The 288358-nt window shown below is 42.9% G+C and overlaps 2 protein-coding genes across 5 annotated transcripts; both read right to left on the bottom strand.

Moving 5' to 3' along the window:
* Positions 1-54290: 54290 nt before the first annotated feature.
* cop1 (COP1 E3 ubiquitin ligase) lies at positions 54291-221875 on the bottom strand. 4 transcript variants are annotated; one of them, XM_059984962.1, is made up of 21 exons: positions 221601-221722; positions 211664-211728; positions 204400-204459; positions 187238-187335; positions 178197-178261; positions 177441-177560; positions 171288-171356; positions 169407-169466; positions 165298-165410; positions 164920-164977; positions 148199-148310; positions 137173-137308; positions 133798-133941; positions 124868-124976; positions 102080-102161; positions 88814-88930; positions 80162-80279; positions 63974-64098; positions 61844-62004; positions 55822-55866; positions 54291-55492 (listed from the first exon to the last, which is right to left on the bottom strand). In XM_059984962.1, the coding sequence occupies exons 2-21, from the start codon at positions 211693-211695 to the stop codon at positions 55475-55477; spliced, it is 1842 nt and encodes a 613-aa protein (XP_059840945.1). In that variant the 5' UTR covers positions 211696-211728; positions 221601-221722; the 3' UTR covers positions 54291-55474. The 4 variants fall into 4 exon arrangements, with proteins under 4 accessions (XP_059840945.1, XP_059840942.1, XP_059840943.1 ...); XM_059984959.1 differs by lacking the exon at positions 211664-211728 and having other exon boundaries at positions 221601-221875; XM_059984960.1 differs by lacking the exon at positions 211664-211728 and having other exon boundaries at positions 164920-164974; positions 221601-221875.
* Positions 221876-238432: 16557 nt separating this feature from the next.
* On the bottom strand, positions 238433-276842 carry LOC132402216 (vesicle-trafficking protein SEC22b). The gene is made up of 5 exons (XM_059984958.1): positions 276495-276842; positions 267977-268086; positions 253601-253761; positions 248636-248782; positions 238433-239254 (listed from the first exon to the last, which is right to left on the bottom strand). The coding sequence occupies exons 1-5, from the start codon at positions 276567-276569 to the stop codon at positions 239100-239102; spliced, it is 648 nt and encodes a 215-aa protein (XP_059840941.1). The 5' UTR covers positions 276570-276842; the 3' UTR covers positions 238433-239099.
* Between the last annotated feature and the right edge of the window lie 11516 nt (positions 276843-288358).

Below are 288358 nucleotides of genomic sequence, written 5' to 3'. Positions count from 1 at the left end.
CTTGTTTTGCTGTTACTTGTTTGTTGCTGTTCTCTTGTTGTTGTTGCTGCTTGTGTTGGACTGCTGAACATTGTGGACATACTATTTTGGCACTATGGAAATGCTTGGTGACAGTTGTGTGCTGGCCCCAGAACAGCCTTCGGTTGAATTGATCGTCTTGGCCCGAAACATCAATTGTTTAGATGTTGCCTGACCTGTTGAGTTCCTCCAGTATTTTGTGATGGTTGCATTTCAGTGAATGTCTCAACTTTTGGTGAATAAATGAAATTAAATCTCTTATATTTTGGCCCCAGATAATGAAATGAAGTATCTCCTACCTGGCACCATATCTAACTGCACGGCCACCTTCAGGAATACTTGGACTGCACTCCAGTGAAGTCTTCTCTGCTCAATAATGGCTACGGCCCAGATTTGCTATGCCCACTTAGACGCTCAATACACTGTAAAAATCACCCTATCCTGGTATGGCCACTAGTCACAGACCCAGTCAGGAAAGCAACCTTTCACCACCCACTGCCTCCAGTCACCAGGAGGTTATGTTTAGAAGGGTTTATTTTCATAAGGTTTTATTAATAGGCTGTTTTCTTGGAGCGTTTTCTTCAAACACTACAGTCTGAGTGAGGGGTAAGACATCTTCTTGCACCAAGAGGACAAATCTTTGCACAAAGTGTTATAAATGTATGGATTTGTGATGCTCAGGCTGACCAGGCATCCTTAAGTCAGACAGCATTGACTTTTTGATAAAAGGAGAATTATACAGGTGGAGCTGAGGCAATGGATCTGCCAAAATCTCAGTCACTACACTTAACTGATTAATAGTTTGCTTCTGCTCTTCATGTTTAAATATGGTGCACAGAGGGTTAAAAGGCACAGTTTACTCATGTCTGCCACACTGCAGTCATGTATATCTCAGTACACAAAGGATAAATTGGATCAGTTAGACCATAAGACAAAGAAGCAGAATTAGACCACTTGGCCATCAAGTCCGCCCAGCCATTTGATCATGACTGATCCATTTCCCTCTCAACCCCATTCTCCAGCCTCCTCTCTGTAACCTTTCACAGGCTGACTAATCAAGAATCTATTAACCACCGCCTTAAATACACCCAATGACTTGGCCTGTGGCAAAAAATTCCACAGATTCACCGCTCTCTGGCTATAGAAATTCCTCCTTTATCTCCATGCTAAATGGATGCCCCTCTATTCTCAGGCTGTGTTCGCTGGTCATAGACTCTCCCACCACAGGGAACGTCCTCTCCATATGCACTCTATCAAGGACTTCAGCATTCAATAGGCTTCAAATAGATCCATCCTCATTTTTCTAAACAGAGTCATCAAACGCCCCTCAGATGATAAGCCTTTACTCTGGTACCACACAGCTAGTTGGCACCACAGTGCCATCTCATACTCATCTACCAAACACAGAAGGTGCCGGTAAACAATACTCTCCAGTCTGGTGGTGCACAGCACAAGGACTTCAGTGTGATAACACAACCCGAGCCAAAGCAGTAGTCAGCCACCTGTGTGTAAGCCTCAACTCTTAAGTTGAAGCTTTGATCAAGAGCTGTGCATTAAAGATCGGCGAATGCTGTGACACACTGGTGCAGTTAGTAGAGCCACAACTCCCTCCTCCAGAGATGCAGATACAATACTGATCTCCTCGATCTGTGTGGAGTATGTACGTTCTTCATGTGACAACACGGCTTCCCCCTGCTGCTCTGACTTCTACCACATCCTAAGGACATGCAGGTGGGTGGGTTGATCAGCTGCTGTTAATTGCCCCCTCATATGTACAGGAGAGATAGAACCTGGAGGGAGTTGATGAGAATGTGGGGGAGAATAATATGAGATGACTGCAAGATTAAGGGCCACTTGAATGATTGGCACAGACTGTTATCTGTGCTGTGTTACTTTTTCGAGAAGTTTACATCCGGGGTGGTTGCAATGAATTGTAAATTCACTGCCATTAATTAAGGAGATTAAAGGCAGAAATTTGTTCTAAATGAGATCAACAAATGGAAAATCTGAAGCTAGGTCAGCACTTTATAGTGATATGGACATGAATCTAGTTTAACCCACCAACCTGCACATCTTTGGGATGTGGGAGGAAGCGCATCAGGCCTCTGTGAAAGACCACGACTCAGCGGCAGCCAACCAGAAAAGGTTCCCTTTATCCCATTCTTTTCCTCCAGCCAATCAGCCACTGCCTCATCTGTGCTAGCATCTTTCCTGTAATACCATGTTAAGCAGCCTCATTTGCAGCACCTTGTCAAAAGCCTTCTGAAAATCTTAGTACACAACATCTACTGCTACTTCTTTCTCTATCCTGCTTGTCATTTCTTCAAAAAATTCCAATAGGTAAATTTTCACTTAAGTAAACGATGTCTGACTTCAGCCTATTTTATCATGTGCCTTCATGTATGTCAAAATCACATCCTTAACAATCGACTCCAATATCTTTCCACCCATTGAGGTCAGACTAATTGGCATATAATTTCCTTTCTTCTGCCTGTCTCCTTTCTTGAAGAGTGGAGTGACATTTGCAATTTTACAGTCCTCTGGAACCATGCCAGAATCTATTGATTCTTGAAAGATCATTACTAATATCTCCACAATCTCTTCAGACACGTTGTTCAGAGCCCTAGGGTGTACACCATCTGGTCCAGGTAACTTAACTACCTTCAGACCTTTCAGTTTCCCAAGCATCTTCTCACTAGTAATGGCAACTTCACTGACTTCTGCCCCAACACTCTCAATTTTCTGGCATACTGCTAGTGTCTTCCACAGTGAAGACTGATACAAAATACTTATTCAGTTCATCCACCATTTCCTCGTCTCCATTACTTCTTCTCCAGCAATCCAATATCTACTCTCACCTCTCTTTTACTCTTTATATATCTGAAGAAACTTTTGGTATCCTCTTTAATATTATTGTCTAGCTTACCTTCCTATTCCATCTTTTCCCTCATTATGATTTAGTGTTCACCTATGCATGTAGTATTTTGATGCCAGGGCTCTATTTCTTAAAGCCAAGCCTCTCCAGAGCTTGGAAAGCATTTGCTGTCTGTTGAAACAGCTGCAGGGGGTGGAGGGTAGGAGAGTAGGAGGACTGCCCTCTGCACTGGACGCGACTGGTGGGTTTCTCAGCAGCTGGTAGTACTGCTGCCCCACAGTCCCAGAGATCCGGCATCAATGCTGACTTGGGTGTTGTCTGTGTGAAACTTGCACTTTCTCTCTTGGGTTCTCTGGTGCCTTCACACACTCCAAAGACATGGGGGTTGGTGGGTTAATAGATCATTGTCAATTTCCCCAAGGCTGTGGGAGAATCAAAATGGAATTAATGGACATGTGAGAGAGAACGGGTTACAAGGATTGTGGTTCGGAAAGGTGAGTTATGGGACTGATAGGGAAGCCAGCCCAAACTCAGTGGACCAAACATCCTCCAGCTGTGTGGTAATAAAACATTACAGATAATAAAAATATCTCTAAAACACAAAATAATATCAAAGCATCTGGCCCAGATGGGATACCTGGCCAAGTAGTAAAGACCTGTGCCATTCAACTAGCTGTAGTGTTCACCGATATCTTTAACCTCTCACTATGGCAGACTGAGGTACCCACCTGCTTCGAGCAGACTTCAGTTACACCAGTGTCCATGAAGAATGTGAAAACCCTGCCTCAATGACTATCGTCCAGTAGCATTTACATCCACTGTGATGAAGTGTTTTCAGAGGCTGATAACTAAGCATCTCCTTCCTAAACAGCAACTTGGATCCATTCCAATTTCAAAGCTCAAAGTACATTTATTATCGAAGTATGTATATATTACTCAGCCTTGAGATTTGTCTCCTTACAGGCAGCCACAAACCCAAAAGAACCCATGAAAAATAAGACCAACGAACACCCAGTATGCAGAGAGAGAAAGAACACACTTGGCGCAAACAATAAAAGCAAGCAGCAGCATTCAGAGTGAAAATGAGTCCATGGACATGAAGTCTTAGTTGCTGAGCAGGCCCACAGCCTCTGCCTCAGTGCAGTAAAAAGTGGAGGAAATGTTGCAGAGCAGCAAGCAGAAGTGGGCCAACCCTCACCTCCGGTCCCGACACCCTGCCTTTTCAATCCATCCTGGTTAGCCTTTAAACCAACCAAATATAGGGTCATTCATTGCTCTGGGACCCCGACTCTGTCACATCAATACCTTCTGGGTCTCTGGCCTGTACCCTACCTTTTCAAGTCTTCCTGGCACTTAAATCAATCAGACCCCGCTCACAGTTTAGGTGGATGAGCTCCAAAACATTTCCACTCCGCATGCCCCAACTCTGTCTTGACCATGTCTCAACCTCGCTCTGACTACTTTTCCTCAAAAATGCCTTGACCGCACTCCGACTTTGCAGCACACCCGTGCACTCAATCTGTGTGTTTGGCCTCATCTTAGCATTGTTTTCAGTGACGGCTTACCATAATCTTTGCATGAAAAGTGTTATTAATAAAGCATTAATCGATTTTCTTGCTTTGGGAACTGCCAGTAAGTTGTTCCTTGATCTCAGTATACCAACTTAAACTGGACGTTTTTACCAGTGACAACAGGTTAACAGCAGATGCCACCTCATTGGTTCTCCACTCAAATCTGGAACATTTGGGCAGTGAAGATGCATACATCAGGAACCTTTTTATCAACTACAGCTTGGCTTTCAATACTATCTTCCCCTCAAAAAGAAAATCAATAACTCCAAAACCTCAGCCTCAATACCTCCTTGGGGAACTAGATCCTCAATTTCCACGCTAGCAGTCAGTTCAGATATTCAACGTCTCCTCCACAATCACCAGCAGCACAGGTGCACCACAAGGCTGTGTGCTTAGCTCCCTACTCTACTTAAGGACAGTTCCAATGTTGTATTTAAGTTGGCTGAGTTAAAGATGATGAGGGAATCAGCATTTTGGAGAGAGGTTGAAAATCTGGCTGAGTGGTGCCACAATAAAAACTTCACACTCAATGTCAGCAAAACCAAAGAGGACTATAAGAGGAGGAAACCAATAGTCCATGAGCCAGTCCTCATTGGGGGGGTCAGAGGTGGAGCCAGCAACTTTAATTTCCTCAGTGTTATTACTTCAGCCGATCCGTCCTGCCTCCAACTCATAAGGGCCATTACAGAAAAGCATAGCATTATCTGTACTTTCTTAGGAGTTTGTGAAGATTTGGCATGTCATCTCAAACTTTGATAAAATTATATAGCTGCATAGTGGAGACTATAGTGACTGGTTGCATCATGGCCTGATGTGGAAACACCAACTTCCATAAACCAAGAAGCTTACAAAAGGTGGGTTTGATATTGTCATTTAAAGCAAAATTGGATAGGTATATGGACAGGAAAGGAATGGAGGATTATGGGCTGAGTGCAGGTCGGTGGGACTAGGTGAGAGTAAGCGTTTGGCACGGACTAGAAGGGCCGAGATGGCCTGTTTCCATGCTGTAATTGTTACATGGTTATATAAAAATGAGTAGATCTAGCCCAGTCCATTGCAAATGAAACCCTCCCCACATTTACACACAGTCCAGCGGTTGTGGAGCATACGGATCTTGGACCTCCAGGAAGTGTCCGCAGCAGGGGTGACTGATAAGTTCGTGGAAGGAGATGAGTTATACTGCTCATGTTACATGCACATGCAGGTCAACTCTGAGCGATTATGCAGAAAGTTTGAAGTTAATAACTCATTGGGGTGATAAATGAAAGTAAGTGGAGGGGCAGGTAGTGTTGAGGAAGCAGAGTCTGCAGAAGGATCCAGACCATAGGTGTCAAACTCAAGGCCTGCGGGCCATATCCGGCCCGACGTACAATTATATCCGGCCCGCAAGATCATTTTAGATAGATCTATTATTTTAATTATTAATGTCCCGGCGATATGAAGCCTATGATATAAGTTAATACCAATCATAAAAATAATGCTTGCTTCATAAGTCTTCTTCATAAGAAACGGAATTTGTGGAAGTGAAACACTTTGTAGTTATAGCAGAGACTGAGACACATGAGAACAGGCTGAAAAAACGGAGGCAATGAAAGCTGCGTTCGCACACGTCCGACTGATCCGGCCCGCATGAAGCTGCATTTTGCCCAATCCAGCCTGTGACCTAAAATGAGTTTGACACCCCTGATCTAGACAGATTAGGAGAATGGACAATGAAGTAGCAGAGAAAATATAGTGTCAGGAAGTGAATGGTCACAGACTTTGATAGAGGAATGAAGGTGACTATTTTCTAAAATAGTCTAAACAGGGAGAAAATTCAAAAGTCAGAGGTGCGAAGAAACTTGGGAATCCTTGTGCAGGATTCCATAAAGGTCAACTTGCAGATTGAGCCGGTAGTAAGGAAAGCAAATGCAATGTCATTCAAGAGGACTAGAATATAAGAACAGGTATGTAATGTTGAGGCTTTTTAAGACATTTGACAGACCACCTATGGTTTAGAGTATTATGAGCAATTTTGGGCCCTTTATCCAAGAAAAGATGTGCGTATTTTGGAGCGGGTCCAGAGGGCATTCACAAGAATTATTCCAGGAATGAAAGGATTCATGTATAAGGGGAATTTGATGGCTCTGGGCCTGTGCTTGCTGGCATTTGTAGGGATAAGTGTGTTGGTTGGTGGAGGGGGGAGATGTGGGGGTGAAATCTCATTAAAACCTATCAAATATTGGAAGGCCTAGATAAAGTGGATGTGGGGAGAATGTTTCCTATAGTAGGCAGAGTCCCAGGACCACAGGCCCCAACCTCAAAATACCAGGATGTTCCTTTAGAACAGTGATGAGGAGAAATTTCTTTAGCCAGAGGGTAGTGAATCTGTGGAATTCATTTCCATAGTTGGCTTGGTGTTCAAGTCATTTAATATGCTTGTAGCAAAGGTTCATACATTTAGGAGGTCAGGGTTTACGGGAGGAGGCAAGAGAATGGGGTTGAGAGGAATAATAAATCAGCCATGATGAATGGTGCACCAGACTCAATGGGCTGAATGGCCTAATTCTACTGCTGTGATTTATGGTCTTGTAATACCAGTGCCCTGAAATTTAGGGAAGTAAGTATGAAGGTTTGAGGGGAAGTTCCCTATTATACAATTGGTGCTATCAGAAACGGTCAACCTTTTTCATTGGTTCTTCTCTCAACCCTAGAAGATCTGAAGGGAGATTGAAAACCTGGATGAGTGGTGCCACAATAACAATCTCTCACTCAATGTCAGTAAGATCCAGTAGCTGATTATTGACTTCAGGAGGAGGAAACCAGAGGTCCATGAGTTGAAAGTTCAAAGTGAATTTATTATCAAAGTACAAATATGTCACCATACACAGTCCTGGGATTCATTTTCTTGTGGACACACTCAGTAGAACCAAGAACCATCACAGAATCAATGAAAGACTACACCTAACAGGGCCAGACAAACAGCCAATATGCAAAAGACAATGAACTGCATTAATACAAAAGGGAAAATAATAATAATAATAATAATAATATAATAATAATAATAATAATAATAATAATAATAATAATAATAATAATAATAATAATAAATAAGCAACAAGATCAGAGGTGAAGAGGGTCAGCACCTTTGAATTCCTTGGTGTTATCACTTTGGAGGATCTGTCCCGCGTCCAGCATGTAAATGGAATTATGAAGAAAGGGTGGCGGTGCCTCCACTTCCTTAGGAGTTTGCAAAGATCAGCATGACATCTAAAATGTTGACAAACGTCTATAGATATGTGGTGGAGAGTATATTGACTGGTTGCTTCACAGCCTGGTATGGAAATAATAATGTCTTTGAATGGAAAATCCTACAAAAGTAGTGGAAATGGCCCAGTCGATCATGGGTAAAGCCCTCCCAACCATTGAGCACGTTTACATGAAGATCTGTCACATGCAAGCAGCATCCATCAGGGACTCTCACCATTCAGGACATGCTCTCTTTCCACTGCAGTCATCAGGAAGGTGGTACAGGAGCCATAGGACCTACAGCACCAGGTTCAGGAACAGTTATTACTCCTCAACCATCAGGCTCTTGAACCAAAGGGAATAACTTCACTCATTCCAGCAGTGAACTGTTCCCACAACCTATGAACTCACTTTCAAGGACCATGAATGCCCACAAGAAAATGAATCTCAGAGTTGTATAAGGAGACATATATGTACTTTGATAATAAATTTACTTTGAACTTTGAAAGTTTTCGCTATGGTATGGCAACGGATAGATAATGCTTGTTATTAAAGGAAATGTTGGGAAGAAGCTGCCATTGCTAAAGTCTAACAACACACACAAAATGCTGGTGGGACACAGCAAGCCAGGCAGCATCTGTAGGGAGAAGCACTGTCGACATTTTGGGCTGAGACCCTTTGTCAGGACTAACTGAAAGGAAAGATAGTAAGAGATTTGAAAGTAGTGGGGGAAGGGGGAAATGCAAAATGATAGGAGAAGACCGGAAGGGGTGGGATGAAGTTAGAGCTGAAAAGGTGATTGGCAAAAGTGATACAGAGCTGGAGAAGGGAAAGGATCATGGGACAGGAGGCCTTGTAAGCGAACAAGTGCTACACCTGCCCTTACACTTCCTCCCTCACCACCCTTCAGGGCCCTAGACAGTCCTTCCAGGTGTAAATAATTGGGATTTCTTTGTCTCCCAAAGTCAGTCCCCGCACCGGTAATCCTACATCCCTGCAGTTTCTGTCCTCAAACTGTTAGACAATCCAATCCTCTGTGTCAACAAAAGTGTTTGATGCCCTTTTCAGTCAAGCTGTGCTCCCATATGTGATATGATGGAATGATGAAACCTGAAATGTAAACTGTATAATTGGAGCTATTTAACAGGTGTATTTTATCACCTGCTGGTATCTTTGTTTTTAGAAGTATAATGTACTTTGATTTGGCAGAGATTCTGCCAGTAGAGGGTCTTCTACCAAGAAGAAAAATAAAGAATACCAGTAAACTTATTAGAAGATGAGAAGACAAATAGGTCAACATGTAGCTGATGGGCCAAAGGGCTCTGCTATGACACTGACATAAAAGTGAACTGCAAAACTTCTACAAGTATGTGAAACATACAGTGGAGATCCAAATGATGTCACAGTCAGAACTGAACTGGAGTTAAAATGGAGCCAAGTAGTGGCAGCACAGTTATATAAATGCAGTACTTTGGACCAGTCCAACGAAAAAGGAGGAATGAAAGGGAATTAATGTGATTGAAAGCCAGTCAACCATGGGGCTTGATAATCTGAATCCCAGGGTGCTAAATGCGGTAGCCATGGAGACCGTGTTTGCATTGGATTCAAATTTATCGATTATGGAACAGCTGCTGCAGATCAGAGAGTGATAAAAGTACCAACCCACAGGAGAGAGAAAAACAAGGACTAGTTGACCTAGATTCAGTAGCAAGGAATCAGAATGGAAGTAATAAGGTTTCAGAATCAGCACAGTTGGGCAAGTGATACAGCCACTGCCTCAGAGTTCAATCCTCACCTTCGATGCTGTGTGTAGTTCACATGATTCCAAACATGCAGAACCAGATTTATTTATTTATTTATCTATCTATCTCGTCTATATGGAGCATTCAGAGAAAGGCATCGTTTGCATTGACAAACAACACCATCTAAGGATGTGCTGGGGGCCACCTGTGAGTGGCACCATATAGCACAGCAGCAACATAGCATACCCACAATCAAATAGTAGCAAGGAAACCCTTTACTCCCTCTCCCCACCCACTCACACACAAAGATGCTCCCCCATGCCCAGCCTGTTACCTTCACTGGACTCTCAGACACTGATCTCCATCTCTCCCAGAGATCTCAGACACCGATCTCCATCCCTCCCAGAGATCTCAGACACTGATCTCCATCCCTCCCAGAGATCTCAGACACTGATCTCCATCTCTCCCAGAGATCTCAGACACTGATCTCCATACCTCCCAGAGATCTCAGGCACCGATCTCCATCCCTCCCAGAGATCTCAGACACTGATCTCCATCTCTCCCAGAGATCTCAGACACTGATCTCCATCTCTCCCAGAGATCTCAGGCACCGATCTCCATCTCTCCCAGAGATCTCAGACACCGATCTCCATCTCTCCCAGAGATCTCAGGCACTGATCTCCATCCCTCACAGAGATCTCAGACACTGATCTCCAGCCCTCCCAGAGATCTCAGGCACTGATCTCCATCCCTCCCAGAGATCTCAGGCACTGATCTCCATCCCTCACAGAGATCTCATCTCAGGCACCGATCTCCAGCCCTCTCAGAGATCTCAGACACTGATCTCTAGCTTTCCCTGTGGACTCATACACTGATCTCCATCTCTCCCTGACACTGATCTCCAGCTCTCTCAGACACTGATCTCCAGCTCTCCCTGACACTGATCTCCAGCCCTCTCAGACACTGATCTCCAGCTCTCCCAGGGGACTCATAGACGTAGGGCCTTGGCCATTTGACTTCCGATTGACCTTCAGGCTTTGATCTTCCATACCAACCCCAGGAATCTCCCTGAACTCCAGACTTGGCAACTCTCACACTTAGGGGATCAGATCATTGGCCCTCATGCCTCCTGATCCTGAAACCAATTGACCTGGGGTCCTCAATGTTCCTTGTCCACAGTGTTGCTGGCCTGACATCCATCCACAGATGTCCTTCATCACACATCTATCTACATCACTGGCCTTCAACCCCTAAGCACAGATTGAAAGCCTTGTGATCCAGCCTGATCTCTGCGAACACATCCCTGTGCCTAACATTAACCCGGTCCCTAACACCAGTCTCTGTCCCCAGAACCTAAAAGAACAACTAAGACACTGCCATGACCTTGATGGAGACCGAAGCTTGTTACCACCTCGACCAGTTGAATCTGTTTCTCCTGTTTACAGGAGAGCAGCAGAATGTGGGCAAGTGTATAGAATCAAATGGGATTGTACCTGGGATTAAGTGTACCAGGATTCACCTTGAACTCAGAGGATTAAACATGTGGAATTGATATGGAAGGATTGTGGATGTGTTGAGCAATTGAATGGTGGAAGAAGCTTAAAGGGCCAAATGGCTTCACCTACTATTATTGTCTATGTTTCAAGAAGTCTCACACAATGGCTCAGTCCTGACATTGGGAGATATCTGGGTGGTGTTTGCATATTCTCCCTGTGACTGCATGGGTTTCCCCAGCTGCTACAGTTTCATCTCACATCCCAGATACATACAGGCTGGTCAGTTAAATGGATGCTGTCGAGTTCAGGTGAGGGAAACGATGGGCGTGAAGGATTCAGGCAAATAGGGAGAGGAGAACTGTGAACTGATGGGATGGTCCTGTTGTGGGCTGCGAATGCTGTAATGAGTAAGGAAGAGGAGTGAAGGTGTCAGAGAATAAAGAAGAGGAGAGATAAAGATGAGGCACGGCAAGAAGGGGAGGAGGAGAGCTGCGAAGGAAGAGATGGAAAGTGAAGAAGTGAAGAATGAAAAGGACAGAATGCAAGAGGAGAATGGAAAGAAAGCATGAACAGAGAGAAAACAAGGAAAGTCGACAGAAAGAGGGGTAGATAGATAGAGAGGGCTAGATAGAAATAGGGCAGACAGATAGAGCGGGGTAGATAGAAATAGGGGTAGGTAGATAGAGAGCGGTAGATAGAAATAGGGGTTGGTAGATAGAGAGCGGTAGATAGAAAGAGGGGTAGGTAGATAGAGAGCGGTAGATAGAAAGAGGGGCAGGCAGAAAAAGGGGTAAACAGATGAAAAGGGAGGCTTAGAGTGCATGGGAAGATGGTTGACTGGGTGAGAAGAGAAGATTAGAAGGAGATGCAGGGAGAGGATGGTGTGAGAATGAGAGAAAGGAGTAGAGGGACTATGAAAATATTAGGAGATTTAATGAGATGGTAAATAGTGATTTTAAAAAAGACGAGGGTCTGAAAGTGGGGTAATAAATTATAAGGGTATATGGATGTGGATGGAGGAGTGATGAGGGAGATAAAGCATGAAGGGAAGGGGGGAAGATTAAGGATTGGGGGGGGTGGAGTAAAGTGGGAGGAGGAGAGAAGCACATTGGCGGGGCCAGCTGGAAAACAGAGGTGAATGTGCTACTGTAAAGTGCAGCTGACTAGTTTAAACACAAATCTCGTTGCTTTCAGTTATCTAAACAGAACTACATTATCACAATGTCAGCAGCTCATACACACTGCAGTAATACTGAGAAATGGCCTGGTTAGATCTAGCGGCCACCACATAAACACACACACACACGCACATACACACATATAAACACACAAGCACACAGACACACACACTCAAACAGACACACACACACACACACACATAAACACACTAGCACACAGACAGACACACACAGACACACACACTCAAACAGACACACACACACACACACACACACACACACATAAACACACTAGCACACAGACAGACACACACAGACACACACACATGCACACCAAATGAAGAGAGTTCTGTGTACTTACCTTATTCAGCAGCTGATACCCTGCTAAGTGAGACTGGTTTTGAGTGAACCACTGGGCAGTGATCACCTCTCCGTCTTCTGTCTCTCAGCTGCCTATTCAACCCTGCCCCCTAACTAAAAGCAAGCACAGTATTGGTCTGATAGAGCAATTCAAATGCCAGTTGTACCTTCCGCTGCAATAGATGGCTTCACTCCATTCATGTTCAGCCTCGCATCTGCAAACCTCACATTTGCTCAGTTCCACAATCTGTGGCTCCTTTCCAGCAACCTCTCCATTTATTTCACTATCTATTTACATATACCAACACTCACGTTTTATGCTACGTCATCAGGCTGAAAATCAGTCACAGGAAACTGGACCAAGATTCACATGTTTCTCACTTCGTTATTAATTTTTTTCTGTCATATTTAATTGTCCAATTCTACCGTTGCAATTGCAACAGGGCATTAATTAGAGTATGAACTGTGATTTCTCAAGTCTGTACAGGTTTATAGTAGGAAGATTTTTTTTCAAGCAGTAGATATTTCAATCGCTGTGTCTACAGATGTTAAGAAGTCACTGGCCCTGAGCCATTCTGCTAGTCCGTGGGACCATGGCTGATCGTGGACACGAACTGACAGCGTGGGATGTTTGAATTTCCAAAAGGCACTCGGTGAAGTCACACTCAACACATACCTTGTTCACAGCACAGGACACTATCCTGATCTGGATTGAGAAATAATGCAAAACCTGCCTCAGCACCTGATGGGAAAATCGTTAGCAACGTGGGGCCACAGTCATTGCTGTGATCCAGCAATTTAAGAAACTCTTAGGTAGGCATGTAGATCTTAGGTGAATGGTGAGCTATGTAGGAGGGGAGGCGTAGTTTGATTTATAATAGTTAAATGGTCAGTTCAGCATCATGGGCTAAAGGGCCTGTACTATGCTGATGAGCTTGCCTTGGTTGATGACAGTGTCTTTCATCCACCAACAGGAACCCATCCTTGCTCAGTGTGGAAGTGTTGGGATGGAGAGACATTCTGCCTCTGCTACAGTACACAGTGTGACTTTGTGGGGAGGCTATATCTCAGCACTGTCACATCCCACACCTAGATCCAGAACCTTGCCTTGGGACACCTAATCACTGTACTGTAATGCTGACTGTTTGTAGATGCGAGAGACCTGTAGACAATTCCTTTGGATTTAAGAGAGTCTCTGAGAAAGACATGACGTAAGGTGGGAGATGAAGAGTTGATTGGACCTATTGAGAGGACTGTGACTTTAACATCTGGACTCTCACTTGCAGATTGTGCTCTGAAATGTGAAGCAGAGGCCGTGGCTTCAGGACAGATGTCTGGGTGCAGTAGAAGACCTGAGACTGAAGGAGTGCACAGAGTGAGTGACATGTTGAGGATTTCTATGTGTTAAAGATGCAGCACCTCACCATCTTGGGCTGCTATTAGTCAGTCATGGGCAATGCTTCTCGTCATTCCTGCTACTGATCCCTGTGTCCTATTGAGCTTTCATCTTAATGGGGCATCAGAAATTGGATCAAAGATTAAATGTGACCAAAATAGAAAGCTTCAGTTTAAATTGATTCCAGTCCAAGCAGAGTCATGCAAGCCAATGGCCCAGAGCTTTTAATTTCTGCACTTAATTAATTTAAATTAAATTCTGTGGAAAACCAAAGGCCATTCATTGATCATCCCATCATAGCCAGCAGTGCATTACTGATTGCAGTCTGCTTGATTGCAATTCTAGAAGTCATCTTGTCAGAGTGAATCTTCCTTATGCTGATTATTGAATTCATGTCATTCTAAAAGAATTCTTTCATCATCAGATAATTCTCTAAAGGGAAGATGCATGTGAATCATGTACTGACAAATCACCGGGTACTTCAGACTCAGACAGGAGTGTGGGACAGGTCAGAAAGGGGACACCCAGGTAATAGATCAACAGGGCAAGCAAGGGGGCCAAATAATATCCTCTTACATCTTGTCTTCTACTGTACCAGAGCACCGGTGGAAGGACTGATGCTACACCTATTCAGTATTGACAGTTCTGCTTAATTACTCATGTGCCTGTGGCATCTAAAGTTATAAGTGAAGGTCATTACTCTAGAAATTTAAAATTATAATTCATGCTGGATACTGGCAATCACTGTGTGAGGCTATTCATCTGTGACACAGCGCGTGGTTTGAAAAGAACTCGGGTGCTTTGGGCTTTTTTCTTGGCAGGTGACAATCAGCGTGGAAGGTCATTCATTGGTGACACAGCGCGTGGTTTGAAAAGAACTCGGGTGCGTTCAGCTTTTTTGTCAGCAGAGGACCAATAAAAAGAGAAGAGGTGCAAGTAGAGTGGCCATCGTTGGAGTGGGGCATTATTTGGCTTTGGCTTAACAGGCTTAAGCAAGAACCGACCCGGGAAAGCACAGGTGGAGGTTTTAAGTAAATAAGAAAGTTACTAGTAAGTTTTTCTCCCCTGTTAATACATAACTAATGCACTGAGAATGGACCTGGAGATAGTGGTATGTTCTTTGTGTGAGATTTGGGAAGTTTTGGAGAGTTTCCAGTCTCACTGATAACCACATCTGCACAAAGTGCATTGAGTTGTCCCTCCCTAGAGACCATGTTAGGAACTGGAGCTGCAGCTGGATGATCTTCGGCTCATACGGGAGAATGAGGAGCTGATTGATAGGAGCTGCAGGGAGGTAGTCACCCTTAAGTTTGCAGGAGGCAGATTCCTGGGTAACTGTCAGGAGAGGGAAGGATAAGGACAGCCAGTGCAGAGTACCCTCAATAATAAGAATACCACTTGGGGTACTGTTGGCGGGGGGAACAACCTACCGGGGGAGTAAGAGGCCAGCTCTCTGGCTCTGTGTCTCAGAAGGAAAGGAGGAGGGGAGTGAAGAGAAGGGCAGTAGAGAAGAGAAGAGAAGGGTTTCCATTAATAGATGAGCAGAAATCAGATTTTGTGGACATTAAAGAGATACCCAGATGGTATGATGACTTCCAGGTACCAGGGTCAGGGAAGTCTCGCATCGGGTCCGTGGCATTCGAAAGGGGGAGTGTGAACAGCCAGAAGTCATGGTACATATTGGTATCAATGAGATAAGTAGGTCTTGACAAGAGGTCTTGAAGGGAGAATACATGTAGTTAAGCAGAAACTTGAAAAGCAGAATCTCCAGGGTCATAATCTCTGGATGGCTGCCAGTGCCCTGCACCAGTGAGGGTTAGAGTAGGATAATATGGCAGATGAATGTATGGCTGAAGAATTGGTACAGGGGCTAGGGATTCAAATTTCTAGATCATTGCTATCTCTTCTGGGGAAGGTATGACCTGTACAAACAGGGCAGGTTACACTTGAACCTGAGGGAGACCAATACCCTTGCAGGCAGGTTCACTAGAGCTGTTGCGGTGGGTTTAAACTAATCTGGCAGAGGGATGGGAACTGGAGTGACAGGGCAGAGGATGGGGCAGTTGGTCTACAAGTAGTTGCAGTGTGCAGTGAGACTGTGAGCAAGGACAGGCAGCTGATAGGGCAAAATAGCAGTCAGTGGATGAGTTAAAGTGTAACAGGCAGCCAAAATGAAAAAGGTGATGAATACTGAATGTTGTATTTGAATGCTTGGAGCATAAGGAATAAGGTAAATGATCTTGTAGCACAGATAGAGAGTGGTAGATATGTTACATGCATCTCAAGAGTTATGGCTGAAAGATCATATTTGGGATCTTAACATCCAAGGATGCACAGTGTACTACAAGGACAAGCAGGTAGGCCGAGGTGGTGGGGTGGCTCTGTTGTTAAAGAATGAAATCAAATCCTTAGAAAGAGATGACATAGGATCAGAAGATGTAGAATCCTTGTGGGTAGAGTTACGAAACTGCAAGATTAAAAAGACCCTGATGGAAGTTATATACAGGCCTCCAAACAGTAGCCAGGATATGGTCAACAAACTAAAACAGAAGGTAGAAAAGGAATGTCAAAAAGGCAATATCATGATAATCATGGGGGATTTCAATATGCAAGTAGACAGGGAATATCCGGTTGGTGCAGGATCCCAAGAGAGGAAATTTGTAGAACGCAAACTAAATGGGTTTTTATAGCAGCTTCTGGTTGAGTCCACTTGGGGAATGGCAATTCTGGATTGGGTGTTATGTAATGACCCAGATTTGATTAGGAAGCTTAATGTAAAGAAACCTCAAGGAGGCAGTAATCATAATATGAGGAGAAGCTAAAATAGTATTACATCAGTATTACAGTGGAGTAAAGGGAATTCTAGAGGCATGTGAGAGGAGCTTGACAAAGTTGATTGGGAGCGGACATTAGCAGAGATGATGGAAGAACAGCAATGGCTGGTGTCTCTGGGGGAAATTCAGAAGACATGAAAGATAGAACGCAAAGATGAAGAGATATTCTGAAGGGAGATGAGGCAATCGTGGCTGACAAGAGAAGTCAAAAACAGCATGAAAGCAAAAGAGACAGCATAAAATATAACAAAAGTTAGCAAGAATTTAGAGGATTGGGAAGCTTATAAAAACTAAGAAAAGTCAATTAAAGAGCAATAAAGAGAGAAAAATAAATATTAATGCAATCCAGCCAATAATATAAAAGAGGATACAAAAAATATTCATAAACATATGAGTAAAAGAGAGATGAGAATGAACATTGGACTGCTGGAACATGACACTGGAGAGGTAGTAATGGGGGTCAAAGAAATGGAGGAGAAACTTAAGAAGTATTTTGTGTCAGTCTTCAATGTGGTAAACACTAACACAATGCTGGAAATGTGAGAGTGTCAGGAGGCAGAAGTGAGTGTCATTGCTATTACTAAGGAGAAGGTGCTTGGTAAACTTAAAAGTCTGAATGTAGATAAGTAAACTGAACCAGATGGACTACACCAGAGGAAGCTGAAGATATTAAGGAGACATTAGTAATGATCTTAGAAGAATCACTGCATTCTTCAATGCTTCCTGACAACTAGAAAATTGCAAATGTCCTTCCACTCTTTAAGAAGGCAGCTAGGGAGAAGAAAGGAAATTATAAGCCAGTTAGAGGTTGGAAAGATGTTGGAGTCTATTATTAATGATGAGGGTTTAGGATACTTGGAGGCATATGATAAAATAGGCCAAAGTCAGCATGGTTTTCCAAAGGAGAAATCTTGCTTGACAAATCTGTTGGAATTCTTTGAGGAAATCTCAGGCAGGAAAGACCAAGGAGAACCGGTGGATGCTGTTTATTTGAATGTGCCAAAGGCGTTTGACAATGTGCTGCAAGTGAGGCTGCTAAATAAGACAAGAGCCAATGGTATTACAGGGAAGATATTATGCTAGATAGAAAATTGGCTGAATTGCAAAGAGTGGGAGTAAAGGGGGTCTTTTCTGGTTGGCTGCCGGTAACTAACTAGTGGTGTGCTCCTGGGATCGGTGTTGGGACCATTTCTTTTCACCTTGTATGTCATTGATCTGGATGAAGGAATTGATGGATTTGTGGCCAAGTTTGCAGACAATATGATGATAGGTGAAATGGCAGGCAGTGTTGAGGAAGGATGGTGTCTGCTGAAGGATTTAGACAAATTGGGGGAATGGGCAAAGAAGTGACAGATGAAATGTAATGTAGGGCAGTGATGCATGCACTTTGACAGAAAGAATAAAAGTGTGGACTGCTTTATAACTTGGAAGAAAATTTAAAAATCAAAGGTGCAGAAGGACTGGGGGAGTCCTGCAGGATTCCCTAAAGGTTAATTTGCAGGTTGAATTGGTAAGGAAAGCAAATGCAATGTTAGCATTCATTTTGAGAAGAATAGAATACAAAAGAAAGGACATAATGCTGAGGCTTTATAAGGCATTGGTCAGACCACACTTGGAGTATTGTGATCAGTTTTGGGCCCCTTATCTATGAAATTATATGCTGGCATTGGAGAGAGTCCAGAGGAGGATCCAGGAATGAAAGGGTTAACATATGAGAAGCGTTTGATGAGTCTGGGCCTGTACTCACTGGAGTTTGGAAGAATGACAGGGAATTTCATTGAAAACTATGGAATACTGAAAGGTCTGGAGAGAGTGGATGTGTGCAGGATGTTAGTGGGGGAGTCTAGGACCAGACAGCACAGACTCAAGGACATTCACTTAGAACAGAGATGATGAAGAATGTCTTTAGCCAGAGTGGTGAATCTGTGGAATCCTTTGCCACAGATGGCTGTTCAGGCCAAATCATTTGGTATATTTAAGGCGGAGGTTGATAGATACTTGATTAATCAGGGCGTTAAAGGTTATGGGAAGAAAGCAAGAGAATGGGATTGAGAAGGATACTAAATCAGCCATGATGGAATGGCCTAATACTTCCCCTATGTTTTTTGTCATATACCAGTGCAACAACACTGTCAGATGGGAAATTGTGGTATGCTGTTGGAGAGGCAGAACTGAAGAAAAGTACAAAGAGAAGAGGTTGATGGAGCAGGTTTTACTAAAGGCATACTGCAACATCAGTACTGAGGGAGCAATGAATTGTCAAAGGAGCAAGGTTAAAGAGGTGATGCACTGTAACCATTCTATGTTCCACTCGAACATATCACCTGCCCCTCTTCAGGGCCACATCTGTAGCCTGGGTCCCTGGAGAAGGACCACATGGTTCAATAGGAGATTTCCACCACCTGTGGGCATCACAGGAGCTCCAGTGTGTTCGGGATAGAAAGGGTTGTTATATTTCAAACTGTAAATTGTGTGAAATGTGGAATACTGTACTCACTGAGCAAACCTTCCTTGGGAAAGTAAAATCACGCAACATAGGCGACAACAAAGTTTCACTTCCAGATGAGCTCAATGCCTTCTCTGCTCACTTTGACTATCAAAATGTGGAGGAACCATCACAAATTCCCACACCCCCCGATGACCACATAATTTCAGTCTACGAGACCAATGTCCAAGCAGCCTTCAGGATAGTGAACCATCATCCAGTATCAACATGAAAATCATCCAGCCCGGATGTGGTATCTGGCTAAATACTAAAGACTTGTACTTACCAACTGGCTGGAATGTTCACTGCATTCTTTAATGTCTCACTTCAGTATTCTGAGGTATCCGCCTGATTCAAGCAGAGGATCAGGGATGAGAGGGTGAGCAAATTTACATTCCTTGGTGTTATTATTTTGAAGGATCTGTCCTGGGCCCAACACACAAGTACAATTATGAAGAAAGCACAACAGAGCCTTTACTTCCTTGGGAGTTTGTGAAGATTCAGCATGACATCTAACACTTTTACAAATGTCTATAGATGTGTGGTGGGGATTATATTGATTGGCTGCATCACAGCTTGGTCTGGAAAATCTTACAAAAAGTCGTGGGTATGGCCTAGTCCAAAATGGGCAAAGTACTCCCCACCATTGATCACATCTACACAAAATGTTGTCGCAGGAATGCAGTGTCCACCAACAGGGAGACCCCCATCACCCAGGTCATGCTCTCTTCTTGCTTCTGCCATCAGGAAGTTGGTACAGTAACTTCAAGACTCACACTATCAGGTTCAGGAACAGTTATGACCCCCTCGACCTTCAGACTGCTGAACCAAAGAGGACAACTTCCTTGCCTCATCATTAAAGTGTTTGCACAACCCTTGGACTCACTTTCAAGGACTCTTCATCTTTTGTTCTCAATAGTTACTGCTAATTTATTATTATTATTTCTTTCTTTCTGTATTTGCACAGTTTGTTGTCTTCTGCACACTGGTTGAACACCCAAGTTGTTGTGGTGTTTCATTGATTCTATTATAGTTATTATTCTATTATGGATTTATTGAGTATGCCCGAAAGAAAATCTCGATGTTGTATATGATGGTATATATCTACTTTGATAACAAATTTATTTTTAAGTTCAAAGTAAATTCTGGCCAATTATTGATAGAGCTCTGCTATCTCTCAAGTTCAATACTGAATAGCTGAAGATCTGTCTGAGAAGCAGTACTTAATTGCCAGACAGTAAAATGGAGAGATCCATTTAGTTGGATTGGGAAGTATTAAAAAATAATGGAACATTAAAGCAGAAAAAGAAAGGATTTACACAGTACCTTGAAAGCAGCAAAACATTCCAAGACCTTCATTGGGGCATTGTCAAACATGCTCCAATGATCTAAAACAGGGGTTCCAAACGTTTTTGATGCCATGAACCCCAACCATTAACTGAGGGGTCCATGGACCCCAGGCTGGGAACCCCTAATCCAAAGATATGTTGGTTTAGATGACAAAACCTTGGTCCAAGAGTTATGTGTTATCTTAAAAAGTAGAGAGGAGTAAAGACTGGGACAGAACGCAGAACAGAGAGGAAGGCAGGTAAGTAAGTATGGATGATACTGAACAGTAAGACTCTATGGGAGAAAAGATGTGTAGATGCTGTGAATGTGAAATTAAACGAAGTGTTGGATTAAGTCACCTGGACTGACAGCATCCAAGAGGTGACAACCAGAGCTAGTTTTTCAGGTTGAAGACCTTTCATCAGAAATGGGGAAGAGGCTCTAAGACACAGAGAAGGGACAGAGCTCTGAAGCCAAAGAAACTATCTGTGATAGACAGGGACCAAGAGAAAATAGGTGTGTTGAGACAGGGTGATGAAGGCTCATTCATAGCAGCTAATCTGACTGGAGTAAGTGTACAGTCAGAAAGCCAAGAACATGACCATTCTGTGCCCATCTGCACATCACATATATCTAACACTTGGCCCATAACATTCTATGCCTTGGGGATCAAGAAACTTCTAAAATGATGTGACTCTCTGCCTCTGCCATCGCCCTGGATAGTGTGTTCCAGATTTCAACTATCCCCTAGATCAGGAGTTCACAATCTTTTTAATATCACAGCCTCCTACCATTAACTGAGGGGTCCATGGACCCCAGTCCTAGATGAATGACCTTTTCCATGTATCCCCTCTAACCCTCTTACCTTAAGCCTATACCCCTTTAAACTTATATCCGGAGCAAATAACCCAAGTTTGTCCAGCTTTACCTTATATCATATGTCCTCCAATCCAAGTAATTTCCTGGTAAATCTTGTCTGCACCCTCTCCAAAACCTTCACATCTTTGCTAAAATGAAGTGACCAGAATTGAATGCAATCCTCCAGATGCATTTATAGTTTCATAAAGCTTTAATATATCCTATTGCAAATAATGGCAAGTATACCTTGCTCAAAGAGTAGTGCCAGATGTCAGTTAATCTGGACAAGTATGATATATTGCATTTTAAGGGGTCAAACGTAAGAAGAATGTAAACAGTAAATGGCAGAACCCTTAAGAGCATTGGTGTACAGGGGGATCTTGAGGTGCAAATCCATTAAAGTTGCAGCAGAAGTAGATGGGTGGTAAAGAAGACAAACAGACCCTTCTTTATCGGTCAGTGCCTTTGAGTATACATTTGGAATATTGTGCAGTTCTGGTCACCACTCTGCAGTGGTGATGTGGAACCTTTGGAGAGAGGACAATAAACATTTACCATGGTGTTGCCTAAATTCGAGAGTATAAGCCATGTACTGAGGTTGAACAAACTTGGAGTTTTCTCTGGAGCATTGGAAGCTGAAGATGGAAGTATATTAAATTATGAGAGGCATAGATAGAGTAGACAGTCAGAGTCTTTATCACAAGAATGGAAATGTGAAGCAGTAGAGGGCATCTGTGGAAGGGTGAAAGTTTGTTTTACACAGAGAGTGGTGCCTGGAACCCACTGTCCCATACAGATATGATAGAAACGTTTAAGAGGCATTTAGACCAACATAGAAACAGTTGGTGAATGGAAGGATATAGACTGTGTGCAGGTAGATAGCATCATGGTCAGCACTGATATCGTGGGCCGAAGCCCCTGTGCTGTTCTATATTCAATGACCAGTGGCAGCACAGAAGCTGGAGTGCATTCTGGACAGTAAAGATCACATTTCAATCCAATATTATTGTCATCATTGTAAAATTGTTTTAAAACTGTAGGAGCTCCCGAGTGGAAGATCATAGATTAAGCCCTCCTGCCATTGTGCACAAACAGCAATACTTGTTATAATGTTGGTAGGAATGTTCTGTTTAAATATATTTATTTTTTATCAATAACTGAAAAAGAAAAAAAAACTACAGCTGACACACATATAAATGGGATAAATGTTAATCTCCATACAGATTGTAATACATATTTGTGAATCTCCTCTGCACCTTCTTAAGAACAATCACATCCTTTCATAACTGTTATGGCCAGAATTAAACACAGTACTCAAAGTCAAAGTCTAGTTCATTGTCTTATGTACAAGTATCTATCGGCACAGTTACAATGAAAAAAATATTTGCATCAGAGACACACAGCATTATATAAGCAGCATTCTGAGACAAACATAAGTTAAACATATTTTTTGTAAGAAAGAACATAATTGGAAAAATAAAGCAAACTCTCAATTTCAGAATCAGGTTTATTACCACTGGCATGTGACATGAAATTTGTTAACTTAGCTGCAGCAGTTCAATGTAATGCATAATATAGGAGAGAAAAAAATAAAATAAAAAGTAATAATAAATAAGTAAATCAATTACAGTATATGTAGAGTGAATAGATTTTAAAAAGTGCAAAAAACAGAAATACCGTATTTTTTAAAAAGTGAGGTAGTGTCCATTTAGGGATCAGATGGCAGAGGGGCAGAAGCTGTTCCTGAATCGCTGAGTGTGTGCCTTCAGGCTTCTGTACTTCCTACCTGATGGTAACAGTGAGAAAAGGGCATGCCCCGGGTGCTGGAGGTCCTTAATAATGGACGCTGCCTTTCTAAGACTCCACTTCCTGAAGACGTCCTGGGTACTTTGTAGGTTAGTACCCAAGATGGAGCTGACATTTGGTCCATAACATCCTATGCCTTGGGGATCAAGAAGCTTCTTTCGGACCTGTGCAGTAGACCCCCATACTAGACAGTGATGCAGCCTGTCAGAATGCTCTCCACGGTACAACTATACAATTTTTTTGAGTGTATTTGTTGACATGCCAAATCTCTTCAAACTCCTAATGAAGTATAGCCGCTGTCTTGCCTTCTTTATAACTACATCAATATGTTGGGACCAGGTTAAATCCTCAGAGATCTTGACACCCAGGAACTTGAAACTGCTCACTCTCTCCACTTTTGATCCCTCTATGAGGAATGGTATGTGCTCCTTCATCTTACCCTTCCTGAAGTCCACAATCAGCTCTTTTGTCTTACTGACATTGAGTGCCAGGTTGTTGCTGCGGAACCACTCCACTAGTTGGCATATCTCTCTCCTGTATCTGAGACTCCACCAACAATGGTTGTTATCGTCAGCAAATTTATAGATGGTACTTGAGCTGTGCCTAGCCACACAGACATGTGTATATAGAGAGTAGAACAGTGGGCTAAGCACACACCCTGAGGTGCGCCAGTGTTGATCATCAGCGAGGAGGATATGTTATCACCAATCCACACAGATTGTGGTCTTCCAGTTAGGAAGTCTAGGATCCAATTGTAGACAGAGATACAGAGGCCCAGGTTCTGCAACATCTCAATCAGGATTGTGTAAATGATGGTATTAACTGCTGAGCTATAGTCGCTGAACAGCATCCTGACATAGGTGCTTGTGATGTCCAGGTGGTCTAAAGCCGTGTGGAGAGCCATTGAGATTGCATCTGTAATTGACCTATTGTGGCAATAGGTCCATATGTGGCTTAACTAAAGTTTTATGAAGTTGTACCAAGGCCTCCTAGTATTCAGTGCCCTGGTTAATGCAGGCAAGGATCCCACATACATTCTTCACCACTCCATTTACCTATGCTGCCACCTTTAAGGATATTTGGACGAAGACTCCAAGATCACAATGCTCCACTGTTGTTCCAAGGACCCTACAACTTATGGTGAAGGCCTGACCCTTTTCACACAGCCCCACAACATATCACCTTTGATTTCCTCTCCCCCTGCCTGCCCAAGTTACCCTCTGATCACCATCATACTGTAACCTAAGACTATTCTCAACATCACTAATGTCATCCACAAACTCCCATGTCCAATCCATTAATGCATATGACAGACACAGTTGCTCGGGTCTCAGCACTGATCCCTGTGTACACTACTGGTCTTAGTTCTCCAGTTGCAAACAACAAGCACAAGATGCTTACCAGGATGCTGTCTGAATTAGACGATATGTGGAGAGGTTGGACAAACTTGAGTTGTTTTCTCTGGAATGGCAGAGGATGAGACAAGACTGTTTGAGGTTTATAAGATTATAAGAGGCATGGATAAAGTAGATAGCTGGTAGCTTTTTCCTGGGTTTGATGGGTCTGACTCTACAGGCCATGAATTTAAGATGTGAGAAGGTGGTATGTGGAACAAGATTTTATTTATTTATTTATACACAGAAAGTGGTGTGTGCTTGCGATGCTCTGCCTGCACTCATGGAGGAGGCAGATACAATAGAGGTGTTAAAGAGCCTGAATGAAGGGTCTTGACCATTGACTGTCCAGTTAGTCAGATTCATACAGCATGGAGAAATGCCCTACAGTCCAACTCATTCATGCCCATTATGTTGTCCAGCAAGCTCAGCCCATCTACCTCTGGCACTTTCTCCTACATCATGTGAAACATATTATCCTGTGACACCAGTGCAGTCCAAGATTAAAAAAAAATACTATTAATAACAAAATAAATAAGTAGTACAAAAAATGAATGACAATGTAGTGCCCAGGGTTCAATGTCCATTCAGAAATATGCTGGCAGAGCAGAAGAAGTTGTTTCTAAATCATTGAGTGAGAGTCTTCAAGCTCCTGGACCTCCTCCTCAGTGGTATTAATAAGAAGGGGATCATCCTGGATGCCACCCCCTTGAGGCACGGACTGGTGGAGATGCCTTCAATGGGGGGTGTTCTGTTATGATAGAGCCGGCTGACCTCTTGTGACACCGCAATGGAGCCTCCATATCAGGCTGTGATGCCACATGTCAGAATGCTCTCCACGAGACATCTGTAGAATTTTACAAGACATCTCAAACACTTAACGAAGCAGAGTCACTGGTGTGCTTTCTTTGTGATTGCATTAATGTGTTGGTCCCAGGATAAATCCTTTGAGATGTTGACAGTCTTTCCACAAATGATGCAAGTGAGTTCAAGACATACCCTACTGTTCACTGTATGTCTTTCCCTCATTAGATCTCTGAAGAAGCAATACCTCATGTTAATCTGGATAGAAAGACATTTGCCAGTCCTCAGTCCATGTACCCAATTGGTAAAGACCTCCCCCACTCCCTGTAATTTTCCATAATCTTCTACTGCCTACAACACATCTTTTAATACTGTCTGAAAAATTACTAACCATGCCTCGTACATTCACATGCAAATCAGTTATATAAATTAAGAACACAAAGATCGCAGAAACAATCCATGTAGCACACCACTAGACACTGGCCTCCAATCCAATCCAAGAACAAGTCCTTCATCTCCCTCTCCTTCTGAATACTAGGTCAATTATAACTCAAATCACTTTCTCCTGCAGGATCTCATGCTAATATTCAAGACCAGCCTGCCATGGGGGACCTCGTCAAAAGCATTGTTTTTTTTTTAATTGATTTTTTTAATGAGTTTCTACAATGCGACAAAACAAAAAAAGTAAAAGAGGTTTATACAGTGTAAGACAAACATATCAAATGTACAGTTCATAACAATTAAGGAAAAGCACCCATAGTAAATTATTATAAAGTTAGTTACCACCCCACCCTCCCACTGCCCAACTCAAGCCAACCTTACGATATATAGAAAGTTAATCAGAACTTTTATCACCACAGAGCTGTATTTATAAAAATAAGATATATTGCCTACTACCCCCTGAACCATAAAATGTTTACACATAAAAAAACCATAGATCTTAACGGTAAGAAGCTGGAAGTAAGGGATTTAAATGCAAAAGAAAAAAAGGGAGGGATGCACCCTTAATCTAAAGGGGAATTGTGAAAATATTCAAGAAAAGGTCCCCACACCTTTTGGAACTTTATGTCCAAATTAAGAAGTGAGTAATGAACCTTTTCAAGGTCTAAGCAGGACATAATGTCTCTGAGCCATTGAGCATGAGTGGGTGGGGCAGCATCTCTCCACCTAAGAAGGACTACTCGTCTGGCCAAGAGAGAGGCGAAAGACAATGTACGATGCTTAGTCGGAGTCAGATGCACGTCAACTTCTCCCGAAGTACCGAAAAGAGCAATCAGAGGGTTAGGTTCCAAATAGCAATTAAGCATATGAGATAAAGTTAAAAAAAAATCTCTCCAGAATTTCTGCAAACTAGGACAAGCCCAATACTTATAAATAAGGGAAGCCTCGCTCCCTTAACACTTATCGCAACAGGGACTAAATATCAGGATAGATCCGCAATAATTTAGTTTTAGAAATATGAGCCTTGTGTACAACCTTGAACTGTAAAAGACAGTGGTGAGCACACAGAGAAGTTGAATTAACCGACTTAAGAACTGAATCCTAAACCTCGTCGGACAGAGGAAAATTTATATCACGCTCCCAGGCAGTTTTAATTTTGTCAAAGGGGGCTTGCCTCAACATCTCTAACATATCTCGAATAATAGAAGTTAAACCTTTATCCAGTGGATTCATACGAAGAAACAAATCCACAACATTTTTAATGGGTGCCACAGGAAAGTTTGGTATTAAAGGGTTGGTAAAATGTCTGATTTGGAGATATCTGAAGAAATGAGTGTTAGGTGGACCAAACTTTACAGACAGTTGTTCAAAAGTTGCAAAGCGATTGTCTATGAAAAGATCTTCAAAGCACCTAATGCCCTTTCTGTGCCAGTCTAGAAATGTTAAATCCCGCATAAAAGGCTGAAAAAGATGATTATGTGGAAAAAGCATCATTAACATACAACATCCATTGCTCTACCTTTTTGTTTACTTCCTTGAAGTACCTCAAGAGGATTGTCACAAACGACTTCCCACACCTAAAGCCATTCTGACCATCCCAAATAAGACCCTATCCCTCAGAATCCCCTCCAGAAACCTCCTCCTCAGTAATAGCAACTGCACTCACTCCAGCCCACTGACACAGCAAGAACTGACGCAAAATACTTATTAAGTTCATCCGCCATTCCTTAGTTCCCCTTTAGTACCTCTCCAGCTTCTTCCAGCAGGATGGCGAGAATGAGGGTAGGACTGATCAGGGATAGAAGAGAAAATCTGTACCTGGAGTCAGGGGAAGTAGGGGAAAACTTAATGAATACTTTGCTTCAGTATTCACCAGAGGAAGGGACCTTGATCCAGGATGGAGCTGACCCCACACAGTGACATTTTGTAGGCAGCTCACAAAACTACAACATAACACCTTCAGAATTTTTTTCACTGCAATCTGCATCCTGTAATTCTTTTTTCAAGAAATGCACTTCTGAACCATGTAAGTGCACTAGTGATTTTACGACTTCCTAAAGGATTTAGCAAACTTGACTGTCAGGAATGCAGCTACAGCACCTGGAAGTGGCTGTATGTCTGGCATCGTAGGCAAAGAGGGAGCCACAAGGACCTTCAGTTCATAATGAAACGATGGGGAACACAGCCACCACTATCTAACAACCTCCTGGACAATGGATAGAAGACAGAGGACTTAAGGGCAATATTGCTGTATCAGAGAGAGATGAGGGATTGCTGTGTTCTCTATTTCACTGAGACATGGCTCATCCACACCTCCTCTCTCCATACTCAGGTTACAGCGCTCCAGGCTGAGGAGATCTCAATCCACCAGATGAACCAGATGGCAGCATCAGGAAAGGCTGAGGCAACAGTGTCTGCTTTGTGATGCTCGGACATAGAGGTCTTATCTCACTCTTGTTCTCCTGACCTGGAACATCTCATGATTAAGACTGCTCTACTTATTGAGAGAGTTCTCTGACATGATCCCATTTGCAGTTTACATACTGCCAGAGGCAGATCTCAAGCCAGCATAAGGTATATTGAGTGCTACAGTTAACAGACAAGAAACAGGCTACCCTGATGCCTTTTACATTCTTGCTGGGGACTTCATTCAGGCTTGCTTGAAGAAATCTCTGCCCAACTAACATCAGCACATCACTAGCAGCGTGAGAGGACTCAACACAGTCGACCACTGCTACAGTATGATCAAGAATGCCTACCACTCCATCCTTGAACCGCATCCCATTTCATCCGATTACCTGTATTCCTGCAGGCAGAGGCTAAAGGGCAAGGCACTAACAGGAAGCAGATAAGCAGCTACAGGAATGCTTGGGGTCAGTGGACTGGGCCACATTCAAGGCCTCTCAGAAGACCTGAATGAAAGTGCCATGGTTGTCATGGACTTCTTAAAGAAACTCATAGATGAGTATGTCCCCACAAGATCATTCAGTCTTTGCCAGCTGGAAGCCCTAGATGAACCAGGCGATTCACAATCTGATAATGGCCAGATCAGTGGCAACTCAGGAAAGTACAAGAGGTCCAGGCATGACCTCCAGGGTACCACTGCAAAGTGGCAAATCCGGACCAACCCTGAATCACAGAAGGATGCTCAACTTTAGAGATTTGATACTATCAAGGTGGAGAGGATCAGCAACTTCAAATTCCTCAGTGTTATCATTTCAGGTGAACTGCCCTGGGTCCAGCACATTATTGCCATTCTGAAGAAAGCATTGGAGCACCTCAACTTCCTTAGAAGTTTCTGAAGATTCGGCATGACATTTAAAACTTTGACATACTTCTATAGACATACAGTGGTTGTCCATTGTGTTTGACGGTGACAGGAAACCTGTGTGGAAGAGATTTGAAAGTGGAAAAGCTGTTGCACTGGGGCAGTTCCACTCTCTCAACCTCAGAAGTCCATTGGTACAAACAAGCTTCACAAACTGGCTTCTTCCTTGATTACAGTGGATGACCATGACTTTGATCCTGTGCCTTATCACGCCCCTCACTCTCCACAGAGCGATGCAGTACTGCTTTCCTGGCCATTTGATCTCACTGTAGATCTCCCCCGGCCAATCTGCTGGAGCTGACTTCACATGCCGGTACAGGCACGCGAGTCAGCTCCCTAACTCACTGGGAGATGAAGCCGCCAGCAACCCTCGCGCGGTTTAGCCTGCCTGTCGAAGCGGTGTCCGGGGGGGGGTGCAGCTGCTGATGCATGCAAACACCTTTTTGTAGCTTCAGGTGAGAGCTGAGTGTCTGGTAGGGGCCAAAGGTGAGTGAGCTGCCCCAAAATGGACAAGGTAAGTCCTCCAGAACCAAAGGTGCTGCCCCTCTGTAAAGACCACATACATTTATAGATACCTGATGGAGAATGTATTGACTAGTTGCATCATGGCCTGGTATGAAAACAACAATGCCTTTGAACAGAAAAGCCCACAAAAAGTAGTGGATATAGCCCAGTCCATCACAGTTAAAACCCTTCCCACGTCCCACACGTATTCCCGCTATAGATGAAGGGCTGTTGAATGAAAGCCTCAATCACATTCAAGGACCCCCACTATCCAGGCATGTTTTCTCGATTTTGCCATCACGAAGAAACTTATGGGAGCTTCAGGACTCACACCACCGGGTGCAGGCACACATAGTTTCTCTCAACTTCATTTGACCCATCATTGAAATGTTCCCACAACCTTTGGATTCACTTTCAAGGACTTTTCATCTCATGTTCTCAATATTTAATGTTTATTTATTATTATCATTTCTCTTTTTCCTTTTTGTAAATATTTACAGTAGTGGCCACCAACCTAGAGATCCTCTACCTCGGCCTTAGTGAAAGGCAAGATCGACCCCAGATCGATTAGTTACACGCATGCGCACTGGGGCAGAAAAGACTGGAAGGAAAACCTCACAACCCGGAAGTAGAAATAATGTATTGTTACGAATTCCCGTAACTGGATCGCTTACTAGCAAAGATAGAGAGGTCCGTTGAAGCCTGATGGTACTATTTTTAAAAGTATTTATTGATAAAGGGCACAAACATAAGATTAATGCAAACATACAGATAATATATGTCGTCAATACTAAATCTAAGCGCGGGTATAATAACCAAGAAGAAATAGCTCTATCATTGTCTAGGGGTTAATGTATTGTCCGATGGAAAGATAACAGTCACTATCAGTTTGTTCAAGCTGCAGTGTTGTTGGGTTTAAAAGTGATGCAGTTTAAACTTGCCCCAGGTCTTTTAAGATGCCAATCCATTGAGTCAGGGGAGCGGGCTTCCCCGTTGTTAGCTAAAAGCTGTTTTCCCGTGGTTCCAGCCACGGAATTGAACGCACGTGGCTTCCTTCAGATGACTTCCTGCTGTTACGTGGTCACTTAACGTTTCTTCTGGTGCGTCTGAAGGGGTTGTTCCCCAGACCCTCTTTTATACTTCCTCGCGGGGTCTCAGATGTCAATCAGGTTGGGATGATGCAATCTCTCAACCAGCCCACTCTGGTCATCCCCTGAGGGGCTTCAATGAATAGTACAGTACTCAATACACAATTTGGTCTTCCGGAGACAATGGCCATGTCCCGTAGCTTTACATCGCCGGAGAAACGGGGCATTTTGCACGTCCCACTTTCATTTCCTGGGCCCCTTGACCCAACCCAACAGTGATCTTGCGATTCTCACAAAGGAGGGGGCTACGGACGTAACAATATATACACCAGGGGTACCCACCCTTTTTAGCACCGTGGACTGGTTTAATATTGACAATATTCTTGTGGACTGGCCAACTGTGGGGGGGGGGGGTTGTTAAACACGACGGGAATACAGCAATACTTGAAGCAGGTTCCTTACGTCCAGTCTATTCCACAATTTAGTTTTCACGGCTCTTGCCATTTAGCTTATGTCCTGCTTGCTGACGTTTTTTTCTGCTGAAAAACTCAGTGGGTTTGTGTTTAAATACAGGGTGCTTGGACTCAGGGTACCGAAGCAGTTTTGAGGGCTTCATTGCCTCATTAGACAGCCTCCGGGCCTGAACTCCAGTCTCCCGCCCGCCCACCGCCAGATGCCTTGGTCAGGTGCGGCTGGTCTTGGGTGGGGTGAGAGCGCAAGATAAGGGTCGGAGGTCCCTGTACCGGGGCTGCGGCGGTCGCAGTCCAGAGAAAGTGACCCACCGAGCAAGGAGAGCAACAGGATGCACGCCCACCCTTGTGGGATCTATCGGTCGACAAAAGTTTGGCTGGAGGGATGACTTTCAGTACGTCACAGCAAGGTAGCTGCTCTGCTATTTACAAAACCCTGAGCCCGAATTAGGTTGTCTGCAAATATTTTAGCCCCGGCTTCCCCATGAACATTCAGTGTGCTAAACAGGTTTAGAGGCGGCACCCATCTGTCCGCACTCCAGGCCAGTACCAACCGAACTTCCTGCTGGCCGCCATGTTGCCTTTTGCACATTGATTATTTGTTTGTCTGTTGGGGGCAATCTTTGATTCTACTGTTCTTCTTGTATTTACTGTGAATACCCACAGGAAAACATACAGTATGTCACCCGTGACTACCTTGAGATTTATGTTCTTTGATAATAAATTTACTTTTACTTTTGAACTTTGAACTCAAGGTGAACCAATATCGTTGAGGGTAAATTTGCTAGAGGGATTGGGAAGGGTTAAACCTTGTTTGGTGGGGACGGGAAGCAGAATGAAAGGTGTGTCGATGGCGTAGTTGGTATACATAGGTGCAGCGTGAAGACAATATAAGGAAGGATAAACAGTTGATAGGGCAAAATTGTAGTCAGTGAGATTCATTGAATTGTGTCCATTTTAACGCAATTAGTATCAGCAACAAGTGAGATGAACGTAGCATGGAACAGCGTGTGAACCTACAATGCTGTAGCCACTGTGGAGACTTGGGTGTCACAAGGGTAAGGGGGGCTGCTGAATATCCTGGGGTTTCGATGTTTCAAAAGGACAGGCAGGGAGGTAAAAGAGGCAGAGGGGAGTGACATCACTTATCAGGGATAGTAACACAGTTGCAGAAAGGGAAGACGCTGTGGAGGGATTGTTTACTGGATCAGTGTGGGTGGAAGTCAGAAACAGCAATGGAGCAATCACTCTATTTGGTTTATAGACCCTTAATAGCAATAGAGACACCAAGGAACAGACTGGGTGTCAGATTTTGGAAAAGAACAAAATTGACAGTGTTGTTGTCATTGGTGACTTTAACTTCCTTAATATTGATTGGCAAAAGTGTTTAGATGAGGCAGAATTTGTTCAGTGTGTCCAGGAAAGACTCCTGACACAATATGTAGTCAGGCTGACTAGAGGAGAGGTCATACTTTATCTGGTGCTAAGCAATGAATCAGGTCAAAACAGTGGCCACAACTCCCTGAGCTTCAGCATAGCCTTGGAAAGGGAAAGGATCAGATGACATGGGAGAGTATTGAATTGGAGAGGGGGAATTATGATGCTCTTAGGCAGGAACTTCAGAGCATAAGTCAGGAAAATGTATAACAGAAATGTGGACATCACTTAGGGAACACGTGCATGGGGTTCTGGATAGGTTTGTCCCACTGAGGCAGGGAAAAGAAGGGTTTGTGAAAGAACCATGGTTGACAAAAGATGTGGAACATCTAGTCAAGAGGAAGAAATAAGCTTACTTAAATTTTAGGAATCAAGGATTAGACAGGGCTCTAGAAAGTTACAAAGTAGCCAGGGAGTTTAAGAAAAGGCATATGAAGGCTAGAAGGAGACATGAGAAGGCCTTAGTGAGTAGGATTCAGGGAAACCCCAAGACATTCTACATGTATGTGAAGAAAAGGAGGATGACTAGAGTGAGAGGAGGGCCGCTCAGGGATAGAAGGGTAAATGTGCATTCAGTCAGAGGAAGATATGAGGCCCTTAATGAATACTTTGCTTCAATATTCACTGGAGAGGGGGACCTTCACAATTGTGCTAGAACACGCTAAGAAAGAGTATGTGTTGGAGCTTCTGAAAAACATTAGCATAGATAAGTCTCAAGGACCTGACAGGATATATACATATATATATACTACAGGAAGCACTCTGTATGATTGTTGGGATTGTTCTTGCATTTTGGCTTCAGGGGAACACTGTTTATTTGACTGTATTTATACAGGTATTTATGTATGATGGAATGACAATTGAACTTGAACTTCGTACTCTCCTTTGATGATCGGAGATTTTTGGAGGATGGTAAATGTAATTCCTTTGCTCAGAGAAGGAGTAGGGATAACCCAGGGAATTATAGACCATTGAGTCTTACTTCACTGGTAGTCAGGTTTGCCTTAAAAATTGATCAAGTATTATGAGGAAGTGACAAAGCTTCTTGAAGGTAAGGCAGTGGACCATAACAACATGGACTTCAATAAAACATTTTATAATGTCACTCCTGGTAGTTTCTTCTGGAAGATAAAGATGCATGAGATGCAGGGTGAATTGCAAGTTTGGGTCCAAAACTGAATTACCCATAGAAGGCAGTAGAGGTGGAAAGCTGTCTTCAGGTTGAGAGTCAGCGCTGGGTTCTCTTGTTTGTGATATATGCGGTAGATCAGTGATTTGGACAAAGATGTAGTTTAGTGGATTAATAAGTTTAGGGATAACATCAAGATTGCTGGAGTAATGGACAATTCTTAGACAGATGAGGAGAATGGGTAAAGAAATGGCAGATGGAATACAGTGTCAGAAGTATATGGTTATGTACTTTGGTAGATGAAATGAAAGGGTTGACTAATTTCTAAATGGAGAGAAAATACAAAAAATGAAGTACAAAGGGACTTAAGAGTCTTTGTTCAAGATTCCATAATTTGCAGGTTGAGTCTGTGGTGAGGAAAGCAAATGCAATGTTAACATTTATTTCAAAAGTACTAGAACATAATGGCAAAGATATAATGTTGTACAATGTCCTGGGTATGTTACTCAAAATGGCCTCTTTGGTTTGTTACAAGTAGGAATGTTTCTTTGTCGGATAAGTGTTTCTCTCGCCGTTGTTTCACTTTAGAATGGCTGATATGGTAATTGTATTCATTTGTTAATCAATGGGGAATGTCATTGTGTCTTGTGATGCTGGGAACTTGGGGGGAGGGGTTTTCGTGGGTTTTTTTGGGGAGGCCGAGGAAGACGCTGAGGAAGGTGGGCGTGTGCTGGACTGCTCGTAAGACCACCGGGGTGGTCCCAGGTGCGACGGCCGGATGGGTCGATTGGTTCGTTGATTGAGCTCCAACGAGTGCACTAAACAGACTGAACTTTGATAAGTTGGCGCCTTTTGTTTTTTTCCTTGTATATATATATATTGTATTGCCTACTATTTTTTTAATTTTAGTAAACTCTTTAAAGTGTATTTCATAACGGTATTTGTTGTGGGTTTGATACTGCTGGCGGGCACGAGGCATTAACTCGATTCTCACAGCACCTGCGTGTACAGGAGGTGGGTTGGAGAGTGGCTGGATCTCCTTTTTCCCCTAGACATAAACCAGCCTGTTGGGTAAGGGTTACATTTGTGGGGGCTCGTCTGGGATTGGATTGTCAGGGGCTGTGGAATCGCGCAGGCAGCAGAGCGGAGATGGACAGAGATAAGTTTGTTTGTTGGTGCTAGTTTGAAGGTGTACCAGTACAGTACGCATGCGTAGTGAGTGGAGTGGATTTTCAAGTTTCGGGAGACGCGATAGTGTGGGGTTTAAGTTCGGTGAAGGGTATTGGGCAGGTAGATTTGGTAGCTAGACGGTGTGGTAAAGAGGTAGAGTCTAGCTGGGTGTTGGTTCGTACGAGTGCTGAAGTCAGGACGGTGGAACTGCCGGCGACGGTCAGTGTACCGGGGGAGGAGGGGCCGTGGGGGCTCCACTTCTACAAGGATGAGGCTGAGGAGACATCGGAGGAGGAGTTAGAGCTAGAGGTGGACCCCAGAGAGGTGCCCGGCACTAGTAAAGGGAGGTGGAAGGAGGGAGTCGTGACTAAGCCCCGCTCCCCAGGTAGGGTGGAAGCCTCGGAGCTGGCAGCCGCACTTAATTCCCTGGTGGGGGTGGCCGAGAGGCCACGGCTGAAGCTGGGGTGTTCTCCGGAGCCAAGCCTACTCCGGATGGGGAGGTGGACTATGAGACCTGGATCGAGCATACGTCTTTGATGTTAGAGGAGTGGCCAGGCTCGGAGGAGGAGAAGAGGCAGCGATTGGTGGGAAGTTTGAGGGGTTTAGCAGCCAAAATCGTCCGGGAGTTGAAAGCTGAGAAGCCTGGGGCCTCAGTGGAGGAATGCCTAGAAGTTTTGGAGGGAGCGTTTGGGTTGTCAGGGGAACCCTGGCTGCTTTTAGCAGAGTTCCAACGCCTGGAACAATGGAGAGGGGAAAAGCTCTCCGAGTACATATTTAGGATGGAGGGGATGCTCTCGGGGCTGCGGCGCCGGGGGGTAGTGAAGGCGACTGATGTGGCTAGCGTGAGGATGAGTCAGCTATTCAGTGGCTCTCTGGAGGAGGACAAGGTGGCGTGGACTATCCGGCAGGCTTATAGGAAAGGTCCTCCTCCATCCTTTGGGCAACTGATTAGAGAGGTGCGAGAGGAAGAGAGAGCGTTGGGGCGGAAGAGGGGCACGGGCCTACGGGAGCAATCCTCAGCGATACAGGAAGTGGTGGCTGAGTGGAGGAATGACAATCCCCCGGGGAGTAGGGAACCCCCTTTGGAGGGGAGGGACAGGGGAGGTACCTACTCTCAGGGGCGATCAGTGCAGTGGATTGGGAGCAGGAGCCGTCCTGGGAGAGGAGGAGCGGCCGGCAGTGTGTGCTTTAACTGTGGGAAAGAGGGGCATTTCAGGCGGGACTGTGGAAGGCTGAGGGTGTGCTATAGCTGTGGAGAGGAGGGTCACTTTAGGTGGGATTGTGAGAGACAAGGAGTCCCGCGGAGGACAAGCCCCCCTGCGACTAAGAAGGGAGAGGTGTCGGGGAAACTTAGGAGAGGCTCAGTGAGGGAATGGACTGGAGCCTCTGGAGGAACACGTTCCCAGAGATCAGCCGGAAGACCACCGGGTGCCCACGCCTCTGTTCCGGATGGGCTGGTAGGACCCCGTGCCAGTGTGGGTCTACAGATAGAGGGAATTTACGCAAAAGCCGTTCTTGATACGGGATCGCAGGTGACCTTATTGTACCGGTCTTTCTACAATCAATATCTAAAGCATTTGCCCGTAACCCCATTTGACGCCCTGCAGATTTGGGGTGTGAACGAGGGTGACTACCCGTACGATGGGTACCTATCGGTGAGATTGGAGTTCTTGGAGGGCGATGTGGGAGTGTCGGAAGCTATTGAGACGTTGGTGTTGGTGTGTCCTGACCCGGTGGAAACCGGTGGTGCTGCCCTCCTGGTGGGGACTAACTCCCCAGTTGTGCGACGGCTCCTGGGAGCTTGTAAGGAGGAAGGGGGTGCGGGTCTGTCAGGTAGACCTGGGGTGTCCGAGACAGTGGGTTCGCAGGTGACGAGGGAGCCCAGTGGGGCAGAAGGGGTATGGAGATCTCAGAGGATTAGGCGCCCCCCGGAACGGTTGACATATGTGGTACCGAGTGTGATTTCTACTGCTCTGGGTAGTTATGTCACTGCTTTCTGCACCTGGGTTGGGTTTTGTGTGTTGCAAGAAGCTTTGGGGATCTCTAGTAATGCCATGAGAGCATGACATTTGCTGGTGGGGAGAGAATGTACAATGTCCTGGGTATGTTACTCAAAATGGCCTCTTTGGTTTGTTACAAGTAGGAATGTTTCTTTGTCGGATGAGTGTTTCTCTCGCTGTTGTTTCACTTTAGAATGGCTGATATGGTAATTGTATTCATTTGTTAATCAATGGGGAATGTCATTGTGTCTTGTGATGCTGGGAACTTGGGGGGAGGGGTTTTCGTGGGTTTTTTTGGGGAGGCCGAGGAAGACGCTGAGGAAGGTGGACGTGTGCTGGACTGCTCGTAAGACCACCGGGGTGGTCCCAGGTGCGACGGCCGGATGGGTCGATTGGTTCGTTGATTGAGCTCCAACGAGTGCACTAAACAGACTGAACTTTGATAAGTTGGCGTCTTTTGTTTTTTTCCTTGTATATATATATATATATATATATATATATATATATATATATTGTATTGCCTACTATTTTTTTTAATTTTAGTAAACTCTTTAAAGTGTATTTCATAACGGTATTTGTTGTGGGTTTGATACTGTTGGAGGGCGCGAGGCATTAACTCGATTCTCACAGCACCTGCATGTACGGGAGGTGGGTTGGAGAGTGGCTGGATCTCCTTTTTCCCCTAGACATATACCAGCCTGTTGGGTAAGGGTTACAATGTTGAAACTTTATAAAGTACTGGTGAGGCCTCATTTGGAGTACTGTGAGCAGTTTTGGGACCCTAATCTTAGAAAGAATGCGCTGCAACTGGAGAGGGTTCAAAGGAGGTTCGTGAAAATAATTACAGGATTGAATGGCTTGTCATGTGAAGAATGTTTGATGGCTCTGGGTCTGTATTCACCTGAATTCAGAAGAATGAGAGGTGACCCCATTGAAACCTATTGAATGGTGAAAGGTCTTGATAGAGTGCATGTGGAGAGGGTGTTTCCAATGGTGGAAGAGTCTAAGACCAGAGGACACAGCCACAGAAAAGAGGGTGTCTTTCAGAACCAAGATATATTGGAATTTCTTTAGCCAGAGAGTGGTGAATCTGTGGAATTCTTTGCCTCTGGCAGCTGTGGAGGCCTAGTTTTTATGAATATTTAAGGAAGATATATGAATATTTAAGATTCTGACTGGTCAGGGCATGAAGGAATATGGGGAGAAGGCAGGAAATTGGGCTGAGAAGAAAATTGGATCAGCCACGATGCAGACTCGATAGGTCGAATAGCCTAATCCTGCTCCTAGAATTTATGGTCTTATGGTCTAAATCTTGGTCCTGTCAGTGATGAGCATGGTGAAATGTGGTCATGGAAAAATGGCGTCAGGGCAACTGTAATTCATCAATGCTGGCTGACTATTGCTAGACAGTTAAATGAGAAGCCTCAGACACTGAGTACCAACGGAAATCAGCAACAAAACATTTTTAGCTTAGTTGAACTATTGCAAAGCAACTGAATCGTTATGCAATTAAACACATTATATTCAATAACAGTTAATTCTTGTTTCTACATGATAACATAGTCTGAAAATATATTTGTGTTCAGCTTCAAGCAGTCCATCATATCCACAAACATTTCTGAGGAAACAACATTTTCAAAAAATTTGCTGTCGATTGTAGTATTTCCAACAAATGGTTAGGCCACCCACTCAATTTACTAGTTGGGGCATTTCATGTTACCGATTGAGAAATGCAGCTGGGTAACAGACATGGCCAAAGAAGCCCAAGCCCCTGAATTACACCCATGTGGAACACAAAAGCAAACTTGTGCACCTGGAGAAAACCCATGGGGTCACAGGGCAAACATACAAACTCCTTATAGTCAGTGGCAGAACTGAACCTGGGTCACTGGCACTTTACTAGCTCTACACTAACTGCTACACATCCAATTAAATACATTTACACGGAGGTATAGTGGTTAGCATGACACTATTACAGATCAGGGTTGTAATAGCATCTGTAAGGAGTCTGCACATTCTCCCGTGACTGCGTGGGTTTCATCCAGATGCTCCAGTTTCCTTCCGCAGTCCAAAGATGTACTGGTTAATAGATTAACTGGTCATTGTAAATTGTCCTGTGATTAGATTAGGGTTAAGTAGGTGGGTTACTGGGGTGTTCAGCTCATTGGGCTGGAAGGGCTTTTACCACACTGTATCTCAAAATAATTTTCCACATTGTCACTGGCAGTGGATTCCACACACCCACCACTCTCTGGGTAAAAAACTTACCTCTGACATTCCCCTGTATCTACTTACAAGTGCATTAAAACTATGCCCCCTTGTGTTAGTCATTTTAGCCCTGGGAAAAAGTGTCTAGCTTTACTTTATTGTCACCAAACAATTGATACTAGAGCGTACAATCATCACAGTGATATTTGATTCTGCGCTTCACGTTCCCTGAAGTACAAATCAAAGTAAATATAATAAAATTTTAAATTATAAATCATAATTAGAAAACAGAAATGGGAAAGTAAGGTAGTGCATCAGGTCCGGATATTTGGAAGGTACGGCCCAGATCCGGGTCAGGATCTGTTCAGCAGTCTTATCACAGTTGGAAAGAAGCTGTTCCCAAATCTGGCCATATGAATCTTCAAGCTCCTGAACCTTCTCCCGGAGGGAAGTGGGACACAAAGTGTATTGGCTGGGTGGGTCGTGTCCTTGATTATCCTGGCAGCAGAGCTACGACAGCGTGCGGTGTAAAGTGAGTCCAAGGATGGAAGATTGGTTTGTGTGATGTGCTGGGCTATGTTCACTATCTTCTGCAGCTTCTTCCGGCCTTGGACAGGACAACTTCCATACCAGGTTCTGATGCACCCTAGAAGAATGCTTTCTACGGTGCATCTATAAAAATTAGTGAGGGTTTTAGGGGACAGGCCAAATTTCTTCAGCTTTCTCAGGAAGTAAAGGCGCTGGTGGGCCTTCTTGGTAGTGGACTCTGCTTGGTTAGACCAAGTCAGGTCATTTGTGATATTCACCCTGAGGAACTTAATGCTATTCACATGATCAATGCCTCTCATCTTATACACCTCTATCAGGTCACCTCTCATCCTCTATCACACCAAGGTGAAAAGGCCGAGTTCACTCAATCTATTCTCATAAGGCATGCTCCCCAATCCAGGCAACATCCTTGTAAATCTCCTCTGTACTTTCTCTTTATAGTATCCACATCCTTCCTGTAGTGAAGTGACCAGAACTGAACACAGTACTCCAAGTGGGATCTAACTAATTTTTTATACAGCTGTAACATTACCTCTTGGCTCTTGAACTCAATTCCATGGTTGATGAAGCCCAGCATACCATACATCTTCTTAAAAATATTGTCAACCTGCGCAGCATCTTTGACTGTCCTATGGACATGGACCCCAAGATATCTCTGGTCCTCCACACTGCCAAGGGTCTTATCATTAATACTATATTATGTCTTCAAATTTGACTTACCAAAATTTGCCTCTTCACTTCAGTTCCCACTCCCCTGCAAATCTAGTTTAAACCCTCCCCCACAGCATTAGAAAACCTCCCCCCCCCCCGGATATTGATTCCCCTCCAGTACAGGTCACCCCTTCTTCAGAGAAGGTTCCAATGATCCAAAATTTCTCCGCATCTGTTTTAAATGAATGCTCCTCTATCCTGAGGCTGTGCCCTCTTATCCTAGACTCCCCCACCATGGGAAACATTCTTTTCACATCTACTCTGCCTAGGCTTTCAAATTTTGAAAGGTTTCAATTAGATCCACCCTTATCCTTCTAAATTCCAGCGAGTATAGACCGAGGGCTATCAAACATTCTTTGTATGATAACCATTTAATTCCTGGAATCATCCTTGTGAACCTCCTCTGAAACCTCTCCAATGCCAGCACATTTTTTTCTTAGATAAAGAGTCCAAATCTGTTCACAATACTCAAGGTGAGGCCTCACCAGTGCCTTATAAAGCCTCAGCATCACATCCCTGCCTTTGTATTCTAGACCTCTTGAGATCAATGCTAACATTGCATTTTCCTTCCACACCACCGATTCTACTAGCAGGTTAACCTTTAGGGTGCTCTGAACAAGAACTCCTAAGTCCCTTTGCATCTCAGAGTTTTGGATTTTCTCCCCGTTCAGAAAATAGTCTGCACAATGACCACTCATTTTCCAACATTGTATTTCATTTGCCACTCTTGCCCATTCTCTTAATTTGTCCTAGTCATTCTGCAGCCTCCCTATTTCCTCAACACTACGTGCCTTGCCACCAGTCTTCACATCATTTGCAAACTTGGCAATAAAGCCATCTAGGCCATCATCTAAATCATTAATATATGGCATAAAAGGAAGCAGACTCAACACCGACCCCTGTGGAACATCACTAGTCACTGGCTGCCTCCTCCCAATCAGCCAATGCTCTAACCCTGCCAGTAACTTTCCTGTAATACCATGGGCTCTTAACTTAGTAAGAAGCCCCATGTGTGGCACCTTATCAAGGCCTTCTGAAAGTCCAAATATACAACATCCACTGCATCCCCTTTATCTATCTCATTTGTAATCTCCTCATAGAATTCCAACAGGTTCATCAGGCAAGAATTTCTCTTAAGGAAAGCATGCTGACTTTGTCCTACATAGTCCTGAGTCACCAAGTACTCCATAACCTTATCCTTAACAGTTGACTCTTACATCTTCCCCACCAGAGAGGTCAAGCTAACTGGTCTATAATTTCTTTTCAGCTGCCTTTCTCCTTTCTTAAAGGGTGGAATGACATTTGCAATTTTCCAGTCCTCTGGCACCATGCCAGGGTCCAATGATTTTTGAAAGATCACTATGAATGCCTCCAAAATCTCAACTGCTACCTTAGAACCCTAAGGTGCAGTTCATCTGGTCCGTGTGACTTATGTACTCTTAGGATTTTCAGCTCTTTGAGCACCTTCTCCCTTGTAATAGTAACTGCACTCACTTCTCTTCCCTCGCACCTTTCAACATCTGGCACACTGCTAGTGTCTTCCAAAGTGAAGACTGATGCAAAATACTCCTTTAGTTCATTTGCTATCTCCTTACGCCTAGTAATTATTTCTCCGGCCTCATCTTCTAGCAGTCCCAGATCCATTCTCATCTTTTTTTATATCCTTGAAAAGCTTTTACTATCCACTTTGATATTGTTTGCTAGCTTGCTTTCATATTTCATCTCTTCCTTCCTAATGATTCTGTAGGGTTTTAAAAGCTTTCCAATCCTCTGTCTTCTCACTAATTTTTGCTTTGTTGTATGCCTTCTCTTTTGCCTTTACATTAGCTTTGCTTCCCTTGTCAGCCATGGTTGTACTACTTTACCATTTGAGTAATTTCTTTATTTTTGGAATACATCTATCCTACACCTTCCTCATTTTTCCCAGAAACACGCCATTGCTGCTCTGCAATCATCCCCGCCAACATCTTCTTCCAATATACTTTGGCCAATTCCTCTCTCATACCACCGTAATTTCCTTTACTCCACTGAAATACAGCTATGTCAGACGTTCTTCGTATCAAATTTCAAGTTGAACTCAATCACATTGTGATTACTGACTCCCAAGGATTCTTAAGCTAATCACCTCCAGTTCATTGCATAACACCCAATACAGTATAGCTGATCCCCTAGTAGGCTCAACGACAAACTGCTCTAAAAAACCATCTTGTAGGCATTCAAGAAATCCCTTTTTGGACTCATTTCCAACCCAATTTTCCCAATCGACCTGCATGTTGAAATCTCCCATGATCATCATACTTATACTTGCATATAATTCCAGCTCATTTATTTTATTCTTAATACTTCTTACATTTACACAGGGCATCTTTAGTTTATTACTGATGTTTTTCATTTTTTCTGACCTATTTTTATATTTTTGAGGCCTATAATCCATTTATGTCATGTTATTCTCCAATAAGGTGTTGAGCCTGGCCTGTTCCAAGTTCCCTGCCTCCCCCTCCCCCCCCCCCCCCCAATGCCTAGTTGATAAACAGCCCTCAACTAACTGAAGCATATAGCTGTCCAGTACATTAGTGCCCCTTCAGTTCAAATGCAAGTCATCCTGGCGGTACAGGTTCCATCTGCACCAAAAGTGCCCCAATGTTCCATAAACCTATGCCCGTCTAACCTACACCATGATGTGACCCACCAATCATGGATTAAATCTTCTAGTCTCCTCCATCTTACCTGAACTGGGGTGTGGCACAGGCTGAACTTCCGAGAAGACCACCTTGTCAGGTCTGTCCCTAAGCTTCCCACCTAACTTTTAAAATTTGTCTTACAGAACTAACAGTCTGCCCTTACCTATGTCATTTGTTCCAATGTGGATCCAACCGGGCTCTGGCTAGAAGCTTATCTACTCGTTCAGGGTGGCCTCCTACTTGTGCTTCTGGTAGGCAAAACACTGTACAAGACTTCTTGTCAGTACACACCTGATTCTCAACCCTCACCCCTCCCCCAATAATTGAGTCCCTGACTATCACTACTTCCTTTTCACAGGGTTTAGGTTTAGGATTAGAGAGGGTACTGTGGGGCTCCTCTGTCCTGCCTACAATCTCAGAGGTTTCATGGTAATTGGCGAACATCACTAGGTGTTCTTAATGGTTGGACACTTCCAACTCTGGGGTTGATGCCTCTGGACAATGTGCACCTCTAACCTGTGCTTCCTTCCCACAGCCACGTCTCTTGGGTTGCACACCATCTCCATAAAGGACATCAGGAGCACATCTGCCAATTCTCTACATTGCAGGTCAGCTACTTCCTCAAGTTCAGACACCTTGTTCCTGCGTTGGATTAGCTGACATTTTCACACATAAATTCTCCATGATTCAGAATATAAGGTAAGGCTGACATTGCAGAGGCTGTGTTCCAAACTTTGTGGGAGGGGTGAGAACTACTGTATTTATTTAAATTCTTAAAAGTAAACTACGTTGTTCCCGGTGTACCAGATAGTGCCCATCACCTATCGTGTGCTTGGATTAGCTCCATAATTTCCAGATTTGCGTTCCCAAATCAATTTGCTTTCTCCGCCAGTAAACTATAGCATGAAGTGACTCTTGGCCCCGCTTTGTTAGGCCTACAACAATTCATCACTCTCTAATTATCGGCTCGCTTTTTCGTAGAAAACACGCTAAGCGCCTCTATTTCACTAGCAGTAGCAAACTGCTTATGCAAAGGGGAAAAAACCGTGATGTTCCGCAGGGATCCTCTGTTGTTAAGTGATACACCGTATATAAATGACCTGGATAAAAATTTACATGGGCGTGTTAGTCAGATGATATGAAGACAGGTGGCATTGTGGGTGACATAAAATTACAGATGGGGTTTAATCCAGACAAATGTGAAATGTTGCAACTTGGTAGGTCAAATGCAAGGAGACAGTATTGTTAAAGGCAAGACCCTAAGTGATGATAAACAGAGGGATTTAGGTTCAAGTCCGTAGCTCCCTGAAAGTGGCTGCGCAGGTTGATAGATGGTTAAGAAGGCATACTGTACAAGCTTCCTTACGGGTTTGTGGATAGTATTAATCCGGTATTTCTCCAGGATCCTGGCAATCCTTCCAAATATAGGGAAGACAGGCGGTAGCAACAGGTTCCTCCTCGTTGTTAGCTGTCCTGGTTTTACCATCATCCCTTTGAAGGACCAGATTGATTTCCTTCATCTTGTAGCCATTCTGTAGGAACATCATGAGTAACAATTTTATTTCCTCAGAGAGACTCTCCAGGTCCGAAATAGTTTTTGCATGGTTAGTCAAAGTAGAAAGAACTGCTCTACTTTGGAGGCGTGATGGTGGTTGCTATTCTTGAGGTACAAGTCCGTGCTAGTGGGTTTCTGATGTACGCCATCCACAAACCCGACTCAGGTCGGCTGGCGCTTACACAATTCCCTGTGAATATGGAGCAGCGTACACCGGCCAGACGGGACGGGGCGGTACGCACTGCAGAAACTCGCACCTGGAGAAATAGGCGGTAGCAGAACATTGCATTCGCAATGCCAGTGAGGATTGACTTCAACGTTGTAAAACTGCTGGCGTTTCAGACCACATAAGGGAAGCCATTGAAATAAAACTAGAGGAAAAGAACTTCTGCAAAGACAAAGCTCTCTTACAAACTAGGAAAGAACTGGAATTCGATTGTAAATGAGGTGGGAGAGCAGAAACCTGATTGGATTAGGACTAACCAATCAAGAGGGAGAGGCTACAGAGGTATAAATACCACCAGACTAGCTATGCCCAGGCATCATCCCTGAGGACGGTGATAGAATTTGTCATAGAAATGTCGGACCTATCCAAATACTTATATATCCGGTCACTTAGAATAACCTTCCAATAAATTTTCCATAACTTACGTCAGGCTCCTGGTTTCTGTTTAGAGGCCATTTAAACAGTGGAATAACATTGGCTATCCTCAAATCCTCTGGTACCTCTCTTGTCATTTAGGATTTTAAAAATATGTCTGCTAGGGCCTGGGTAATTTTGGTGCTTGCCTCGTGTACGGTCCGAGGGAACACTATGTTCCTACTGATCTCAATCCTGTTGATCATGCCAGAACAGGGCTTCAAGCTAATCAGCTTACCCTCTCCTCCAGGTTAAACAACACATCATTTCTTGTGGATACTCAACAGGTACATCATCTAGGTTGGATTTTCAAAGTGAGAATGTTTAAGGATTGTTTAGTAACACTGTTTTCAAGACTGGTCTCTGAAACTGTCCTTCTACTAAATACTTAGTGAAATGAATGAAATGATAAAGACTTTTGCTTCAATAGTTAAGTTTGATATCCTGTGGATGGCCAGGTGGAGAGCATTCTGGCTGCAAGAGGCACAGATCATTTTGTATGAACATCAATCACCTCCTGCAGGTAAACTTTTTTTAATATCATATCCTGCGCTGGTTAATTTGGACTTTATTTTGAAGCAATCAGTGGAAAGACATTTTTCTCCATTCCCTCTTTATTTGCCTGAAACAGCAATATCTGAGTTTTGTTTTCTTAATATCAGTAAACATTTAGTAGATACAGCATCTTCCCCTCAACTACTTCCAAATTTTACTGTCTCATTTTTTACATTTTATATCAAAGTAGAATATTTTGAGCTAATCTACAAAATACATCATGCCAAATCAAAAGAACAAAATCCAAAACCTGTCAATTTACTGAAAATTATTTTCTGTAATTTATTTTTTTTATTGAAGTTCATCAAACAAACATTTCCATAAGATGTATTTCAGACATTGTACATATACATCATATAATCATATGTATCAAAAAATCTCCACAAAGTATTTATCTGGAGTATACACTTATAGAAAAGAGTGGAAAGAAAAAACAAGCAAAAGGAAAGAACTATGTACAAGAAGGGAGTGATCTTTTTTTTAAAAACAAGATTCATTGATATGTGAGAATAAAATCAGACCTATGAGGCATTATGTAGTTAAACCATTTCCCCCCACTATGAATCAAATTGTTCCAGCTTATGATTAACAGATGCTGTTATCGTCTACATTTTGTAAATGTCCATTGTAATTTCCATCCATGTATTTAAAGTTGGGGTTTCCTGTGATAACCATTTCCTAGTAAGAGTCTTTTTACCAGCCACCAACAGTATATTCATTAAATATTTATCTCTTTTCAACTATTCTTGAGGTATATATCCAAAATATATGGTCTTGCTCTCCAAGGGTATTTCACATTTAAAGATGTCTTGTAGGGCATTGTGTATCCCCCTCTAATAGTTTTTGATAACAGGGCAGTCCCAAAAAATATGATAATGATTTGCATTTTGATTTCCACAATTTCTCCAGCAAACAGGGAGGTTACTATCATAATGGGATTTCTGAGAGGGTGCAATAAAATATCTTATCAAGTTTTTCCATCCAAACTCCATTTCTGTGAATTGGTACACTTCCATTGATATCTCCATATTGCTTTCCATTCTTCCTCAGATATAATTATCCCTCCTTCCTTCTCCCATTTTGTTTTAATGTATGAAGTCAAATGTGTTTTAAAATTTGACAACCCCTTATACATTCTTGAAATGATTCTACTACCATTATCTGAATTATATGTTTTCCTAAAGTGCTCTATCAAGTATGTATTTGCCTTGGTTACATTTTTAAGCGTCTTATTGACATATTATCACATCTGTAAATACCGATAAAAATCTTGTTTTTCTAATAAGTGTTTCTCTTTAAGCATTTCAAAACTGAACAGTGTTCCTTCTTTCATTATGTTGCAAAGATTATTCCTTTAGCTGTCCAGTCCTTAATTCTAGTATCCAATTTATTTGGTGTAAAATCAGTCATATGCACACCATTTAAGAATTGCAGTATCTCCCTCTAGATTATAATCTTTTATAGTGGTTTTCCATATTTTAAGAGTCAATTTCACCCATCGGTTATTAATAGTATTTATGTACCTTTGCAGGTTGTTATCAGCCAAATTGCTTGTATGGAGATGTGAAGTACTTGCTCCTCAACATTTTTCCATTGAGTGTCATATGATGGGTTGCACCAACATATCACAGCTACAAAATAATAATCCCTAAGAGAAGGCAAGCCCATCCCCCCTTTTCCTTTGCTAATTGCAAAGTTTTGAGACAAACTCTAGGCCTTTTACCCTGCCAAATATACCTTCATAGCATCTTGTTCCATTCATTGAATTGATTTTGATTAATCTCTATTGGTAGGGTCTTAAAGAGATCTGGGCAGTATATTCATTTTAATAGACTCAATCCTTGAACTGAGACTGAAAAAAAGAATCAGACTCCATCTTGCCACATCTTCCTTAATTTTTTTATATAGAGGCTGATAATTACATTCTGATAATTTTGCCAAATCTTTTGGCATAATGATGCCCAAATATTTGAAAGACTCTGTGTGCCATGCCCAGGGGTATTGACTTTCAATTTCTCTTGGTGGGCTATAGTAATATAAAAGTAATTGAGTTTTATCTATGTTGATCTTGTATCCTGATAATTGACCATATTGTTCAAAGGATTGCATCAAATTAGGTAAAGAGTATGTTGGTTGCCCTAGATAGATCAAAATGTCATCCGCATAACAAGCCAATTTATGTTCTGTCCCTTTAATAGTAATTCCTGATATCTTCATTTTGTCTGATGTATTGAGCTAATGGTTCCAGATATAACATGGAGTAGTGATGACCATGCACAACCCTGTCTTGTGCCCCTTTCTAGGTTAAGACTGCTTGATAAATATCCATTGATTTTAATCCTAGCAGTAGGATTGTCATATAGTGTCTGTATAGTTTTAATAATTGTGTTTTGGAAACCAAATCTATGTAAAACTCTGAAAAGAAAATTCCAATTAACCAAATCAAATGCTTTTACAGCGTCCCCACTTATCACTATTGCTTCGATTTTATTTTTTTGTATATGATCCATAATGTGAAGTGTCATTTGTGTATTGTCTTGAGTCGTATAGTCGTATAAAACCTGTCTGATCATTACGTATCAGTATGGGTAGAAACTCCTCTAATTGTTTGGCCATGATGGAGGTAAATAACCTGTAATCTACATTAAGAATGGATATTGGTCTAAATGACCCGCATTCCATTTTATCCTTGCCTTCCTTCCGTATAGCTGAGATTATCACTTCCTTCCAAATGGGTGGCATTTGTGCCTTTTTTAGAGCCCAGTTCAGTGTGGGGAGTAAAACAGGAATTAACTAATTTTTAAATTCTTTGTACCACTCTGCCGTATACCCATCTGATCCTGGTGACTTGCTTAATTTAAGCCTACTAATTGCAGCTTTTAATTCAACTTCAGTTATGTCAGCAGTCATCCTTCTATTTTGTTCTTCGCTTAAAGTGGGTAACTCTAGAGAATTCAAGAAGGTGTCAATTTGGGTTATGCTTCCCCCTGGAACTTTGGAATGTAGCAATTTGTAAAACACTTCAAAAGCTTCTTGAATTTCACTTGCATATTTTTTATCATTTTCGTTCTTGGGTCCCTAATTCTATGAATTGTATTTTCTGCTATCTTTTTTTTTCAGTTTCCATGCCAGTATTTTCATAGGTTTCGATCCACTTTCATAATGTCTGTTTCAGAAACATTCAGCTTTTCCTAATTTCTTGCATAGCCAAATTATTTATTTCATTCCTAATTCTTTTAATTTCCCCTAATGTATCCTGTGCCAAATCCAATTTGGTTTTTTCTAGTTCCTTCAGCCTATTTTGTAATTCCTCTAATGTTTTATTCCTTTTTTTTAATTATATGAAGATATCGCTATAATTTTCCCTTTTAAGACCGCCTTCAGAGTATCCCATAAAATGGGAGGTGAAACCTCTCCATTATCATTCAATTCTAAGTAGAGACCAATTTCTTTTTTAATTTGTTCCTTAAAGTACAGATCATTGAGTAGACTTGAATTTAGTTTCCAAATAGTATTCTTCAGTTGTAGGTCAAAATCTACAGATAAATATATAGGTGCATGGTCACTTACGTCTACCAAATGTTATGAAACAGTCTATTCTTATACATACAGAATATAGAGCAGAGTAATGAATGTAATCCCTTCTGTCAGGGAAAAGGTCCCTCCATATATCAATTAAACCAACATCCTCAAAAAGTGTATTCACTTTCTTATGTAAAGATTTTGTTTCATAGGTTTTTCTATTGGAAGAGTCTAAGTTTGGTTGTAATTGTAAATTAAGTCTCCCCCACATATCAGAAGACCTTCTGTTTCTGTTACCATAATATCAGTAATTTTCTGAAAGAAACCAATATCACTTCCCGGGGGTGCGTATATATTCAATAGAGTAACTGAATTGCCTCTATGCTCCCCCTTACCAGAATATATCTGCCTTCTTTATCTCCCATTTCGAGTATTTTTTTCAAAATTTAGCTTACTTGAGATAAGAATAGCAACTCCTCACCTAAGGCCTAATTTATATGAGGAGAAAAACAGATTAGTAAAGTCCATTCTCTTTAGTTTTTTATGCTCATTATCACTTAAATGAATTTCCTGTAAATATACTACATGGGCTTGTTCTTTTCTCATTTTGGATAAAATTCTCTTATGTTTGATTGGATTTAATCGCCCATTTACATTAAAAGAAATGAATTTTACCTTGTCCTTAGCCATCTGTATTTATCTGTCAATGTATCATTGAAATTAGAATAAAAATTAATCGATCTACTCCCTGAACAAATAAGAACCAAGAAACTCAAATAATAACAAAAATGGCAACGAATGTGTGATTCCAAGGCTGAGGTCTCTAGTAAATTACCCTCCGTTGAGCTAGAGGAAATGTCTAGCTGTGGGGGATAATCCCTCCTATTTGTGAGTTGAGGGCCCCCATTGAAGTATTCATAAAAGTCAGTGAACAAATCCATTACACAGAAAAGATTTCCCTGTGTACTCCTCCTATACATACATATATGCACACATGTATATGTTCTCATTTTGGTAGGGGAAAAGGAGTAAGTGAGCAAATAAAGAATAACAACTGAGTAATGTAAAATCCACATTATAAGAAGTATTTCTCGAGATAGGTATATCACCGTGTACTTTTGTTTCTGTTTAGCTTCTCAGCATTTTTAAAGTTAGCCAAACCTTATGGCTCTTCTGAAAGGGGTGAGGACTGTCTTTGGGAAACTCCCGGTCTCTTCCTGATATGTTTCTCTCTGCTTCCTCCCATCTCCTACCTTCTTGATTCTCGCACTATTTCCCAAGCCGAACGAGACAATTCCTCAGCCAGGCTTTCTTTCGTTTTGGTCATGCTGACGGACAACCCTCTGGCCTTCATGTCTGTAGTCGCCTCTTCCATTGTCTGTTACAACTGCATCCCGTTAGTCATAAAACACTCGCAGTTTAGCAGGGTATGGAGTTTGAAATCTAATCTTATTTTGCTTTAGTACTCACTTTAGAGTATTCTTTGCATTTCTGGAAGGGTGGTAATCTTGGTCGAAATATATTAATTTATACTCTAAAAACACTCTCTTCTTACCCCAGGCCCTTTGTAGAATCTCCACCTTGGTGCTGTACCAAAGGAATTTGATTATAATTGATGGTTGCTTTCTATCCTAGGTAGGTTTTGGGACTAGCTCTTTCGACTTCCAGCTCCATAGCCGGGGGAAGATCTAGCACGTCCCGCAGTAACTTTCCAACAAATAGACGAGCCCTCCGCTCCTTCGGGAACGTTGTAGATTCTGATATTTTTCTGCCGTGATCTTCCCTCCAGATCAAGCAGTTTACCTTCTTTGGTGATGAACGACTTTTATTGTCTTGCTCAGTATCTGTTCCATGTTTTGAACGCAATCTTCCACCTTCTCAATGCGAGTCTCTGCCACCGTTATTTTTTGATTAACGCTGGCGAGCTCTGCCTTAATATCATGGAGCTGCTGCTTTATTTTTTTCAGGATTTCGAAGACATTCGCCACTTCACCTGAACGAGGCCCAGCAGCTGCCTCGCTTGCACGTGGTCGGGTCGGAGAGCCGCTCGCTGCACTCCTCTCGGCTGCAGGCTCCGCAGTGTCACTTTTTTTATTTCTATTTCTTCTCCCCATTCTTGCCCCTCTTTTCAGTTCAAATATTTTTCGAAAAATATTATATTTGACGGGTTAATGGGGCTTAATACGCATTTTTACGGAGGAGCTAGTGACTTAAGCTGCCATTCTCGACGATAACATCACCGGAATGGGCTCAATTTACTGAAAATTAAAAGCCAAAATCAAGAGACTGAAAGTATTCATTTCCTTTGTGATTACTACACTAACTTTCCACAGGTGCAATACTGTATATTACCTTACCAACTCACCCAATTTGTTCACGTAGAAATTTGGTGTATCACCTGTTTTCAAAGAATTCTTTAATAATAAATGCCCCCTCTCTCTGCAAGGTCCAATACTATGGCAGTTAATTCATCGTGTTTTATCAGAGTTCCTGTAGAGGTGAGAAACCCAAGTAGTTTCCATTATTGTCTATTGTCATGTGCTACTTCTAAGACACAAGAAGAGTTGATGTCTTTTTTTGCAGTATCACTAGCTGCAAGGATACAGGCTTGTGTTAAGGCAAAAAGGTTCAATGGAACAGGAAGGAAGATAGCTGTGTCACCTCAGCTGTTATATTAAACGCACTCACATATCCACTAACATTTTACATCAAAAATTTTCCCAGTATTAAGATTGGGGCTCACTAGCCTGCACATCCAGCTCATAATTATCTGTAACTTCCACCATCACCAATGGGTTCCCACCACCATTCACATCTTTCTCTCCTCTTTCCCCACCCCCATCCCACTTTCTGCAGGGATTGCTCCCTATGCAATTCCCTTCTCCCCTTGTCCCTGCCCACTGATCTCCCTCCTGGTACTTATCCTTGCCAGCAGAACAAGTACGCCACACTGGCCTCTACACCTTCTCACTCACTTCTATTCAGGGCCCCAAACAGTCCTTCCAGGTGAGGTGACACTTCACCTGCGAGTCTGTTGGGGTCATCTACTGGATCTAGTGTGGCCTCCTGCATATCGGTGAGGCCCAATATAGATTTGGAGACTACTGAACATCTTCACTCTGTTTGCCACTAGAAGCGGGATCTCCCAATAGCTACCCTTTCCAATTCTACTTTCCATTCAACATGTCAGTCCATGGCTGCCTCTACTGCCATGATAAGTCCACCCTTAGGTTGGAGGAATGTCTTATATTCTATCTGGGTAGTCTCCAATTTGATGGCATGAACATCGATTTCTCTAACTTTTGATAACTGCCCCTCCCTCCTTCACCACTCGCCATCCCGTTTCCCCTCTCTCACCTCATCTCCTTACCTGCCCATCACCTCTCCCAGGTGTTCCACTCCCTTCTCTTTCTTCCATGGTCTGTGCTATATCAGATTCCCCCTTCTTTAGCCCTTTATACCTTTCAACAACTTTCCAGCTCTTTACTCCCCTCCTCCCAGTTTCACCTATCATCTACCACCTTGTACTTCTTCCTCCCTCCCCCCCACCTTCTTACTCTGATTTCTTCCTTTCCTTTCTAGTTCTGATGACACATCTCGCCCCAAAACATCAACTGTTTACTCTTCCTTATCGATGCTGCTTGGCCTGCTGAGTTCCTCCAAACATTTTGTCTGTGTTGCTTTGGATTTCCAGCATCTGCCAATTTTCTCATGTTTGTGAAGTTTATTCTAGCATTACTTGTTGTTATAATTTTGACAATTTTCCAAATTCATCATGCACCAGTTGGGATGCCTCATATTGTATATTTTCAATGAATTTGCTGATGCTGTTAATGCCTAGCTGTTGGGTATGTCAATATGTACCACATACTTCAAAACCTTCACCAATGCTAGACATTCCTACAGATCCAGAACAAACACCCTCTTTATTAAACATTACAACAATGGCAATGGTGATATTATGCCCATGATTCACTGTTTTCAAGGGAAACAGAAATAAATGATCATGCTCTTCACATACCATCTTAAACCAGATCATTTATGCAAATGTAATCACCATGATTTAGGGAATCTCATCACATTAAGTCTTCAAGTGTTCACTATAAAAGCTACCTTTTGATTGAGTTCATAAGGTACCATTCCAGTAGGGTGTAGTTTACGTAATTACACTTTACATTGCCCTAAATGGAATAATGACTCCGAAATTTTTATTGACGATGTCCAACAGAAAAATATAACAATTCCTGTCAAATAATAAGAATAGTCTAAGTTCATGGAACAATACATATCTGCAAATCTGAATTAAATGCTTCTCATCTTATGAAGTATAAAGAGCTGACCATCTTTTGTCTTTTAAGGTAGTGTCATCTTTCATCTCTTCCTTCCTCTGCTAGCCTCTGCTCTGTTGTTCTTTGCTTCAGATTTTCTTTGTTGTATTAATGCTTAATAAAACTACCACAAAGCAACAAGTTTTGTCCCTCTTTCCTGACTTCTAAAAGAACCTTGGATTAAAAAAAACATAATTCAACAAGGATTAGTCATCTTGGTGGATCCTCCAAGTAACTGTCGTCACCATTTAACTGGATTCTGAAAACTCGCATTTATTTCTGAATCAGACTTTATTTTATTTGTGCACAAGGAGAGCAGCATGGCCCCTGTCACCATACTGTTCTAAATTCTAAACTTGAGCTCTATCAACAATCTACTCTTGACTGGAAATTATGGCAACTCTTGCCTCATTGCAGCTTCCAAATGTGAATACTCATCTTGAGCAGTTACTGGAATATAGCTAAAGCACTAAGCTGGAAAGCAAGTATTGACTTCAAACAAAATAAATACATACAAGTATTGTTGGCCCTGGCAAGGTCGCATCAAGTGCAATCTTCGTTTAAAATTAGAACAAGAAAAATCCATCATCGAGACAGCACAACTTGAAAAATATTTTAATGATGGTTAGACAATTAGAAACCAATTATGAGTGGAAAATGTACAAAAATGTTGTGACTGAGTTATAGTGTTCAACTTGATAGATGAAAATATTTTCAATACTCCATCACAAGCAACTACCATTTGACCATTAACTGAAACTCAAAGAAGAATTAAAATCAGACTGTGACAAAGATTTGCTCACAAAGCTAGGTAAACATGACAAGTGTTGAAAGGTCAATATATTTTTTTCAACCTGAATGTCAATGAAGCCTGAATACAAGGCTAATCCACATCCTGACTGGGTAACAATTAATTAAATGGGACAGTCACAAAGCAATGCAGTCTAATTGCCCTCCATAACTGAGAATCTGTTTCATGCACCCTCAAATCTCTGATCTCTGTGAAAAGTGCCCCCATTTGCACCTCTGTACTCCCACACATAATGCTACACAAACAGCCAGACCAGCCCCCATGAAATGAGTGTGCTGCCATCCTGGAATTATATAAAGGTACCTTTGTAGTATTTTGACTTAATTTAGTCAAATAAAGCACTATAAGAGACTAGTGGCAGAGTCCACAGAATCACAGTTACTCAAAATGTTTTCATTATTTCTCACTATACAGCTGGTATCAGTAAAGAATGTATTCGTCCAATACAAGGAAGCTTTGCTGTTTTAAAGAAAGCACTGTTTGGTGACTGTCCAAACCAAAATCACGTCAAGTTAAAATCAATGACTTTAAACCTATTTACCAAGGATCAGTCTCCAGACAAAAACGGAGTCAGGTTACCTTGGCAGAGCTTAAATAACTGAAATGGAATGGCCTAGTTTTTTTCTCTCTAGTCCTGCTCATTGCACTCTGGTTATTGTAATAATCTGTGATACACAAGACAGAATGTAAATCATTGCAGTTATACACAGACCACATCCATTGAAAATACAAGTTCCTTACTCTTCGGGGCTTTCAGTTTATGAAAAGATTGGTCAGGAATACTTCAACCTCACATCTCATTCTCCTGATCTATGAAGAGCATTTACAGTCACACAGTCTTGGCATTTGCAACTGTTGCTGGTGTTGAAGGATTGTGAAAAGGATGGTAGGTTGCCTGCCAAAGGTTTGCATCAATCCCAAGGAACTTGTCTTCATGGTAGAACTTGGAAGCTACCACCAAAGTCATCACCATTCATACCAATTCCAGCACCTGGAAACAATGTAACGGGTTAATTCATGACTGTACCCAAGGAAAAGATTAACAAAAAAACAGAAAAGCTAATGGCAAAGACCTCTCAATCTGTACTAAAATGAAATAAGCGCACCCAAAATACAAAACTGCATTCCTCGGCATCAAACCGGTCGAATGCTCACTACTCCCCCATTAAAGGCAGTGCCTCATCTAATCCGCTCTGACAGTAAACACAGATTACTGCAATTTGGATTTAAGCATGAGATAAAGGTCCATGGGATGCTCATTCTAAATATGAATATATTGTAACTTTGAAATTGCTTTTACATTTTACGTTCTTTGCTCACCTTTATTGTGCCTTGGCTGTTAGCAGCTATTAAGACATTCGATTCCTGTTGAGTAAAAGAAAATGCTTATAACAGGAACAAAGATTATAATAATATAATGAATCTGAATCTCCATGTAATCATAAGCTATAATTCACTGACAAAACTCCAATTCACTAATTGTTCTTCTTCATGAACCAGAGTATCCTCTACTCTGAAGTGCAAATATGCATATGCCCACTTCGTAGGCAACTGGTGGTAAAAGCCCAGGGTCTGGTCCTGAACTACCAAGCCGATTTTCATCTGCTGCCCATTCAAAAAAGCATTCTGAATTTCTTACATTGAAGTGTGCACCCATTCCATTCACTGAAACAATATTTTGTATAACCCAAGGGATGGGCATCATCTGAACCAAGCATTGTGTGTCCTCAAGATCAGCAATCTTTTCATCTAAAGAAATTGCTTCACCAAACGCCATCATGCAAATGGCATACAGCATGGAAGCTTCCAAATATACTAACACTATTAGCTAACCTTTCACTCCCTCAGAATCAGGTTTAATATCACTGACATATGTCATGAAATTTGTTGTTTTGCAGCAGTACATTGCAATACATAACCTACAAATTAAAATATATATAAATAAATATAGTGCAAAAAGAGAGGGGAAAACTAAATAGTGAAGTTCAGTTCGAGGGTTCACTGTCCATGATGGAAGAGGGGAAAAAACCTGTTCCTGAAAGGCTGAGTTTGTGTCTTCAGGCTCCTGTACCACTGCCTTGATGGTAGCAATGAGAAAAAGGCATGACTCAGGTAATGGAGATACTAGAGTCCAAGATGGAGCTGGATGAATTTACAACCCTCACCAGCCCTTTCTGATACTGTGCAGTGGCTTTTCATACCAGACAGTTAGAATGCTCTCCATGGTACATTTATAGAAACTTGTGAGTGAATTTGGTGAAATACAAATTCCCCTCAAACTCCTAATGAAATATAGCCCATCACACCTTGTTTGTAATTGGGTGTGTTGGGCCCAGGATAGATCTTCACAGATGTTGACAGCCAGGAACTTGAAACTGCTCACCCTTTTCACTTCCGATCCTTCCAGGAGGACTCATGCGTATTCCCTTGACTTCCCCTTCTTGAAGTTCAAAATCAATTTCTTGGTCTTACTGACACTGAATGCAAACACTGACTGCTGCAACACCACTCAACCAGCTGATCTATCTCGCTTCTGTACGCCTCCTCGTCACCATCTGAAATTCTGCCAACATAGTTGTGACATCAGCAAATACATGGATGGCATTTGAGTTGTGCCTAGAGTAGAGTAATGGGCCAAGAATGTATCCTTGAAGTATGCCAGTGTTGAACGCCTGCGATCTATACAGACTGCGGCCTCCCGTTGATTGAGGATCCAGATGCAGAAGGAGCTACAAAGGGTCAGGTTTTGGAGCTTGTTGATTAGAACTAAGGGTATGACTGAGTTGAACACTGAGCTGCAATTAATAAACTACAGTCTGGCATGGGTATTACTATTATCTAGGTGATCCAAGGCTTAGTGGAGAGCCAGTGGGATTTCAGCCGCTGTAGATCTATTGTGGTGATAGGCACTTGCCGCAGGTCCATGTCATTGTTTATGCAATAGTTGATTCTAGCCATGACTAAACTCTCACTGCACTTCATCACAGTAGATCTGAGTGCCACTGGGCGGTATTCAAGGAGGTAGCTCATCCTGGGTACTGGTATCATTGAAACAGATGGGAACCTCTGACTGCAGCAGTGAGGGTTTGAAGATGTCCTTGAACACTCTTGCCTGTTGGTTTTCAGAGCCCTATCAGGTATACCATTAGGGCCTTCTGAGCGTTCACTCTCTTGAAAGATGCTCTGACATCAGCCCCCAAGCCAAATCAGAGAGTCACCAGATGCTGCAGGGAATTGCATAGGTGTGGTTTTATTCTCCCTTTCAAGCTGTGCATAAAAGTGTTGAGCTGGGAGTGAAGCATAACAGCCATTTATGATTCTAAGCAATGGCCTGCAAACCCTGCCAAAGCTGATGCGCATCTGATTCTGCCTCTAACCTCAATCGAAGTTGTTTTTCCACCCTTGAAATAGCCTTCCACAGGTCAAATCTGGACTTCTTGCTTAGTTCTGGATCACTGGTCTTGAATGTCACAGATCTAACCCTCAGCAGACTAAGAATCTCCTAGTTCATCCACGGCTTTTAGTTTGGGCATGTCTGGTATGTTCTCAAATACACACATACTTCTCCACACAGGCCCTGAAGAAGTCGGTGATGTATCCGTTCAGATTCAAAGATAAATCCCTTTAAGTTGTCCAGTCCACTGCCTCAAAGCATTCCTGTATCACTCCTGTTTCCCTTAAGCATACCTTCTTGGTCCTCACCATTGGTGCTGCAGTCTTAGTCTCTTCCTATAAGCTGGGAATAAGGATACAGGCAGGTGATTGGACTTTCCAAAGTGTGGGTGGGGGGGTGGAACAGTAAGCATTTTTCTTGGTGGTACAGCAGTGGTCAAGTGTGCTGGCTTCTATGGTTCAACAGGTGATATGTTGGTGGTAGTTATTCAGAAACTTCTTCAAGATGACCAGATTGAAATCTGCAATGTTAGAGATGCACCAGTGTGCAGTTTTGTGCCTGCTGATTACATTTGCTCAGCTCCTCCAGTGCTTGCCTGATGTTGGCTTGTGGTGGTACTCACTCCAGTACAATGAACAAATCTGTCCTTTTCTTATCTAAACCAGAACCTTGGATTAACAGTTTAATGCCTGCACTCACTGCGCGAGACAGAGCTTTTGCCACCGGTAACCACCAGGAACTCAAGAAATGCATCTACAATCTATGCAAGATCAATCAAGGCAGCTAAACAATAATACAGGGACAAGATCCAACACAACCCTCCACCACCAACAACAGCTTATGGCAAGGCCTGCACACCATCACAAACTTTAAAGCTAAATGCAGTGGTACTGCCAACATCACTGTTTCTCTCCCAGATGAGCTAAATCTTTTTTTACGCTCTTTCAATATTGCCAACACTGAGCCCCCAGTGCGACCTGCAGCTTGGTCATCTCTGAGGCTGAAGTATGCAGGTGTTTCCAACGAGTAGACAGTTGCCAGGCTGTGGGACTGCACCGCATTCCAGGATGGATACTCAGAGTGTGCATGGCACAACTGACTGGTGTATTTGCAGACATTTAAAAATCTCTCCCCCTCTCCATATAGAGTGTTCTCCTGCTTCAAAACCTCTACCATCATCTCTGTACCTAAAAAGACCAAAATAACATGTCTGAACCACTGGTGTCCTGTTGCACTCACTTCAAAAATAAGCAAATGCTTTGAGAGGCTGGTCAAGGACTACATCTGCAGCATGCTACCACCCACATTGGACACCCTACAATTCACCTACTGACACAACTGATCAACAGATGACACAACAGCCGTAGCTTTGCACACTGTCCTTACACACCTGGAGAGGAGGGATGCTTATGTGAGAATGCTGTTCTATTACATTTAAGCATTCAACACTATAATTCACTATTACAATTAAGCATTCAATACTATAATTCCCTCCAGGCTTGACAAGAAGCTCAAAGACCTCGGCCCTTCACCCTGCCTTCTGCATCTGGATCCTGGACTTCCTGTCAGTTCACCGGCAGGTGATGAGAGTGGTCTCCATCACCTCTGCCCCTCAACACAGGAGCCCCCCAAGGCTGTATCCTAAGCCTTTACTCTCTGTATACCCATGCCTGTGTCACCATCCACAACTCCAATCTGCTAATTAAATTTGCAGATGCTACTACATTGGTTGGCCTTATCTCAAGTAATAATGAGGCAGCCTACAGAGAAGAGGTCATCACCCTGACACAGTAGTGTCAAGAAAACCTTTCCCTCAATGCCAAAAAAAAAGGAGCTGGTTGTGGACCACAGGAGGAATAGAGACAGGCTCACTGCTATTGACATCAGTGGATCTGGGGTTGAGAGGATGAACAGCTTCAAGTTCCTTGGCATATACATCACCAAGGAACTCACTTGGTCTGTACATACCGACTGCATGGTGATAAAACCACAACAGCACCTCTTTCACCTCAGACGGTTGAAGAAGTTCAGCATGAGTCCCCAAATCCCAAGGACTTTCTACAGGGGCACAATTGAGAACATCTTGACTGGCTGCATCATTGCCTGGTATGGGAACAGTACTTCCCTCAAACGCAGGAGTCTGCAGAGAGTGGTGCGGGCAGCCCAGCGCATCAGTGGATGTGAACTTCCCACTATTCAGGACATTAATAGCAACTGGTGCGTAAAAAGGGCAAGCTGCTACCATCTGGGAAATGGTACCACAGCATTAGAGCCAGGGCCAACAGGCTCCAGGACAGCTTCTTCAGACTGATTAATTCAAGCTGACACAATTGTATTTCTAAGCTATATTGATGGTTCTGTTGTATATCTTACTGTACATACTATTTATTACAAATTACTATCATTTTCACATTGCAGATTCAGACACAGATATAACGTAAAGATTTTTACTAAGAAATTAAGTCAATTCAATTAGCCTATTCTTATTTTCTCATTACAGGAAAAACAGCCTCTCAACTGCTGTGATAATACTTCGGTTGGAGCCTGGTTAAGTTTCTGGCCACTGCTAAACACCAGGATGTTGACTCTAGGTATTTATTAAGAAATAATAATGCCAGTGATTGGTAAAGAAAGGGTGCTGAACTAAGGTACTCAAGGTTAAAGTGATCATGCTGCCATTTCTGAAGTCCAAATGATATATGCAAAGCTTGCTTTTTCACTTATATTGCAGATTCACTGAGTGAAACATTTTCCTCTTGTTCCCATAATCAGTTTCACTCGGAAACTTGTCAAACAAACAGACTTTGGTGTCCATCCCATCTCAACTCTAAATTGCCCATGTTTGGAACTTTGTAAGAATGAAACCTGGAGCTGAGTGGTTCAGAACGCATACAGGGCATTGCTGAGAAAATGCTTCTTTATGGGACTACTGACAATATCTTTCACCCCTTTGCTGACAACATTCTAATGTGGTGGCAATTTACTGAATTAGGTACCCATTCATTTGAAAATAGCCAAGGAACAGCACGTCAAAAGTCCACCTTTCTGAGAAGATGTCAGAAATGTGGATATTCAAGTGGCATAACTTGACCGTTTCCAAAATGTGAAACCTAATCCGGAAAATTAGAGCACAGCCTACTCTGAAGAATAAATTTTTAGCTGAACAAGCACCACACGGTAAGTGCCTATGTTGCACTCATCTGTTTGCAAAAGGTCTAAATGATAGAGGTTTCAGAAAATATTTGCTTTTGTGAATCAGTTTACAAGGTTACAAAGTGGAGAAGCTCAATTGTTCTCTTGAAAGCTGAAAAGTGAGGATTCGATGCAAAATTCTTTATTAGATTTGGATTGTATAACAGGGAATACTTCAAAGAGCAGGGACAAGATCGATGGTGAAGAGTAAAAGAATCAGGGAAATTCAAGAAACTGTTTTAAGTTCAGAGTAAGTATGACCTGAGGATATTAAGAAGCATTGAGGAGGACTGAACAGGCATTTGTAGAATAATTTACAAGAAAATAAGGAAAAAGTAAATATGTCAGATCCAAAACACAAAATAATGCAGATGATTATCCATTTATTTAGAGATACAGCAAACCCATATTTCTGTGCTACTAAATTGTAACCAATTAACCTACTAACCCAAATGTCTTTGGAACATGGGAAGAAACTGGAACACCCGGAAGAAGCTCATGTGGTCAAAAGGGAGAATGTGCCACCTGAAAAATCATTCACTTGATATATTAGCAAAGCTTCTTTCCCACAAGAAGCTACATGATGGTCTGTGTGTTTCAAGCTTTTGAAATGGGATGAAAATGATCATTCTGCATACTGTAATGAGTCCAGCATATTTACTTCAAATGAAACGGCCTCCAGCATTCACCATGTACACAATTACCTTTACACTGGCTGTAATAACTCTTTATTACACTAAATATATCACCACTTACCCCATCTGGTAATGCTCTCCAACACACAGCACTGACAAATTCATTGGTGTCATCTTCCTTTTTGTCTTTGTCCAAAACACTTTTAACGGTGTCAAATTTAAAGGTAAGCAGTGTTTTTGAGAGCCCCTTGTAGTAGAGGTAGAGAGAATTGTTTTCACTTCCTGAAATAAGAAGCAAGATTAAAGCCACACTCTCAAAATGCATTATTTAACACAGTCCATCATTTAATATCCCTCAAGCTTTCAGAATGAGAAAAAAAAATCTACAGTTGACTAGCAAGAACAGCAGCTAATACAGAAACTGGCAGGGCTGCTCAACATGAAAAAATGGCAGTGGATGCAAAGAAAGAGAAAAAAACACATGGTCCTATTTACACTTTCTCAGTTCCTTACAACCACACAACAGATCTCTTTCTCATAGGATTTCCCTTTCATTCCTTTACCACTTATCTACAGACTGTGGAGACTCAAGTGGTCTGAGGAACAACAATGAAAATTCCGCACAGTAGTACCCAAGATCAGGACTGTATCTAGGTCCCTGGAGCTATGAGGCAGGAACACTAAATGAAGTATGAATATGATTCCTCACAGGAATCTTAGAATTCTCACATAATCTCAGCTTCTAAAAATTGTCCTTAAAATCACCTTTCAAGTTAATCAAATCCTTTAAAACTTTCTCCATTTAATCTAATTTGCTTTCATGGATTTTCTTGGGCATTTTTCCAAATAAATGATTTTTCATCGGAATCAGAGAACTTTACACTACCACCTCTGTAGCAGAGTTCTCACCTGTACATTTCCCAAAGCATTTTTCCCTCTAACTTTTCCAAGTTACTTCTCATTATCACTGCATTTACTTTAACTTACTCTTCAGAGAGATTAAAATGATCAAATTACACTTTAGGTGGTACAGTAAATTCTTAGAGATCTCCTTTAACAAACGTGTTGAATTCAAATATGATCAATAAAATCATGATTTGATTAGCAGATGATTTAGATGCAGGATATAAAATCTTATTTCCAAGAAAAATGTCACATCTACATTTATTTTGACTATCTCTCTGTTTCCACCCTGTCTTCTGTAAAAATGCTATTTCCCTTTTCTCAGTTCCTTTGTCTCCACTGCAACTGTTCCCAGGATGAAGCTTTCCTTTCCAGGACATTGGGGTGTCCTCTTTCAAAGAACAGAGTTTCCCTTCCTCCACTATTGATGCACTCCTGCATCTCCTCCATTTCCTGGACATCTGCACTCACTCCACTTTCCTGCCACCGTAAAAGGGATAGAGTTCCTTTGTCATCACCTACTAACCCCACGAGCCTCCACATCCAATTCTACAACTTTTGCCATCTTCAATGGGATCCGACCACCAAACACATCTTTACCTCCTATCCACTCTGTTTCCCAGAGATTGACTCCTCCGTGATTCCATTGTCCATTCACCCTTCCCCTCTAATCCAAAGATCCCCTTGTCCATCTGTCCTCTAACATTGGTGAGACCAGACTTACATTGGGGGACCACTAAGGAGCAACATGTCATATTCTGTCAAGGTAGCATCCAACTTGATGGAACATCAATTTCTCAGATTTCCAGTAACTTCTCACCCCTCCTTCCCTCTCAATTTCCTACTCTGGCCTCTAACATCTTCTCCTCACCAGCCTATCATCTCACACTGGTGTACCTCCTTTTCCCGTTCTCCTATGGTCCACTCTCCTCTCCTATCAGATTCATACTCTCCAGCCTTTTACCTTTCCCACCTATTACATCCCAGCTTCTGAATTCATTCCTACTCCCTACACATCTATCACCTTCTAGCTTGTCCTTCTTTCCCTCCACCCAACTTCTTAACCTGGCATCTTCCCCCTTTCCTTTCCAATCCTGATGAAGGGCCTTGGTTCAAAACATTAACTGTTTATTTCCATTGATACTGCCTAACCTGCTGAACTCCTTCAGCATTTTGTGTGTGGTACTCAACATTTACTTGCTGTAATTGCCTCTTTGTTTTTACCAATGACACCTGATAGGGAGAAATGCTGAACTAACGTTGAGGGTTTGCTCAGAGAAAACACTCTTTCATCCATTGCCAATACAAATTCAGGCCTATACAATCAGTACTGAAGTCAGTCACTTACCACAGGCGATATAATCTCCATTAGATGCTAAACCCACAAAGTTCTTTTCATTGATGTGGCCCTTAAATGACCGCAGGCAGTGTGGTCTGTTCACATTCCACAGCTTCAATTGACTATCTGTTGATCTGTAAAAAAATACTCCATGTCAGCAACCAGTGAAAAATAGTATGATCATTTTCCAAGGATCATGATGGGTCAACACCTGTTCTGGGTGAACTGATGTGGGGGACGAGGAGCAACACACACAAAATGCAGGAAGAACTCATCAGGCTTCGCCGAACATCTATGCTCCATCCGCCATAAGCAGGATCTCCCAGTGGCCCCCTATTTTAATTCCACTTCCCATTCTGATATGTCCATCCATGGCCTTCTCCACTGTCAGGAGAGAGCCACTTAGGTTGTTGGAACAACACTTTATATTCTGTTTGGGTAACCTCCAACCTGATGGCATGAACATCAATCTCTCAAACTTCCAGTAATGCATCCCCTCACCCTTCACTATTTCCCATTTCCTTGTCCCCCTCTCATGTTATCTCCCTGCCCACCTATCGCCTCCCTCTGTTGCTCCTCCGCTCCTCCCCCATTTTTCTTTCTTCCACGGCCTCTGTCAATTTCACTAATCAACTTCCTAGTTCTTTGCTTCATCCCCCCCCCCCCCAAGTTTCACGTATCACATGGCATTTTTATTTCTCCCCTCCCCCTACTTTTCAAAGCTCCTCAGCATTTTTTCTCCAGTCCTGCCGAAGGGTTTCAGTCCAAACCATCGATTGTAGCTTTTTTTCTCCATAGATGCTGTCTAGCCTGCTGAGTTCCTCCAAAATTTTGTGTGTGTTGCTCGGATTTCCAGCATTTGCAGATTTTCTCTTGTTTGTGGGGGGTGGAGGTGGGGAGGAAGGGAAACACACACAGAATAGAAAAAGTAGACTGTTTAACCCTTTCAACCTGCTCTGTCATTCAAACTGATCATTGTGGATCATCCACTTTTTTTTCTGCATCCTGCGCAGGTTGATAGGGTGTTTAAGAAGGTGTACTTCATAAGTTGGGGATTAAGTTCAACAGCTGTGAGGTAATGTTGCAGCTCTATAGAACTCTGGTTAGACCATGCTTGGAGTATTGTGCTCACTTCTGGTTAAATCATTAAAGGAAGGATGAAGAAGCTTTAGAAGGGTGCAGAGGAAGTTCACCGGGATGCTACCTGGATTAAAGAGCAAGTTTTATGATGAAGCATTGAGTGAGTCAGGATTTTCCTTGTTGGAGTGAAGGAGGATGAGAGGTGACTTGATAGGGGTATATAAGACGATAGAAAAAAAGTGGACAGCCAGCATTTTATCTCAGCACAGCAATGGCTAAAATGTGAAGCAATTATTTTAAGGTGATCGAAGCAAAGAAAAGGAGGGATGTCAGAGGTAATTTTTCTTATACAGAGTGTAGTATCTGCACGGAACACACTGCTATGGATGGTGGTAGAGGCAGATACATGAGGAACATTTAAGAGACTCTCAGGATGAAAGTAATAGAGGGCTATTGGGAAGGAAGACAGATCCTGGAGAGGACTAAAAGGTTGATACAACATTGCAGGCCATGGGCTTGTACTATGCTATACCAATCTATGTTCTATCCCTTAATCTCCTGAATCATGTGAACCATATCCAACTCCTTCATGTATATAGTAATAGATTTTGTCTCGATAGTCTTCTGTGGTGGAGAATTCCACATGTCTTCTAGACTTTAGTTGAAAGAAATCTCACTTCTCAGTTCAAAGTGGCTTATTCTATATGTTTAGCCAACAACTTCTGATTACAAAGTTTCACAGTGGAGAGCATCCTGACTGGTTATATCACAGTCTCATATGGAAGCACCAATGTCCAAGAATAAAAAAGCCAACAAAAAGTAGTAGAAAAAGCTCAGTCTATTACAAGAAAAATCCTCCCCCACTATTGAGTGTGTACAAAGGGTGTTGTCAAAAGAAAGCAACACCAATCATCAAGGCCCCCTACCATCCAAGCTATGCTCTTTTCACATTGCTGCCATTGGGAAGGAGGTACAGGAACTTAGGGCTCACACCACCAGTTTCAGGAACAGATATTACCCTTCAACCATTAGGCTCCTGAACTAGCGTGTGTAACTTCATTCACAACAACGAGGAACTGAGGCCACAACCAATGGAGTCACTTCCAAGGACTCCACAACTCACATTCTCAATATTATTTATTTCTTGTATTTACACATTTTGTCCTCTTTTGCATATTGGTTGTTTGTTAGTTTTTGTGTGTAGTTTTACACTGATGTTACTGTACTTCTTTGTTTTACTGTGATCCATAAGAAAATGCATCTCAGTGTACTGTATGATGATATATGTGGACTTTGATAATAAATTTACTTGGGACATCTTTAGGGGTATCCTTCCTGCATTTTGCCTGTACAGTTTCTATGAATCATAGACATGAAACACAGAAACAGGTCCTTTGGCCCACCAAGCCTGTAATGATCACAATCCACTTAAACAATCCTACAAAAAGAAATACATCACATTTTATTCTCTCCACATTTTCATTAACAGAATCCTCCAACGTTCAGAGTTTACCAGCCACCCACATACAACGGGCAATTTTATGATATGGAAGGAAATCCTTGCAGTCACAGGGAACACATGCAAAATTCATACAATGGAGATCATAATTGAACCAGGGTCTCCAGTGTGTTACTGTACTTCAGTTTCCTAAACTCCTCTAAACATCACCATCACGTACGTCACTTGTGCCATTGCAGGAATCAGTCTTTGAACCTTGCCTGATCTTCCACCATAGCAAAAGCATTTTTCTCAATTAAGGAGATTAAAACTGCACATAATACTCAAGATAAGATCTCATTAAGACTCTATGACTGCAGATGGATATCCCTAGCATTACGAAGGCTTGCATGCTTAAGTTTATTAACTGATATACAAGGAAAACCAGGTTTCATTATACCTACAGTTATAAGGATTGTGTTTTCTTCTCTAGCTGTCTTATCCAAGGAGTTGCCCAAATGCCTTTTAAAAGGTGATCTGCCTCAGCCTCTTGTAGCACATTCCATATAACCACAGCTGTGCTCCTAAGATCTCTTTTAAATTTCTCCACTCTGACAATCTTACGCTCTCTAGTTTTAGACTGGCTAACCCATGGAATATTCTGACCATCTATGTCCTTAAAATCGTTGATAAGGATAGCCAGTGAGACAAACCCAACTTACCAATCTCTCTTAACAGTAGCCCTCCATTCCAGACAATATCCTAGTGAATTTCATTTGCATTCTCTATTGCTATCACATCTTTCCTGAAGTATGGATCAGAACTGTACACAATACTGTGTCCCCTGACCAGTGCTTTGGAGGGGTGCAGCATGACATTTCAACTCTTATACTCAATGTCTGAATTCAAATAGGGTAGTAAAGTCAAATAAGGATGGCAAGCATGCTGTTTTCCCTACCCTGTTCCACTTGTGTCAACATTTTCAGAGTACAATGAAATTGTATGCAAAGATTTCTATACGATCAACACTAGGGTCCTTAGCATTCATGTCCAAGCCAACCTATTCACTGCCTTGCTACTCTCATGTTTCTAATATACTGTAGCGGTGTGCTACATGCAGCGCTAAAATTACGACACGGAGTCGGTAACTGCAGTTGAAGGAAAAAACTTTATTCGAAATCCTCAGCCTCACTGTTAAGCCTCCCTCAACCTGCCCCCCGTGGCGCAGAGGCTTCAAAGCTCTGTGCTCGCAAACCCCCGTAGGCTATCTAATTGTGAGCCGGTTCGGATGTGCCAGGAAATGGGTCGCCACATAACCCCCCCCCCCCCCCAGAACCAGCGATACACCCCCCAATGTCCACAGTCTGGGCCGGAACCTGCTTGGGAGGTCGGCCTCTGCGCCGAGGTGCCGGAAACTCGGCCGGTTGTGCCAGGTCCGCATGGGCCGGTTTGAGGCGGTCCACCGTGAAAACCTCCTCTTTCCCCCCAACGTTCAGCACGAACATGGACCCATTGTTCCGGAGCACCATAAACGGCCCCTCGTATGGCCGCTGCAGCGGTGGCCGATGCCCGCCCCTTCGTACAAACACAAACTTACAGTTCTGCAGGTCTTTGGGTACGCAGGTCAGGTTCCGCCCGTGCTGTGAAGTGGGTATGGGGGCCAGGTTACCGAGCTTCTCGCGTAGTCTGCCCAGGACTGCTGCGGGATCTTCCTCTTGCCCCCGTGGGGCTGGTAGAAACTCCCCGGGGACGACCAGGGGCGCGCCGTATATCAACTCGGCCGACAAGGCGTGCAGGTCGTCCTTGGGCGCTGTGCGGATGCCGAGTAGGACCCAGGGAAGCTCGTCCGTCCAGTTGGCTCCTCACAGGCGGGCCATGAGGGCCGACTTCAGGTGACGGTGGAAACGCTTCACTAGCCTGTTCGACTGTGGGTGGTAGGCAGTTGTGTGGTGCAGCTGAGTCCCCAAAAGGCTGGCCATAGCTGACCACAGGCTGGAGGTGAACTGGGCGCCCCTGTCGGAGGTAATGTGGGCTGGTACACCAAAGCGAGATATCCAGGTGGTGATCAGGGCTCGGGTGCAAGATTTGGAGGTGGTGTCGGTGAGCGGGACCACCTCTGGCCATCTTGTGAACTGGTCCACGATAGTCAGGAGGTGCCGCGCTCCATGCGACACTGGCAGGGGGCCCACAATATCCACATGAATGTGGCTGAAACACCGGTGGACGGGATGGAACTGCTGCAGTGGGGCTTTGGTGTGCCGCTGCACCTTGGCCGTCTGGCAGTGCATGCACGTTTTGGCCCATTCACTGACCTGTTTGTGGAGTCCGTGCCAAACGAACCTGCTGGAAACCATCTGGACAGTTGTCCGGATGGAGGGATGCGCCAAGTTATGAATGGAGTCGAAAACACGGCGCCGCCAGGCTGTCGGGACGACGGGACTGGGCTGGCCGGTGGTGACGTCACAGAGTAGGGTCCTCTCACCCGGGCCTACGGGGAGGTCCTGGAGCTGCAAACCGGAGACTGCGGTTCTGTAACTTGGAATCTCCTCATCTGCCTGCTGTGCCTCTGCCAGTGCCTCAAAGTCTACCCCTTGGGAAAGGGCATGAACGGTAGGGCGAGAGAGCGCATCCGCCACGACATTGTCCTTACTCGAGACGTGCCGGACATCCGTCGTGTATTCAGAGATGTAGGACAGGTGGCGTTGCTGGCGGGACGACCAGGGGTCGGACACTTTCGTAAACGCAAAGGTAAGCGGTTTGTGGTCCGTGAACGCGGTGAAGGGCCGACCTTCTAGGAAGTACCTGAAATGCCGGATTACCAGGTAGAGCGCCAACAGTTCCCAGTCAAAAGCACTGTACTTGAGCTCGGGTGGCCGCAGGTGTTTGCTGAAAAACGCCAGGGGTTGCCAGCGACCTGCGATGAGTTGCTCCAGCACCCCACCGACTGCCGTGTTAGATGCGTCCACTGTGAGGGCGGTAGGGGCATCCATTCTGGGATGTACTAGCATTGTGGCGTTCGCCAAAGCTTCCTTTGTTCGAACGAAAGCGGCGGCGGACTCCTCGTCCCAGGTAATGTCCTTGCTCGGACCCGACATCAGGGCGAACAGGGGGCGCATGATCCGGGCAGCTGAAGGGAGGAAGCGGTGGTAGAAATTGACCATACCTACGAATTCCTGAAGGCCTTTGATCGTGGCGGGTCGGGGGAAGTGGCGGACCGCATCTACCTTAGCGGGCAGAGGGTTTGCCCCGTCTTTAATAATCCTGTGGCCCAGGAAGTCAATGGTATCGAGTCCGAACTGGCATTTGGCGGGGTTGATTGTAAGACCGTACTCACTCAGTCGGGCGCAGAGTTGACGGAGGTGGGACAGATGCTCCTGACAACTGCTGCTGGATATGAGGATGTCGTCCAAATAGATGAACGTGAAGTCCAGGTCCCGTCCCACCGTGTCCATTAACCGCTGGAACGTCTGTGCGGCATTCTTCAGGCCGAACGGCATGCGGAGGAACTCAAAAGGCCAAACGGGGTGATGAGAGCCTTTTGGGGACGTCGTCAGGATGCATCGGGATTTGATGGTACCCTCGGACGAGGTCTACCTTGGAGAAGATCCGTGCGCAGTGCAGGTTTGCTGCAAAGTCCTGAATGTGCAGCACAGGGTAGCGGTCCGGTGTGGTAGCCTCGTTCAGTCTGCGGTAGTCGCCGCATGGTCTCCAGCCTCCCGTCGCTTTGGGCACCATGTGCAGGGGGGAGGCCGGTGGGCTGTCGGACCGCCGGATGATCCCCAATTCCTCCATCCTCTGGAACTCCTCCGCCAGTCGGAGCTTGTCCGGGGGAAGTCCGGGGCGTGGAGGGGTGGTGCTGTACGCCGTGTCGGGGCATGGCCGCTGTGAACTGTGGTGCCAGAACCGATGGGAAATCCGCCAGAACCCTGGTGAAGTCGTTGTCGGACAGCGTGATGGAGCCGAGGTGAGGGGCTGGCAACTGGGCTGCACCCAGGGAGAACGTCTGAAAGGTCTCGGCGTGTACCAGTCTCTTCCTGGGCAGGTCGACCAGTAGGCTGTGAGCCCGCAAAAAATCCGCACCCAGAAGCGGTTGGGCTATGGCGGCCAGTGTAAAGTCCCACGTGAACCGGCTGGAGCCGAACTGTAGCTGCACCTGACGGGTGCCATAGGTCCTTACTGTGCTGCCGTTCACGGCCCTCGGGGGGGGCCCCGGTGCCCTGCTGCGGGTGTCGTAACTCATCGGAGGTAAAACGCTGATCTTGGCACCAGTGTCGACCAAAAACTGGCGTCCCGACCTTCTATCCCACACATACAGGAGGCTATCCCGATGGCCATCATAGCCATCAGCGGCGGCTGGCCCTGGCGTTTCCCGGGAATTTGCAGGGCGGGCGACAGCGGCGGGCTTCTGCTCCCCACCGCTGGTGGTAGAAGCACCAGTGTTCATTGGGCCGGGGGTTGGCGGGCTCTGCGGCCGGGCCTGGACTGGTTTGCTGCTGGGAGCGTGGCTGGGAGATCTGTGCGATGGACGCCCCGCTCACCTTTTTGGCGTTCCACAGCAAGTCCGCCCAGGCTGCCACCTTCCGGGGGGTCACTGAAATCCGCGTCGGACAGCAGCAGGCGTATGTCCTCGGGCAGCTGCTCCAGGAATGCCTGCTCAAACATGAGGCAGGGTGTGTGTCCGTCGGCCAGAGACAACATCTCATTCATTAAAGCCGAAGGAGGTCTGTCGCCCAAGCCATCCAGGTGCAGTAAACGGGCAGCCCGCTCGCGCCGTGGGAGTCCGAAAGTCCTGAGGAGCAGGGCTTTGAATTCCGTGTATTTGCCGTCTGCTGGGGGCGACTGTATGAACTCCACGACCTGGGCCGCTGTGTCCTGGTCGAGGGAGCTCACCACGTAGTAGTAGCTGGTGTCTTCTGAGGTGATCTGGCGAACGTGGAATTGGGCTTCTGCTTGCTGGAACCATAGGTTCGGTCACTGTGTCCAGAAACCCGGCAGTTTCAACGAAACCGCATGAACAGAGGCGGTGTCGGTCATTTCTGGTCCAAAAATCGTTTGGACCGTCGGGGTCACCAATTGTAGCGGTGTGCTACATGCAGCGCTAAAATTACGACACGGAGTCGGTAACTACAGTCGAAGGAAAAAGCTTTATTCGAAACCCTCAGCCTCACTTTTAAGCCTCCCTCAACCTGCCCCCCGTGGCGCAGAGGCTCCAAAGCTCTGTGCTCGCAAACCCCCGTAGGCTATCTAATCGTGAGCCGGTTCGGATGTGCCAGGAAATGGGTCGCCACAATACTTCCCTAATCACTATATCAGCACATCTTAAAGATGTGTGCTTAGCCTGTTGCTCTACTCTCCTTACACTACATGGTTGGATCATCTGTATTCCATTTATCATTCATTATGTGCCATGTTGTTATGATTTGGGTGATCATAGTCTTTCCATGACCATGGTTGTTCTTGGAAAATTTCTGTACAGCAGTAGTTTGCCATTGCCTTCTTCTGGGCAGTGTCTTTACAAGGCTGGTAACACCAGCCATTATCAATACTCCTCAGAGATTGCCTGCCTGGCATCAGCAGTTGCATAACTAGGACTTGTGATCTGCACTAACTGCCCATACAACCATCCATCACCTGCTCTCATAGCTTCCTGTGACCCTGACTGAGGGGCTGTGGGCGCTAAGTAGATGCTACATCTTGTCCAAGGATGACCTGCAGCGTGGTCTTCTCAGCCTTTGGTAAAGACATGTCACCAGAATCTCAGGCGTACAGGAGTAAGATAGCTCAGCTGGTTAAATGGTGTCACAACAACAATCTTGCACTGAGGTTTCACAGTGGAAAAGGTGAGTAGCTTCGAGTTCCTGGGTGTCAACATCTCTGAAGCCCAACATATTGATACAATTATGAAGAAGACTGCCAGCAACTATCTTTCATTAGGAGCTTGAGGAGTTTTGGTATGTCACCAAATAATCTTAGCAAATTTCTCAGATATACCATGGAGAGCATTCCAACTGGTTGCATAACCGTACAGTATGGAGAGGTCACTGCACAGGACCGGAAAAAGCTGCAGAGCTGTAAGCTGCTAGTCTCCATCATGGGCACTAGCCTCTGCACTACGAGGACATTTTCAAAAGGTCAGACATCAAAAAGGCAATATCCATCATTAAGGACACCCCCCCACCCACAATATGCAGTCTTCCCATTACTACCATTAGAGGGGTACAGGAGCCTGAAGACACACACTCAATGTTTTAGCTCTTTTCCCTCCGGCATCAGATTTCTGAATGGACATTGAACCCACAACTACCTTACTATTTTTGCTGTCTTTTTGCATGACTTTACTTAACTCAGTGGCCACTTTATTGGGTACACCAGCTCATTATGCAACGTGGCAGCAATTCAATGCATAAAAGCATGCAGACATTGTCAGAAGGTTCAATTGTTGTTCAGACCAAACATCAGAATAAAGAAATGTGATCCAAGTGATTGTGACCGTAGTATGATTATTGGTGCCAGATGGAGTGTTTTGAGCATCTCAGAAACTGTTGATCTCCTAGGATTTCCACAAACACCAGTCTTAAGAGTTTACAGAGAATGGCGTACAAAACAAAAAAAATCCATTGAGTGCCAGTTCTGTGAATGTAAACATCTTATTAATGAGAGTTCAGAGGAGAAAGGCCAGACTGATTCAAGCTGACAGTAAGGCAGTAGTAACTCAAATAATCACACATTACAACGGTAGTGTGCAGAAGAGCATCACTGAACACACATCGAACCTTGAAATGGATGGTTACAGCTGAAGACCATGAATATACAGTACACTCAGTGCTGCTTCATTAGGTACAGGTGTCCCCCCCCCCTTTTCGAACGTTCGCTTAACGACAACTCGCTGTTACGAAAAAAAGACGCCCGCTTTATATGTGTGTTTACCCCGAGAAAGACTACAATGACTGTGAAAGCTTGTGTGGGCAGTTGTTTGCGCATGCGTGTATGTGAGTACGTGATTTTTTTCTCTAAATCAACTTTGGCTCGCTGTCTTCCCGATTTTGATAAGTGAAACTACGCCATACATACAATATTTCTACTTCATATAGGGTGTATATTTATCATATCATTCCTGTTTTTACGATATGTTAGTGTTATTTTAGGTTTTATGTGTTACTTGGTATGATTTGGTAGGTTATTTTTTGGGCCTGGGAACGCTCAAAAAATTTTCCAAAAAAATGTTTAATGGTAATTGCTTCTTCGCTTTACGACATTCCTGTTTACAAACGGTTTCATAGGAATGCTCTACCTTCAGATTGGGGGGGGGGAACCTGTACCTAATAATGTCGCCACTGAATGTACATTTCTTATTGCAACTTTTAGTGTATTTTATGTACAGTTACATGAAAAAGTTTGTGAACCCTTTGCAATTAACTGATTCTCTGCATTAACTTCTGATAAAATAGGGCCTGATCTTCATCTAAGTCATGAAAATAGACAAATACAATCCACCTAAGCTAATATCACACAAACAATTGTACTACTTTTTGTCAATGCTGAGTACACCATTTCAACAATCACAGTACAGATTCAAAAATGCATGTGCACCTCTGGAGTAATGCCTTCCACAAAAGCTATTTGGAGTCAGGTGTTCCCATCAATGAGATGAGATTGGAAGTGTAGGTTCAAGAGATGCCCTGCCCTATATAAAAAAAAAGACACATAAAGTCAGGTTCCTGATACAGCCTGCTATTCCAAAGAAAGATCTGTTCATGTGCACCATGCCTCAATCAAGACAACTTTCTGAGGACCTTAGAAGAATTGTAGAGATGCATGAAACTGGAGAAGGCTACAAAGGCATTTTTAAGACCTTAAGTGTTCATTAGTCCATAATAAGAGAAACTGTCTACAAGAGGAAACTCAGTACTGTTGCTACTCTCCCTAGGAGTGGGCATCCTGCAAACATCACACCAAGAGCACAATGAGGAGTGCTTAAGTGGGTGAAAAAGAACCCAAGGGTAACAGCAAAAGACTTGCAGAAATCTCTAGAACTTGCTAAAGTCTCTGTTCATGTGTCCACTATAAGAAAAACACTAGAAAGACACCACAGAGGAAACCACTGTTCTCCAAAAGAAAAATATTGCCGCACATCTCAAATTTGCAAAGAACTACCTGGATGTGCCACGACACTTCTGGGACAATGTTCTGCGGACAAATGAGACAAAATTTGAACTTTTTGGCAGAAATGCACACCGTTATGCTTGGAGGAAAAAGGGCACTGCACACCAATACCAAAACCTCAACCTAGCTGTGAAACATGATGGGAGGAGCATCATGGTTTAAGGTTGCTTTGCTGCTTCAGGGCCTGAACAGCTGGCACTCATTTGAGGGAGAAATGAATTTAAAATTGTATCACAACATTTTACAAGAAAATGCCAGGGTAGCGGTCTGTCACCTGAAGTTGGATAATGCAACAAGACATTGATCCAAAACAGCATAGCCTCTCTGTTTTTCATCATATATCACCTTTCCACTCAGTTTTGTCTTAACTGGTATCAAGTCTGCTGACACCATGGCCAAGAAAGTTCACCAGCATCTCCATTTCTTCAGGAGCCTGAACACATTCATCCTGCCAGCTTTAACCCATCCAACAATTTTTATCGATGCATTACAGTGAGTAACCTATCCTGACATATCATGACTTGTATACGTTCTGCCCGTGACCACAAGAAACTACACAATTGTAGTCACAGCTCAGCATATTGCAGCAGCTTCCAGTAAGGTGGTAGTGCATTCAATCGCAATGGTCAACCAGAGGTGTTATTGCCTTTTTTTTTAAAAAAAACAATGAATTTTTAACAGTCACTAGACCTTGCTGGACATTAAGAACTTCCAAGTATTGTAAGTCTACCCCATCAGCAAGTTGCTTGTTAACAAAGAAACTGAAGGAGCTGGACTTCGTGCTGACCATGCTGCTGCTTGTATCAGAGGCACGCCGGAAGAGTCAGTGCGTGAAGGTGGTGTGTAGTCTAATGCAAAGGACCCTCAGTCACTTTTCTTATGATCGCAAGACCCCATTTAACATTGTTAATGTGAAATGCTGCAAGACTGATTCATTGGTTTATTGGCAGACAGTAGGGGACCTGCATGGCCTTTGTTGTAGTGAAGACTCGGCCTCAAGCTGCAGCCACCCAGGAGAGGGGTGCCGGAGTACTCCACCAAAGGTAGTGTGGCCCAGTGTCCAAGCTGGAGTCAGTGCTGCCCCACCAGTGTTTGCTTGGCAGACAAGAAGCTACGTTGTGTTCAACTGCACACTGCTGCAACATTCACGCACCCATGATCTTGGACTATATTTTTATCCTTGACTGTATTCTACTGATATCTTATATATGCTATAAGTGCCTTGTGCTGTGTGTGATTGTACCTTGGCCCTGGAGTAACGCTATTTTGTTTGGCTGTATTCATGTGTGGTTGAATGAAAATTAAACATGAACTTGAAATCAGCTCCCCCCTCTGTGGACTCTGTCTATACACATCCAGCTGCCTCAGTAAAGTAGCCTGCATAAATCTAAGACCTCACACACCCCAAACATTCCCATAGGGCAGAAGATATAAAAAGAAGTGCCAACAGGCTCAAGGACAGCTTGTATTCTGCTGTAAGAGACTGCTGAATGGTTCCCTAGTACTCTGAACTCTCGTATTGTTTTACTTTTACCTCAATGCATTGTTGTAATAAATTAATCTGTGTTAATGGCATGCAAGACAAGTCTTTCACTGTGTATGTGACAATAATAAGCCAAACTACTGGAGACAACAAAACAGATAGAGAGACAAAGATGGGTAGAAAAGTTTTTAGAAGCATTGAGACTATTCAGGTTGCTTGTTGTACAGTCAACTGGGTCCCACTGGCCTGTACCTTCCATATGTCCAATTTTTTTCACCAATTGCCTTGCCCAATTATCCTTTTAAGGTCCCAATTGATTACACTTCCACCACCTTTGCAGGAAATGGTCTCCCACCTGCTGAGCTAGGAGATTAAGTAGTGAAGGATGAATATTTAAGAGGTTTGGATATGGTAGATAATTAGAATCTTTTTCCCATGATTTCAAAAATAAGGATCTGAGGAGTATGTGTTTTACTCAGAGAGTTATTGTTATCTGAAACTCACTGCTAGAACAGGTATAGTCGGCCCTCCTTATCCGTGAGGGATTGGTTCCGGGACCCCTCACTGATTCCAAAAAAGCATGGATGCTCAAGTCCCTTATTCAACCTGTCTCAATGCGGTAGACCTTAGGACCCAGCAGAACCCCAAACTTTATTAAACCAGTCTCAGTGCAGTGGACATTAGGACCCCGGCGGCAGAACTCTGAATCCTCAGTATTTCTGTTCATGAAAATAATCACGATCACTATTGAAAATAAAGTGAAAATAATAAAGCGATCGGAAAGAGGTGAAACGCCATTGGTCACTGGAAAAGCGTTAGGCTACAGTCAGTCAACAATCGGAACAATTTTAAAGGATAAAGTGAGAAAGGCCCTGCCCCGATGAAAGCTACAATTATTACTAAGCAACACAGTGGTTTACTTATTGGGTTTTGGGTTTTTGATCCTCTACATCAACCAGGTGTGGATGGAGAGTGCGCCAAGATCTGTCACTGGATTGCCTGGCACTGAAACATACATTCTTAAGTGTTTTATATGCATAGAAAGATAAAATATATACTATATACCAAGACAAACATTTGACTAGATTACTTATAATACCTAATACAATGTAAATGCTATGTAAAATAGTTGTTATACTGCATTGTTTAGGGAATAATGACAAAAAAAAAGTCTGTACATGCTTGAACAACAAGTGCTGGAAGAGCACTTTGGGTTTTCTAGCGCATGCGGAACACACGGATAAGGAGGGCCGACTTTACAACCACATTGTTTAAGCTGCTTTTAGACAGATATTCAAATACACAAGGCAGAAGGTCAGATATTAATGCAAATGCATGGGCAAAAAAGTTGGCATGGGTGTGGTTGGTCAAATGGCCTGTTTATTCTCTGCACGACTATGGGGATAGGGAATAAGCCCTGGCTCAGCAGGAATGAAGATGGGAAAGGCAGTACACAGGAAATGACTGGCAGTATTATCAGCTGAGGGACGACAAACTGCAAAGTAGAAAACATCAAGAAAGAAAAAGGGGGGGAGAAAAAGCTGTTTTGTATTTAGGAAAATAAGACCATAAGACAAGAGAAGCAGAATTAAGTCTGCTCCGCCATTTTATCATGGCTGGTCCAATTTTTCACTCAGCTGCAATCTCTTGCTTTTTCCCCAGATCCCTTTATGCCCTGACCTATCAGTAATCTATCGACCTCTGCCTTAAATATACATAAATACAGCCTCCACAGCTGCCTGTGGCAAAGAATTCCACAGATTCACCACTCTCTGGCTATCGAAATTCCTCCTCAACTTCATCCTAAAAAGACACCCCTCTATTCTGGGGTTGTGTCCTCTGGTCTTAGACTCTCCCACCACAGGAAATATCCTCTCCACATCCACTCATTCTTCTGAATTCTAGTGAAAACAGGCCCAGAGCAATCAAATGTTCTTCATATGACAAACCATTCAATCCTGGAATCATTTTGGTGAACTTCCTTTGAATTCTCTCCAGTTTCAGCACATCGTTTCTAAGGGGCCCAAAACGGCTCACAATACTCCAAAACTAGTGCTTATATTCTAGTCCTCTTGAAATGGATGTTAACATTGCATTTACCTTCCTCACCAGACTCAACCTGCAAATTAACCTTTCGGGAATCCTGCACAAAAACTCTCAAGTTCCTTTGCACCTCCGTTATTTTGGATTTCTCTCCATTTGAATTATAGTCAACACTTCCATCAATTCCATTGTCCAAATCATTGACATATAACATAAAAGATATTGGTCACAACACAGACCCCTGTGGAACACCACAAGTCACTGGCAGCCAACCAGAAAAGGCCTCTGTTATTTCCATTCTTTGCCTCCTGCCAATCAGCTACTGCTTTATCCAGCTAGAATCTTTCCTGTAATACCAGGCTTGTTAAGCAGCCTCATGAGTAGCACGTTGTCAAAGGTCTACTGAAAATCCAAGTACATAACATCAACTGATTCTTTGTCCATCCTGCTTGTTATTTCTTCAAAGAATTCCAACAGATTTGTGAGACAAGGTTTTCCCTTGAGGAAACCATGCTGACTACAGCTTATTTTATCATATGCCTCCAAGTACCCCGTGACCTCAAGCTTTATAATTGACTTCAACATCTGCCCAACCACTGAGATCATACTAACTGGCCTCTAGTTTCCTTTCTTCTGCCTCCCTCCCTTCTTGAGAAGTGGAGTAAAATTTGCAATTTTCCAGTTTTTCAGAACCACACCAGAATCTAGTGATTCTTGAGAGATTATTACTAATGCCTCCACAATCTCTTCAGCCATCTCTTACAGAACCCTGGAGTGCATACCATCTGGTCCATGTGACTGCTGGCTTTTAAAAACTTCTCAATCCTCTAACTTCCCACTAATCTTTGCTCTATTATATGCCCTCTCTTTGGCTTTTATGTTGGCTTTGACTTCTCTATTAGCCATGGTTGTGTCATCTTGCCTTCCAGAATACATCTTTCCTCTTTGAGATGTATACATCCTGTGCTTTCTAAATTGCTTACAGAAATTCAAGCCATTGCTGCTCTGCCATCATCACCGCCAGTGTTACCTTCCAATGAATTCTGCCCAACTCCTCTCTCATGACTCTGAAATTCCCTTTATTCTGCTGTAATACTGACACATCTTACTTTGTTTTCCTTCTCAAATTTCAAGGTGAATTCCATCATATTATGATCACTTGCCCCAAGGGTTTTTTTTTTACCTTGAGCTCTCTAATCAATTCCAGTTCATTGCACAACACCGAATCCAGAATAGCTGATCCCCTGGTGGGCTGAACCACAAGCTGCTCTAAAAATCCATCTCGTAGGCATTCTAGAAATTACTCTTCTTGGAATCCAGCATCAACCTGATCTTCCCAATCTTCCTGTATATTGAAATCCCCATGACTATTATAACATTGCCCTTTTGGCAAGCACTTTGTACCTCCCATTGTAATCTGTAGACCACATCCTTACCAGACCTGATCCTTGGAGGTTTGCACCAACTCCAAATAGGGTCTTTTTACTCTTGCAGTCCCTTAGCTCTATCCACAATGATTCAATAATTTCTGACCCCATGTCACCTCTTTCTAATGATTTGATTTCATTGTTTACCAATAGAGCAACGCTACCCCCTCTGTCTTCCTGTTCAAGTTTCTGTCAAGTTTTACATCTCTTTGCCTAGCCAGCCATCACTGAACTCAGTTTCAGTTAATAAGTTGCTGTGCAGTGCAAGGAATATCCAATCAGAGGAATAAACAAACCTCTCAGTTCTCATTATATTTCCCCTCAACACGGGTGAAGCTCCTCTCCCTCAGATCCATTCAATCTGTTATATCTGGTAAGGTGGAGAGTTTTAAAATGTTTGGAAGCAAAGACAATATGAACTGCTGATGCTCAGTTCCCAAGTGCATTCCTACAAAGAAACTGAATGGATTGTGCAATAAAGCAACAAATGGAGTTTCTTAAATTGACATGGAGATCATTACAGATCTATAGACAAAAAGCTCAAGAATTAAAGCAGAACTTACGCTGAAACTATTTCTTCTCCAATCACAAATTTGGCATATGATACCGCCTTGCGATGTCCTTTAAAGACCATGATGGGCTGTTTTGTATTCCGCAAATCATAATAATGGACACAATGATCTGTGAAAACACAACTTTTGACTTTAAAAATGGAGTACATTCAGCAAGGTCCTATTCACAATAGTCTTTTTTAATATCTATAATTGAATGTATAGAGTAACCCACAAAATTTGAGATCAGTATTATGACATATAAAGTGTATAAATTGCAAGAGATAATGTCCATTCAGTGACCCTAATGGTAATCCAAAAAAACTTCATTTCCTGACTAAGGACAACTTCCCTCATTATTCCTGTATTGTATCAATAACAAAAAAAAATCAATCATGGAACCCCAATCAAGCACTGAGTTTCAAACTACAGCCAGCTCTAGGTAAAAATATTCTTCCTCAGCTTTGCATACTTTGGATTTATGCAAAAATTCCTATGAAACTATGCCATTCATTATTTTGCATCCTTCTATCAGGTTCCTCTGTTCTCAAACAACCCCAATCCTTCCTCCATTGCTGAAATGATCCATCGCAGAACACATCCTGAAAAATCATTCCTGTACTCTCTAGTACAATCATGATCTTCCTCATAGGACAAATGCATCCAAAATATTCCAGCGGTTTTTAAACACTGCAAACCAATGTTTAATAAATTTGTATGACATCTTCTCTGTTCTTACAGTACGTATATTCTATGGCCTGGTTAGTGACGACAAAATACATAATTAGTAAATCGGTTTATTATTGTCACATGCACTGAGTGCAGTGGAAAAGCTTAGTTTTGCATGCCAACTCTACAGGTAATTCCATCACATCAGTACATTAAGGTAACACACAGGAAAAGCAATTAAGAATGCCAAAGTTAAACACAAGAGATTCTGCAGATACTGGAAATCATGAGCAACACAGCTGGAAAATTATGGAGAAATGGCCATCAAAATTAACAAATAATTTGCATCAGTCTTCACTGTGGAAGACACCAGCAAAATGCCAGAAATTCAAGAATGTCAGTGTGCTGGAGTGTGTGTAGTTGGTGATAATAAGAAGGTGCTTGGGAAATTTATAAGTCTGAAGGTAGACAAATTACCTGAACCAGATGGACTAAATCCCAGGATTCTGAAAGAAATAGCTAGAGATTGTGGAGGCATTAGTAGTGATCTTTCAAGAATCACTAGATTCTGGAATGGTTCCTGAGAACTGCAAATATCATTCCACTCTTTCAGAAGGAAGGAAAGCAAAAGACAGCAAATTATACGTCAGCCTGACTTTAGTGGTTAGGAAGACGTTCAGTATCAGAATCAGATTTAATATCATTGGCAAATGTCAAATATGTTGTTATGCGGCAGCATTACACTGCAATACATAATAATAAAAACTGAATTACAGTTAAATTAATTAAGTATGGCAAAAAAAATAGTGAGGTGATGTTCATGAGATTCTGCAGATACTGGAAATCATGAGTTCAATGCCCACTTCAATTGCTGGGGTTCCTGTACCTCTTTCCCTGATGGAATCAATGAGAAGAGGGCATGTCCTGGATGATGGGGATCCTTAATGATGGACGTTACCTTTTTGAAGCATTGGTCCTTGAAATGTCCTGGATGCTAGGTAGGTTAGTGCCAATTATGGAACTGGCTGAGTTGGAGTCCAATCTCTAGGATGAGGTTTCAGGGTCCTAGTGACTTCCTTGAAAAACTCTACAAGATTGGTTAGACATGACCTACCACGCATGAAGCCATGCTGACTCTCTCTAAACAGTCCACATCCAAATACTTATATATCTGGTCCCTTAGAATACCTTCCAATAACATTCCCACTACTGATGTCAGGCTCAGCCGATAGTTTCCTGGTTTATGTTTAGAGTGTTTCTTGAACAGTAGAACTTTGCCTATCTTCCAATCCTCTGGTACCTCACCTGTTGCTAAGGATGATTTAAATATCTCTGCTAGGGCCCTGCCAATTTCTGCACTTGTCTCCCCAGGGTCTGAGGGAACACCTTCTCATGCCCTGGGGACTTATCCATCCTAATTTTCCTTAGGACTGCAAACATCTTCTCCTCTGTAATCTGTATAGGGTCCATGAAGTTGATGCTGCTTTGCCTCACTTCTATAGAGTCTGTATCTGTCTAGCAGTATGGTGGAAGTCACAGGAGTTGGGGGTCATGAAGTGTGTGATGTTACCATTACTAGAGATAGGTTTCTTGGGAACTCAAAGGTCTAAAAGGTAGATAAGTCAGTTGGACCAGGTGGTGCACAGTGCAGAGTTCTGAAAGAGGTGGTTAAGAGATCATGGAGGCATTAGTAATGATGTTTCAAGAATCACTAGATTCTGAAATGGGTCCAGAAGACTGGAAAATTGAAAATACCACTCCACTCCTCATGACTGGAGAGAGGCAGAAATTACAGGCTAATTAGTCTGACCTCAGTGGTTGGGAAGATGTTGAAGCTGATTGTTAAGAAAGACATCTCAGGGTACTTGGAGGCATATGATAAAATAGGCCATAGTCAGCATGGTTTCCTCAAGGGAAAATCTTGCCTGACAAATCTGTTAGAACTCTTTGAAAAAATAACAAGCAGTATAGAAAAAAGAGAATCATCTGATGTTATGTACTTGGATTTTCAGAAGACCTTTGACAAGATGCCACACTTGAATGTGCTTTAAAAGCTACAAACCCATGGTATTACAAGAAAGATTCTACCATGGATAAAGCAATAACTGATTGGCAGAAGGCAAAGAATGGGAATAAAGGGAGCCTTTTCTGGTTGGTTGCCAGTAACTAGTGGTGTTCCACAGGGGTCTGTGTTGGGACTAATTCTTTCTACATCATCTGTCAATGATTTGGATGAGGGAAATGATGGCCTTGTTACAAAGTTTGCAGACGTTACGAAGATAGATGGAGGGGCAAGTAGTTTTGAGGAAATGAGGCTACTGAAGGACTTAGACAAAAAGAACGGGCAAAGAAGCAGCAGATGGAATACAGAGTCGGGAAGTCAAGCACTTTGGTGGAAGAAATGAAAGTTGACTATTTTCTTAATGGAGAAAAAATACAAAGATTTGAGGTGCAAAGAGACTTGGGAGTCCTTGTACAGGATTCCCTAAAGTTAATTTGCAGGTTGAGCCTGCGGTGAGGAAGGCAAATACAATATTGTAGCGGTGTGCTACAAACAGCGCTAAAATTACGACACGGAGTCGGTAACTGCAGTCGAAGGAAAAACTTTATTCGAAAACTTCAGCCTCACTTTTAAGCCTCTGTCAACCGGCCCCCCATGGCGAAGAGGCTCCAAAGCTCTGTGCTCGCAAACCCCCGTAGGCTATCTAATTGTGAGTCGGTTCGCATACGCTAGGAAATGAGCCGCCACATAACCCCCCCCCAGAACCGGCGATACACCCCCCAATGTCCACAGCCTGGGCCAGAACCTGCTTGGGAGGTCGGCCTCTGCGCCTCTGCGCCGGAAACTCGGCCGGTTGCGCCAGGTCCACATGGGCCGGCTTGAGGCGGTCCACCGTGAAAACCTCCTCCTTCCCCCCAACGTCCAGCACGAACGTGGACCCGTTGTTCCGGAGCACCGTAAACGGCCCCTCGTATGGCCGCTGCAGCGGTGGCCGATGCCCGCCCCTTCGTACAAACACAAACTTACAGTTCCGTAGGTCTTTGGGTACGCAGGTCGGGTGCCGCCCATGCTGTGAAGTGGGTATGGGGGCCAGGTTACCGAGCTTCTCGCGAAGTCTGCCCAGGACTGCAGCGGGTTCTTCCTCTTGCCCCCTCGGGGCTGGTAGGAACTCCCCGGGGACGGCCAGGGGCGTGCCGTATACCAACTCGGCCGACGAGGCGTGCAGGTCGTCCTTGGGCGCTGTGCGGATGCCGAGAAGGACCCAGGGAAGCTCGTCCGCCCAGTTGGCTCCTCGCAGGCGGGCCATGAGGGCCGACTTCAGGTGACGGTGGAAACGCTCCACTAGCCCGTTCGACTGTGGGTGGTAGGCAGTGGTGTGGTGCAGCTGAGTCCCCAAAAGGCTGGCCATAGCTGACCACAGGCTGGAGGTGAACTGGGCGCCTCTGTCGGAGGTAATGTGGGCTGGTACACCAAAGCGGGATATCCAGGTGGCGATCAGGGCTCGGGCGCAAGATTCGGAGGTGGTGTCGGTGAGCGGGACCGCCTCTGGCCATCTTGTGAACCGGTCCACGATAGTCAGGAGGTAACGCGCTCCGCGCGACACTGGCAGGGGGCCCACGATATCCACATGAATGTGGTCGAAACGCCGGTGGGCGGGATGGAACTGCTGCGGTGGGGCTTTGGTGTGCCGCTGAACCTTGGCCGTCTGGCAGTGCATGCACGTCCTGGCCCATTCACTGACCTGTTTGCGGAGTCCGTGCCAAACGAACCTGCTGGAAACCATCCGGACAGTTGTCCGGATGGAGGGATGCGCCAAGTTATGAATGGAGTCGAAAACACGTCGCCACCAGGCTGCGGGGACGACCGGACGGGGCTGGTTGGTGGCGACGTCACAGAGTAGGGTCCTCTCACCTGGGCCCACGGGGAGGTCCTGGAGCTGCAAACCAGAGACCGCAGTCCTGTAACTCGGAATCTCCTCATCTACCTGCTGTGCCTCTGCCAGTGCCTCAAAGTCTACCCCTTGGGAAAGGGCATGAACGGTAGGGCGAGAGAGCGCATCCGCCACGACATTGTCCTTACCCGAGACGTGCCGGACATCCGTTGTGTATTCAGAGATGTAGGACAGGTGGCGTTGCTGGCGGGATGACCAGGGGTCGGATGCTTTCGTAAACGCAAAGGTAAGCGGTTTGTGGTCCGTGAACGCGGTGAAGGGCCGACCTTCTAGGAAGTACCTGAAATGCCGGATTGCCAGGTAGAGCGCCAACAGTTCCCGGTCAAAAGCACTGTACTTGAGCTCGGGTGGCCGCAGGTGTTTGCTGAAAAACGCCAGGGGTTGCCAGCGACCTGCGATGAGCTGCTCCAGCACCCCACCGACTGCCGTGTTTGATGCGTCCACTGTGAGGGCGGTAGGGGTGTCCATTCTGGGATGTACTAGCATTGCGGCGTCAGCCAAAGCTTCCTTCGTTTGAACGAAAGCGGCGGCGGACTCCTCGTCCCAGGTAATGTCCTTGCTCGGACCCGACATCAGGGCGAACAGGGGGCGCATGATCCGGGCAGCTGAAGGGAGGAAGCGGCGGTAGAAATTGACCATACCTACGAATTCCTGAAGGCCTTTGACCGTGGTGGGTCGGGGGAAGTGGCGGACCGCATCTACCTTAGCGGGCAGAGGGGTTGCCCCGTCTTTAGTAATCCTGTGGCCCAGGAAGTCAATGGTATCAAGTCCGAACTGGCATTTGGCAGGGTTGATTGTAAGACCGTACTCACTCAGTCGGGCGCAGAGTTGACGGAGGTGGGACAGATGCTCCTGACGACTGCCGCTGGCTATGAGGATGTCATCCAAATAGATGAACTCGAAGTCCAGGTCCCGTCCCACCGCGTCCATTAACCGCTGGAACGTCTGTGCGGCATTCTTCAGGCCGAACGGCATGCGGAGGAACTCGAAGAGGCCAAACGGGGTGATGAGAGCCGTCTTGGGGACGTCGTCAGGATGCATCGGGATTTGATGGTACCCTCGGACAAGGTCGACCTTGGAGAAGATCCGGGCGCCGTGCAGGTTTGCCGCAAAGTCCTGAATGTGCGGCACAGGGTAGCGGTCCGGTGTGGTAGCCTCGTTCAGCCTGCGGTAGTCGCCGCACGGTCTCCAGCCCCCCGTCGCTTTGGGCACCATGTGCAGGGGGGAAGCCCAGGGGCTGTCGGACCGCCGGATGATCCCCAAATCCTCCATTCTCTGGAACTCCTCCTTCGCCAGTCGGAGCTTGTCCGGGGGAAGCCGCCGAGCACGGGCATGGAGGGGTGGTCCCTGTGTCGGGATGTGGTGCTGTACGCCGTGCCTGGGCATGGCTGCTGTGAACTGCGGTGCCAGAACCGATGGGAACTCCGCCAGGACCCTGGTGAAGTCGTTGTCGGACAGCGTGATGGAGCCGAGGTGAGGGGCTGGCAACTGGGCCGCGCCCAGGGAGAACGTCTGAAAGGTCTCGGCGTGTACCAGTCTCTTCCTGGGCAGGTCAACCAGCAGGCTGTGAGCTCGCAAAAAATCCGCACCCAGAAGCGGTTGGGCTACGGCGGCCAGTGTGAAGTCCCACGTGAACTGGCTGGGGCCGAACTGTAGCTGCACCTGACGGGTGCCATAGGTCCTTACTGTGCTGCCATTCACGGCCCTCAGGGGGGGACCCGGTGCCCTGCTGCGAGTGTCGTAACTTGTCGGAGGTAAAACGCTGACCTCAGCCCCAGTATCGACCAAAAAGCGGCGTCCCGACCTGCTATCCCACACATACAGGAGGCTATCCCGATGGCCAGCCGCCGTAGCCATCAGCGGCGGCTGGCCCTGGCGTTTCCCGGGAACTTGCAGGGCGGGCGGCAACGGCGGGCTTCTGCGCCCCACCGCTGGTGGTAGAAGCACCAGTGGTCATTGGGCCGGGGGTTAGTGGGCTCTGCGGCCGGGCCTGGACTGGTTTGCTGCCGGGAGCGTGGCTGGGTGATCTGTGCGATGGACGCCCCGCTCACCTTTTTGGCGTTCCACAGCAAGTCCGCCCGGGCTGCCACCTTCCGGGGGTCACTGAAATCCGCGTCGGACAGCAGCAGGCGTATGTCCTCGGGCAGCTGCTCCAGGAATGCCTGCTCAAACATGAGGCCTGTGTGTCCCTCGGCCAGAGACAACATCTCGTTCATTAAAGCCGATGGAGGTCTGTCGCCCAAGCCATCCAGGTGCAGTAAACGGGCAGCCCGCTCGCGCCGTGAGAGTCCGAAAATCCTGAGGAGCAGGGCTTTGAATTCCGTGTACTTGCCGTCTGCCGGGGGCGACTGTACGAACTCCGCGACCTGGGCAGCTGTGTCCTGGTCGAGGGAGCCCACCACGTAGTAGTAGCGGGTGTCTTCTGAGGTGATCCGGCGAACGTGGAATTGGGCTTCGGCTTGCTGGAACCATAGGTCCGGGCGCTGTGTCCAGAAACCCGGCAGTGTCAACGAAACCGCATGAACAGAGGCGGCGTCGGTCATTTCTGGTCCAAAAATCATTTGGACCGTCGGGGTCACCAATTGTAGCGGTGTGCTACAAACAGCGCTAAAATTACGACACGGAGTCGGTAACTGCAGTCGAAGGAAAAACTTTATTCGAAAACTTCAGCCTCACTTTTAAGCCTCTGTCAACCGGCCCCCCATGGCGAAGAGGCTCCAAAGCTCTGTGCTCGCAAACCCCCGTAGGCTATCTAATTGTGAGTCGGTTCGCATACGCTAGGAAATGAGCCGCCACAATATTAGCATTTATTTCAAGAGGGCTAGAATATAAAGGCAAGAGTGCAATGTTGAGACTTTATAAAGCACTGGTGACACCTGATTTGGAGCATTGTGAGCAGTTTTGGGCCCCTTATCTTGGAAAGGATGTGCTGTAACTTGATAGAGTTCAAAGGAGGGTTATGAAAATGATTCCAGGATTAAATGGTTTGTCATAAGAGCAGTTCTGGGCCTGTATTCACTGGAATTTAGAAGAATGTGGGGTGACCTCATTGAAACCTATCAAACAGTGAAAGGCCTTGATAGAGTGGGCACGGAAAGGATGTTTCCTATGGTGGGAAAGTCTAAGACCAGAGGACAGAGTCTCAAAATAGAGGGGTGTCCTTTTAGAACAGAGATGAGGAATTTCTTTAGCTAGAGAGTGGTGAATCTGTGGAATTCTTTGCCACTGGCAGCTGTGAAGGCTGTCTTCATGTACATTTAAGGCAGAGGTTGATAGATTCTCAATTAGTCAGGGCATGAAGGGATATTGGAGGGGGGGGTGCAGAAGATTGGGGCTGAGGGGAAAAGTGGATCAGGCATGACAAAATGGTAGTGTAGACTGGATAGGCCAAATGGTCTAATTCTACACCTTTATCTTATGGTCTTAAAACTAATAGAATTGTGGTCACTAATGCATTCCCTCAGTGGAGGCCCAGTGCTGTTCCCCTCTACTAGCTTTCTTGAATAGATTTAACACATTCCTTCCAGTCCAAGCCCTTTACAGTATGAGTGACCAGTAAATATTAAGGAAGTTTAAAATATCCCAATTATTCTTACATCTCTCAGTGATTATACTACATAGCTCCTCCTGTAATTCTTGCAGACTAGTGGAGGGCTTCTAATTCATTCTCAACAAAATGATAGTTGATGGAAATAGACTTGCAGGACCACAGAGAAGAGAAAGAGAGAGGAACTAGCTGAACTCTGCTACAGCTAATATGGATATAATGCCTCTCAAATGAGATTGTGAAAATTTTCAGCTCAAGTTCACTTGATACAACACAGAGAATGGTGGGGGCACGGGTGCTGCAACAAAAATGTTCCAAATTCTGTAGCAATAAATCTGTAGTATTAGCTGTAGTAGCATGTCAATCTTGTTACATATTTTAGAAGTTTGAAAGTGTTACTCCACACAGCTGGACAATTCTAAATTCATGCAATCTCTCCAAAAAGAAAACACTACACACCAGGTAATAGATAACAGACATTTCAGAGGATGTTACCTGCACATCCAAAGGCCAAGTGGTACCTAGACGTTGGGCTGAACTTAACACAGCAAACATTGGCCTTTGCTTCAATGCTCGCCACAGAGTTGTCCAAGTTTGTGGACCACAATTTCACTGAAAATAAACCAAATGAATTAATAAAAACAACCATAAAATCATACAACACAAAAAAAACAGGAAATTTATCATTAGAGAAATTCTGGATGAAACTAGTATACAAGCCTTGATTAAGAAGGATATTTTGCCATGCTAAAAAGTGAAGTGCATGACTGCACTTGCTGCCTGTTAAATTTTACAGAAAAGGACAGCTTCAAAAATAATGGAGCAACTTTTCTTCCCACCTGTTTGAAGAACTGATCTTCTCAACTCTACTTTGCCTCTTTTCCCAAAAAGCTTGCAGATATCCAGCAATCAAATAACTTGGAAGTTTCATAGTTACCATTAATGAGATTAAACACTCAGTGGTCACATATTAGATACAGGAATGGAATCCCACGTGGTCTTCTGCAGCTGTAGCCCATCCACTTCATGTTTAGTGTCAAGTCAAGTCAACTTTTATTGTCATTTCAACCATAACTGCTGGTACCGTGCATAGTAAAAATGAGTCAACGTTTTTCAGGACCATGGTTTACATGACACAGTACAAAAACTAGACTGAACTACGTAATAAAAAAAAACCAGAGAAAGCTATACTAGACTACAGACCTACACTGGACTGCATAAAGTGCACAAAAACAGTGCAGGCATTACAATAAATAATAAACAGGACAGTAGGGCAAAGTGTCAGTCCAGGCTTCAGGTATTGAGGAGTCTGTTAGCTTGCAGGAAGAAACTGTTATATAGTCTGGTCGTAAGAGTCCAAATGCTTTGGAGCCTTTTCCCAGACGGCAGGAGGGAGAAGAGATTGTATGACGGGTACATGGGGCCCTTCATAATGCTGTTTGCTTTGTGGATGCAGCGTGTAGTGTAAATGTCCGTGATGGCAGGAAGAGAGACCCCGATGATCTTCTCAGCTGACCTCACTATCCGCTGCAGGGTCTTGCGATCCGAGATGGTACAATTTCTGAACCAGGCAGTGATGCAGTTGCTCAGGACGCTCTCAATACAACCCCTGTAGAATGTGATGAGGATGGGGGGTGGGAGATGGACTTTCCTCAGCCTTCGCAAAAAGCAGAGACGCTGCTGGGCTTTCTGTGCTATGGAGCTGGTGTTGATGGACCAGGTAAGATTCTCCGTCAGGTGAACAACAAGAAATTTGGTGCTCTTTTCGATCTCTACCGAGGAGCCGTTGATGTTCAGTGGGGAGTGGTCGCTCCATGCCCTCCTGAAGTCAACAACCATCTCTTTTGTTTTGTTCACATTCAGAGACAGGTTGTTGGCTCTGCACCAGTCTGTTACCCGCTGCACCTCCTCTCTGTAAGCTGACTCGTCATTCTTGCTGATGAGACCCACCACGGTGGTGTCATCAGCGAACTTGATGATATGGTTTGAGCTGTGTGTTGCAGCACAATCGTGGGTCAGCAGAGTGAACAGCAGTGGACTGAGCACGAAACCCTGGGGAGCCCCCGTGCTCAGTGTGATGGTGTTGGAGATGCTGCTCCTGATCTGGACTGACTGAGATCTCCCAGTCAGGAAGTCTAGGATCCAGTTGCAGAGAGAGGTGTTCAGGCCCAATAGGCTCAGCTTTCCAATCAGTTTCTGAGGGATGATTGTGTTGAATGCTGAACTAAAGTCTATGAACAGCATCCGAACGTATGTGTCTTTTTTGTCCAGGTGGGTTAGGGCCAGGTGGAGGGTGGTGGCAATGGCGTCATCTGTTGAACGGTGGGATGGTACGCAAACTGCAGGGGGTCCAGTGAGGGGGGCAGCAGGGTCTTGATGTGCCTCATGATGAGCCTCTCGAAACACTTCATGATGATGGATGTAAGTGCAACGGGACGGTAGTCATTTAGGCAGGACACTAAAGACTTCTTCGGCACAGGGACGATGGTGGTGGCCTTGAAGCATGTTGGAATGGTGGCGCTGCTCAGGGAGATGTTGAAGATGTCAGTGAGAACATCTGCTAGCTGGTCTGCACATCCTCTGAGCACTCTACCAGGGATGTTGTCTGGTTCAACAGCCTTCCGTGGGTTGACCCTGCACAGGGTTCTTCTCACTTCGGCCATGGAAAGACACAGCACCTGGTCATTCGCAGTAGGGGTGGACTTCCTCGCTGCCACGTCATTTTCCACCTCAAACTGGGCGTAGAAGTTATTCAATGCATTTGGGAGGGAGGCATCACCTGCACAGTCAGGTGACGTTGTCTTGTAATTGGTGATGCCCTGGATGCCCTTCCACATGTGCCGCGTGTCACCGCCATCCTGGAATTAACTGTGGATTAGCTGGGCATGTGCACATTTTGCCCCCCTGATGGCTCGGGACAGATTGGCCCTTGCTGTTGTTAAAGTTGCCTTGTCGCCTGCTCTGAAGGCGGAGTCGCGGAACCTCAGCAGCGTACGCACCGCTGCGGTCATCCATGGCTTCTGGTTAGCACATATAGTGATGGTCTTAGACAGAGTAACATCATCAATGCACTTGCTGATGTAGCTGGTCACTAATGCTGTGTACTCCTCTCAGTTGGTAGAGTCGCCATCGGTTGCAGCCTCCCTGAACATGTGCAAGTCAGTGTGCTCAAAGCAGTCTTGAAGAGCAGAGATGGCTCCTGCTGGCCAGGTTTTCACCTGCTTCTGAACTGGTCTAGAGCGCCTGATGAGTGGTCTGTATGCTGGGATTAGCATAACAGAGATGTGGTCTGAGTATCTGAGGTGGGGGCGGGGCTCTGCCCGGTACGCGTCGGGAATGTTTGTGTAAACCAGGTCCAATGTGTTCTCCCCCCTCGTTGCAAAGTCCACATACTGATGGAATTTGGGGTGCACTGACTTAAGGTTCGTGTGTTTAAAATCACTGGCGACAATAAACAGACCATCAGGGTGTGCATTCTGCAGTTTGCTAAAAGCCCCATACAGTTCACAGAGCGCCTCCTTAGCATTAGCGCTGGGGGGAATGTAGACACCAAATCTAAGGACAGAGGTGAATTCTCTTGGCAAATAAAATGGTCTGCATCGAACTGCCACAAACTCCACTAACAATGTGCAGTATCTGCAAACTAGCACAGAGTTCTTACACCATTCCGTATCGATATAAACACAGACACCGCCACCGCGGACCTGACCGGAGACAACTGTATCTCTGTCCGAACGAAACAAAGCTAGCCCGTCTAGCTGATGTCACCGTCCAAAATCCCATCAGTGAGCCATGTCTCTGTGAAGACATACGCGCAGCAAATTCTGTACTCCCGCCAAGCATTACATTGGAGTCGGATGGAGTCCATTTTATTGTCCAGGGAGCGGACATTGGACAGCAGAATGGACAGAAGAGCTGGCCAGCTAGGGTTTGCTTTTAGCTTGGCACACACCCCTGCCCTGCCCATTTGCCTCGCTTCTGCTTCCTCGCACATCGCTTTCGACATCTCCATCTCCATCTCTGGTTCCCAAAATCAGGCAAGTCCGAGAATTGTAGGCTCATTCCCCTCAGCAAGCCGACGTTGCATAATTCAGCCAGCAGATTTTTGTGGAGGTTTGTTTTTGGGCGATCTCTGTATTGTAGTAGTATCTGGCGATGGTTGATAGCCGCTCTGTTATCCATGTGCCGTAATCGAAAATTGTTTATCAAACTTAAAATAGAAAATTAAGTTAAAGTAACACCAGGTCTGAAAGGCCGCTGCTGCCGTGTCACACCGCCTCACAGGAATTGACTTCTGCACATCACTGTTGTAACGTTGCAATGTCAGCTTTTCTGTCAGTTGAACCAGTTTGTCCATTCTCCTCTGACCATTTTCACTCACAGAACAGCTGCTGGCTGGATATATATTGTTTTGTTTTTCCACACTATTCCCTGTAAGCTCCAGAGACTGTTGTGTATGAAAATCCCAGGAGACAAGCAGTTTCTGAGAGACTCAAACCACCGCATCTGGTACCAACAATCATTCCAAGGTCGAAGTCACTTGGGCCACATTCTTCCCCATTCTGATGTTTGGTCTGAACAATAAATTAACCGCTTGACCATGTCAGCATGCTTTTTTGTATTGAGTTGCTGCCTCATGGCTAATTAGATATTTGTATTAATGAGTAGGTGTATAGGTGTACCTAATAAAGTGGCCATTGAGTGTAAATTGCCATTCGAGCATAACTGCCATTCAATTAAGATTGCGCGGATATTCCATTTAAACACCATTTTCTCATCTTATGACCTTTTCCCTTAGTTTTCTATTATCTAAAAATATTTCAGTTTTGAATGAAATTAAAAACTGAGCTTCCACAGACCTCTGTGGCAGAGAATTCCAACAATTCACTATTCATAAAGTGAAGACATTATCATTTTAGTGCTAAGGGAAAATCTTCCCACCCCCCCAATGAGACCCTTAACAATAATGTATATTCTTGTAAACGGTGGAGGACCAAGGCCTAGCCTTTTCAAACTTTCCTCACAACAGTGTTCTCAGTATCTCAATTGGGTTTACTACTATGCTGTCACAAAAGCAAATAAATACTTTGCGTTTTATGTAAGCAGACTAAAATTACAATTCTCCAGATGTTGTCTTTCAAGATTCTGTATAATAATAAAGCATCTTTACTCTAATAAACATATCATTTGCCTTCCTAATTGCTTGCTACACCTGCATGATAATTTTCCATGACATGTTTTCCTATATAGGATTCTAAAGTCATCCTGATCCTCAGGCTTACAGCTTTTCTGGCAAATTTATAAACTTTTTCTTTAGATTTACTACAATCTGCAAAATATACTGCAATGCATGACTGGAACCCATTTTACCTTTCTGCCTTGAATAATATAATTTTGTTGCAAATTACATTAATGTGCATTATTTCTCAACTACTGCCATACCATTAAAGTGTTTCTCAATCAAGAACTGCCAACAAATACTTCATTTTATAATATTCTTTGTTTGGATTGGACTGCAACACCCCTGAACTGCAAATTTCAAGCATTTTATGGTCATCCTCTGCACAGCATTTTGAATTATCCCTTTCCGATGCATCATACTAAATTGAAAACAAACCACTCCCTTGTTGGTTTCTCAACCCATCTTTATGCATTCCAGGAATACATTCTCTACTTTGCTTATGTTACTTTGATTTACTTAGTTTTCACGTAGATTAAAATTCCCAATGCGCTACCTTTGGTACATGCAACTATAATTTCTTTTTTGTTAAAATACAATCCTTGACATTCAATGTTCCCTCAAATTTTTTTTTTACACCTGCACCGACCAAGCACTGCTCTGAGCGGGAAATTCTTAAACAACCTGAAAACTGCATGGCACTTTAACATTATATAAAAGAAAATTCCAGCTCTGCAGCAACAAAGGAAAGTTATAGAACATGGAAAAACTACAGCACAATACAGGCCTTTGGCCCACAATTCCTTGCCGAACATGTACTTACTTTAGAATTTACCAAGGGTTACCTATAGCCCTCTATTTTTATAAGCTCTATGTACCTATCCAGGAGTCTCTTTTAAAAGACCCTATCGTATCCGCCTCCATCCCATCACCGGCAGCACATTCCACAAACTCACCACTCTGCATAAAAAACTTACCCAACATCTCCTCTGTACCCACTTCCAAGCACCTTAAAACTGTGCCCTTTACACAGAAAAAGGCTCTTAGGCCCAACTAGTCCGTGCTGGACCATTTAAACTGTCTAGTCCCATTCACCCATAACTATCTACACACCTGTTAACCATGTACCTTTCCAAATTTATCTTAAACGTTGAAATTGAAATTGTATCCACCACTTGCGCTGGCAGATCATTCCACACACTCACCATCCTGAGTGAAGATTTCCCCAACATTCCCCTTAACCTTTCACCCTTAACCCATGACCTCAAGTTCTAGTCCCACCTAACCTCAGTGGAACAATTATGCTTGCAATCTTCTGATCTTTATACCCCTCATAATGTTAAATACCTCTATCAACTCCCCTCTCAATCTTCTACTTTCCAAGGAATAAAGTCCTAACCTATTCAATGTTAGTCCCCCAGTCCCAGTAGAATTGTATATTTTCTCTATACTCTTCCAACCTCATTTACATATTTCCTGTAGGGAGGTGACCAAAACTGCACACAATAATCTAAATTAGGCCTCGCCAATGTGTTACATACTTCAACATAACATCCCATCTCCTGTACTCAATACTTTGTTTTATGAAGGCTAATGTGCCTAAAGCCAGTGATGCCACTTTCAACAAATTCTGGACCTGCTGGACAAAGATTCCTTCATTCTACCACATTCCTTATTGCCCTACTGTTCACTGTCTAAGACCTACCCTGGTTGGTCCTACCAAAGTGCAAAACTCCACATTTGCCTGCATTAAATTCCATCTGCCATTTTTCAGCTGGTCCAGATCCCATTGCAGGCTCCGATAGTCTTCCTCACTGTCCACTATACACCCAATCTTGGTATTATCCACAGGTTGACTGATCAGTTAACTACATTATTATCCAGATCACTGACACAGATGACAAACAACAACGGACAAAACGTTAAAGCCTGTGGCACTCCAGTCGTCACAGGCCTCCAAACAGAGGCAATCATCTACTCTACTTCCTAGCTTCTCTCACAAAGCTAATGTCTAATCCCATTTACAAACTCATCTTGAAAGCAAAGTAACAATCTTTATACACTATCTCATAGAATATCTTCTAATAAATTTTCCACAACTGATGTCAGATTTACTGGCCTATAATTTACTGGCTTATTTTCAGAGCCCTTCTTAAACAGCAGAACAACGTTATCCACCCTCCAATCAATAGAAAATAGGTGCAGAAGTAGACCATTCGGCCCTTCAAGCCTGCACCGCCATTCTGAGATTATGGCTGATCATCTACTATCAATACCCAGTTCCTGCCTTGTCCCCATATCCCTTGATTCCCCTATCCATAAGATACCTATCTAGCTCCTTCTTGAAAGCATCCAGAGAACTGGCCTCCACTGCCTTCCGAGGTAATGCATTACAGACCCCCACAACTCTCTGGGAGAAGAAGTTTTTCCTGAACTCTGTCCTAAGTGACCTACCCCTTATTCTCAAACCATGCCCTCTGGTACTGGACTCCCCCAGCATCTGGAACGTACTTCCTGCCTCAGGCACCTCACCTGTATAATTTAAATATCTCTGCTAAGGACCCTGCAATTTCAGCATTTGCCTCCCACAGGGTTTGAAAGAACACCTTGTCAGGCCCTGAGAATTTATCCACTCTAATTTGCCTCAAGGTAGTGAATACTTCTCCTCTGTAATCTGTATAGGGTCCATGAAGTTGATGTCACTTTGCCTCATTTTTATAGATTGTGTCAATTTCCTGAGTAAATCCAAATGCAAGAAGTTCATTTCAAGAATCCTCCCATCTCTTTTGTCTCCACGCATAATTACCACTCTGATCTTCCAGAGGGCCAATTTTATCCCTTGCTATCTTCATGCTCTTAATATATTTATCGAAGCCCTTGGGATTCTCCTTCACTTTACCTGATAGGGCAAGCTAATTGCTTCATTTAGTCCTCCTGATTTCTTTTGTAAGTGTTCTTTTGCATTTCCTACACTCCATAAAAACCTCATTTGTTCCTAACTGCCTATAGCTCCTATATACCACCTCCTTTTCCTTAAACAATGCCTCAATATCACTTGAAACCCAATGTTCCCTAAACATATTACCTTTACCTTTTATTCTGGTACACACAAGCTTTGGACTCTCAAAATTTCACTTTTGAAGGCCTCCCACTTACCAAGTATACCTTTGCCAGTAAACTGCCTGTCCCAATCCACACTTGCCAGATCCTTTCTCCAATTTAGAATCTCAACCTGTGGACCAGACCTATCCTTTTGCATATTTACTTTGAAACTAATGGCATTATCACTAGATGTCACCTTCCCTGCCTCATTTCCTAATAAACACATCAAGTATTGCATACTATCTCGTTGGTACTTCTATGTGTCGATTAAGGAAACCTCCCTGAAGACATTTATCAAGCTCTATCCCATCTAGTATAGGAGTCTCAGTTAATATGTGGAAGTTAAAATCACCTACTATAACAACTTTAAGAGAAGAGACAGGAGATCTACAAGAGAAAATTTAGACAGAGAGGTAAAGAACTGGAAAACAGGACCTCCAGGGTAACAATCTCAGGATTGCTGTCTATGCCACCCACCAGTAAAAGCAAGAATAGGATGACTTGGCAGATGAATACATGGCTGAGAAACAGGTGCAGGGGCAGTATTTGAGGTTTATGGATCACTGGTATCTCTTCTGGGGAAGGCATGACTTATTAGGTTATGAGCAGACGTACTGTTTAGTGAGATTGTCGAGAAGGACAGGTAGATGATAGTGGAAATTGCAATCAGTGCGTTGGGTTGTGGAGATAAGAAATTGGAAGGTGTGACACTGTGGGTATCATGGAGTCATAGCTAAAACACAAATGTAGTTGGGAACTTAATATCCAAGGATACTCAATCTATTGAAAGGACAGACAAGCAGGCAGAGGAGAGGTGGCTCTGCTGGTAAAAAACGAACCAAATCTTTAAAAAGATATGGTACAGGATCAGAAGATGTAGAATCCATGTAGGCAGAGATAAGAAACTGCAAGGGTAAGATGACCTTGATGGGAATTATTTACACGTCTCCGAAGAGTAGCCAGAAGGTGGTTAACAAATTACAGAGGGAGATAGAAAAAACATGTTATGGGGGACTCCAATGTGCAGTTTGGTTGGGAAAATCATGTTGGTCCTAGATTCCAAGAGACGGCTTTTTAAAGCAGCTTGTAGTGAAGCCCACTAGGGGATCAGCAATTCTGGATTGTGAGTTGAGTAATGAATCAGATACGATTAGGAAGCTGAAGGTAATGGAGCCCTTAGGAAACTGTGACGTTAGAATTCACCCTGCAATTTGAGAGGGAGAGACTAAAGACAGACATATCTGTATTACAGTGAATTAGAGGCAGGAGAGAGAAGTTGGCCAAAGTTGAATGGAAGGGGGCACTAGCAAGGATGATAGCAAAGCAGCAGTGGCTGGAGTTTCTGGGAGCAATTCAGAAGGCACTGGAGAGATACAGCTCAAGGAAGAGGAAGTATTCTAAAAGGCAGAATTGCACAGCCATGGCTGACAAAGGAAGTCAAATCCAACATAAAAGCAAAAGAATGGGTATATGTGGGAAATTAGAGGATTTGGAACCATAAGGGTGGAAAGATGATGAAACATAAAGGTAAGCTAGCCAATAGTATCAAAAATGATACCAAGATCAGATTATATAAGCAGTAAAAGAGAGGTACTGCTGAAAAATGAAGCTGGAGAGATAGTAATGGGGGACAAGGAAATGGTGAACAAATGGAGAAGTGTTTTGCATCAGTCTTCACTGTGGACGACACCAGGGGGCTGAAGTGAGTGTAGTTGCTATTGATGGGGAGATGGTGCTTGAGAAACTGAAAGGTGTGAAGTTAAATAATTCACCTGGACCTAATTTTCTACACCTTTGGATTTTAAAAGAGTTATCTGAAGAGATTGTGGAGGCATTAGTAATGATTCTTCAAGAATCAATAGATTCTGGCATGGTTCTGGAAGACTGAAAAATTGCAAATGTCACTCTACTCTTCAAGAGAGAGGAAGGCAGAAGAAAGGAAATTATAGTTCAGTTAGCCTGACCTCAGTGGTTGGGAAGATGTTAGAGTCGATTCTTAAGGATGTGGTTTTGAGGTACTTAGAGATGCATGATAAAATAGGCCAAAATCATTATGGTTTTCTTGAGGGAAAATCTTGCCTGACAAATCTGTTGGAATTCTTTGAAGAAATAACAAGCAGGATATTGAAGGCTTTGGGCCTGCAGTCGTTGGAACTTAGAAGAATGAGAGGGAATTTCACTGAAACCTATTATATGTTTAAAGGCTTAGATACAGTGCACAAGAAGAGGTCGTTTTCTTTGGTGGGGAATCTCATTAAAGAGAGACATCCATTTAGAATAGAGATCAGGAGGAATTTCTTTACCCAGAGGGTGGCAAAATCTGAGGAATTCATTGCGACAGGCGGAGGCCAGGTTACAGGGTACATTTAAGGTGGTTACAGTTGATAGGTTCTTGATTAATGAAAGGTTATGGAGATAAGGCAGGAGAATGGGGAGACAGGGAAATTGGTCAGCCATATAATGAAATAGCTGAGCATACTTGATTGGCCAAGTGGCCTAATTCTGCTCCTATGTCGTGTTCTCATGTTTCTTGCTACAGTCTACAATCTCTGTACAGATTCTTTCCTCTAAATCTTTCAAACTATTGGATGTTCTCTCTATATATGTATATATATCCCCATTAACATGATCATACTTTTCTTATTCCTCAGTTACACCCATAAAGCTTCACTGAGTTCACCTGTCTGTATCCTGACTGAGCACTGCAATGGCATTTACCTGACTAGTAATGCCACCCATCCTCCTTAAATCCTTACCACTGTGTCGGGTCTAAAACAACAAAAGCCTGGAATATTGAGCCGCCAGTCCTTTCCCTCCTGCAACTGTCTAATGCCTACAGTAACTGCAAAGCGCAGAAACAAATATCACTGTGATGATTGTACGCTCTAGTATCAATTGTTTGGTGACAATAAAGTATTTGTATTTGTATCATAATTCCACATGTTGATCTATGCCCTGAGTTTATGTAGCTCAAAACGTTAGCTACACAATGCTCAACCTTTTGATTTCCAACATTATCTGTGGTCTTAACATCCCACAACCTCTCCACTATCTGTTCCAGCACTCTGGGTCCTGTCCCCCTGCAACTCTAAAATGCCTCCTTCTCATCAACCCCCCACCCCCACCACCACCACCACCAGAAGTGCAGCACTAGCAAACCTTCCCACTAGAACATTAATTATCCTGCAGTTTAGGTGCAAAGTGTCTTTTCTGTACAGGTCCCACCTTCCCTGTGAAACACTCTGGTTTCCTCGTTGCCAATCCTCCATCAATCTCACCTCAGGTTCCGTCAAACCATGGGCTTGCTCTGTGTCAAATCCTATGACCTCTCCAGCATCTTCTCACTTCATCTCTAACAAAAGTCCAACCTTTGTGTTCCTCACCAGAGAAACTTCCCCTTAATCTGACCTTCCTAATTCAATGGCACACAATTCCCCTATCTCTTTATTCAACAGTAACTCAAAACATAAACTGAGAAACACGCAGTTTGCACAGAACAGCACAAAATGAAATACAGAACATTGCACCTGGAAGAGAGACAAATGATTTAAAAAGTCCAAGGCCCTCCCTCCTTCACCAATTCATTAACCACATGTTAAACTCTGTGACCTTCCTATTTCGGGCTTCACTAGCACGTGTAGCAATGCTGAGATCACAACCCTGGAGGTCCTGGCCTTTAACATAGCACCTAACTCCCTGAACTCCCTATGCAGAACCTCATCACTTGTCCTATCCATGTCATTGGTACCTACATGGACCATAACCTCTAGCTGTTCACCCACCCACTTCAGAATGTTGAAGACTATCTGAGATGTCTAGACCCTGACACCCAGGAGATAATATACCATCCTGGAATTTTGTTCTCGTCCATAGAACCTCCTTTCCATTCCCCTAAAGAATCCCCTGTCACCACACCTCACCTCTTCTCCTCCTTTCATTCCCACAACAATAAACTTAAACACAAACAATTAAGAACATTATACCATGATCTCTTGAGCCAAGGTCCTTCCAAACAACTCCTGTCTACACTTGCTCAAAGCAATTCCATTCCCCCATTTGCGTTTTACTTTGTTTGTAACCTATTCGCCTCGCATTTCCTAATTCTACCACTTAATTACATGAGGGGTAATTTTACAGTGGCCAATTGATCTGAAAATGAAGCATCTGAAGGAAATCAACTTGGTCACAGGGACAGTATCATAGATCAAGTTTCTTGGGTCACAGGAGCCAAGAGACAGTAACTCTACCAATTCTGCCACTGTGTTACCCAAAGTTTTATTCCAACCTTCTCTCTAGCCAAAGGTTAAAATGGTTTCTCCTCCTGCTCTGTACTCGTTAGCATTGGATACAACCCTGAAGTCACAAACTTTAAGACCAGCTCTTCATTCGCTCACTAATCACCCTCTAGTTGGTTGACCTCAACTCTCCAGTGCAACAATGGGGTCACAACTTTTGGCTCTGTACCTTATCCCTTTGGATACCTTCAATGTTCAATGAGGTGTACAAATTCTTGGTAGAATGGAATACAGAGGTGATGTTTTACGGATAGATGCCTCAAACTGGTCCACAGAGTCAGAATAGGGGATCAAATCAAGGCTAAGGCAAGAACAAATTTCCTCATCCAGTTCTATTTGCATTTATTTCTTTAACTCCTATTTAGAAACGTAGCACGACAGCAGACACTTGAGATCCAACAAGCCTGTGCTGCCCAGTAATACTATTATGATCAATTAGTCTATTAACCAGTACATCTCTGGAACTTGTGAGGGAACTGAAGCACTCAAGAAGAAACCTACATGGTCACAAGGAAAACATGCAGACTCCTTATAGACAGGGGTAGAATTGAATCCTAGTTACTGGCACTGCAGTGGTGTTTGGCTAACTGCTACACTACAGTACTGCCCCAGTGTGCTCTGAGGTTTTGGAGTTCTCTACCTAATAGAATATGGAGGCTCAGTCACCAGGTATATTCAACACAAAGATGAAAGAATTTTAGGTATATAGAGGATCAGTGGTACAAAAATGAGAATATCTGCCGATGCTGGAAATCCAAGCAACATATTGCAGAAACTCAGCATGCCAGGTAGCATCTATGGAAAACAGCGGACAACCGATGTTTTGGACCGAGAATCTTCATCAGGACTCGTGAAGGGTCTCAACCTGAAACATCAACTGTTTACTCTTTTCCATTGATGCTGCCTGGCCTGCTGAGTACGTCCAACATTTTGTGTGTGTGTGACATTCAGTTAGTGTAGAGCTGTGGTGCTGAAGTAAAAGATAAGTCATTAACTTCTTTAACTGCTAAGTCAGTAAAAGAAGTAAAATGGCCAAATCGTGTTCATTACCACATTTATCTCACCGTATAATGCTGATTTACAAAATCTGTAAGAAGTCAAATTGAAAGTTACCTTTATATGAATGTTTATGGAGTGCAAGAAATACCATCATTATTGCTTGCCTCAATGGGCACACAAGATTACCTTTAGCATCGTCAGAGCCTGAAGCAAGGAGCTTGGGATCCATTAGATTAAAATCCACACTCCAACATCGCTTTTCATGCTCCTATGATAGAAATGTACAACAGCCAAGTAAAAATAAGCTCAAACAAAGGATATAGTAACACTATTAAGAGATGTTATGGGCCAAATGATGATTTACAAGAATCCACAAATACTAGGTGCATTTAAAAAATACATCTAATTTATTTTGAGGTGCTTTTCTTCATCATATACTCCACTAATGTCTTAGTGGGGGAGTGGGATTGAGTGGGAGTGAAGTGAGAATGAAGAGAAAAGGATGAGGGAAGGGCCTAGGAGGCGATTGTTGAGAGAAGGTATTTAGTAGGGAGGAGGAGGCTGAGAAGTGATCAAACAGAGATGTACAAATTACAAGATAATAGAAAGCGCAGGCATCAGTAAGCTCTTCCCATACCAGAAATGTCTGCAATCAAAGTATAGGTTTACGACTGTAATGTATGGATCCATTTTTTTTTAGAGCAATGACTCCCCTCAGTACTACGTATAATCTGTTGTGTGCGCAGGTGCATTGGTCTGTTGACCACGCGTGCGCATTGCTCCCCCTCCCTATAAAGTGAATATATCAGTTAAGATCACCTCCCATGAGCATATTTCTTTTTTAATTGATATGTAGCTGTGCACAGACACAAATTGGTAATGAGTACGAACCTGAATGTCAGAAAATATCATGAATTGCACCAACGGTTACGGGATGAAACAGCAAGGGGAAAGAGTTAAACAGTATGGAAGTCGTCGTGGACACTAACAAAGGGACACCTGAGTAAAGCATAGTACAAAGTGAAAGATGCGCAGCTAGCAAAATTTAAAGTGAAAATAACATGGTAATGGCTTCAGTCGGGGGGGGGGGGGGAGTTGACGAATTTGATAGTACTAACAAAAGCTGGGTGTCGTATATCCAAAGGATGAGACTGTATTGTAATGTGAAAAACTTGGAGGAGCAAAAGAAAGCTCCCATGCTTCTTGGCAGGTCTCTTGAAAAGACAGCAAACAAGACATTTGATGAAATTGCTACAATTTTACACAATCACTTGAGTCTTCAACGACTGGTAATAGCTGAGAGATACAGATTTTACAAAAGGAACCGGTCAAAGGATGGAAGCATTTCTGAACACATTGCAGAACCGTGCAAACTTTGGCAGTACTGTGACTTTAGAGATGGACTTTTTGATGCATTAAAGGATAGGTTTGTATGTGGTATGCATTGTCAAAGCACTCAAAGGAGGCTACTGGCAGAAAGAGACATAACCTTAAAACAGGCAATGACCATTATAATATCATTAAGAGATTGTAAAAAAGGATGCAGAACTACAGAAGAAGAGGTTAAAATGTGAAATGCACAAAATGTCCCTGAATGGTGCAAAAAGCCAAAGATGTTATCAATGTGGCAAATTCTCTCATGATGAAAATGACAGTTCAAAACAAGTTTGCAGGAAGCGTTCACAGACAAGGCCACACAGAGTGTGCAAGGCAGACAAAATGCACTAACAAAGAGAAAAATCACATCGAGTGAAAAGTCTCACACGCAAAACTAAGCAAATTCATAAAGCAACCAAATATGAAGCAGACAACAGAGTCTGACAAAGGTGTGCTGTCATGTCTAGAACTGCATAGCATTACTGAAGCAGATCATATGGATCACAATCGAAGTGTCTGGTGTAAAATTGAAAATGGAGCTGGATACAGGTGAATTTTATCTATAATTACAGAGGCTGACTACAACAAATTGTTTTCTAAGCTCTCATTAGAGAAGACCTCAATGATCCTAAAGACCTGCATGGGCAAAAAAGTGTTTCCCGAGGGCAAACTGAAAATAAATGTGAGGCCAAACACAGCAGTTAGAACTTTACATATTGAAAAGAGGAGGCCCATCACTTTCGGATGTGAATGGTTGAGAAAATTCCAACTCGACTGGCACTTAATCAAAGCTCTCAGTGCAACATCAACAGGCAACATTAGCTAGTTAATGCTAATGAAGTGTTTGAGAAGGGAATAGATAAACAGATTGAAAATTTGGCCATAAGCTGTTCAGGATGCCAAAAGGTTCAAAATGCACTCGACAGGCACTGTTACACCCGTGGGAGGAGCCGTCATCACCGTGGCAAAAAGTACATATTGACTTTGCTGGGCCATTCATGGACTCTATGTTTCTGATTGCTATGGATGCTCATTTGAAGTGGCCGGAGGTTATACCAATGAAGTCAACCATCTTAGTAAAGACTATCTCCACTCTGAAGTCAACGTCAGCAAAGACTACCTTGCCAGAAATGGCTTACCAGAACAAACTGAGTGACAACGGACCACAATACATGTCAGAAGTCTGACTGCACACGATGAAAATGAGATCAGACATTTCAAGTCAGTTCCTCACCACCCAGCAACGAATGGGTTAGATGAAAAGTTTATCCAAACCTTCAAGTAGTCTATTAAAGCTATGAACAAGGAGGGCATTTCTCTACACCACAAGGTGGACTTTTTGTGTCTCAGAACTCTGTTCATGCAACATCAAATCAAACACTTGCAATGCTGTTCATAAGCAGGAATCTGAGATCTTGTATAGACCTCCTGAAACCTGACCTACAGACGGAAGTGCAGAATAAGCAGTTCAGCCAGTTGGCAAGTGAAGCAGCAAGGAGCTTCAGGATTGGATAGGAAGTCCTAGTGCATGATTACCAAGAAGACAAGTGGACACCCGGTAGGATAGCTACAAGAACTGGATCACTGATGTACATAGTGGATGCTGGCAATCATACATGGAGACGTCATGTGGACCAGACACTGGATGCTCAATTGAAGAACACAACTGAGTCAACTGCATCCAACAAGATGGACACATTAACAGCCACCAGACTTGCCTCTCAGGTGATGATCATGTCACTGACAGCAACGTGGCACCTGCCAAACCCGATGCTACTCCCCAGGTCCAGAGGCGCTATCCTGAAAGAAACAGTGTGCCACCTAAAAGCCTGAATCTTTAGTATAGTGAAGTCAGTAATGGGCCACATTTCTGAAAGCATGTTTATTTGCAATACAGTTTATGAAAGGGAAATTAAATGTTTTATACACATACAAGTTTTATGTTGCGTTAATCTAAAGGGCGAGGAAGTGTAACGTATGGATTTATTTCTTTTAGAGCAATGATCCCCCTCAGCACTACACATGACCTGTTGTCTGCACATATACATTGCTCTGTTGTCTATGTATGTGCATTGCTCCCTCTCTCTCTCACACTGCCATGTTAAAGCTGTTAAACCATGTTAAACCAGTTAAAGCTACTTTCCACATGCAATCTTTTAATTAATTGACACATCAAAGACAATGACCAAGAGGGAATAGAAGGAAAAATTTCACACAGACTGTTGGAGTTTGCAATGCACAGTCTGAGAGTGCTAGAAGCAAGTGCAGTCATTTTATGTGGCAGTACCAAGAAATCATGAGGAACTAAGAGGGTGCTATAAAGCCAATGAGAAGTAGGTATAGAAGGACAGACATACTGAAGCGGTCATTTTAAAATTTGCTATTTCGGAGGTTGGAGTCCTGCAGTTTAAATAAAAGTGCAGATTTAATTCTATGAAAATAATCATATCTCAATCTGTTCATTACAACATCTTGCAAAACTACGCTCAAATGCATAACTGGAAGGGCCCCGATTAGAAAAGAGAAAACCATAGTGTTCTCTTTTTTTTAAGAGAAGGGACTGGTATAAAGGATAATATAGGAGAGTTTTATGTTCCTCCTGTAGGATGTGGGAGATCAAGGACATTTCCACAGTTGATGGTCACTACATTAGGACACCCACAGTAGCGCAACAGTTAGCACAACATATTACAACTTGGGGCAAGAAACTCAAGAGTTCATTCCAGTGCCAGCTGTAGTGTTCCGGTTTCCTCCTACAGTCCAAAATATTACCAGGTAGGTTAATTAATTATTGTCAATTGTCCTGTTATCAGGTTAGGGTTAATTGGGATTGTCAGGGGTTGCTGGGGTGGCATGGCTTGAAGGGCCAGAAGGGCCCACTCCATGAAGTAGTGCTAAATAAATAAAGAATGTGCCGTTGTAACCACTCCCATTAGACCACTAAGCACTTGGACTTGCTGAATATCTAGGATGCAGTAAATAAATGTGCAAGATAGGTGACTTCTAGACAGGGCAGCAAGAGAAGGCACATCCTACCTCAAACAGGTATGCAGTGTTGCATGTATATTTTTTTTCTGGTGGGAGGAATGAGTGGCATCAAGGACTTTTATACACAAGGAAAAGACTAAGAGTGGGCGGGTGATTGTGTTTGGTAATTCTATTGTAAGGTGGGCTGACAGGTGCTTTTGTGGCTGCAAATTAAACTACACAGTGGTTTGCTACTTCCCTGGTGCTAATGTTAAGGATGTCATAGAGTGGCTGCAGGGCATTTAAAGGGGGAGGGTGAATAGCCAAAGGTTATAACATATGTTGGTATCAATGACATAAGAAGGGATGAGATCCTGCAAAACAAGTTGAGGGTTAAGTAGCTGGTGCAGAGTATCCAAGTGGCGGCTCCCTTCAAAAACAAGTATATTGTTTTGGAAACTGTTGGGGTAGGGGAAACAACCTACTAGGGGAAGACACAGCAACTACTTCTGGTTCTGTGGCTGAGAGGGAAGGTGGGGGGAGAAGAGTGCAGTACTGGTGAGGGATTCCATAGTTATGAGCAGCAGACAGGAGATCCTCTGGACACAAGAGAGACATCCAGGTGGTATGTTGCCTCTCAAGTTCCAGGGTCAAGGATGTATCAGATCAGGTCAACAGCATTCTAAAGGGAGAGAGTGAGCAGCCAGTTGAGGCACATATTGGTACCAACATAGGCAGGCAAAAGGAGGAGGCCATGAAGAGAAAATATCTGGAGTTAAGTAGAAAGCCATAAAGCAGGGTGGTAATCTCTGGACTGCTACCTGTGCCACGCACCAGTGAGGGCAAGAATATGATGATTTGGCAGATGAATCGAGGAACTGGTGCAAGGTTTCAGATTTCTGTATCATTAGCATCTCTTCTAGGGAAGATATGACCTCCTCAAAAAGGATTGGCTATACCTAAACACAGTATCCTTCTGGGCAGCATTGCTACAGCTGTTTTGGGGGGTAGGGGTCAGATGGAGCTTAAATTAATTTAGTAGGGGTGGGAACTGGAGTGATAGGGCTGAGGATGGGGTAGTTGGTATACAAGAAGACAGTGTGTTGTGTGACAGTAAGGACAGGCAGATAAAAAAGCAAAATTGCAGTCAGTAAAAAGAGATGAATATATGACTGAAGGTGTAATATTTTAATGCATGCAGTATATGCACAGTTAGAGATTGGCAGGTATAACATGGGCACCTTTGGTCGGTGGCCAAAAGAATAGGTGGGAGCTTAAACATCCAAGGTTACATATTCTATCAAAAGGACAGGTAGGCAGGCCAGGGTGGGGGGGTACTCGATTGGTAAAAAAAAATGAAAACAAATCATTGGAAAGAAGTGGCATAGGATCTTTGGATGTAGAATCGTTTTGAATAGAGTTAAGGAAATGAAAGGGTAAAAAGACCTCCAAAAAGTAATCAGGATACAAATTACAAGAGGAGACAGAAAAGGCATGCACAAAAAGCACAATGTTAAACAGTCATAAGGGTTTTCAATATGCAAGTAGATTGGGAAAATCTGGTTGCTGCTGAATTCTAAGAGAGAGAATGCCTCCAAGATGGCTTTTTAAGAGCAGCTTCTGGTTGAACCCCAGGGGAGAAGCAATTCTGGATTGGCTGTTGTATAATAAATCAGATTTGATTAGCGAGCTCAAGTTAAAGGAACCCCTAGGAGGGAGTGAGCACAATATGATAAGATTTCACCCTGCAGTTTGAGAGGGAGAAGCGACAGTCAGATGTATCACTATTACAGAATAAAGGGAATTAGAGGCATGAGAGAGGAACTGGCTGAAGTAAATTGACACAAAGGTTGGGAGCGTTGTGAATAGTGTGGAGGGCTGTCAGAGGTTACAGCGGGACATCGACAGGATGCAAAACTGGACTAAGAAGTGGCAGATGGAGTTCAACCCAGATAAGTGTGAGATAGTTCATTTTATAGGTCAAAAATGATGGTAGAATATAGTATTAATGGTAAGACTCTTGGCAGCGTGGAGGATCAGAGGGATTTTAGGGTCTGAGTCCATAGGATATTCAAAGCTGCTGCGCAGATTGACTGTGTAGTTAAGAAGTCATACGGTACACTGGCCTTGATCAACCATGGGATTGAGTTCAAGAGCTGAGAGGTGATGTTATAGTTATACTGGTCCCTGGTCAGACCCCACTTGGAGTACTGAGCTCAGTTCTGGTCACCTCACTACAGAAAGGATGTGGAAACTATAGAAAAGGTGCAGAGGAGATTTACAAGGATGTTGCCTGGATTGGGGAGCAGGCCTTATGAGAATAGGTTGGGTGAACTTGGCTTTTTCTCCTATGAATGACAGAGGATGAAAGGTGACCAGATAGAGGTGTATAAGATGATTAGAGGCATTGATCATGTGGCTAGTCAGAGGCTTCTTCCCAGGGCTGAAATGGCTAACATGAGAGGGCACAGTTTTAAGGTGCTTGGAAGTAGGTACAGAGATGTCATGGGTAATTTTGTTTGTTTGCTTTTTTTTACAATCAGTGCTGAATGCGTGGAATGGGCTGCCGGCAACGGTGGTGGAGGCGGATACAATAAGGTCTTCGAAGATGCTCCTGGATAGGTACACGGAGCTTAGAAAAATAGTGGGCTATGGGTAACCCGGCGTAATTTCTAAAGTAAGTATATGTTCAGCACAGTATTGTGGGCTGTAGGGTCTGTATTGGGCTGTAGGTTTTCTATGTTTCTATGGGAGGGGATACCAGCAGGAATGACAGCAGAACAATAATGGTTGGAGTTTCTGAGCACAGTTTGGAAGGCATGGGATAGACACAATCCCAAAGATTAATAAGTATTCAAAAGGGAGGATGACACAACCATTTTTGACAAAGGAGGTGAAATAGATTATAAAAACCAAAGGGAAGGCATATAATATAGGAAAAAATTAGTCAAAAGTTAGAGGATTAAGATGGTGCCATCTTAAACTCTTGCAGTTTCTTAACTTTATTCGCAACGATCCTACATCTAAAGATTCTATTCCACCTCTTTCCGTCTTTCCGATGATTTGTTTTCTTTTTTTAAACCAAGAGTTCAACCCCCCCCCACCCCACCACCCTGGCATACCTACTTGTCCTTTTGATACAATATATAACCTTGGATGTTTAAGCTCCCACCTATTCTTTTGGCCACAAACCAGAGCTGCTCTGAGAAACCCTGGATCATAACACCTGGGAGACAACACACCATCCTGGCATCAACACCGGGGAGACAACACTCCTGTCTTGGCCACAAAATCCGTCTCCCTAACTATTGTGTCTCCTATTACTATCGTTCTGCTTCCCTGGTGAGCCTCAGAGCCAGCTACAGTACCACTGGGCTGGCTGCTGATGCAGTGCCTTGATTGCATACTACTGGCTGAGGAATGAGCCAAGGTTGTTTTTGCTGAAGGGAAACCTGCACTGATTGCTTACTCCCCTTACTTCTCCTGATGGTCACATATCTACTACCTGAAGCTTGCATTATGGGTTCCAGATGATCCTGAGTAAATCCACTTCCTCGGATGTCTTCATCTGTGGGAAGTGCATCAAGGACACCGTTAACTAACTTGCAATCCCACATTCCACATACAAATTGCTTCAGTTCATCAATATGTCTGAAATATCTTGCATAAACAGCCCTCTTCAGGTCATGCCACAGCATCTCAATTCAGTTAAGGTCTGGACTCTGACCCAACCATTCCAAAACACAACTTTTCTTCTTTATAAACCATTCTGTTGATTTATTGTTGACTTTCAGATCATTATCTTGTTGCATTATCCAACTTCTATTAAGCTTCAGGTGACAGACTTCTACTCTGATATTCTCCTGTAAAATGTCTTGATACAATTTTGAATTCATTGTTCCCCTCAATGATTGCAAGCTGTCAAGGCCCTGAGGCATCAAATCAGTCCCAAACCATGATGCTTCCTCTACCATGCTTCACAGCTGTGATGAAGTTTCGGCGTTGGTGTGCAGTGCCCTTTTCCCTCCAAACATTAGCAACGTGCATTTCTGCAAAGAAGCTTTGTCTCATCTGTCCACAGAGCACCGTCCCAGAAGCATTATGGAACATCCAGGTGATATTTTGCAAATTTGAGATGTGCAGCAGTTTTTATTGGAGAACAGTGGTTTTCTCTGTGGTGTCCTTCCATGAACACCATTCTTGTTCAGTGCTTTTCTTATAGTGGACACATGAACAGACACTTCAGCAAGTTCTAGAGATTTCTACGGGTCTTTTGCTGTTACCTTTGGGTTCTTTTTCACCTCCTTCAGTACTACTCGCTGTGCTCTTGGTGTGATCTTAGCAGGATGCCCACTCCCAGGGACAGTAGCAACAGTACTGAGTTTCCTCCACTTGTAGACAATTTCTCTTATTGGGAATGATAAACATCCAGGTCTTTAGAAACGCTTTTGTTCACTTTTCCAGCTTCATGCATCTCTACAATTCTTTGTCTAAGGACCTCTGAAAATTGTTTTGATTGAGGCATGGTGTACACAAACAGATCTTTCTTGAGAAGAGCAGGCTCTGTAAGTTGCCTGACTTTGCATTTTTTTTTAAATAGGGCAGGACACCTCTACAACCCACATCTCCAATCTCATCTCATTGATTGGAACACCTGACTCCAAATAGTTTTTGTCAGAGGCATTACCCCAGAGGTTCACATACATTTTTGAAATTAGACTGTGATTGTTTAAATGGTGTACTCAGTATTGACAAGAAGTAGTACAATTGTTTGTGTATTATTAGTTTAGGTAGATTGTATTTGACTGCTATTGTGACTTTGATGAAGATCAGACATTTTTGCAGTAATTAATGCATAAAACCAGATAACTGTAAATGGTTCACAAACTTTTTCTTGCAATCAAGTAAACAACCTTGATTTTTGTCGTCTCGCAGGCAACCACAAAACAAAAAAAAACACCAGAGAACCATTTTAAAGAAAAAAACCCACAGAACAAGACGAAACATGTGAAAAAAGAAAAATTCAAGCAAACACTGAGAAATTAAACATCAAACTGCAGAATCCCCAAAAGTCCACAGCCACAGAGTCAGTTAGTTCAGCACTATGTCGATGGCTGCAGGCCAAAGCTGCAAATCCAGTTCTACGCCAAAGCATATCAAATCGCGTAAATAGTAAAGCGCATACAGCACGCAGGACATTAAACATCCCAGGAGATCATAGAAGCGCCAGATTGTTAAGTCAACCAAAAAATACACACTTAGGAAATACAGGCTGCAATCGATTGCAATTCAGAAGTATACATGTAGGAGAGTATTCAGTAGTTTTGTAACCTGTCTCAAAAGGATGGGGTTTCGGGGTACATGGAGGTGCACAATAAAGTAGGCCAAAATCAGCAGGGTTTCCTTAAGAGGAAATATTGCCTGACAAATCTGTTGGAATTCTTTGAGGAAATAACAAGCAGGATAGACAAAGGAGAATCAGTGGATGTTGTGTACTTGGATTTTCAAAAGGCCTTTGACAAGTTGCCACACGAGGCTGCTGCATGAGATAAGAGCCCATAATATTACAGGAAAGATACTAGCATGGAAATCAGATTGGGTGACTGGCAGGAGGCAAAGAGTAGGAATAAAAGGTAGCCTTTTCTGGTTGTCTGCCAATGTCTAGTGGTGTTCCGTATGGGTTGGTATTGAGACTTCTCTTCATGTTACATGTCAACGATTTGGATGACAGGCAGGAAGTCTGCAGAAGTACTTGGACAGATTGGAAGAATGGGCAAAGAAATGGCAGATGGAATATTGTGTAGAGAAGCGTATGGCCATGCACTTTGGTAGAAGAAATGAAGGCACAAACTCCTTTCTAAATCTGCAGAACAATAAAATTTCAGAGGTGCAAAGGAACTTGGGAGTCCTTGCCTCTAATGGTTAATTTGCAGATTGAATCAATGATAAGGAGGTCAAATCTAATGTTATTTTAACTTCCAGAGAACTAGAATATAAGAGCAAGGATGTGATGCTGAAGCTTTAGAAGACATTGGTCACACTGCATTTGCAATACAGTAGATAGTACTGGGTTCCTTATCTAACAAAAGATGTGCTGGCATTGGAAGCGGTTCACGAGAATGATTCCAGGAATAAAAAGATTAATATATGAGGAATGTTTGATGGCTCTTGGCCTGTACTTGCTGGAGTTTAGAAGAACAAGGTGAGATCTAATTGAAATATATTGAAAGGTCTAGACTGAGTGGATGTGGACAGGATATTTCCTGTAGTAGATGTGTCTACAACTAGAGAGCACAATCTCAGAATTGAGGGATGTCCATTTAGAATAGAGCTGAGAAGGAATTTCTTTAGCCAGAGGATGGTGAATCTGTGAAAAAGCAGAAGTTAATGGGTTCTTGGTTGGGGCATCCAAGACGGAACGTTGGAGCAGACTCAACCCTCCAAGTGACTGAATTCTGCTTCAATGCCTTAGTCTTACTCCTCCAGGTATTCACTTGATCCAAACTGCCTGTAATTGACCTTTGCCTCTTTTTTCCAGATAAGAACATCCATACCACCCATCAAGGGTTAACTATTCACTCTATCAGGAACATGCAGATCTTGAAGTTTTGATAACTCACTTTCAAAAGTCTTCTTACTTGCCAGGTGTCCTTTTGACTGCAAACAACCTACTCCAACCAACTTTTGCAAACTCCTGTCTAATAATACCAAAATTTGCCTTGCCACGATTTTTAAACTTTAATTCATGGACTAAATCTGTCCCCTACCATGACTAATTTACATCATTAAGGACCTTCACCACCGTCCAAGACAGATTTTGAACAGACCATGAACATTACCTCACTTTTTGCTCTCTTTTTGCACAACTTTTTTTTTATATTTCTCATAGTAACTGATCGTATTTTTATGTATTACACTGTACTGCTGTCACAAAACAAATTTCAGGACATGTCAATGATAACATATGATTCTGATCACTTGTCCCAAAGTGCTGCCTCTCCAGGTCCAATTGTGTGTGTTTTTTACCATTGTAAGTCACTGCTGGATACCAAGAACATCAAGTATGGCAGGGCTATCCCATCAACAGCAATGGAGCTGCCGTTGCTCTGTAATTTGATGGACTTGTTGCGTAATATGCTGAGACAGTGCACAATCCAACAAGCTGAGTGAGCAATTGTTGTGGATGTATTTATTCTGATCACAAGACCCCGCTGGACATCGGCAACCTAAACACTGGAAGTCTAGTTCACTGATTCATTGCTGAGACCAAAGTTGGGACAGTTACATTGCTTTGATTATGGTGAGGACAAGTCTGAGGCTGTGATGTGTTGCCTATTCAAACTGCCCAGGGGAGGAGAGCTGGGATGGTGTGGGAGGAAGTAGGGGCCCCTGTGGGTGTGTTGGGACCTATGAGGCTGGTCTCTCTTATAGGCATTGCTCTCCAGTGTTTGCTCAGTGTAACACAAGCTGGACCAAGCCAATCTAGTCATGCCGCTCAGGGACTTGGGCTACATTTTTTTTTCTTTGTGACCTCATGTTTTTCTGAAATCATAACCATTTGTATGACCTGGAGTATGCTGTTTTCTATGTGTTTTGCATTTTGGCTCAGGAGGAACACCGCTGTTTGGCTAACTCATGAATGGGTGAATAAAACTTGAACTTATTTCTCAGCTTTGCCCATACAGCCTTACTGGATGCTTCCTGTCATTGTACCTCAGACTACTGTCTTCACATGCTTAATTTGAACTGCAGCTCCCTCTTTATCTCACCTATATAGCACTTGTACACCAGAACATTTAGCTGGCAGTCTTGTCACTCCCTTAACCACATTTCTGTAATAGCTATAATATCCCAGTCCAATGTAGCTCTCTGTGCCTTGAATTCATGCATCTTACCCGTCATGACTCTTCCATCAAAATAAATGCAATCAAATCCAACGGTGTTTCCTTGCTCCTTATCATGCTGCAGACCATCTTGTCCTTTAGGGTCACTGAATTTGGTCTCAACTTCTAGCCTTCTATCTGCTTCACCTCTGTTTTTGATCCCAACTGCCTACAACTTCAGTTTAAACTGTCCATAGCAGCATTAGACATGGGTACCACTCCAGTTCAGGTGCCACCTGTTCCTTTTGTACAGGTTACCTTCATCTTAGAAGAAATCCAAATAGTCCAAGTCTGAATCCTTTTCCCCTGCACTAAATTTATAGCCATGCATTCATTTGCCACATCCTCCTATTCTTACCCTTACTTATGACACTGAGTATTCCAGAGATTACAAGCCAATGTCCCTTTTCTTAATTCCCTATACAGTATCCACTTTGCAGATCCTCATCCTTTATTATACCAAGTCATTTGTACCAATGTGCACAATGATTTCTGGGCACTCCCCCTCTCCCCCTTGAGAATGCTCTGCAGCTACTCTGAAACATCCTTGATACTGGCATCAGGGAAACAACACAACATCTGAGTCCCTTTTGTTGCCACAGAATCTCCTGTCTGCCCCTAAGCCAGTGTCAGATCTAGTGGCCCTCCACCCATGCGGCATCCAAAACAGCAAATTATTTTCAAGGGGAAAATTGTATAATCTATACCTTTTCTGGTGGCCTTTCTGAAGCCAAGGGAACCACAATGATTTCTTTTAAATCTATGGTGCTCTCAACATCATAGATGATCTTAAGTGTGTCCAGCTCCACTGCAGCTCATTTATGCAATTAAACAAGAGCTGCAGTAGGACACACTTCCTTCAATGGGAGTTCAGCAACACTGAAGTTCTCCTGATCTCTCACGTCCTACAGGATGAGCACACCTCCCATCCTAGTGTACCAAGTGTGAAGATTAAAATTCTGGTTACCCCTTTACAGGAAGGATGCACAGAAATTGGAGGGTGCAGAAAGATTCACCAGACATTTAGAATATGAGCTACAAGAGGTTGTACAAATTTGGATTGCTTTCTCTCAATCATTGAAAGTACATAAAATTCAGATAGTAATAGATAGTCAGAAACTTTTTCCCGAGAAGGAAATATCAAATACTTAGAGGACATAGCTTTAAGGTGAGAAGAGAAAAATTTAAAAGACATTTATGAAGCATGAGTTTTTTTTTAAAAACACAGAATGGTAGAATGCACTGCCAGAAGATATTGTGTAAGCAGGTATATTATAATTGTTTAACAATTTAGATATACACACACCAACAAGTAGAGAATGGAGGGATGCAGGTCATGTGTAGACAGATGGGATTAGCTCTAAATGGCATTATGCTCAGTACAGACATCATGGGCTGAAAGGACTGTTCCACTACAACTCCCTATACACTTCTATTCCCCCATCAAGAAGGCATTAAAGCTCTCAGCTTTTTTCTCAATAAAAGAACCAATCAGCTTCACTATGATCTTCCTCCATCTGGCAAACAATAGTGCTCTCCCTCAATAATTTTTCCTATCACTCCTCCCACTTTCTCCAGACTTGAGGGCTAGCAATGAGCACCCACATTGACCCCAGCTATGCCTGCCTTTTCAAAGGCTCTGTAGAACAGGCCCTGTTCCAAACCTTCCCCAATAATGCTCTCCAACTCTTCATCCGCTACATTGACGACTCCATTAGTGCTGCTTCATGTACCAATGCTGAGCCTGTCAATTTCAGCAATTTTGCCTTCAACTTCTTTAAAGGCCATGCTCTTAAATTCACTTGGTCCGTTTCTCCCACCCTTTCTCAATTTCTCCCTCCCTCTCCATTTCTGGAGACAAACTGTCTAATATAAAGCTACTGAACCCCACAGTTACCTCGACTATACCTCTTCCCACCATCTCCTGTAAAAAAAAATGCTATACCCTTTCCCTAATTCCTTCATCCCTGCCACAGCTATTCCCAGATTTTCCTTTACAGAACATCAGAGACGTCCTTTTTCAAAAAACTGCATTTCCCTTCCTCCACCACTGATGCTGCCCTCCCCACATCTCCTCTATTTCCCAAATGTCCACACTCATCCTATTTTCCCGCCGCCATAACAGTGCTGAGAGTTATTCTTGTTCTTCCCTACCACCCCATGAGCGTCTGCATCCAACACATCACTCTCCATAACTTCCGCCATTTCCAAAGGGGTCCTACCACCAAACACAACTTTCACCTTCCTCCCCTCTCTGCATTCCACAGGAACTGCTCCTTCCATGATTCCCTTGTCCATTTGTCATTCCCCACTAATCTATCTTCTGGCACTTATCCATGCAAGTGGCAAGTGCTACCCTTGCCCATTCACTTTCTCCTCACCTTCATTCAAGCCCCAAATAGTCTTTCCAGGTGAGGCAACACTTCCCCTGTGATTTGGCTGAGGTAGTCTATTGTGTCTGGTGCTCCTGATATGGCCTGCTCTACATTGCTGAGACTCCTTGTAAATTGGGGGACCACTTCATCTACTCCATCCGCTGACGTAGGTGTTCATTTATTTGTTGAGAAAAATGATCCAATATTACATGTATTTGTTGAAAAAAGTATGTGAATCTTTGCTTTCAGTAACTGGTATGACACCTTGTACAGCAATAACTTCAACCAAACATTTCCAGTAACCGTTGACCAGTCCTGCACATTGGCTTGAAGGATTTTAGGTCATTCCTTCATACAAAACTGTTTTAACTCTGAGATGATGATGGGCTTCCTTGCATGAACCGCTTGCTTCAGGTCCTTCCACAACATTTCTATAGAATTAAGGTCAGGACTTTGACTCAGCCATTCCAAATTTTCTTCTTTTTAAACAATTCTGTTGTTCATTTACTTTTGTCTTGTTGCAATATCCAACTTCTATTAAGCTTCACATGATGGACTGCTACACTGACATTCTCCTGCAAAATGTCTTGATACAATTTTGAATTCATTGTTTCCTCAATGATTGCAAGCTGTCCAAACCCTGAGGTACCAAAGCAGCCCCTCCTTCCACCATGCTTCACAACTGGGATGAGGTTTTGATGTTGGTGTGTAATGCCCCTTTTCCCTCAAACATGGCAATGTGCATTCCTGCCAACAATTTAACTTTTGTTTCAGCTGTCCAGAACATTATCCAAGTGTTGTAGAACATCCGGGTGGTCTTTTGCAAACTTGAGATGTGCAGCAATGTTTATTTTTGGACAGCAGTAGTTTCCTTCCATGAACACCATTCTTCAGTGTTTTTCTTATAGTAGACACAAGAGCAGAGACTTCAACAAGTTCCAGAGATTTCTGTAGGTTTTTTGCTGTAACCCTTGGGTTCTTTTTCACCTCCTTCAGCTTTGTACATTGTGCTCTTGGTTTGATCTTTGCAGGATGCCCACTCCTAAGGAGAGTAGCAAAGGTACTGAGTTTCTTCCATTTGTTGAGAATTCCTCTTACTATGGACTGACGAATATTCAGGTATTTAGAAATATTTTTGTATCTTTATGCTTCTTTTTGTAGCTTCATGCATCTTTACAATTCTTCTTCTAAGGTCCTCTGAAAGTTGTTTTCATCAAGGTATCATGTACATAAACAAATTTTTCTTGAGCAGTGCAGGCTCTGTCAATAACCTGACTTTGTGTGTGTTTGTTTTTAAGGGCAGGGCACCTCTACAATCCACACCTCCAATCTCATCTTCTTAATTGGAACACCTGACTCCAATAACTTTTGTAGAAAACATTACCCTAGAGGTTCACATACTTTTTTTTTCCCCAACAAATACATGTAATATTGAATCATTTTTCACAATATAACTTTTTTGTGTTATTTAGTTAATTGGGTCCTCCTTATTTAGTTTTAGGATTTGCATGAAGATCTATCACATTTTAGGTCATATTTATGCAGGAATAGAGAAAATTAGAACATAGAACATACAAATCCACCCCACATTTCAGGCTCTTTAACCTACCATGTTGTGCCGACTGCCTAGAATTTCCCAACCGCATTGCCCTCTATTTTTCTAATCTCCATGTACCTATCTAAGAGTTTCTTAAATGACCCTATTGTATCCACCTCTACCGTTGATGGCAGTGCATTCCACACACTCACCATTCTACAGGGTTCACAAACTTTCTAGCATCACTATATACATACCTCCAAATAATGGTCAGGATTTGGGATTCAAATTATAAGTGACAGAAAAGGCATGTAAAAAAGACAATATTACAAGACTCATGGAGATTTCAAAGTACAGGTAAATTGGGAAAATCAATTTGGTGCTGGATTCCAATGGAAGGAATTTGCAAAATGCCTACAGGATGGCATTTGAGAGCAGCTTGTGGCTTTTCCCTTTTCCATAAGGGAAAAAGCTATTCTGGATTGGCTGTGTAACACCTTAGGAAAGGTTTCACTGTTAATGTAATAGTTTCGCTGTAGCAGCAGTGTTTGGGTTACGACTAGAGATAACAGGGGCTTTGGAATGGTGCGCTATCCAATGAAGGGAATGTTTTTTCTTTCTTGTGTGCCCAAGAGTGAGATATTTGCAGGGCTTGTGTTGGGCAAAAGATGGAGGGAGAAGATGCCAGAAGGGAGAGGTCATAGACTGCAGGACTGAGTGGACGTGGAATGGGGTTGGGAATTGACAGCGCCGGGGGAAATCGATGGAGGATGAATGTGTAGGAAAATCATGAGCTTCAAGGTGCACATGAAACTGTTTCATTAAAATCAGCCCTTTTCTTTGTCTTCTTTACTAACCCTATAGTCAATTAAGAATTATAAAGCTAAGTCATTTAATTGCATATGGTGTACTGTCAGTTATTTTGTGGTACTGATTTGTAACAGGGGAAAACATCACGCAGCATCCACCCAAACGAGATTTCACCAGTTTGGCAGGGGCAGCAACTGTCTTCCCCTAGACTAACACAGCCCACCAAACCTGGGGATTACAGGTGTATGTAATGAACCAAGTTTGATTAAGGAACATAAGGTAAATGAACCCTGAGGAGACAGTGATCATAATGATAGAATTCAGTTTGAGAGGGTGAAGATAAAATCATGTGTATCAGTACTACAGTGGAGTAAAGAAAACTACTGAGGCAGGAGAGAGGAGCAGGGTAAGGTTGATTGAAAGGGGACACTAGCAGGGATGACATCAGAATAGCAAAGGCTGAAGTTCCTTAAAGTAATTCAGAAAGTGCAGGATAGATACAGTCCAAAGTGGAATTAGTAGTCTTATTAGATGAGGCAACTGTGGCTGACAAGAGAAGTCAAAGGCAGCATTAAAACAAAAGATAGGGCATACAATGTTGCAAAAATTAGTGGAAACTAGAGGATTGGAAAGCTTTTAGAAACCAACAGAAGGCAACTGAAAAGCAATAAAGAAAGAAAAGATGAAATACAAAGGTAAGATAGGCAATATTATAAAAGAGGATACCATATATTATTTTCAGATATACAGACAGACATATTTTATTGATCCCGAGGGAAATTGGGTTTCATTACAGCCGCACCAACCAAGAATAGTGTAGAAATATGGCAATATAAAACAATAAATAATTAAATAATAATAAGTTAATCATGCCAAGTGGAAATAAGTCCAGGACCAGTCTATTGGCTCAGGGTGTCTGACACTCCAAAGTTAGCTGCCAGTGACTAGTTGTGTTCCCCCGGCATCTGTGTTGCAACTGCTCATTTTCACATTATATGTCAATGAAGATGATGCCGGAATTGATAGATTTATGGCCAAGTTTGCAGATGATACAAAGGTAGGTGGAGGGGCAGGCAGTGTTGAGAAGCAGCAAGTCTGCAGAAGGACTTAGATTAAGAGAATAGCCAAAGGAGTGGCAGATGGAATACAGTGCAGGGAAGAGTACGGTAATATAATTCGGTAGAAGGGAAAAAAGGTGCATACTATTTCCTTAACGAGGTAACAAATTCAGAAATTAGAGGTGCAAAGGCACTTGGGAGTCCACATGCAGTACTCACTACAGGCTAATTTGCAGGTTGAGTCAGTGGTAAGGAAGGCAATGCAACATTAATATTCATTTCAAGCAGACTAGAATATAAATGCAAGGATCCAATGCTAAGGCTTTATAAGGCATTGGTCAGACTGCACCTGGGGTATTGTGAGCAGTTATTTATTTATCTATCTATTTATTTATTGAAATACAGTGCTGAATAGGCCCTTCTGGCCCTTCAAGCCATGCTACCAAGCAATCGCGATTTAATCCTAGCCTTATCACAAGACAATTTAGAATGACCAATTAACCTACCACCCAGTACATCTTTGGACTGTGAGAAGAAACCGGAACACCCAGAGGTAACACACATGGTCACGGGGAGAAGGCATGAACTCCTTACAGGCAGTGGCTGAAATCACTGTGCTACTGTGATGTCCCATACCTAAGAAAGAAAATGCTGGTATTGGAAAGAGTGCAGGAGGTTCATGAAAATGACCCCAGAAATGAAAGGTTTAACATATGAGGAGCACTTGATAGCTCTGGGTCTCTATTCACTGGAATTTAGAAAAATAAGGGGGAAGAAGGCAGCATACGGAAGGTTTAGGAAGCGAGAATCAGATGAGTCTATTGAGGAATATAGGGTAGCAAGAAAGGAGCTTAAGAAAGGGCTGAAGAGAGCAAGAAGGGGGCATGAGAAGGCCTTGGCGAGTAGGGTAAAGGAAAACCCCAAGGCATTCTTCAATCATGTGAAGAACAAAAGGATGACAGGAGTGAATGTAGGACTGATTAGAGATAAGGGTGGGAAGCTGTGCCTGGAGGCTGTGAAAGTGAGCGAGGTCCTCAATGAATACTCCTCTTTGGTATTCACCAATGAGAAGGAATTGGATAACGGCTAGGACAAGATGAGTAAGGTTGATGTTCTGGAGCATGTTGATATTAAGGGAAAAGAGGTGTTGGAGTTGCTAAAATACATTAGGATGGATAAGTCCCTGGGGCCTGACGGAATATTCCCCAGGCTGCTCCAAGAGGCAAGGGAAGAGATTGCTGAGCCTCTGGCTAGGATCTTTATTTATGTCCTTGTTATCCACAGGAATGGTACTGGAGGATTGGAGGGAGGCGAATGTTGTCCCCTTGTTCAAAAAAGGTAGTAGGTATAGTCTGGGTAATTATAGACCAGTGAGCCTTACGTCTGTGGTGGGAAAGCTATTGGAAAAGATTCTTAGAGATAGGATCTATGGGCATTTAGAGAATCATGGTCTGATCAGGGACAGTCAGCATGGCTTTGTGAAGGGCAGATCGTGTCTAACAATCCTGATAGAGTTCTTTGAGGAGGTGACCAGGCATATAGATGAGGGTAGCGCAGTGGATGTGATCTACATGGATTTTAGTAAGGCATTTGACAAGGTACAACACGGTAGGCTTATTCAGAAAGTCATAAAGCATGGGATCCAGGGAAGCTTGGCCAGATGGATTCAGAATCGGCTTGCCTGCAGAAAGCAGAGGGTCATGGTGGAGGGAGTGCATTCGGATTGGAGGGTTATGACTAGTGGTGTCCCACAAGGATCGGTTCTGGGACCTCTACTTTTCATGATTTTTATTAACGACCTGGATGTTGGGGTAGAAGGGTGGGTTGGCAAGTTTGCAGACGACACAAAGGTTGGTGGTATTATGGATAGCGTTGACGATTGTCAATGATTGCAGAGAGATATTGATAGGATGCAGAAGTGGGCTGAGAAGTGGCAGATGGTGTTCAACCCGGAGAAGTGTGAGGTGGTAGACTTTGGAAGGACAAACTTTGCAGAGTACAAAGTAAATGGCAAGATACTTGGGAGTGTGGAGGAGCACAGGAATCTGGGAGTACATGTCCACAGATCCCTGAAAGTTGCCTCATAGGTAGACAGGGTAGTTAAGAAAGCTTATGGGGTGTTAGCTTTCATAAGTCAAGGGATAGAGTTTAAGAGTCGCAGGGTAATGATGCAGCTCTATAAAACTTTGGTTAGGTCACATTTGGAATACTGTGTCCAGTTCTGGTCGCATCACTATAGGAAGGATGTGGAAGCATTGGAAAGGGTACAGAGGAGATTTACCAGGATGCTGCCTGGTTTTGAGAGTATGCATTATAATCAGAGATTAAGGGAGCTAGGGCTTTACTCTTTGGAGAGGAGGAGGATGAGAGGAGACATGATAGAGGTGTACAAAATATTAATAGACAGAGTGGACAGCCAGCGCCTCTGTCCCAGGGCACCACTGCTCAGTACAAAAGGACATGGCTTTAAGGTAAAGGGAGGGAAGTTCAAGGGGGATATTAGAGGAAGGTTTTTTTACTCAGGGAGTGGTTGGTGCATGGAATGCACTGCCTGAGTCAGTGGTGGAGGCATATGCACTAGTGAACTTTAAGAGACTACTAGACAGGTATATGGAGGAATTTAAGGTGGAGGGTTATATGGGGGGGGGGGCAGGGTTTAAGGACTGGCACAATTTTGTGGGCTGAATGGCCTGTACTGTGCTGTATTGTTCTATGTTCCTCAATGAAATGTATCAAATATTGAAAGGCCAAGATAGAATGTAGAGAGAAAGCGGCTGTTTCCTATAGTGGGGGAGTCTTAGAATATAAGGACATCACTTTAGAACAGAGATCCTTTAGAACAGGAATTCCTTTAGCCTAAGGATGGTGAACCTGTTGAATTCATTGTCACGGACAGCTGTGGAGGACGCCATTGAGTATATTTAAAGAGAAGGTCAATGTTTTTGATTAGTCAGAGCATCAAAGGTTACGGTGGGAGGAGGGGGGAGGCCAGAGAATGGGGTTGAGAGGGATAATAAATTATCCATGTTGGAATGGTAGAGCAAACTTCGTAAGCCAGATTGCCTAATTCTGCTCCTGTCTTATGGTCTTGTGGAAGCATTACAGTGCAATACATCAAAAAAATTACCATTTACAATTGTTACGTACTCGTGACACATGACAGTGGTACCCTTGTCACGTGACTGGGGTTAAAGCTATACTGGACTTGAGGTAATGGTCTTGTGATGGTGGAGTGACGTCATTTTCCCGCCAGTAGAGATCATGTGACAGGTTTTTTTTACAGGTTATAAAAGGAAGACCCCACCCTGTGAGGAAAGGCAGTTCGTGGCTGGATTTGCCATGTTGACTGCGTGATTTAGTTGAAAGATGAAGTTTTATCTAATGCCTAAAGTTTAAAAGGTCATTGCCAGCAGTTTCTTTACAATACTGCTAGTTGAGAATCAGTGGAGAGTGAAGATCGGAGTTTGGGAGTTAAAGATCGAGGAGAATCGAGTTTCAACGGTGAAACGGGTTCAACCTTGTTTAATCCTTATTCGGAAGGAATTCGTGACTGTTCTCGTGTTAATCTCTGCGGGATAGCAGAAGATGGAGGGCAGTGTAATAAAGGAAAGGTCAGTGCCTTTAAGCCGTTTCGTTTCGTAAATTCTTCGTGGGAAAAGTTCAACGTCGGGGAACGAAGCAAAACGACGTGAAAGAGAATTTAAATCGTCTTATAAAGTCTCTCCCTTAAATGGACTGTGAGCATTTCGAACTTTTGGCAATACTACTTTAAAGAACTGTTTTTGCAACATCGCTTTAAGAACTGTTTGAGCTGCGTCGCTTTAAGAACTGTTCAAGCTGCCGCACAGCAACTGACTTCCGGTTACGTTAGTGTTTGTTTACTTTTGGGGGGTTTATTTACAGCGTTTAATAAACGTGTTATTTGTTGTATACACCCTTGCCTATTGTTGTCTGAATACGTAACACAATAAAAAAAAGTGCAAAAGAGAACAGGGGGATAATGTTCATACACTGTTCAAAAACATGATGCTGGAGTGAAGGAAGCTGTTCCTAAAACAATGTTTGTCGTCAGGCTCCTGTATCTCCTCCTTGATGATAGTAATGAGTAGAGGGCATGTCCCAGGCGGTCAGGGCATCCTAACACTGCTCTCCACGCACATCACCCTATCCCTTCTCAACTACTGCATAATTAATCTGGCACTGTTACTTTGTTACTTCTCTTTTACAACTGTTCCCAAATGAACAGTTCTGTGGACTGCATCTCAGAATGGATAAGTTGACTTTAAACAAATTGCCACTTAGATTTCTCATAACTATCTAATGACCATGAATTTGAAACATTGACCGTTTCTCAGCAGATACTGACCTTAGATATACTGCACTTCAATTTTTTTCACTTTTTTTTGTACTCCCAGGGTTAGGTTATGAGGCTACATTGAGGGGAAAAATCTTTGGTATATGGCAATTATTTCCATTAATGCAAAAGCCTTTGATTTAAGTCTTTCAACAGAGAAGTAGTCTCAAAGTCTCTTCTATAAATACCAATTTTATATCCAAGATTAATCTAAATTTTAAAGTACATGGGCAAAAGCAAGTTATGGTTTTCACCCAGCATTCAGTCATTAATTCAATGCAGAGTAAAGCAGGTTCAAAAGCTCAAAAGATTTGTTCCTTTTTCCACATTTCACCTTCCTTGTTAATACTTTCATTAGATGTTTGATATTTCACTAAAAATGGTAAAAAGATCCTTGATTTTGGTTCAGTCTAATGAATGGCTGGTTTAGACTTGATGATGAGCACCTTCCAAACAGAGAACCTAACATATACCTAGTGATAAAAATCCACATGTGACAAATTGAAGTGAAATTGATTAATGAAACCCAAAGTTCACAAACGACACCATCTTTCACAGCTCATGCTACTGTTAACAGAAGATAGTCAGCAGTATGTAATAGATGTTACTGTACCTGGTAGACCTTCGACCTCTGCCCCGTGAATCCATCCCACAGAATCACTGTCCCTTCATAGTCACTGCTTGCTAACAAGTTCTTATGATAGCTGCTCCAGCTGATACAGCTGCAATCAAATCAGAACAATCATTAGCAGCTTTGTGCTTAATTTTGTCAAAAATATATTTCTGTTCAGACCAACAGCTTTCTACTTCAACCAAAAAAAACTTTACCCTGCTTTAGAGTAAAAAAAACATGACTTTTGTTAATGATTATGGATGCACAATTTTGATATAGACTCAAAATATTTTTTGTCAGATTTTTCTCTGTTTTGAAGAGTAATTTTATAGTGAAAATTATACCATTAGGTATGCATCTTGTGAGTACCTGAAAGGCTAGTGAGTCAAGTTATTTGGCACAGAACAGGCCTTATATCCATATCAATGCTAAGACATGTATTGAGCTGTATTTGGCCAATGTTTCTCCAAAAATTTCCTATGCATGTATGTGTCCCTAGTGTCTTCTAAGTTCACCTACCTCATTCATTTCCTCTGCCAGCTCATTCCATTACCTTCAGTGCCAAAAACCTGCCTCTCAAGTCCCCTATAAATCTATCCCCTTTCCTTAAGCGGATCCTTGATAGTGTTAGACTCCCAAACCATTAGAAAAAGATCATCCACCTTCTTCGTCTCTCATGGTTTTGTAAACCTCTTTAAAGTTACCCCCTCAGCCTCCTACAGTATGCACCAGATAGCAATATTTGGCCAATTACTTTTTACTCAAGACCTCCAGTCCTGGTAAAACCTTCATTAAACTTTTCAGTACCCGTGGAAATTGCAGTAAAGCAAAGGTTAAAACCTGTGCAGCTGAAACGAGTAGCACAGATTCTCTGTGTTAAAGCTCATTCATGCAGCAGCCAAGATAACTATGAGAGAGTGTGGAGACATATTGCAGTCACCTAGGCTAAACATGGTCCTTGAAAGCCTAACTCTTCTAGGCCCTGGGACATACTGCTCAAACATGCACTTCACCGGAGTCCCCTCAGGTGGTCTGGAACAGGGAGCTCACGCTACTATTCACACATTCACAATCATTTACACTTCAGAATTCTTTTTCTTACACACTGAAAAGGAAAAGAAAATTCTCTGACCCACTATGACCTACCTCCTTTTTTTTTCTCTTTGTAGTTGCAGGACAGGCAGGTCTAGCAGCTGAATATTCCAGGGTTCTGCTGTTTTAAGTGCAACAGCTCAGGAGGAGTTAAAGGAGGGAGGGGTCAGGGAAATGTCACAGCAGCGCTCAGTCAGGACAGACTGGAGAACTTGTTGGAACTGTAGAGCTACACAGTCATAAGTGCAAAGCGAGAAGAGCAAAGACCAAGTATACATTCCTGCTGATGAAGATTGTGAAAGAGATGTTTTTACCCTTTCTTACCGACTGGGGTCGACAAATGAGGAAATCCAGGAGCCAACTGCACAAAGGGGGTATTGAGGCCCAGGTGAGGAGTTTACTGATTAGTTTTGAGTTTTGATGGTGTTAAATGCTGAGCGGTAATCAATAAAGAGCATCATGATGTTTGCGTCATTGCAATCCAGATGTTCCAGGGTTATGTGAAATTATATCTGCAGTAGACCTGTTGCTTCGTTAGGCAAACTGCAGCAGAACCAAGTCGCCACTCAACAAGGAGCTGATACATTTCAACATCAGCATCTCAAACATTTCATCACTTAGCTGCAAGTGCCACTAGGCAATTGTCATTTAGACATGTTACCATGATCTTCTTGGCCACTGGTACAGTTGAAGCCTGCTTGAAGCAGGTGGTTACCACACACTGCTGAAGCGAGAGGTTGAAGATATCTGTGTATACACTATTCAGCTGGTGAGCACAGGTCCTCAAAACTTGGCCAGATACTCCATTCGGATTCACTCTCTGGAAGGCAGTCTGCACATCATCTTCAGACTCTGAGACCAAAGGATCTTCAGGAGACACTGGGGTGTGCGATGGTTCCTCCCTGTTTTGGTGATCAAAGTGAATATAGAAAGCACTGAGCTCGTCTGGAAGCAAAGCTCTGCTGTCCCCTATGTCGCAAGATTTAACTTTGTAGGAAGTTATGGCATTCAAACCCTGCCATAGCAGTCGAGCAACCCTTGCTGATTCCAGTCTAGTGCAGAACCAGCACTTCGCCTGTGAGATGGCTTTCTGGAGATCATACCTGCACCTCTTGCAGTATTCTTGATCTCCAGACTTGAATGCCTCTGATCTTGTTCTAGACAAATTCCAGATTTCATTGTTCTCCAAGGCTTTTGATTGGGGTAAGCCCTGAACGATTCTGTGCTTACACACACATCCACAGCTGTTTTAATAAAGTCTGTAATGACCCTGATGTAGTCATTCTGATCTTCAGATGAGTTCTTGAATACAGGCCAGTCCACTGACTCAAGACAAGCCTCCCATGACTACCTCTTAGTTGTCTTGATCTCTGGAGCCTTGCTTTTTAGGCTCTGTCTGTATGTAAGTAGTTAATATGCGTATCCATACCAATATGCGGTCTTGGAAAAGAACCATAGACTATCTCTATAGCTTAGCAGTTGTCTAGTGTGTTGAGACCTCTGGTGCAACAGAATACATGCTGGTGAACAGGCAGGTTTCCCCCTCCCCACCAAACAAGCCTGATTAAGGTCACCAATGATAATTTGAAATGCATCGGGATGGGCTGTTACTTACTAACAACACCATGTAGTTTCGTGAGTGCTTGCTTCTATCAGCCGCTGGTGGTTATGTAAACTGCGATTAGGATCATGGATGAGAATTCCCAAGGCAAATAGAATGGTCGACATAACCCCAATGTCTGTGCACCAAAATTGATTAAAAAAACACACACGCCACCACCTTTTTCCCTTTCAGTTTGCAGTTCAATCCATTCTGAAGATTGTAAAACCTTCTGGTTGTATCACTCCATTGGAAATATTCATCATTAACCAAGGCGAGGAGGGGAATAATACCATCTACCTCAGTGTTTAAAACAAAACTGGTACCGCAGGCTGAAAATGAACGGGATGTTGATTCAGATATACCATAGACTAATACAATCGCTTTAAGAAAATGCACTATAGGTTGTTGTTAGACAGTACCACACAAAAGATAGGTGATGATGCTAATACATTGAACACATTCGCATTCTATTTCAGAAGTATTTCAGATTAACTTTCAAGGTGGGGACACCCCTCTTAATAAGTATTATGGTTATTGGGCTGCAACCTAGGTTATGGGAAATGTATACTGCTAATTGTGTGAGATGAGAAGAGTCAAGTAGAATTGTGAGTGTCTTGCAACGTTGTCAGATCTAGTTAACCCAGAGTTAAATATGCTAAGGGAGACAGAGACAAAATATTGTACATATTGGTTTTAAAAAAAAGCTATCCTATAGTAGGGACAAATAAGGGAATGTATACGTTTTGTCCATGTTTTGCTAGCTGACAGTCTGGCCACTGGGCACGAAGGTGCCCTAAGCAACAAAGCAACTTTGTTCACAGTCAGCATGCTCTTTCATCACTACCAGTACCTCAGATTACAAAGTTTACTTCAAACAACCCTATCCAGGAATGTACTGAAAAATGTGCACATTACAATTCTACCCATTGTAAAGATTTCAGAACCCATTATTCCACTGACTGTAAACGAACAATTTGATTTCCTCGTTGATACTGGAATCAGTTTTTCCACAATTTATACTTCTAATTGGTTATGAGCACTTTTAAGCAATTAATCAGTATAGAAGACTTGCAGACATTCAGTCTCTTTTCCCCTTTCTTGTAAACTCTCATCAGCTTTTCAGATATGAAGAACAACAGTTTTTGTAGCACAAGATCGACTGATTAATCTGCGGGGACGAGTTTTCCTTTACAATTAGGATGGTCTCCTGAAAGTGTACAACTTGAGGTCTCAGAGACAGTATACCCAACTATACATGTTAGAAGCACTTGTTCAGGTAAACCCAAAGTTTAGTGGTGGAAGTTTACTAACAATTTTTTGTCTGCAAATCATTACTATGGTTGAGCAACTGCAACAACTTAAGAGGCTTGTACAGTGTTAGACAAATATACATGTCTGACATCCAAGTGGCATACGACCACATTGCTCTGAAGAAAGTCCAGACATCTATCACAGCAAGTCCTTCTCTCTTGCTCTTTTTGTCCTCTATCAAGACTCTGAGGGTGTAGCCACCTTATGCTGGACTACTTGTAATTTGTCACCCGATACAAATAGTACAGGTAGTCCCCGAGTTACGAACGTCCGACTTATGGACAACTCGTACTTATGAACTGAGGAAGGAAAACGCCGTCCGCCATTTAAAGTCGGATCACGGCGCCGTCCGCCATTTTAAGTCGTTGCCATTGACACTGTGTTGAATGTGTAACTTTGTATTTGGCTTAAATTTTTCTTAGCAAGATTTACCCTGACCCTGCACCCCTCCCCCCCCCCCGACCCTGTGGTTTAATTATTGGAATACATACGTTTCTTAAGTGTTGTATATGCATAGAAAGGTAAAATATATATGATATACTAAGACAAACGTTTGACTAACTGACACCAAATAATACCGGATGTACTTGTTCCGACTTCCATACAAATCCGACTTAAAGATGGACTCAGGAACGGAACTCGTTCGTAACCCGGGGACTGCCTGTACTAACATAACTCTTAAATGTTACCATCAACAGGTGTTTCAAGCCCATGAAGATCATGTGAACTACAGAGTGCCATTCCTCCTAGCCTGGAGTTTGAGTACTTGCAAAAGCCTACCAACAAAAGTACTGCCTTGAGCCCATTTCAAGTTCTGCTAACCACATATAATGCTCTAAAGTCCAGGAAAAGCCAACCTAAGTCCATGCATTATACATGAAGCCAGCGGTGCCACAAGACTAAGGAACCAGCTGCCAGACAATCCTGATGACAAAGACTGACTAACTAAACTTTGGTCACACTGCTTGCAATCTTTAGTGATCATTTTGCATTATACAATTTGGATAGTCTGTGCATGTGTTTTCTGCCCAAGTACAAAATTGTCTCATGATACTGAGACTCCTAACACTTTTCTTCATCTTAATTATGAATATGCCTTGCATACCAACCAGTAGAGCTGGTGGGTTTGTTCAAGAAGGCCCATACATTCAGGAGGTGGGTTGTCAATGCAGCCCATACATTTGAATCTTACTGAATTTGGTTCTGTTTTCTAGTTTGATAACAAGACTAGAGCCGTGAACCAAGCAGGGGACTGCATTTCCCATAAATAACTCTAACCAATACAACCAGGCATGGATAACATACGTGCAATCGCTATGCCACCAATCTTTTTCCAAATTTGGTTAATTTCGAACAGGATCTTTGGCCTGAACTAAAGCCATGGAGGGGTGTTATTACCTGGCATAGGTGGTGCATATGTATCACACATCATCTTCATGCATATAACTGTGTGAGGCCAACAATGAAGAACTACTGCAGAGACAGAACATTTCTGAATAATACTACTCATTCTGTGGGATGGCCCGACTTGCTCAAGAGAACATCAGTGATGAAGAAATTGGCCAGTGAGATACTTAGTATTGCATGATACCAGTAAGGCTATTAAAGACATCACAGCTGGGATGTTTACATTCCATTCTGTGGCACTTTAGAACCAGTTGGTGTTGGGACTTCCTGCAGGCAAAGGAAGGTGGTATTTACGCCATCATTGGCCAGGAGTGTTGTACGCAAACCTGATCCAGTCTGAAACAGATAAAGTCAAGAAGAGTGTGTAGGTGTTACAGTGGACCTGGCCACCACCTGGCTCCACTCCTTTCTGGGAGGTTGGTCTTGTTCCATTTGCAGTGGGCAATGAGGGCTGCATTCCTGCTAGCTGTGATATTTGTTTTTAGTTTCTTGCCTGAGATTGCTTTATGGAGTAATAACTCATTGAGCAGCTGTCTCTATTATAAACCAACAAGCCACTGCTTTATGGTGTGATAACTCACAGAGCAGCTGTCTCTACTATAAACCAACAAGCCACTGTCATCAGCCAATTGCCCTCAATAAAACTGTGCTGGAGTTTCAAAGACTATGCACTACTGAAATTCAGTAAAGTGTTGTCTGTTACAGGACAAAAAAAAATGAGGAATTGTGGAAGTTGCAGAAAAGCAAGGGTTAAAATGTGTGATACCAGACTACAGGAACTTAAGATAAACCTTCTCTGTGTTAAAGCTCACAAAGACAACAGTCAAAATAAGCAAAGACAGCATGGAGACACAGTCCTTGAACATGGTCCTTGAAAACCTAAAACTTTTTGTTCAGGCCTGGGAACCAAGGTCACTGAGCATACCAAGACAAGATAAAGAAGCAAACAAAGGATTCCAGGGCAACTCTTACTATTGGATAGACATTTTACTAATTCTCACATATTATTGGCTTTAACACATGGATTTAATTGGTTATTAATACCTGAACTTTGTAATATGATTGGTAATTAAATATTCGGAAGTACACAAAGATTCTACTGGATCAATATTTGTATACAACTAGTCAATTTCTGTATAAAAAGGGCATTTCTTTGTTCAAACCAGAGCTGTGTGTTGACAGGGGCTATGTCATTCTCCTTGAGCACACATAAATAAAGTGTGATTGAGGGAGGAATGAATGCGAGTTGTCCAAGTCCAGTTAATCAGTGTCACACCATTTCCACATTAATAATATCTTTCCTTTAGGGGGTGCAACCAGAAATGAGTGTAATTCTCCAAGTGTGGTCTCACTAACAAATTGCACAGTTGCAACATGATGCCCAGCTTCTGTACTTAGTGCCCTATCAAATGAAGGGAAGCAGTCCGAAATGTCTTCTCCATGTGGTCTATGTTTTACCACTCTCGGGGAATTACATACCTATACACTGACATCCCTCTTCTTTTCTAGATACGTTCCAGAGCTCTATAATTTCCTGTCGGGTCTTGCCCTGCTTTCCAAAATGCAGCACCTCACACCTTTATTTGTTAAGTTTCATCAGCCATTCCTTTGTCCATGTCACCGTCTATATCTTCTTGTAACTTTAGATAACCCTTCTTCATTGTCCACACCTCCACCAATTGGTGTTATCTGCAAATTTACTAATCATGTTAACAACATTGCCATCTATATTAATGATTTGGACAAAAAAAAATAACAAAGTCAGCACCGATCTCTGTGGTCACAGACCTTCCAACTGAGTAATGATCCTATACTACCACCATGTCTCCAACCACCAAGCCTATTTTGTATCCAGCTGGCTAGCTCACTCTGAATCCCATGTGATCTAACCGGCCAGACAAGCCCACCTTGCAGGACTTTGCTAAAGTCCATGTGGACAATATCTAGTTCCTTCCCCTCATCAAGCCCTCATGCTGACCTTCCTTGCCTTTCCAAATGCTGGTCGATCCTGTTCTTCAGAAACCCCTCCATTAACTTTTCCATCACTGATCTTGCAGCTCTTCTTAAATTATGGCACATTAGCGATACTTCAGTCTTCCAGTAGCTCACTGTGACTAAAGATGATGCAAACCTCTCTGCTAGGATCCCTGCATTCTCTTCTCACCCTTCCCACAATGTCAGCGCTCAGGAACTTTTACACCTTAATATGCCTTAAGATTGCCAGCACTGCTCTATCATAATATGAGTATGTTCCAATAAATCACTACTCATATTCCTCAAAAACACAAAACGCTGGCAGAACTCAGCAGGCCAGACAGCATCTATGGGAGGAGGTAATGACGACGTTCCCGGCCGAATATTTATTTCCAGCATCTGCAGATTCACTCGTCTTCCCTTTGAACTCGTATTCCTTATTTTGCTTCCATGACATTCTCAATGTTCAACTTCTGAGAAGTTTTCACTTTACACCTTGCTCATCAATTGTACCTGCACATTGATCTATAATGGGACCTAGATATTGTTTAGCACCTAATACACTTTCAGCATCTTTGGATTCACCATGTCTATCAAAGCTTCATGTCCACATTTTATCCTCCTGATTTTTATCATGCTTTCAACACAATCATACCTTCAGTTCTAATCATAAAACACCACAACATGGGTGCCTGTTCCTCCCTCTGCAACTGGATCCTTGACTTCCTCACCAGGAAGCCAGTTAGTGCAGAACCGAATTAACATCTCTTCATTGACAATCTACACTGGCACACCTCAGGATGTGTGCTTATCCCAACTGTCCTACTCTCTACACCCACAAGTATGTGTCTAGGCACTGCTTAAACGCCATCTATAAATTTGTTGATGACACAACAATCGTTGGCAGAATTTCAGATGGTGACAAGGCGGCATATAGGAGAGATATAGATCAGCTGGTTGAATAGCGTTGCACTCATCAAGAAGACTAAGGAATTAAGTGTGGACTTCAAAACACACCTGTCCTCATCATGGAACCAGCAGTGGAAAGGGTGAGCAGTTTCAACTACCTGGGTGTCAACATCTATGAAGATCTATCCTGGGCCCAACATATTGATGTAATTACAAATAAGGCAGGAAAGTGGCAATATTTCATTTGGAGCTTCAGGAGACCTCATATGTGTCACCAAAGACACTTGCAAATTTCTACAGATGTACCATGGAGATCATTATAACTGTTTGCAACACAGATTTTATTATTATATATTGCAATGTACTGCTCCTGCAAAACAAATTTCACAACATATGCCAGTAATATTAAACCCGATTCTGATATACTTTTACATCCCACTTTTACATCATATTTTTGATCCCAGCTGTCTACACCCAACATACAATTCCTCCTGTTCCCTAACCACAGCCTCAATATCCATTATCAGCCAGTTTTCTGTAATCCCGTTATCTTTTTCATCCACTCTGCTATCTCTGTCAGCGATCAACTCTGCTGACACTTAGAAACAGACCTGCGATTATATAATGTACTCACCTGATTTTAGAATTGCATGTCATTTCATTAACCGGATAATGAATATCAACAGCATCCTGGATCACTGTCCCATATTCAAACACCTTTATCCGCTTTGTTACACCAGCAATGGCAAAATAATCACAATCTCGATCAAATTCAATGCTGCAAGGCAAAAGGAGGAAATTTCAAACAAATTGTAAGAGGTGAAGTGAAAGGACAAAAGGGATTAACCGACACTCTGCAATGAGAGGTATCAGAATAATAATCATTGGAATTGTTTATTATTGCCACACGTACCAAGCTACAGTGAAAAACTAGCCCTGCATACTGTTCATAGAAATTAATACATTACACAACACGATTGAGGTCACACAAGATAAAACAGTAACAGAATGCAGAATAAAGTCTAACTACCGAGAAACTGCAGTGTAGGTAAACAATAAGGTACAAGATCAAGACAAGAATGCATCCTATCAGACAAATGATACATTTTATTGTCTTATGACAGAGGGGTAGAAGCTGTCTCTGAGTCTGGTGGTACACATTTTCAGATTTTAATATATTCTGCCTGATGCTAGAGGGGAGTAGAGAGAAAGGCTTGTGTGTGTGGAGTATTTAATTATGCTGGCTGTTTTACTAAAGCAATGAGAAATACAGTCAGTCAGAAGGGAGGCTAGTTCTATATGCCCTCTCTGGCACCAGCCTAGTTGACATTAAGGATATACAGTGGCATGCAAAAGTCTGGTCACCCCTGGTCAAAATTTCTGTTACTGTGAACATTAAAGTGAGTAGAAGATGAACTGATCTCCAAAAGTCATAAAGTTAAAGGTGAAACATTCTTTTCAACATCTTAAGCAAGATAACTATTATTTTTGTTTTGTACAATTTTAGAGTGGGGGGGAAAAAGGAAAGGAGCACCATGCAAAAGCTTGGGCACCCTAAGAGATTTGAGCTCTCAGGTAACTTTTACCAAGGTCTCAGACCTTAATTAGCTTGTTAGGCCTATGGCATGTCCACAGTCATTGTTAGGAAAGGCCAAATGATGCAAATTTCAAAGCTTTATAAATATCCTGACTCCTCAAACCTTCTCCCAACAATCAGCAGCCATGGGCTCCATGAAGCAGCTGCCTAGCACTCTGAAAATTAAAATAAATAATGCCCACAAAGCAGGAGAAGGCCATAAGAAGATAGCAAAGTGTTTTCAGGTAGCCGTTTCCTCAGTTCATAATGTAATTAAGAAATGGCAGTTAACAGGAACGGTGGAGGTCAAGTTGAGGTCTGGAAAACCAAGAAAACTTTCCAAGAGAACTGCTTGTAGGATTGCTAGAAAGGCAAATAGAAACCCCCATCTGACTGCAAAAGACCTTCAGGAAGATTTAGCAGACTCTGGAGTGGTGGTGCACTGTTCTACTGTGCAGCGACACCTGCACAAATATAACCTTCATTGAAGAGTCATTGAAGAAAACCTCTCCTGCGCCCTCACCACAAAATTCAGTGTCAGAAGTTCGCAAAGAAATATCTAAACAAGCCTGATGCTTTTTGGGAACAAGACCTGTGGACTGAAGAAGTTAAAATAGAACTTTTTGGCTGCAATGAGCAAAGGTATGTTTGGAGAAAAAAGGGTACAGAATTTCTTGAAAAGAACACCTCTCCAACTGTTAAGCACAAGAGTGGATTAATCATGCTTTCGGGTTGTGTTGCAGCCAGTGGCACAGGGAACACTTCACTGGTAGAGGGAAGAAAGAATTCAATCAAATACTAGCAAATTCTGGAAGCAAACATCACACCAACTGTAAAAAAAAAAGCTGAAGATGAAAAGAGGATGGCTTCTACAACAGGATAATGATCCTAAACACACCTCAAAATTTACAATGGACTACCTCAAGAGGCGCAAGCTGAAGGTTTTGCTATGGCCCTCACAGTCCCCTAACCTAATCATCATCAGAAATCTGTGGATAGACCTCAAAAGAGCAGTGCATGCAAGACGGCCCAGGAATCTCACAGAACTAGAAGCCTTTTGCAAAGAAGAATGGGTGAAAATCCCCCAAACAAGAATTGAAAGACTCTTAGCTGGCTACAGACAGCATTTACAAGCTGTGATACTTGCCAAAGGGGGTGTTACTAAGTACTGACCATGCAGGGTGCCTGAACTTTTGCTTCGGGCCCTTTTCCTTTTTTGTTATTTTGAAATGTAAAAGATGGAAATGAAAAAGCAATCTTGCTTAAAATATTAAAGAAGTGTGTCATCTTTAACTTTATGCCTTTTGGAAATCAGGTCATCTTTTACTCGCTTAGCTATTCACAGTAACAGAAATTTTGACCAAGGTGACCAAACTTTTGTATGCCACTGTATATACAAAAGGGTGCCAGAAACGGGCCAGTAATATCATGAAGGATCCCACACACCCTGCTCATGGATTGTTTGTCACATTCCCTTCAGGGAGGAGGCAATGTAGTATCCATGGTAGGACCACTAGACTCAACAAATAAATAAATTTCCCAAACAAAAAAAAGACTGATATGACCTCCACCTACTAACTCCACCATTATTTGATTATTTCCCTAAGTAACCTCATGTACAGCCCAATGTCACTTTATGGACAGTGTCTATATTTATTGTGTTTTTTTACTTTTTTTATTAGTGTTCTTTATCTTGTGTTTTTTTTGTAACTATTTCATTTTCCTTATACTTGAGTACAGGAAATGACATTAAACTATCTTGAGTCTTGGTTTCTGTGATGTACTCAGCCATGTGCATGACTCTTTGCAGTTTCTTGCTTTTATGAGCAGAGCAGCTGCCATAACGAACTGTGATGTATCTAGATAGACTGCTTTCTATGGTGCATCAATAAAGCATGGTAAGGGTTGACAGGGCCATGCCAAATCTCTTAAGCCTTTAAGGAAGCAGAAACATTGCTGAGCTTCCTTGGCCATGGCATCTGCATGGTTGGACCGAGACAGGTTATTGGTAATGTTCACTCCAAGAAACTTGAAGCTTTCAAAATCTTCAGTCTCATCACCACTACTGTTAGCAGAAGCAGGTGCACTACCCCCTTCCAGAACTCAATGACCAGTTCTCAGTTTTGTTGACTTTAAGGGAAAAGTTGTTGCCATGACACCATGTTACAATGTTCTCATCTCTTTCCTGTAGCCCAGCTCATTGTTATTTGAAACCATATGGGAATCATCAGCAAACTATAGATAATCAGGTAGCACAAGAGCTGTTCAGGACTATCATAGTCCTTACAACAAATACAACCACAAGAAAGATGCTTTGTCACAGCAGCTTTTCTCTCCCAAGGACCACACCTGGCTGCAAACCCTCCTAGCAGTCCCAACCCCATCCTCCATGTTTCAGGTCCAATCCATGTGCAATCAATCTGCCCAACTCACCTAGAAACAATACTTGAGCCATTGTACAAGTCGTTGGCGTAGGAGAGGGTGGCAAGGGGTCTTACTGAGCTGTACCGTGTAAACTTTGAAAGACACTCCTGAAATTCTTCCAGCTGATTGACTGATCTGGTTTCATCTGTAATATGTAATACAAAGAATCAGTCTTACCTCTGTTCCTAACAGTGACATAACTATAACCTCAATGAATCTGACCAATACTGGACTGGATGAACTCAGTCAGCAAACTGATACCAGATGTCCCTTTAATCACTCTGTTACAAATATACTGGTGATTTTCACACAGCATGGTCTGAGAAAGCAACTTCAAAAATAAAGTGCCAACTGATGTTGCAGTTTGTTATCCTCAGGCAATGACAGTGGATGGGAACTCCAACTGACCACCTATGAACTCCAGGTGGTTGACTTGGAAGGTGTTGAGGGAAAAAAGCCATTTCCACCATTAGTTATCCAGTAGCTTTAAACAGTATGGAAAATTTAAATTGCAATACATGTTTAACTCAAATATATATATGGTTAAGGAGATAGGCAGTGTTTAAGCAAGATTGATTTTTGAGTCAATGGTGTAGATAATCCTCCCAGAGAAGGCCTGTGCTTAATCACGTTTTTAGGAAATAAAACTGGGCAAGCGTTAGAACTCTCAATTGGGAACACTTCATAAATTCATAATTCCATAAGTTGTAAGGTTATTATGAAATGGGTTTAAGGTTGTTACTCAAGTTGAAGTCCTAAATTGGGGGAAGGCTGATTTCAATAAAGATTTGGAATGTAGACTGGAAGCAAAGGCATGCAGTTTAAAAAAAATCTCTGACAAGTAGGAGTCTTTTAAAAGAGTTAGCATGAATTGACGGACAGCATGTTTGGTGAGGGTCAAAGACAAAGATGGCAAAAATAAAGACCCTATCTTGCTAGATAATGGTGACTGCCAAGAGGGGTAGGCAGGGAAGAATGCAAATGATTCCTATGGCTGTCCCCCTCTCCAACCAGTACATCATTCTGAATACAATAGGGAGGTGAGAGGAAGAAAGGCCTCTCATAGTAAAGCAACAGCAGCATGATGGGCTCTGTTGTACAGCGGGGTAGGTCAAAGCCTCGGTGAGCAATAGTTTTAGAGGACTCTTTGGTCAGTAGTAGAGACAGAAGTTCTTTGGTTCTTTGCTGCCAGGATAAAGGATGTCACCAAGTGGGAACAGAACATTTTGAAAGGGGAGGGTGAGCAGTCAGAGGTCGCAGCCCATATTGGCCATGACATAGGTATGAAGACAGATGAGGTCCATTAAAGAGAATTTAAGGAGTTAGGTAGAAAGTTAAATAAAAACAAGGAAGTCAGGATTACTTCTTGTATGGCATATGAGCACAATGAAAACAAGGAAAATAGTACAGTCAATTGCCTGGCTAATGAGCTGATGCAAGAGGGAGTGATTCAGGTTCACAGATCATTTGGCTCTCTTAAAAGGGAAGGCTGCACCTGTACAAGAGGCAAATAAACTGGAGGGGCACAACTATTTATAGAAACATAGAAAACCTCTAGCATAATACAGGCCCTTCAGCCCAAAAGCTACGCCGAACACTTACTTACTTTAGAAATTACCTAGGGTTACTCATAGCCCTCAATTTTCTAAGCCCCATGTACCTATCCAGGAGTCTCTTAAAAGATCCTATCGTATCCGCTTCCACCACCATCACCAGCAGCTCATTCCATGCACTCACCGATCTCTGCATAAAAAATTTACCCCGATGTCTCCTCTGTACCAACTTCCCAGCACCTTAAAACTGTGCCCTCTCATGTTAGCCATTTCAGCCCTGGGAAAAACTCTGACTATCCACATGATCAATGCCTCTCAGTATCTTATACATGTCTATCAGGTCACGTCTCGTCCGCCGTCATTCCAAAAATAAAAGGCCGAGTTCACTCAACCTAAACTCGTAAGGTATGCTCCTCAATCCAGACAACATACTCCTAAATCTCCTCTGCACCCTTTCTAGTTTCCACATCCTTCCTGTAGTGAGGTGACCAGAACTGAACACAGTACTCCAAGTGGAGTCTGACCAGGGTACAATCCAGCTATAACATCTCGGCTCTTGAACTCTGTCCCACAGTTGCTAAAGGCAATGCCTTCTTAACCACACAGTCAACCTGCGCAGTAGCTTTGAGTGTCCTAAGGACACAGACCCCAAGATCCCTCTGATCCTCTATAATGCCAAGTCATGAATGCCATTAATACTATATTCTGCCATCAAGTTTGGTCTATAAAGTGAACCACCTCACATTACTTGGCTTGAACTCCACCTGCCATTTCTCAGCCCAGTCCTATCAAGTCCTGCTGTAACCTCTGACAGCCCAATCTTTGTGTCATCAGCAAATTTCCTAACCCATCCCTCCACTTCCTCATCCAGCTGATTTATGAAAATCATATAGAAGGGGTCTCAGAACAGATATTTGAGGTACACCACTGCTCACCAACCTCCATGCAGAATATGACCTGTCTACAACCACTCTTTGCCTTCTGTGGGCAAGCCAATTCTGGATCCACAAAGCAAGGTCCCTTTGGATCCTACACCTCCTTACTTTCTCAACAAGCCTTGCATGAGGTACCTTATCAAATGCCTTGCTGAAATCCATATACACTACATCTACTGCTCTACCTTCAAGGTATGTAGTCACATCCTCAAAAAATTCAATTAGGCTTGCAAGGCATGTCCGACCTTCGACAAAGCCATGTTGACTATTCCTAATCATATTATGCCTCTCCAAATGTTCATAAATCCTGCCTGTCAGGATTTTTTCCATCAACTTACCAACCACTGAAGTAAGACTCACTGGTCTACAATTTCCTGGGCTATCCCTACTCCCTTTCATGAATAAGGGAACAATGTCTGCAACCCTCCAATCCATCCTCATTGATGATGCAAAGATCATCGCCAGAAGCTCAGCAATCCCCTCCCTCACTTCCCACAGTGGACAGGTGAAAATCTCATCCAGTCCCAGTGACTTATCCAACTTGATGCTTTCCAAAAGCTCCAACACATCCTCTTTCTTAATGAATATATCTGCTCAAGATTATCAGTCCGCTACAAGACATCCCTACAATCGCCAAGGTCCTTTTCCGTAGTGAACACTGAAGCAAACAATTATGTACCTCCAGCACACACAAAATGCTGGTGGAACGCTTGCAAGGATAAGTACCAGGAGAGAGGGATGGTGGGGGGGGGGGGGGGGGGGGTGGGGCGGGGCGGGGGGAATGAATGGACAAGGTGCCTCCTGGCACTTATCCTTGCAAGCGGAACAAGTGCAACACCTGCCCTTACACTTCCTCCCTCACCACCATTCAGGACCCCAGACAGTCCTTCCAGGTGAGGCGACACTTCACCTGTGAGTCGGCCGGTGTGGTATACTGCATCCGGTGCTCCCGGTGTGGCCTTTTATATATTGGTGAGACCCGACACAGACTGGGAGACCAGAGAAAGCAGGATCTCCCAGTGGGCACACAGTTTAATTCCACATCCCATTCCCATTCTGTTATGTTTATCCATGGCCTCCTCTACTGTCAAGAGTCAAGATGAAGCCACACACAGGTTGGAGGAACAACACCTTATATACTGGCTGGGTAGCCTCCAACCTGATGGCATGAACATTGACTTCTCTAACTTCTGTTAATGCCTCTCCCCTTCTTACCCCATCCCTGATATATTTAGTTTTTTGTCTCTCTCTCTCTGCCCATCACTCTGCCTGTTCGCCATCTCCCTCTGGTGCTCCCCTCCCCCTTTCTTTCTCCTTAGGCCTCCCATCCCATGATCCTTTCCCTTCTCTAGCTCTGTATCCCTTTTGCCAATCACCTGTCTGGCTCTCAGCTTCACCCCACTCCCTTCGGTCTTCTATCATTTCGCATTTTCCCCTTCCCCTCCTACTTTAAAATCTCTTACTATCTTTCCTTTCAGTTAGTCCCGACGAAGGGTCTCGGCCCGAAACGTCAACAGCACTTCTCCCTATAGATGCTGTCTGGCCTGCTGTGTTCCACTAGCATTTTGCGTGTGTTGTTTGAATTTCCAGCATCTGTAGATTTCCTCATGTTTGCCTATTAAGTACCTCCGTTATCTCCTCCAGATCCATGCACACTTTTCCATTGTCACACATCATTGGTCCTATTCTCTCATATCTCATCCTCTTGCCCTTCACACGCTTGTAGAATGCCTTGGGGTTGTCTTTCATCCTGCCTGCCAAGGCATTCTCATGGTCCCTTCTGGCTCTCCTAATTTCATTCTTAAGCTCCTTCCTGCTAGCCTTACAATTTTCTGGAGGTTTATCATTAGATAGTTTTTTTTTTAACCTTTTGTCAAGATTTTCTTCTTGACTAGATTTACAACAGCCTTTGTACACCATGGTTCCTGTACCCTACCATCCTTTCCCAGCCTCACTGGAAGGTCCCTATGCAGAACTCTCCCTAACAGCCTTAGCAACCTCCCTGCCAGGATACTAGTCCCCTTCAGATTCATGTGCAACCGATTCTCATTGTACAGGTCACTCCTGCCCCAAAAGAGGTCCCAATGATCCAGAGATCTGAATTCCTGCCCCCTGCTCCAATCCCTCAGCCACAGATTTATCCTCCACCTGATTCTATTCCTATAGAGTCCCGAGACTCTATAGTTGTGTGACCCGACATTACTACCTTTGATGTCCTGCTTCTCAGCTTCCTTCCTAACTGCCTGCAGTCTGTTTTCAGGACCTTCTCCCTTTTCCTATCCATGTCGTTGGTACCAATAAGTATCACGACCTCTGGATGTTCACTTTCCCACTTCAGGATATTGTGGACATGAAATCCCCTGAACATCTCCCACATTTCTGCCGTACATTTCCCTGAAAACATCTGTTCCTAATTTATGCTTCCATGTTCCTGCCTGATAGCTTCATATTTCCCCTTACTCCAATGAAACGCTTTCCTAATTTGTCTGTTCCTATCCCTCTCAAATACTATAGTAAAGGAGATGGAATTGGGATCACTATCTCCAAAATACTCTCCCACTGAGAGACCTGACACCTGACCTGGTTCATTTCTCAATACCAGGTCAAGTACAGCCTCTCCTCTTGTAGGCTTATCTACATATTCTATCAGGAAACCTTCCTGAACACACATAACAAATTCCTCTCTAAACCTCTTGCTCCAGGGAGATGCCAATCAATATTAGGAAAATTAAAATTTTCCACCATGACAACCCTGTAAAATCTGTATCTTTCCAGAATTTGTCTCCCTATCTGCTCCTCGATGTCCCTGTTACTATTGGGTGGTCAAAAAAACCAGTAGAGTTATTAACCCCTTTCTGTTCCTAACTTCCACCCACAGAGACTCAGTAGACAATCCCTCCATGACTCCCTCCTTTTCTGCAGCCGTGACATTATCTCTGATCAGCAGGGTCACGGCCCCACCTCTTTGTCTCCCTCCCTGTCCTTTCTGAAACATCTAAAGCCTGACCCCCCAATTAGCCATTCCTCCCATGAGCCATATAAGTCTCTGTAGTGGCCATAACATCATAGCTCCAAGCACAGATCCACTCTAAGCTTATCCACTTTGTTCATGATACTGCTTGTATTAAAATAGACACATCTCAAACCATCAGTCAGAGCGCATCCCTTCTCTATCACCTGCCTATCCTCCCTCACACACTGTCTATAAGCTTTCTCGATTTGTGAACTAACGCCCCTTCCTCCGTCTCTTCAGTTTGGTTCGCCTCCTAGCAATTGTAGCTTAAACACTCCCCAACAGCCTTAGCAACCTCCCTGCCAGGATACTAGTCCCCTCCAGATTCATGTGGAACCCGCTCTTATTGTACAAGTCACTCCTGTCCCAAAAGAGGCCCTAATAATCCAGAAATCTGAATTCCTGCTTCCTGCTCCAATCTCTCAGCCGCACATTTATCCTCCACCTGACTCTATTCCTATACTCTGTCGTGTGGTATGGGGGCAATCCTGAGATTACTACCTTTGAGGTCCTGCTTCTCAACTTCCTTCCTAACTCCCTGCAGTCTGTTTTCAGGACCTCCTTCCTTTTCCTACCCATGTTGTTGGTACCAGTATGTATCACGACCTCTGAATATTCACCTTCACACTTCAGGATATTGTGGACACGATCAGAAATATCCAGATCCTGGCAACTGGGTGGCAAACTCCCATCCCTGTTTCTTTCTTGCATCCACAGAACTGGCTGTCTGACCCCGTAACTATAGAGTCCCCTATCACTACTGCCTTCCTCTTCCTTTACTTATCCTTCTGAGCCACAGGGCCGCACTCTGTGCCAGAGGCATGGCTACTGTTGCTTCACCCAGATAGGTCATTCCCCCGCCCCCAACAGTAATCAAATAGGAGTACTTATTGTTAAGGGGGACAGACACAGGGGTACTCTCTAGTACCTGACTCTTGTCCTTCCCTCTCCTGACAGTTACCCACTTATCTGTCTCCTGAGGCCCTGGTGTGACTACTTGCCTATAGCTCCTACCTATCACCTCCTCACTTACCCTGAACAAACGAAGGTCATCGAGCTGCATCTCCAGTTTCCTATCCCAGTCCCCAAGGAGCTGCAGCTTGACGCACCTGGCACAGATGTGGTCGTCCAGAAGGCTGGGAGTCTCCCGCACATCCCACATCTGACACCCAGTACAGAACACTGGATTCACAGACATACTTCCTATTCTTCACAGGTAACTTGCCTCGCCTTGACCCACTGAGCCAAAGCCCTCCTACTCTGACTCCCACTACTATAATGCCCACGCTATAAAGCTGTCTTCTTTTAAAGTTCTTCCCACCGGTCTAACTCGCTAACGTCCATGCACCTGCACAGTGTGCCTTGATTTCTGCAAGGTATTTAAGCTAACATGACAGGAGTGGGAATCAAAGCAGAAGGTCAGCAAGCTAAAGGATTGAGAGAAAAGAGATTAAGCTGAGCAAGAGGAAAAACAGGCTATTGAACATGGCAGAACTGACAGGCTGGTGTATTTATTTCAATGAAAAGATAATTAAGGCAAGACAGATGAATCTAGAGCCTGGATTAGAGTGTAGAATTATAAAGTCATGGCCATTACTGAGACTTGATCAAGAGAAAAGCAGGAATGGCAGTTCAAAGATTCAGGCTTGAATGTTTCAAGTACAACAGAAGGATATAAAAATGGTGGTAGAGTTGGAATAATAATCAGGAAGAGGGTCACTTTTGCACGAAGACAGGGCATCGTGGTGGGCTCATACAGTGAGGCAGTATGCATAGAGGTGCATCACTTTGATGGGGATATACTACAGAGTTATACCGAAAGAGATAGAGGAACATATATGTAGGCAAAGATGTACAAGTAACAGGGCTGTTACTGTCAGTAATTTTCATTTCCCAGTAGGTTTAAATGGGGTAGAATTTATTAGATGCATCCAGACAAGTTTTGTGAAACATTATGTAGATAGTCCAACCAAGAAGGAGATGCTTTAAAGATAGAGCTCTAGGGAAAGTACTAAATTGGGGTAAGACTAATTAGGAAATTCAACATGTCTTGATGAGTTTCACCAATTTTGTAGATGCACAAAAAAAGCATTTTAGCTAGAAACTTCAGTTTGGTGTAGCAACTGCTCTGCCCAAGATCACAAGAAATTACAGAGATGAAGACACAGCTCAGTCCATAATACAAACCAGCCTCCTCTCCATGGATTCAGTTTACATTACCTGCTTCCTTGGGAAAGCACCCAACATAATCAAAAATCCCTCTCTGAAAATTCTCTCCTGTCTTTTGATGAAGCAGAAGATACAAATGCTTGATGGCATACCATCAAATACAGTTTCTACACTTTTTTCACCCAAATGGCATCTTTGCTATAGCAGAGTGACCAAAGTGCAACACAATATTCCAAATCTGACCTCACTATCTGCAACTTCACATTTGAACTGCTATTTTCAGTGCCCTGATCTGCGTGCCAAAACCCTTCCACACAGTCTATATGTGACATCACTTTCAGGAACCATATACACCTGTTTTCCAACACTCCTCAGGGCCCTATCATTCACTGTGAAAGTCCTACCCTCATTCCCAAAATGCAACATTTCACACATCCATATTGAACTCTACTTGCCATTACTTAGCACACTTACACAGATCAAGTTCCCTTTGTAATTTCTCATAACCATCACTGTCAACGAGACCACCTATTTTACAGCTATCTGCAAATTAACCATGCCTTGTATATTCTCAATGAAATCATAAATATAGATGACATATAGCAATGGCCATAGCACTAATTCCTGGGGAATACTTCCAGTCCAAAGAACAAGTTTCCACCATCTCTCTGCTTCCTACCAGGAAGCTCAAAGTGTATCCAATTAGCCAGCTCTCCTTGGATCCCTTGTGATACGACTTCCCAGAGCAGTCTATCATGCGGAACCTTATCAAAAGGTGTTATTGAAGTCCTTTGGATTTCCCTTAAACTTCTCTGCCAAAGCCATCTCATTTCCTTTTTTGCACTTTTGATTTCTTTCTCACTTGTATTCATTGAGGGAATTACTTGATCCCAGCTGCCTATACCTAACCCATGCCTCATTTTTGCTGAACAGTCTCAATATTCTTCATCATCTATGATTTGCTACATCATCTAGCCTTGCTTTTCACCAAGGAAAATGTGCTGATATTCACATCTTGATATATCACATCTGAAATGACTGAGCTTGTACTCCGTTGAGCAAAGGAGGCCAACATGAGAGCAGTATAAAAAAATTACAACAGGCATAGACTGAACAGTTAAAATGTTTTACCAATGAAAAGGATGTATAAAGTGGTACTAGAAAGTTAATGAACCCTGTTGAATTTTTTTTGTTTCTCCATAAATATGATCTAAAATGTGATCAGATCTTCACACAGGTCCTAAAACTAGATAAAGAGAACCTAATTAAATAAACACAATAAACATTATACTTGTTCATTGTTTATTGAGAAAAATTATCCAATATTACATCCACTTGTTGGAAAAAGTACATGAACCTCTAGGGCCCTACCAAAGTGTCTTGGCCCAAAACATTCTTTCCATAGATGCTGCCTGGCCAGCTGAGTTGCTCCAGCATTTTGTGTATGTTGCTTAGATTTCCAGCATTTGCAGATTTTCTCTTGTTTGTGATTGAATCTTTGGGGTAATGGCCTCTAAGAAAACCATTTGGAGTCAGGTGTTCCAATCAATGAGATGAGACCGGAAGTGTGGTTTGTAGATTTTCTGCATCAATTAAAGTGTGGTCGATTCTCAATCTAAGTCACAATAATTGACAAACACAATCTGCTTAAACTAATAATACACTAACAAATGTACTTCTCATCAGTATTGAGCGTACAATTTAAACAATCACAGACTATGTTCAAAAAACTATGCAAATATCTGGGGTAATGCCTTCTACAAAAGCTATTTGGAGTCAGGTGTTCCAATCTACAGGATGAGATTGGACATGTGGGTTGCAGAAATGCCCTGCCTTATAAAAGAGACACACAGTCATGTTACTGACAGAGCCTTCTCTCCTCAAGAAAGTTCCGCTTACGTGCACGCCTTGATCAAAACAACTTTCAGTGGACCTGAGAAGAATTGCAGATGCAAGAAGCTGGAAAAGGCTACAAAGGCATTTCTGAAGACCAGAGTGATCATCAGTCCACAGCAAGAAAGATTGTCTACATATGGCGAAAACTCAGTACCATTGCTACTCTCCTGAGGAGTGGGCATCCTGCAAAGATCACACCATGCAATGCTGAACGAGGTGATAAAGAACACAAGGGTAACAGCAAAAGACCTGCATAAATCTCTAGAACTTGCTCAAGTCTCTGTTCAAGTGCCCACTGTAAGAAAACCGCTGAACAAGAATGGTGTTCATGGAAGGACACCACGAAGGAAACCACTACTCTCAAAAAAAATTGCGGCATGTCTCCAGTTTGCAAACGACCACTTGGATTTTCTACACCACTTCAGGAATAATGTTCTGTGGACAGATGAGACAAAACTTGAAATTTCACTATGTTTGGAGGAAAAAGGGGACTGCACTCCGACACCAAAACCTCATTCTGTGAAGCACGACGGAAGGAGTATCATGGTTTGAGGCTCCTTTGCTGCCTCAGGTCCTGGACAACTTGCAATCATTAAGGGGGTCAATGAATTCAAAATTGTATCAGGACATTTTATAGGAGAATGTCAGGATAGCAGTCCATCAGGAAGCTTAATAGAAGTTGAATATTGCAACAAAAGAATGACTCAAAAGACAAGAGTAAATTAACAACAGAATGGTTAAAAAGAAAAAAATTCTTGTTTTGGAATGACTGAGTCAAAGTCCTGATCTTAATCTTACAGAAGTGTTATGCAAGCAGTTCACACGAGGAAACCCACCAACATCCCAGAATTGAAGCTGTTTTGCAAGGAGGAATGGCTTAATATTCCTCCAAGCTGATGTGCAGGACAATTACTGGAAATGTTTGGTTTAAGTTATTGCTGTACAAGGGGGTCACACTAGTTACTGAAAGCAAAGGTTCACACACTTTTTTCAACAAATAAGTGTTATATTGGATTATTTTTCTCAATAATAGCTGAAGAATAATGTTTTTGTGTTATTTAATTAATTGGGTTCCCTTTATCTAGTTTTAGGATTTGCATGACCATCTGATCACATTTTAGGTCATACTTACGCAAAAATAGAGAAAATTCTACAGGGTTCACAAACTTTCCAGCACCACTGTATCAAAAACAAGAGTGCACAGATTTTGGGTGAGAGGAAAACATTTTCAAGGGGATTTGAGGGGCAAGTTTCTTTTACACCAAGAGTTGATATCTCAAATGTACTGTTAAAGGTAGTGATGGAATCAGATGCAATTACTATGTTTAAGAAACACTTTAACAAAAAAATAAAAAGATAAGGCACAGAAGGACACAGTCAGTTTACTTGGTGAAAATGGTTAGTATGGACAGGGTGGGCTGAAGGGTTCATTTCTACATAGCATTACTCTATGGAAGTAAGAATTTTACCTGATAAACAAGATAACCTGGTTGAGAAGTAACATTGCTCAAGATCCTCAAAATGAGCAGTTAATCGCTTGCGTCGGGAGGCCAATGTGTTGTTGTATGTTTGTCTCTTTCCCTGCAGACATATTAAAGCATCAGTCAAACAAACATCATAAACCAAAAGACAACAGACTCAACAGGTAATTTAGAACATAAAACATAGAAAAAGTCACTACAGTGCAGGACCTAAGGCCCACAATGTTGTGACAATTTTTTTTAAAACCTACTCCAAGATCAATTTAACCCTTCTCTCTCACATAGCCCTTCATTTTTCTTTCTGAAGTTGTTGCTTGTGATGAAGTATTGAAAATATTTTTGTCTCAGTCACAACATTTTTGTACCTTTTCCACTCATATTGGTTTCTAATGGACTAACCATCATTAAAGTATTTTTCAAGCTGTGCTGTCTGGATTTTGGATTTCTCCGGCTCTGATTTTAAACATTGAATTTGAAACAACCTTACCAAGACCAGGTAAACTCTTACATGTTTGTGCCATTTGAAGCCAAAGTCCTTCCTAGTTTTGTGACCATGTATCAAAAACTGCTTTGGGTGAGTATTGGCATATATATGCTAATCATTAGAAGGTATCGTGGATGTTGTGGCAAGGCAAGGGTTAACATAAGGCCCAGGCAAAGATAGGTTGCAGCAGCTCAGCCAAGGTGCTTGAAGCGCATACTCCTCCCCTCTCCCCCACAATAAACCAAAAGAACTGCTCTACGACAGATGTCATAACTTCTGACATGCACCTGGCCCTGACATATCTGGAACATGAGGACACTTATGTCAAAATGCCATTTTTGGATTTGTTTGGCATTTAACACTATTGTCCCACACAGCTTGGTGAACAAACTCTTAATCCTTTGTCTAATCCAGGCATGGGCAAACTACGGCCCGCGGGCCATATGCGGCCCGTTAAGCTTTTTAATCCGGCCAGCAGAACTTGATGAAATTATATTAATAAACCTTGTTAACGTTTTTTCCCCGCAATTCTGGCGTTTTCCCAATAGATGACGCACTCTATATACATTTGTGGCGACCCATTTCCTGGCACATCCGAACCGGCTCACAATTAGCCAGCGTTCCAGCTAAGGGAGATAGCCTGCGGGGATTTGTGAGCACAGAGCTTTGGAGCCTCTGCGCAGGGGGGCAGGTTGAGGGAGGCTTAAAGTGAGGCTGGGGATTTCGAATAAAGTTTTTTTCTTCGACTGCAGTTACCGACTCCGTGTCGTAATTTTAGCGCTGCACACCGCTACACATTGACCTTTGTTGAGGAGCAGCGTATTACTCCACATTTGCGCTTTACTCTTTGTTCGGCTCGACCTATTTGTGTGAACAGGCGTTCAGCGTCATGAACATCAACAAAGCCAGCCACAGATCCAAGTTAACTGACCAGCACCTCAGATCCATCCTGAGAATCGCCACAACAAAACTAAATCCAGACTTTGATGTGCTGGCTAAAAAGGGAGACCAACAACACTGTTCCCACTGAAATTAAAAATAAGTTTCTTCGTTGTGTTATGTAAAAAATGCATTTGAAAATATTTTTTTCAATAAGCCTTACATGTTACATGTCATTTCTGTTAAGTGATGGACATGAGTAGTGCGCAGGTGCACGTACGTTCTCAAAATAAAACATGCGCTCCAGATCAAATAACGCGCTCCGCATACTGTTCTGTCATTGTGCGGGTCGTTGTTGAGTTTTGGCACAGGGGACAATTGAATAAGAAGGAGCAGGACAAGTAGACCTGCATCTCCTACCGTTTTTGAAATAAAGACAGTCAGGAGGAGAGTAATGATGATAATATCTTGAAGGATAACAGAATTTTCAGTGCTTTAAAATAATAACTGTTACTATTAAAAAAAGCTGTATTTTATTCATTTAATTTTCAGTGTTTTAAAAGTCATTTCAATAAATAGCTAAATACCATGGGACTTCAAAGACAGATATTTTGTTGTAATCCATGTGTTCATTTTCAATTGAAATTAAAGCACATGTTTTCTACATATCCCATGATATTTTATTTTCTCTTATGAGTTGTATTACCAAAACACTCCGTCCATCTGCTCCTGGTCCGGCCCCCCTGTCAAATCTTAGAACCCTTTGTGGCCCTCAAGTCAAAAAGTTTGCCCACCCCTGGTCTAATCACATCACTGTGCAACTGTGTGCTAGACATTCTAACGAACAGACCTCAGAAGGTCAGGATGCATAACTGCTTCTTTCTCCCCATCATCCTCAACACGGGTGCCCCCCAGGGCTGTGTGCTGAGCCTGTTGCTGTACACTCTGCTCATTCATGACTGAACAGCCAAACACCCAAGTAATCACATTGACAAGTTTGCTGATGACATGGCAGTGGTGGAGCTCATCACTAACAAAGATGTGATGGCCTATATTGAGGTGGAAAAGCTTGAGGCCTGGTACCAGGCAAATAACCTCTTCCTCAATATTAACAAGACAAAGGGGATTGTTATTGACTTCAGCAGAATTTGTAGAACTCACATCCCTCTTTACAACAGCAGCAAAGCAGTGGAAATTGCATGTAGATTCAAACTCCTGGGACTGCACAGCTGGAAAACCTCTCAAGATCGCAGAACACCTCCTACACAATAAAAAAAGGTCATCAACTCTCTGAGGAGGATGAAGAGAGCTGGGCAACACACAGAACACTGGAGGAACTCAGCAGGCCAGGCAGCACCTATGGAAAAAAACTAGTCTACTTTTCAGATCGAAATGTATGAAGATAGGAGTGACTGCGCAGGCACGTAGATGTCAGCAAGTTAGACCTACGGGAATAATTTAAAAAGAAGACAGCTTTATAGAGTGGCCGTAGAGGAGCAGGTGACAGAATAGAGGGAGACAGAGTAGGAGGGCTTTGGCTCAACAGGACTTCAGCAATAACAGATCAAGGCGAGGTAAGTTACTTATGCAGGATAGGAATGGAAAACATGTCTATGAGGCCAGTGTTCTGTATTGGGTGTCAGATGTCCGTGAGACTCCCCAGCTTCCTGGACGGCCGCTTCTGCTGGACCACTTTAGGGAACTGGAGATACAGCTGGGATGACTTAAGTCTGGTCGGGAAAAGTGAGGTGGTGATAGAGGAGCTATAGGCAAGTAATCACACCAGGGCGTCAAGAGACAGATAAGTGGGTAACAGTCAGGAGAGGAAAGGGCAAGAGTCAGATTCTAGAGAAACATAGAAAACCTACAGCACAATACAAGCCCTTCGGCCCACAACCTTTGTCTGTCCCCATTAACAAGTATTCCTGTTGAGTACTGTTGGGGAGGGGGGTGGGGCAACCTACCTGGGGGAAGCAACAGTGGCTGAGCCACGGCGTCTGGCCCTGTGGCTCAAAAGGGTAGGGAAAGGAAGAGGATGGCAGCAGTGATAGGGGACTCTATAGTTAGGGGGTCACGCATGCAACTCTGTGGATGCAGAAAAGAAACACGGATGGTAGTTTGTCTCCCAGGTGCCAGGGTCCAGGATGCTTCTGATCGTCTCCATGATACCCTGAAGTGCGAAGGTGAACAGACAGAGGTCGTGGTACATATCAGTAACAACAAAAGTAGGAAAAGGGAGGAAGTCCTGAAAACAGACTAGAGGGAGTTAGGAAGGAAGTTGAGAAGCAGGACCTTAAACGTTGTATTATCGGGATTATTGCCCGTGCCATGTGACAGTGAATACAGGAATAGAGTGAGGTGAAGGATAAATGCGTGGCTGAGGGATTGGAGCAGGGGGTAGGGATTCAGATTTCTGGATCATTGGGACCTCTTTTGGGGTATAAGTGACCTGTACAAAGGGGATGGGTTGCAGTTGAATCCAAGGGAGACCAATATCCTGGCAGGGAGGTTTGCTAAGGCTACTGGAGAGAGTTTAAGCTAGATTCACTAGGGGGTAGGAACCAAACTGAAGAGACAGAGGGAGGGGCAGAAACCTTGTACACAGTGTGAGAGGGAGGATAGGCAGGTGACAGAGATGAGATACGTTCAGACTGATGGTTTGAAATGTGTCTATTTTAATGCAAGGAGTATCATGAACAAAGCTGTTGAGCTTAGAGCATGGATCAGTACTTGGAGCTATGCTGTTGCGGCCATTACAGAGTCTTCGATGGCTCGGGGCAGGAATGGCTACTTAGTGTATCAGGCTTTAAATGCTTCAGAAAGGACAGGGAGGGAGGCAAAAGAGGTGGGGGCATAGCAATGCTGATCAAAGATAGTGTCATGGCTACAGAAAAGGAGGAAGTCATAGAGGAATTGTCTACTGAGTCTCTGAGGGTGGAAGTTAGGAACAGGAAGGGGTCAATAACTCTACTGGGTGTTTTTTTAATATATATTTTATATATGTATATATATATAGACCACCCAATAGTAAACGGGACATTGAGGAGCAGATAGGGAGACATATTCTGGAAAGATGCAATAATAACAGGATTCTCATGGTGGGAGATTTTAATTTCCCTCAGTATTGGTTGGCATCTCCCTGGAGCAAGAGGTTTAGATGGGGTGGAGTTTGTTATGTGTGTTCTGGAAGGTTTCCTGATACAGCATGTAGATAAGCCTACAAGAAGAGAGGCTGTACTTGATTTAGTATTGGGAAATGAACCAGGTCAGGTGTCAGGTCTCTCAATGGGAGAGCATTTTGGAGATGGTGATCACAATTCTATCTCCTTTACCGTAACATTGGAGAGGGATAGGAACAGACAAATTAGGAAAGTATTTCATTGGAGTAAGGGGAAATATGAAGCTATTAGGCAGAAACTTGGAAGCATAAATTGGGAACAGATGTTCTCGGGAAACGTACAGCAGAAATGTGGCAAATGCTCAGGAGATGTTTCTGTGGTGTTCTACATAGGTACGTTCCAATGAGATAAGGAAAGGATGGTAGGGTACAGGAACCATGGTGTACAAAAGCTGTTCAAAATCTAGTCAAGAAGAAAAGCTTACGAAAGGTTCAAAAAACTATGTAATGATAGAGATCAAGAAAATTATAAGGCTAGCAGGAAGGAGCTTAAGAATGAAATTAGGAGAGCCAGAAGGGGCCATGAGAAGGCCTTGGTGGGTAGGATTAAGGAAAACCCCAGGGCATTCTACAAGTATGTGAAGAACAAGAGGATAAGATGTGAGAGAATAGGACCAATCAAGTGTGACAGTGGAAAAGTGCATGGAACCAGAGGAGACAGCGAAGTTACTTAATGAGTAATTTGCTTCAATATTCACTACGGAAAAGGACCTTAGATTGTAGGGATGACTTGCTGCAGATTGAAAAGCTTGAGCATATAGACATTATGAAAGAGGATGTGTTGGAGCTTTTGGAAACCATCAAGTTTGGTAAGTCACTGGGAAGGTGAGAGAGGAGATTGCTGAGCCTCTGGCAATGATCTTTGCATACTCAATGGTGACGGAAGAGGTTCCAGAGGACTGGAGAGCTGCAGAAGTTGATCCCTTATTCAACAAAAGGAGTAGAGATAGCCCAGGAAATTATGGACAAATGAGTCTTACTTCAGCGTAAGTAGATGGAGAAGATCCTGAGGGGATCTATTATAATTTATTATGCCTCTCCAAATGTTAATATGATTAGGAAGGTCAGCATGGCTTTGTGAAAGGCAGGTCATGCCTTCCAAGCCTGGCTGAATTTTTTTGAGAATGTGACTAAACACAGAAACAGTAGAAATTAGACGTAGAGTATATGGATTTCAGCAATGCATTTGATAAGGTACCCCATGCAAGGCTTATTGAGAAAGTAAGGAGGCATGGGAACCATGGAGACCTTGGTTTGTGGATCCAGAATTGGCTTGTCCACAGAAGGCAAAATATGGTTTTAACAGGTCATATTCTGCATGGAGGTTGGTGACCAGTGGTGTGCCTCAAGGATCTGTTTTGGGACCTCCTCTGTTTGTGATTTTCATAAATGACTTGGATGAGGAAGTGGAGAGATGGTTTAGTAAATTTGCTGATGACACAAAGGTTGGGGTGTTGTGGATAGTGTAGAGGACTGACAGAGGTTACAGTGGGACATTGATTGGGTGCAAAACTGGGCTGAGAAGTGAAAGATGGAGTGCAACCCAGATAAGTGTGAGGTGGTTCATTCTGGTAGATCAAATACGATGGTGGAGATTAATGGTAAGATTCTTGGTAGTGTGGAGTATCAGAGAGATCTTGGGGTCCATAGGACACTCAAAGCTGCTATACAGATTGACTCTGCGATTAAAAAGGCATATGGTGTATTGGCCTTCATCAAGCATGGGATTGAGTTCAAGAGCCAAGAGGTAATGTTACAGCTGTATAGTACCCAGGTCAGACCCCACTTGGAGTACTGTGCTCAGTTCTGGTCGCCTCACTACAGAAAGGATGTGGAAACCATAGAAAGAGTGCAGAGGAGATTTAAAAGGATGTTGCCTGGACTGGGGAGCACACCTTATGAGAACAGGTTGAGTGAACTTTGTCTTTTCTCCTTGGAGCGGCAGAGAATGAGAGGTGACCTGAGAGGTGCATAAGATGATGAGAGGCATTGATTGTGTGGATAAGTCAGAGACTTTTTCCCAGGGCTGAAATGGCTAACACAATAGAGAACAGTTTTAAGGTGCTTGGAAAAAGGTACAGAGGAGATGTCAGGGGTAAGTTTGTTTTTTTTTACACAGAGAATGGTGAGTGTGTGGAATGGGCTGCCAGCGACTGGGGTGGAGACGGATACAATAGAGTCTTTTAAGAGGCTCCTGGATAGGTACATGGAACTTAGGAAAATAGAGGGCTGTGGGTAACCTTAGGTAATTTCTAAAGTAAATACATGTTTGGCACAGCATTGTGGGCCGCAGGGTTTGTATCGTGTTCATCTGTTTCGATGAGAGGTAGATTGATGTATAGTGTATATTGCCCCCTTCCATTCAGGGAGGAGACTATGTGGTATAGACACCACGACAACCATCACAAAAACAATTATTTTCCCCCAATACTCTGATCAACACTTCCACCCACTAACCCATTCCTCCACATACCTTCCACTACTACTTTATCAATTCCTGTCAGTCAACTTATGTACAGACACTCCTGTTTCTAGTGTCTCTTTATGGACATACAATCAATGTATTTTTTTTATTTATTCATTTACAGGATGTGGGTGTTGCCAGCTAAGCCAGCATTTATTGCTCATCCCTAGTTGCTCTGCAGAAGGTGGTGATGAGCTGCCTTCTTGAATTACTGTAGTCCCTGAGGTATAAGTATACCCACAGTACTGTTACAGTGGGAACTTTATGATTTTTACCCAGTGACAATGAAAGAATGGCAATGTGTTTCCAAGTCAGGATGGTGATCGACTTGGAGGGGGATTTCCAAGTGGTGGTGTTCCCATGTAACTGCTGTTCTCATCCTTCTGGATGGTAGTGGTCATGGGTCTGGAAAATGCTGCCTTAGGAACTTTGATGCGTTACTGCAGTGCATCTTGTAGATGGCATACACTACTGCAACTGTTCATTGATGGTGGAGGTATTGGATGGTTGTAGGTGGGGCTATCTTATGTATCTGCATTTATTATGTTAACTTATTTTTTTCATGTTGCTTTGCATCTAAAGTAACTATTATTTTGTTCTCCTTTGCACATGTGTACTGGAAATTGTATTAAAGAATCTTGAATCTTTAATCTCATGCCTGAGATCACTCTGTGGGGTGATGCCTTAAAGAGTACTGCCTCCATCATGATCAAACAACTGTCCCTGATGAAACTGGTCATGGAGTTTACACTCTTTGCTATTGAAATTCAGTCAGATTCGCATTGTCCTTTACAAGAAAAAATGTCATTGCAGCAAGTCAAAGGTTAAAAAAAAACCTATCCAAGCAAGGATAGGTTGCAAATAGAGTACAGCAGCCCAGGCAAGAAAGGTCTTTGAAGAGCACAACTTCCCTTTGCACTGCAGTTTGCACTTACTGAGACAAAATAATAACATAATGAAAGGATGCCAAACACACAAACCAGCTGAGGGACAATTGTTTCAAAGTATCATTGGCTGTCAACTTACAGGTGTCCCCCGTTTTTCAAACATTCGCTTTACAACACCTCACTGGTATGAAAGACCTACATTAGTTACCTGTTTTCACTAACGGAATGTGTTTTCATTGTTACAAAAAAGGCAGCGCGCGCCCCGAGCAGTCAAGCTCCTCCCCCGGAACTGCATTCTAGCCGGCATTGCTTAAACACGTGCCTGTGAGCATCTGTGCTTTATGTCGATTTATTTTGGGCATCCATTAGCAAGATGAGTTCTAAGGTATTGGAAAAGCCTAAAACTTAACATAAAACTAGACATAATAAAGCGTTTCGATCGTGGTGAACGAAGTAAGGATATAGTGAGCTTGGCTAAGGGTTTGTGGAAGTTGACGAAGATGATGTTGAAGAGTTTTGGCATCCCATTGACAAGAATTGACAGATGAAGAGGAGGAAAGGATAACAATCGAAACAGAACACAGTAGCGAACAGCCCGAAAGTGAAGTCATCCAGGAACTGAACGTGAAGCAATTGTGTGAGATTTTCGCTGTGATTGACAACACTGCAATGATTGCAGAAAAGCATGACTTTAATTTTGAAAGGGTACGTAGGTTTAGGGCATATTTGCAGGATGGTTTGAGTGCTCACAAAGAACTATGATAGAAAAATGCGGGAGGCTAAGCAGTCAAGCATACTGTCGTTTTTCAAGCCTTCCACATCAGCCACAGCAGACGATGAAACTCGACCTTCGACATTGAGGCAGGCAGACATAGAAGGTGACCTGCCTGCCCTGATGGAAACAGACGACGATGAGATGGAACCCCAATCTCCTCTACCTCCCACCACCCCAACCTCTGACGACTCAGCCTAACACACCATCAAGTGTGCTCACTGTCTTCCCGATTCCGGTAAGTGAAACTACACTGGACGTACATTATTTCTACTTTATATAGGCTGCGTTTGATACGATTTGGCAGCTTCAAAGGTTAAGGGTTACTGGAAAGAGTGCTTCTGCCGAGAGCGCCTGCACCGTGTGTTTCTGCCAAGAGCGCTTGCTCCAAGTGTTTTTGCCGCAAGTTCTGCCGAGAGCACTTGTGTGAGATTTTTGCTATGGTGGACAGTGCTGCAATAATTGCAGAAAAGTATTCCATGTGGCAACCCACTTTCTGTGCAGGCGAACCGGCTCACAAATAGCCAGCGCGCGGGGGGGGGGGGGAAACTTTGGTAATGCACCTTTGATGTCATTTCCGCCCGGAAAGGGCGAGCGCTAGGGATTAAATGCCAGCGCTGCGAAGTTTGAATAAAGTAGTCTCAAAACGACTTACCAACTGCGTGTTGTCTCTAGCTCTGTATGTAGTATAATCGCAACACCTACTTTATATAGGCTGTGTATTTATCAGATCATTCCTGCTTTTACTATATATTACTGTTATTTGGCATGATTTGATAGGTTATTTTTTGGGTCTGTGAACACTCACAAATTTTTCCCATATAAATAAATGATAATTGCTTCTTCACTTTACGACATTCTGGCTTACAAACTATTTCATAGGAACGCTCTACCTTCAAATAGTGGGGGAAACCTGTATAGGTACTAGCCACTTTTAACAACTGTATCGTGAATGATGATTGTTCTTGCAAGTAAGGAATTCAAACATACATAGCTTGTCAAATAGTCAACATCCACAAATGCTGGAGCCATTGAGAAGTACAGCACAGAAACAGGCCCTTCTGCCCATCTAGTCCATGACAATCATTGAAACTGCCTACTCCCATCAACCTGTACTGGGACAATAGCCTCCATATCCCTACTATTCATGTACCTATCCAAACTTGAACATTGAAATCGAGCTCCTGTGCACCACTTGTGCTGGCAACTCATTCCACACTCACTACCCTCAGTGAATAAGTTTCTCCTCATTCCCCTTAAACTTCTCACCCTTCACATTTAACCCACAATCTCTGGTTGTAGTCCCACCCAACCTCAGTGGAAAAAGCCTGCTTGCATTTAACCTATGTACACCCTTCAATTTTGTTTACCTCCATCAAATCTCCTCTTAATCATTTACATTCTAAAGAATACAATCATAATCTATTCAAACTTTCCTCAGGTTCTCAGGCTCCAGAGACCCTGCAACATTCTTGGAAATTCTAGCTAATTCTGTATAAAAATTACATTTCTCTTCAGAATTCAGAACAGTGTGAATGTTCTCCTTGTGCACAACAATGTATGATTGAGAAATGAGTGCACATGGTTCAGAATCCAACCAGTATCAGAATTGAGTCATGGAGTCAGAGTACAGAACATTGAAATGAGCCACTCAGCTGACAAAGTTGCCTGCATGAGCTGATTCTGACTTGGAAATGGAATTTGTAAGCATCATTATTGAACAGCACACTGGGCCATTTGAGCTTTTACCCACCATAGTAAATCATGGTAATCTCCCATCCTAATAACCATGTTGCAGAACTCCAGAATGACAATTCATTTCATCATTTCTAGATTTCTTACTGCTTCCGTTGCTTAGCATTCATATAAACCCTGTGTTACAGTGGGATGGGCATCTCAATTTTTCTGTGTGCTTATTGTGCTGGTGTTCCTGAAGCATTTCTTGTTGAATTTTAAGACCACCTAATTCATTAGCTGAGGGAGGGTGTTGAATAGCAATTAGCAAGTTACTTTGCGATGTTTTAGATTCAGGGTTTAAGAGAACAATCAAAGTTGAAACTGAGGTCCTGTAGTATTCACATTTTACCACTGTGTTGCCATATCTGTTGATGTAAAATAGCTGTAACAATTAACATGATTACGTACAGTAAAGCAATCCCATGGAACATTTGTCGATATTGGGTCCCATTTCACAGGTGAAAGAAAGAGCAACAAATCACAGGATTTTATTCTTGTGAATTAAAGTTCAAATTTATTATCAAAATACATAATGTATACTGTTATCATGTACTAGCTTGTATTAGTAAAGTGCATACTCTCAGTGGCCATTTTATTAGGTACTTCTCATTAATGCAAATATCTAATCAGTCAATTATGTGGCAGCAACTCAACATATAAAAACGTACAGACATTATTAGTTGTTTTTCCTGACCAAACATCCGAATGGGGAAGAAATGCGATCCAACTGACTTTGACCATGCAATAATTATTGGTGCCCAGCAAGATGGTTTGAGTATCTCAGAAACTGCTGATTGCCTGGCATTTTCACACACATCTCTACAGCGTATGGAGAATGGTGCGATTAACAAAAAACATCCATTCAGCAGTAGTTCTAAGGACAAAAATGCTTTATTAATTAGATAGGTCAGAAGAGAACAGCCAGATTGGATCAAAGTGACAGGAAGGTGAGGGTAGCTCAAATAACCACCTGGTACTACTGCAGAGCATCTCTGACCACACAAACCTTAAAATGGATGGGTACAGCAGAAGGCCACATCCAGTTCCATTCCTTTATCCATGATCCTTTCCCTTCTCCAGCTCTGTATCACTTTCACCAATCACCTTTCCAGCTCTTAGCTTCATCCCACCCCCTCCGGTCTTCTCCTATCATTTCGCATTTCCTCCTCCCCCCACTACTTTCAAATCTCTTTGCATCTCTCCTTTCAGTTAGTCCTGACGAAGGGTCTCAGCCCAAAACGTCGACAGTGCTTCTCCCTATAGATGCTGCCTGGCCTGCTGTGTTCCACTAGCATTTTGTGTGTGTTGGCTACTGAGTGTGTATGTTACCATATACGACACTGATTCATTTATTTGCAGGCAATTTACAGGGAAAACATACAAAGAATTTATGAAACACTATCCATAAACAGGGGCCAACACATAACCATGTGCAAAAGACAACAAATTGTGCAAATCAAAAACCATACTGAGAACGTGAGTTATAAATAATCCTTTAAAGTGAGTCTGTAGGTCACAGACTCAGTTCAGAATTGTGGCGATTGAAGACTGGTCCAGAAGACTGATCATTGTAGGGTAATTATTCTTGCTGGTCCAGAAGACTGATCATTGTAGGGTAATTATTTTTCCTGAACCTGATGGACTGTGACCTTTTGTTCGATGGTAGTATTGAAGAGAGGACATGGCATGGCTGGCAGTGGGGTCATGCCTTCTTGTGGCAGCACTCCATGTAATTGTGTTCCTTTGGGCAGCATTGTAATGTAGCAAGTGTATTGCTATTAATTCTGCTGCTACCTATGAGTTTACATGTTCTCCCTATGCTCCAGTTTCTTCTCACGCTCCAAAGACATATGAGTTGGTAGGTTAATTATCCCATGGCTGTAATTGGACGACCTGTTTCAGAGCTGTACCTATTAAATAAATAAAACTATGCACCTATTTAAGAGACTCAAATGTCTCTGCCTTTACAACTACCCCAACAATGTGTTCACTTATCACTCTAAGTCTATAGAATAGAGTAATTGAACCCTTCCTGTTTCTGACTTCCACCCTTTCTTTAGCTATCAGTCTCTATGTTCTAAACCATGTTGAAACTGTAGCTGAACCCTCCCAACGCGTTTCTGATATACTCAGAATAAATCATCTCAGCATCAACAACCTTGCACTCAATGACAGCAAGACCAAGGAAATGATTGTGGACTTCAGGAAAGGGAAGTCAAAGGTACACATACAAGTCCTCATCTAGGGATCAGCAGTGGAAAGAGGAGCAGTTTCAAGTTCCTGGGTGTCAACATCTCTGAAGATCTATCCTGGGCCTAACGTACTGATGCAATTACAAAGGTGGTTTTAATAGTTTAAAGAGATGTGGTATGTCACTAAAGACTCTTTACAAATTTTTATAGACATCACAGAGAGCATTCTAACTAGTAGTGTCACTATATTCTATGGAGGGCCCACTGCATAAGATCAGAAAAAGCTGCAGGAAGTTACAAACTCAGCCAGCTCCATCATAAGCACTAGCCTCCCCAACATCGAGGACATCTTCAAAAGGACAGCATTCATCAAGGAATCTCACCACCTAGGACATGCCCCTTCTCATTGCTATCATCCCAAAGACACAGTCAACAATTCAGGAATAGCTTCTTCCCCTCCGCTTCAGATTTCTGAATAGACAGTGAATCCATGAACATTACCTCAGTTTTCTTTCCTCTCCCTTTCTCCACTGCTTAATTAATATACAAACACATACATATATATGTACAGTGCCTTTAAGAAGAATTCATCCTTTTGGAAATTTTCATGGTTTATTATTTAACAACATTGAATCACAGTGGATTTAATCTGGCTTTTTTGATACTGATCAAGAGAAAAGACTTTCATGTCAAAGTGAAAATAAATTTTGAGAAATCAGTCTAAATTTATTACAATTATTAACACAAAATAATTGAATTCATAATTAGTCACTCCCTTCAAGTCAGTATTTAGTAGGTGCACCTTTGGCAGTAATCACAGCCTTGAGTCTGTGTGGATAGGCCTCTATCAGCTTTGCACATCTGGACTCTAATTTTTCCCCATTCTTCTTTATAGAACTGCTCAAGCTCTGCTAGATTGCATGGGGATCGTGATTGAACAGCCCTTTTCAAGCCCAACCACAAATTCTCAATTAGATTGAGGTCTGGATTCTGACTTGGCCACTCCAGGACATTAACTGTGCTGTTTATAAGCCAATCCAATGTAGCTTTGGCTTAATGCTTGGGATCATTGTCTTGCTGGAAAACAAATCTCCCAAGTCAGTTCTTTTGCAAACTGCATCAGGTTTTCCTCTAGGAATTCCCTGAATTTTGCTGCATTCATTTTACCTTCTACCTTCACAAGCCTTGTAGGGCTTGCTGAGGTGAAGCATCCCCACTGCATGATGCAGCCACATTTCTCAGTAGGAATGGTGTGTTTTTGAAGGCGTGTTTGGCTTAAGCCAAGCATAGTGTTTTAGTCTGATGTGCAAAGAGCTCAATTTTGATTTCATCAGACCACAGAACTTTTTTCTATCTGACTTCAGAGTCTCCCACATTTCAATGACAGACTTTGCCATCTTCTTCAGGGATGATGCCTGGGTAAGTGTCATCATACTCACATAGTCTGTCCCTCCTGATTGGTTTCTGCTCTCCCATCTTGTTTATAATCGAATTCCAGTTCTTACTTGGAGCGAGACCTCCATCTCTGTTAAAATTCTTTTCCATTAGTTTTATTTCAATGACTTCCTTTACCAGGCAATCTCAACAGTCATTGGCACAGCACAGTGGTTTTGTGCCAAATCCTATGGCCACTGTGAGCACAGTGTTCTGCTATCACCAACTTCTCCTGATAACCCAAACAGATACACCTCCTGTATTCCTTGATGTAGGTTTCCAGTCCTGTCTGCCCGATATATGCTGCTCCATGTTCACTGGGAATCGCCAGCTCCCAGATCATCTTTGACTCGCTTAAGCTGCGAGTTGAGCTTCCTTATGGATTTATGGATGATATTTAGCCAGTATTTCTTCAGGATCCTGGTGACCCCTCCAGAAACTGCGGAAATATAGGGAAGACAGGCGGTAACGATGGATTCTTCCTCGTTGTTAGGTTACTATCTTAAGGATGTCAACTTACTGTCTCACTAAGCATTTAACAACCATGCTATCACCCTTTGTTTGGGGGCTGTTCAACTTCGATCAACTTCGTTAAAAGAATAATCAACATCTAGCTGAACCCAGAGGACATAATGGTCAGTTTCAATGTGGTGTCCCTGTTCACGAGAGTTTCCATTAAGGACAGCTTGATCCTCCTCCATTCAAAGCTTGAGGGGAACCACTTTGAACAAGTGGATGGAATGACCACAGGATCACCCTTGTCACCGGCTATTGCTAATTTCTACATGGAGGACTTTGAGGAGAGGCTCTGAGTTCATTGGGCTATTACTCCAAATATTTCTTCAGATACGTCAATGACAACTTCGTAGTGTGGCCTTGTGAACTCCAGGCACTTCAACAGTTTCATAACCACCTGAACATTCAAACATTCAATTTATGATGGAGATGGAGAAGAATGGTTGCTTCCAATTCCTGGACATTCTAATATGTCGCAAACCAAACAGCAGTCTCGGACCTGGCATCCATCAGAAACCCACTCACACAGATTTATACCTCAACAATAACAGCCATCATCATGCCTCCCAACAAAGGGCGGTTCTTTCAACCTGATTAACCGTGAAAATACTTCAGACCTAGAAAGTTTCGACGTTCCTACAGAATGGCTACAAGGAGAAGGAAATCAATTAGTCCCATAAAAAGGGCTGACAGAAAAACCAGGAAACCTAGCGATGAGGAGGAACCCATCATTACCGCCTGAATTCCTTAAATTTCTATGGTTTCTGAAGAATCGCCAAGATCCTGAAGAAATACCGGATTAATTCCGTCCACAAACACATAAGGAAGCACAAGTCACAGCTTATGCGGGTCAGAGATGACCTGGGACTTCGATCGGCTGATGTTTATTGGATTCTCTGTGAATGCGAAGCAACATATATTGGCCAGACAGGACACACGGTGGAAACCCGCATCAAGGAGGTACATCGGCTGTAGCAGAACACTGCATTTGCAATGGTCATAGGATTGATTTTGACAGCTCAAAACTACTGTGCCATGCTAATGGGTTTTGAGACTGCCTGGAAAAGGAAGCCATTGAGATAAAACCAGAGGAAAATTTTTTTGACAAAAACGAGGTCTCACTCAAAGCAAGAACTGGTTTGTAAACAAGGTGGGTGAGCAGAAATTAATTAAATGAGTACTAACCAATCAGAAGGGGTGGACTTCTGGGGGGTGGGGGGAAGGAGAGATATAAATACCGCTGGACTAGACTCACCCAGGCATCACCCTGAAGAAGATGACAGAGTTTATCACCAAAACATCAATTGTGATCAATACCAGTATTTGGCTTGAAGCCCGTGAAGAGTTCATTCAACAACAGAATGGTTTAAAAAGAAGAAAGTTTGTATTTTGGAATGGCCATGGCAGAGTCCAGACCTTAACCCAATTGAGATGCTGTGGCATGTCTGAAGAGGGCTGTTCATGCAAGACATCCCAAAAAACTGATGAACTGAAACAATTTTGTATGGAGAAATGATCTAAAGTTCCTCCTCTCCGTTTGTATACATGTACACACAAACGTAATAGTAATTTATAATTTTAACTATTAGGTATTGCAATGTACTGCTGCTGTGTAACAAATTTCACAGCATATGCCAATGATATTAAACATGATCTTGAATCTGAATGTATATTCATACTGCACATTTACAAGACATTTCATAATAGCAGCAAACAGAATGTAGCACTATAGTATAGAGGGGGATTTAGGCATCACAAACAACGGGACAACATGCTTGAAGCCTAATATCAATCAATATGGCTCCCAGTTAACAGGCAAGGGGAATATAATAAGCTGAATGAACTCAGCACGTCGGGCAGCATCCGTTGACTGATCGTTTCAACGGATGCTGCCTGACCTGCTGAGTTCATCCAGCTTGTTTGTACGTGTTGATTTGAACAAAGCATCTGCAGTGTACTTTGTGTTTACTAGGGGAATATAATGCTTGAGGCAATTCCATGGGCCTAACGATTTCCATCCATGACACAGCACATCAGTGGATCTAAACTCTGTATAAGCCAAAATGTCCCACTGAAACATGATTCTTCAGTTTGAACCCAATCATTTAAAAAAATACCTGACCACAATTTATATTGGTTAAGGTTGTAAATAAATCAACAGCTCACCTGTGAACCTCCACTGAAACCATGGTGCTGAGAATATTCAGGAGAGTCCATAATGCTACTGAAAAGTATACAAGAACAAGGATTAGGAATGTGGTCACAGAACAATACACCAAATTTAAACTGACAGCTTTGGATCATCAACCCAAGACTTTGGATTGCTTGCCCGGTGATTAAAACATTAGTTTATTAGTCATGAAGAATGTTAAGAATTCTATTGAAGGACAGGTTCATGGGATCATGTTGCTTATAAGGAATGGATAATTTGAAGTATTAAAACTTGTGTAATTTATTCAAAAATCAACTGGAGTTATAATTTATTAATCAAATCCAATGCACATTTTTATGAGTTACCCACAAACTCAAAAAAGTGATAAGTACCTGTGTGATGGAGATGGTGCTTCAAACTGTGGAACTGTGCTATCCAGATTTGGCACATGAGTCAACTCACTCATAGGAGAATATAGACCTGTTGGCTCATTGAATATCAGCCCCTGAAAGAAATCCTTACATTAAATGCATTTCATTCTCATTCAGGTTGATAATGTTCTTCCTTCTTCACCACCACCCTTTGATATCTTTTCATTTTCACCTTAAAACTTTATTACTTGGGCACGCAGGAGACTGAGGGGTGAACTTACAGGTTGTCTTGAGGGGCATAGATTGGGTGAACAGATGGTATTCTCTCCCCCCACCACCCACAGGAAAATTAAAAACTAGAAGGAATAGTTTTAAGAACTTTGTCTCGTCCAAGAAACCAATACACCTAGAAACTTTGTGCTGTCATTTCTATTCTTTAAACCACATGCCAGTATTAACTATGAATGCAGCTCTTCATCCAGGATAAGCCAACAGAACCTCTCAAACTAACATCTACCATTGAGGACAGGAGCTTAGACACATGGCAATACCACCATATGCAAACCCCCTTCATGTCACACAGCTTCCTAACTTAATATATTACTTATCTCTCAAAATCCTTGAACTGTCTCCACATCAGCACTGTGCAAGTACCTTTGTCATATGGACTGCAACAATTCAAGATGGTTCGATTTCACAAGGGCAATCAGCAATAATCACACCTACAAAAAAAGAGCTTAAATAAAAAGTGTCTGAATTGCTGACCTTGTCCACTTAGCTCCTTGCCTTTCACCCCTGAGCCCTTGTTTCCTTTGACTTCCAAACTCTCATTAATTTTCTGCCTTCCACACCCGGCCTTGCTTCTTTCTATCTTAATCAGGTTTCCATGCCCTTGCCATGGCAGTCTAATTGCACAAGATAACTTCCTCCAATGATTCTGTTCCAAATGCACTGCAAACAATCCAACACGTACAAGTCTCACCTCCCAGTACACGAGAAAATGTGCAGATTCTATCAATCCAAAGCACCACACACTAACTGCTGGAGGAGCTCAGTAGATCAGGCAACATCAATAGAAAAGAGTCAACTGTCAAAATTTTGGGTGGAGACCCTTCTTCAGGACTCCAAAGTTCCCAGTACCACATGAACTAAATCCTTCCCTCTTAGCTGCATTTGTTTGCATCCTTCTTCCTACAGCACTCTCAAGTACATGGGATGAAAAGTAAACTGATATCCCAAAAACCTTTCAAATAAGACCTCAACACTTTTTCTACTTCCAGCACCAATATGGACCATAACCAAGCACAGAAACGGGCCCTGCAGCCCACTACATCCATGCCAACACATTTGACCATTACTTTATCAATTCTTCTACTCATCTTTTTAAGACTATCTAAATGCCTCTTCAATAGAGCAATTTTATCTGATTCTACTTCCTCCTCTGGCAGTGTGCTCACTACATTAAAAAAAATCCTTCTTCTCACCTTAAACCTATACTTTTTTGTTTTTGATATTTCTACAATGGGAAAAAACATTTTACGTACTTTGCCCATGACTCAAGTTCTTAGATATCACTGTCAACCTTCTTCATTCCAAGGAAAACAAGTCCAGCCCATCCTTTCTCCTCATAACTCAAGTCCTTCAATCCAGGCAATACTTAGTGAATCTCCTCTGCACTCTCCAGTGCAACTCCATCCTTCCTAAGGTATGCTAAACAGAACTGTACATAATACTCCAGATGAGGCTGAACCAGTGTTTTGTAATCTTGAAACAATATGTTCCAACTCTGTCATATTTGCCTTTCATCCTAGCTGGAACATGCTGGCATGAACACTTGCTAATGCTCTTTTAAGATTCCCACTTGTTAAATATTGTTTTACTCACAAGTGTTTACTCCTAATCGACTTTCTGTTGAATAGAAGCTATTCATCGCCACTTCATTCCATACAGTCAGAACAATCTTCATCCGTTCACACCAGGAAGATAACACACCAACCAAGAAGTGGTTCTTGCTTCAGAAATTTCCATTTGCCTCAAAACCATCAGTACAATTGAGTTACCTATGGTGATGTGGATTTAGCTCTTGCTGTAGTTCAAAGTGAACTGAATTAACTATCAGTGAGCACAGTGGACTCAAGGTACTACTTGCTGTGGACTTTATCCATCTGGCTGTTAGTCATTCATTTTCTGCCTATACATTCAAACCATTGCATGACCATTTGCAGAAAAAAATGCTACAGCTCTTGGTCTCATAACGACTTCCAGTGATATTAAATCTTGAGTACAAAACCTCAGCTGACCATGAAATGCACGTCTGCCTATGAACAGTCTACACAAAAACACAAGAATAAGAGCAGGAGTCGGCCATCTGGCCTGTCGAGCTTGCTCCACCATTCAACAAGTTCATGGCTGATCTGGCCATGGACTCATCTCTACCTCCCTGCCTTTTTCCCCATAACCCTCAATTCCTCTCCTCTGCAAAAATCTATCCAACCTGGTCTTAGATACATTTACTGAGGTAGCCTCCACTGCTTCATTGGGCAGAGAATTCCACAGGTTCACCACTCTCTTGGAAAAGTAGTTCCTCCTCATCTCCACCCTAAATCTACTCCCCCAAATCTTGAAGCTATGTTCCTTAGTTCTAGTCTCAGTGGAAACAATCTTCCTGCCTCTATCTTATCTATTATTCTCATACTTTTATGTTTCTATAAGATCTCTTCTCATCCTTCTGAATTCCAGCTTGTACAGTCCCAGGCAACTCAATCTCTCCTCATAGTCTAGCCCCTCATCTCTAGAATCAACCTGGTGCAATTCCTCTGCACCACCTCCAAAGCCAGTATATCCTTCAAGTAAGGAGACCAGAACTGCACAGTACTCCAGGTGCTGCCTCACCAGTACCCTGTACAGTTGCAGCATAGCCTCCCTGCTCTTAAATTCAATTCCTCTAGCAATAAAGACCAACATCCCATTTGCCTTCTTGATAGCCAGCTGCACCTGCAAACCACCCTTTTGTGATTCATGCACAAGCATCCCCAAGTCCCTCTGCACAGCAGCATGCTGCAATTTTTTTTAACCATTTAAATAATAGTCCTTTCCAAGTGGACAACCTCACATTTACCAATGTTGTACTCCATCTGCCAGATCCTTATCCACACACTTAGCCTATCTATATCTCTCTGCAGACTCTCCGTACCTTCTGCACAATTTGCTTTTCCACTCAATTTAGTATCATCAACAAACTTAGATACAGTACACTCTGCCCCCTCTTCTAGATTGTATATGTATATTGTGAACAGTTGCAGGCCCAGCACCAACCCTTGCAGCACACCACTCACTCACCAGAGTAACACGCATGTATCTCAACTCTGCTTTCTATTAGTTAACTAATCCTCTATCCATGTTAATACATCACCCCCAACTCTTTGCATCCTTATAGACGTCTTTGAGGTGGCACCTTATCAAACACCTTCTGGAAATCCAAATAAATAACATTGATCTGTTCCCCTCCATCCACTATGCTCATCATATCCTCAAAGAACTCCAGTAAGTTTGTCAAACAGGACCTGCCTTTGCTGGATCCATGCTGCGTCTACCTGATGGATCCATTTGTTTCCAGATGCCTCACTATTTCTTCTTTAATGATAGTTTCAAGAATGTTCCCAACTACAGATGTTAAACTAACAGGCCTGGGCAACTGTTCGACTTGGAAGCCAAAAAAGCAGCATAACACCTAGATTTATAGACAAGCACAATTGGTAATTTATGGAGCAAAAAACAAGCTGCTGGTCGAACTCATTGGAAGACTGCAGCATCTGGGAGGGAAATAGACAACCAACCCTGTTCAGATGAAGGGTCTCGACCCAAATGGTGATTATCCATTTCCTTTCAAAGGTGCTGCCTGATCTGCTCAGTTCTTCTAACAGCTCGTTTGTTGCTTGAGATTCCAGTATTTTCAGTCACCTTTCTCATCAGGTAACATGTTTATTGACTAGTCATTGGAGAACAAGCTTAATTTTAAGATCAGCTGTTCTGGAGGGTTCTAAAAATGAGGAGAGATTTCTCTGCTAGCTTTTCTAAAATTAACATAAACATAGGTGAAATCATTTTGTAAAGAAAGGAATTTTACAAACCTCCACCCGCTTGATGTCCTCCTCAAGAACATTCAGTTCCTTTTGTAACTGCTCCAGTTGCTGTGAAAGGAAGTTTGAGGCAGTTAATCTTAGCAGTAAATTTAAAGGATACAAATTCTGTCAAAAATCCAATCCAATCCACATCATGTAAGGGACGGGTGACACTTCCACCTCTGAAACTGAACCTTTCCTATCAAGTACCTGTCCAAATACCTTTAAGACCTACAATTTTATCTGCCTTCACCATTTCCTCTGGCAGCTCACTCCAGATAACCACCATTTCTGTATGGAAAACAAATCCCTTAGATCTGCTTTAAAATTTTCCCACTTACATTAAAATTGTCCTCTCTAATTCTAGACTTCCCTGCTCTGGCAAAATGATTCTGATCTATCTATCCTACTTCCATCTCATAATTTTTAAAAAAACTCTATAAAGTCACTCCTCAGTCTCCTACGTTCCAGTGAAAATAAACAGAATCCATTCCAGTTTATTTAACTACAGCCCTCCAATCCATGAAACATCCTGGTGAACCTCTTCTGCACTCTCCACTGGTACCGCATTCTTCCTTTGGAGTCCCAATTCAATACCGTGGCTCAACAAATTAAGTATATTAAATGACATCACTACCCTTTCTTATCCAAGTACCTGTTCACACACCTATTAAACTTTGTACTTGTATCTGCCTCCACCTGGGTTTCAATTTTCTGGGAGCAATGGATTTGCACTTCAGTTTCCCTGGCATTTATTCTATACTCTACAAGAATTTGACTTCTCAAGGTACATTACTTTATCAATTCCATCCGACACTACTCCATCAAACTTTTCATCTGATTTATGTCCCACTACAACTACTTTATTATCCACAACTCCAATTTTCCTGTAGTCTGAAAATTTATAAATCAGACCACCCAAATACTCAGTCATTTGTACTTCAAACAGATGCTAGCACTGATCACTGTGGTAAAACACTTACTACAGACTTTGTCAGGAAAACACCCATCCATCACTCCTTTCTGCCTCCCATCACCAAGCATCCCATGGATAGACTCCATCAAAACATAGGGATTATCCATCCTAATGTGCTTTATTATTTCCAGGTCTACTCCTTCCTGAAGCAGATGTGCTCCATTCTATCAGCATACTCCTTTAAATTTTCAACTTCCACATCCTTCTTGGAAATATCCCTGGCTCGACTGATTACACAACTGGCTATTCCTTTCCTTAGTTGTCCTTTGTTTCTAATATAAAGATTTTTAGAGTTTTTCCTAATCTACTTGCCAAGGTCACTTTATGGCCGATTTGTGCCATCCTAATTTCTTCCAGTTCTCTCCTACATACCTCGCAAACCTCAAGTGATATTTTTAATATAAATTTGTAATACCAGATATTTGCTTCCTTCTTTTCCTTCAAACCTTCAATATCCTTTGTTAAAAAACAATTCCCTAAACATCTCTGCCTCTTACTCTTACAGGGTTGCTGAATCTGAACTCCTATTTAAATGTCTCTCAAATGAGATGCTATTATCTCCTCTAGTAGCAGCTTAAAATCTACTTTCCAAAACCTCCTGTAGGATTGGTGTAAATAGGTGGTTGATGTTCAGTGTTGCATGACCGTATAACCAAACCTCTTCTGCTATCTGAGTATCACACTGGGATTTGATTTACCATGTGAGCCAAAAGAAAACATGCTGTACTAATTCAGTAATGCTAATTTCAGGCAAAGCACTGAGAAACCATTGGTGATGGACTTGAATTGCACTTCAAGGGTAAGTGCTGCCCATTGAATATCTAGGTGTCATATACAGCAGTATCTACTGCCTGACTGTATCTGAATATGACTTTCAAATAGGTCAGTTAGTGGAAAATAAAAGCCAAACTAACCTCCTTCTTATTCCTTCTTGCTTCCTGAAGAAATTCCATGAGGATATGCAGCTGAGCTGCCTGCGATTCCTATGCAAAAAGTGATAAAAATGTAAAAATGAATCAGATTTATTACCAGACACATGTTGTGAAATTAGTTGTTTTGTGGCAGCAGTACAGTGCCCTATATAGAATATACTATAAAGTACTATTTAAAAAAAAAGTGAAGTAGTGTTCATGGGTTCATTGTCCATTTCGAAAACTTTTGGCAGAGAGAAAGAATCTGTTCCTAAAGTTTTCAGGCTCCTGTACTGAAGGCAATAATAAGAAGAGGGCATGTGCTGGGTGGTGGAGGGCTTTAATGATGGATGCCGCCTTTTCTGAGGCACCTATTTTGAAGATGTCCTGGAAGGTGGGAGGCTAGTGTCCATGGCTGGCTATGCTTAACAACTCTCTGGAGCTTTTGACAATCCTGTGCAGTACTGCCTCCATACCATTTGGTGATGCAACCAATTAGAATGCCCTCTGCGGTACATCTGTAGAAATGTGGTAGAATATTTGGTGACATACCAAATCTCGTCAAACTCCTAATAAAGTATAGTCACTGGTATGCTTTATAATTAAAATCCATGTTGGGCCCAGGATCGATCTTCAAAGATGTTGACACCCAAGAACTAGAGACTGTTCACCCTTTCCAATAATGACCACTTGATGAGGATTGGTGTTCCCTTGACCTCCCCTTCCTAAAGTGCACAATCAATTCTACGACGTTGAGTGCAAGGTTGTTTTTATGAAAGCACTCAAACTGATTTATCCCACTTCTGTATACCTCCTTATCACCAAATGAGATTCTGCTGACAATAGTTGTGTTTTTGGCTTATTTATAGATGAGATTTGCACTGTGCCTAGACAGAGTCATAGGTGTAGAGTTGAACAGTCAGCTAAGCGTGCATCCTTGAGGTGCACAGTGTTGATGGTTAGTGAGAAGATGTTATGTCCGATCCACACTGACGGTGGAATCCCAATGAGCAAGTCAAGGATCCAGATGAGAGGTAGGTAGAGGCACAGGATTTGAAACTTAGATTAGTACTGAGGGGATGAGAATGGTGAATGCTGAGCTGTAATCGATAAACAGCAGCTTGACCTAGGTATTCCTGTTTTCTCGGTGGCAATAGGCCAAGTGAAGACATAGTGAGATTGCATCCATTGTAGCTTATTGTGACTGCAGGCAAATATCAGCAGCTCCAAGTCCTTGTTAAGGCAAGAATTAATTGATAGACGAAGGTGAATCAGATGATGTTGTGCATTTGGATTTTCAGAAAGCCTTTGATAAGGTGCTAAACGAGGCTACTTAACAAGCTACCAGCCCAAGGTATTACAGGGAAGATTATAGCATGGATAAAGCAGTGACTGATTGGCAGGAGGCAAAGAGTGGGAATAAAGGGAGCCTTTTTTGACTAGCTGCTGGTGGCTAGTGGTGTTCCACAGGGGTCTGTATTGGGACAGATTATTTTTTATGTTATATGTTAATGATTTGCACAATGGAATTAATAACTTTATTGCAAAGTTTCCAGATGATACTAAGATAGGCGGAGGAGCAGGTACTTCTTTTGAGGAAGTAGAGAGGCAGAAGAACTTGACACATCAGAAGAATGAGCAAAGAAATAGCAGATGGAATACAGTGTCAGGAAATGTATGGTCATTCACTTTGCACCTCAGTTTTTTTGTATTTTCTCTCCATTTACAAAATTGTCAACCTTTACTTCAACCAAAGGGACTTGGGAATCCTTGTGTAGGATTCCCTAAAGCTTAATTCACAGGTCAAGTCTGTGGTGAGGAAGGCAAATGTAATGTTAGCATTCTTTTCAAGAGGACTAGAATATAAAAGTAAGGATGTAATGTTGAGACTTCATAAAGTACTGGTGAGGCCTCTCTGAGAGCAGTTTTGGGCCTCATCTTAGAAAGAATGTGCTGAAACTGGAGATGGTTCAAAGGAGATTCACAAAAATGATTACAGGTTTGAATGGCTTGTCATATGAAGAGCATTTGATTGCTATGGGCCCGTATTCACTAGAATTTAGAAGAATGAAGGGTAACCTCATTAAAACCCATCGAATGTTGAAAGGCCATGACAGAGTGGATGTGGAGAGGACGTTTCTTATTGTGGGAACAGTCTAAGACTAGAGGACACAGTGGGAGAAGAGAGGAGAGTCCTGTATTTTAAGAGGGAGATTAGGAGGAATTTCTTTAGCCAGAGAGTGGTAAATCAGTGGGATTCTTTGTCACATGCAGCTGTGAAGGCCAAGCCTTTATATTATTTAAGGCAAAGGTTGATAAGATTCTTAATCGGTCAGGGCATGAAGGGATACGAGGAGAAAGCAGGAGGATGAGGGGAAAAATGGATCAGCAATGATGTAACAGCAGAGCAGACTCAATGGGCCAAATGGCCTAATTCTGCTCCTATGTCTTATGGTCTTAATTCTATCGATGATCAAACTCTCAAAACACTTCATTTCTATAGGTGTGCGTGCAAGTGGGCAACAGTTGTTGAGGCAGCCACCCTGACACCTTGCGAGGGTTCACCCTCTTGAAAGATGTTCTGATGTCAACCTCTGAGACATATCACAGGGTAGCCAGATGCTGCAGTGATTTGCACAGGTGTAATTTTATTCTCCCTTTCAAAGCATGTATAAAAGACACTGATCTCATCTGGAAGTGAAGCATCACAGCCACTTATGATGTTAGGAAGTAATGGCTTTCAAACCCCATTAGAGCTGATATCCATCTGATTCCATCTAACTTCACCTGAATTGCTTTCTTGCTCTTAATATACCCTCCGTAGTTTGCAAGTGGTCTTCTTGTAGAGTTCTGGATCACCGGTCTTGAATTCAACAGATCTAGCCCACAGCACACTGTAAATTAATGGTTCATCCACAGTTTCTGGTTTGGGTATGTCTGGTACATTCTCAAAAGCACACACTCATCCACACAGGTCTTGACAAAGCCAGATCCAAAGATGAATCCCTGATTATAGTCCAGTCCATCAATTCAAAGCAGTCCTAGGTGCTCATCCACCTTCCTTGACATATTTTCACTGCTGTCGCCGCTAGTGTTGCAGTACTCAGTCTTTGCCTGTACACCAGGAATGGAAGTACAGCCAGGTGCTCAGACTTGTGAAAGTGCGAATGTGGAATCACACAGCAAGCGTTCTCAGTGGTGTAACAGTGGTCAAGTGTGTTGGCTCCTCAGGTTCCACAGCTGATACATCTGTGGTAATTGGTTAGAGACTTCTTTAAGCTGCCCTGGATGATGACCCCATTATGATCTGGAAACCATCTGGGTGCGCTGTCTCATGACTGCAGATCACAGTGCTCAGCTCCTCCAGTGCCTGCTCAACTTTGACCAAGGGTGGAATGTACACTGCAACCAGGATGGAGCCGGAAAACTTCTAGCAACAGATAAAATGGACAATACTACATGGTCCAGGTTGGAGAAGCAGGCGTGAGACAAGAGTGCCACATCATCACAAATCATCTTGGCCCTGTCAGTACATTAGTTGATGAAGATTGTAATGCTGGTAGAGACCAATGAAAGGCTTCTTCAATGTTACAGACGGGTACAATCATGGGTAGCTTCTGATGATTGCACTGGCCTAACAAGTATCATAGCCAGTTCTCAACACTCTGTACACAAAACCGATTGACTAACATCAGTTTTAAATTCCAGGTAGACCCCAACATGCATGACTTTTAGAATTCCATCAGCTTGTGTAAAACTGTTAACCAATTTCACTCTGAACTGCCAGCTCAAATTAAGTTATTAGTCTGTGTTTTGGATTTCCTCACGTAATAAAGCAATTTCCATGTACCCTATCAAATCTATTTGTCACTTTAAACAGCATGATCACAGCAATTCCCAGAGTCTGGGCTGAATTTTTAAACTGTTCATCTAAAATCTACTTACAGATTAAGGATATAGTACCGCAGACACAAAGGGCTAATCTTACACATTTACTCCAACTTCATCTGAGTTCAAATAGCAATATTACCATAACAAATTTGGCAAAATGTCTCATTGGAGAATTTTCAAAATGCTACCTAAATAGGCTAAGGGGATACTACCCCATATCTCTACTGTACCAATAAATTGTGGTTGCTTTGAGAACTAAAAAACAATATAAAGCCCTGATTGAAGCACAAGTAGAGTTGTGCTTTATCCATGGAGGAATTGGAATTGTCTTGGTTTTATCCCACCATGCACCTGGTCCATAGTATTTAATCCCTTTTGCTCACTCAACTTAAATGTGATGAGCCATTCCTACTCCACTACCCCAGCATATAGTACCTTCTAAAACCCTATCATTCATTAAGAGAAGTAAAATTTTCCTCAACTGCACTCTTCCAATTTATTGTATACTCTTTCACCTTGATTACATTGACTTGCATTTCTCCACACTGAATTCCATCTGCAACTATTGTGCTCACCCAATCAGATAGCTTCTTGCTATCTACATATTCTTCACTCTCAATGACACTGCCAATTAAGTTATCAGCTGCATAGTGCTTAAATATAGCTCTTCCATGTTAATCAAAATTATTCAAAAGTACCATGACAAAAATCTGTAAAAAAAAATTTACTGAACACTTTGAAACCCACAAAGATGAAAGGCAACACTCTACAATGCCTCAAAAAAAGCAATCAACCCTTCCAACCACTCAAGCCTATTTTCACCTCTACTATTTCTCTAATTTACTCTTCACTTATTCATTAAAACTTCATTAAAAAGGCTTTTCTTTGAAATTGCCAGCCAATTTATTTTTATGCAAATGCTTTGTCTTCCATATATATTTCCACCTAAATTTTATCTCTGCATCTTTCACAAATCCTCAAGGTATTCCAAAATGTTCAACTCTTGTACCTTCATACACTTCCTTTGCATGTTTCCTGCATGGTCCCTGAACTGCCAATGGGATCTAAAATTAAGATGATCTCTTGCTTAGAGCAAATATTTTTTGAACAACTGAATGAGCCCCACTGATTTACAATCAAATTTCTCGTCCACCTTTGTCTAATCATACATCAGCCTGGTAAAGCTGTTCTAGTCCCAGTTTAGAACATTTTCTCAATTTAAGTTGTTTTTTTTTACCGATCACAATACAAAATCTATGAGCATAGATCACTGTCCAATATCTTCCCTCGGTCATTTTTCATTTGCCCAGGTTCAGTCCATAGCCTCCTAGTAACATCACCTCTCCTATTATGCTTCTAGCATCTTACTCAGACCAAAATATCCTCATAAAAGTAAAAACCCATGGGATTTTTTTTTAAACTCTCATAACCAATTAACGTCAAGGAGAATTGAACCTTCAATTATCAATACATGCAATATTTTTACTTTAGAAATAGAAATGTTTTAAACCTCTATCACCGTGTTTTAGAATGTATATTACAATCAATTGTCCCTTTACTCCTTTTTCCTGTAAATCAATTTCCTTACTAAGCACTGAATAAATTAATAATATGTTGAAAGTCAGGTTATGGATGAAATTAGAATTACAAAGTGAAAAGTTGAGATTTTCCATGCATGTAATTACTTAACCTAATGTCAAAGCATTATCAGAGAAGTATTCTCTTAAGGAGGAAACTAGAATTTAACTTTAACAGATATTACAATATGAGCTCCTACCAGTAACTGCCTATAGGGTAGATATATCTCAATACTTACCTCAACTAGTTATCTCAATATTTAATTTATTTATTGAGATACAGCATGGAATTGGCTATTCCAGCCCTTCAAGCCACACCATGCAGCAATCTCCCCATTTTATCCTAGCCTAATCACAGGACAATTTACAATAACCAATTAACCTACCAACTGGTAAGTCGTTAGACCGTCAGAAGAAACTGGGGAACCCAGAGGAAACCCACATGGTCTTGGGGAGAACGCACAAACTCCTTACAGGCAACAGTGGGAATTGAACCCCAGTCACCTGGACTGTAAAGTGTTGTGCTAACCACTACATTACCATATCATCCTATGTTTTAATGTTTTATATCCACCTTTCTCAATGAACGCTTAACCTTGCAACTCTTCTCCAAGCCAACACTACACTCCCCCACCCCTCTGGCCAACACTTAACCCCAGTATTTTCCAACAGAATGCAGAACACTCACAGCTTCCAGCTGCTGTTTCTTCTGCATAATAAGCTCCAGCATGAGGTTAACATTGGCAAGATCCAAACTGTCCTGGTCTGCAATTAAAACATCTTGTATTGCCTGCCATCTGTGACCATTCTAGAAAAGAAAGCAGGTAACATAAAAATACATCAACATTGAGTATCCAGCCAAAAGAAAAAAAACTATATCCAGCAGCATCAAAACCAACCCTCAGTCATCCCATTCCTGTCTTGCCTCAACATATGCTCACCATTACTGCACCCCAGTTCATTGTTTCCTAATTCCCACTTTTCCCCACCCCCTTTCATACCCCCTTCATCATAATGCCATTATCAATTCCTCAAAGCCAACTCATGCTAACATTCCCCTTCTATACATTCCATCTCATCCGGTATACAGCATCGTTGCAAAGTATCCTCCTGGGGCATGCCATTATCATCTAGAAATACCTCAGCTACTCAAATACATCTTCCTAGCTTGAAACAATGGTGAACAGCAACAGCAATATCAGTAAGGACATTATTTTTCATTATCTAGTGGACCGAGTGATGGATTTTCTGTAATTATTCCTTTCTGAGTTCAATTTATATTGAAATCCTTCAATCAATTCTGCCATATGACTGTCTGTACCCATCTACCCATCATTAACAGTTAATCATGTACCTTAATAATCATTAAATGAGGCTCCACTAGACAGTCTGCAGTACACTCAGGACAGCTCAGGTATATATGGTAATATTCATCAGTACTTACTGGGTGTTCCAGTTTTATTCGCTTATCTTCAAACCTTTGCTTCTGTTTCAAGATTAGTTCATTAACTATAAGTGAAGAGAAATAACTTAGCCAAGTAGCAATCAAACTTTATTAACAAAGAAAAATAATTGTTCTAACTTCAACATAGAATTGCTCAGCAGGACAATGTGATTGAGCAGACCAGTTTAACGGCACTTTGCTTTCAGCAATGCTGCACACTCCCCACGAGGACATAGGAATCATGTGCTTTCACCCACAAATCCATCAGGACAGAAAGCATCTGTTGTTGTTACTTCACTTTTCCTGTCTGTTTATCGTGTTACAGTCAGAACATAGCCTATTTACAGTGGGACTAGGAAGTTTGAGAACACTAGAATTTTCTGTTTCTGTATAAATATGTCCTGAAATGTGATTAGATCTTCACGTGTCCTAAAACTAAATAAACAGAACCCAATTAAATGAATAACAAGACATTATCCTTGTTTATTTATTGAGAAAAATGATAGAATATTACATGTGTTTGTTGGAAAAAGTATGTGAACTTTTGCTATCAGTAACTGGTGTGACCCCCTTGTACAGCAATAACTTCAACCAAACTTTTTCAGTAACTGTTGATCAGTCCTGCACATCAGCTTGGAGGAATTTTAGGTCATACCTTCATACAAAACAGCTTCAATTCTGGGATGTTGGTGGGTTTCCCTGCATAAACTGCTTGCTTCAGGTCTTTCCCACAACATTTCTACAGGATTATGATCAGGACTTTGGCTTGGCCATTTCAAAACATGAATTTTCTTCCTTTTAAACCATTCTGTTCTTGATTTACTCTTGTCTTTTGAGTCATTGTGTTATTGCATTATCCAACTTCTATTAAGCTTCAGATGATGGACTGCTCCCCTGACATTCTCCTGTAAAATGTCATGATACAATTTTGAATTCATTATTCCATCAACGATTGCAAGCTGTTCAGGCCCTGAGGCAGCAAAGTAGCCCCAAATCACCATGCTTCACAGTTGGGATGAGATTTTGGTGGTGTGCAGTCCCCTTTTCCCGCCAAACATAGCAATGCACAGTTCTGACAAAAAGTTAAACTTGTGTCTCATCTGTTCACAGAATATTGTCCCAGAAGCATTGCAGAACATCCAGGTGATCTTTAATAAAGATGAGATGTACAGCAATGTTTTTTTTTATTGGAGAGCAGTGGTTTCCTCCACAATGTCCTTCATGAACACCATTCTTATTCAGTGTTTTTCTTATAGTGGACACCTGAACAGACCTGAAAGTTCTGGAGATTTCTGCAGGTCTTTTGCTGTTACCCTTGGGTTCTTTTTCACTTCCGTCAGTATTGCACTGTGCTCTTGGTGTGATCTTTGCAGGATCTCCACTCCTAGGGAGAGTAGTAACAGTACCCTGGATTTGTAGGCAATTTCTCTTACTGTGGACTGATGAACATTCAGGTCTATAGAAATGCTTTTTTCAGCCTTTTCCAAATTCTTGCACTTCCCGACCTTCTCCCCGTAACCCTTGATGCCATGTCTAATCAAAAACCGATCAAGCTCTGCCTTAAATGCACCTAACTTGGCCTCCACAGCTGCCTGTGGTAATAAATTCCACAAATTCTCCACCCTCTGGCTAAAGAAACTGTTTTAAATAGATGCCCCTCTACCCTGAGGCTGTGCCCACTTGTCCTAGACTCCCCCACTATGGGGAACATCCTTTCCATATCTTCTCTGTCTAGGCCTGCCAACATTCAAAAGGTTTCAATAAAATTACAAAGAGTACAGACCCAGATATATTAAGCATTCCTCGTTTGATAACCCTTTCCTTCCCAGAAAATCCTTGGGAACCTCTTCTGAACCCTCTTCAATGCCAGTGCATCTTTTCTTAGATGAGTCTAAAACTGTTCACAATACTCAAAGTGAGGCCTTACCAGAGCCTCAGCATCACATCCCTGCTCCTGTATTCTTGACCTCTTGAAATGAATGCTAAGAGTACATTTGGCTTCCTCACCACCGACTCAACCTGCAAGTTAACCTTAAGGGTGTTCTGCACAAGACCCCAAGATTTTTGGATTTTCTCCCCATTTAGAAAACAGTCAACACATTTATTTCTTCTACCATGCATTTTTCAACATTGTACTTCATTTGCCACTTTCTTGCCCATTCCCTTAACCTGTCTAAATCCTTCTACAGCCTACCTGTCTCCTCAACACTACCTGCCCCTCCAATCTTCATATCATCCGCAAATTTGGCAACAAAGCCATCTATTTCGTCATCCAAATCATTGACATACAGCTTAAAAAGCAGCCCCAACACCAAACCATGAAGAACACTACTAGTCACTGAGAGCCACCCAAAAAAGGATCCTTTTATTACCACTCACTGCCTTCTACCAATTAGCCACTCTAACCATGCTAGTAACTTTCCTGTAATGCCACGGGCTCTTAACGTGGTAAGCAGCCTCATCTGTGGCACGTTGTCAAAGGACTTCTGAAAATCCAAAAATACAACATCTACTACATCCCCTTGATCTATCCTACATGTAATCTTCTCAAAGAATTCCAACAGGTCTGTCAGGCGAGAATTTCCCTTACGCTAAGCCTGCCGACTTTGCCCCATTTTGTCCTGTGTCACCATGTACTCCATAACCTCATCCTTAACAACTGACTCTTACATCTTCCCAACCACTGAGGTCAGACTAACTGGTCTATAATTTCCTTTCTGCTGCCTTCCTCCCTTCTTAAAGAGTGGAGTGACATTTCCAATTTTGCAGTCATTTGGCACCAAGCCAGAGTCCAGTGATTATTGAAAGATCATTACTAGTGGATCCAAAATCTCAACTGCTACCTCAGAACCCTAAGATACAGTTGAGTAAGTCAATCTGGTCCGATTGACTTATCTTGACTTAGGTCTTTCAGCTTTTTGAACACCTTCTCCCTTGTAATAATAACTGCACTCACTTCTCTTTCTTCACATCCTTAACACCTGCTAGTGACTTCCATAATGAAGACTCATTTAGTTCATCTGCCATCTCATTGTCCAACGTTATTATTTCTCTTGCCTCATTTTCTAGCAGTCCTATATCCATTCTTACCTCTTATTTTTTTTTTACATCCTGAAAAAGCTTCCACTATCCACTTGAATATTGTTTGCTAGTTTGCTTTCATATTTCACCTTTTCCCTCCTAATGATTCTTTTAGGTACTTTGTAGGGTTTTAAAAGCTTTCCGGTCCTCTGTCTTCCCACTAATTTTTTGTTGTTTTTACAATAGCTTTGACTTCCCTTTTCAGCCACAGTTGTACTATTTTGCCATAGGAGTGTTCCTTTCTTTTTGGAATACATCTATCCTGCACCTTCCTCATTTTTCTCAGAAACTCACAACATTGCTGCTTTGCATCTTTTTCCAAATTACTTTGGCCAACTCCGCCAGCATCTCCTTCCATATTTACTTTAGCCAACTCCTCTCTAATAGCACTGTAATTTCCTTTACTCCACTGAAATACTGCTGTGTCAGCTTTTACTTTCTCTCCATCAAATTTCAAGTTGAACTCAAACAAATTGTGATCACTGCCATCTAAAGGTTCTTTTACCCTAAGCTCGCTAATCACTTCTGGTCCATTACATAACACACAATCCATTATAGCTGATCCCCTAGTAGGCTCAACTTAACGATCCTTGATAAAACTCACTCTCTCAAGATCCATCATCAACCTCATTTTCCCAATCAACCTATATGCTGAAATCTCCAATGACTATAATAACATTGCCCTTTAGACATGCCTTTTCTATTTCCCTTTGTAATCTGTAGTCCACATCCTTGCTATTGTTGGGAGATCTGTTTATTACAGCCATCAGGGTCCTTTTACCCTTGCAGTTTCTTAACTCAATCCACAAGAATTCAACATCTTCTGATTCGATGTCACATCTTTCTATTGATTTGCTGCCATTCACTACCAACAGAGCCATGCCATCCCTTCCACCTACCTTCCTATCCCTCTGATACAACATGTAACCTTGGACATTCACCTCCCAACTACAACCACCTTTCTGCCATGATTCAGTGATGGCCACAATGTCATCCTGACTATCTGTAAAAGTGCAACAAGATCATCCACCTTTATTTCTTATACACCATGCATTGAGATATAACACTGTGGGCACTGTATTTGCTACCCTTTTTGATTCTGCATCCCCAATGCACTGATGCTCACCCTGGTGGCTACAATTTTATCTCATTATCTGCCTGCACTTGCTGACAGTCTGATTACATGGTAGCTTTGCTTTTTTACCATCCATCTTATCCTGAATCCCTTTACTTCAGTTCTCACCTCTCTGCCAAGTTAGTTTAAACCCCAACAGCTCTGAAAAACCTACCCATGAGAATTTTGGTCCCCCTCGGTTTCACGTGCAACCTGTCACTTTTTAACAGGTCATGCTTCCCCCAGATGAAATCCCAGTGATGTAAAAACCTGAAGCCCTGCCCCCTGCACCAGCTTCTCAGCCACACATTAATCTGCCAAATCACTCTGGGATTTCTACCCTCAGTGGCACATGGCATAAGCAGCAATCAAGAAATTAAAAGGCAACACGAGTGAATCTGCAGATGCTGGAAATAAATTAAAAAAACACGAAATGCTGGCAGAACTCAGCAGGCCAGACAGCATCTATGGGAGGAAGTAATAACGACGTTTCGGGCCGAAACCCTTCATCAGGAGTGAAGTAACATGGGATGGTCGAGGGGGGATAAGAAGTGGGGGGAGGGATAAAATAGAGAGCTGGGAAGTGATAGGCTGGAGGGAAATGGGCTAGGGGGAAGGTGGAGAATTATGGGAAATAAAAGAGAAAGAAAGGTAGGGCTGGGGGGAGAGATTATAGTGAGAGGGGAAAAGAGAGAGAAAGAGAACCAGACTAAAATAATAGATAGGGATGGGGGTAAGGGTAGGGGGGCAAGGGGTCGATGGAGCAATACCTTATCTCCTGCCTAGGCAGCCTCCTTTCTGCCGGCATGAACATCCAACTCACTGACCTCCATTGATACCCTGCCCCCCCCCTTACCCCCATCCCTATCTATTATTTTAGTCTGGTTCTCTCTCTCTCTCTCTCTCTCTTTTTTCCCCCCTCACTATAATCTCTCCCCCCAGCCCTACCTTTCTTTCTCTTGTATTTCCCATAATTCTCCACCTTCCCCCTAGCCCATTTCCCTCCAGCCTATCACTTCCCAGCTCTCTATTTTATCCCTCCCCCCACTTCTTATCCCCCCTCGACCATCCCATGTTACTTCACTCCTGATGAAGGGTTTCGGCCCGAAACGTCGTTATTACCTCCTCCCATAGATGCTGTCTGGCCTGCTGAGTTCTGCCAGCATTTCGTGTTTTTTTAATCAAGAAATTACTACCCCGGAGGTCCAGCTTCTCAGCTTTTACCTAGCTCTCTAGATTTTCTTTTCAGGACCGCTTTGCTTTTACTGCCTATGTCATTGGTACCAATATGTATGAAGACATCTGGTTGCTCTCCCTCCCCCTCCAAAATGCTGTGGACAGAATCTGAGATGTCCCTTACCCTAGCAACTGGGAGACAACATTCCATCCAGGTGTCCCATTCACTTCTACAGAATCTCTTGCCTGGTCCCTTGACTCTCAAGTCCCTTATCACTACTGCTCTCCTCTTCTCCCTCTTTCCCTTCTGTACTCTTTTGCACAGTGCCAATAAACTGGTCTCCATGACATTCCCTTGGAAGGTCACTACAGAATCTAAAACTGTATACTTATTATTTACGGGAATGACAACAGGTGTGCTCTGTGCTAACTGCCTAATCACATTTCCATTTCTCCTGACAGTCATCCAGCTATTTGCCTCCTGCAACTTAGGGATGTCTACTTCCCTGCAACTCTGATCGATTATCCCACAAGCTCCTTTACAAGCCGAAGGACATCCAGCTGCTGTTTCGGCTTCCTAATACATTCTTCAAGAAACTGCAGCTGGATCCACCATGCAGATGTAACTCCCTGAAGACTCTGGGTCTCCCAGGACTCCAACTCCAACTCCCACCACCACAATGGTCATATACTATAGTAGGTACAGTAAGAGAGGGGAAAAGGGGAACCTTAACAGAAACTTACCCAGACCCAATGCCTCTTTCGAGCCAAAGCCTGACACTTCTACTCTTACCACTAGCCTATTCCCAACAATGCCGCTCCACTTGTCCCCTCTGTACTTTTAAACAAGTGTCGTGAACCTGCGAGGAACCTTGTCGTTATGCCCTGCTCCTGCCGCTGATTGGGCCGTCAGAATATTAGGTTAAATATTCATCTACTGTGTTTGGCATGGTCATTTGGGTTGAAGGGCCTGTATGACTCTAATCTAATACCAGTAATTGGTCGAAGCATTAGAGGAGAGATGAGGCAAGACTCTTAGGAGGAGCTGGGGAGCAGAATACACTTGTCAAACGGGTGGTGGACAAAACACACATGCTTAAAACAGCATTTGTCCATCACCCATATATCTATACACTTTGTTTCTCCTTTGCTATTGCTCCCCATCCTCTGGTTCTATCATCCTTCCTCATCTGTTTCCATCTATCATCTACCCTAACCTTCCCCTCCCTTTCTCCACCAAGTTCTATCTGTTAAATTTCACGACCCATCGCCCCCACCATCACCACCTTGTTTCCACCGGCCTCTGCTACAACCCTCCTTCTCACTTCTTTATACCAGCTATCCTCCCTTTACACACATTCCTGAGTCAGGATCTTGACTTGAAATATCAACCATCTCTTTGCCTCCACAAGGTGCTGCCAGACCTGCTGAGTTCTTCCTGCAGTTTAATCTCCAGTACGTGTATACTTGAAGAGCCATGATCCAACACTGGAAGGCGGAATCAGGCTGGACAACTCTTGTTCAATTGGTCAATGCACAAAGGGCTAAATGATCTCCTCGATCAGATATTTTAAATGACTACATGAAATGTATAATGTGGATCAGATAGACTCAAACTCCCTCTAGTGTCCAGTGGAACAATGTGGCAATATTTCTGATTGAAGATCACCAATAGCTCAGTATAACTTTGGACATCTACCTCAGCCTCCCTCCAAAACTCAAGATGCAATTCAGTACAAATTTCTTTATCAAAGAGTAACAAGAACATAAATCTCACTAGCACAATGTGCTTAAAGCAAATGATATGGGTGTATCTAATGAAAGGCTAGTTAATCAGTAAAACGAGGCATACAGAGATTTAGTGAAACATTAATAGAGTCATACAGACTACCTAGGCCAAATAGCCCATTCCCATGCCACTTTATTGTAATCACATGCATTTTCTTAACTGTTCTAGTCACACTGATTCAGAGAATAAATTATTATACTGGTATAAACTCACATTTGTCAGATTTATGCCATTCATTTCAAGTGCCATTGTGCCATGCTGTCTATCAATTAACTACCTGATCAAATTAATGAAAATTCCTTGCAGTCAACTGAAATTGGCCATGCCTTCCTAAGTTACGTCATGCCTGTATTCTTCCCTGTATGCACCACCTGCACAACTACCTTGCTGTCTTGAGGCAAGTTAGGGTGGATAAATCCACAGAGCCTGACAAGATATTCCCTCATACATTGTGGGAGGGTATTGCAGAAATTGCAGGGACCCTTGCAGAGATATTTAAAACATCTGTAACCACAAGTAAGGTGCAGGGACTGGAGGATAGCAAATGCTGTTCAGGTGGTTCATAAAGGGCAAAAGCAGAATAAGCTGGAATTGGCCAGTGAGCATGACATTAGTAGTGGGTAATTTATTGAAAGGTATTCTAAGGGAATAGATATACAAGTCTTTGTTTAGACAGGTGCTGATTAGGGAGTCTTCCAGGAAGTGAATGTAACCTACACAAACTTTAGCAAAGCCTTTAACAAGAGCCCATTTGGGTGGTTGTTGAAGAAAGTTCAGTAACTTGGCATTCAGGATGAGGTAGTAAATTGGATTTTATCTTGGCTTCGCAGAAACCACCAAAGAGTGATACTAGATAGCTTTCTCTCTGACTAGAGGCCTGTGACTAATGGTGTGCCACAGGGATTAGTGCTGGGTCTGTTGCTGTTTGTCATCTATATCAACAATCTAGATTATAATGTGGTTAACTGGATCAGCAAATTTGCGGGGCCTAGAGAACAGCTTGAAAGACTATCAAAATTTGCAGCAGGAGCTGGACCAGCTGGAAAAATGACAGATGAAATTTAATGCAGACAAGTGTGAGGTGTTGCACTTTAGGGGAGTTAACCAGGGTAGGACTTGCACAATGAAAAGTAGGGTGCTGTGGAATTCAGTAGAACAACCGCATCTGGCAATACAGATCCATAATTTCTTGAAAGTGGCATTACAGGTAGATAGGGTCATAAAGAGCTTTTAGCACATTGGTTTTCATAAATCAAAGTATTCAGTACAAGAGTTGAGATATTATGTTAAAGTTGTACAAGATGTAGGTGAAGCCAAATTTGTGTATTGTGTTCAGGTCACTTATTTACAGGGTTGATATCAAGAAGATTGAAAGGGTACAAAAAAAATTCAAAGGATGTTGCCAAGACCTGAGGACCTGAGTCATAGGGAAAGGTTGAATAGATCATGACTATTCCCTGGAGCACAGGAGAAAGAGAGAAGACGATACAAGGATACAAAATTATGAGGGTACAGACAGAGAAAATGCAAGCAGGCTTTTTCCAGAGGGTGGGTGAGACTAGAACTAGAAGTCACGGGTTAAGGGTGAAAGGTGAAATGCTTAAGGGCAACCTCTTCACTCAGAAGGTAGCAAGCGCGAAATGAGCTGCCAGCAGAAGTGGTGGATGCAGATTTGATTTCAACATTTAAGTTTGGATAACTACATGGATGGGAGGGGTACAGACTGATGGGACAAGACAGAATGATAGTTTGGCATAGACTAGATGGGCCAAAGGGCCAGATTCTGCTCTGTAGTGCTCTATAACTCTACTACACACGTTATTTTATTGATCAGCTTTACTGATACTATTGAATGATCTGAACTTGCAAACAGAGACTTACCTAGAAAGTTAGGATACAGCTGATCAACATTATCAATCACATAATTACACTTCGGGCACCGGTTACTGACCTCAAGGCTCTGTCGAATACATTTATAGCTGTAGAAAGAGCAGGTGGCAAGTTAGAATAATCATCTTTAACCCAAATGAGTTTACAGTGCATTTCATTTCACCTATTTATTATTAAACTTACTCAAGGGCTCATCTTTGTTCAATAATTAAACACACCAACTTGGATCTGACAACTACTCCAAACAGAACATAAATCAGGGTCACCAAACTTTTTGCACCGCAGACCAGTTAAATATTGACAATATTCTTGTGGACCGGCCGAAAGGGGTGGGGGTGGTGGTGTTAATCACGACCGGAATATAGGTGTTAAGTCAACTATAAGTCACTTATAAGTGGCTAATACACTCAATTTCATGTCTAAAAGGGGTTATCTAATGAATTTTATATTAAACACACAGCAAATATTTTCCTCGCATGAATATAGTGAAGTTAATTATAACTCACTTATAAGTCAATAGCATCATAACATTTTAAGTAATATGTGGATATTAAACACATATTTTCCTCGTATGAACATATAAAATCATTGCAACACACCAGTGAGAGGACAAGAGCGACTGAGCCCGCCCCCCCTTGTAGGTAAGTTGGATCTCTTGGCCGACAAAAGTTTGGCTCGAGGGATGACTTTCAGTTTGCTCAGCTACCTACGAAACCCTGAGCCCGAATTAGGTCATCTGCGAATATTTTAGTACCGGGTTCCCTACATCATTGGGTGTGTTAAAAAGGTTTAGAGGCAGTACCCATCTGTTCGTGCTCCAGGCCAGTAGCAACAGTACTTCTCGCTGGCCACGCAAGGCATCCAGTTACCTGAGGGTAACCAGTGATCCCTGGCACTAGGGTATCACTGCGTTTAGATGACTGATGACCTTGCGTGGGTAATGACTTCACGTGCGTAATGACCTCGCGTGCGTTCAAGTTCAACAGTGGGCATGACACGGAATGAGGAAAGGTGCAGCTGACTCATATCGTTTCATATCGCCAAATCATATTGTTTTCTCGCGGCCTGGTAGCATATGCTTTGCGGCCCGGTGGTTGGGTACCACTGGCAAAGATAGCCAGCCTAACTAGAGAAGGTACTGGATGCGGTTGTGAACACTGAGTCCACACTGTCACAGGGTGACCAAGCTTCCTGTGAAATTTAGGACTCAGGAAATCAAGAACACAAAAAGAGTGCAGAAAGAACTCAATCAGGTGGCATCTTATGGTGAAAAAATGAACAGTGGACATTTCAGGTCAAGAGACTTCAAGTAAGGAGTGAGATAAGAATGGCCTGCAAGCCAAGGTCCCAAATGAGATAGGTCAATATCAATACTGTAAAGCAAAGCCTGACAAATGTACACTAGGGCAGATACTTGCAGCTCAATATGCAATTGGACAAGTAGCATCATTTTTAAATAATGAAATAATGAGAGCTCAAGAAAAAATGTGTTCTGTGAAGGGTAAAGGATATGGACAGCAATTCAAAGAACTCTGGATTTGGGTTCTGTACAAGAGAAAAATGGAAACCGGTGGTAGGCCCAGAAAACTGTACTAATCAGCAACCTTCCTATTTCAGTTTTCTGGGCCTGCCACAGGTTTCCATTTTTCTCTTGTACAGAATCTAAATCCAGAGTTCTTTGTATTAATCAGCAACCTTCCTATTTTCAAAGAGCATAGGGAGTACTTAAAAAGGAATTAAGACAGTAAAGAGAAACATTAAATATCACTAGCAGACAAGATTAAAGAGAAAATGAAGCATTTAATAAATAAAGGGTATCACGAAAAGGGCCCATTGAGTGACTGAAATTTAAGTGTGGAATCAGAATATATGATAGATCTTAAATGAACATCTCATCTTTATTCACTAAAGGACATTGTACATAGCTGGGAGAGGGAAATACAACAAATTATTATAAAGGAATTAGATAAAGTTAAACAACTCCCAATGTCAGTGAAATGAATCCTGGTCTGCTATGGGAGTCAAGGGAGCAGACAAAGGTAAGGTAGCAGAAGACTGGACAGCAAATGTAGTAACTCTATTCAAAAAAAAGGCAGCTGGAATAAGCCAAGTAATTATAAAATAGTTTCTAACATTGGCATTTGGAATGGACAAGTCAGAGCCCAGACCTTAACCCAATTGAAATGCTGCAGCATGACTTGAAAAGGGCTGTTCATGCAAGGTACCCCAGAAATATTGAAAAACTGTAACAGTTTTGTATGCACGAATGGTCTAAAATTCCTCCTTCCCATTGTGCAAGTCTGATTAGCAGATACAGGAAATGTATGCTGGAGGTTTCTGGTGCTAAAGGAGGTTCTACCAGTTATTAAATACAAGGGTTCACATATATTTTCCAGTCTTGGCTGTGAATGATTAATGGGTTCAATAAAGACATGAAAAGTACAGTAGTTTAGGCAGATTGTGTTTTTCTATTATTGTGACTTAAATGAAGATCAGACCACATTTTATGAGTAATTAATGCAGAAAATCTGGTAAGTGCAAAGGGTTCTTGTACCTTGGTGAGGTACAGACAAACAATGGTAAAGACAACAAATGGAATTCTCGCCTTCATTAGCCAGGGCAAAGAACACAAGAGCAGTGAGGTTAAGGCACAATGTTATAAAACACTAATGAGGCCACAAGTGGAATTTAGATGGCCAGAGCTGCAGTAAGCACACTTTGGGAAGGATATTATTGCATTAAGGATGCAAAAGAGATTCATTAAGATGTTGCTTGGGCTGGAGCATGTCTGAAACAAAGAAAGTCTGGACTTTCTTTGAGCAGAGATAGCTGAAAGAGGTATACTGATGCAGTGTGACTACAATATATAATTTCTGCAAAATACAGTGGTTAAATCCCTTCCAAATCATCCTGACTTGACCATCTCTGGGTTACTTGGATAACATGGTTATAAAATAGTTAGCAATTCTGCCTGGTAGGTTTTCAGGGACTCAAGATTGATCCTGACCTCAGGTATATCTGGAATTGTCAAGAGAGGACAAATTAATTTTGATAATTTTGTAGAGACTGGTTTTCACTTTTACACAAATGAGTCTTTTTCTGCTGATCAGTGTTGTAAAAAACCAAATTAAATCCACTGTGATTCCAATGTTATAAAACAATAAAACACGAAAATTTCCAAGGCAGGGGTGAATATTTTTTATAGACACTGTAATGACAGCCACCTCAAGGATTAGTGAAGGGTAATAACAGCAAATCTGAAGGTGAAAGAAATATGATACACAAGGAAGGACTACTAACAATTTTCCTGACAATTTTCCTGAATTGGTCCGAGTTGGAAAGTTCTCTTACAGATAGCAGTATGACAAAAGATTAGAGAGAAACTAGCAACTGTAGACAAGAATAATCAGGAAATTTCTGGCTTCCAGTAAGATGGCAACATGTTCAGACGCATCAGCTGCTCTGGGTCCAAAGGTGTAACTGTTCGTTCTTTATGTCTTTTTTTAAAACAATTACAAGATACTGAACAAGGTATCAAGAATACCAAGTACTGCAGCTCTAACCCACTAGCAAGTTGCTCAATAGCAGTGGAGCTAGACTTGTTGGACATTGAGTTGCAGCCTGCTTCTGCCAGCATGGAAGCAGGGATCAGAGTCAGTGTGCGGAGGCAGTGCACGATCCAACAATCAGTGGAAATCATTGATTTGGACATTTTAATTGTCATTGCAAGACCCTTTTGGACACTGATAATTTAGAATACTGAGAGTCCAATTCAAAGGTTCATTGGTGGGGACGATGGTGGGGGAGCAGCATGGCCTCAGTTGGGCACAGATCAGGCCCTCAGCCTCGAGGTCACCTATTGTGGCAACCGGGGAAGGAGATGCTGGAGGTAGCTGTGTTCCACTGAATTCCGTAATGGAAGCTGCAGCTGCACTTGCACAAGATGAGGGACTGCTGAGGGCTTGCAGTAGCATAGCTCCAGAACAACATCCATGCACCATCAACATCTACAGGTCATGACACTCAAGGATTTGGGTTACATTATTATTTTTAATACTTTTTTGTAATTGTATATTTTTCTGTGATCATAATTATATGTGCTGTTGGTACAGTGTTTTGTACTTTGTTCCCAGAGGAAAGCTGCTTCATATGGCTGAATGACAATTGAACTTGAAACTAAAGTTTGGGATAAGGGGCTTTTAGAGGGTAAGCAGCTAAGAATGCAATCCTTTGGAACGTGACCCTTGAGATGACCACTAGGGTTTTAAGAGGATGGGAGTTAACTTTGCACTTCAGGGTAATCCTGAACATTGATTATTTTTGTCAGGCTTGAAAATAATCTGGCAACCTCACACTAGAACCTGGGCTACGCTGCTGGCGAATCACTCCAAGCCTAGATTTCGCTGCCGAAGGTGCCTTCTCAACCTCTCCTCTGTCCACTCTTTAAAAGGAGGTTGCCTGGATTGGAGGGCGTACATTATGAGAATAGGTTGAGTGAACTTGGCCTTTTCTCCTTGAAGCGAAAGTTGACAGGTGACCTGACAGAGATGCATAAGATGATGAGAGTGCGGATAGTCAGAGGCTTTTTCCCAGGGATGAAATGACTAACACAAGGGAGCATAGTTTTAAGGTGCTTGGAAATAGGTATTGAGGGTAGGTTTTCCCCACACAGAGACTGGTGAGTGCATGGAATGCACTGCCAGCTGTGGTGGTGGAAGCTGATACAATAGAGTCTTTTAAGGACCTCATAGATAGGTACATGAAGCTTGGAAAAATAGAGGGCTACGCACTGGGGAAATTCTAAGCAGATTCTAGAGTGGGTTACATGGTCGGCACAACATTTCTATGTTTTATGTAATAGCTTAAATGTCCAGATTGGGCCTGGAAAAGCTGAGCCAAACCTCTGTCATATAGATTCGATCTTGGGCCTTGTCAGATGTAAACAAATTGGGGATAAGGGCTTATGCTGGAGAAGGTTTCAAAATGAGAGACTAATGATCTTAAAAAGGCTAAAGGAACACTAGGGCAAGAATAGCCGACATATAGCTCCACAATGGAAGAGAAAATAGAGGGCCAAAGGCAAAACAGTTGGGATTATTTGATTCAAAGTACAGAACTCTTTTCAGAGCCACAGACAACGGGAACATTAAAAGGACAGAAGATTTGGCAAGGAAGTGTTCAGTGGAGTCTGTATCTGTGATGGATACAATGGGGATATGAATGCTAAGTGGACAGTCATGAACACAAAGAATTGTGAGAGTGAAATATGGAAAAGACAAAGATGAATTGAGAAATTTCATTTCACACAATGTTACTTCCTGCAGAGACAAAGAAATAAAGCAGTGAAAGCATCTCACTGAGAAAGTTGTGATACTTGCGTAGATATTCAAAGAATTTGAATTTTAAGAGTGGTCGGACTGAAACAAAGTCAAGGAAAAACATGCCAGACTAGGGAAATACTAAAAGAAATGTAATTGTGGCAGGGAAATGAGAAGTACAGCAGATAGAAGTCTCATTTAACAGGAAGCCACTTTCAATCATTTTCTAGGTTTATAGACAGAATGTTGATTTGAATCTCCACAAATGGATACAATGAGCTTCATTCACAAGAAACTAAAAATGTAGAAATGTGAAGTCAATGGTTTATCCACAGGTAGAGGCCACAATTTGACAGCCAATATAGCGAGCTGAATTGGGAGTAGACAGGCTGGAAAAAGCAGCCAAAATAGTACCCTTTGTGTAGGCCTGAAACTAATAATTATTACAAAACATTCTGGTGTTCTCTCACACCTTTAGTGATAAGACAATCTCATCAAAACAAAATTACTCTGGGCTTTGATGTCAAGACCATAATTATTGCCAATAGCCCAAGAAGGTTGGAGCATGTTGCCTTCTTCAATCTCTACAGTCCTTTTGGTGAAGATGTTTCTAGTGTTGAGTAGCAGGTTTCAAAATTTAAGCTCTATATAAAGGAGGAACGATGACTTGGAGGGAAATTGGCAGCTGCTGACATACCCTTGCTAGTCCTATCCTATTAATGATAGATGCTGTTGACTTGAAAGATGCTGACAGCAATCTAGGCAAGCATGAAATATATTTCATAGATGACGCACACAAAAGCCACAATGCGCCTAGTGCAGGGAGTGACTATTCATGATGGTGGATTGGGGGCCAATCTGGGCAGAATCAATCTTCTGGAGTGTTGTTTCATCTGCACTCTATTGTCACCAAACAATTGATACTAAAGCAAGTGATAAGTATTCTATTGCACTTTCAACTCATGGAAGGGTTTTTGGGAATCATATTGAGAGCAAATTGAAATTCAAAGTTGAATGCACATTAATTAAGGTATCTATACATGTCACCATATACTATATTGAAATTAATTTTTTGCAGGCATTGACAATAGAACAGAGAAATACAATAGAATAAACAAGCAACCAATGTGCAAAAAACAAACTGGGCAAAGTAAATAAATAACACAGAGAACATGAGTTGAAGAAGACAGTGAGTCCATAGATTGTGAAATCAATTCAAATTATCCATGTTGATACAGGAGCTTGATGGCTGAAGGGTCATAAATGTTCCTGAACCTGGTACTTTGAGACCCAAGGATCCTGTATCTCCACACACAGGATACTTAGTTCCTAACATGTTATTGTTGCCTTCATACTTGTGTGGTTAGCCCACGAGTTTCTGATCAATAGCAACTTGAGACATTGATGCGAATAACAGACAGTATTGAATGTCAACAGCGGATAGCAATGTCAGTATTACATGCCACCTATTAGTATTCTTTAAGTGGGAGGGTGAACAGTCAGAAGCCATGGTCCACGTAGGTACTAATGACATGAGTAGAACCTGGTGATGAGGTTCTGCATAGAGAGCTCAGTAAGTTAGATACTAAGTTAAAGGGCAAGACCTCCAGTGTTGTGATCTCAGGATTGCCACTAGTGCCACCTGCTGTGATACCAGAACTGGGAAGATTATGTAGTTCAGTATATGGCATAGGAGTTGGTATAGGAAGGACCAGTTTTTTAGATGATTGGGCTCCCTTCCAGTGAAGGTAGGACCTGTTCAGAAGGGATAATTTGCACATTAACTGGAGGGGGACTAATATCCCAATGGGAAGGTTTGTTAATGCTGCATGGTGGGGTTTAAACTGGAGTTGCAGGGCATGGGAACGAAAGTGCCAGAACAGTTAGATGTTGTGGAAGCAGATGTTGATTAGTCCTCCAACAAAGTTAGGAATTAAAAGGTTCCTACTGTCTTGAGCAGTGCATATTTCAATGCAAGCAGTATCAAAGGAAAAGTGGATGATAGTGCTGAAGATGAGGCAGATGGTTTACAAACAGAGGCAAAGTGTACTGAAGAGAGGTTGTTGATAAAGTAAAATTGCAGTCAACAGGATGAGGCTACATAAAAGGTGGGTGAAAATCCAAATGGGTGAAAACAGAACTGGAAGTGTTATACTTGAATGTGCACACTACACAGAATAGCATAGATGTACCTGTAGAACAGTTGCATATTGGCATGTATGATGTTGTAGGCATCACTGAATCATGGTTAAAAGGTTATAGGAGCCTATTGTCCAAGGATACACATTGTGTCAAAAGGACTGGTAGGAAGGCTGAAGGGACAGCATTGCTGTTGGTAAACAATGAAATCAAATCTTTAGAAAGAGGTGTCATAGGGTCAGAAGGTGTCAAATCTTTGTGGATAGAGCTAAGGAACTGTGAGGGTAAAAAAAAACCCTAATGGAGTTGAATACAGACCCCCAAACAATAGTACAGGGAGGTTCTATAAATTATAACAGGAGATAGAAAATGCATGCCAAAAGGCCAAATTACAATAGTTATGGTGGATTTCAATATAAAAGCAGATTGGGAAAAATCAGATTAGTGCTGGAGTCCAGGGAGGGAATTTCTAGAGTGCCTACTAGATAACTGTGGCGACCCACTTTCTGCCCAGACAAACCGGCTCACAAATAGCCAGCGCGCGAGGGGAGACTTTGGTAATGCACCTCTGACATCATTTCCGCCCGGACAGGGCGGGCGCTAGGGATTAAATGCCAGTGCCGCGAAGTTTGAATAAACTAGTCTCGGAATGACTTACCGACTGCGTGTCGTTATTTCAGCGCTGTGTGTAGCACATCACTACATTGGTGACCCCGACGGTCCAAACAGGATTTGGACCAAACAGGATTCTTCACCTGTTCACATTCGCTAAAACTGCCGACTTTCTGGACGCTGTGACCACGCGTGTGGTTTAGCCAGTTCCAGATTCTGCAGATATCTTTTGATTCCACGCATTACTACCATGTGGTGAGTGCCCTTGACCAGGAGATGGCCGCCCAGGTTGCAGATTTCATACAGTCGCCCCCGGAAGAAGGCAAATATGAAGCATTCAAAGCGCTGCTCATTGGGACCTTTGGCCTCTCACGGCGTGAGCAGGATGCCCGCCTGCTTCACCTGGATGGTTTGGGAGACAGACTGCCGTCAGCATTGATGAACGAGATGCTGGCCCTGGCTGACGGACACAAGCCCTGCCTCATGTTCGAGCAAGCGTTCCTAGAGCAACTGCCCAAGGACATACATTTGCTACTGGCCGACGCAGATTTCAGTGACCCCCGGAAGGTGGCGGTCCGGGCAGACGTGCTGTGGAAAGCCAAGAGGGAGAGCATGGCATCCATCGGTCAGATTACCAGGCCACGTGCCCAACAGCAGACCAGACCAGGCCCGGCAGAGGGGCGCACACAACACAGAGGCAGGAGTGAGGAGGCCAGTGAACAGTGGTGTTTCTACCACCAGCAGGGGGGCACAAAAGCCTGCCGTTGTCGCCCGCCCTGCAAGGGCCAGGGCCAGCTGCTGCTAATGACTATGGCAGCTGGCCACCAGGACAGCCTCTTGTACGTCTGGGACAAACAGTCGGGACACCGCTTCTTGGTCGACACCGGAGCGGAAATCAGCGTCTTGCCCCTGACGGGGTACAACACCCGCAACAGGAAGCCAGGACCCATCCTGAGGGCCGCAAACGGCAGCACAATACGGACCTACTGCACCTGCACAGTGCAGTTGCAGTTCGGTGCCAGCCGGTTCACATGGGACTTCACACTGGCCGCCGCGGCCCAACCACTCCTGTGGGGTGGACTTCTTGCGAGCTCACAGCCTGCTGGTCGACTTGCAAGGGAAAAGACTGGTACATGCCGAGACTTTCCAGACGTTCTCCCTGGGTGAAGCCAAGTTGCCGGCCCCACACCTGGACTCCATCACGTTGTCAGGCAACAAACTCACCAGAATCCTGGCAGACTTTCCATCGATTCTGGCACTGCAGTTCATGGCAGCCATGCCCAGACACGGGGTTCAGCACCACATCCCCACCAAGGGACCACCCCTCCACTCCCACGCACGAAGGCTCCCCCCAGCGAAGGAGGAGTTCAAGAGGATGGAGGAATTGGGGATCATATGGAGGTCCGACAGCTCATGGGCCTCCCCCCTGCACATGTTGCCCAAAGCAGCTGGGGGTTGGAGACCATGCGGCGACTACCACAGACTGAACGAGGCTACAACTCCAGACCGCTACCCCGTGCCCACATACAGCACTTTGCAGCAAACCTGCACGGGGCAAGAATATTTTCCAAAGTAGACCTCGTCCGGGAATACCATCAAATCCCAGTGCACCCTGAAGACATCCCCAAAACAGCACTTATCACCCCGTTCGGCCTGTTCGAGTTCCTCCGAATGCCGTTCGGCCTGAAGAATGCCGCACAGACATTCCAGCAGCTAATGGACGCGGTTGGACACGACCTGGACTTTGCTTTCATCTATTTGGACGACATCCTTCTAGCCAACAGTAGTCGCCAGGAGCATCTGTCCCACCTCCGCCAGCTCTACTCCCGCCTGAGTGATTTCGGCCTCACGATCAACCCGGCCAAATGCCAGTTCAGTCTCGATACCATCGACTTCCTGGGCCACATGATTACCAAAGACGGTCACCTCTGCCTGCCAAGGTAGACACGATCCGCCATTTTACCCGGCCCAACACAGTCAAAGGCCTACAGGAGTTCGTTGGAATGGTGAACTTCTACCGCCATTTCCTCCCCTCAGCAGCCCGTATCATGCGCCCTTTGTACACCCTGATGTCGGGTAAAGGCAAGGACATTACTCGGGATGAGGAGGCCGCGGCCACTTTCGTTAAAACCAAGGAAGCCTTGGCAGATGCCGCGATGCTGGTGCACCCCAGAATGGACGTTCCAACCGCACTCACGGTGGACACATCCAACACAGCAGTCGGTGGGGTGCTGGATCAGCTAATCGTGGGGTGCTGGCAACCCTTGGCATTCTTCAGCAAGCACCTACGACCACCTGAACTCAAGTACAGTGCTTTTGACCGGGAGCTGTTGGCACTGTATCTGGCAATCCGGCATTTCAGGTACTTCTTAGAAGGCAGGCCGTTCACCGCATTCATGGACCACAAACCGTTGACCTTCCCGTTCACGAAGCTGTTCGATCCCTGGTCGGCTTTCCAGCAGCGACATCTGTCCTACGTCTCCAAGTACATGACGGACATCCAGCATGTCCTGGGAAAGGACAACATCATGGCAGACGCACTCTCCAGACCAGCTGTCCAGGCCCTATCCCTAGGAGTGGACTATGCAGCACTGGCGGAGGCGCAGCAGGCAGACGACAAGATGCCCAGATACAGGACCGCAGTCTCGGGTTTGCAGCTGCAGGACTTTCTCGTAGGCTCAGGTGAGAGGACCCTCCTGTGCGATGTGGCTACCGGCCAACCTCGCCCCATCGTCCCGGCAGCCTGGAGGCGGCGAGTTTTTGACTCCATACATGGTTTGGCGCACCCATCTATTGCTGGTCTCCAGCAAGTTCGCGTTGCACGGACTTCGCAAGCAGGTCAGTGAATGGGCCAGAACGTGCACGCAGTGCCAAACAGCCAAAGTGCAGCGGCACACTAAAGCCCCGCCGTAGCAGTTCGAACCCACCCACCGGAGGTTCGACCACATTCACGTGGATATCGTCGGCCCCCTACCAGTGTCCCAAGGAGCGCAGTACCTCCTAACTGTGGTAGACCAGTTTACGAGGTGGCCAGAGGCGGTCCCGCTCACCGACACATCTGCCAATTCCTGTGCCGGAGCACTGATTGCAACCTGGGTAGCACACTGCAGGGTACCGGCCCACATTACCTCCGACAGAGGTGCCCAGTTCACCTCCAGCCTGTGGTCAGCTGTGGCCAGCCTGTTGGGAACACAGCTACACCACACTACTGCCTACCACGCACAGTCAAACTGACTAGTGGAATGCTTCCACTGTCACTTGAAGTCGGCTCTCATGGCCCGCCTGAAAGGACCTAACTGGGTGGATGAGCTTCCCTGGGTCCTGCTTGAAATTTGCACAGTGCCCAAAAAGGATCTGCACACCTCGTTGGCCGAGTTGGTGTACGGCGCACCCCTGGCCATCCTGGGAGAGTTCATACCAGCTCCAAGGGGGCAAGAGGAAGAACCCGCAGCAGTCCTGGACAGGCTACGCGAAAGGCTCGGCAACCCGGCCCCCATACCGACTTCACAGCACAGGTGGACCCCGACCCATGTACCCAAAGTCCTGCAGGACTGTAAGTTTGTGTTTGTATGAAGGGGCGGACACCGGGCACCGCTACAGCGGCCGTCCGAGGGGCCGTTCAAGGTGATCAACAACAACGGGTCCACGCACATTCTGGACATGGGGCGAGAGAGGTTTTCACAGTGGACCGACTCAAACCAGCCCATGTGGACTTGGCGCAGCCTGTCAAGGTTCAGGCACCACGGCGCAGAGGTAGACCTTCCAAACATAGGCTGATCCAGACTGTGGACATTGGGGGGTATATCGCTGGTTCGGGCGGGGGCAACCCACTTTCTGCACAGGCGAACCGGCTCACAAATAGCCAGCGCGCGGAGAGAGACTTCGGTAATGCACCTCTGACGTCATTTCCACCCAGAGAGGGCGGGCGCTAGGGATTAAATGCCAGCGCCGAAGTTTGAATAAACTAGTCTTGAAACGACTTACCGACTGAGTGTCGTTATTTCAGCGCTGCGTGTAGCACATCGCTACATAGTTTTTCAGAACAGCTCATGGTTTTGCCCACTTGAGGATTAGCTATTCTGAATTGGGTGTTGAGCAATGAACCAGAATTGATTGGAGAGCTTAAGGTAAATTAACCCCTAGGGGCAAGTGACTATAATGTGATAGAATTCACCCTGAAATTTGAGATGGCAAAACTAAAGTCAGATCTATTCAGTATTACAGTGGAGTAAAAGGAATTACAGAGGCATGCGAGAGGAGCTGACTAGAATTGATCGGAAAATAACACTGACAGGAATATGGCAGAACAGCAATGGCTGAAATTTCCGAAAGCAATTCAGAAGACACAGGATATATTCATTCCAAGAGGGGAAGAACTGTTCTAATGGAAAGGTGGCACAACCATGGCCAACAAGAAAAGTAAAGCCACCATAAAAGCCAAAGAGGGCATATAACTGACCAAAAATTAGTGGGAAATTAGAAGATTGGGAAGCTTTTAAAAACTAACAGAAGGCAACTAAAAAAGCCATTAACAAAAAGATAGAACACGAAAGTAAGCTAGTTTTTTTCAGATACATAAAGTATAAAAGAGAGACGAGAGTGAATATCGAAACGATGGAAAACGATGCTGGAGTGGTAGTAATGGGGACAAGGAGATGGTGGATGAATTGAATAGTATTTTGCACCAGTCTTTACTGTGGAAGACACTAACAACTTGGTGGTAGTTCCAGGTGTCATGAAATGTGTGAAGTTACCATTAATAGATAGAAGGTTCTCAGGTAACTAAAAAGTCTGAAGTTAGATAAGTCACCTGGACCAGATAGAGTACAGCCCAGGGTTCTGAAAGAGGTGGCTGAAAAGATTGCAGGCATTAGTAATGCTCTTTCAAGAATTACTAGATTCTGGAACGGTTCCTGAAGACTGGAAAATTGCAAATGTCACTGCACATTTCAAGAAGGGAGAGATAAGAAAGGAAACTAGCCTAATGAGTCTGGCCTTAGTGGCTGGGAAGATATTGGAGTCAATTATCGAGAATGAGGTCTTAGGGTACTTGGAGGCACATGTGAAAATAGGCCAGTTAGCATGGTTTCCACAAGGGAAAATCTCGCCTGGCAAATCTGCTGGAATTCTTTGAAGAAACTACAAACAGGATTGCCAAAGGAGAATCAGCTGATGTTGTGTACTTGGATTTTCATAAGGCCTTTGACAAGGTATCACACTCGAGGCAGCACAACAAGCTACAGGCCCACGGTATTACAGAAAAGATTCTAGCATGGATAAGGCATTGGCTGATTGGCAGGAGGCAAAGAGTGGAAATAAAGGGAGCCTTTTCTAGTAGGCTGTTGGTGACTAGTGGTGTTCCACAGGGGTCTATGTTGGGACCAATTCTTTTTATGTTACATATCAATAATTTGGATGATAGCTTTGTTGCAAAGTTTGCAGACAATATGAAGATAGGTTGAAATACAGGTACTTTTAAGGAATTAAGGCTACAGGTGGACTTAGATGAGGAGAATGGGTAAAGAAATGGCAGGTGGAATACAGTGTCAGGAAGTGTATGGTCATGCACTTTGGTAGAAAAAATGAAAAGATTGACTATTTTCTAAATGGACGGAAAATACAAAAAAAACTGAGGTGCAAAGGAACTTGGGATTCCTTGTATAGGATTCCGCAAAAGTTAATTTGCAGTTTGAGTCTGTGGTAAGAAAAGCAAATGCAATGTTCGCATTTATTTCAAGAGGACCTTGAAAGCAAGGATGTAATGCTGAGACTTTATAAAGCACTGGTGAGGCCTCACTTGGGGCAGTTTTGGGCCCCTTATCTTACAAAGGATGTACTGAAACTGGAGAGGGTTCAAAGGAGGTTCACGAAAATGATTCCAGGATTGAATGGCTTGTCATATTAAGAGTGTATGAAAGCTCTGGGCCTGTATTTGCTAGGATTCAGAAGAATGATGGGTGACCTCATTGAAACCTATCAAATGGTGAAAGGTCTTGATAGAGTACATGTAGAGAGGGTGTTTCCTATGGTGGGAGAATCTAAGATCAGAGAGAACAGCCTCAGATGAAAACGAAGATGAAGAGGAATTTATTTAGACATTTAGAGTGGTGAATCTGGAATTCTTTGCCAAAGGCAGCTGTGGACACCAAATCTTTATGTATTTTTAATGCAGAGTTTGATTGGTTCTTGATTGGTCAGGGCATGAAGGGATAAGGGAAGAAAGCAGCTTAAGGCTGAGAGGGAAAATGGATCATTGGCTGATGGTCTATTGACTTATTTCTAAATCTTGCTAAGTTATCTAAATATTGCCATACATAAATATCCTGTGCTTCCTTTTCTGAACAGTGGCGAAGGGAATCAAATATTGTTCAATTATCAGCCAATTATCACATCTGACCTTGTGATTGGTCACTAATGGAAACAGATGAAGAATCAGCCTCAACCAAGTGCTGGATTCACATTTTAATAAGTTCCATTAAGTTTCTGGAATTACAGCATTTGGAAACTGCTAACTTTAAAAAAGTTTCCAACTTTCTTTCACAATTGTAGGATCAGAGATGGAGCTACTATGCAGAGGCTTTGACTGGTGGGATGGAGATACGTCTCCTGGTTATGCAGCCTCTGATGCCAGACAGACAATCCCTGAAGAGTATTGATGATGGCTGGGGTCACCTGTCATGTAAAGACACTGCCCAGAAGGCAATGGCAAACCGCTTCTTAGCTAATTTTTCTGTAGAACAATCATGGTCAAAACCACAAAAGAGAAAATCTGAAGAGCAACATCCGAGATCGAGGGATCAAGCAAGCGTATAGACGTCAGCAAGTTAGTCCAGCAGGAAGAGTTTAAAAGGAGACAGTTTTTTCTTCAGTGGTTTGATTGAGGGACAACTGCCCCAAGTGTGTGGACATCAGCGAGTGAGACCAGCGGAAGAGTTTAAAAAGAAGACAGCTTTATAGAGCTAGTGCCAGAGGAGCAGGTGACAGAGTAGAGTGAGTCAGAGTAGGAGGGCTTTGGCTCAATGGGGCTTCAGGGATAACGGGTCAAGGTGAGGTAAGTTACCTGTGAAGAACAGAAACAGGAAGTATGTGTGAGGCTGATGTTTTGTACTGGGTGTCAGATGTGGGAAGTCCGGGAAACTCCCAACCTGCCAAAAGGCCACATCTGTGCCAGGTGCCTTGAACTGCAGCTCCTTAGGGACTGGATTAGGGAACTGGAGATGCATCTGGATGACCTTTGTCTGGTCAGGGAAGGTGGGAAGGTGAGGAAGTGATAGAGAGGAGCTACAGGCAAGTAATCACACCAGGGTCTTAGACAGATAAGTGGGTAACGGTCAGGAGAGGGAAGAGCAAGAGTCAGCTACTAGAGAGTATCACTATGGCTGTCCCCCTTAACAATAAGTGCTCCTGTTTGAGTACTGTTAGGGGATGGGGTTGGCCTATCTGGGGGAAGAAACAGTGGCCATGCCTCTGGCACAGAGTCTGGCCCTGTGGCTCAGAAGGGTAGGGAAAGGAAGAAGGCAGCAGTAATAGGGGACTCTATAGTTAGGGGATCAAACAGCCGATTCTGTGGATACAGGAAAGAAACATGGATGGTAGGTGCCAGGGTCCAAGATGTTTCTGATCACGTCCACGATATCCTGGAGTGGGAAGATGAACAGCCAGAGGTTGTGGTACATATTGGTACCAACAACATAGGTAGGAAAAGGGAGGAGATCCTGAAATCAGACTACAGGGAGTTAGGGAGGAAGTTGAGAAGCAGGACCTTAAAGGTTGCAATCTCGGGATTACTGCCTGTGCCACATAACAGTGAGTATAGGAATAGAGCAAGGTGGAGGATAAATGTGTGGCTGAGGGATTGGAGCAAGGCACAGGGATTCAGATTTCTGGATCACTGGGGCCTCTTTTGTGGCAGATGTGACCTCTACAAAATGGACGGGTTGCATTTGAATCCGAGGGGGACCAATGTTGCCTGGAGTGGGGAACATGGCTTATGGGAATAAGTTGATTGAACTTGGCCTTTTCTTTATGGAGCAATGAAGGATGACAGGTGGCCTGATATAGGTGTATAAGAGGCATTGAATGTGTGGATAGTCAGAGGCTTTTTTCCAGGACTAAAATGGCTGACATGAGAGAGCACAGTTTTAAGGTGCTTTGAAGTAGGTACAGAGGAGATGTCAAGGCAAGTTTGTTTTTTTTAAAAAAACGCAGAGAGTGGTGAGTGCATGGAATGGGCTGCCAGCAATGGCTGTAGAGGCAGATACAATAGGGTCTTAAGAGACTCCTGGTGTACATAGAACTTAGAAAAATAGAGGGCTATGGGTAACCCTAGGTAATTTCTAAAGTACATACAATTTTGGCACAGCATTGTGGGCCAAAGGGCCCTATGTTTCTAAGTTTCTACACACACCCCAATACGCCAACTGTACTCTTTTCCATAAATGCTGAGTTCTTCCAGCATTTTGTGTATGATGATCAAGACGATGATTGCTCACATCATTTGACAATGAATGAATAGTGTATGCTTAGCACACACTCTCCTGACAAGCTTATCTCCAGGCCTAATTTTCAGTTGGATTAGGTGCAAATTTTGTGCCTTTAATGATACATGGACTTCACGCCATTCTGCCAAATCACAAATCCTAAATTTGCATTTCAAGACAAAGTAACATGAAGTGAAAATAATATTCATGTAGACCAAAATCCATCAAAATTTGGTTCACGGTACAATTCAGTCACATTTTAATAGAACATGTCACTTGCAAAACACCAACAAAACTTTATCACTTTCACAGTAACAATATTAAATTGAAGAACTTTTTGTCTTCACCTTTAAAAACTGTGGGTATTTAACTAGAAATCTGCTGATAAAAATCATGCTTTTGAAATACCAATATATGTGAAGTGTCATTTAGATTTTATTCCTGTAATTCCTTTACGATTATTACTCGTCAACAATTATAGCAGGTTTGTAGAGATTATTTTCCCCATTCAGTTTCCTATTTCACTTTTAGATCTACTCAGAAAAACCTGAAGAGATTGTTGTCCATGATAGATTTTGAAAGTTACTTAATGCCATGCACTTACCAGAAACTGTGACCACATTTTGTCATATGTGCCTCTTCAATCATCTCAAAACAGATAGGGCTGTGAAGGAAGAAATAAATAGAAACTTTTACTATCCATTGTCTCAACAGGAACATGGGCTAACAATTCATTAACTGTTTGAATAGCAAACTATGAGGATCAATCAATGGTAGGTACCATTTTCTGTATATGAGCCAGGGAAGAAATAGCCAGGTTTATATCTGATTATTTCACCACGGAACATGTGGAAATAGCCAGTGTCACTCTCAAGTTGCTCAGTGGTCACTGGCATAAGTACTGCAGACTTACATGGAAAAAAAGCAGGTGAATTCTGATGAAACAGAAATCCTGCCAAGTATACCAAATGAAACATTAGATTATTAACTAAACTCAGCATAGCAAATCTTTGAACAAGGCAAAGAATGACACCTAAAAGTCACTTGGGAAACCAGGAACCCTCAAATTTCTTGTAGGTTATTTATTCCCTGTCAAAATACTCATCCCTTTTTACAAGTGAGCACAAGATAATATTGTCAGTAAATTGAAAAAAACAGTGAAAAAACTTGATAAAACATTCATGGAACTGCATGTAATAAATTATATCAAATGCACTTAAAACAGAGAAAAAGTGGAAAGGGAGGGGAAATTAGTTGTGCCATTCTTAAAAATGAACATATGTACATAAATCGGGCTTTTGAATTTACTATCATGAGGGGAGATCATTTGTATGTAGGCGTGTCCATAACCCGGGGACATACTGTAAAGCCAACGGACTACAAACATATATGCACTAATTACAAACCAAAGCCAAATGACATGCCAAATCATAACAGGATGCCAATAGGCTAAGTTCCTGTCATATTCAGCAACATACTCTACAACACGAACAAAGTAGCAAGTACTAATGACCAACTTGCACAAGGAAAAGCCATTTTCAACAGGAGGACAAACAAGTACAACTTCACTCAGAGCACTAACTTTTTTCCCCTTGCATAGTACCTACAACACCAGAATCAGCCAGGCTACCCACTTGCAGAAGGAAGAAAAAAGCTTCAGCAGCACAGCTATTGAAAATAATCAGTGAGTAACTACCACCCACACCCCTGCACAATCTGGCTTCAATTACCAAAGAAAAACACAGCAGCCTGAACTGTATGGGAGCTGAATTCCACAGATACAAGTTTTTCACAAAAACATGGGGCCCATATACAACTAACCTGATAGGAGAAACATACAAGTAAAGCACAGGAAATGCACTTCGGCTCACTATGCTGTGCTAACCTACTTAAGCCAGTGACTCCAAATTCATCCAATCTCCCTGTCCTGCACAATGACCTTCCTTCTCTGAACATTCATGACACTATCTAACAGCATCTTACACACTAACTGCCTCTACCACCAACCACTGTGTAAAATAACTGTCCAGTACATCTCTTTCGTACTTCCCCCTCCCAAATTTATATACATACATGCTCATCACAGTTCCCTTGGGGACAATGAATTGTGTAGCAGGACTGAGATTTCAGAAGAAGCAAGGAGGGCAGTTGGGATATTCTGCGCACCACAACTTCCTTGGAGATGTTTGATTGTGCATATCTAGGAACTTAGCAAGGGCTAATAAAAAGCTAAGAATTAAGCGGAGTGCCCATTATGAGTGAGCAATGTTAGAGTGTAAAGCTGAGCCTTTCGTTCGTCTAAGTTTTGGAAAGGACAGGTATAGGCCATAGGTAATTTTTTTTTGTTATTTATTCTTTCTTTATTATAGCATATTTAGGTCAGTAGGGATGCCAGGCAGGATGGTGGAACGCTCCTCTTACGCAATGTAGGAAGGCAGGGAGACTGCCCGTGTCCCTGACAACTAGACCTGCAAGAAGTGCATCCAGCCGCAGCTATTAACAAACCGTGTAAAGGAGTTGGAGCTGGAACTGGATGAATGCAAGATCATTTGGGAGTTGAGGGGTTGAGAGGCAGGACATACAGAGAGGTAGTAACATTGAAGGTGCAGGTCACAGGTAGCTGGGTGCCTGTCATAAGGGGCAAAGGGATAAGCATCCAGTGCAGAGTACGCCTGCGGTCATTCCCCTCAAGAACTGGATTACTGCTGAGGGGGATGACCTAGCAGAAGAAAGCCACAGTGGTCAGGTCTCTGGGATTGAGTCAGGTTCTGTGGCTTAGAAGAAAAAGGGGGAAAAGAGGACAGCTGTAGTGACAGATTACTTAGGGGAACAAAAAGTAGGTTCTGTGGATGAGAATGAAATTCCCAGATGGTATGTTGCCTCCTGGGTGGCAGGATCAGGATTTTGGATTGAGTGGGAGGGTGAGCAGTTAGAGGTCATGGTCCACGTGGGGATGAGGGGTGACAAAGACCAGCAAAGTGAGTTTAGAGAGTAAGTGCCAAGTTAAAAAACAGGACCTCTAGGGTTGTGATCTGAGGATTGCTACCCATGCCACCTGCTAGTGAGGCCAGAAATAGGAAATACAGTTTAACATGTGGCTAAGGAGGTGGTACACAAGAGAGGACTTCAGATTTTTTGTATCATTGGGCTCTCTTCTATGGTAGGCGAGACCTGCACAGAAGGGATGGACTGCAGCTGAACTGAAGGGGGATTAACATCCAAGCGGGAAGGATTGCTAGTACTGCATGGAGGATGTTTAAACTGGAGTTGCAGGGGGATGAGAACCAGAACAGATAGTGGAGTGGTTGAGTAGAGAGATTTGTTAAGGCTACATACAAAGTCAGAAATCAAAAGGTTGAGCATGGTGGGACTAATCTTTTGAGCTGCAGATATTTAAATGCAATGAGTATTATAGGAAGGGTGGATGAGCTTGAGGCATAGATCACCATGTAGGATTAGGTCACTGACATTAGGGAGACTTGGTTGCAGAGGGGGCAAGACCAGCTGCTCAATGTCCAGGGCTCTGTTCTTTAAGACATGATAAAGCATGAGGGATTAAAGGGAAGGGGTGGCATTACTAGTCAGGGAAAATGTCACGGCAGTGCTCAATCAGGACAAACTGGAGAGCTTGTCTGGTGAGGCTTTATGGGTAGAACTGTTGATATGACCATGTTACTGGAATTATACTATAGACCACCCAAACAGTGCAGGATCTCAAGCTGTTGAAACACAAGATTTTGATAGTAACACACACACACAAAATGCTGGAGGAACTCCAGGTCAGCCAGTATCTATGGAAATTAATAAACGGTTGGGCCAAGACCCCTCTTCAGGAATAGAAAGCAAGGGAGAAGACACCCGAATAAAATGGTGGGGAAGGAGAAGGAAGATAGCTAGAAGGTATAACTAGATAGATGAGGCCAGGTGAGTAGGAATGCCAAAGGGCTGGAGAGAAAGGAATCTGATAGGAGAGGAGAGTGGACTATAGGAACAAGGGGTCCTAAAGGGAGGTGATAGGCAGATGAGAAGAGATAAGAGGCTACAGTTGGTAAGACAAGAACAGCGGAAGGGAGGAGAAACAGTTTTTTTTAAACCAGAAGGCAACATCGACATTCACACCATCAGCTTGGAGGCCACCCTGACGGAATACAGGGTGTTGCTCCTCCATCCTGAAGGTGGCCTCATCTTGACACAAGAGGCAGCCGTGGACCAATAGTAGGTAATTTTAACTTCTCACATATTGACTGGGACTCCCATATTATAAAAGAGCAAATATGCTCAGGGAAGTTTCCTTAATCAGTACATAGAAATCCTATTAGAGGGAGTGTGATGCTATATCTCCTATTAGGGAATGAGACAGGGTAGGAGACAGAAGTTAGTAAAGGGGAACAGCAAAGAGGTCATGGACCATATACAGATTACAGAGAAAGTGCTTGCCATTTTGAGGCAAATTAGGGTGGCAAATCCCCATGGCCTCCCATAGGACCCCATGGGAGGTTAGTACAGAAAATGCATGGGCCCCAGCAGAGGATTTTAAAATACAGTCAGCCCTCCTCATCCGCGGGCTCCGCGTGCGCAGATTCAACCAATTGCGGATTGCGAAAACCCAGAAGTTCTGTTTGGGGTGAAAGGTTAAATGTTTAAGGAGAAATGTTGAAATTGAACCTGCATCCGTCACATCTGCTGGCAGCTCATTCCACATTCTTAGATTTGAATAGGTACATAGATGGGAGGGGTATGGAGGGCTATATTCCAAGAATAGGTCAATGGGTCTAGGCAGATTAATAGTTCAGCATGGACTAAATGGGCCGGAGAGCTTGTTTCTGTGCTGCAGTGTTCTATGACTCAATGACATGCTCCCTAGTACTTGGTATTTCAGTCCTGGGAAGAAACGACACTGGCTCTCTACGCCTCTCATATTTTTATAAATTTTGATCAAATCTCCCCTCATCCTCTGCCACTCTACAGAAAATAGTCACAGCCTGCCCAACCTCACCTCACAGCACATCCTTCAAACCAGGTAATATCCTGGTAAACCTCCTCTGCATGCTGTTCATCGCCTCCACATCCTTATAATGAGGCAAGCAGAACTGAACACAATACTCTAAATGTGGCCTCACCACGTTTATAAAGCTATACATAACTACCTGATTCTCATATTCAACATCTCAACCAAAGAAAGCAATCATGACATTTTCCTTCTTTACCCCTTTATCAGGTTTGTGACCACTTTTAGGGAATCATATCTGGAACTCACTATCCCTAGTGCATCAACCCTGTTAAGATCTTGCCACTAGCAGTGTGAGTAACATTAATTGTGTCATCTCTCTCCATTTGACCAAAGTGCCATTTCACTCATAACTGTGACTGTCCTTTGGAGCTCTATACACTATTCACAACACCGTTTTTGTCATCTGCAATATACTCACACACTACCACATTTTCATCTAAATCAATTAAATATGAAAAACAGTGGCCCCAGTACCAATCACGCTGCAGCACTACCAAAGACCTCAATCCAGACTAAGAACCATCCACCAATGCCCCCTATCTTCTACAGGCAAGACAATTTTGGTTACACTTTTTCTGGATGAGCCAACCATGCAAGACTTTTTTGAATGCTTCACCAAAATTCGGATCTACAACATCCACTGCTCAGCCTTCAATCACCTTCAACACTTCCTCAAAAAGCTCACTTTAGACAGATGTGACTCCCTGCACAAAGCCTTGCTGACTATTTCTAAGTAGATATTGGTTATAACATCTCCTTGCTCAAACAGGCACATCTCGAGGATGCATTTACATCCCGTTGTTGAACTCTCCACACAGATGACTGCGTGGCTAGGCACAGTTCAACCACAACCTACATGTTTGCCAATTACATACTGTCGTACGCAAAACCTTAGATGGAACAAGATGAAACAAATCAGCTGATTGAGTGGCGTCGCAAAAAGGAACTTAACAAAACTTAATAAAAGCAAGACCATGAAATAGATTGTGGCCTTCCAGGAAGAGGAACTTGAGATGACAAATACCAGGCCACAATAAGGGGTCAATAGTGGCAAAAAGTGTGCAGCTTCAAGTTCCTAGGCATCAACATGTCAGAGGACATAGTGTGGGCCCAACACATTGATACAATCATGAAGGCAAGCCAGCAGCTATACTTCATTAGCAGTTTGAGGAGATTTGGTGTCAGCAAAGACTCAAGGAGATTTCTACAGATGTTCAGTGGAGAGTATTGTAACTGGCTGCATCACAGTCTGGTATGGAGGCTCCTATGTTCAGGATCAAAAGAGGCTCAAGAGAACTGTAGACTCTGCTAGTTCCATCACAGGCAGAATCTGCCCAGCATCAAGGGTAACTTCAAAAGACGATGCCTCAAGAAGGCAGCATTCATGATTACAGACCCTCACCATCTGCCTCCTTCTCATTACTATCATTAAGAAAGAAGTACAGAAGCTTGAAGACGCACAGACAAGATTTTAGGAACAGCTTCTCCTCTGGCACCAGATTTTTGAATGGTCTGTGATCATTAACACACTATTCCTCTTTTGCATTATCAGATTCAGGTTTGTTGTCATTGACATAAGTCATGAAATTTGCTGTTCTGTGGTAGGACATTACAAGCGTAACAAATTGCTGCAAGTTATAATAAAAATAAATAGCGTGGAAGTATCCATGGATCATTCAGAAGACTGGTGGCAGAGGCAAGAAGCTGTTCCTAAAACACTGAGTTTGAATCTTCAGGCTTCTTCACTCACTATAGCAATGGATGCCACTTTTCTGAGGCACCGCCTTTGGAAGACGTCCACGGTGCTGGAAGGCTAGTGCCCATGATGGAGCTGTCTGAGCTTGCAACTTTCTGCAGCTTTTTCTGATCCTGTGCATTGCCACCTCCATATCTGATGGTAATGCAACCAGTCAGAATGCATTAGACCAAACACAGTACACCTGTAGAAATGTGCTGGACTCTTTGGTGATACACTAAATAGACCATAAGACATAGGAGCAGGAACAGGCCATTCAGCCAATCAATTCTGCTCCACCATTCCATCATGGCTGATTTATTATCCCTTTCAACCCCTTTCTCGTACTTCTCCCAATAATCTTTGACACTTACTAATCAAGAACCTATTAATTTCTGCTTTCAATATACCCAATGACTTGACCTCCACAGCTGTCTGTGGCAATGAATTTCACAGATTCACCACCCTCTGGCTAAAGAGATCGAAAGGGATGTCCTTGTATTTTGGGACCATGCCCTCTGATCCTACACTCCCACTATTAGAAACATCCCCTCCATATCTGCCAATGAAGGACTTTCAGTATTCAGTGGGTTTCAATGAAATCCTCCAATTCTTCCACCAAGTACAGGCACAGAGTTCCCCAAAACTGCTAATGAAGTAAAGCCAGTGAGCTTTACCTGTGATTGTATCAATACGGAGAGCCCATATTTAGTATTTATTTTAATTACTATTTACCATTTCTTGTAACTTATAATCTTTATGTTCTGCACTGTACTGCTGCCATAAAACAACAAATATCATTATATACAGTATGCCAGTGATAATAGACCCTATTCTGATTCTTCTCCAAATACTTAAAAGTTCTACCCCTAAGAATCCTCTCAAATAACTTCCCTGCCAGTGATGCGAGATTCACTAGTCTATGATTTCCAGGACTATCCCTGTTTCTCTTCTTGAATACAGGAACAACATGAGCTACCCACCAATCCTCTACACCACACTTGTGACTCATGAAGATGCAATGATCTTGGTCAAGTCTCCAGCAAATTCATTTCTTACCCCTCTCAGTTATTTAGGGTATATCCCATCAAGCCCCAAGAACTTAATGTTACCTCTTCTTACCCTAATCTCGAAATGCTCCAGCGTCTTAGCATGCTCCATTCATTTGCTACATCCTTCTCGGTAAACTAAAATGTAAATAAAATACTAATTTAGGATTTCACTCAAATCCTTCACCTTTAAGCATGTTACTCCTTTATCCTTGACTGGTCCTAACCTCTTCCTTGTTATCCTCTTGATCTTGATGTATCAGTAGAATGCCTTAGGATTTAATTTAATCCTACTGGCCAAGGACTTTACGCGACCACTTATTGCTCTCCTGAGTTACCTTCTGGCTCCTTTATAGTGCTCAAGCATCCTGCTTCATTCCAGATGCATAAGCCTTACATATTCTTCCTTCTTCTCAACTTAATTAACAACCTTTATCATCATGCAAGATTCCTGTACCTTGCCATTTGTGCCTTTCCTTCTTACTGGAACAAACTATTCTGAACTCTGTGCAGCGGTTTTTGAACAACCTCACATCAATTATGGATTTTCTCAAAAACAACTCTGCCCAAATAATTCTCCCTGGGTCCTGGTTAACATTATCCTAATTTGCTGCCTCCCAATTTAATACTTTTTTGCAAGGTTCATTCTTATCCTTATTTGTAGCTACCTTAAAACTCCAAGTTGTGATCACTATTTCCCAAGTGTTCACCAACTGAAGGGTCAGTCACCTGGCCAAGAACATTCCCCAGTACAGCCTCTTCTTGAGATGGACTAGCCACATACAGCTTCAAGAAACTCTCTTGGACATGTGTTAACAAATTCTGCTCTATCCAAACTTGTTTCACTAAAGAGTTCCAGTCTACAGTGGAGAAGTTGAAGTTATCCACAAATATTTTTGCACCTTTACATAATCTGCTTGCTTATCAGCCCTTCAGTGTCCCTATGACTATTTGGGAGTCAATAGTAAAATCCTATTAACTTTATTATTTGAATTCTGCCCATGTAGTCAATAACACCCCCCCCCCATCAAGTGTACAAGCTCTGATATTGCCCCTCACGAATAATGCAACCCTTCTCCTTCATATCGCTCCATCTCTTCTAAAACATCAAAACACTGGAGCATAACACTAAGGATCATCAAATGAGAACCCTCACTTCAACTCAACGCATTCTATATCTAACACACACAACAGGAGTCCTGTGCGAAATACCAGAGAAAATCAAGGTTGGACAAAGGTGCAGTGCCTCAAGGAAAATGGCCAATACCACAGGTCAGTAGAAAATAGTTAACAACACTTTAACAAAAAAAAACTCCCTCTCATCAAAACTAGTTTATGAAAATGTCAGGCATGAAACACCTTAAATAAAAGGCATTAGTTAAGTATTAAAGAGCACTGTGCACAGTTCTACTCACCACAACCTGGAAAGATGCAGTAGAAACAGTGAGAATGATGAAGAATTCCCCCGACTGCAGTTATAAGGAAAATTCTCACTGGAATAAAGGAAGTGGAGGATGACCTTATAGAAGTTTACAAAATAATTATGGGGATAGGTCAGAATCTCTTCTCCCAAGGTTTTGGACTCTAGATGTAGAGGGCACAGGGTTAAAGTGAGAAGGGAGAAATTTAAATGAGTAAAGATAATGAAAAACAGAACTGCTCCACAGGTTAAGGTCCTAAACGAGCAGGACCAATTTTGAGAGTTGGATCCTGCAGAGGTCAATTGGGTGAGACAGTTTGCAGATAAAGATGATTAGTGAGTGGAATGCTTTAACAGGAGTCCAGGTGAAGCAATGCTCCTGTCAGACAAAAGAGCAGGCTGTATGGAAAAGGATGTTATGTGGCTCCAATCAGGGAAAAGGAGGCATACATCAGGTTTAGGCCATCGAGAACAAGTGATTCCTTAATTGTTTTTAAGTTCAGGAGTGCACAAGAAGGAAATTGGACAGGGTTAAGATGGGGGAATTGAGGTTTTAGCAAAGAGAAGAGCATTAAAGCAAAGTTTTTGTTAAGTTCTCTTTCTTTTTTCCATTATTGCACAGTTAGGTGGTATGCTCCTCTTGTACCCAGTATCCCTGATGAGTATACCTGAAAGAGTGCATCCAGCCGCAGCTCCTTACAAACTGCATCAGGGAACTGGAGCTGGATGATCTACACATCATTCAGGAGAGAGGGGTTTATTGACAAGAGTTACAGGGACACAGTTACTCTTAAGTTGCATGATGTGGGAGGCCTTCAAAAGTGAAATATTAACAGTGCAGTGTTTGTCTGTTCCCGGTAGAAAAACAAGAGGATAACAGCTAGGGAACTTTGGTTTGAGGGATCAAATGAAAGATGGAGGAGATCTTAATTTTGCTTTGTGTGTCTGCATTTACTCACGAGATAGACATGGAGTCTGTACAAGTGTTGAAAAATAGTAAAGTTCCTGGACAATATCTGGATTACAGAAGAGGAAGCTTGCTGTCTTGAGACAAATTAGGGTGGATAACTTTATTTTTATTTACAGAGATACAGCCGGATTAGGCCCTTCAAGCCACGCCGCCCATCAATCCTTGATTTAACCTTAGCCTAATCATAGATTAATTTACAATGACCAATTAACCTACCAACTGGTACATCTTTGGATTCTGGGAGGAAACCAGAGCACCCGGAGGAAATCCACAGTTACAGGGAGAACATACAAATGCCTTACAGGTAGCCGCAGGAATTGAATCTGGGTCGCTGGTACTGTAAAGCATTGTGCTAACCACTATGCAACCATGTCACCCCTACAAAAATTTCTAGTGTTTTTCAAGTTGTCCCCTCAGACCTTGCAGGAGGCCAGTGCAGAAACTGCAGGGACTCTGCAGAAATATTTAAAACATCCTTCGCCATGCATGAAGTGCCAGAGAGTGGAAGTTTACAAATGTTCTGTCATTTAAAAAAGGCTCCAAGAATAAGCCAGAAAATTATAGGCGACTGAGCCTGATGTCAGTTGTGGGTAAATTATTAGAAGGTATTCTACGGGAGAGGATATTTGGATAGACAGGGCTTCATTAGGATACTCAACATGGCTTTGTATGTGTGGTAGGTCATGCCTGGCCAATCTTATAGCAGTGTGTTCCTGGCACCTACCACTCTCTGTAAATTAAGAACTTGCCTTGCACACCTCCCTTTAAAATTTCTCCCTCCCACATTACAAGCACGTCCTCCAATATTCAACAATTCCACCCTGGGAAAAAGACCAACTGTCCATCCTAAAAGTGCCTAGGCCCTTCATCAGGACTAATGTAATGGCAACTGCAAGACTTTCTTGAGAGGGAAAGCAAACAGCTAGAGGTTATTGCACATTACAAATAAGATAGGCAGAGCAGGGATGAGATCCTACAGAATGACTAGAGGAAGTTTAGTAAGAAGTTAAGAATGACCAAGTTAACCTTGAGGTTTGCTATCTCCAACCTCCAGTAATCTCCAGATTACTCCCAGTACCATATGCTTGTGAGGTCAAAAACAGGATAGGCCAAATGAATTTTAGCTGAGAAGCTGGGACAGGGATTCAGGTTCTTGGGTAACTGTGATCTCTTCTAGGGCAGAGGGACAAGTTGCACTTGATCCATATCCTTGCAGAAAAATTTGCTAATGCTACGTGGAAGGATTTAAACTAGGATGTCATGGGGGATAGGACTCACAGCAAAAATTAAGACATGGGATAAAGCAGCGAGAACAAGTTTAGAAATTAGTATAGTGAAAGGCATAGTAAAAGGCAGGAAAAGGAATACTCAGTTAAACTGCATTTAATTTAGTGCACTAAGTTTAGCACGCAAGGCAGAAAAGCCAGGAAGTCAATCAGCTGAGGATTGGGATGTTACAGCCCTAACAGAAACATGCCCGAGACAAGGGCAGATCTGGCAGCTCAATAATCCAGGACACAGATGCTACAGGCATGACAGAGGTACAGGCAAGTGAAGTGGTGTTGCCTTTACATAAGGGAGGAAATAACTGCAGTGCTTAGAGATGACATTCTTGTGGAATTGCCCAGTGAGGTCATAATTATAGAAGTTAGAAACAAAAGGTTACTCTAGTGTAGAATTGCCGGGGGAACTGAGGAGCAGATGCACAAAGATATTGCTCAGCAATGCAAGAATAAAACAATTTTCATTAATCAGAGATTTCAATTTCTGCAGTATTGACTAGTCAGGATGTCAAGGGCCCAAATTGGGTAGAATTTGTTAAATGTGTCCAGGAAAGTTTCTTGAGTCAAACTATAGAGCAGTGGTTTCCCAAGTGGGCAATATTGCCACCCCAGTCGTATTTTGTCTGATTTATGACGACATCTGAACTTCCCCCTTTATTGATCGCAATACTTCAGGTTGGAATTAAATAAAAGGCAATTGACTGTAGTCACTGATACATAATGAAGATGGCAAAAGCAGACCAAATGAAATAGAAGTGTAGACAGTAGCGTACGCAGTATCTGAAATATGGATTGATGCCAGCACCAAGCAATTAACTTGCAAAATGCTTTCAAATGAAGCAATGAAACTGTCCAGGCTCCTTGAACGTTACTCAGATAAAGTAAACTAGATCCTGTCTTATTTTCAGCCACTTTGTGAAAACTTACAGAAACAGTAAACACTTCAAAAGATGTTTGCAAACACCTAACAAAACAGTGATGGTTTGCAGGCTTCATACAACATTTCACTGCTTATTACTAAATCTGGAAAGGCCCATACATGGAGAAGAATTGATTCTGTCAACAGTAAGGTAGGTTCTGAGTAGGGTCCTGCATAAGTCACCAGACTAAATAATTAAAGCAATTCCATTCAGCCATAGCTCTGTTCAAAGACAAATGAAATATCTGAAAATGTGGAAGACACATTGTGCAACATGTGCAATTTGCTCTGCAGTTGGATGAGTCAAATTTGTTAGGCAATGAATCTTTCTTCTTGGTTATATTTGCTTCATAAATGATAAAAGTATGGTTCAAGAGATTTTATTTGCAAGGGGGCGTGAAACGGATAGGAAAGAGAAGCCAATATTTCAAGTTGCTGAGTAATTTTTCCAAAGAAAACAACAACCTGTTCACCAACATTGTTGTTTGTGCAACGGATGGGGTACCATCAATGACAAAATGGGGTGAGGTGATTATTTTCTTCAAAAAAATTTGTACCCAACATATTTACCATTCACTATGCAAGTCACAACATCTTTTTGAAAAATATCTGTGATTGGCTGCACAAATAATTAAATACTTAAATATTTAATAATTAAATACAAAATCAAGTCACATGCTCTGATTTTGATTATTTCAGAAGTTGTGTTGAGAATGATGAACAGTTTGAACTCTGCTGTTGCACACAGAAGTTAGATGGCTCTCAAAAAGAAAATGCCTGTAATGCTTTTATGAGCTTTCTGAAACAATGAAAAAAAATCTTTGAAGATTGAAATGCTTCATTTTATAATCAATTCAAGATTTTTAGGCATGACATTGCTTATTTGTCAGAATTATTCACAAAATTTAATGAAATCAACTTCAAAGAAATTGCGTGAATCTCATCAAAATCAAATCCACTGTTCCTATATTCTTGTCCAAATTTTAAGTGCAACAATGGCCACCTCGACCTTCTCCCATTTCCAAGCCAGAGGTGGAAGAGAAAGAAAAATACTAGATAATCTTCAAATATATTGTGTCCACCTGGTGAGCTGCATGAAGACATGATAGAGATTTCAGTATCTTCTCTCAATCCAAATTCGAGATTAGGTAATAAATCCATTCCTGAACACTTGTAATGAAGAATTAACAGGAAAGATGGAAACAGAACTAATCTCACTGCAAAATGACTGAGCTGAAGCTGAGGTTCAAGAAATCGTATCAAGACTTGTGGTTGCAGTAATAAATCTCTGAACACTATCCTGCAGATAGAGCCACAGGTTAGGATCCCAATTTTAAGGGAATTAGGCAGGAACTATTAGATGTCACTTCGGGGAACCCAACAGAGGGGGTAGGAACAAAGAGCAACCTTTCAGGAGTGAGATATCCAAGTCCGGGGTAGGATGTTCCTGTTAGGATGAAGGATAAATCTAGCAAATGTCAGGAATACTGGTTTATGAGAGTTATTGAGCCGCTGGACAAGAAACAGCATACATTGGATTTAGGAGGTTAAAAACGAATGAATCCCCTGATGACTATAAAAAAGATTAAGACTATTCGAAGAGTGCAATCTGGCAGGTAAGGTTAAGGAAAATCCCGAAAGAACCTACAGCTATATTATGAGTAAAATGGTTGCTAGGGAGAGAGGAGGCCTCCTAGTAGGGCTGCCTATGTCTCAAGCCATAGGAGATGGGAACGAATTTTAATGAATATTTCTGTGTTTACTGAGGAGGAAATCATGGTTACTCAGATAAGAGAAACAACTATATCAAATGTCTTAGCCTCCACAGTCATTTGTGATAATGAATTCCACAATTCACCACATTCAGGCAAAGAAACACTTTCTCACCTCTTTTCTAAATGGTCATCATTCTATTGTGTGGATGTACTTTCTAGTCCTAACCCCTCTCAGCACAGGAAGTTTGGAGATGTCAAGGGTAAGTTTTTTATTAAACGAAGGGAGTGGTGAGTGTGTGGAATGGGCTGCCGGCGGTAGTGGTGGAAGCGGAAATGACAGGGACTCCTGGATGGCTACATGAAGCTGAGAAAAATAGGTTATGGGTAAAGCCTAGGTAGTTCTAAGGTAGGGACATGTTCAGCACAGCTTTGTTTTGACGTTTCTTTGTATCATCTCTATGTCCACTCTATCATGGCCTTTCAATATTGTGTAGGCTTCAATAAGATTTTCACTGCAACCCCACCTCCCAAATTCTAAACTCAAGTACATGCCCACAGCAACTAAACATTCCACATACATTAATCCTCCCTTTCATTCAACGATCATTTTCATAAACCTCCTCTGGACCCTATCCAATGCCAGCACATCCTTCCTTCGATATCAGGCATTTTCACCCAAAGAACTGGATGTTTTGTGCTTTTTTTTTTTTTTTACACACTGTTCTCTGTAAACTCTGGATATTTTTGCCCATGAGATTAGCAGTTTCTGAGATATTCGAACTACCCCATCTGGCACCAACAATCATTCTACAAAGTCACTTAGATCATCGTTCTTCCCCCATTGTAATGCCTGGTCTGAGCAACAAATGAACCTCTTGACCATGTCTGCATGCTTTTACACACTGATTTGCTGCCACTTGACTGGATGATTAGATAATTACATTGATAAGGTATACAAGTGTACCGAATAAAGTAGCCACTGATTGTACATCTTTTTTATTGATCAATAATAGGTTATTGATTAAAACAAAGAACAAAACAGGGATTCAGTGAACAAGGTAAAGCACGTTACAAGATAATATTTCTAACAAAAGGCAAGACCATCCAATCAACCAACTCATTGGGGTATTTCAAACTATTTATTGAAAGATCCAGCACAGTAACAGGTGCTTCTGACCCAACAACCCTGCATTGTCTAATTACACCCATGTAACAATTAACCCACTAATCCACACATATTTAGAATGCAAGAGGAAACTGAAGCATCTGGAGGCCACAATAAAGTGGCCAGCGAGAGAAAAGTAGTAGGCACAACACTGAGCCCTATGGATCAGATACCAGCAATGAACCAGAAAGGTCCCTTTGTTCACACTCTGCCTTTTGCCAGTCAGCCAATGTTCTGTCCATGCTAGCATCTTTCCTGTAAAGTTCGGTTCTTATTTTGTTTAACAGACTCATGCATGGCATATTGTTCAAGGCCTTTTAAAAATCCAAGTAAACAACATCCACTGAGTCTCCTTTGTCTATTCTGTCTGTAATTTCCTCAAAGATTTCAAACAGATTTGACAAACAAGATTTTCCCATGCTGACTTCAGCCTGATCTATCATGCACCTCCAAGTACCTTGAGACCTCATCCTTAATAATGCATTCTAACATCTTGCCAACCACTAAAGTCAAGCTAACTGGCCAATAATTTCCTGTCTTTTGTCTTCCTCCCTTCTTGAAGTACTGACATTAAGAAGGGCAGCATGACAAGCCAAATAACTACAAGGCAATTAGCCTAACATCAGTAGTGGTGAGGGACAGAATCTAACAGCATATAGTCAAAGTATGATTAGGATTTAGCAAAGGCTTTGTGCACAGAAAGTCTTGCTTGATGCACCTTTTAGAGCTTTTAAAAGAATGAAAAAAGATATGAGGGTAGAACATGTTGTCTATCACAAGCAAACTCACCAAACCTCGGACTCAGGAAGCTAATGCCTGCTTCTGCAAATGGTTCTTTGATTTGCTAAACAACAGTCTACAGTCAGTAAAGGTAAGCAAAGGTAAAAAGGTAATTATTCTAAACACTGGTGCTACACAAGACTCAAGTCCACAGACCCCTACTCTACTCCCACTGATATGGCTGTGCAGCCAGATTCTGCTCTAACTCCATCTACAAGTTTCCAAGTACTAATACTATAGTGGAACACATCTCAAATAACAATGAGTTTATGTACAGGAAGGAAAAAGAGATTCATGACAACCACCTCAATGTCAACGAGGGCTGGTAATGGTATATGTGACAATAATAAACTAACATCATTTGAAGTTTGGCAAGGCCTTCAAGGCCCTATACAGTAGGCTGCACTGGAAGGTTAGATCCCATGGAATCCAGCCGGAGCTGGCTGGGTACTTTCAAATTAACTTGGAGGTTGAAAGCTGAGGGTGGTGTTGAAAGTTGTTACATGAAATGGACACTGGTGACTTGCCAGAGCGATAGGTATTCCTTGCTTATAAAAATGATTAGAATGGTGAATTGTTACCTCTTCATATAAATTATTTGATTGCAAAGCCACAGGGCTTGATCAGCAAGTTTGACTAATGGAAAGCATCACAGATAATGTAAAAAAAAGCATTCAGCACGTTGGCTTTTCATTAGTAAGGGCAGTAAATGTAAGAGTTGGGACATTATTTTGCAGTTGTACAAGTCTTTGGTGAGGCTACACTTAAGAGTACTGTATAGAATTTTGTCATGTTGTTATAGGAAAAATGGGGTTAAACTAGAAAGTACAGAAAATATTTACAAGGATGTCCCAGGACTCCATAGCCTGAGGGAGAAGCTGGCCAGGCTAGCTCTTTTTTCTTTGGTGCGTGGAGAATGAGGGACAAACTTACAGAAATGTTTAAAGCTATGAAGGGCTTAAAAGAGATTCATGATAACAATCTTTTCCCCAGGCTGAGGGTGAGAGGAGAAACATTTAAAAGGGACCAAGAGGCAACATGTGATATATGGAATGAGCTGCCACATTTAAGAATGAGTTGGACTAGTACATGAAGAGAGAGGCAGGGAGGAATATGGACCAAAACAGGAAATTTGGACGAGGTGGGTGGGACTGGTGACCATGGACCCAAAGGGCCGAGGTGTCTACATTCATGATGTACTGCTCTATGACTGTAGGCCCACTGCCTCCCCGTATGTGTAGAAATGTGACAGTCTGGGCAACCACCACCCTCTCAGACAAGTTTCCATTCGTACCTTCGCCAAACAAAAGTCTTGATCACTGCACTTGACCTCAGCAGCATTTGCTGTCCAAACTTGACCAGGTGTCTGGTCAACACAAACCCTCTTCCTGCTCATCCACTGCAGCAGGAACCAGACAGTAATTACTGAACAGGATTCACAGTGAGGCCGGGGATGCACCGCTAAGCCGCCAGCGGACAACTCTTAGTGTCCAAAGCGTGGGAGCTGCTCTTACATACCGACTCGGACCTTCCTCCTTCCCCTTACTCGTCGCTGCGGGGTGAGGCTGACTCCCAAGGCGGGGAGTCTCATGCGGCCCTTAAGCAGGTGTGGGGTGCCGCCGCAACCCGAAGCCTAATGCCAAGGGCCAGGCTCGAGTCGCCCAGTGCCGGAGAAGAGTCATGTCTCGTCTCACTCGCCCTCCACTCCTCCCCCCTCCCTCTCTCCCTCCCAATCAGCCCTCATCCCCATGCCCTCACCACACGAAGTCGCTGTTCTTGTCCTCGTACGAGTTCACTAGGCCATTGAGGAGCGGCCTCTTCTTGCTGCCAGAGGCAGGCGCCTTGCCGGGCCCGCGGCTGCTGCCCGGGGCGGGGGCCGAGCCGGGAGCAGAGGCGCCGCCCACCGAGCTAGGCCCAGTGCCGGTCCCGGGCTGTGGGCTCGAACTGTGGCGGTTACTCGCCATGTCCGCGCTCGGGCACAGCACGCACAACACCGCCAACCGCCGGAAGGTGAGTGCACGGCATCCTGGGAGTCGTAGTCCTGGAGTCCGGAAGTGGCCGGAGTCTGAGGTGGGAGGGACGTATGAACAGGGAGGCGCCTGCTGTGGGCGGGACTTACCACGAGTGGTCTGTGGCCTCTGGATGGACAGCGGTCCTGTCCAGTGTGGAACGAGAACTGGGCAAAGAATGCGGCGTGAGTGAGCGTTATATGGGCGGGGCAAAATAAATGTAGGTGGGGTCAGATCTGCGCCCCTAGAGTTGGTGCAGAGGATTGCCTGCTTCCAAAGACCACAGAAAATGGAAAGCGGTGGAGTTTGTTTCCAATGCAGGAGCTCCTTCGGGGGCACTGGCCGGTCAGGAGAGTAGGTTCTTAGCACCTCTGGCTTTTCTGGTGTCCTGTCGGACGAGCTTAGTATCTCGCCTCTGAAATTGGACAGACCGAGATTTGGACGTCCAGTAACTTCGAGCGATATTCTTGCCAATGATTCTGCCCCGTCTTTGCCACTTACAAGCGAACATCTATTAGAATCAGGCTTATAGTCACTGACGTACGTCGTGAAATGTGTGGTTTTGCGGAAGCGGTGCAATACATAAAATGATAAACAGCAAAATGAGGTGGCAACCGTAGATCATTCAGAAATCTAATGGCGGAAAGGAAGAAACTGTTCCTAAAATATTGTGTGCGCGTCTTCAGGCTCGTGTACCTCCTTTTTGATAGTAATAATAGAGCTAAACTTGGCTGGTGGGGGTCATTAATAATGGATGCCTCGGTTTTGAGGCATCGCCTTTTGAAGATGACCTTGATGGAGGGAGGTGAATGCCCAAGGTAGAGAGAGCTAGATGAAACCCCTCCCCAGCTCTTTTTTCTGATTATGTAGCAGCCTCCATACTTATTAGTGATACAATAAATCAGAATACCTTCCCCAGTACATCTGTACATATTTTCTAGTTTTTGGTGACATAAGGCATAGGAGCAGAATTGGGCCATTTGGCCCATCTGATCATAGCTAATCCTTTTTTTTACCCCTCCTCAGCCCAACTCCCCAGCCTTCTCCCCATAACCTTTGATGCCATATCCAATCAAGAACCTAGCAAACTCTGCCTTAAATACATCCAACAACTGGGCCTCCACAGCTGTCTGTGGTAATAAATTCCACAAACACACCACACTCTGGTGAAAGAAATTGCTCTGCATCTTTGTTTTAAATGGATGCCCCTCTATCCTGAGGCTGTGCCCTCTTGTCCTAGACTCCCCCACCATGGGAAACATCCTTTCCACATCTACTCTGTCTCGGCCTTTCAACATTCAAAAGGTTTCAATGAGATCCCCGCCCCCATTCTTCTAAATTACAACGAGTACAGACCCAGACCTATCAAACATTCCTCGTGTGATAACCCTTTCATTCTCAGAATCATCCTTGTGAACCTCCTCTGAACCCTCCCCAATGCCAACACATCTTAGATGAGAAGCCCAAAACTGTTCACAGGGTGAGGCCTCACCAGTGCCTTATAAAGCCTCAGCATCACATCCCTGCTGTTATATGCTAGACCTCTTGAAATGAATGCTAACGTTGCATTTGCCTTCCTCACTACTGACTCTACCTGCAAGTTAACCTTCAGGATGTTCTGCACAAGGACTCCCAAGTCACTTTGTATCTCAGACTTTGGATTTTCTCCCCACTTAATAAAGTATTAATGGTAAGACTCTTGGCAGTGTGGAGGATCGGGGGAACTTGGGGTCCGAGTCCATAGGACGCTCAAAGCAGCTGCACAGATTGACTCTGTGGTTAAGAAGGTATACGGTGTACTGGCCTTCATCAATCATGGAGTTGAATTTAGGATCCGAGAAGTAATGTTGCAGCTATATAGGACCCTGGTCAGACCCCACTTGGAGTACCGTGCTCAGTTCTGGTTGCCTCACTACTGGAAGGATGTGGAAGCCATAGAAAGGGTGCAGAGGAGATTTTCAAGGATGTTACCTGGATTGAGGAGCGTGCCTTATGAGAACAGATTGAGTGAACTTGGCCTTTTCTCCTTGGAGTGAAGGAGGATGAGAGGTGACCTGATAGAGGTGTATAAGATGATGAGAGGTATTGATCATGTGGATAGTCAGAGGCTTTTTCCTGGGGCTGAAATGGTTGCCACAAGAGAGCACAGGTTTAGTGCTTGGGAGTAGGTACAGAGGAGCTGTCAGGGGTAAGTTTGTTACGCAGAGTGGTGAGTGCGTGGAATGGGCTGCTGGCAACAGTGGTGGAGGTGGATACGATAGGGTCTTTTAAGAGCCTTTTGGATAAGTGCATGGAGCTTAGAAAAATAGAGGGCTATGGGTAACCCTAGTAATTTCCAAGGTAAGGACCTGTTCAGCACAACTTTATGGGCTGAAGGGCCTGTATTGTGCTGTAGGTCTTCTATGTCTAGTGAATAATCTGCACATTTATTTCTACTACCAAAGTGCATGACCATGCATTTTCCAATATTGTATTTCAATTGCTACTCTCTTGCCTATTCTACTAATCTAAGTCCTTCAGCAGCCTACCTGTTTCCTCAACATCACCCGCCCCTCCACCAATCTTCATACCATCTGCAAACTTGACAAAAAAGTCAATTTCATCATCGAAATCATCTAAAACAGCATAAAAAGAAGCAGTCCCAACACCAACCCCAGTGGAACACCACTAGTCACTGACAGTCAACCAGGAAAGGATCCATTTGTTCCCACTAGCTGCCTCCTATCCATCAGCCAATGTTCTAACCATGCCAGTAACTTTACTGAAATGCCACAAGCTCTTAATTTGGTAAGCAGCCTCATGTGTGGCACTTTGACAAAGGTCTTCTTAAAGTCCAAATATACAACATCTACTGCAGCTGCTCACCCTTCCCATTGCTAACTCCTCAAAGAATACTGTTGTGTGTTTTCCTTCCTTTCTTTTTACAATATTTTTATTCAGAAGAAAAAAATTTACAGAGTGCAACACATAGATACATCTCAACATAACTTGTGTACATTCATATATTGTAATAAAATTGATCAAAATGTTATAGCATAACACATAAAGGTATACCACTCTGTAATCAAAAATTTAAAGATAGGTCATACGTCATAAAAGAAATTGTTTTATATATAAAAAAAGTCAACCCCCTACCAAATACCAAAGAAAAAAGCCGATGAATGTCAATGGATAATTAGAAAAAAAACATATTCACTTAAGAATAGAAGATAAAAATATACATAAAAGTCCGTGCACTGTTAAACTTTATAAATTGGAAAAGTAATTTAGGAAAGGTCCCCAAATATCATAAAAAGATTGTTTCGAATTTAAGACTGAGCAGCAGATCTTTTCTAAATCTAAATACGACATAATATCACGTAGCCATTGAAGATGTATAGGAGGAGTAGACTCCTTCCATTTAAGCAAGATTGCTCTTCTTGCTGAAAGAGAGGTAAAAACTAAAACCTGTAGGTTAGGAGTATTTAAAGTTATATCTTCATTTGCAATAATACCAATCAAGGCAGTAAGGGGATTTGGGTCAAACTGAACCCTAAAAAGTTGAGAGAAGGTATGAAATACTTCCCGCCAAAACTTTTCAATTTTAGGGCAAAACCAAAACATATGAATTAAAGAGGCATCAGCAGAATTGCATTTATTACAAAGTGGAGAAACATTTGGGTAAAATCTGGAGAGCTTCTGTTTAGAAGTGTAAGCTCTATGAACCACTTTAAATTGTAGAAGAGAATGACGAGCACAGAAAGATGATTTGTTAAACTGTTTAAGAATTTTATTCCATCTATCATCAGAAATCTGACAATTTAGGTCATCCTCCCAGGCTTTTTTTATTTTATCTAAAAAGTCTTGTCTAGAATCAATCAACAAGTTATAGATACCGGTAATAGAACCATTAACAAAAGGTTTTAAATTTAAAAGATCGTCCAGTAAATTTTTATCAGGACCTATAGGAAAAGTAGCTAATTGGAAACATAGAAAATCTCTAATTTGAAGGTATCTGTAAAAATGTGATTTTGGGAGTGCAAATTTATTTGACAGTTGGTCAAAAGAAGCAAGAGATCCTGAGATAAACAGGTCCGAAAAACACTTAATACCTAATTCATTCCAATCTTTAAAGACTTTATCAGTCATGGAAGGGAAAAAAAAAATAATTAAGGAGAATGGGAGATGATAATGAAAAATTCGCTAAACCAAAAAATTTTCTAAATTGAGACCAGATCCTTAAAGTTTGTTTAACAATTATGTTATCTGTTGTTTCATTTGCTGAAAAAGAAGAGTATGATCCAAGAAGAGAGACAATAGAGGAATTTTTTACAGAATTAACTTCTAAGGAGACCCATGATGAGCAATCTTTATGATAAATATAATAGGACCAGAAAGTAATATTCCTTATATTGGCAGCCCAATAGTAAAACCTAAAATTGGGTAGGGCTAGTCCACCCATCTCTTTATTACTTTGTAAGTAAACTTTACTTAAACGAGCTTGTTTATTATTCCAAATATAAAAGGTTAAAATTGAATCTAAAGAATCAAAGTACATCTTAGGAATAAAAATAGGTAAGGCCTGAAAAAGATATAAAAATTTAGGAAGAATCTTCATTTTAATCAAATTAATTTGGCCAATTAGGGATAAAGAAAGAGGGGACCATTTAGAAAGCATCTTTTTCACATAATTCAATAAGGGGTTTAAGTTTTCTTTGAATAAATTCTTGAAGTTTTTAGTAATTGTTACACCTAAATATGTAAATTGACTTGTAACCAATTTGAATGGAAATTTGGTATTTGATGACATTAGGTCATTTAAAGGAAGTAGCTCACTTTTATGTAGGTTCAGCTTATATCCTGAAAAAGAACTAAACTGGGAGATTAAAGAAAGAACCAAACGTAAAGAAGTTTCAGTGTTAGAGATAAAAAGTAAAATATCATCAGCGTATAATGAAATTTTATGAGACATACCTTCCCTTAGTATACCAGAAATGTCCTTAGCTTCTCGAAGTGCTATTGCTAAGGGTTCTATAGCTAAAGCAAAAAGTAAAGGACTAAGAGGACATCCTTGTCTAGTTCCCTGCTGTAATTTAAAGGGCTTAGAAATCTGGGAGTTAGTAATAACCTGAGCAGTAGGAGACAAGTAGATTAATTTAACCCAATGAATAAAATTAGGCCCAAAATTAAACTTTTCTAAGGTCTTAAAAAGATAATTCCACTCAATCCTATCAAAGGCTTTTTCTGCATCTAAGGATAATATACACTCTGATATTTTTTTGTATGGTGAATATATCACATTCAATAACCGACGTATACTAAAATGTGAGTAATGATTTTTAATAAATCCTGTCTGGTCATGTGATATAATAGATGGTAGAATATTTTCAAGTCTTCGAGCTAAGATTTTGGCTAAAATTTTTGCATCAACATTTAATAAAGAAATCAGTCTGTATAAAGAACATTCAGCTGGATTTTTTTTTTAAGAATAAGAGAAATAAAAGCTTCATAAAAAGATTGAGGGAGTTTACCTGATTTAAAGGACTCTGATAAAACAGAGGATAAATAAGGTGTAAGTAACGTAGTGAAAGTTTTATAAAACTCCCCAGGAAAGCCATCAGGTCCTGGGGTCTTACCAGAATGTAAAGCACGTATAGCCTCAGTCACTTCTTCATTGGAAATAGGCTGATCTAACTGTGTTAGATTATCAGCAGACAATGTAGGAATGTTGATATTACTGAAAAAAGTGTTCATATAGGTATCATCTGAAGAAGAGTCAGACTGATACAACTTAAGGTAAAAGTCTTTAAATACGTTATTAATTTCAGAATGGTCAGATGTCTTTGTTCCATTATCTTTAAAAATTTCTGTGATTTTACAATTAACTGTAAAAGATTTTAAGCAATTGGCTAATAAACTACCAGTTCTATCCCCGTGAATGTAAAATTGAGTTTTATCTCTCAACAGCTGTTGTTCAATTGGGTAAATCAGCAGAAGATTATACTTGGATTGGATTTCAATACGCTTATTATATATAATTGGATCTAGAGATAGGACATACTTTCAATCAAGATCTTTTAATATCGCTGCTAGGTCAGACCTTTCTTCGTCAGCTTTTTTCTTTATACAGGTAGAGTAAGAGATAATTTCTCCACGAATATATGCTTTAAAAGTATCCCAGACTATATTACCAGCAGTATCTCCTTTAAAATTTTCTTTAAAGAAAAAAGTTATATGGTTTTCCAAAAACTTTAGAAAATTTTTATCAGATAACTATGATGTTAAAACGCCAACTTCTATTTGGTACAGATTAAGCAGGTAATCTTAAAGCCAGAAGCACAGGTGCATGATCAGACAAAGCAATCTCCTTATAATCACAGGATCATACCAGTGGAAGCAAGTTTCTATCTATAAAAAAATAATCAATCCGAGAGTACATATGATGAACCTGAGAGAAATATGAATATTCCTTTTCTTGGGGGTGTAAAAAACCCCACACGTCAAGAATACCACATTGAGATAAAAAAAGATTTAAAAAGTAATACTGATTTATTAGTGATAGGGATTTTACTTGAAGAGCGGTCTAATATAGGGTCAAGCCAAAAATTAAAATCTCCACCCATCACTAAGGAATACCGATTCAAATCAGGCAGAAAAGAGAAAAGACGTTCAAAGAACAAGGAGTCATCTGTATTTGGAACGTATACATTCGCAAATACGATTAGTTTATTCCCAAGACTACCCGAAACAATCACAAAGCGCCCATTTGTATCAGAAATTACATTATGTTGAATAAAGGATAAATTCTGATCAAACAGGATAGAGACTCCTCTCAATCTAGATTGAGAGGGTGAGTGAAAATGTATACCCTTCCATCCTTTGAAAGAATGTGAAATATCATCTTTACGAATATAGGTTTCTTGGAGAAAGATTATATGAGTTTTAAGTTTCCTGATATAAGAGAAAATCTTGTTTCATTTAACAGGGTTATTTAGACCTTTCACATTAAAACTGAGTATATTAATAAAAGAATCCATCAAGTATCCTTTAGTAATGCATAAAAGATAATCAGACATGTAGATAATGAATAAGTAAAACAGTAAAAACATCCAATCAGCTTTATAGAAGAACCCATTCCCCCCCCCCCCTCCCCAAAGACAGAATTCTGCCAAGAGAGGCTGAAGACTAATTCTAATGTTCCCAACCCAAAACTCCGGTGGCTCCAGAAAATATATACGTATAGCTGCGCTGAATAAACGATTGTAAATATATATATACAAAAATATATCAAAGTAAATAAGTTTGCTAATCATGATTAAAAAAACATGGGAAAATATAAGTATTAGTCTCGGTAAAAAAGCAAAGACAGATAAGGAAAATCAAATATGGAAAATCAATAAGCACAACATATACTCGCTGGTGCAAAAAAAGAGTAAAGAAACAAATAGAAGATAATTAAAAAGGGAAGCAGTTTAGATAGCTTCCTACATAACACTGAGAGAATATAACGTATTGTTTAAAAAGAGCTGAGAAAAGCAGCTAAAGAGAAATGGATGCTGTCTGTCTGCATATTTTGCACAGTTTGAAAGATAACAAGGCGCCAGTTACTTTGTCAAACAAATGATTAAGACTTCGTAAAACCAAGAGACCTTATTATCAGAAGTAGTAACCTTGAGTTTACACAGATCTCTGAGAGAAAGGCAACAGCCAAGGATGCCCTGGCAGGAAAGACAGTGGATCAGCAGTGGCAGATATTCTTGGGCATAATACAAAAGATGCAAATGCAGTTCGTTCCAATGAGAAGGAAGGATTCAAAGAGGGAGAAGGGGCCACAGTGGTTGACAAAGGAAGTCAGAGATTGTATAGCATTAAAGAAAAAGTATGACAGGGCTAAGATGAGTGGGAATACAGATGATTGGGAAAGTTTCAAGGAACAGCAGATCTTAACTAAAAAAGCAATACAGAGAGAAAAAATCAGGTATGAGCTCAGTCTAGCCAGGAATATAAAAGGGGATAGCAAAAGCTTTTTTTAGCTATGTGAAGAGAAAGAAGATAGTTAAGAACAATGTTGGCCACTTGAAGAATGAATTGGGAGAAATTGTTATGGGAAACAGGGAAATGGCAACAGAATTTAATGCATACTTTAGATCTGTCTTCACCAGGGAGGACACAAGCAATCTCCCAGATGTATGGATGGGCCAGGGTCATAAGATATCAGAGGAATTGAGACAGATTGACATTAGGAAAGAAACTGTGATGAGTAGACTGGTAGGACTGAAGGCTAATAAATCCCCGGGTCCAGATGGTCTGCATCCGAGGGTTCTAAAAGAGGTGGCTCAGGAAATTGCGGATGCATTGGTAATCATTTTCCAATGTTCCTTAGATTCAGGATCAGTTCCTGAAGATTGGAGAGTGGCTAATGTTATCCCACTTTTCAAGAAGGGAGGGGAGGAGAAAACGGAGAACTATCGCCTAACGTCAGTCATGGGGAAGATGCTTGAGTCCATTATTAAGGACGAAATAGTGGCACATCTAGATGGCAGAAATAGGATTAGGCTGAGCCAGCATGGATTTACCAAGGGCAAATCATGCTTGACTAATCTGTTGGAGTTTTTTGAGGGTGTAACAAGGATGTTAGATGAGGGTAAGCCAGTAGATGTTGTGTACCTAGATTTTCAGAAGGCATTCGATAAGGTGCCACATAGGAGATTGGTGAGTAAAATCAGAGCTCATGGCATTGGGGGCAGGGTTTCAACATGGATAGAAAACTGGTTGGCAGATAGAAAGCAAAGGGTAGCAGTGAATGGGTGTTTCTCAGACTGGCTGGAGGTGACTAGTGGGGTACCACAGGGCTCTGTATTGGGACCACAGCTCTTTACGATTTATGTCAATGATTTAGATGAGGGCATTGAAAAATATATCAGCAAGTTTGCTGACGATACTAAACTGGGTGGCAGTGTGACATGCGAAGGGGACGTTAGGAGAATACAGGGAGACTTGGATAGGCTGGGTGAGTGGGCAGATACTTGGCAGATGTCATTCAATGTGAATAAATGTGAAGTTATCCACTTTGGAAGCTGGAACAAGAGGGCAGAGTATTGTCTGAACGGTGTCGAGTTAGGTAAGGGAGAAATGCAAAGAGACCTAGGAGTCCTAGTTCACCAGTCAATGAAGGTGAATGAGCAAGTGCAACAGGCAGTGAAGAGGGCAAATGGAATGTTGGCCTTTGTTACAAGGGGAATTGAATACAAGAGCAAGGATGTTTTTTTGCATTTGTACAGGGCCCTGGTGAGACCACACCTGGAATATTGTGTACAGTTTTGGTCTCCAGGTTTCAGGAAGGACATTCTGGCAATTGAGGAAGCGCAGCGTAGATTCACTAGGTTGATTCCTGGGATGACAGGGCTGTCTTACGCAGAGAGATTGGAGAAATTGGGCTTGTACACACTGGAATTGAGGAGATTGAGAGGGGATCTGATTGAAACGTTTAAGATAATTAAAGGATTTGATAGGATTGAGGCAGGAAATATGTTCCAGATGTTGGGAGAGTCCAGTACCAGAGGGCATGGATTGAGAATAAGAGGTCAGTTATTTAAAACAGAGTTGAGGAAGAGCTTCTTCTCCCAGAGAGTTCTGGAGGTGTGGAATGCACTGCCTCGGAAGACGGTGGAGGCCAATTCTCTGGATGCTTTCAAGAAGGAGCTGAATAGATATCTGATGGATAGGGGAATCAAGGGATATGGGGACAAGGCAGGGACTGGGTATTGACAGTGAATGATCAGCCATGATCTCAGAATGGCGGTGCAGACTCGAGGGGCCGAATGGTCTACTTCTGCACCTATTGTCTATTGTCTAATATATCAGGGAATAAATCTTTCAGCATTTGAGCACAAAAATCGATAGGTTGATTACCCTCCAGTTTTTCAGGAAATCCAAGAATTCTGATATTGCACCTTTGGTTCCTGGTCTCCAAGTCTGTAAGTTTCTTCAGTAACGCGTCGTATTTTTTAAGTTATTCCTTAGAAATTCTCTTGAAACCTTCGATATCCTTCTGCAACACTGGCAGAGATTCTTCATGTAGCTTAATAAGAATTTTGTGGTTATTCACAGTCTGCTGTATACTTCCAAGTTTCTGATTAAGCGTTTTCCGTTCAGATTTAACCAGGTCGAAGGAATTCTGTAACAAATCAAACCTGGATTCCAAGTCATCCAGTTTATCCAATTTTTCGAGTTTCTCTGACATTTGTTGAATCATTTCAGTCAAAGTCTCTAAAGTAGTCTCTTTTTTTGACAGCTTTCTACTCATGGTGCTCTCACCGAGATAGGTTTAAACAGCAAAGTAAGCAAATAATTTCGGAGCACGTAGCTAGTGCAACCTACTCCATTCCAGCCACCGGAAGTCCCGTGTTTTCCTTCCTAACAAGAGAAATCAGCCAGACTCTCACCTCCAGTCCCAACATCCTGCCTTTCCAGTCTATCTGGGCTGATAGTTAAATTGTCCAAAAAGTAGAAGATACCTCGCACTAGAACTCAGGCCCTGACACAGTAAACACCCCGGGCCTAGACCACACCACCCAGCCTGAAGCTGTCTTCGATCTCTCCAAGTTGGCTCGATGCTTAGAGCGATCCAACCTTGCACCTGGATTAGTTAGACGGGCATCTAAGCTTCTCTCCGAAATGTTCACTCCAACTCCACGTGTGTCGATTTTGCGATGCAAAAGCAGGGTACATCCCTCAAATTCGCTCACCTCTTCATTATTTGTGGTGATAGTTTACCAAATTCACTTCAGAAAATGTTAAATGTTTTTAGTTGAATATCTTGCTTTTCGAAATACCAGTAAGCTGTTGCTCACCTTGAAGCATCATCTTAAACCAGAGGTTTTCCCTGATTCTATTCTATTACCTTCATACACTTCCATCAAATCTCCCCTCATTTTCTGACACTCGAGGGAATCTTAAGCAACACACACCAAATGGTGGTGGAACTCAGCTGAAACATTTATAGAGGGAAATAAAGAGTCAACATCTGGGCCAAGACTTATCATCACAAGTGGACAATTAAGACCTTAAACCCACTAAGTTATGGTCTTCTGACAGCAGTAATCTCCATCCTCTTGAGACATGGACAATGTCTGGCAAGAATCTCAGGTCACTAGATGGGTACATCATGCTCCATTGTTTGTCATCTAAATTATCAAAAACTGTGATGCTGCGAAAGACAATTTTTCATGGTATTTATATATTTCAAATGTATACTCATGACAATAAAATTCAACTTGATCATGAGGCAGTGATACGATCACAATCTTTCACACATGGTGTAAGAATCTAAATTAAAGGGATAGGTTTAAAGGCAAGTGGGGAAGATTTCTCACATCGTGCTGAGAATGTGGTAAAGGTGACTAAAATCACAATACGTAGAAGATAATTGGTAGGCACATTGATTGGAAAGGCTTAGAGGAATGTGGGTTAAATGCAGGCAAATAGGACTAGCTTTGGTAGTCAACTTTGTCGGCAAAGACAAATTATGCTACAGAGCCCGTTTCCATGCTATATCTCTGTAAATCCATTGAGAGAATACTGTAAGGGAATGGACATTAGCGTCTTCTCCTAGGCCCAATACTTCCACCATTAATGCCTCCAGTTACATTAATTTAGCAATGTTGGTCAGACCACATGGCCCATAGCACTCTCTTGAAACAGATTTAATATTTCTAATCTGTAATGAGAAACAATGTCCAGACATCAAGGGTAAGAATCAAGGATGTTACCTTAAATCCTTTAAGAAAATAATCCTTTAGGATGGACTGGTGTTCATTTCACTGCTCAGTGAGGTTTATTCGTCTCTGAGGCCGTGACCTGCAACTAACAGGCCCCTGGACCCGCTGCAGTGATGACAGGCTTCGTGGCTGTGAACTACTTTCATGAACTTCAGTTCTGAATGTTATTTGCTTATTTTTTTAATTGTTTACATTATTTTTGTGCACCTCCAGCGTCTGGTGGTCTTTTTTTTTATTGGGTTTAATGGGATTTCTTTGTTTTGTGGCTGCCTCTTAGGAAACGAATCACAAGCTTGTATATGGTATTTGTATAATAATTGTACTTTGAAATCCCACTGGCTACTGTGACTCGCTGATTCATAAGAAGCAGCATTCAAGGTGATATGGAGAAAATCATCCGTATGTTAGGAATATACAGAAACCTTGAGGTGGAAGGAATTCACCACCTCACAAACTATCCATTAGGCACCTCCTGTTTAAACATTGTGATTGTACCCACCTCCACTACTCTCTCTAGGAACTGTGTAAAAATAGTTGCTCAAGTTCTTACGAAATGTTCCACCTCTAACTTCAAAATTATATCCTCTCATCTTCAATTTCCCAACCCTGGAAAAAAAGACTGCTCAACATATTATGCCCCACAATATTTTGTATACTTCTATATTTCAGTTTCCTATGCTTTTGTCTAACCTCTCCTGACAACTTGGTCCCTTAAATCCTGACAATATTTTTTGTAAATGTTTGCACTCTTTCCAGTTCAAGCACATCCTTCCTATAACAAGCTGGCCAAAACTGAATGCAATACTACAAGTGTAGCCTCATGAACATCATGTACAACATCACAATCACAATTACAAGATCACCTCCTAACTTACAATATTGAAGCCCAATGCCAAAAGCCACCCTGTGCTCCAATGTCCCTCGGTTTGCAACAGTACCTGGGGCCCTTCTGTTCAATGTAAAAGTCTACTCTGCCTTGATTTATCTTTCTAAAACATAACACTTAATTTGAATTAAGTTCCATTTGCCATTCTGCAGCCCACCTACCCAGCTAATTAAGATCCCACTGCAATTCTTGGTAATCCCCTTAACTGTCAATTAGTGCTATCTGAAAATTCACTGTTTCAATTTATTTTCATACAAATCATTAATACACAACACACCCAACAATGACCCCTGGGTATACCAGAAGTCACATACCTCTAATTTGACAAAAATCCTTCCACCATCATACTTGGTTTCCTACCATCAACACACTTTTATATCCAGTTTGCCAGCCCTCCTTGGATGTTATGTGATCTCACCTTCAGGAGGAACCTTATCAATAGCCACACTGAAATCCATATATCTATTACCCTCCCCTCATCAACCTTTCATGTCATCTCAAAAAATACAAATTCATAAGACAAGATAACCCTAAATTCCACCCTGCCTTTCCAAATTTAAGTAAGTCTTATCTCTTCGAATGCTTTCTAGTATTTTACCTAACACAAATGTTAGGCTGCAGGTCTATAATTACCTGGTCTATCTTTACAGCCCTTCTTAAATAATGGTCCATTCTTCTGGTTCCTCACCTCACTGAGGTCTGCTGTTTTTTCTCTAACTTCCCATAGTCTTGTCTAGCTTCATACATCATAACACATGGAACACCTCTTCGATGGTGACATGTAGTGCTCCCAAAGCATCGCCATTAGCTTTGCCAGGTTCCCAAGTCTTCTCATCTTTCTCCATGGTAAAAAAAAATTGGACAGGTATACAGACAGGAAAGGAATGGAAGGTTATGGGCTGAATGCAGGTCGGTGGGACTAGGTGAGAGTGAGTGTTTGGCACGGACTAGAAGGGCCGAGATGGCCTGTTTCTGTGCTGTAATTGTTATACAGTAAAAAAAAGAGAAGAAAAATAATCACCGAGAACTCCAGTGGTTCTAGAATTTCCAAATTGGTCTTTGAGGGACCCTATTCTCTTCCTAATCATTTTATCACCTTAATATACTTAAAAATCCTTGGAATTCTCCTTAAAAATTCTCTGCCAAAGCCATCTCATGTCCCCCCCCCCCTCCACCTTTCTAATCTCCTTCCCGAGTGTGTTCTGACACCCTCTTTGCCTCCAGTGAATATCTCAGCTACCCAAGCCTCTTTTTTCTTGACAGGAGTTACAAAATCTCTTGGCATCCAGGGTTCCCAGCAGTTTTGCCTTTTATGCAGTCCCTAAATTATTGCTCTCACTTAAAAGCATCACATTTACCAGAGGTCCCTTTGCCTGCAAACTTTGCAAGCTCCTATCCAATACTGTCAAAATTCACCTTGTCCCAGTTCAGAATTTGAATCTGCAGACCAGTTCTGTGTCTTTCCATAACCATTTATAAAATAATGGAACTATGGCCACTGCCACTACTGTGACCTCAGTCACTTGATCTTCCTTCTTTCCCAGCAGTATATTTAGCTTTGCTCCATCCCTGGAGCCTTCTACCTTCTGCCTGAGGAAATTTCTCTGAACACACTGAACAAGTTCTATCCCAGTTAGACCTTTAACACAATGACACTGTTATAGAAGTTAAAAATCTCACAATGAGAAACCTATTCTTCTTACCGCTCTACCCAATTTCCCCGAACATTTGTCACTCTTAATTCCCAAAGACTACTTAGGGGAAGAGGGGTGAAAAAGGTGATAATCATTTTTCAGTCCTATCCATTAACCCTCACCAGATAATCTTTCAGTAACATCATCTTTAACTACTGTCATGTTTCTCTTCATCAAAAATAAATCTCCCTCATTTCCTTCATTTTGTCGAAAGCACCTGTGTCCCAGAACATTAAACTACCATACCTGCCCTTCTATCAGCCATATTTCCAATAATAGCTCTAACACCCCAATCAAATACCTATCCATTTCCTAAATTCATCCATCTTTCCTACCAGACCTCTTGCAAGCTCAAGACCTCTTACATCCAACTTTACCATGCTTTTTCCTGTCCTGCCAGTTTGCTGCCTTTTCTATCACTATCCTGCCTGTCAATTGCCTCATTTAGTTTACCAGACCCTGCCAATCTCACCTAAACCCTTCCTAGTGGTACAACAAAATCCGCTCATTAGGATATTTGTCTCCTTTGTTTATGTGTATCTCATTCCTCTCATACAGGTCAACCCTGCCCAAAATGAAATCCCAGTGGCCCAAAAATACGAATCCCTGCCCTTTGGGCAAATTCTTCAGCTGTCTTGTGAGGGTAAAAATACCTTCCCTCACAATCCCATGGCATAGGTTGCAATCTGGATCTTACTTCCCTGGAGGTTTTGCTTCTCAACTTCCTCCCGAACAACCTATATTCGTTCCACAGGACCTCATCTTTATTTCTACTCAAGTCGTTTGCACCAATTTGCACAATTTGAGAATGTGCTGCAATAGTATTCAAACAGAACACTTGTTTTTTTGAGAATGGCCATAGGAGAAACAGATTTCTGAAAGGTCAATGAACTCTACTTCATATTTGTTGTTTTTATTTTGTCACTGCTTGTAGTTTTTGTTTCAAACTGTCCTGCTGCTACAAAACAAAAACTTCACAATGCATCAGTGACAAAGACCTAATTCTGAAATCTAACGAGGTTTTCAGCCTTATATCTGTAAGAGCAAGACATGATACAGGATTCCTTACCAGCTATAATGGTTCCACAACTCACACCTGCAGTTTTCTGAAGATGAAGATTGGAACATGTGAACTCATCATCTCAGTGACGGCAAAGCAGAAAATGTTTGCTGACGAGACTTTTAAAGCATGCTTTCCCAATACAATCCCATTACCTGCAGCTTCCAGCTGAGAGACTGGGGTAGCAGTCGGTACGAGCAGCGCAGAGTTTTACAATATGATTTCCTGCAGTAGTCTCCTTATTGACTGAGGAAAATTCTTGTTCAGTTATTATGGTGATGAGCATTTGAAAACAAATCTTGAAATTGATGACTGTTCAAATACAGGCTCCCTTCAGTGTTAAAAAAAAGCTTCAAAGCAAGTTAGGAAATGTAACACCTTCCAAATCTCAGAAGTCAGACACTGACACACAAAGTGCAGGAGGAACTCAGCAGGCCAAGCAGCATCTATGGAAAAAAGTAAACAACTATTTACACTTCTCCATTGGTGCTGAGTTCCTCTGGTATTTTGTGCATGTTGCTTGGATTTCCAGCATCTGCAGATTTTTTTGTGTTTATTGACACACGAAGATGTGCAATGTCTGCCTTAATTGAAATATACTGTTTTTATTTATTGTGTGTGTTTTGAACTAGTGAATTAGCTGCATCAAACAGAGTCAGAGCACAGAAAAAGGCCCTTTGGCCCATTATGTCCAGGCCAGCCATCAAATACATACCTGTTTTACCAGCAGGCTTCTGATGGCGTTCAATATTTTGGCATTTCAAAAGTTGATCTGAAAGTTTCTTGTGAGAGAAACTCCCTTGCGCAGCAAGTTTCAATTTATTTTCAATCTTTGAGTGAAAAAAACTGTCAGGTCTCCTATAAATTTACACCACATTACTTTAGACCTTTGCTGAGGGGTCAGGTCTCTCACGACCTATCCTTATAATTCTTACACCTCAATCAGCTTTTTCCTCTCCAAGTAAAACCCCCAACCTATCGAGTCTCTCCTTGAACACTCCATCCCCAGTGAGTGCCCTCTGCATCCTCTACAGGGCAATCACATCTTTCTTTTAATCTCTCTTTCTCTCTCCGAAGCTCAGAAAATATGACATAACACCTTTTCAGATGTGTTGTGTGTCTGATCATCATCTTGGGTTTTGTCATACATAAAAGCAATAAATTGAAACTACTGATACCTCGTACGTTTAAATCAGGTAGTTGTTCTCTTTTTAACAACTGATGTGTATACATACTATATAAAGACACCGGTACAGAAGGTACAGTAATGATCTCCAGTTCCTTGATTAAGTTGTAGAGAAAACACACACGAGAAAGATCTCCCAGCATCTTCTAACAAGCATTTAAAACCAGTGGACATTCTTATAATTGATAAAGCCATTCTGATGGTATGTGATTTTATTCAATGTACGAGCGAGATCAATTTCTACACAGTTACAGCAAAGTATGTTATCTTTCATTCAGCCCAGTTGCTCCAATCCACACACGGCCTGTGGACAGACAGATTTCAGAAGGTCATTCTCTCTGCAGATGATTCTGCTAATTTTTCAAAATTTCCAATCTTTATAATGATTCCGAAAATAAAATTAACATTTATTATTCTTCAGATGTTAGGATGCACATTCCAAAGGATTTCTTTAGTTCAACATCTGTTGTTGGTAAATGTAGTTTAATCGTGCCAAATACTAAAGGCCTATCATATCATAGTAATTACAACATAAAGAAGACAGACCAATATCCAGACTAACTGGCAATAAATTGCAGGCCTCAGAGTAAGTGTATTCCAGGAACTCTCAGAATTTGGTGCAGTGAGCACAGATCACTCATGCCACACTACATTCAGTCAATTTTAGAGCCACCAGAATCGTACATAAACTATTAGCATTACTGCAAAAACGGCGACGGCTGCCAGCTTGGCATATGTCGAACGCATGTTCAAGTACTTGGCGTCTTGTCGGTACTTCTTCGACAAGCTAGAAAGACCGCTGGCCTTGCTGTCTAAAGCTGTAAAAACACAGAATGAAAAAGTATTATTCCAAATGTGGAAGCTGGATAGTAGCAACTGGGACCAGTGGGTTGAGGGTGAAGCAAATACCTGAACCATCAATTCTGCTAAATACAATAGGTTTCAACCACTCAGACCCCAAGACCATCCAATGGGATAAAAAGGCTGTGTATGGTTTCATCAATTCTACCTTGAAATCTAATCTACAGCAATATACTTGTAAGCTCAACTTTCCTATGCTTGCTTGTAGCTTTATATAACCTATATACATGAAACTGTTCAGCAAATTCTCCAGTAATTACAGTACTGTTGCTTCTCTATTTTTCTAGAAACTTCTTAGTTTTCAGTAACAGATGTCATGATACTTGTGTCTGGTTGTTTTATAAGTTAATTATTATCACTGCAATTTTCGTTATCTATAGTTTGAGTATGAGATGACCACGACTACCCTTTTCTTTGTTTTCTTGGCTTTTCTTTTTTGTTTGTTTTCCACTCTGTAACCAATAAAACATTCATGAGCAATAAGTTTTATACCTCATTCTTGACTTCTGAAGAACTTTGCATCACAAAACCATTAGGATTCAACAACATAGAAGCATAGAAAATAGGTGCAGGAGTAGGCCATTCGGCCCTTCGAGCCTGCACCGCCATTCAGTGTGATCATGGCTGATCATCCAACTCAGAACCCCAGTCCTGCTTTCTCTCCATACCCCCGATCCCTTTAGCCACAAGGGCCATATCTAACTTCCTCTTAAATATAGCCAATGAACCGGCCTCAACTGTTTCCTGTGGCAGAGAATTCCACAGATTCAGCACTCTCTGTGTGAAGAAGTTTTTCCTCATCTCGGTCCTAAAAGGCTTCCCCTTTATCCCTAAACTGTGACCCCTCGTACTGGACTTCCCCAACATCAGAAACAATCTTCCTGCATCTAGCCTTTCCAATCCCTTTAGAATTTTATACATTTCAATAAGATCCCCCCTCAATCTTCTAAATTCCAGTGAGTATAAGCCTAGTCGATATAACATGTTATATCTTTGTAATATCTCACAAAGCCCAGCACCTCACACTTGCCTGCATTGAGCTCCATCTTCCATCACAATTAATGAAACAATGACAATTTGAGCAATGATCATAAGCAACAAAGGTCAACAAAGAAGCCAGATAGATTTAACTGAGGAACAAAAAAGGTCAATGATTTGAAAATTAAATTCTTCAAATACTGCCTGATCTGCTGAGTGTTTCCAGCACTTTTGGTTTTGAAAAAAAGTGGCACATTGTCTAAGTTCAAGGGAGGCACAAGAGTGTGTGATATTAGGAGAGGAGCACCATAATGAATTTCAGCTACTTTAAGAATAAGTGGAAAAGGTACAAGAATGTGGGACCAGAATTGTTTGTAAAAGAAAATGCACCCTGAAAGTAATAAAATAGTTGTGGTGAAAGCTAGCACTGGTCCACAAGTTAAAATCCTACATTGGAGTCAGACTAATTTTAATGGCATTAAATAAGAATTTGCAAAGGTTGATTGGCAGAGGCTGTTAGTAGCTAAAGGGACATCTGGCAATGGGAGGAGGGGGTGGAAGGCTTTTATTTGTCAAACCAGAGTTCAGAACTTGCATGTTCCTGTCAGAGTGCAGGACAAGACTGGCAGGAATAAGAAAATCCTGGCTATCTGGGAATATTGAGGCTCTGATCAGAGACAGGCAGTGGGAATCAAGCAAATCCCTTCAAGAGCATACAGGTGAAGGAGCACACTTACAAAGGAAATTAGAAGGGAAAAAGGGGACACAAAGTATTCCTAACAGATAAAGTAAAGGAGAAGCTTAAGTGGTTCCATTCTTTGTGTATAAAACCATGAAACATATATGAAGTGCATGTGCAATCTGTTTCTCCCAGGGAAGGAGACAGGGCATAAGTTTAAGCTAAGAGTTGAAAGATTGAAATGGGACTTGAAGCAAACTCTTAAACCAGAGGGAGGTTTGTATATCGAATGAGCTTCCAGAGTCAATGGTTGATGCAGGTACAGTAATGTGGCGACCCACCTCCTAGCGCACTCAAACTGGCTCACAAGTAGCCAGCGCGTCGGCACAAAGGCCAGTCCCAAAAGAGCGCCAGGTCTGCTTCACCAACAAAAGGAAAAGCCTGCACGGGATTGTGAGTACGTGCCCCCTACAGCATCCGCGCCCGGGGAGGGCGGGATCAGGGAGGCTTTAAAGCAAGGCTGTGAAGTTCGAATAAAATCTTCTTTAACTGCTGTTTACCGACTCCATGTCATTATTTTAGCGCTGCGTATAGCACACCGCTACAATTGGTGACCCTGACGGTCCAAACGATTTTTGGACCGGAGATGACCGATGCCTCATCTGTTCTTGCGGTTTCGTTGAAACTGCCAAGCTTCTGGACGCTGCGAACTCACCTATGGTTCCAGCAAGCAGAAGCCCAATTCCACGTCCGGCAGATAACCTCAGAGGACGCACGTTACTACTACATGGTGAGCTCCCTCGACCAGGACACAGCGGCCCAGGTTGAGGAGTTTGTACAGTCTCCCCCAGCGGACGGCAAGTACACGGAATTCAAAGCCCTGCTCATAAGGACTTTCAGACTCTCACGGCGCGAGCGGGCCTTTACTGCACCTGGATGGCTTGGGAGACAGACCTCCATCGGCTTTAATGAATGAGATGTTGTCTCTGGCCAGCGGACACAAACCCTGCCTCATGTTTGAGCAGGCGTTCCTGGAACAGCTGCCCGAGAATATACGCCTGCTGCTGTCCGACGCGGATTTCAGCGACTCCCGGAAGGTGGCAGCACGGGCGGACTTGCTGTGGAACGCCAAGAAGGTGAGTGGGGTGTCCGTCGCACAGATCACGAGGCCACGCTCCCAGCAGCAAACCAGACCAGGCCCGGCCACAGAGCCCACTAACCCCAGAGGCAGGGGTGAGGAGCCCAACGAACAATGGTGTTTCTACCACCAGCGGTGGGGCGCAGAAACCCGCCGCTATAGCCCGCTCTGCAAGTTCCCGGGAAACGCCAGGGCCAGCCGCCGCTGATGGCTGCAGCGGCTGGCCATCGGGATAGCCTCCTGTATGTGTGGGACAAGAGGTCGGGACGCCGTTTTTTGGTCGACACTGGTGCCGAGATCAGCGTCTTACCTCCGATGAGTTATGACACCCGCAACAGGGCACCGGGTCCCCCCCTGAGGGCCGTGAACGGCAGCACAGTAAAGACCTACGGCACCCGTACGGTGCAGCTACAGTTCGGCTCCAGCCGGTTCACGTGGGACTTCACACTGGCCGCCGTAGCCCAACCGCTTCTGGGTGCGGATTTTTTGTGGGGTCACAGCCTGCTGGTCGACCTGCCGAGGCAGAGACTGGTCCACACCGAGACCTTTCAGATGCTCTCCCTGGGAGAAGCCCAGTTGCCAGTCCCACACCTCGACTCCATCACGCTGTCCAACAATGACTTCACCAGAGTCCTGGCGGATTTTCCATCAGCTCTGGCACCGCAGTTCACGACACGGCGTACAGCACCACATCCCGACCCAGGGACCACCCCTCCACGCCCGCGCTCGGCGGCTTCCCCCAGACAAGCTCCGACTGGCGAAGGAGGAGTTCAAGAGGACGGAGGAATTGGGGATCATCCGGTGGTCCGACAGCCCATGGGCCTCCCCCCTGCACATGGTGCCCAAAGCAACAAGGGGCTGGAGACCATGCGGCGACTACCGCAGGCTGAACGAGGCTACCACACCGGACCGCTACCCTGTGCCGCACATTCAGGACCTTGCAGCAAACCTGCACGGCGCACGGATCTTCTCCAAGGTAGACCTCATCCAGGGATACCATCAAATCCCGATGCATCTGGACGACGTCCCCAAAACGGCTCTCATCACCCCGTTCGGCCTTTTCGAGTTCCTCCGCATGCCGTTCGGCCTGAAGAATGCCGCAGAGACGTTCCAGCGGTTAATGGACATGGTGGGACGCAACCTGGACTTCGCATTCATCTATTTGGATGACATCTTTATAGCCAGCAGCAGTCGTCAGGAGCATCTGTCCCACCTTCGTCAACTCTATGCCCGACTGAGTGAGTACGGTCTAACAATCAACCCGGCCAAATGCCAGTTCGGGCTCGACACCATCGACTTCCTGGGCCGCAGGATTACTAAAGACCCCTCTGCCCGCTAAGGTAGACGCGGTCCGCCATTTCCCCTGACCCACCACAATCAAAGGTCTTCAGGAATTCGTAGGTATGGTCAATTTCTACCACCGCTTCCTCCCTTCAGCTGTCCGAAACATGCGCCCCCTGTTTGCCCTGCTGTCTGTTCCGGGCAAGGACATTACCTGGGACGAGGAGTCCGCCGCTACTTTCATTAAAACGAAAGAAGCCTTGGCAAATGCCGCGATGCTAGTGCACCCCAGAATGGACGTCCCTACCGCCCTCACAGTGGACACATCTAACACGGCAGTTGGTGGGGTACTGGAGCAACTCATCGCAGGTCGCTGGCAACCCCTGGCATTTTTCAGCAAACACCTGCGGCCACCCGAGCTCAAATACAGTGCTTTCAACCGGGAACTGTTGGCGCTATACCTGGCAATCCGGCATTTCAGGTACTTCTTAGAAGGTAGGCCCTTCACCGTGTTCACGGACCACAAACCGCTTACCTTTGCATTTACAAAAGCGTCCGATCCCTGGTCGTCCTGCCAGCAACGCCACCTGTCCTACATCTCTGAATACACGACGGATGTCCGGCACGTCTCGGGTAAGGACAATGTCGTGGCAGACGCGCTCTCTCGCCCGAACATTCATGCCCTTTCCAAAGGGGTAGACTTTGAGGCGCTGGCAGAGGCGCAGCAGGCAGACGAGGAGATCCCGAGTTACAGAACCGCAGTCTCCGGTTTGCAGCTCCAGGACCTCCCCGTAGGCCCAGGTGAGAGGACCCTACTCTGTGACGTCGCCACCGGCCAGCCCCGTCCCGTCGTTTCGGCACCTTGGCGGCGACGCGTTTTCGACTCCATTCATAACTTAGCGCACCCCTCCATCCGGACAACCGTCCGGATGGTCTCCAGCAGGTTCGTTTGGCATGGACTCCGCAAGCAGGTCAGTGAATGGACCAGAACGTGCATGCACTGCCAGACGGCCAAGGTGCAGCGGCACACCAAAGCTCTGCCACAGCAGTTCCAGCCCATCCACTGGCGTTTCGACCACATTCATGTGGATATCGTGGGCCACCTGCCAGTGTCGTGCAGAGCGTGTTACCTCCTGACTATCGTGGACCTGTTCACAAGATGGCCAGAGGCGATCCCGCTCACTGACACCACCTCCGAATCTTGCGCCCAGGCACTGATTGCCACCTGGGTGTCCTGCTTTGGTGTACCAGCCCACATTACCTCCGACAGAGGTGCCCAGTTCACATCCAGCCTGTGGTCAGCTATGGCCAGCCTTTTGGGGACACGGCTGCAACACACCACTGCCTACCACCCACAGTCGAACGGCCTGGTGGAGCGTTTCCACCGTCACCTAAAGTCGGCTCTCATGGCCCACCTGAGAGGAGCCAACTGGGTGGACGAGCTTCTCTGGGTCCTACTCGGCATCCGCACGGCGCCCAAAGACGATCTGCATGCCTTGTCGGCCGAGTTGGTGTACAGCGCACCCCTGGTCGTCCCCAGGGAGTTCATACCAGCCCCAAGGGGGCAAGAGGAAGAACCTGCAGCAGTCCTGGGCAGACTACGCGAGAGGCTCGGTGACCTGGCCCCCATACCCACTTCGCAGCATGGGCAGAACCCGACCTGCATAACTCTAAGTTTGTGTTTGTACGAAGGGGCGGGCATCGGCCACTGCTGCAACGGCCCTACAAGGGGCCATTTACGGTGCTCAGGAACAATGGGTCCACGTTCGTGCTGGATGTTGGGGGGAGAGAGGAGGTTTTCACAGTGGACCGACTCAAACCGGCCCATGTGGACTTGGCGCAACCGGTCGAGTTTCCGGCACCGCGGCGCAGAGGCCGACCTTTCAAACAGGGTCCAGCCCAGACTGTGGACATTGGGGGGTGTATCGCCGGTTCGGGGGGGGGGGGGGGGGGGTGAAATGTGGCGACCCACTTCCTAGCGCACTCGAACCAGCTCACAAATAGCCAGCGCGCTGGCACAAAGGCCAGTCCCAAAAGGGCGCCAGGTCTGCTTCACCAACAAAGGGAAAAGCCTGCGCGGGATTGTGAGTACGTGCCCCCTACAGCATCCGCGCCCAGTGAGGGCGGGATCAGGGAGGCTTTAAAGCAAGGCTGTGAAGTTCGAATAAAATCTTCTTTAACTGCAGTTTACCGACTCCGTGTTGTTATTTTAGCGCTCCGTGTAGCACACTGCTACAGTAACAGAATTTCAAAACATAAAATAGATAAGCAGGTGGATAGAAGGAGATGGGCTAAATGAGTGGGGATTAAAATCAGCATGGATGAGTTGAGCTGAAGAGCCTGCTTCCATGTAGTATTACTCTATGAATCTACAACGAAGTAGATTAAGAGCAAGCGTGTAATCACAGAGGGAAAAGGTCTCCCTTAGGAACCAATGTGGCCACCTATATGTGCATTCATGAGAGTTGGGCGAGGTCCTAAATGAGTACTTCTTGTCTGCATTTACCAGGGAGAAGGTCGTGGAAGTGAGGGAATCTAGGGAAAAGTACTGTGATGTCCTGAAACAGGTCAATGTGACGAAAGAGAAAGCGTTGGCTGTCTCAAGACATATAAAAGTAGATATATCCTAGGTGCCTAAGGAATAGCTTAAGATGTGGGAAGCAAGGGAAGAAATTCCTGTGGCACTGGTCACAGATTTTTTTTTAATCTTCTTTGCCATGGGTGAGGTACTAGAAGGTTGGAGGATGGACAATTTGCTTTCATTTAAGAAGGGTGTAAGGACATGCCCAGCTGATAAGCTTAAAATCAGTGATGGAAAAGTTATTGAAGGAGTACTGAGAGATGGGATCTATTTACATTTGGAAAGGACTGATTGGGGATTATCATATAACCATATAACAATTACAGCACGGAAACAGGCCATCTTGGCCCTTCTAGTCCATGCTGAATGCTCACTCTCACCTAGTCCCACACACCTGCGCTCAGCCCATAACCCTCCATTCCTTTCCTGTCCATATATCTATCCAATTTTTTTTTTTAAATGTCAAAATCGAACCTGCCTCTACCACTTCTGCTGGGATCTCATTCCACACAGCTACCGCTCTCTGAGTAAAGAAGTTCCCCCTCATGTTACCCCTAAACTTTTACCCCTTAGCTCTCAACTCATGTCCTTTTGTTTGAATCTCCCCTACTCTCAAAGGAAAAAGCCTATCCACGTCAACTCTATCTATCCCCCTCATAATTCTAAATACCTCTATCAAGTTCCCCTTCAACCTTCTACGCTCCAAAGAATAAAGACCTAACTTGTTCAACCTTTCTCTGTAACTTAGGTGCTGAAACCCATCATGGCTTTGTGTATTTTTTAGAAGAGGTTACTGTTAAGGAACAGAAATCACACTCCAGGTTTTTTCTCGAGTCACTGCTAATTTCTTTCCCATTATTTTATACCTGTGGCTTCTTTCACCAATGGAAAACAGACTCGCACTATTCACTCCAACCAAACCTTTATCATTTTCTATAACTCTATCTTATCTCCTTAGCGATCTCCAGAGAAACCAGCCCCGGCCTCTCCAATCTGTCCTTGCAATTGTAGTCCAACATCCTGCAAACTATTTTAGTAAACTTCTGCTGCACATTTCACCCAATGAAGCAACCAGAATTGTAAACAGTACTCCAGCTGTATTTGGACTAAGTGGTTATTTGGAAGTTCAGCACAATCTTCTTGCTTTTATACAAAATGTCTGTGTGGATAGAGCCCAGAACCATGTACGCCTGCATTCTCAACCTTACCCACCATTTTGAATGATTTCTGTGCCTATACCCCAAAGTCCCTCTCTTCTTCAACATCTTTCAAACAGTATCCTTTATTCCAGATCGCTGCTCTTCAGTACTCCTACCACCTTAGATGTCTCAGTATCAAACTTCACCTGCCATATGTCTGCCCATACTACCAGTTTATTTTTCTGAAATTTTTCACTATCCTCATACTGTCAAGCTGTTTCATCTGCAAATTTAGAAATTGCAGGTGATCCTGATCAAATATGGTTTCTTACAATGAACACTTGAATTAAAAGTTTGTTTTGAAACAAATGCCATCATTTAACGTGATCATCAAACTGTGGAACTTTAAAAATAAAAAGCACATGGTTCATCCATATCCTTTATGGAGGGAAATACCCTATCCCTACTCAGTCTTCAATACCACTACAGACAGGTCCAATCCAACTGAGTGCTTTATGAAGGGCTCACTGTTTCAGTTAAAGGCCTGATGTTCTGCAAGGACACAGGTAAAGAGATGGAATCTGATTAACTGATCAGACTGACCAAAATCTGTGGCTGAGGTCATTGTTACAGGCACACAGTAACTTGGGAGATTACTCTTCGACTAACTTTTTGAAAGAGCCACCCAACACATCAGGGGGAAAAGGAGCTTAGGAGACGACAGAGCCTAACAGCGACTGCTTTGCTTACATCTTCGGAAGTAGCTCTATTTCCATCTTTAATATCTCCATTTTTCCCTTTCAGGGTTCTTTTGAAGACCCTGACCTGCAGTTACACACTGACTTCAGTTCTTTGTGGGAATGGGACCCACTCTTGGGGTTTCACGACTGGCCCTCATTCGATATGCCTGGGATGCGGCCTAAGAGTTTAGCTCACCTTTGGAGTAATGGGATCTTGTGGCTCTGGAAACGGGCAGACCGAAGGGTCGGTGTCTCTGCAGGAATCTGGGGAGTCATGGGAGACAAAAGATCGAAAGCAGCCAGCTGGCTGTGAGCCCAGAGACCAGAGTTCTTTGGGCACAGAGCTCGGGAAAAATGATGCAACAGACTTTTAATATCATTATTCAGCGAGTTGTTTGATTATGTATCACCTCTTGCTGTGAAACAGGGACACCTTTTTTTATATGGGAGAAAGAGAGCATGTGGTATGTCGAATTACTCGGTGAAACTCGGTTTGGGATACTGTAAGTCTGTGTTTTTGCTGCACACTTGAGTGCTCGATGAGGGGCGCCAATGCTTTCTTTTGCTGGTGGGGGAGGGAGGATCGTTTCTTTGCTGCTGCTTACGTGTGGGAGGGAGGAGATGGGGGGCTTTGGGGTTCTAACATTTAATTGTTATTCATTCTTTCAGGACACTCCTCTGTTTTCGTGGATGGTTGCAAAGAAAAAGCATTTCAGGATGTATATTGTATACATTTCTCTGACATTAAATGCACCTTTGAAACCCATCCTAATTTGTTGTTGCTCAGACACAGAAGCTTTACCTGAGAGTGCTTCTCCTCGCTGCAATACTTCTTCAATATTGGCCACCATTATTCTCTGTACATCTTGCAGCTCTGTGTTTATGGAGCCAAGGTTTCTCCGTGCTCTGCTATCGATATAGGATTTCTTTGTTTTCTGAATGTATGTGTCTGAAAGAAAACATGAATAGCAAAATTTAAGTTACATTTGACAATCACCTTGCATGTGATCTGGCTCCTTACCACCCAGTCACCTCCCAGTTATCAGGTCTGGAGCGGAGGTGTTGAGTGATACGTGTACATTAAATTTCAATCACACCTCCTCAGCAAATGAACCAATCCACACCTGCACACAGCAAGACAACTTGCAGGAATGGTCGATAATTCCCAGGCAGTGACCATCTTGAAAAAGTGCAAATCAAACCACCTAACCTTGATATTCAAAGATATTAGCATTGCTGAGACCCCACCGACAACGTTCTGGGATTGTGTTCAAAAGTCAAGAGGTTATGTAGTAACCTTATAAAATTCTGGTTAGGCCACATCTGGAGTATTGCATACAGCTCTAGTCACCCCATTATAGGAAGGATGTTGAAGCTTTGGAGAGGGTGCAGAAGTGATTTACCAGGATGCTGCCTGGGTGAGAGGCTGAACAAACTTGGTTCGTTTCCTTTCAAGCGGCAGATGCTGAGGGGAGATTAGATACAGGTTAATAAGATCGATAGATTTCAATGAGGTTCCCCTTCTTCTTCTGAAATCCAGGAAGTCCCCGGAATCATTCTTTTGAATCTCCTTGACTCTCTCCAATGCCAGCACATCTTTTCTTAGATCAGGGGCCCAAACTTACACAAAATACTTCAAGTACAGTCTGACCAATGCCTTGTATCCCCCTCTATTCTCCTGTACTCCCATTACTCTCCATTACATTTACATATCAGGAGTAAATCATTTTTATTCCTGGACAGAGTCTATGTCCTAGGGACATGCTGAAGGACACAGTCTGAAACATCAACAGTTTACTCCTTTCCATAGATGTTGCCTAAACAGCCGAGTTCCTACAATGTTCTGCACGTGTTGCTCTAGATATCCAGCATCTGCAGAATCTCTAGTGTTACTTGGTTTGAAGGGTGTATGATTAAGAACAATTAAATATGAAAACTAGCTTGGAGAAGACAATGTAGAACATGGAGGAAAAGCCATTGGGATAAATGCTGAATGCTGGGAGACCTACAAAAGGATCTGGGTGCAATTATTGAGCATAAAAGAGTACTGCAGCACAGAACAGGTCTTTCGGTCTATCTAGTCCATGCCAAACTGTTATTTATTCCGTTTAATCCCATCCACCTTCACCATGACCTCTGCCTTCCAAACCACTACCAGCCCTGTATTTATCCCAACTTAAATGCTGCAATTAAACCCACATCCACCACTTGCACTGGCAGCTCGTTCCACACTTGCACCACCCTCTGAGTTAGAAAGTTCCTCCTCAGGAGCCTCTTAAATATTTCACCCTTAACCTATGACCTCTGGTTCTAGACTCTTCCCAACCCCACAGAAAAAAAGCTTGTTGCATTTACTCTATCTATATCCCATATAATTTGTATACTTCTGATCAAATTTCCCCTCATTCCTCTATAATCCAGGGAATAAAGTCCTAACCTATACAAGTCCCAGCAATAACCTTGCAAATTTCTCTATACACTTCCACCTGCCTTTTCCCAGCCTGTTTTTCCAACTGGTCAAAATCAGGCTGCAAGTTTTGAGAGGGCTGGGGAGTGGGGCTGAGGAGGGGATTAAAGGATTAGCCATGATTGAATGGGCCAAAAGCCTAATTCTTCTCCTATGTCTTGTGGTCTTACACCACCAGGAGATCCAGTACACTAAACAACTGCTAAATGACCATAAGGAATGTCTACCATTCAATCCCTAGATCTCATTTTGGGAAATCTGACCATTTGGAGGATCATCTGATCCTCCTACCTCCACAAAGGCAGCAGCTAAAGGGCACGGCTCCAGTAGTAAGAACAACAAAGAGGTGATCACGGGAGGCAGCGAAGCAGCTATGGGATTGCTTCTAGTCAGCAGATTGGGCTGTGTTCAAGGATCTGAATAACAGTTGTTAAAAACAGTTTTTAAAAACAATTGTAGATTGTTCCCACAAAATCTTCCCCAACCAGCAACACTGGATGAACCACACTCTGTTGATGACATCCATGTCTGGAAACCAAGTCCAGGAACAATCTCCAGAAAGCCCTCTCACATGCAAGGTGGCAATTCCATACCAAATCTCAATTACTGAAGGATGCTCAACAGTTGTGGCAAGGCTTGAATGCTAACACCTCCTATAGAGTGAAACAGGTGACAACAAGGTTTTGCTCCCAGGTGAGCTCAATGCCTTTTACACTTGCTTTGCCCTTCAGAACATGGAGGCACAATTTGCATGCCATATCCCTTGCAATGAAGCCATTTGAAAGCAAATTAAGAAAGGTACTGAATGATGACAGAACAGTCTCCATTCAGAGCACCATGAATCGTTGCTCAACAAGCATTGATGCCAACATCTGTGCCTCTGGTTGGGTAGGCATATTGGAACAAGGTATGTCCGGGCTGCTCAGAGGAAGTGTGGAAATGATAAAAGCAGTGGTCTGACTACAACAGTTTTTGTAGGTAACATTATCTGAGAAAGCCTCTGATATGTTAATCAGGCAGTGACTTGCAAAATTTGGCTTAATTTTAAGCAAGAAGGAAATTCAAGGAGCTTCAGGAAAGTTGCAAGCATTCAGCTTTTCTGAGTATAAAGAACCAGAATCTACTCTGTGTGCATTAAGGTTATTTGATGAACTTTACGTGAGAAAAAAAAACTGCTTGTAAAAATAGATACCAAGACCAAAGTCCTGTTGGATGAATGGAAGGCCAAAAAGAAAGGAATCAATGAAGATACAAAAACAGAGGATTCATCATCAGCTGACATTGTGGACGAGGAAACCGAAAGGAGAGTTCAGATCGTAGGGGGAGCAATGAAAGGATTAATAAGAGAATACTTCAGTGAACTAAGTGAACCTTCCCAAGATCAAGATGTGCAAACTAGAAGAAGAAAAAGGAAGAAGAAACTGCTGTCTCAGAGTCAACTCCTACAACCACCACACAGGAGACCTTAGAACCTGAGATTTTTTCACAGCCACAAGTCTCAACTGCATGCAGAGGGAACCCCTTTATCAGTAAAGACATTATTCCACAACAGTAAGAACTGTCCAGATTAAATCTTTAGGCCTGAATAGGACGATTTAAAATTTACCATGCTGTGGATATCTGTATATAGTAGTCGTATCAAATACTTTGTATGGAATTGAGATGCTTTCTCTATTGAGTTGGATTTTATAGTAAAGCAGGGAGGAATGTATTTAATATTTCAGTAATATTTGAGTAATCTTGTACATATATTGTTTGATTAAGCATTCTTGTTTGTTTAAATAATTCATTACTGGTTATATGTATACGAACATGAAATGCATATATGTCCTGACACTACCACGTATTACATATGCACCTCGCTTAAAGTAAACATGATGTTAGACACACATTTTGGACTCTATGTCTTCCCTTGAATTAGTTTAATGTTTCGATGATACAAAACATAACACCCTCCAGTTCAGGTAGAAACTGTCCCATTTGTACAGGTGCTACCTGCCATGGAAGACTGCCCAATGACTCAAAAATGGCTCCTGCACCATCTCCTGAGCCATGTGCTAAACAATATTATCCTCCTATTTCTAGCCTCACTAGCACACGGCATAGGTGCAATCCTGAGATCATCATCCCATCCTTTAGCTTTGCTCCTAATTCCCGAACTCACTTTCCAAGGCCTCGTCAACCTTCCTGCCTATGCCATTGGTACCAACATGTGCACAACTTTTGGCTGCTCACCTTCCCCATTAAGAACGCTATGGACTCAACCCAGAATGTTCCTGACCGTAGCACCTGGGAGTCAACATACTATCCGGAAGTCTCATTCTCATACAAAAAGATCACCTATCTGTCCCTAGTGCTCACTGCTTCTCCTCCCTTCCCTTGAGTTACAGAGCCAGACTCAGTGCCAGAAACCTGAATGCCTGGCTTTGCTGCTATCCAAAACAATATACTCATTATTGAGGCAAATGCCACAGGCGTGTCCTGTACTGGCTGCCTACCTCTTTCTCTCTTCTGATGGTCACTCAGTTACATTTCACCTTAGGCATAACAATTTCCCTGTAAATCACCTCCCCATTTCCCGTATGACCCGAAGGCCATCCAGCTCCAGCTCCAGTTTCCTGAAGTGGTCTGTAAGGAGCTGCAGTTGGATGACCTTGTGGGTGTAGTAGCCAGTGATACTGAAAGTCTCTCTACCTTCCCACATCACGCAAGAGGAGCCCTCCAATGTCCCAACTGTCATTCCCACTGCTTTAACTGGGCAGTAAGCAAGGATGTAAGAAACCTGACAGAAGCTTACTTAAGCTTTCACCTCTTCTTGCCAAAGCATCCTGATCCAAAGCCTCAGCTCCCCATTCTAACCCTGGCACATTCTAACAATGGCTGCTCCCACAATGGTCGCTTTGTTTAAGCCTAACTTCTTTTTATTAGCCCTTGCCAAGTTCCTAAGAATCCATACAATCTCAAGCTCTGCAGAAAGTCCCAACAGGTCCCACTCACCTTCTTAATCTAGCACGTTACTCTCTGCAAGTAACTGTCCCGCGATCTCAAACTCCACAGAAAATCCCAACTTGAATTTTAACTCTGGTACGCTACTCTCCAAAAGTAATTGCCTTGTGATCTCAATTTCCTGAGAAAATCAAAAGAATGTGGAATGCTTAGACTAATTTTCTTTTCAAATAAAAATTAAAGCTTCCCTTCCAAAAGTCTCACCCCCACTGAACAACAATAAACAGAACAAGGAGGCAGCTAGGTGTGAGTGACTGCAAATAAAACAGCCAGACCAGGGAATGGTATACTCACCAAATTCAATGAACGAGTAAGGACGGGAGACTGTTGGGACTTTCCTTCCATGCTGCTCATCAAATTCTGCCTGCAGGTCCTCGAGATACGCAAAAGCCAGTTTTTTTGAATATGATGCATCACATAAGACCAAATAGCAGACACCTTTCTCTATCACATAGCTGTAAAAGAAAAAAATCATGTCAGAGAAATAACCTGTTAAGGCAATAGTTCAATGATCATCTAGGATAATGCATCTAACACTTCCGTTCCAAAAGGGAAATTCCAATCACTAACTGCAGCAGAAGTAGGAGATAAAGTTTTCAGATTTGCTCATCCACAAAAGTGTTATTCTTTCACTGCCATCTCATTTCACAATGCATAGTTTATCCAATTTAAATTGTCAAACCACTGCTTATATTTTGAAGATTACTTACAAATAGACACTGTCCACGCATTACTAATTATTTATTCAGGTTTACCGGCATTATCTTACTATTTAGTGATATCAGAATCAGGTTTATTATCACTGGCATGTGACATGAAATTTGTTAACTTAGCAGCAGCAGTTCAATGTAATACATAATCAAGCAGAGACAGAAAAAATAAATAAAACAAAACATAATAATAAGCAAACAAGTAAATCAATTATGTATATTGAATAGGTTTTTAAAATGTTCAAAAACAGAAATACTGTATATTTAAAAAGAGAGGTAGTGTACATTATTGGTCATTTTAGTGCAATGCAACTCGATGTACACAATGTAGTTAAGTATTTTATGCAAATCCCACATTCACATGATGACACTGATAAGTTCATTCTGTATATTTCCACAGATACCGTTTGACCTCCTGGGTTTTGATTTCTTAAAAGTCATTTAGAAGCTTTTGGAAAATAATGACCACTCTGTGTGTGCTAGCACAAACCAATGAATGCTGGGAGTGCTCAAGAAATCAGGCTGCATCTGTGGACAGGGAAGCAGAGTTAAAGCTTTAACTAAGATTTCTGACCAGAATTGTTAAAACTTCTCTGTCCACAGATGATATCTGAGTTTCAGCAGCATGATCTGTTTTTTTATTTCTGATTTCCAGCAAACACAGTCTAATTTTCAGACTGAAAACAACATTCCCTACTGTCAGAATTTTACAACAGATTCAAGTTAATTGGGTCACTGGTTAATCAGGACAGCCACTTATTTGAGACAACTAAAAGAACAAAAACTAATGAAGAAAATAACCAGGTTTCCCTTCATTTAGTTGGAACACAATGTTGCTTAATTGGGACAGGACACTGTTTCTAACAAGCGTCAGTCAAGTGCACTTGATTGGCTGTTGTGTGCCAGACACTATGCCTTGCTTAGAGCAAACAGTTTTTAAATAATGTCAGTAGCGTGTACTTGTGTTATGCTGTCCGTTTGGGTCGATGGATGAAGATCCAAAAATCAGTGATTTTTGATCATTTTGTTTTGCTTTAATTTTGACTTTAAAAAAAATTAGAGACTCTTGCCAAGGTGGCATGAAAGGATTTGGCAACTGCCAAAAAAATTACCCCACTAGACCAAATTAAAAGTCATCTGCCTACCACCATTCATCGTCAGCTGGCAGAGACATCTAGAGTGCCGAAATCTACAATTGCACGCTTGATAGATCAGCAAGATAAATTGCGGCAATGGGCATTAAACAAATGACAACAGGGAACATCCCAAAAATGAAAGCGTGAAGGCAAGGATCCAGATGCTTAAGAGGCCCTCAATCAATGATTTTCCATTGTAACTGGACAAGCTGCGTGTGTCAGTGGACCAAAGTTACAAACAAGTCAGAGGAGTTATCTAAGAAGCTGGTCACCGGATTTTGAAGCAGCAGATGGTTGGTTGTCTCGCTGGAAATGTCGGCACATTAAATTCAAGAAAACGCATGCCGAGAAAGATAGTGCTAATGCTCTAAGTGCAGAAACATGGAAATCAACAAAACTTGCTGTCTTGCTTCAAAAATTTTGATCAGGTGATATTGACAATGCCAATGAAATAGGTCTCTTTTTTTAAAAAAAAAATCGCACCCCACCTGATAGTTCCTTCTGCTACAAAGACACAACAGTATCAGGTTCAAAGAAAACAATGGATTGCATAACTGTGTTGTGTTGTTCAAATATGTCAAGAACTGATAAAAAGAAATTGCTAGCTATTGGGAAAAGTGTTAAGCCTCAATGCTTTCAGGGGCTAAGAATGGATAGTTTACCATTCGAGTATTATGTTAATAAGAATGCATGTATGACTTCTGAAATTTTAAGTAATTTTAAGTAACATCTGATGAGCTGGGATATGGAGCTACAGCAGAAATCAAGCTGTTAGGCTTATATGACAATTGTACAGCACACCCTGATTGAGAAACAGCTGGATGGAATTTCTGCCTGCCAATCCAACATCCTTAATGCAGTCAATTTATATAGGAATCAAAAAAAATTTTAAAGACGTATCGCAGAAAATTGGTGAACCACCAAGGAAGAAAGTGCAAAGGTTAACCTTTTACAGGCAGTAGAGTTTGTCAGTGATAGTTGGTGAAAAGTAAGCAGTAAACAGAACTGTTTTGTATCAGTCTTCACTGGCAACATGCCAGAAATTCAAGAGTGGGGGACCAAAGTAAGTGAACTCTCTTCCGTAGTATCCAAAATATCTTCAAGAAGCAGTGCCTCAGAAAGGCAGTGTTCATTATTAAGGGCCCCCATCACCGAGGACATGCCCCCTTCTCATTGCTACAATCAGGCTGGAGGTACAGAAGCCTGAAGGCACACACTCAGCGATTCAGAAATAGCTTCTACCCCACCGCCATCAAATTCCTAAATGGACACTGAACCCATCAACAGTGCCTCACTTCTTTATTATTTTGTTTTTGCACTATTTTTAATTTAACTATTTAATATACATATATACTTATTGTAATTCATATCTTTATTTTTTTCTGCATTTATAATGTCTTGCATTGTACTGCTGCTAAGTTAACAAATTTTATGACATACGCAGAGGATATTAACCCTGTTTCTGATTCATTACTAAGGAGGTGGGACCTGGAAAGCAAAAAGGTCTAAAGGTTGCCAAATCACCTGGACTGGATGAACTATACCCCAGGCTTCTGAAAGAGGTAGCCAAAGAGATTGTGGAAGCATTCGCAGTGATTCTTGAAGAATCACCACAGTCAGGAATGGTTCCAGAGCACTGAAAATTTGCAAATGTCACTCCAATTTTAAGAAAGAAGGGAGGCAAAGGACAGGAAATTATTGGTTTATTAGCATGACTTCAATGTTTGGTAGGATGGGTCCAATATTTAAGGATGAGGTTTCGGGGTACTTGGAAGCACGTGAAAAAATAACCCAAAATCAGCATGGTTTCCTTAAAGCGAGATCTTGCCTGACAAACCCGTTCTGATTCTTTGAGGAAGTAAAAAGCAGAACAGACAGGTAACTAGGTGACTGTCAGGAAGAGGAGAAATGCACAGACCGTGCAGAGTACAACTGTGGCTGTTCCCTCTATAATAAGTATACAACTTTAGATACCATTGAGGGGAATGACCTATCGGGAAGAGCCACAGCGACCGGGTCTCTGGCACTGAGTCTGGTGCTGTGGCTCAAAAGAAAGGAAAGGTGAAGAGGACTGCAGAGTTGATAGGAGGTTGCTTAGTTAAAAGAATAAAAATTAGGTTCTGTGGGTGTGACAGAGACACCCAGACGGTACGTTGCCTCCCTGGTGCCAGGATCAGGGATGTCTCAGATCAGGTCCATGGCACTTTCAAGGGAGAAGGTGAGCAGCCAGAAGTCTTGGTACATATTGGCACCAATGACATTAGGTGGACAAGGTGAAGAGGTCCTGAAGAGAAATTTTAGGGAGCTTGGTAGTACCTCCAGGGTAGTAATCACTGAATTGTGCTTGTGCCATGTACCAGTGAAGGTAAGAATAGTATGATTTGGCAGGTGGATGTGTGGGCTGAGGAACTGGTGCAGGGGTTCAGAAGATGAGGTTGTTGGTTTACAAACAAAGACAATGTGTAGTGAGACTCTTAGCAAGAAGAGGCTGGTGATAGGGCAAAATTATAATCAACAGGATGAGTTGCAACATATAAGGTGGACAAAATTGAAAAGGGTGAATACAGGACTAAAGGTGTTATACTCAAATGCACGCACGATACGGAATAAGGTAGATAAACTTGCAGCACAGTTACAGATTGGCAAGTATGATGTAGGCATCACTGAATCGTGAATCAGAATACAGCTGGGAGCTTAATGTCCAAGGATAAACATCATACCAAGAGGACAGGCAGGAAGGCAGAGGTGGAGGCGTTGCAGAGGTAGACATTTGAGGGAATCTTTCCAAATAGAAGCATTCCACAAGAAAGAAAATTCCAAGGGGAGGAACCAGCATTTGTGGTTAACTAACAAGTTAAGAAAAGTATCAACATTATAGAAACAGGTGGCATGTCAAGAGATCACATATAAAACAGCAAAGACTAACAGAGTAATAAGGAATAAAAAACAGAATGAGACAAATCTGAGCAACACACACAAAATGCTGAAGGAACTCAGCAGGCCAGGCAGCAGTTACAAAACAAGCAGAGTCAACATTTCAGGCTGAAACCCTTTGGCAGGAGTGGAGAAAAAACTGAGGTTTAAAAAGTAGGGGGAGGAGAGAGAGAGAGAGAGGGAGAAACAGGATGATAGGGTGAAACCTGGAGGGGGAGGGATGAAATAAAGAGCTGGGAAGTTGATTGGTGAAAGAGACAGAAGGTCATGGAAAAAGAAAAGGGGGGAACACCAGATGGTGGTGATGGGCAGGCAAGGAGATAAGGTGAAAGAGGGAAAAGAGATTCGAAAATGGTGAAAGAGGGGGTATGGGTGGCATTACCGGATGTTTGAGAACTCTCTCCCCTACTTTCTGCTTTCCGCAGGGATCACTCCCTAGTCCTTCCCCACTGATCTCCCTCCTGACATATATCCTTGCAAAGCAGAACAAGTGCTACACCTGCCCCTACACCTCCTCCGTCACTATCATTCAAGGCCCCAAACAGCCCGTCCAGAGAGGTGACACTTCACCTGTGTCATATACTGTGTCCAGTACTCCTAGTGTGGCCTCCTGTGAGACCCGACATAGATTGGGAGACGGCTTCATCGGGCCCCTACGCTCCATCTGCCAGAAAAAACACAGTGGCCACCCATTATAATTCCACTTCCCACTCCCATTCCAATATTCCCATCCTTGGCCTCCTCCACTGTCGTGATTAGGTTGGAGGAACAACACCGTATATTCTGTTTGGGTAGCCTCCAACCTGATGGCATGAACATCAATTTCTCAAACTTCCAGTTATGCCCCCCCCCCCCCCAACCAACCTTCAACATTTCCCATCCTTTTTTCCCTCTCTCACCTTTAACTCCTTGCCCACCCATTGTTTCCCTTTGGTGCTCCTCCCCGCCCCTTTCTTTCTTCCATGGCCTTCTATCTTTGTTACCAATTTACTTTCCAGCTCTTTACTTCATCCCTCACCCTCCAGGTTTCACCTATCACCCAGTGGCTCTCTCTCCCCTCCCCCCAGCTTTTACATCTACTCCTCAAGCTTTTTCCTCCAGTCCTGATGAAGGGTTTCGGCCTGAAACGTCAACTGTACTCGTTTCCGTAGATGCTACCTGGCCTGCTGAGTTCCTCCAGCATTTTGTGTGTTGCTTGGATTTCCACCATTTGCACATTTTCTCTTGTTTGTGATGAGACAAAACTGGCCAGAAACATACAAAGAAAGTGTTTCTACAGATATAGTTACAAGTTAGCAAAATTATAGTAGTTCCCTGGAAGTGACTCAGGGGAATTAATTGTGGAAAAGGAGATGGCTAGTGAATTATACAGGTATTTTGCATCATACTTCACTGCACAGAATACACTTAGCTGCAGCATGGACAGGGTTGGCTGAAGGGCTTGTTTCTGTGCTGTACAATTCCATGACTATCGTGGAAATAACTGTAACCGGGAACTGAAAGGAACACATAAAAATTTCAATCGGAAGGGACGTGGTACTGAGCAAACTGTGAAAGTGGGATGACAAGTCTCCGAGTCCCAATGGACTTCACCAGAGATCCTTCAAAGAAACAACTGAGGAGAGATGGTTGATGTTTTTGTTTGAACTTTCTGTAATCCCTAGATACAAGAAAGATTCACACCTACTTCAGATACCAACTCTTCTGGTTCATTAGATTGGGGAGAAAACACATTTAATGATTTTAGAAAGACAGACACAGGCAATTGGAAATCACAGACCAGTTAGTTTTCCAACAAGGAAATTATTAAAAGCCACGATGATTCAACAGGTTATTCAGAAAAAAATGCTAGGTACTCAGGCAGATTTTGTGAAAGGGAAATTATGTTTCACCAGTTTAGAACATAGAAAAGTTTATTGAAGTAATATGTGCTGCACATTAAAGGGAAACAGTGGATGCTCTACAAGTGACTTCCAGAGCACATCTGATACAGTGCCCTCAGATATCCTTCGCAGTTTGTGAAGATTTGACACGACATCTAAAATTTTGACACACTTCTACAGACGTGTGGTGGGGAGTATATTGACTGGCTGCATCACAGCCTGGTATGGAGACACCAACACCCTTGAACAGAAAATCCTACATAAAGTAGTGGACATAGCCCAGTCTATCACAGGTAAAGCCCTCCCCACAAAGCAGTGTCTATTGTCTAGGACCCCCACCATCTAGTGCATGCTCTCTTTCTTACTGCAGCCATCAGGTAGGAGGCATAGGAGCCTCAGGACTCACACCACCAGGTTCAGGAATAGTGATCACCAACCACCAGGCTCTTGAACCAGAGAGGACAACTTCACTCACACCTTATTCAAGGACTCTTCATCTCCAGTTCTCGATATTTATAGCTTACTTAATTATTATTATTATTATTATTACTACTACTATGTATTTTCACAGTTTGTTTATCTGTCCTTTTGGGTTCAGTCTTTCATTGATTCTATTATGTTTCTTGGATTTACTGTGTATGCCTGCAAGAAAATGTATCTCAGGATTGTAAATCGTGGAATACATGTACTTCGATAATAAAGTTACTTTGAACCATATCGCAGGTTTCACGTGCAAGAAGTATTGGTGTGGACAAAAGATGGGCTGCTAACAAGGAACACTGAAAAGGAATGAATAGGTCATTGCTAAGTAAAATTAGAACAAAAGATGTGCCAGAGTGAATGGTGTTGGTGCCTCAGTTTTTATAATTTATATAGTGACTTAGACACGCACTGAAGATAGCATTGCTAAATTTGCTGATGACACAATTAAAGTAGGAAATTAGCAGGAGAAGACCACATAAGGAAATTGCAGAGGAATATAGGTTAGTTAAGTGAGTGGACAAAGATCTGGCAAACATGAACAGAGAATAGTACAGTATAGAACAGACCCTTCCACCCACCATGTTGCATGGAACTAAGGGCAAAAACCCATCATCAGGACTGGAAAGAAAGGGGCAGAACATTGCCTGTTTATTGCCCTCCATAAGTGCTACCTGGCCTGCTGAATTCCTCCAGCATTGTGTGTGTGTTCCCCAAGATTTCCAGCATCTGCAGAATCTCTTGTTTAAGTATGCCATTCACCTTCTTTATCACCCTATCAACCCATGCAGACACTTTCAGGGATCTATAACTTGAACCCCAAGATCTTTCAGTACATTTACACTGTTACGGTCTTGCCATTAATGATGTACTGCCCGTTAAAGTGCAAGAGACTCCAGTATGGCTCACTGTGGAACATTACAAGTCACAGATCACAGTAAGTCCCATCAACCACTACTCTATGCCTTCTATGGGCAAGCAATTCAGAGTACAAATGGCAAAGTTACAATGGAACCCATACACCTTAATCATCTGCATTAGCCTCGCATGAGGGACCTTAACAAATACTTTACTAAAATCCAAGTGAACAACACTGACAGCTCTACCTTGACCATTTACCTTTGTCAGGTCCTCAAAAATCTCTATCAGACATGATCTACCCCACTAATGTTTGGCTGTAATTAGCTCATAAATCCTCTCCAATAGCTTTCCTACCACAACATCATACTCACTGATCGATAATACCCAGCATTATTCCTATTTCTCTTCATGAAAATGGATCTTTAACAAATTGGCACTCTTCCAAAACTCTGGCTAGAAAGGCCACAAAGATCTTGATCAAAGCCAAGGCAATCTCATCTCTTGCCTCTCTCAAATAACCATCAAGCCCTGCAGATCTATTTGTCTTAATATTCTTTAAGTGACCAAACACTACCTCTGTCTGTAGCTCAAATGCCCTGCACAGACCTCATGACCCTCCACGTTCTTCTCCTTAATAAATTCTGATGCAAAGTACTCATTTAGGACCTCATCCACATGCTCTGTCTCCAAGCATGTTCCCCTGTCCTTCCGTGGTCCTGTCCATGTCCTTGTAATCATCTTGCTCTTGACTGATGGATTGAATGCCTTGGGATTCTCTTTAATCCTACTTGTCAAGGATTCCAAAGCTCCACCTGGCTATCCTAGTTCCATTCTTGAGTTCTTGTCTAACTTCTTTACGATGTACAAGAGCTCTTTGATGTTGGTTTCCTAAACTTGAAATAAAGCATACAAGATTACAGCACAGGCCCTTCAGCCCATAATGTTGTGCTAACCTTTTAACCAAGATCAATCAAAACACTCCCTTCCACAATGTCCTCCATTTTAATTTTATTTCTTGTTATTAAATTTTCCTCCTCTTTCACTAAAAGTTGTCCATTTTGGCATTTCTGCACTTAAGTAAAAATAAGATAGTTTATCACAAGAGATTGTAGAGCTCTGAGTTGCAGAGGGATGGTTTACAGAAGGATGATGTGTGCATGTACAATGAGTAAATGAGAATGCTCAGGTTGTTGTTGTTTAAAACGAGGGGAATTGAATAACAAACTGGGGATGTTATGCTTTAGTGATACAGAGCCTTGATAAAACTCCATCTAGAATACCATGCACATTGTTATTCTGCTTATTTATGGATAAATGTTAATGTTGGAAGCAGACGTTAACACTTGGAACCGTACCGGGAGTGGGTAAGTTGTCATCTGAGAATAAGTGTTGGACAACTGGAGTTTCGATTTGATTAAAACATGATCAGAGAGCAATAGAACATGGATGCAGGCCCTTCTGCCCAATGAGTCCATACCAACCACGATACCCACCCAGCTACTCCCAATTTCCTGCATTTGCCCCTATCCCTCTAAGCCCTGGCCCTCCATGTAACTATCCAACTGCTTTTTAAATGATACTACTATACCTGTATCAACCACTTCTTTTGGCAGCAGCTTCTTTTCTCCAGAAGACCTCTTAGGGTGAATGTGAAGAGAATGGTTCCTCTTGTGAGAGAATCTAGAACTTGTTACCTTTTGCATATGGAGAGGTCATTTCCATTACCATGAGAGTCCAGGATTTGAGGGCATAGCCTCAAAATAAAGGCAACTGAGATGAGGAGGAATTTCTTTAGCCAGAATGTGGTCAATTTGTGGAGTTTAAGTCACTGGGTGCCTTTAAAGCAGGCTCTTGAATGGTAAAGGGATTGAGAGTTAAGGGGACAATGTAGGTGAATGTGACTGAAAAAGCTGAATGGCTAATTCTGCTCTTACAGTAAATTGTAACTGCCTGAACCACTTTCTCTGGCAGCTTGTTCCAGTTACACATCACCCACTGTGCCAACAGAAGGATGGCCGTTTAGAACAGAGATGAAGGAAGGTAGTGAATCTGTGGAATTCATTGCCACAGATTACTTGAGGACAAGTCATTGGGTATATTTAAAGCAGAGGTTGTTTTGGAAACCATTTTTATTTAACTAATACTTTTTATAAGATTTGTACTTAAAAAAAAAGTTCATGTAAGTTCAGTCGAATGTTTGTTTGCTTGTAACCTGATATTATAGTTACAGCGGGGGTTGTGAGATTTGTGACATCCAAAAGTGGAGTCCTCTTTAATATCAAAATTAATGGCCAAAATTTTGAAACAGACTGGCAGGTCACTTGAAAAGTTAACCAAAATCTTAACCACTTACTTAAGTGATGCATATAAACTCGATACCACTGGTAAATGAATACGGCGGAAATGCGCTATCAATGCTAGTTATAGGACAATTTGACTCAGTTACTCAGAAGCCCAGGAACAAACAAAAATAATATTGAAGACACTATATTTGGCTCTCTTTCATGGATGGTGAAGCTAACAAGAACAAATTGGAGTGAAACTGCTGTATCCGACAGTGAACTAATATAAGCTGCCAAACCAGTAGAACAGGATATCGACATCCAAATGAGATCAGTACAGAGTGTTCAACGGTCTCCACTTGCTCACCAATAACAAGTGGAATTGGACATGCAAATTACGTGACAGAAGAGGGCATTGAGCTAGATCTCATTAGCATAAGAAACCAACTTCACCACAGTGAAGCTAAGCCATCCAATTTTTGCTCTACCACTGCAGACAAAAGGCTGCAGGGCCAAGCCTAGTTATTAACAACATCTCCATTACATTTGCAACTGTAGCCTGACATTATGCAATGCTTTTCTTCTCTTGTGAGGTAAGGGGTTGACTATATTCCAAGAAGGGGACTACCATTGCACATTGACTCTGACCAAGAAATACATTTCACTGGAAAGGTTTGTCAAGAATTATTGTCAAGTGATGAATTTTGAATGGTCTTTTCATTGCCCACATCATCAAGAGTCATCAGGACAAGTTGAAAGATTCAATTGGCATCATCAAACAATGGCTGACTTGTTATCACGAGGAAGGTATACCATGGCCTACAGCTCTTCCTTTGGCTTTATGCGGCATAAGGGGAACCCCAAACAAGAAAACAGAACTGATCCATTTGAAGTGGTGTTGGGGTGGCCCATGTCACTACCAGGAGCTCTTGATCTCAGCGAGGCCGATTAACATGTTTTGTCAAATACTTCAGTTGATTATTGTGCAAAACTAACATGAACTGTTCAGTCTGCTTCTCAAGAGGATTCTGCTGTATAGAGTGGTCTATCAGAAGGCCACACCTCGATTCCTGGCGAGTGGCTCCTGGTGAAGAATCCGCATAAGGAATCCCTGGGGGCTCGGTGGGAAGTACTGTTAATTTCCAATTCAGAAGTAAAGGTAGGAAGTAAAAGTAAGTGGATACGCACCAGCCACTCCAAGCAAGCTAAAGTGACTCCAGATTAAGACAAGTACTGTGGGAAGACTTTACGCACAAATATAATTACTGGACATTTTTATTGGATATGATCATAACCTATATTTTTTGTGTTTGCTTACTCTGTAAGTTTTTCTGCCTCTGAATTTTCATTTGTGATTCTGCCAGGATCCCTTATAGAATTAAAAGGGAGGACTACTGGAAACAACTGTTTTTTTAAAAAAATAATACTTCTCTAAAATTTGTAGTTTTTAAACAAACTCATGTATTTTTTAAACTCACTGACAGAAACGCTCAAACGCAGCTAAACTACCGGTTATCACCTTTCTCATTGGCTAAGCTTTAGCACATAACCAACGTGATGCACTTGCTTTAATTATGTAGCCCATCAACTAATTAGTCTCAATCGAAGGAATTTCTTTATCTTATCTATAAATGTGATAGATTTTTCAGAGGTACTATCTTTTATTTATACCTTTGTCTTACATCCTTCAGCTTTAATTTCCCTCTTACCATTGTTTCTCAGCTTTATTTAGTGTGTGTGTTTGTACTCGAAAATAAACTGAAATGTTGGAATTAAGACTGCTTGCCATTTTTGACTCCCAGAAGAACCCGAAGGATCAGAAGTTAAACAGAGATTTTAAAAGTTGCTATGTTCTTGATTAGTAAGGGTGTCAAAGGTAGAGGGCAGAAGGCAAGAGAAGGGGGTTAAGAGGAAAAATAAATCAGCAATCATCAAATGACAAAGCAGACTCGATAGGCCAAATGGCTGAATATTTTGTGGTCTATGTGAAGATTATTTATCCACTTAGCCAGCTCTCTCCTTAGCTTTACCAAAGTCTGAAAAGACAACATCCACTGCCATGCCCTCATCAATTCTATTGGCACCTCTTTAAAAATTTATTTGATAATCTCCCATATACAAAGTTGTGCAGGATATCCTTAATCAATCTTTTCCTATTCAAATGCTGGTAGATCCTATACCTCAAAAAAAACAACCAGTAACTTACTGTTGTCAGACTGGCTTTCCTATAGTTCCTCACTTGTCTCTGTTACCCCTTTTAAATAATGGCAGAACATTAGTCACCCTCTAGTCTTCTGGAACTTTACCCATGATGACGGCAGGAGTCTCTGCAACTTGTTCTCTAGCTTCCCACAAGGTCACTTCCTAATAGGGGGGTACAACAGTCACAGAGCCATACTGAACAGATATAAACCCTTCAGCCCAACTCACCTATACCATTCGAGATACGGTTCTACACCAATGCCATTTTCCTGCATTTAGACTCATAGAAAAGTACAGAGCAGAAACAGGCCCTTTGGCCCATCTAATCTGTGCCAATTTAAGCTGCCTACTCCCATCAACGTGGACTGGGACCATAGCCCTTCCATCCAAGTACCTATCCAAATTTCTCTTATACTTTGAAATTAAGCTCCCATGCTCATTCCACACACTCATGACCCTCTGAGTGAAGAACTTTCCCTCATGTTACCCATATCTTTGAGTGCTGAGACTGGAGAGGATTCAAGGGAGGTTCATGAAAATGATTCAAGAATTAAATGGCTTGTCATATGAAAAGCATTTGATAGATCTGGGCCTGTACTCACAGCTAATTTTATAAATCTCTATAAGCTCACCCTCGTCCTCCAACGTTTCAGTGAAACTCCCAGTCTATATAAAAACTTGTTAGTAACTAAAGCCCTCTATTCCAGCTAACATCCTAGTGAATCGCTTCTGCAATTTTTCTAACACCATCCCAAGCTTCCAATAGTATGGTGACAAGAGATAAACACAATACTTCACATGTGGCCTAACCAATGTATGGTACAGCTGAAACTTATATGTTCCAACTCTTCTACTCAATGCGCTAAGAAGAAAAGCAAGCAAAATGGCTTCTTTTACCACCCTATCCACCCGTGATACCATTTTCAGGGAGCTACGAACTCGTACCCAAGGTCTGTTTGTACACCATTCATCACAACTCTACACTCCAGTATACGTGTAGCCAGTATTATTAAGACAGCCCGGTGTATTCCTTCACACTTGTCTGAATTAAATTCTATCTGTCATTACTCCACCCAACTTCCAGCTGATTTATATCCTGTTGTATCCTCGGTCAACCATCCACACAATCTACAACTCTACTAATCAGCAAACTTAGGTGGAAGCAGAATCTTTTAAGTTTTAAAGAGGTTGATTAATTTCTGACGTGCAAGAGTGAAAGATTATTTATTTATCTTTTATTTAGCGATCTAGTGTGGAAAAGACCCTTCCAACCCTTTGAGCCATACCACCCAGCAACTGCCAACAACCTCCAATTTTAACCCTAGTCTAATCACAGTGACCAATTACCTTACTAACCGGCATACCGGGAGGAAACCAAAGCACCCAGAGAAAACCCACGCATTCCACTGGGAGAACATACAGACTCCTTGCAGATGAACACCGAACTCTTTCGACCCCATGAGCAGTAAAAGTGCCCTGCTAGCCGCTACACTACAGTATTACTGCAGATAAAAGGGTGTGAAAGGTTCTTTCAGACAGACTGAACGCCGTATCAAGGTGAGAGCTAATCAGAAGTTGAGCAGGCTCAAAAGGCTGAGTCGCCTTCCCCTGTTCTGAATCCGTTCGCTGGCATGGAAAGGTTTAGCTGGCAAGGTCAAGGTGACCTTGCACACAGCCAGGATAGACTCAATCGTCTGAATGGTTTGATCCTCCAATGATTCTATAACGCAGTTGAGTGAATTTCTAGCCCACTAAGAGGGCAGACACGAATTAGGCCTTGGGTTTGGTACACATCAGCCAAATTGGGTGCAGACAGCAAATCACATTCTCACAAAGCTTTAGGTGGATCTTTACAATGTGTCACAGTGTCACCATCGCCACTGGTACTCAACCAAGATATATTTCACTAACCTGGATTTAAATTGTTAAATAAATTATCCAGAAACACAGCCATGTTGGGATTGGAATTCAACAGCTGTGTTTCTGGGTGGTTTGTATGATGTTGTAATCACTATGCTGTCTACATTTACACACTCTGAAGACAACATATCCACATCGAGTAGGATCAGCTTACATACCTACTCTAATAGAAGCAAAAGGATGCAGAGATTCACTGTCAAAGCACTTGGAAACATAAAACAGGATCAGAGTGTACTGGTTATTCTGCAAGGACAACACTTACTGGAAGGACATGGATCCTGCTTGCAGTGTACATCGAGTGGGTGACTGCTCGTTGAGCTTGCGGAAAAGCTGCTTGGCCTGGCTTTGATAAAGTTGCAGATCTCGTCCAGACTGAAAGAAACAACGGGTTGGGTTGAGCAAAGACGAGATACAGAACATTTAATTCAGACTGTACTAGTACTAGCTCCATATCAGTTCCAGCACCACTCTGACAGACTTCGCACTTGACATTATGCAGATGTTCACTCACTGTACTGGGTATTTATATTTCGCATTCTCTTTCCATGACGACAAGTACTTATACATCTCAACTTTTTTCTCTAACCTTTTATAGGACGGAAGCATTGCTGCCCTGGCCAAAATTTATAGCCCATCACCAGATAGTGGTGAACAACGAATCAGTGGTAAAGTACTACCTAACCAGCTTCACCTCAGGAGTTCCAGGATCTGGATCTAGATCCTGTGCCGATAACAGAGAACAATGATGGCACCTTGCTCCAGTCTAAAGCTTTTCTCCTCACTGTTAAGAACATGAATAATCAGGTCCTTCATGGTAAACTGGCCCCCAAAGTTAAAGCACAATGGATCCAAGGTAAGATGACAAACTGGATTCAAAACTAGCACACACAAAATGCTGGAGGAACAGCAGATCAGGCAGCGTTTATGGAAAAGAGTACAATCAACATTTCGGGCCGAGACCCTTCGCAAGACTGGAGGGGGAAGAAAAGCAGTCCTGCTGAAGGGACTCATCCTGAAATGTCGACTGTACTCTTTTCCATAGACGCTGACTGGCCTGCAGAGTTCCTTCAGCTTTTTGTGTGTGTTGCTCGGATTTCCAGCATCTGTAGATTTTCTTGTTTGTGATTCAAAACTAACCCAGTGGGTGGAGGCAGATGGGATGGTGGAAGCAGACTGACAAAACTGAGCAATATGGAAGCGGTAACAGAGAGATTCAGAAGTCTATCTGAAACAACAGATCCTCTGCAGAGAATCTAGAATCTTCTTGTAAAGTTTAAAGGCAGTTGGCAAAGCAACATAAGTTGTATTATCGCCACCTTGAGTTTGGGTGTGGAGCAGAGACAGGATGTATACCCACTAAATTTCCCCTCTCCCCAAAAAAAACTCAAATACTATCAAAAAGTCTAATGCTTTTCAGAAAGTCAAATCCACATTATATATATATTACAGTACAATGGCAGTGATCTCCTAACAAACTTTCCATGTGAAACTGTGTCTATCCCAAAGATCTCAGTCTAGCAATTAGATGTTTCCTTTGCACCTCATAGGATCAGCCTTCAAACAACATATACTTCACTGTTTCTTGACAAGTGAACACCTGACAAATGCCTATATCATGCATGTTAATTCTGAATAAGGAATTATTCAACCGAGCATGTCTATTACGTAGACATAAAAACATAACTTCTTTTCTCCTTTTATACCCACCTCCCAGTTGAGTTTCCACCATCTTCTGAATTTTACAGAAATGACATCTTTTCTTTTCCTTGCTGCAACTCTGTTGCCACAGTGATCAAATACACTGTTTAATTATGGCTTTCAAAGGCACCATTACATTTACATCCTTAATTCCAAGTGATTGCTTGGCAAGAATGTCTGCCACCTCCTTTCCTTCAACCCAACATGGGCAGGGATTCATAAGATGTGCACACACAAGCCTAGACCCTGTAGCCTCAACAGACATTGTCCAATCTCAAGAAGAATACCTGGCCTACAATTTGAAATACCTGCTTTAATAAATGTCAAAACCGAGAAGAAATCAACGCACTTCACACAGATCATCAGGGCGTATGTCATCAACTCATTCCACGGCTAAAATGACAGCAACCGCCTCAGACGTGAATACTGATACTTTGTCTCATAACCTTTTCTTACTATTCACCTGAAACTTTGGAAGACAAACAGAAACACCTGACTGACCTGTCACTGGATTTTTCCAACCATCTATATTGAAATGTATGAAGCTTTAATATCTGTCTTGCATATATTGCCAAACCACCAGTGCCATGATATACAATCATTCTTCATCTTGATCATCTCCAGAGGCAAAGTTTAATACTTTTTTTAAATACAAAGGTAACAATAAATGATTCAACAATGGCTATAATCACCTACTTAGCTTTTAGCATTTTGAATGTAGACAAGTAACTTGGCTTACATATTTAAAATGGTAGCAAATCCCAACTCACAAAATGCCACTGAATATTCAAAGAATGGTAGTTGATTTCAGCGCAAACTTCAGACACCCCAAATATATCTCTTTTATTGCAGTGTTGAGAGAGGGCTCCCTGATCATACAACTACCCAGAACATTAAGTGACAAAACAGACCTATCTTAATCTGGTAATATGTCTTAAATGATAGTCCTCAAGGCAGGAGGTAGTCTTCCCTGATCATCCTGAAATTTTCAAAGATGTCCTATTAAAATTTACATTTATTTATTGTCATCAATTGGTACAGAATCAGAATGTCCCACACCCAGTAATTGGTTTAATTGCCTAAAAGTGTCAGTTAAAGTTAAATAGTGAGCAAGTTCTATTTCTTGGAAGTCCCGTTGAAACATTCCTCTCCAAAGATGCCGCCTGACCTGCTGAGTTCCTCTAGCATTTTGTGTATGTTACTCTTTATTTCTTGAAGATTAGTGCTAATTTTAATTAATATCTGCTATCTATCATTTACTAACTCCAGAATAATTCCTAACAGAGTGCCATGGGGGTTTGTGCTGGATCCAAATACAGGAGAATGATCAGTAAGTTTGTGAATGACACAAATCATGGGCATTGAGAAAGGGTGTCTACAGTAACAGCAGGACATAGAGTGGATGCAGAGTTGAATACGGCATAGGTAAATAATTTCATCCCAACAATTAGGAGATACACTTGCAAAGTCACATATAGGTAGGACATACACAATAAATGGCAGGATACTGAAGAACGTTGATAAACAAAATAGATCTCAGAGTTTAAGCTAAAGTCCAAGAAGTGGCAATAGAATAGGCTTGGAATATGAAAGTGGGGTCATTATGTTGCAAATTTACAAACACTGATTAGACCATACTTGGAGAATTGTGCGTAATTCTGGTTGCTATGCAGGAAAGGATTGGGAGAGAATGCAGAGGAGATTTTCCAGAAGGGATTGAAGGATTTTATTTTGGGAGAAAAATTGGATAGGCTGGAGTAAAGGAGCTGAAGAGTGACCTAATGGACTATATCAAATTATAAATTACAAGGTTGATAATCAAAATCTTTTTCCCACATTAGGGGTTTCAAAAACAAGAGGGTATAGTTTAAAATGAGTGGAAGGAGTTTTAAAGGGGATCTGAGGGGTAAGTAATTTACTCACTTAAAACAGGCAAGGCATAGAAGGCAACTACTGCTGAAAAATAGAATTAATATTTGCGGCTAAAAATGGCTGGCTTCATCCCCCTTCCTCTTTAGTCCTGTTGAAGGGTCTCAGCCCGAATCGTTGCCTGCTTATTCCCTTTCATAGGTGCTGCCTGACCTATTGAGTTCCTCCAGCATTTTGCGTGTGTTGCTTTGGATTTCCAGCATCTGCAGAATAACCTGGTTATGATTTGGCACGGATGTGGTAGGCCCAGCATCCTGTTCTGTGCTGTATAACTCCGTGAATCTCGTTGAACACGGCTAATATTTGTTATCATCCAATTTACTATATATGTCACATATCTGCACACTCCCTGAATAGACTCAAATCACATAGTACTTTCCTACACCCTCCTCAAGACCCAACCTCACGCCTAGTTTGTGTCCTCTACAAACTTGTAGATATTACATTAATTCCCAAATTATTGTGAATAGCTGACGTGCCAGCACTGACCCTGTGATTATCACTGGCTTAGTGAAAAGCATCAGAGGGTGGCACTGGAGGATTGTTTATCAGACCAGACTGAATAGATCTGAGCTGAGCCCCCTGCTGTTTGTCATCTATATAACCAATTTGTGTGGGAATGTAAGTGTCATAACTAAAATGTTTGCAACGACACCACAACTGGGATGAAAAAGGTTGCAAAAGGACCTAGATCAAATAGGAAAGGAGGCAAAGGAATGGCAGATGGAATTAAACTTGGACAAGTATAGCGATGAATTTTGGGAAGTTAAACCAAAGCTGGACCTACATACTAAACAACAGGGCACTGGAGAATGCTGTACAACAGAAAGACCTCGGGGTACAGGTACATAGTTCCCTGAAAGTGGTCACACAGGTAGACAGAAGGTGGAGTATGGCATGTCTGATCATGAGTAGCAGAGATAAGGTGTACAGTCAAGATCTTTTTTTTCTGACGAGGGAAGTCTAAAACTAGAGGCAGTTTTAATGTGAGATGGAAATGATTTAAAGCAAATCTGAAATGTAAGTTTTCCACACAGAAGCTGGTGGGTATACGTAATGAGCTGGCAAAGGCAGTGGTAGAGGCAGCTACAATTACAACGTTTAAAATGTAATTGAACACATACATAGATAGAAAAGGTTTATGGACCAAATGTAGGCAAATGGGACAAGCCAGGAAGGCCCTTGGGCAAGTTGGGCTTGTTTCTGAGCTTTGTAACTCTATGACAGCTTACACTCAGGGAAAAAAAACTATTCCTGCTCCTTGTTTACTGTCAGCCACATTAGCACTTTACCCCAATCCCACGTTCCATTTTTTTCATCTCTTATATGCCAACCTTATCTACAGTTATGTAAAAGTCCAAATACACCACACCCACTCATTCTCCCCATCTATTCTGCTGGCTAGATCAGAGAAAAATTCCAAATGTGACAAGTATAATCTTCCTTTCACAAATCTTTGTCCAAATCTGTCACTAATCTTCAACTGCCCCACTATTATCATGGAACCTAGCATTTCCCCACCACTGATGTCAGGCTAATTAGTCTACAAGTCCCTGTTTTCATTTCCCCTCTGCATCTGGGGGGTGACATTAGCCACCCAGAAATCCATTGGAACTGTTCCACACTCTGAAGATTGTTGGGAAATGGCCACTGCTATTTCATAGTCACCTCCCCAGATGCTCTGGGTTGCAATCTGTTAGGCCTTGGGGATTTATCAGTCTACTATCTCATCGTATTCCCTAATAATCCTGATATTCTACAGTTGCCTCTCTCACTGGACCCTGTGTTCAACATTCCTGGGAGGTTACTGAGGTTCTGTTCAACTGGTCTGCAATGTCTTTGCTCACCATATCCTGCTTTGACTGTAAGGGAGCCACATTTGACTTCACCAGTTTATTTCCCTTCACATGTCTCTACCAGCATCTACACTTGATCTTTATCTTTCTTAAAAACTTACTCTCATTCTCAATTTGTTGTTTTGAAACCTGATCCCAGCCCTGTCTTATATATGCCGCTTTTCAGAGACTTTGAGTTCCAGAGCTTCCTTTGTCAGCCATAGCCCAGACAATCTCCCAGTTATTTTTTGGAAAAAAAACTATTTCATTCACATGGATCAAACAGGGCTTTTTACAAGATTCCACATGCTAGGCTGCTCGTGAAAGTTAAGGCACAAGTGGCCTGTTGCCACACTAGCTTGGAACCTCCTCTTACTTACCGCTCGAACAGGACCCCACTAAAGATCACCAAGCCAATCACCAACCTTACTGACTCTGGGGATCTCCCATCCTCCGCCACCAACCTCATAGTTCCTTTACCCCACACCGTCCGTTTCTACTGCCTACCCGAGATTGACAAACCCGCTTGTCCAGGTAGACCCATTGTTTTAGCTTGTTCCTGCCCCACTGAACTCCTTTCGGCTTACCTCGACTCTGTTTTATCCCCCTTGTTTTATCTGTCCTTCCCTACCTACTTCCGTGACACCTCACACACACTTGATCTTTTCAAGGATTTCAAGTTCCCGGGCCCCCATCATCTCATTTTTACTATGGTTGTCCAGTCCCTAATCACCTCCATCCCCCTCCAGGAAGGCCTCAAAGCTCTCCGTTTTTTTTCCTATACACCAGACCGAACCAGTTCCCTTCCACCACCACTCTCCTTCACCTAGCGGAACTCGCTCTCACTCACTCCCACTTCCTTCAAACAAAAGATGTTGCCATGGGCACTTGCAAGGTTCCTAGCTATGCCTGCCTGTTTGTCGGCTACATGGAACAGTCTATGTTCCAAGCCAACACTGGTGACCGTCCCGCACTTTTCCTGTGCTACATCAACGACTGCATTGGTGCTACTTCCTGCACCCATGCTGAACTCATCAACTTCATCCTCTTTGCCTCCAATTTCCACTCTGTCCTCAAATTTACCTGGTCCATTTCTGTCATCTCCCTCCACTTTCTTGATCTCTCTGTCTCTACCTCCAGAGACAGCTTATCTACTGATGTCTATTATAAACCCAAGGACTCTCACAGCTACCTGGACTATACCTCTCCCTGCCCTGTTACTTAGAAAAACAACATCCCCTTCGCTCAATTCCTCCCTCTCCACTGCATCTGCTCTCAGGATGAGGCTTTTCATTGTTCTCCCTTTTCAAAGAAAGGGGCTTCCCTTCCTCCACCATCAACGCTGAACTCAACCGCATCTCTTCTGTTTCATGCATATCTGCTCTTACCCCACCCTTCCGCCACCCTACCAGGGATAGGGTTCCTCTTGTCCTCATCTACCACCCCACCAGCCTCCATGTCCAGCACATAATTCCCCAAAATTTCTGCCATCTCCAACAAGATCCCACCACCAAGCACACTGTACCCCCTCCCCATCCACTTTCTAAAAGTATAGCTCACTACATGACCCCCTTGTCCATTTGTCCCTCCCCACTGATCTCTCTTCTGACACGTCCTTGCAAGCGGAACAAGTACTACACCTGCCCCATCACTACCATTCAGGGTCCCACACAGTCCTTCTAGGTGAGGTGACGCTTCACCTGTGATTCTGTTGGAGTCATATACTGTGTCTGGTGCTCCCAGTGTGGCCTCCTGTATATCAGTGAGGCCCAACGTAGAATGACAGACCGTTTCGCTGAGCACACACTCCATCCGCCAAAAAAAAGTGGGATCTCCCAGTGGCCACCCATTTTAATTCCACTTTCGATTCTGATGTGTCAATCCTGTCATGAAGAGCCTACAAGTAAGTTGGAGGAACACCACCTTAGATTCTGTCTGGGTAGCCTCCAACCTGATGGCATTAACATTGATTTCTCAAACTTCTGATAATGCCCCCCACCTTCACCATTTCCCATCCCCTTTTCCCCCTCTTCCCGCCCACCCATCACCTCCCCCTCTATCACTTTCACCAATCAACTTCCCAGCTCTTTACTTCATCCATCCCCCTTCAGGTTTCACCTACCACCTTGTGTTTCTCCCTGCCCTCCCCCCACCTTTTAAATCTACTCCACAGCTTCTTTTCTCTCCAGTCCTGCCGAAGGGTCTCGGCCTGAAACCTCAACTGTACTTCTTTCCATAGCTGCTGCCTGGCCTACTGAGTTCCTCCAGCATTTTGTGTGTGTTGCTTGGAAGTAGGAGGTAGATGGCAGTTAATGGTTATTTCGACTGGAGGTCTGTGACAATTGGTGTACTGCAAGGAGGGTACTGGGACCCCGAAATATACTGAAATTAGTTGGATGAGAATGCAGCTACTCTGATTAGTAACTTTGCAGACAACACTAAAATGTGCTCTGATGCATGGTCTCGGCCCAAAATGCATTGCCACACTGTCAAACCCACTGAATTCCTCTTGCAGTTTATCTTTTGGTCATTGAGACAACACAACACAAGGGAAGTTACATCACAAACAAATGAATGAGGGAACTCAGAGAGTTGAGGAGGTGAACTCAGGTGACAAAGGTCATATCATAGGAGGACTTTAGTAAGCAACCCGGTACGTGGATCAAATAAAAGCCCCTGGGTTCCAAGAAAACATACTACACCAAGTCAAAAACTAGCAATGGCCAATAACAACACACACAAAATGCTGGTGCAACGCAGCAGGCCAGGCAGCATCTACAGGGAGAAGCACTGTTGACGTTTCAGGCCGAGACCCTTCGTCAGGACTGACGAAGGCCAATAACTCTGAATATGGTGGGTTGCAGAAGGCCGAAGCCACTGCACTCTACAGTATTCATAATGCAGACTTGTCTTGGGGGTCACAGTCGGGAAATAATAACAGAAAGTTCTATAAATTCACAGCAGGTCCAATGACACAAGTGGAAAGAGAATCAGCTTCGGACTGCTGACCTATCCCCTCCGTGTCTGGTGAGATTGTCTCGTATTGTCAGTTTTATTTCTAATTCCCAGCAAAGGAGAACATCGCCAATGAAATAGGTTTACAACAGGGATGCGTGAGCTGAACAGTCAGAAGGTAGTGAGAGGGAGAGGACAAGGTGCAGTGCGGACATAACCATCAGTGCCCGGCCCCAGTGACGTGGCCCGGCGGGACAATGAGTGCGACTGAGGCGGGGTTGTTGTCGGGCCCAGGCTGGGCCACCGCCTACCCGTCCTGGGCAACCGCGTAAAGTCAGGAGGGGCCGAGGGGTCAGCTCTCACCTGCTCATCCTCTTGCATGGAGGCAGCGAGCGGCAGGCCGTCGGCCACCCGGGCGATCATCGTCAGCAGCACCATCGTGGCTGAGTCCCCCCACCGGCCCGCAGCTGGGCCGTAAGCTCAGATTCTCCCGGGGTCGCGCCTGGACCGGGCCGCTCTCGGCCTCGGGTTCTCCGGAACACGAGCCTCTCCCCGTCGGCCCGAGATCTCCGGGTGTCCTGGACCAGGCCTCGAACTGAGCTCCTGGGCTTCGTGCGGCGCTGCCGTCACCAGCAGAGGGAGCGGTTGTGGGGACGGACGGGGAGGATGGGAGGGAGTGAGGGTGGGGCCTCCCGACCCGAGCTCCCGCTCCCGCTCCGGCCCCCGGCTGTGGGGGGCAACTGCTGGTGGGATCAGTAAACATCGTGTTCTTGTCAAGTTTGATGGCGATTGCAGTCGCCATGAAACTTTAAAGTGCATTATCGCCACCTGCTGAGTTGGAGCGCGGAGCAAAGAGACAGGAAGTGATCCCACTAAATTCCTCCCCGAACAAATACTCTCAAAAAGTTTAATGCCTTTATATACATATATTATGATGGTAGTGATATCCTAACAAACTTTCCGTGTTAAATGGTGTCTGTTCCAAAGATCACAGTTCAGCAATTGAACAGGTAAAACCCTCCCAACCATTGAGCACATCTACGTGAAACGTTGCCGTAGAAAAGCAGCATCCGATCAAAGATTCTCACCACCCAGGATCTGCTCTTTTCTCGCTGCTGTCATGTCATCAGGTAGAAGAGCCTCAGCACTTACAACATCAGGTTCAAGAAAAGTTACTACCCCTTAACCATCAGGCTCTCGAAAAATGGGGTATAATTACACTCATTTAAGGACTTTTTTTCTTGTTAATTCATGCTCATTGTTTACTGCTATTTATTTCTATCTTCATTTGCACAGTTAGTTTACAGTTTTTGTTCTGCAGATTTGCTATGTCCACAGAAAAAGAATCTCCACGTTGCCTGTGGTGACGTTTGTACTCTGATAATAAATTTTACTTTAAAGTTTTGAACTTTGTTTCCTTCGCACCTCTTAGGAACTGCATTTAAATAATGTATGCTGCACATATGCACTCCCTACAAATGCCCATATCCTGTATATTAATTCTGAACAAGGAATTATTCAACCTGTTATATCCAGTATGTAAATGTTCACGTATAACTTTTACTCTTCTTTTATACCCATTTCCCAGTTGAGTTCCCCCATCCTCTAAGTTTCATTTAAATGCCATTCTTTCTTTGTCTCATCCCAACTCTGTTGCCACAGTGGCCAAATAGACTTTTTAATTATGACTTACATCCCCTGTTTATGCAAAGGCACCACTACATTTATGTCCTTAATTCTAAGTGATAGCTCGGCAAGAATGTCTGCCACCTCCTTTCCTTCAACCCCAACATAGGCAGGAAGCCGTAAGACATCTACACACGAGGCTGTGTGACTCTGCAGCCTCAACAGATGTTGTCCAAACTCAAGAAGAATATCTGACCTGCAATTTGAAGTACCTGTTAAAATAGATGTCAAAACCGAGAACGAATCAGAGCACAGAAGCTCATAATCAGAGTGTACTTCCTCGACCCATTCCAAGGCTAAAATGATATCAGCCATCTCAGATGTGAATATTGATAATCTTTTCTTAATAATCTCCTGAAACTTTGGAACATAAACAGAAACATCTGAATGATATGTCACTGGATCTTTTGAACCAGCTGTATAGATATGTAAGAAGCCATAATATATACTTTGCATCTGTTGCTGAATTACCTGTGCCATTGATATGTAATTATTCTTCATCTTGAAAGCATAAATCAATTCAGGCAATGGTAACTACTTGGAGGAGTGACAGAAAGTGGAACACTGGGACTACATTCTATATTAAACAACCCAAGATTTTGTGCCCATTCATTTCTCATCCACCCAAAACTGAAGACGTTACGAATGCAGTGCTCACAACACTCTACTAATGTTACCAATATTGGACAACCAACTTAATGTCCTCTTATGTTAACCCAGTCAGCTATTGTTTCTGTACTTAGGAGACAGGCACAGACTATAGAAGTGAGGCAAGGTGGCACCAACTTCATGGACCCTGTACAGATTACAGAGGAAGAAGTATTTGCTGTCCTGTGGCAAATTAGGGTGGATAAATTCCCAGGGTCTGACAAAGTGTTCCCTTATACTCTGCAGGAGGCAAGTGCAGAAATTGCTGGGCCCCTAGCAGAGATACTTAAATCATCCTTAGCAACAGGAGAGGTACAAGAGGATTGGAGAATAGGTAATGTTCCACTGTTCAAGAAAGGCTGTAAAAATAAACCAAGAAATTATAGGCTGGTGAGCCTGACATCAGTAGTGGGAGGGTTATTGGAAGGTATTCTGGGAGACCAGATATAGAAGTAATTGGAAAGACATGGACTGATTAAGAATAGTCGGCATGGGTTCATGTGTGGTAGGTCATGTCTAACCAATCTTATAAAGTTGTTCGAGAAAGTTACCAGGAAAGTTGATGAAGGCAAGGCAGTGGATGTTCTCTACGTGGACTTTAGTAAGGCATTTGACAAGATTCCATGGGAAGTTGGTCAAGAAGGTTCAGTCACTTGGCATTCAAAGTGAGGTAATAAATTAGATTAGACATTGGCTTTGTGGGCGAAGCCACAGAGTGGCAGTAGATGGTTTTCTCTCTGATGAAGGCCTGTGGCAGAGATAGGTGCTGGGTCCATTGATATTTGTCATCTATATCAATGATCTGAATGATAATGTGATTAATTGGATCAGCAAATTTGCAAATGTCACCAAGACCGGGGTGTAGTGGTCAGTGAGGAAGGCTATCATGGTTTGCAGTGGGATCTGGACCAGCTGGAAAAGTGGGCTGAGAAATGGCAGATGGAACTTAATACAGACAAGTGTGAGGTTTTGCACTTTTGTAGGACAAACCAGGGTAGGTCTTACATAGTGATCAGTAGGGCACCGAGGAATGTGGTAGAACAAAGGGATCTAGGAATACAGATCCATAATTTGTTGAAACTGGTGTAGAGGGAAATAGGGTCATATAGAAAGTTTTTGGTACATTGGGTTCATAAATCAAAGTATTGAGTGCAGGAGATGGGATGTGATGTTGAAATTGTATAAGATATTAATGAGGCCTGGTTTGGAGTATTGTGTGTAGTTTTGGTCACCTACCTACAGTAAAGATGTAAACAAGGTTGAAAGAGGACAGAGAAAATTTTAAAGGATGTTGCCGGGTGTAGAAGACAAGAGTCATAAGGAAAGGTTGAATAGGTTAGAATTTTATTTGTTGGAATGTAGACAATTGAGAGGAGATTTGATAGGAGGATGCAAATTTGAGGGGGCATAGACAGGATAAATGCAAGCAGGCTCTTGCCACTGAGGTAGGGTGTGATTACAACTAGAAGTCATGGGTTAAGGGTGCAAGGTGAAAAATTTAAGGGGAACATGAGGGGAAGCATCTTCACTCAGAAGCTCGTGAGAGTGTGGAATGAGCTGCCAGTGCAAGTGGTGCATGCAAACTCGATATCGACATTTAAGAGAAGTTTGGATAGGTACATAGATCGTAGGGATGTGGAGGGCTATGGTCCAAATGCACACACTAGCTCCCCATACCCCCCTCGGACTCCATACCACAGCACATCTCAGGAAAAGCAAGAAGGTTTGGGAGAGGGACAGAGATCTGGTGAAATGATGACATAGGAGCAGAATTAGCTCATTAGGCCCATGGTCTGCTGTGCCATTTCACCATGGCTCATTCACTTTCCGTCTCTTCCCATAACCTTTCATATCCTCACTAACAAAGAACCTTTCAACCTCCAGTTTAAATACACCCAATGACTTGGTATCCACAGCTGTCTGTGAAATGTATTCCATAGATTTACCACTCTCTGGCTAAAAATATTCCTAGTCCTCTTTGTCCTAAAAGGAAGTCCTTGTACTCTGAGGCTTTGTCCTCTAATCCTTGGATTCTGCCACTATTGGAAACATATCTAGGGCTTTCAATATTCAGTGGATTTCAATGAGATTCCACCCCCCCCCCCACACACACTTCTAAACATCAATGCCTACAGGTTCCTTAAGGTTGTTATACCCAGGGGTGGTAATGGGGACAAGCTCCGCTTACCTATTAAATGCACCCAATGGCATGTGTCTCATAGATTCTAACAACTAAGTCCAGCTCCTGGCCTTCACATATGGCTTAGCTACATGGTCCAGAAAAACTATTTCTAGTGACAGGAAAAGGGGCAAAGGCTGGTTATTGGCACTTGAAACCAGTTGCTTCGAGCAGATAGGACTCGTTAGCCGTGGTTAGCAGCTCATCGAGGAGAAGGAAAACTTTGGTCTCAAACCTCTGCTGCCTTGCGGCTACACCCACTCATATGGAAGGCTTCAGGAGCAAACCATAAGGAAAAATCCAGAGCTGGAGTCCCTGAGGTAGTCCTACACCGAGTCCAATGTTGACTGGCAACTCCAATATGCCGTTGGTACCAAACTGTATTGGTCTCTGTCCTTTCTTTGGGTTAATCAGAAGTGTGGAGGGGGGAGTTTGCTACATGGGCAACAGCTTGCTCTCCATATTGTACTGCCCAGGTGTGCATATCTAGACAACGTTGACTGACAGAAGCCCTCTCGCCTCTCTCACAGGCACATATCCATCAAATGGTCCTCATACCTTTTATACCCAGGATCATGCTTATGAATGTCCTCCTGACTCTCTCCAATGACAGCATGTTCCTTCTCAGAAATGAGCCCAAAACAGCTCACAACACTCCCAGTCTGACCAATCCTTATAAAGCTTCAGCATTAGATCCATGCTTTTATATTCTAGTCCCCTTGAAATGAGTTCTGGCATTGCATTTGCCTTCCTTTCCACAAGTCAACCTGCACGTTAACCTTTAGGACTCCCAAGTCCTTTTGCTCCTCCAATTTCTGAATTTGCTCCCTGTTTAGAAAATGGTCTGCATCTTTATTCCTTCTACCAAAGGGCATGACCGTACACTTCCATGCACCATATTCCATCTGCCACTTATTTGCCCATTCTCCTAATCTGTCTAATTCTCTGCTTCCTTAACACTACCTGCCCCTCCACCTATCTTTCTATCATCCACAAATACAATAAATTCCATTATCCGAATCATTAACTTATAACATGAAGGGAGGAGTGTCTTCAGGTTTGTGGGCAGGCTGGAAAATGTCTTTCTACTCTCCTAGGAACGGAGAAGATTGCAAGGAGAGGTAGGTGGACTGGGGTGAGGGCAGTGGAGGTGGAGACAGCTGCTGGAGGAGATAAGCAAGAACACAAAGGGCAATCAGTGCTGTACTCTGATGAGAAGAAGTGAAAATGGGAACTAATAGGGGAGAGATGAAGGGTATGTGGAACCAAAAAGGAAAGGATTACACTGGGTGAAGTGTGTGCACAGAATCAAGGGTCGGGGGTTGGGGGGGAGGTGAAAATGAGTGAGTGGATCTGGAGAGGAGGAGTATGGGAAAGGGGATTGGAGGGATAGAGCAGGGAGAAGACACACCAGAGTTGGGAGTTACCTGAAAATGTTCATACCAGTGGATTGTAACTACTCAGGCTGAACATGAGGTTCCCTTAGTTTGTGTTGGACCTCCCCCGATAATGGTGAAGGTTGAGGATGGACATGTTGGTGGGGGAATTGACGAAGAATGACAGACAGCTGGATGACCATTGCAAACCGAGCGCAAATGCTCTGCGAAATGGTCACTCAGTCTGCCCTTGGACTCACCAATTTAGAGGCGGCCACATCAGGAACATCGAATGCATTCGGCAAGGTTCAATGAGGTATATGTGAATCTTTGCCTCATCTGGAAGGTCTTTTCAGGCCCCTGGATAGTGATGTGATTGCACAGGAAACTGCAAGGTTCAGAGAGAGGGGTGGGTGGGGAGGAGTGAGCAGATCTGGTAGTCGTGGAAGGTAGAAAAGGGTAAGGGGGAGTAGGGGCAGAAGTGACAAGGGATGAGACTCCGTAGAGTGAGAGAAGTGTAGAACTCTGTCTCTTTCCTTTCTTGAGGGAGCTGGGGTGAGAGCAGAAGTCTGGGAAACAGTAGATGGAATAGCAAGCTCCACCTACCACAGCAGAAGGGAAGCCACACTTTCTGAATAAATAGGACACCTGAAATGAATGATTTCATCTCGAGGGCGGATGCAGCTGAGATAGAGTAACTGGGAGAAAGCGTGCCATTGTCACAAGAGGAGGTGCAATCTCAGTGACTGTTGGATCTTCGATTTCCTCAGCTACAGACCCCAATCAGTTCAGCTTGCTAACATCTCCTCCACAATCTCCATCTGCAAGGCTGTGTGTTTAGCCCCCTGGTCTACTCGCTTTTTACTTATGACTGTGAGGCTAAGCACAGCTCCAATACTGTACTTAAGTTTGCTGATGACACCACAGTCATTGGTCAAATCAAAGGTGGTGACGTCAGGATATAGGAGGGCGATTGAAAAATCAGGCTGCGTAGTGCCACCAACAATAACCTCTCACTTAATGTCAGCAAGGCCAAGTAGCTGATTATTGACTTCAGGTGGAAGAAACAGAGGTCCATGAGCTGGAGAGGGCTAGCAGCTTTAAATTCCTCAGTCTTATCGTTTGTCCTAGGTCCAGTGCTCCCAGGTGGAACAGCACTTCTTGCAATCGAGAATACTTCAGCCAGAGTTCACCATGTGGTCCTGTCAGCACCTGAGAAACCATACAGGGGGATAATTTTGTAGAACACCTCCATTCTGTCTGCATCACCTCCTACTTCAGTCTTCTGCACCACTCCCACTCGGATTTTTCTGTTCTGACCTGCAGCACTGGTTCATTAAAGTCCAAAATAAACTTGAAACTACCACCACAAGTGAGAAGCTTCTTAACCCTAATTCCATATATAATAATTTCTCTAACTTTCCTTCAACCCCTCCCTCTGCCCCTATCTCCCCTCCCCCTCCTCCCTCCCCTTTCCCCTCCCCCATCCTCCCCCTCCCTCCCCAACCCTCTCCTTCCCTCCCCTCTCTTTCTCCTTCCTCGCCCTCTTCCTCTGCCCTTCCCCCTCCCCTCCCACCCTCTCTCTCCCTCTCCCTCTACTCCTCCCCTTGGGTCACCATCCCTTTCCCCAACACCACAGTCTCTACCGCTCCCCACTCCTCTCACACATGTCACTGACATTCTCTGTCATTCTCTCTCTTTCTCCCAGTGCCACCATCTCTCTCTCCCTCTCACCCAGGTGCGAGCCCTCTCTGTTTCACTTGGGCTCCATCCATAGTTCCCGGAGAGTGGCAACTCAGTTAGATGAGGTGACAAAGAAGGCATATGCCATGCATTGTTTGCCTTCATCGGTCGGGGCATTGAGTATATGAGTCAGGAAGTCAGGCTTTTAGCTGCATGAAACATTAGTTAGGCTGCATTTTGTGTTTTGTGTGCAGTTCTCGTTACCACATTACAGGAAGGATGTGGAGGTTTCAGCAAGGGTGCAGAAGAATTAACCAGGATTCAGTCTGGATTACAGGGCAAGAACGTGCAGAGACTTGGTTTGGAGCATCAGAGACTGAGAGGAGACCCAAGCGAAGTTTCTAAAATGATGAGAAACATAGATTGGTTATACAGTCAGAATCCTTGTCCCAGGTTTGTCAAACAGCGGAGGGTAAAGTTCAACCTAAAAGAGTGTAGCAGAGGAACAAGCACTTTGAACCACAGTGTCTGGGGCAAAAACAATGCTCTATTAAACTGATGTTCTTATTCATGTGCAGGGCCCACATCCTATTCAGTTTATTCATATGTCTAGCAACCTCTGAAACACCACTGTCATATCTGCTTCCATCACCACCCCTGCCAGACGCCCACCGCACTGTGTACAAAAAATCTTACCCCACTTTCCCTCTCATTTTAAATACATTTAAAAAAACTCTGACTGGCCGCCATGACTGTACCTCTCATAATCTTATTAACCTGTCAGGTCTTCCCTCAGGCTCCAGTGCTCCAGAGGAAACAGCCCAAATTTGTCCAACTTCTCCTGAAAGGTACGCTCCCTAATCCTAACAAGCTCCTGGTTAACCTCTTCTGCAGCCTGTTCAACAACCTCCACATCATTCCTGCAATGGGGTGACAAGAACTCTTAAGTGTAGCCTAACCAAAGTTTTATTATAGCTGCAAGATTTTCTGACCCTTCTATTCAATGCTTTGACCAATGAAGACATGTATGTTGTATGGCTCCATTTCCTCTCTGTCTGCTTGTGTGAGCTATGAACCTGGACACCAGGATCCAAGACCTAAGGTGAGAGGGGGAATGTTCAATGGAGATGAGTGGGATAGGTTGTTTTACACAGAGAGTGAGAGACATCTGGAGTGGTGGAAGCAGAGTACACAGGGAATAGAGGGATATAGATCATAAGCAGGCAGATATTTGGCACAGTCATATTGGACGTAAGTGCCTGGTGCCGTGTTGCACTGTTCTGTTTTCTTCCCACAATTTCACACTCTCTCCCCTAGTATAACTCTCTTACTGCGCGTGTGTCTCACTCTCTCTTTTTCTTTCTCTCCCTCCCTTTTTCTCATTGTCCTGCCTCTCTTTCTCATTTCTCCCTCTCATTCCTCTCTCGATCTGCCCACTCTTTTCATTGCTCTGTGCGATTTCTCTCTTTCATACTCCTCCCTCCCTTCCTCTCAACCTGTGCCTTTCTTGTCCTCTCTCTCTCTGCTCTTGATATTTCTCTCTCCCCCTCTCTCTATCTCTCTTACTCACACTCCCCCATTCTATTCTTCTCTCTCTGCCTCCTTCTCTCACCCTCTTCCCACACATTGTACACTGACGGATCATTGGTTGTCCCATGCCTGTCAGTTTCCTGTTTCAGTTGTGTTTCTAATGCAGACCTCAACACCTACACAATGCACAGACTCAAACACCTGCAAACTCTGAACTGCTCTTTAAGGCAGTCAATTTACAAGCTGCTTCCGTCGCAAGCTGAGTGCTAACAGGAAGAATTAACCTCTGACCTCCCACTGTGCTCTCTCTGTTCCAGAATGTGTACATTACTTTGTTCTACTCCAGCATCAATTCCACTTCATTGGGTCGGTGTTTGCCACAAATTAATATGCCAGTGACGTTCAAGAAAGTGGTAAATTTTACCAATTAAATTCATAATATGTTTTATTATTATCACATGTACCAAGGTACAATGAATAACTTGTGTTGTATGCTGTTCATTCATTACAGCAGCGCTCTGAGATAGTACAAGGTAAACAGTTACAGAGGGAGTGACGTGCAGGTAGACAATAAGGTACAGAATAAGTTAAATTATGAGATAAACAGTGCATTATGATCGTACTACAGAACTGTTTAATAGTCTTATAAAAGCAGGACAGAAGCTGTCCTTGAGAATGGTGGTATATACTGTCAAGCTTTTTTTTTCTGCCTAATTGGAGGAGGAAAAATGAGAATATCTGGGATGGGTGGGGTCTTTGCCTGTGCTGGTTGCTTTACTATGTCAGAGAGAAGTAGAGACAGCATCTATGGCTGGCTTCTGTGATATGCTGAACTGTGTCCACAACACCTTGCAGTTTCTTGCAGTGATGTGTAGAGCAGTTACCATACCAAGTAATGATACCTCTGGGTTAGATTCTTTCCGTGGTGCACCAATAAAAATTGGTGAAGGTCAAAGATTAGTCCCAAGAGAAGAATTTGTAGAATGCCTACAAGATGGCTGTTTAGAGCAGCTTGGGGTTAAGCCCACTAGGGAAAAGACAATTCTAGATTGGATGTTGTGTAATGGGGCAGATTTGATCAGGGCGCTTAAGGTAAAGGGAGTGATCGTAATATGATAGAATACACCCTGTAGTTTGAGAGGGAGAAGTAAAAATCATGTGTATCAGTACTAGAGTGAAGTAAAAAGATCTGCAGAGGCATGAGGGAGGCGCTAGCCAATGTTGATTGGAAGGGGACACTATTGGGGATGATATCTGAATAGCAATGGTTAGAGTTTCTGGGAGCAATTCAGAGAGTTCAGGATGAATACATCTCAAGGAAGAAGAGGTATTCTAATTGGAGGATGAGGCAACCGCAGCTGAAAGGTAAGTCAAACAATTTGAAAATATAAAAGAGGGCATACAACAAAGCAAAAATTAGTGGGAAGCTAGAGAATTTGGAAGTTTTTAAAAAAACAATACAAGCCGACTAAAAAAGCAATAATGAGAGAAATGATGAAGGTAAGCTTGCCAATAATATTGAAGAGGATACCAGAAGTTTTATTTCAGATATTAAAAGAGCAAAAAGAGAGGCAAGAGTGGGTATTAGACTGTTGGAAAATTATGCTGGAGATGTAGTATCGAGGGACAAAGAAATGGCAGACAAATTTAGTATTTTGTGTCAGCCTTCCCTTTTGAAGACACTAGAAGTAGGCCAGAAATTCAAGAGTGTCAGGGGACAGATATGAGTGTAGTTGCTATTACTAAATAGAAGGGGCTTGGGAAACTGAAAGATCTAAAGGTAGATCAGATAGGTAGATAGTTTATTGATCCCAAAGGAAATTACAGAGTCACAGTGGCATTACAAGTGGACATATACAAATATTAAAAGAAAAGAAAGAATTTTTACAAAGTTACCTCAAACAGTCTAACAGGAGGGGGTTATCACTTCCCTGGCTCAGCTATCGGTTGACTCATTATAGAGCCGAATGGCCAAGGGTAAGAATGACCTCTTATAGTGCTCTTTGGAGCAGCACAGTTGGCTTAGTCTATTACTAAAAGTGTTCCTCTGTTCAGCCAAGGTGGCATGCAGAGGTTGAGAAACATTATCCAGAATTGCCATGGGGTCCTTTGTTCTACCACAGGCTTCAGTGTGTCCAGTTAGACTCCCATAACAGAACCAGCCTTTCTATTCTGTATATTGAGCCTGTTGGCATCACCTGGACATATGGATTAAACCCCAGGGTTCAGAAAGAGGTGGCTGAAGAGACTGTGGAGGCATTGGTAATGATCTTTCAAGAATCACTAGATTCTGGAATGGTTTGGGAGGACTGGAAAATTGCAAATGTCACTCTACTCATTAAGAAAGGATGAAGGGAAAAGGTAGGAAATTATAGGGCAATTGGTCTGACTTCAGTGGCTGGGAAGACGTTGGAGTCTATTATTAAGGATGAGGTTTTAGTGTACTTGGAGGCACATGAGAAATTAGGACAAAGTTAGCATGGTTTTCTACATGGGAAATCTTGCCTGATAAATCTGTTGGAATTCTTTGAGGAAGTAACAGTCAGGGCAAAGGAGAGTCAGTGGATGCTGTTTACTTGGATTTTCAGAGATCTTTGGCAAGCTGCCACACATGAGGCTGCTAAACAAGGTAAAAGGCCATGGTATTACAAGAAAGGTACAAGCATGGATAGAAGATTGGCTGATTGGCAGGAGGAAAATAGTGGGAATAAGGAGGCCTTTACTGGTTGGCTACCAGTGACCAGCAGTGTTCTGCGCGGGTCAGTACTGTAACTGCTTCTTATCATGTTGTATGTCAACACTTCGGGTTACAGATACAGAGTTTCAGCAAGAAACATTACCCAATTCTCAGCCCCCACCCCCCACAAACGTTACTCAACTTGCTGAGTTCCTCCATCAGATAGCTTGTTGTTCTATTATATTCCTGACTGCCTTGTTGGTGTTTTTTTATGTATTCCAGCGTTGTGATACCCACAGGCACAACAATGGAGTGATATCTTACAAAGTAAAAGCAGAAATGCTGGAGATAACTCAGCACAGCATGCATCACTTGCGGAAAGACAATCAGAGTTAACATTTTATATAAAAAAACTCAGCAAAGCAAGTTTTAAGTTGCAGAGGAACTG

The sequence above is a fragment of the Hypanus sabinus genome, chromosome 11 (assembly GCF_030144855.1).
Source record: "Hypanus sabinus isolate sHypSab1 chromosome 11, sHypSab1.hap1, whole genome shotgun sequence".
NCBI lineage: Eukaryota > Metazoa > Chordata > Chondrichthyes > Myliobatiformes > Dasyatidae > Hypanus > Hypanus sabinus.
Note: the sequence above shows the minus strand (reverse complement) of the source record. Positions and strands in the feature narration are given on the sequence as shown.

What these genes read in the sequence shown, in the direction of transcription:
- LOC132402216 (XM_059984958.1), bottom strand. Translation starts at nt 276,569, where the DNA reads ATGGTGCTGCTGACGATGATCGCCCGGGTGGCCGACGGCCTGCCGCTC. An exon ending in TTACTCGTTCATTGAATTTG is followed by an intron (nt 248,783 to 253,600) that starts GTGAGTATACCA and finishes GTTTTCTTTCAG; the next exon opens with ACACATACATTCAGAAAACA. An exon ending in GCGAGGAGAAGCACTCTCAG is followed by an intron (nt 239,255 to 248,635) that starts GTAAAGCTTCTG and finishes GTGTTTTTACAG; the next exon opens with CTTTAGACAGCAAGGCCAGC.
- cop1 (XM_059984959.1), bottom strand. Translation starts at nt 221,806, where the DNA reads ATGGCGAGTAACCGCCACAGTTCGAGCCCACAGCCCGGGACCGGCACT. An exon ending in TGGAGATTATATCGCCTGTG is followed by an intron (nt 62,005 to 63,973) that starts GTAAGTGACTGA and finishes TTCTTATTTCAG; the next exon opens with GAAGTGAAAACAATTCTCTC. An exon ending in GGAGAGCATTACCAGATGGG is followed by an intron (nt 55,867 to 61,843) that starts GTAAGTGGTGAT and finishes TTTACTCAACAG; the next exon opens with GAATCGAATGTCTTAATAGC.